This window comes from Bos grunniens, chromosome 29 (assembly GCF_055505025.1).
Source record: "Bos grunniens cultivar Pamir isolate PY7600 chromosome 29, Bosgru_T2T1.0, whole genome shotgun sequence".
NCBI classification, from domain to species: domain Eukaryota; kingdom Metazoa; phylum Chordata; class Mammalia; order Artiodactyla; family Bovidae; genus Bos; species Bos grunniens.
Genome location: NC_141193.1, coordinates 11,197,205 through 11,479,527, shown reverse-complemented (window position 1 = coordinate 11,479,527; position 282,323 = coordinate 11,197,205). Strand labels below are relative to the sequence as shown.

General features: G+C 47.5%; 12 protein-coding genes and 3 long non-coding RNA genes across 99 annotated transcripts in view; 10 read left to right on the top strand and 5 right to left on the bottom strand.

Moving 5' to 3' along the window:
• Positions 1-2,609, top strand: part of LOC147342086 (pregnancy-associated glycoprotein 2-like) — an 8,971-nt gene extending 6,362 nt beyond the window's left edge. The window contains exons 7-9 of the mRNA XM_086383769.1: positions 428-572; positions 660-758; positions 2,457-2,609. Of these exons, the coding sequence (XP_086239895.1) occupies positions 428-572; positions 660-758; positions 2,457-2,609 (397 nt within the window). The remainder of the gene's footprint in view (positions 1-427; positions 573-659; positions 759-2,456) is intronic.
• Positions 2,610-21,784: 19,175 nt separating this feature from the next.
• LOC147342085 (pregnancy-associated glycoprotein-like) lies at positions 21,785-30,680 on the top strand. Its single transcript, XM_086384102.1, has 8 exons — positions 21,785-21,858; positions 22,993-23,075; positions 23,137-23,279; positions 24,695-24,894; positions 25,810-25,926; positions 27,383-27,527; positions 27,615-27,710; positions 30,528-30,680. Exons 1-8 carry the CDS (start codon positions 21,785-21,787, stop codon positions 30,678-30,680), a joined length of 1,011 nt encoding a protein of 336 aa, XP_086240228.1.
• Positions 30,681-57,109: 26,429 nt separating this feature from the next.
• Positions 57,110-65,984, top strand: LOC147342084 (pregnancy-associated glycoprotein 2-like). Its single transcript, XM_086383656.1, has 8 exons — positions 57,110-57,244; positions 58,243-58,360; positions 58,451-58,569; positions 59,793-59,992; positions 60,906-61,022; positions 62,783-62,927; positions 63,015-63,113; positions 65,823-65,984. The coding sequence occupies exons 1-8, from the start codon at positions 57,110-57,112 to the stop codon at positions 65,982-65,984; spliced, it is 1,095 nt and encodes a 364-aa protein (XP_086239782.1).
• Positions 64,971-69,959, bottom strand: LOC147342083 (uncharacterized). The gene is made up of 4 exons (XR_015157535.1): positions 69,833-69,959; positions 69,158-69,366; positions 66,896-67,152; positions 64,971-65,419 (listed from the first exon to the last, which is right to left on the bottom strand). It is a non-coding gene; the product is annotated as an uncharacterized LOC147342083 (long non-coding RNA).
• A 20,632-nt stretch (positions 69,960-90,591) lies between these two features.
• On the top strand, positions 90,592-101,053 carry LOC147342082 (pepsin A). The gene is made up of 9 exons (XM_086383598.1): positions 90,592-90,696; positions 91,098-91,254; positions 93,679-93,796; positions 94,856-94,974; positions 95,707-95,906; positions 97,848-97,964; positions 99,161-99,305; positions 99,399-99,497; positions 100,735-101,053. Exons 1-9 carry the CDS (start codon positions 90,641-90,643, stop codon positions 100,882-100,884), a joined length of 1,161 nt encoding a protein of 386 aa, XP_086239724.1. The 5' UTR covers positions 90,592-90,640; the 3' UTR covers positions 100,885-101,053.
• VWCE (von Willebrand factor C and EGF domains) lies at positions 91,436-144,202 on the bottom strand. Of its 11 annotated transcripts, none has more exons than XR_015157520.1 (21): positions 144,061-144,202; positions 139,969-140,563; positions 137,096-137,190; positions 136,884-136,973; positions 136,414-136,542; positions 134,036-134,152; positions 131,983-132,099; positions 130,953-131,081; positions 129,000-129,439; positions 128,824-128,917; positions 127,295-127,377; positions 125,647-125,734; positions 123,704-123,789; positions 122,394-122,511; positions 121,444-121,509; positions 119,590-119,686; positions 118,041-118,123; positions 116,552-116,642; positions 116,386-116,468; positions 115,939-116,029; positions 91,436-91,555 (listed from the first exon to the last, which is right to left on the bottom strand). XR_015157520.1 is itself a non-coding variant. In XM_086383574.1 (21 exons), exons 1-21 carry the CDS (start codon positions 144,200-144,202, stop codon positions 91,452-91,454), a joined length of 2,958 nt encoding a protein of 985 aa, XP_086239700.1. In that variant the 3' UTR covers positions 91,436-91,451. The 11 variants fall into 11 exon arrangements, 6 of the variants coding, with proteins under 6 accessions (XP_086239700.1, XP_086239697.1, XP_086239699.1 ...); XM_086383574.1 differs by having other exon boundaries at positions 121,424-121,509; XR_015157521.1 differs by lacking the exon at positions 91,436-91,555 and adding an exon at positions 109,199-110,212 and having other exon boundaries at positions 116,552-116,684; positions 121,424-121,509.
• On the top strand, positions 140,455-143,173 carry LOC147342081 (uncharacterized). The gene is made up of 2 exons (XR_015157536.1): positions 140,455-140,580; positions 142,773-143,173. It is a non-coding gene; the product is annotated as an uncharacterized LOC147342081 (long non-coding RNA).
• A 1-nt stretch (position 144,203) lies between the features above and the next one.
• DDB1 (damage specific DNA binding protein 1) lies at positions 144,204-172,091 on the bottom strand. The gene is made up of 27 exons (XM_086383570.1): positions 171,922-172,091; positions 170,543-170,691; positions 169,371-169,487; positions 168,794-169,015; positions 166,637-166,751; positions 165,623-165,720; positions 164,767-164,925; positions 164,083-164,166; positions 163,396-163,512; positions 162,697-162,799; positions 160,020-160,095; positions 159,823-159,931; positions 156,472-156,650; positions 156,211-156,374; positions 155,994-156,101; positions 155,634-155,841; positions 154,526-154,621; positions 154,308-154,419; positions 153,229-153,352; positions 152,740-152,904; positions 151,941-152,035; positions 147,969-148,139; positions 147,560-147,669; positions 147,134-147,303; positions 146,859-146,961; positions 145,557-145,680; positions 144,204-144,963 (listed from the first exon to the last, which is right to left on the bottom strand). Exons 1-27 carry the CDS (start codon positions 171,980-171,982, stop codon positions 144,880-144,882), a joined length of 3,423 nt encoding a protein of 1,140 aa, XP_086239696.1. The 5' UTR covers positions 171,983-172,091; the 3' UTR covers positions 144,204-144,879.
• A 145-nt stretch (positions 172,092-172,236) lies between these two features.
• Positions 172,237-184,324, top strand: TKFC (triokinase and FMN cyclase). Of its 4 annotated transcripts, none has more exons than XM_086383579.1 (18): positions 172,237-172,341; positions 173,707-173,822; positions 176,125-176,314; positions 177,260-177,370; positions 177,445-177,626; positions 178,906-178,984; positions 179,259-179,348; positions 179,966-180,000; positions 180,074-180,158; positions 180,248-180,337; positions 180,991-181,107; positions 181,428-181,547; positions 181,723-181,860; positions 182,758-182,864; positions 182,968-183,071; positions 183,174-183,207; positions 183,313-183,402; positions 183,765-184,324. In XM_086383579.1, the coding sequence occupies exons 2-18, from the start codon at positions 173,820-173,822 to the stop codon at positions 183,924-183,926; spliced, it is 1,737 nt and encodes a 578-aa protein (XP_086239705.1). In that variant the 5' UTR covers positions 172,237-172,341; positions 173,707-173,819; the 3' UTR covers positions 183,927-184,324. The 4 variants fall into 4 exon arrangements, with proteins under 4 accessions (XP_086239705.1, XP_086239704.1, XP_086239707.1 ...); XM_086383578.1 differs by having other exon boundaries at positions 172,237-172,553; XM_086383581.1 differs by lacking the exon at positions 176,125-176,314.
• Positions 184,325-185,839: 1,515 nt separating this feature from the next.
• On the bottom strand, positions 185,840-199,466 carry CYB561A3 (cytochrome b561 family member A3). 50 transcript variants are annotated; one of them, XM_086383620.1, is made up of 8 exons: positions 197,032-197,184; positions 196,810-196,885; positions 194,660-194,776; positions 193,442-193,640; positions 189,455-189,663; positions 188,683-188,837; positions 187,803-187,959; positions 185,840-187,204 (listed from the first exon to the last, which is right to left on the bottom strand). In XM_086383620.1, exons 4-8 carry the CDS (start codon positions 193,623-193,625, stop codon positions 187,181-187,183), a joined length of 729 nt encoding a protein of 242 aa, XP_086239746.1. In that variant the 5' UTR covers positions 193,626-193,640; positions 194,660-194,776; positions 196,810-196,885; positions 197,032-197,184; the 3' UTR covers positions 185,840-187,180. The 50 variants fall into 50 exon arrangements, 41 of the variants coding, with proteins under 41 accessions (XP_086239746.1, XP_086239734.1, XP_086239749.1 ...); XM_086383608.1 differs by having other exon boundaries at positions 185,840-186,749; XM_086383623.1 differs by having other exon boundaries at positions 194,660-194,765.
• On the top strand, positions 190,238-194,996 carry LOC147342077 (uncharacterized). Its single transcript, XR_015157537.1, has 2 exons — positions 190,238-190,371; positions 193,211-194,996. It is a non-coding gene; the product is annotated as an uncharacterized LOC147342077 (long non-coding RNA).
• On the top strand, positions 197,702-217,634 carry TMEM138 (transmembrane protein 138). 8 transcript variants are annotated; one of them, XM_086383647.1, is made up of 6 exons: positions 197,702-197,748; positions 199,466-199,706; positions 200,920-201,091; positions 202,370-202,445; positions 202,722-202,830; positions 216,670-217,634. In XM_086383647.1, the coding sequence occupies exons 2-6, from the start codon at positions 199,579-199,581 to the stop codon at positions 216,713-216,715; spliced, it is 531 nt and encodes a 176-aa protein (XP_086239773.1). In that variant the 5' UTR covers positions 197,702-197,748; positions 199,466-199,578; the 3' UTR covers positions 216,716-217,634. The 8 variants fall into 8 exon arrangements, with proteins under 8 accessions (XP_086239773.1, XP_086239776.1, XP_086239770.1 ...); XM_086383650.1 differs by lacking the exon at positions 199,466-199,706; XM_086383644.1 differs by having other exon boundaries at positions 202,370-202,830; positions 216,670-217,153.
• Positions 217,635-220,864: 3,230 nt separating this feature from the next.
• TMEM216 (transmembrane protein 216) lies at positions 220,865-225,375 on the top strand. Of its 3 annotated transcripts, none has more exons than XR_015157534.1 (5): positions 220,865-221,015; positions 221,668-221,769; positions 222,328-222,420; positions 224,181-224,488; positions 224,777-225,375. XR_015157534.1 is itself a non-coding variant. In XM_086383655.1 (5 exons), exons 1-5 carry the CDS (start codon positions 221,003-221,005, stop codon positions 225,296-225,298), a joined length of 621 nt encoding a protein of 206 aa, XP_086239781.1. In that variant the 5' UTR covers positions 220,865-221,002; the 3' UTR covers positions 225,299-225,375. The 3 variants fall into 3 exon arrangements, 2 of the variants coding, with proteins under 2 accessions (XP_086239781.1, XP_086239780.1); XM_086383655.1 differs by having other exon boundaries at positions 224,287-224,488; positions 225,088-225,375; XM_086383654.1 differs by having other exon boundaries at positions 220,869-221,015; positions 224,287-224,488.
• Positions 225,376-228,617: 3,242 nt separating this feature from the next.
• Positions 228,618-251,439, bottom strand: CPSF7 (cleavage and polyadenylation specific factor 7). Of its 13 annotated transcripts, none has more exons than XM_086383592.1 (11): positions 251,231-251,370; positions 250,573-250,681; positions 243,932-244,150; positions 243,736-243,801; positions 243,000-243,103; positions 242,455-242,627; positions 238,976-239,390; positions 238,336-238,454; positions 236,036-236,204; positions 235,225-235,392; positions 228,618-230,574 (listed from the first exon to the last, which is right to left on the bottom strand). In XM_086383592.1, exons 7-10 carry the CDS (start codon positions 239,236-239,238, stop codon positions 235,230-235,232), a joined length of 714 nt encoding a protein of 237 aa, XP_086239718.1. In that variant the 5' UTR covers positions 239,239-239,390; positions 242,455-242,627; positions 243,000-243,103; positions 243,736-243,801; positions 243,932-244,150; positions 250,573-250,681; positions 251,231-251,370; the 3' UTR covers positions 228,618-230,574; positions 235,225-235,229. The 13 variants fall into 13 exon arrangements, with proteins under 13 accessions (XP_086239718.1, XP_086239720.1, XP_086239717.1 ...); XM_086383594.1 differs by having other exon boundaries at positions 242,482-242,627; XM_086383591.1 differs by having other exon boundaries at positions 251,304-251,370.
• An 80-nt stretch (positions 251,440-251,519) lies between these two features.
• SDHAF2 (succinate dehydrogenase complex assembly factor 2) lies at positions 251,520-260,983 on the top strand. Of its 2 annotated transcripts, XM_086383653.1 has the most exons (5): positions 251,520-251,572; positions 255,092-255,197; positions 256,609-256,832; positions 256,910-257,019; positions 260,243-260,983. In XM_086383653.1, exons 3-5 carry the CDS (start codon positions 256,609-256,611, stop codon positions 260,371-260,373), a joined length of 465 nt encoding a protein of 154 aa, XP_086239779.1. In that variant the 5' UTR covers positions 251,520-251,572; positions 255,092-255,197; the 3' UTR covers positions 260,374-260,983. The 2 variants fall into 2 exon arrangements, with proteins under 2 accessions (XP_086239779.1, XP_086239778.1); XM_086383652.1 differs by lacking the exon at positions 255,092-255,197.
• Positions 260,984-282,323: the final 21,340 nt, after the last annotated feature.

The following is a 282,323-nucleotide window of genomic DNA, read 5'->3' as shown; positions in this document are numbered from 1 at the left end:
GCCCTCACATCTAGTGAGGCAGACGTGCATGAAACGACTCACACACACAGTGAATTACCACCTGGGTACATGCTGGACACGAGGAAGAGTCTACAGAGAGTGAGAATGACAAAAGCCTGATTTAGTCTTGGGGGAAGACTTTCCTGACATAGTGACAATTAACCTGGAAGATAAGGAGAAATTTGCTAAACAACGATGATGAGGTTCTTCTAGGAAGGTCACCAGTACAAGCCCAGGCCCTGAGCCTGGTGCCTGCAAGAACTGAAAGGAAGTTAAAAAGATTATGTGACCAGAGAAAAGAAAAACAGAGTCAGGGCAAGAGCTGAAGAGCTGTTCAGGAGAGTCAAGGAAGGGATAGTGATGGTGGCGGGGGGGGGGGGGGTCTCCAGAGTGACCTTAGTGCCTGCTTTGTCCCTCTGTCTCTCAGCATCTCCATGAACAAAAAAGTGATCGCTTGTTCCGGCGGATGTCAGGCCATCTTGGATGTCGGGAGCTCATTTTTGTTTGGCCCAACTGACATAGTCAGAAGCATCCAGAGGAGCATCAACCCCAGCCCCCTCCAGAATGAGCAGGTGAAGGGTCATGCCACAGAGTCATTCTTGTGCTCCCCACACACCAAGGATCACCTGGGTCAACCTCTCTCCTGCTTTCTTTTACAGCAATTGATTTTGTGTAACAGCACCATGACCCTGCCTCCTGTTATCTTCACCATCAATGGCATGGACTTCCCAATGTCCCGTAAATACTATATCCAGAAGGTGAGGGGACAACCCTGGGGGCTGGTTCCCAAATCTCAGACTTACAGGAACCCTTGGGCTCCTGCTGGGAGGAGTGCGCCCTCTGCAGGCCTGGTCACATCATTGCTGCACCTCAGATGCTGCTGAGTCCCTGTGGCTGGGCCAGCGCCTCCCACAAAACCAACCACGTGAGAGGAAAGGGCAGTCTGGGACATCCATCCTCCTGAACTAAATGTGGAGACACCACTCCATGCTGGCATGGTGGGAGTCACAAGGAGAGGGGAACACTAAGGGCCTCAGGTTTCCCAGAGCTTCAGTTCAACCAGAGACCTCAGATGCAGGAACACAGAAAGTCAGCTCTAGCAACCCCTGAAACAGAACAAGTGACAAGAAGGATGGCTGGGAACAGTCCCAGTGTGCTGTGCCACCATAGTGATTAACAATCTCCCCTTCCCAACATGAAAGTGTCCAGATTGAGATCATAAATTACATGCTTATGCTAGAACTTCGCTGCAACACTGCACTCTGTGAGTTGGGATACGGACCCCTCTGTGGGGAGGTTGGATGCTACGGTGAATAAAGGAGCACAGTGACTACTCAGCCCCAGCACATGGTGGAGGCTTGATGCCAGCTCCCTGTAGGAGTTCAGAGCAGGCTGATGGGCTCAAACAAGACTTTGAGGAAGAGAGGGAATTGCAGTAATTCTAAACCACCAGCTTCATGGAGGAATGAGGAAGCCTTCTTGGGTTGAGGCAAATCTATAATGGATTCTATGGTACCCACGGGGGCTGTGCAAAGGTGCCTGGGGGCACATAGGGGTGAGGAGGGCTACAGACCAAGGGAGCACCAGGGTAAGTCACCCAACCCAGCCTGGAGTGGCCAAATAATGTGAGTGTAGGACCAGAAAGTTTTCCTAGACAGCCTGAGAGCACTATAAGAACACGTTGTGACAATGCTATTTACAATGGGTAACCAACAGCAACCTACTATGTAGCACAGGGAGCTCTGCTCAGTGTTATGTGGCAGCCTGGATGGGAGGGGAGTTTGGGGGAGAGTGGATCCATGTATACGTATGGCTGAGTCCCATTGCTGTCCACCTGAAACTATCACAATACCGTTAATTGGCTATCCTCCAATACAAAATTAAAATTTTTTTAGAAAAAGAATGGGTTGTAGGCAATGGGGAGAAGAGTAGGTATTCCCTGTGGAGAAAACAAGAGAGCAGGAGTCAGAAGAAAACAGCAGAGTGTGATGGGGAGCTATGGGCCATTCTTTTCCTTTAAACAAAAAAATACTTTGAAGTAGAGCTGATTTACAATGTTGTGTTAATTTCTGCTCTAAACCTAAGTCACTCAGTTTTATATATATATAAATGTATACCTACTCTTTTTCGTATTCTTTCCCATTACAGTTTATCATGGGATACTGAATACAGTTACCTGTGCTGTACAGTAGGACTTTGTTGTTTTACAGTCTCTATATATTAGTTCGCATCTGATAATCCCAAACTCCCAGTCCTCCCTCCCCATACCCTTCTGTCATGGCAACCACATGTTTTGGCCCTTCTTGTTCCTATACCCTCACTTCTGCAGCTGCTGTGAGAGCCACTGGATTCTTCCCAAAGAAGGGGGAAAAATGGGAAAGCTCTCTGCTCTGGATATTGAGGGGGATGGCAGGTAAGTGCTCACACTGACTGGTGTGTATTTCTGTCTCCCCCAGGTTTCTAAAGACATCTGCTTTATAACCTTTAATGGGGGCACAGAGTACATTAGCCCCTCAGAGACCTGGGTCCTGGGTGACATCTTCCTGAGAGCATATTTCACAGTTTTCGATCAGAGTAAAAACAAGATTGGCCTGGCTCCCTCAGTGTAAATGCTGGGCTGCTTCAGGAATCACTCAGGCCCACTCCAAAGACCCTCACACGTCGGGCACTCCCACCGAGGGATGCTGGTGAACTGTGTTTGGTGCTATGCAAGCCCTGTCTTCAGAAAAGAATAAAGGATTTCATCTCAATAGAGCTACTACAAATGGTTGCTTCTGTTTGGGTTGGGGAGGTGCATCATAATTGGAAGGATCTAGAATCAAGTCTGAACCACAAGTAAAAGGATCCCAACTCCAATTGGCTTCAAGAAAGGAGAGACTTATTGAAAAGACACTAGGGATCTGGGATGCAGGAACTGGAGCAGATCCAAAGATCTCAGGGACTGGACCCAAGAAATCAGAAGCCATCAGCTCACACTCTGACACCCTCACACTTCCCCTTCTCTCTTCTTTGATTCTCTTAGCCTGACAGCTTTCTTCCCTAAGGTTTCTACACCTAGTGAGAGAGTTTCAAGCTGCCTGCCTCACGCCTTTCTCTCTCTAAGGCAACTAACCAGTAAGGAAAGAAGCTCAGAAGACATCAGGGTTCAAGGGAGTGCTTTGAAGGGACCAACTCTGATCATGTGTCCAGTCCTGGACCAAGCATCCTGGCAGGGGCATGGAGTCCTATAGCTGGTTTAATTCATCACCTGGCCCTGCCTGTGATGACTGTGTGTGCTTGACCAGTTCCTCCAGAACCACATAGCTGAAACTGGGGAGAGGCAGCCCCAAAGAAGTGAAGAGTTTATGACTGAACCACCAACTCCACCACTTCCCATCCAGATGGATAGGGTTACAGTGCCTGCACACTCAGTCATATCTGACTCTATACGACCCCATGGACTGTAGCCCCTCAGGCTCCTCAGTCCATAGGATTTTCAGGCAAGAATACTGGAGCGGGTAGCCACTTCCTTCTCAGGGGAACTTCCCAACCCAGGGACAGAACTCATGCTTCCTGCACTGGAAGCAAGATTCTTAACTCTGAGCCATCTGGGAAGCCCCCTTTCAGAGTGATGGTAAGGGGTAAAAAAATAGCTTCTATCCTCCCCATCTCAGAGGAACATTGGCAGTAACTTTCTGCTCCAGGGGGATCTCAGTGAAGTCCTTCAAGTTGAGATGGTTTCCTTTCCTCCTCCTACCCCTAGTCACCAGCATTCTGCAACCCATACCTGCTGTGTCCTTCCCAGTCCCACTTCCCAAGGTTCAGGCCTGTGTGCATCCCTGAGCCATTCCTCTCCTCTGGGGTCCAGCAGGACCCTTCCATTGGCCTCCAGTGCTGCTGGGGAGGATGCCACTCATATAATGGGGGACCGTCAGCCTTTCTGACTTCCTTAAGGGGTAGAGCTCTAAACCATTTGGTTCGAGTTGCCATGGATTGACACTGTGAGAGTGGAAGCATCACTTTCTCTCACCTGGAGACCTGAGGCAGAGGCCCTGATGGGGACACCAGGGTCAGAGGCAGAGAAAAAGATAAGAGAAAAGAAAAAAAAGAAAGAATAAGTAACATGGAAAACAGACCCAATTCAATGCATAGTATTGAAAGGTTGCTGCTGTGAGCTGTGTGTTACACTGGGATTTGTGACCTCTGGAGGAGAGGATTTTGATCTGGGGGCAGAGACATGGCTAGATTACTTGGAGCTTTTTGTGTAGCAAAGTTTTATTAAAGCATAATAGAGATATGGAAAGCTTCTGACATAGACATCAGAAGGGGACAGAAAGAGTGCCCCCTTGCTAGTATTTAATAAGGTGTTTTGTGTCTGTTAGAAAGCTATTAACCAGATAACAGACACCTCAACGCTGAGGAAGTTTCACAGGACCTTCTCCCATAATATGCATTTTTGAGATAAGATGGCATGAGGTGTGTCATCCCCTGGCCATAAAACAATTAACAGGAATACTAGTTGGTTGAGCCATTTACAGCCCAAGGTTTGAGAAAAGAAAAAGAAAATTGGTCTTAGGTGGAACCATTTTGAAGAAAGATTCCAAAGCAAATACATAGTTTCGTTAACATAGCTTAGGAAAAAAACATTTCCATAAGAAAAACACATTGGGTAGCTCAAGGCAGAACCATGTGTCATCAACACAGAATTTAAAGAAGATTCTTTGAATTTTGTGTGGAGAAGGAAAAAACATCTGCCACTTGCAGTTTATTATTTCCTTCTGCCGCTTGGGGTCCTCTGGCCTTCCTACCTGTTACCCTCTCAGTATGGGCCTTTACTCTACAAGACAAGCGTCAGCAAGAGAGATGTATTCCTCATTCCTTCCGCATCTTTCATTCACTACAAATTTACTAAGCAGGTACTATCTGCCAGGTGCTGTGGTGGACCCCAGGGGAGAGGGATGGGTTGGAACCCGCCACCGAGTCGTGGAGACAGATAAAGAGACAATGCTAACGGGGAGTGCCAGATGGAGAAAATGGCAGGGTTGTGGGTAAGAGGCCAAGAAGTGAAGAGCTTCCTTTCAGGGAGACATGGAAAGGCTGGCATAGGGCAAGTGGAGGGTCACTGACTTCAGGCTTGTCACCTAACCCTGAAACACACCCATCTACCTTGCAGTTGCCATCTGTGTGCAAAACGGCCACGTGTCCAAGGTTGCCTGTGCCTGGCCCCTTCAGGTGACACTGGATTATGATCACCTTGACAGTGAATATCATGAACTGAGCTAAATGGAGACTCAAGTGAACAGTCTGTTAAACTCATTTTCCAAGTAGTGTTCATAGAACCATAAGCCATGATTCTGTTGGAAAGAAATGACCAATAAGTGTAAGAAGCACAGCTCTGGTCAATTACATATGCTATCTTGCTGTCTCCACACAAGCCTGGCAAGGCATGTCCCCCATTGTACAGATGGAAGAAATCTCCTCCGATCTTCTTCATCCGTACTGGAGACAGGCACATAATAATCCCACAAGTAATACATGTTGACTAAATGAATGGGTGCATTTACAGATACCTCCAATAGAACACATTGGTGCATCCATGTTGGGAGACACACATGGTCTCAGCACGGCTACTGCCATAATATGAACTGGAAAAGGTCAGGCTTTGCCCCCCTAGATAAGCTGGGTCTGATCGGCTAGGGCTCTCCTAAAGCTAGGGCTGGAGCTGGTGTCTGTTAACGAGCCTCCTGTTCTTGAAAAGTGAAAGTGAAAGTCATCCAGTTGTGTCGGACTCTTTGCAACCCCAAGGACTATACACCCATGGAATTCTCTCGGCCAGAATACTGGAGTGGGCAGCTGTTCCATTCTGCAGGAGATCTTCCCAACCCAGGGACTGAAGCTAGGTCTATCACATTGCAGGCGGATTCTTTACCAGCTGAGCTACCAGGGAAGCCCCTCCTGTTCTTGAGGCTCTATGTTTGTAGACTGTGCCACCAACATGAGGATAAATTCTGATCTCCAAAGCAATAATCTTACCCCACCTTCCACTTTTATTGTTTACAAATTGTAGATCAAAGAGATGTATACCTTAGGTGAGAGAAACAGTAGGAAAAAAATAGCAAAAAGATAGGTCTGGAACACTTCTTTAAGAGTGTAATTTTGCTCAATCTTTCTGAAGATGTTTTGTCCTGAATATACATATGGCCTTTGTTCCAGCAATTTTGCTACTAATGATTATGCTAAAGCGATGGTCAAAAGCAGCCACCAACATAAATAAGCAAGAATGAAGTCCTCAGAGTCTCCTACAAAAGAGAATATCTGGGACATCCCAAGGTCAATTCAACATAGAGTGTCCACAGCATAGACAGACCGTCACACAAGCAACTGCCTGAAAAATTGTTTTTAATGTTATGGGAAGTCATTCCAATAGGACATTGAAAGAGAAGAACAGGATACAAAACAGCATGATCCCAGGTTTGCAGAGCAGTTGGAACACAGTGCAGCCTCCTTGCCAGGCATGGACATTCTGCCTGGGTTCAAATCCCAGGGCAGGAGTCAGACGGTTGGACAGACTGAGGTGACAGCAAGGCCACCGTGGGAGCCACTGCAGGTGCATGAGGCCCAAGACAGGGTGGGAACAGCTGGGAAGTGGGTAGGAAGTCACACAGCATCCACAAGTACAGAGACAACAGCTCTTTAGGGGATGATACCTCCCACTCTAAGGAGATAGGACTGGGACCCAAGCAGGAAAGGAAAAGGTGCTAATATGTGTTCCTTCCACTGAGAAGAGAAAATATATAACTGTTTCCTCACTAACAAACCCTGAGAAACTTCCTCTTTACCTTTCTCTCCTCCTTCCTTCCTTCCTTTCCTTCTTTTGTCTCTGCTGTGCTTTCATCCCCAAGAGCTCACTGTTTCCATTGTTTCCCCATCTATTTACCATGAAGTGATGGGACCGGATGCCATGATCTTTGTTTTCTGAATGTTGAGCTTTAAGCCAACTTTTTCACTCTCCACTTTCACTTTCATCAAGAGGCTTTTGAGTTCCTCTTCACTTTCTGCCATAAGGGTGGTGTCATCTGCATATCTGAGGTTATTGAGATTTCTCCCGGCAATCTTGATTCCAACTTGTGCTTTATCCAGCCCAGCACTTCCCATGATGTACTCTGCATATAACTTAAATAAACAGAGCAACAATATACAACCCTGATGCACTCCTTTCCCAGTTTTGAACTGTTGTTCCATGTCCAGTCTAACTATTGCTTCTTCACCTGCATACAGATTTTTCAGGAGGCAGGTAAGATGGTCTGGTATTCCCATCTCCTGAAGAATTTTCTACAATTTATTGTGATCCACACAGTCAAGGCTTTGGCATAGTCAATGAAGCAGAAGTAGATGCTTTTCTGTGCACACTGTGGGCCTTACTAACCCTCACACCATGGGAAGGAGTCATGAAGTCTCAGATATTGGCCCTGCTGCTTGCATTCTTACCTTCAACTTCTTCCTGCTACTTTCTATCTTTACAAAATCCAGCTCACCTACCTCAAACACTGGGAACTCGATCTATTGGATGAGAGTAAGGCCCACATGGGGAAACAGTGGAAACAGTGTCAGACTTTATTTTTTGGGGTGCTCCAAAATCACTGCAGATGGTGACTGCAGCCATGAAATTAAAAGACGCTTACTCCTTGTAAGGAAAGTTATGACCAACCTAGATAGCATATTCAAAAGCAGAGACATTACTTTGCCAATAAAGGTCCATCTATTCAAGGCTATGGTTTTTCCAGTGGTCATGTATGGATGTGAGAGTTGGACTGTGAAGAAAGCTGAGCACCGAAGAATTGATGCTGTTGAACCATGGTGTTGGAGAAGACTCTTGAAAGTCCCTTGGACTACAAGGAGATCCAACCAGTCCATTCTGAAGGAGATCAGCCCTGGGATTTCTTTGGAAGGAATGATGCTAAAGCTGAAACTCCAGTACTTTGGCCACCTCATGGGAAGAGTTGACTCATTGGAAAAGACTCTGATGCTGGGAGGGATTGGGGGCAAGAGGAGAAGGGGACAACAGAGGATGAGATGGCTGGATGGCATCACTGACTCAATGGACGTGAGTCTGAGTGAACTCCGGGAGTTGGTGATGGACAGGGAGGCCTGGCGTGCTGCGATTCATGGGGTCGCGAAGAGTCCAATATTCATTGGAAGAACTGATGCTGAAGCTGAAGCTCCAAAACTTTGGCCTCCTGATTTGAAGAGCCAACTCTTTGGGAAAGACCCTGATGTGGGGAAAGATTGAGAACAGGAGAAGAAGACAGCAAAGGATGAGATGGCTAGATAGCATCACTAACTCAACGAACATGAGCAGGAGCAAATTCTGAGATGGTAGAGGACAGGGAAGCCTGGTGTGCTACAGTCCATGGGGTCATAAAGAGCTGGACACGATTTTGCAACAGAATAAAAAAAGAAAAAACAGAGCAGGCACCAGATTTACTCTCCTACCTCAAACAACACCCAAGCAGACATATTAAATGAAACAACAGTTTTCAAACATTGGACATCTGGCAACAGAGGATAGATTCCTCAGAGGGAGGAACAAAGGAAATGAGCTCTACATAGAATCAACTCTAGACAATGTTCCAAATGTTTCCAAGTCTAGACACTGTTTCCAAGCCTGGAACAGGAAGCATATATCCAAGCAAAGCCCTACAGTCTCCTCAAGCTGGGAATCTGGGGTTCTAGGTAGCCAGAGTTCACAGGAGAGCGCTAACACAGAGAACTTTGGAAATCTATCGAGATGCCACTCCTATTTTCAGCTGAGTGTTCATAGTACTGGTCGGGATTAGAGGAAACAATCCAGGAGCCTCAACTTGAGCCAAGACTAATTTGTGTCACCACCTAACAGAGTGGAAATATTTCATAATTCACAGGACATCAAGAGGGTGCTGAAGAGGATATTGCCTTGAATGGGGAAAAGTAACCCTGGTCTAAAGGCTGGTCTCCTCTCAGCTAACAAAGCTGAACAGCTTGCCTGTAAAAAAAAATAAACTATTTACAGGAAATTAACAGTGTCCCCAAATAGTGCCAGAAATATTTTTTAAAATAAAAAATCCAGCACCCAAAAGCATAAAATTCCTAACATCCAACATCCAATCAAAAATTTATATACATACAATGAAGTGAAAAATATGATCCATAATGAGGGGGAAAATTAATCAGTAGAAACACATTCAAAAATACAGATAACAGAATTAGCAGGGAAGGACATTAAGATGGTTACTACAATCATATTCCATACATTTAAGAAGCTAAAGAAGATTGAACATTTTAAGCAAAGACATGGGAAATAGTAAAAAGGTCCAAATCAAAATTCTAGGAATGAAGTATACAGAATGAAAATTACAGCAGATTAGATACAACAGAAGAAATGTTCAGTAAACTTGAAGAAGCAGCAACAGAAACTATACAAAAGGAACCACAAACTTTTAAAATACAGGCAAAAAAATTAACTGAGCAACAGGGAGCTTTGAAACAACTCTAAGAACACTAAAATATATAACTGGAGTTCCAAAGAAGCAAGAGATAAGAGAGAAAATTCCTGAAGAATAACTCGGTGTAAAATTTCCAAATGTGATGGAACCTTTAAGACCACAGATACAAAAAATCAATTAACCCAAACACAAGAAATAGGAAAACTACACCGAGGCACATCATAAATACATTGATTCAAACAAGTAATAATAAAAATTGCCAGAGGGAAAAAGACATACTGCCCACCAGCCCCATTACCCAGGGTCCCATGTGTCTCAGACTCTAGGCATGAGCCTCAGGCAACTGTAACTGCACCCCAGCGAGCAGGTTCAGGCAAGATAGCTGCCCAACATGTAGATGCAGAGCACAACCTTGAGTCACAGCATACCTGTCAGAGGGAATTGCAAGGAAAATGCCTAGCTGACATCCTCAGGTCAAATTAAAATCTATGATCTGGAGGCTGAAAGTGGAATACATGTATGTGTTAATCACTCAGCCATGTCCAGCTCCTTCTCACCCCGTGGACTGTAGCCCAGCAGGCACTTCTGCCCATGGAAATCTCCAGGCAACAATATTGGAGTGGGTTGCCATCCCCTTCTCCAGGGTATCAGAGGGACCCAGGAATCAAACCCAGTTCTCCTGCATTGCAAGCAGATTCTTTACCATCTGAGCCACTGGGGAAGAATGAAAGTGGACTAGAAGAAACTTGAGAATTAAACCCAACTACAGTAATAGTCATATTAAAAGTATGTGGTCTAAACATCCCTTAAAGGGCAGAAATTTTAAAATTGGATTTTAGAAAATACAAAACTCATCTACTGCTGCCAACAAGATCCACTTTAAATACACAGACACAAATACTTCAAAAGTAAAAATATGTAATTTACCTTTAAAATATGTTATTTACCTTTAATTATGGTAAAACATTGTGGTGGTGGTTTCGTCACTAAGTCACGTCCAGCTCTTGCAAACCCATGGACTATAGCCCACCAGGCTCCTCTATGCATGGGATTTTTTCAGGCAAGAATACTGGAGTGGGTTGCCATTTCCTTCTCCAGGTGATTCCTAACCCAGGAATCGAATCCCAGTTTCCTCCATTGCAGGTGACTTCTTTACTGACTGAGCTACCATTTACCATTTTAAACACTTAAAGTGTATAATTTTATGACATTAAATACATTCACACTGCTGTATAAGCATCATCACCATCAACCTCCAGAATTCTTTCATTCTCCAACTGAAACATTGTACCCATTAAACATTAACTCCCATTCTTCCCTTCCCCAAGTCCTTGCCAACCATCATTTTTTGTTCTATCTCTATGAATTGGGCTCACAAAATTGCCTCCTGAGGATATCTATTTGAAGATCTGTCCTGCCAGCTTTTTCCTGAGCCCAGAGTGCCTCATTTCTGCTCTAGACCCTCAACTCCTTTCAGGGGAGGTTGAAAATCACCAGCTGCTGCACCAGTATTTATTCCTGGAAGAGGTATATGGCGAGCACTGTGGCAACTGCCAATTTGTATCTGATAGAGCCTCATGCGTGTGTACTTAGTCGCTCAGTTGTATCTTACTCTTTGCTACCCCATGGACTGCAGCATGCCAGGCTCCTCTGTCCATGGGGATTCTCTAGGCAAGACTACTGAGTGGGTTGCCATGCTCTCCTCCAGGGGATCTTCCCAACCCAGGGATCAAACCCAGGTCTCCCGCTTTGCAGGCTGATTCTTTACCAGCTGAGCTACCAGGGAAGCCCCACATGGTCATAAATTTGACCATACGTTGGGAGGCATTTCGTGACCATTTCATCCCATGGTGCTAGGAAGTTTCAGTTCCAGGTCAGGCAAAGATTTTGCTAGTAGGCCACCCAATGTGCTGTTACTGGACTAAGTCTATCAACAGTAACCAAAGGGCTCTAGACCACATGGGATCTGGTATGGTCCATGAAAAAATTCCCTCTTGTTGTATCTTCTCATATCTAGAGTGACACTATTACAATCACAAATGGCATACGTACTTGCCATGGGCACTAGCCATCTGCCTTGGAAAGGATTAAACCCTGTGTTGCAGCAGGTACTGATTTTTGACTCCCCCTGAGGGGAATTCATGGTGGAAAGCAGATATGAGGCAGTGTGTACTCAAGGAAAAATTGATAGGACAAATCTTCAAATAGATATTTTCAGGAGACAATTTTATGAGCCCAATTCCTGTGTCTTCTCGTATCTAGAAAAACACCAAAACCCTTCAAGTGATGAGTATTCCTTGTGAGTAGCAAAAGCTTCATGAGACAAGTTTTCCCAGAAACCTTTTGGAAAAATATTTGCTTGCTTGCACGTATTCCTCCTTCAACAAAATCTTGTATATACTGACTTTCCCTGCTGCTTATTTGGAACAATTTCTCAGAGCTATCTGGTTCAAAATTGGGAAAGGAGTACATCAAGGCTGTATATTGTCACCCTGCTTATTTAACTTATATGTAGAGTTCAATTCAACTCAGTTCAGTTGTTCAGTCATGTCCGACTCTTTGTGACCCCATGGACTGCAGCATGCCAGGCTTCCCTGTCCATCACCAACTCCCAGAGCCTTCTCAAACTAACGTCCATTGAATTAGTGATGCCATCCAACCATCTCACCCTCTGTCATCCCCTTCTCTTCCTGCCTTTAATCTCGCTTTCAATATGCAGAGTACATCATGCAAAATGCTGGGCTGGATGAGGCACAAACTGGAATCAGGATTGCCGGGACAAATATCGATAACCTCAGTTATGCAATGATACCGCCTTATGGCAGAAAGCAAAGAGGAACTAAACAGCCTCTTGAAGCAGGTGAAGGAGAAGCGTGGCAAAATTGGCTTAAAATTCAACATTCAAAAACTAAGATCATGGCATCCAGGCCTATCACATCATGGCAAATAAATGGGGAAACAATAGAAACAGTGACAGACTTTATTTTCTTGGGCTCCAAAATCACTGCAGATGGTGACTCTGGTCATGAAATTAAAAGACTCCTGCTCCTTGGAAGAAAAGCTATGATAAAACTAGACAGCATGTTAAAAAGCAGAGACATTACTTTGCCAATAAAGATCCATATAGTCAAAAGTGAAGTTGCTCAATCGTGTCCGATTCTTTGCGACCCCATAGACTGTAGCCTACCAGGCTCCTCTGTCCATGGGATTTTCCAGGCAATAGTACTGGAGTGGGTTGCCATTTCCTTCTCCAGGGGATCTTCCCAACCCAGGGCTCGAACCCGGGTCTCCCACATTGTAGACAGACGCTTTACCATCTGAGCCACCAGGGAAGTCCCCATATAGTCAAAGGTATGGTTTTTCCAGTAGTCATGTATGGATGTGAGAATTGGACCATAAAGAAGATTTAGCATCAAAGAATTGATGCTTTTGAACTGTGATGTTGGAGAAGACTCTTGAGAGTCCCTTGGACTGCAAGGAGATCAAACCAGTTTATCCTAAAGGAAATCAACCCTGAATATTTATTGGAAGAAGTGATGCTGAAGCTGAAGCTCTAATACTCTGGATACCTGATAAGAAGAGCAGACTCAATAGAAAAGACCCTGATGCTGGGAGGGCTTCCCTGGTGACTCAGATGTTAAAGAATCCACCTGCAATACCAGAGACCTGGGTTTGATCCCTGAGTTGGGAAGATCCCCTGGAGGAGGGCATGGCAACCCACTCCAGTGTTCTTGCCTGGAGAATCCTCGTGGACAGAGGAGCCTGGCATGCTGCAGTCCATGGGGTCGCAAAGAGTCAGTCACCGCTGAGTGACTAAGCACAGCACAGCACAGCACTGATGCTGGGAAAGATTGAAGACAGGAGGAGAAGGGGATGACAGAGGACGAGATGGTTGGATGGCATCACCTACTCAACAGATATGCGTTTGAGCAGTCTCCGGGAGATGGTGAAAGACAGGGAAGCCTGACATGCTGCAGTCCATAGGGTCGCAAAGAGTCACGCAGGACTGAGTGACTGAACACCAAAGGCATAGGCAACTATATATTAAATCAACTGCTTCAAGTCACCTAGTCTTCATTTTCATTGCAGTTCCAGTCACACATTTGGTCATGCAAGAAACAGCAATCTTGCAAAATAGACAAAATACAAATAACAGAGCTAGTGGTATTATTAAAGTCATAAGTAAGAATTAAACCAAGAACTTGCATTAGGTGTAGCCCAGTATATTCTCACATCGTCTGACTTAGTCTATTCTACACCAATCTTTATCTTTCAGGGAAATTATATATTGGCCCTGTCCATGAGGCTCCCAGCCTAATTTCCTATTGTTACTAACCCAGTTACCTTAGTATAATTTAATTGTTCCCCAGATAAAGGGTGACCTGAAAACTTAAATGACCACAGCCTAGTGTTAACTGTATAAATCCATCCTATAAATGTTAGAGGTTTTATTCCTAATTTTTGCTTGCTGTTCTGATTGAGTTTGAGTAATTTAGAGGAAAATTCATATTATGTCCAGGGTCAGAGCAGGTATTATTAATTGGACAGGTGAGAGGATCCCACTTAGTAATATCAAGAGTAGCCTGAACAGGACTGAACTTTCTTTCTGCTAAAATTAATTTTGTAATGGTCAGCTAATTAGAATCTTGTAGTAGAGAAATTCACCAAGGTAATCTAGACTTACTGCTGCTGCTGCTAAGTCGATTCAGTCGTGTCCGACTCTGTTCGACCCCATAGACGGCAGCCCAACAGGCTCCCTGGTCCCTGGGATTCTCCAGGCAAGAACACTGGAGTGGGTTGCCATTGCCTTCTCCAATGCATGGAAGTGAAAAGTGAAAGTGAAGTCACTCAGTCGTGTCCGACTCCTAGCGACCCCATGGACTGCAGCTCCCCAGGCTCCTCCGTCCATGGGATTTTCCAGGCAAGAGTACTGGAGTGGGGTGCCATTGCCTGACACAGGTAATTAGCCACAACCCAACAATTGAATCGATTTTTTCTTTTGAATCAGTTTTTAAAACTAGCATTCAGCCATGTCCATGATAGAAAACATTTGATTTATAGGCAAAGGTCCAAAAAGTCAACAAGACATTATAAATGATCACAAGACTTAGGTCTGTCATCGTGGGTAAGCTGTCTACTTCCGGTGTCATCTTCTCATTCTGGCGTAAGTGTGGCTTCTTCTGTTTGAGCATTTTAAGGTGAGTTGGAGGTCAGCAGTCCTCTCTATAGACCAGTCCAGTGTAGGGTCTTTGTAAGTGGGAGTTAATCCAAGAGTCAGTTTCCCTTCAGTGTTACTGTGCATGTGCTAATTAACAGTACCTGGAAAAGCCCCTTACATTCAGATCAGAGACAGTCCTTTAAATTATGGCTTCCAGTACACACCATCCCCTGATTGCAGGTCATACAGTCTTAATCCGAAGATTACTGAGACAAGCTTCAGAAACAAATTGAGAGGATCCAGTTACTATTCAATTACCTCTTCCTTAATATATGGTTCATTCTTTCTTTTTTTTAATATAAATTTATTTTAATTGGAGGCTAATTACTTTACAATATTGTAGTGGTTTTGCCATATATTGACATGAATCTGCCACGGGTGTACATGTGTTCCCCATCCTGAACCCCCCTCCCACCTTCCTCCCCATCCCATCCCTCTGGGTCATCCCAGTGCACCAGCCTCGAGCACCCTGTCTCATGCATCATGGTTCATTCTTTCTAAATAGTCCTCATTCCTTCTACCTCCAGGCCCTAAACTGGCTCGGCTGAATGACCAAGCAGGTAGCAGTGGGGTGGGGATGTGAAGGGTGGTTGTCTGGAGTTGGGTGAGGTGATCAGATAACAGGAGAAGAGCTGGAGTAACGAATGAGCAAGTGGGTCTCCAACCACTGGGCATGCACAAAACTGCTTTTCTGGGACCCTCAGGGCATCACTAAAGACAAAAACTTCAAAATGGATATTTTGTAAACTTCTTATTACAAAAAGATTTCAAACACAACAAAAATTAAAAAGCATGCTATCATGAGCCCTGTATTTCGTCACACAGCATCAAAAACTGCAGGAGATAGATGGGCTCCAGGCTAGACATTTACAACTGGCCTCCTATTTGCAGTTCATGGGGCACAAAGAAGTGGGCTTCAGCCAGGATACTCACAACTGTTAGCATTTTCTGAGACAAGAGATAGGTGGGATCCAGTTAGGGCATTTACAATCAGCTTCCTCTCTGCCCTCCAAAATGGGAGTAATAACAGAAACAGGGTAAATAGCCAGTGTTTACCTCTTGTAAACACCTTAAGGTAATAGTCATGGCAAGGACAAAGAGGAGCAAAACGCTGTTTGGTTAAAGGTTTAAGGGATCACCACTCCCCACTCTTTTGGGACAAGGGAGACACTACACATGTGCAGAAAGGCTCCTTGTAGGTAAAAAGACATGGGATAACATCAGGCCATAATGAGTCTTTTTTTTTTTTTTTTTTTCGCCTTTTAATACCGTTAATGGGCTTCTCAAGGCAAGAATACTGAAGTGGTTTGTCATTCTCTTCTCTAGTGGACCACGTTTTGTCTTCACACTCCACTATGACCAGTTCATCTTGGGTGGCCCTGCACAGCATAGCTCATAGCTTCACTGACTTACACAAGGCGGTAATCCACGTGATCACTTTGGTTAGGTTTCTGTAACTGTGCTTTTCATTCTGAAGGATGTGGATTTTAGTTCTTGCTTCTGTCTGCCCTCTGATGGATGAGGATAAGAAGCTTGTGTGAACTTTCTAATGGGAGTGACTGACTTGGGAAAAACTGGGTCTTGCTCTGGCGGGCAGGGCCATACTCAGTAAATCTTTAGTCCAGTTTTCTGCTCATTGGTGAGGCTTGCGGTGTTAGTAGCTCAGTCATGTCTGACTCTGTAGCCCCTAGGTTCCTCTGTCCATGGAATTCTCCAGGCAAGAATACTGGAGTGGGTTGCCATTCCCTCCTCCAGGGGATCTTCCTGACCCAAGGATTGAACCCGGGTTTCCTGCATTGCCATCTGAGCCATCCAGAAAGTGCTAGACCTCCTCATAAAGGCGACACACCCAGATTTCCCTGATGACTTGTGGCAAAGCGGAGTCCTCTGATGTCTCCAGCAGGTGGCGCATTCTTCCACGCTGAGAGAGCTGCTTCACCTCAGGAGTTTTGGGGACTGAGTTTTTTTTTTTTTTTTAACTGATTTATTTATTTTAAGTGAAGAGGAACTAAAAAGCCTCTTGATGAAAGTGAAAGAGGAGAGTGAAAAAGTTGGCTTAAAGCTCAACATTCAGAAAACAAAGATCATGGCATCTGGTCCCATCACTTCATGGAAAATAGATGGGGAAACAGTGGAAACAGTGTCAGACTTTATTTTCTGAGGCTCCAAAATCACTGCAGATGGTGACTGCAGCCATGAAATTAAAAGACGCTTACTCCTTGGAAGGAAAGTTATGACCAACCTAGACAGCATATTCAAAAGCAGACATTACTTTGCCAAAAAAGGTCCGTCTAGTCAAGGCTATGGTTTTCCCTGTGGTCATGTATGGATGTGAGAGTTGGACTGTGAAGAAGGCTGAGCGCTGAAGAATTGATGCTTTTGAACTGTGGTGTTGGAGAAGACTCTTGAGAGTCCCTTGGACTACAAGGAGATCCAACCAGTCCATTCTGAAGGAGATCAGCCCTGGGATTTCTTTGGAGGGAATGATGCTGAAGCTGAAACTCCAGTACTTTGGCCACCTCATGCGAAGAGTTGACTCATTGGAAAAGACTCTGATGCTGGGAGGGATTGGGGACAGGAGGAGAAAGGGACGACAGAGGATGAGATGGCTGGATGGCATCACTGATTCGATGGACATGAGTCTGAGTGAACTCCAGGAGTTGGTGATGGACAGGGAGGCCTGGCGTGCTGCGATTCATGGGGTCGTAAAAAGTCAGACAAGACTGAGCGACTGAACTGAACTGAACTGAATTTTACAATATTGTAGTGGTTTTGGCCATACATTGACATGAATCACCATGGCTGTACATGTGTCCCCCATCCTGAACCCCCCTCCCACCTCCCTCCCCATTGCATCCCTCAGGGTTGTCCCAGTGTACCAGCTTTGAGTGCCCTGCTTCATTCTTCGAACTTGAACTGGTGATCTATTTCACATATGGTAATATACATATTTCAGTGCTATTCTCTCAAATCATCCCACCCTCACCTTCTCCCACAGAGTTCAAAAGTCTGTCTTTATATCTGTGTCTCTTGCTGTCTCACATACAGGGTCATCATTACCATCTTTCTAAATTTCATATATATGCATTAATATACTACATTGGTGTTTTTCTGACTTTCTTTACTCTGTATTATAGGTTCCAGTTTCATCCACCTCATTAAAACGTATTCAAATGTATTCTTTTTTAATAGCTGAGTAATATTCCATTGTGTATATGTGCCACAGCTTTCTTATCCATTCATCAGCTAATGGACATCTAGGTTGCCTCCATGTCCTAGCTATTGTGAATTAAACTGAATGATGGAAGGGAATTCCCTGGCGGCCCCATGGGTTAGGACTCTGCGCTTCCCCATAGGGGGCCTAGGTTTGATCCCTAGTTGGGAACGATATACATGCTTGGAATTGGATTTGCTTATTTCTAATATTTACATATATTGAAATTTAATGGAAATCTTAACACATGAGAGTTAACATGGGAATTAATGAAAGCACTGTGTGAAGAGTAATTGGCCTGGGGAATTTACAACAGAAACCAATGGCTGTCTTATTATCATTTGTAAACTGCACTGTGTGCTCAGTGGCCCAGTCGTGTCTGAGCACCACTGGGATGTGCTGGGACTCTTTGTAACTCCATGGGCTGTAGCCCGCCAGGCTCCCCTGTCCATGGAATTTTCCAGGCAAGAGTTCTGGAGGAGCTGTGCTCCCTCCCTGTTAGTTGTTTGACCTGAGACAGCCCAGTTCTGGAGTCTATAGGCTCTATGGTAGGGTTAAAGGTGAAGTCCAAAAGGACTTATGCTAACACAGACCCCCAGGACCGGTGCTACCCGTGCCCCTGTCCACACAGCAGGCCAGAGCTGACAAATGCTGTCACAGGAGACCCTCAAAATTCACAGGCTGGTCTGGCTCAGTCTCTTATGGGGTCACGGCTCCTTTCCCCTGGGTTCAAGTGTACACAGAGATTTGTTTGTGTCCTCCAAGAGTCTCTGTTTCACCCAATCCTGTGGAAGTTTTATAATCAAATCCCACTGACCTTCAAAGTCAGATTCCCTAGGGATTCCCAGTCTCTGCCAGATCCCCAGGTTGGGAAGTCTGATGTGGGGCCTAGAGCCTTCACAAAAGTGTGAGAACTTCTCTGGCAATATTATTCTCCATTATGTGTCATCCACCGGGTGGGTATGGGATTTGACTTCAACGTGATTGTGCCCCTCCTACAATCTCTTTGTGGCTTCTCCCTTGTCCTGTGACATTGGGTATCTTTTTTTTTTCTTTTTTTTTTTTTTGGTGGGTTCCAGCATCCTCCTGTCAAAATCCGGGAGATAGTGAAGGGCAGAGAAGCCTGGCGTTCTGCAGTCCACAGGGTTACAAAGAGTTGGACACGAATTAGCGACTGAATAACAATGAAAATATTGAGTCTTGCTCCTCCCAGAAGCCTTCACGTCCAGATCCTGAGGGGCTGAGGGGTGCATGCACACCCAGGGGAGGTTCCCAGGGTGAGTCAGGTATGGAAAAAGAGATCAGATAATTGGCCTGAAGGAAGACAAAGACCTTGAAGAACGGACCTATATAAATAACTTAATCGCCTCTTTAGTGAACTCCTACTCACTAGGCCCATCCTCTTTCTCTCCAGGTGTGCATCTCTGCCTTGCTTCCATCTCATCTGTACAAACCATTTATTTCTCTGTGTGCTCTCCCACTTGTTCTATGTCTTTAATAAGAAACTTTGTACCTTCATTTACAGTTTCTGCCTCCATGATAAAGGCATTTTTCACTGGGGGACAAAGATCCAAGGAAAAATAGCTTCTAGCCTCTAGCCCTTGCTGGTCTGGTGGCTAGGATTCCTGGTTCTCATCCTGGCTACCAGGTTCAATTCCTTGGCAGGGAATGAAGATCTTGCTTCACACCACATCTCACTGCTGCCTCACCGAGATCAGAACTACAACACTACTCTCTCAGTCCACCCAGGGGTCAGAGACCTGAGGCTACATGTCCAAGATCAAGGTGCTGGTCAGTTGTGTTCCTGGTGGGAACCCTCTTCTTGGCCCAGACAGTTTTCTCCTTGCTGTGTCCTCACACGTGATGGGGAGGGATATTGAGGGAGGGGAGAAGGAAGAGGGACAGGAAGGAGGGAGAGAGAGGAGAATGAGAGAGAGAAAGAGAGGAAGTTCTCAGGGGGCTCTTCTTATGAAGTCCCTGATCCCATCATGAGGGCCCTACTATTAAGACCTCATCTCAACCTAATGATCTCCCAAAGGCCCTGCATCCTAAAATCATTACATCAGGAATTAAGGATTCGACTTTTGAACTTGAGGGTGGACACAATTCAATCAATAGCAAATACTCAGATCTATTTCTTTAAATCAAAGCACACCCTCATTTAAATTTTGGGTTTGGCTATGTATTCATGTTTGCTGAAGTATTTTAAGAAGAGACTGTTATTGTTGCTGTTGTAGTTGTTGCTGTTGTTGTTGTTTAGTCTGACTCTTTTGTGGCCCCATGAACTGTAATCTGCTGGCTCCTCTGTCCATGGAATTTCTCAGGGAAAAACACTGCAGTGGGTTGCAACATTTTTCTCCAGGGGCTTTTCTCAACCCAGGGATCAAAATAATGTCTCCTGCATTGCAGGCAGACTCTCTACCACTCAGCCTCCTGGGAACCCCAAGGAAGAGAGTACCATTTTATAAAATGTACATAACCACAAGTGCTATTTTCTTCCAAATAAAATTAACATCTGATACCTAGTCCATGTTCAAATTTCCCTAATCCTCTAAAAAAAAAAATCCTTTATAGTTTACTTATTCAAATCTAGGTCTAGGGGATGAATACTTGGATGTTGCATTTGGTTGTTCTAAGACTTTCAATAAATAAAATTCTCCCCCTTTCTTTTTATATCATTTATTTGTTTAAAATGTGATGTGCCTCATAGAAAGTCCCAAGTCTTATGCTGAGAGCAGGAGTCCACAACACCAATACCAGGCCCAGTACCAGTCTTTGGTCTATTAGGAACCAGACACACAGCAGAAGGTGAGCAGCACACAAGTGAGGCTTCATCTGTATTTTCAGCTGCTCCCCATCGCTCTCCCATCACCCCCAGATGGGATAGTCTCGTTCCAGGAAGACAAGCTCAGGGCATCCACAGAGTCTGTATTATAGTGAGTTTTATAACTATTTAATTATATATTACAACATAATAATAATAGAAATAAAGTCCACAATAAATGTAATACCCTTGAATCATCCAGAAATCACCCCCTCCACCACGTCTCTAGAAAAATTGTCTTCCAGGAAACCAGTTCCTAGTGCCAAAAAAAGCTGGACACTGCTGATTTAGAGGATTGCTTCTCTCTTCCTTTATCTATGTATTTCCCTGAAAACTGGTAGTTAGATCTAGACTTATGTTCAACAAATTTTATTGGAACATTTAATTTGTAGTCACAAATATTTCTTATGGCATCACTTAAGAGACATAATCGCTAGTTGCCTCACTTTGATGTATGCTGAGATGCACTGGGTCCTGATGTTGCCAACCTCATGCATGCATTATAAACTTCACCTTTGACCTTTCATCTTATGGTTTTATCATCCATAGATGATCTCGGCCAAGATCCACTAATTCATGAGAATGTTGCAAAACAGTGGTTTCTTCTTTCTACCACTGCTAAATCTAATTCCTGAAAATCTTCCATTAATAAGAGCATTCTTTCAAATGTTTATAGTTACATGAAATATGCTTCATACAAACAAAAATAACATAAATATTGATGATTATTTCCCTTTCTCAGTGTCCATGATGGTGACTTTGTGCCCTAGCAATCTGCCACGGTGACAAATTACATGTTAGCTATTAACATTTGGAACTTCTGAATTTTTATATATTTAATTTGTTTCGGTGGATTTGATCTGATACTAAAATTGTCTCACTTTCGGCCTCATCAAATGGATTCCTAAACTTTTTGTTCAGCTCTTGCTAACCTTTGAAGGCCCTCACATGTCTGGTCCTTCAAAATTCTCAGGCTTATCTTGTTCATTCCTTGGCCCAGTCCTGAAATCAGTCATCTCTTCAAGAATCCATGGACCTTAAGGTGGGAAATGGAATTTAGAGGCCGCATGATAGACCTCATGATAGTCACCATAGCCAAGTTGCCATTCCTTCTAGGCTTTTCAGTTGAAAGAGCCAGGAAGTACTGATTCCTTTAAAGAAAAGGGGGAAAAAAGGAAAATAATTAAATAGTACAAACTTATGTTATCAATTTTTAAGGCTATAGGGCTTTACTAAAGGTTTTTCATTTTATGCTTGAACCTCTTTACCCTATCCACTGAAAGTCTTGCTTCAGAACAATATTAGCATAAATTATTGACTTCCTTTAACCAGTAATAAACATATGGTACTTCTGAGAGGGTAACAGGGGTAGGGGGTAGGTATGCTGCTGCTGCTAAGTCACTTCAGTCGTGTCTGACTCTGTGCAATCCCATAGATGGCAGCCCACCAGGCTCCCCTGTCCCTGGGATTCTCCAGGCAAGAACACTGGAGTGGGTTGCCATTTCCTTCTCCAATGCATCAAAGTGAAAAGTGAAAGTGAAGCCACTCAGTCGTGTCCAATTTTTAGCGACCCCATGGACTACAGCCTACCAGGCTCCTCCATCCATTGGATTTTCCAGGCAAGAGTACTGGAGTAGGGTGCCATTGCCTTCTCCGGGGGGTAGGTATCAGATCAGATCAGTCGCTCAGTCGTGTCGGACTCTTTGCGACCCCATGAATCACAGCACGCCAGGCCTCCCTGTCCATCACCAACTCCTGTACTTCACTGAGACTCATGTCTATCGAGTCAGTGATGCCATCCAGCCATCTCATCCTCTGTCGTCCCCTTCTCCTCCTGCCCCCAATCCCTCCCAGCATCAGAGTCTTTTCCAATGAGTCAACTCTTCGAATGAGGTGGCCAAAGTACTGGAGTTTCAGCTTTAGCATCATTCCTTCCAAAGAAATCCCAGGGCTGATCTCCTTCAGAATGGACTGGTTGAATCTCCTTGCAGTCCAAGGGACTCTCAAGAGTCTTATCCAACACCACAGTTCAAAAGCATCAATTCTTCGGCACTCAGCTTTCTTCACAGTCCAGCTGTCACATCCATACATGACCACAGGGAAAACCATAGCCTTGACTAGACGAACCTTTAGGTATATACCTGTGTATATACAGGTGTTTATACACAGGTGTATACCTGTGGCAGATTCATGTTGATGTATGGCAAAACTAATATAATATTGTAAAGTAATTAACCTCCAGTTAAAATAAATAAATTTATATTAAAAAAAAAAGAGAGTTCTGGGTCATCATTGACATGGGCTCGTCTGACTTGTGGGTGGCCTCTGTCTACTGCCAAAGTCCCTCCTGCTGTGAGTGCCTGCCCCCCACCCATCTTGTTCTCCCCCACCCCCCTTCTCCATCCTTGGCATCTGACAGATATGGATCTCTTGTGTTGGCAGTTGCATACTGGACATATGACCCCCAAGACATCCACCACCTTCCAGTGCAAATGGAGGAAACTCGACCTCCACTATGGCTTTGGAAAGATAACAGGAGTTCTTGCCAGTGAAACTATTCGGGTAATGGGGGAACCAGGGGCTGAGTCCGGGCTGGCCCTGGGAGCAACCAATGCCTGCAAAACAGATGCACTACCAGCTGGAAGGGACTGTCTTTCTGAAAATCCCCTAGTGGCTGGCCACCTGCCCAGCAGGGCCCTGTCCCTGGGGAGACAGCTCCCTTGCTGACACACAAACTCCCAAAGCAACGAATCCCAGAGAGGGGCTTGGGCTGTGGACTTGCATCTCCATTACCCAACGTTCATTTTGCTGGAGCAGGAAGAAGGGGCAATAAAGCACCCCCTTTTATATTCACAGGCTCTACAGGGCACTTTCATGGTAATAACTTGTTTTATCCTGCAATATCCCCAGGCAGGAGATACTATTATTAGCTCAGGATAAAGACGAGGGACATGAGGTGCACAGAGCGAGAGCCTTGCCGAGGTCACATATTTTTAAGTGGAGCTTCACTGATCTTCAGGACTCAAGTAGGTGTAGGTTTGGGGAGAGGATAAAACTGATCTGGGGCCCCTGGGGCAGCACAGGGCTTCAGGTATCCAGGCAGGGGAATCAGGAGTCACAGATGTAAGATGGGCCTGATAAAAGGGTTCTCACTCTAAGGGGCCTTTAAGACTAATAAAAACTATGGCCTGCCCACCAACACACAAAGTGCCTGAGTATGCTCTCCCTGTGTTTTTCTGTCTCGGTCTCTCTCTCTCTGTGTCTCACACGCACAGGCACTCACACACAAGTGTGCACAACCCCAAAAGCCTGATATCCAGGCAGAATTTTCATTAGAACCCAGCCAGTGACACTGCATAATGGCTTCTGTCTTCCTGGGCATGTGTAGAATCCATAGTCCATTGCAATTAATTCAGTTCATGTTTGTCATCAGATCATGAAAGTGAAAGCGTTTGTCACTCAGTCTTGCGACCCCATGGACCTAGCTCGCCAGGCTTCTCTGTCCGTGGAATTCTCTAGGCAAAATACTGGAATGGGTTGCCATTTCCTTCTCCGGGGAACTTTCCAACCCAGCGAATGAACCTGGGTCTCCTGCATTAACAGGCAGATTCTTTACTGTCTGAACCACAAGGGAAGCCCATCAGATCATAGTGTTGCCAAAGAGAAGACTAGTCTGCTCTCTATTTGTTGTATCCTTAGAGGGGGACCATTCAGTCCTGTCCTGAGTCTGGTTGCCCCACCTGTATGGAAGACATGAGATCAATTTGACTCACTGAGATGGTGTTTGCAGGAGAAGCAGGTGTTGTTAAAATCCACAGCCCCACACAAATGGGAGCCCAATTCCTATCCCAGCTTGTCCTACCCATCTGAGGTCAACTGAGGCCTCAGTTCTTCTCTGCAGTGCTAATGGCATTTGCACCAAACAGCCCAGCCTCACTTCCCAACCCTTTATGTAGGAACACTCTCCTGTCTCACAGATTGGGACAGCTGTTGCCAAGAACCAGACAATTGGCCTGACCAAGAGTAAGATTGATGGGTTCCTGGAAAATTCACCTTATGATGGTGTCCTGGGCTTGGCCTACCCCAGCCTCACCAGGCGTGAAGCCAACCCTCTCTTCGACAACCTGAAGAGACAAGGAGTCATTTCTCAACCTGTCTTTGCCTTGTTCCTGAGCAGGTAAGTCTGAGCTGGACAAGCCTTTCCTCCAAACAAGCTGTAAGATGCTTTCAGTTGCATGAAAAAGTGTAGGCCACCTCATCCAGAAGATTCCTGAGTGATAGTCTATCCGAGGAGAACTATGGCCCCAGGATCACAACTGGCCCCATCACTGGTTTTTGTCAATAAAAAATGGTTGTGTTTCACTGGAACACAACCATTCTCATGGATTCAAGGGTGCAGTTTGGTTGAGCGGGATGGAGGTAGGAGGGAGAGAAATGGTCCAGGATATGGCTGGAGGAAAAAGCAACAGGATTTGCTGATGAATTTGATGCAGAAGGAGAGGGATGGTGGGAATGTTTCCTTCCTCACTAACATTTCACTGGGAACCCAGGACGAGCTACAGAATTTGCAGGAACCAGCGCAAAATGAAAATGTGGAACCCCTTGTTCGAAACATATTAGGAATTTCAAGACAGGGAGAATGGAGGTGGGTGGCCTGCTCAGCTTGAAGTCCCATAGACAGCACAGGTCACAGGCAAGAGAAGCCAACCCTGGGTGACCCTGAACCCTCAGACATCAGCTTTTCTGAAAAATAACAGGCTAGACAAGGAGGAAGCCCGACCCCTCCAGCATAGAGTCCTCTGAGGATATATCTGAGCATTTAGGTGGCTGGAAAGGTCCAGGCCCTCTTCAGAAGGATGGGTGGTCAGAGCCAGGCCTGGTTGGAGCCAGGCTACCCAGCTTCAAACCTCTTCTGTAACACTCATTAGATGGGGACCAACCCTGGTCAGGCACTCAAGCTCTCCAAGCATCTGTTTCTGCATGTGTGAAATGGAGACCGTAGCAGTGCCTCTGATGGGTGAAGAAGCGCAGTCCTCAGACAGTGCCTGGTGTTACTCTCCTCCAATGAGCCCCTTCTTCCTTCTCTCTTCAGCTGGCCGCAGAAGAGCAGCTTGCTGATGCTTGGTGGGGTGGACCATGCCTACCATAAGGGGGATCTCAAGTGGGTACCAGTGACCCAAGCCCACTTATGGCAGATAGCCGTGGACCGGTAAGCCTCCCCCTCTGAGGGCCACCCCAAATGATGCTCCCACGCATGCACATGGACACATACAGACACACACTAATCCACTCACAGTCACACACAGACATACGCTCCACACACATGCACACATAAAAACATACAGAGACACATATAAAAACATACATAGGCAAACATACAAACACACACAGATGCACACAAACACACACACAGGAACACACATCACCCATGGGTTCATAACTGCCCCAGAGCTCCTGATCAGGCCTCTCACCAGGATTCTGAAAGGGTCCAGAAGGCCTGGGGGAGGGCTGCATTCCTGTGCCGTGAGGTGGGGAGCCTGGTTAGAGGACCCTATAGTGTGGTGAAGAGGATCAGGGGGCATTTCACCAACCTGAACAGGATTGTGTTAAGATGACCTACTGACCAGGGCCACCCAGGACCTAGAGTGTCCTCAGTACACAGAATTGCCAGTTGAAAAACTGAGAAATTCCTGAAAAACTGGGAAAACTGGTCTCCTCAGAGAGAAGTTACCCAGCAGTGAAGAGAGTTTGGTTGCAGTCTTGAGACCTGAGAGCAACGCATAAGAAGAGACACCCCATCTGACCAGTGCTAATTACCGCCCAAACCGGGCACACAGTGGGGCAGGGCTGTGACTGAGTCAGGAAGCTGGGATCCAGGAGTGGCCTGAGAACAAGGGGCAATAATTGGTGGGGTTCTCTGTGATGCCCTCAGGCCAAAGCTTCCCTGCTCTTTGGAGGCCCCCGGGTCTGCTCACGCTCCCCTGCCAGGGGCCTCAGGGTCTGAGCCGGGTGAGGGGTGGTGCTGGGAGACAAACTTTCCCAGGGCAGCCTGTGTCTCCCCCACCACCACTCTGACCATCTGCTGTCCTAGACACCTCCATCTTCACTGTATGGACCGACCCATCATTGGTGAGACACAGATACAGGTCTCTGGGTTTTCCTCATTCATTCATTCAACATACATTCATTGTGCATCGCCTGTGTGCTGGGCACTTGAGGGAGGCACTGAGGATCCAACTTGCCCTCACATCTAGTGAGGCAGACGTGCATGAAACGACTCACACACACAGTGAATTACCACCTGGGTACATGCTGGACACGAGGAAGAGTCTACCGAGAGTGAGCAAGACAGGAGCCTGATCTAGTCTCGGGGGAAGACTTTCTTGACAAAGTGGCAATTAACCTGGAAGATGAGGAAAAATTAGCTGCACCAAGGAGATGGGGCCTTCTAGGAAGGAAACCAGCACAAACTCAGGCCCTGAGACACAGAAGAGCCTGTGCAGGCAAGAACTGAAAGAAAGTTAAAAAGATGATGTGACCAGAAAAAAGGAAAACTGAGTCAGGGTAAGAGCTGAAGGGCTTTTCAGGAGACAGTCAGCCAGGGGGCAGTCACTGAAGAGACTTCAGAGTGACCCTGGTGCCTGCTTTGTCCCTCTGTCTCTCAGCATCTCCATAAACAAAATGGTGGTTGCTTGTTCTGGCGGATGTCAGGCTATTGTGGACAGCGGGAGCTCAGTGCTGGCTGGCCCAACTCAAGTGGTCCGCAACATCTTCAAACACACCAAGCCCAATCCCAAGGAGAAAAGCCAGGTGATGGGTCATGCCACAGGATCATTCTTGGGCTCCCCACACACCAAGGATCACCTGGGCCAACCTCTCTCCTGCTTTCTTTTACAGCTTGATTTCTGTGACAGTTCCAAGGCCCTGCCTCCTATTATCTTCACTATCAATGGCATGGACTTCCCAGTGTCCCCTAAATACTACCTCCAGAAGGTGAGGGGACAACTTTGGGGGCTGGTTCCCAAATTTGGGATTTGCAAGAACTCTTGGGCTGCTGTTGGGAGGAAGGGGCCCTCTACAGGCCAAGCCACACCATGGCTGATGCTGCTGAGCCCCTGTGGCTGGGCCAGCGCCTCCCACAAAACCAACCACGTGAGAGTAAAGGGCAGTCTGGTGGGAGTCACAAGGAGAAGGGAACTCTAAGGCCTCAGTCCTCACAGAGCTTCCATTCAACAGAGACCTCAGATGCAGAAACATGGAAAGTCAGCTCTAGCAATCCCTGAAATAGAACAGGTGACATGAAGGATGTCTGGGGACAGTCTCATTGTGCTGTCCCACCATAGGGGTTAACAGTCTCCCCTTCCCAACTCAAAAGTCTCCAGATTGAGATCATAAAGTACATGCTTACCCTAGAACTTCGCTGCAACTTCACACTCTGTGAGTTGGTACTGACCCCTCTGTGGGGAAGTTGGATGCTAAGGTAAATGAAGGGTGTACAGTGACTGCTCAGCCCCAGCACATGCTGGAGGCTTCATGTCAGCTCCCTGTGGGAGTTCAGAGCAGGCTGATGGGCTCAAAGGAGGCTTTGAAGAAGAGAGGGAACTGCAGAAATCCTAAACACCCCAGCCTCATGGAGGAACAAGGGACCCTGCTTGGGTTGAGGTAATCTATATTGGATTCCTTACAAATGGCAGCCTCGGGGGCTGTGCAAAGGGTCCAGGGGCAGATGATGGGTGATGTGGGATACAGACCAGGGGAGCTTCAGGATAAGTCACCCAACCCAGCCTGGAGTGGCCAAATAGTGTGAGTGTGGGACCAGAAAGGTTTCCTAGACGGCCTGAGCAAGTATAAAGAACGCATCGTGACGATGCTATTTACAATGGGTAACCAACAACAACCCACTATGTAGCACAGGGAGCTCTGCTCAGTGCTATGTGGCAGTCTGGATGGGAGGGGAGTTTGGGGGAGAGTGGATACATGTATATGTATGGCTGAGTCCCACTGCTGCCCACCTGAAACTATCACAATACTGTTAACTGGCTATCCTCCATTAAAAAGGTAAACATTTTTTTAGAAAAAAATAATGGGTTGTGGCCAATGGAGAGCTAAACAGGCATTCTTAGCAGAGAAAAAAAGAGAGCAGGAGTCGGAAGGAAGGAAACAGCAGTATGTGAGGGGAACTATGGGCCATTCTTGTTCTTTGTTTAAAAAATACATTGAAGTAGAACTGATTTACAGTGTGGTGTTAGTTTCTGCTCTGTACCTAAGCCACTCAGTTTTTTGTTTGTTTGTTTGTTTTTTATTTTTAAACTTTACAATATTGTATTAGTTTTGCCAAATATCAAAATGAATCTGCCACAGGTATACCTGTGTTCCCCATCCTGAATCCTCCTCCCTCCTCCCTCCCCATACCCTCCCTCTGGGTCGTCCCAGTACACCAGCCCCAAGCATCCAGTATCGTGCATCGAACCTGGACTGGCGACTCGTTTCATACATGATATTATACATGTTTCAATGCCATTCTCCCAAATCTCCCCACCCTCTCCCTCTCCCACAGAGTCCACAAGACTGATCTATACATCAGTGTCTCTTTTGCTGTCTCGTACACAGGGTTATTGTTACCATCTTTCTAAATTCCATATATATGCGTTAGTATACTGTATTGGTGTTTTTCTTTCTGGCTTACTTCACTCTGTATAATAGGCTCCAGTTTCATCCACCTCATTAGAACTGATTCAAATGTATTCTTTTTAATGGCTGAGTAATACTCCATTGTGTATATGTACCACAGCTTTCTTATCCATTCATCTGCTGATGGGCATCTAGGTTGCTTCCATGTCCTGGCTGTTATAAACAGTGCTGCGATGAACACTGGGGTACACGTGTCTCTTTCCCTTCTGGTTTCCTCAGTGTGTATGCCCAGCAGTGGGATTGCTGGATCATAAGGCAGTTCTATTTCCAGTTTTTTAAGGAATCTCCACACTGTTCTCCATAGTGGCTGTACTAGTTTGCATTCCCACCAACAGTGTAAGAGAGTTCCCTTTTCTCCACAAAAAACCTCGAATAGCCAAAGCTATCTTGAGAAAGAAGAATGGAACTGGAGGAATCAACCTACCTGACTTCAGGCTCTATTACAAAGCCACAGTTACCAAGACAGTATGGTACTGGCACAAAGACAGAAATATTGATCAATGAAACAAAATAGAAAGCCCAGAGATAAAGCCACTCAGTTTTATATATATTCAAATATATACATGCTGCTGCCGCTTAGCCGCTTCAGCTTGCCTAACTCTGTGAGACCCCATGAACTGTAACCCACCAGGCTCCTCCATCCAGGGGATTCTCCAGGCAAGAATACTGGAGTGGGTGGCCATGTCCTCCTCCAGGGGATCTTCCCAACCCAGGGATCGATCTCCTGCATTGCGGACAGAATCTTTACCACTGAGCCACCAGGGAAGCCCACAAATATATACCAACTCTTTTTTATATTCTTTCCCATTACAGTTTATCATGGGATACTGAATACAGTTACCTGTGCTATACAGTAGGGCTTTATTATTTAAATATCAAATGTTAGTTCGCATCTGATAATCCCAAACTCCCAATCCTCCCCTCCCCACACCCCTCTGTCATGGCAACCACATGTTTTGGCCCTTCTTGCTCCTATATCCTCACTTTTGCAGCTGCTGTGAGAGCCACTTGATTCTTCCCAAAGAAGGGGAAAAAATGGGAAAGCTGTGTGCTCTGGATATTGAGAGGAGTGGCAGGTAAGTGCTCACGCTGACTGGTGTGTATTTCTGTCTCCCCCAGGTTTCTAAAGATATCTGCTTTATCAGCTTTCATGGGGGCACAGAAGACAGGAGCCCCTCAGAGACCTGGATCCTGGGCGACATCTTCCTGAGAGCATATTTCACAGTTTTCGATTGGGGAAACTATAGGCTCAGCCTGGCTCCCTCAGTGTAAATGCTGGGCTGCTTCAGGAATCACTCAGGCCCACTCCAAAGACACACACACAGAGGAAACTCCCTCCCAGGGATGCTGAGGCACAGGGTTTGGGGCTCTGCAAGCCCTGTCCTCAGCAAAGAATAAAGGATTTCATCTCAATGGAGCTCATATGAATGGCTGCCTCTCTTTGAGTCATGAAGGTACATCACAACCGGGCAGGATCTAGAATCAAGTCTGAAGCACAAACGAGAGGAGCCCAACTCCAACTGGCTTCAAGAAAGGGGAGACTTATTGGAAGGATACAAGTATCTGGGACACAGGAACAAGAACAGATCCAAAGATCTCAGGGACTGGACCCAAGAAATCAGAAGCCATCAGTTCACTCTTTCCTCATGCTTTCCCTTCTCTCTTCTTTGATTCTCTTAGCCTGACAGCTTTCTTCCCTCAGGTTTCTACACCTAGTGAAAGAGTCTCAAGCTGCCTGCCTCATGCCTTTATCTCTCTAAGTCAACTAACCAATAAGGAAAGAAGCTCAGAAGACATCAGGGTTCAAGGGAGGGCTCTGAATGGACCATCTCAGATCATGTGTCCAGTCCTGGACCAAGCATCCTGGCAGTGGCATGGCATCCTATAATTGGCTTAATTCGTCACCTGGCCCTGTCCCCACAGCATGTGATTGACCGGTTCCTCATTAACGGACCCTGAGAAAGAATTGTTTTCTTCTTTCCTTATCCTTTCCTTCTTTCTTTCTTTCTTCTCTCCTCCTTTAATTCCTTTCTTTTGTCTCCTCTGAGCATTCACCTCCACAGAGCTCACAAACCTAGGTGTGAGAAAACTTCAGATTCTTCCAGGGACCACATCTGTCAAGAGAACAACAAACTCAAGATGTCTGGATGGAACTCATATCAATAGAATTCAGCTTTGTGCTCCCTTATTGGCTCAGTGGTCAAGAATCCACCTGCCAATGCAGGAGACATAGGTTCGATCCCTGATCCAGTAAGAACCCACATGCCGAGGATCAGTTAAGCCCGTGCACCGCAACTATTGAGCCTGTGCTCTAGAGTCCAGAAACCACACTACTGAGCTCACGTGCAGTCACTACTGAAGCCCACATGCCCTAGAGCCCATGCTCCACAACAAGAGAAGCCACTGCAATGAGAAGCCAGCAAATACATTAGATTGGAAATAAGACAATGGGGTAAAAACCCCAACATGGTCACTTACTGTGCAGCACCCTACCTAACTAGGACTCACTTCTAGAATTCACTTCATCTGCAAAATAGGCTCATCACCTAAGCTGAAGTGTACCCAGAATCTCATATGTTTACAAAGCCCCAGAACACTGCCAACAGCACATGGCAGCAAGGCAAAAAGAATAAGAGCTACTGCTACCCTAAGTGGGGGGCAGGACAGAAGCTGCCCAGATGAAATCTACAAAGAAAATTTTCTGCATAATGGAAAATACAAAGGCACCAAGCCAGATTTCTGAGATAATCTAGGGGAAAAAAAGCTTTTCTGGGCATATGACTGTCATGAGTTCTTATTTCAGGGTCCAGTCTTTCTCCCCAAGTCCTAACTCCCAGGCCTGTGCAGGGCCTGGAAAGTCAGCCAAAGAAAAGTCTTCTTTCCCAAGTCCCTCTGTCATCACTACCAGCAGCTCTAGGGCTGACAGTCACAGACCTCACAGGTTTAGCATCTTGGGTGCACCAGTAGGAAATGGGACTCCTGGGTAAGAGGCAGGCAGCCGATGAAGAGAGTGGAAAAGTCCCTAGCCAGCAACAGTATTACTGGGATACTGCTGGAGTAAAAGGAAGTGAGTCTGTGAAGTTTTCAGAGTTAAGGGTGGATATTACCAGGGTGAGGGAACCCAGACATTGGGCAGCTGAGAAAGAGCTGACTTCTCTAAGGGGCAGAAACACTGAGGTGTAGAGTCAACTCTGCCAGTAACCCACAGACACACACCACTACTCTTGGAACCCAGGAGGAACTAGGCATACCTTGGAGATACACAAACATCAATGACCTTTGTACCCAGCAGGCCCAGAACTAGGGATTGTTAGTGATGCTGGGAAAAGGATAGGGGCCAGGAGCAGATGCAAGGCTGAGAAGCCATATCCTCACTGCCCTGGGCCGGTGGGGAAGTGCACAGCTCAAAGGGTTACAGATCAGAGTATCCCTCAGACCCCACTCTGCCAATGAATCCCCCTGGCAAGTCAGACCCCACTCTTACCCTTCTCTCCCCACCTGTATGTTGGGTAAATTGGCTCTTAGCTCATCAGAAGTGCAGCAAGCAAGATGCTCAGGTACAGGCAGAAGGGTGAAAGGTGGTGATGAGGAGTGGCGTGGGACTGGAGGCCCGACTGGCCCAGGGAGCTTGGGCACTGCCTCCTTCTACTGGTTTAACTGTGAAGAGCACGGGCAGCAGTCCTTTAGAGGGTCACATGCCCTTCGTGCCCAACCCCAGCCTCTGCCAAGTGAGGCGCATGGGGGAGCGTCTGCCAGAGCTGCCCACACCCCGTCCTCGCCCCTCCCCAGGTCCAGCTCACCTACCTCTGGCCACCACAGCCATGGCCGCTGCTGCTGCTGCTAAGTCGCTTCAGTCGTGTCTGACTCTGTGCGACCCCATAGACGGCAACCCACCAGGTTCCCCCGTCCCTGGGATCCTCCAGGCAAAAACACTGGAGTGGGTTGCCATTTCCTTCTCCAATGCATGCAAGTGAAAAGTGAAAGTGAAGTCACTGCAGCCTACCAGGCTCCTCCTTCCATGGGATTTCCAGGCAAGGGTACTGGAGTGGGTCGCCAGTGCCATGGCTACTGCTGGTTAAATCGCAGCCCAAGCCCACACTTCCGGGGACCACAAACATCCCCCTCACCAGATGTGACCTCCCTCCAATGTTCAGGCACTGAGAACTGGGGCCCACGTCACTATTCTGAGGCAGATGGTCTTAGAAAAGAGTGCTCCTCCTGTTATTTCCTCCAATTTTCCACTTCTGGCTCTTTTCAGCCTCCCCACCCACTATGACCCTCGTTCCCTATCACTTGCACCTATGTCCCTAATACCAGGCCTCCATTTCCCCAGTTTTCCTGTTCAGAGGGCCCTGACACAGGCAAAAAGTGAAAGTGAGAGAAACAGAAGGTAGCTCCTTCCTCTCCTCTTGTTCATTCACTCCACATACATACACTGAAGGCTTGTGCTGTTAAGACTTGTGGATGCAAAAGTGAACACACCACCCCCAGGTTCAAGGAAGTCACCTTCTTGCTTGGGATTTCAGAGGAAACAAGAGATCTTCCTATTCTAGCCATCTCAGTCCTTCAGATGACTTTGATCAGGAACAAAAATTATTAAAGTAGAAATAGGCATCCTGTTGCTATGCTGTGCTAAGTTGCTCAGTCATGTCTGACTCTGTAATCCCAAGGACTGTAGCCTGCCTGGCTCCTCTCTCCATAGGGATTCTCCAGGCAAGAATACAAGAGTGGGTTGCCATGCCCTCTTCCAGGGGATCTTCTCAAACCCAGGATCAAACCCAGGTATCCCACATTGCAGGCACATTCTTTACCATCTGAGCCACCAGGGAGCCCAAGAATACTGGAGTGGGTAACCTATCCCTTCTCCAGGGGATCTTCCCAAACCAGGAATCAAACTGGGGTCTTCTGCATTGCAGGTGGATTCTTTACCAGCTGGGCTACCAGGGAAGCCCCATCCTGTTTTTACCCACTTCTAAAAACTGTTTGTTTAGCTCCTCAGTACTGGATCTTGTTATGTTGGTAGACTGGATGGTGAAGTGATATGAACAGAAGTTAGGAAGGTGAGCAGGGAGGTCAGAATGTGAGGTAACAAAGACACAGTATTTAAGAAGCTGAGTTATTGAGAAAGACTTGGGACCTGAGTTGGAAAAGCACTTTTCAAAAGAAGTTAGACCATGTGGTATGCATAATCCCCAGTTCAGTCTTCAGATCTCTATGAAGATTTTGTCTTCTTTTTTTTTTTTTGGAACACAAGTCAGATCCTTCTAGCTGTTTTTCAGTCCTGGTCCTTCCTCCTAGGTCTCACACTATGCCCAGCAGTTCAGCGAGCTTGATGGACAATGGTTTTGTTCTCTGAGCCTTCAACTAACCCAGTGTCTAAGGGCCCTTGTATTAGATCTTACAAAGACAAGTCAAAGGTGCCACTAGAAGCCAAAGTTCACCAAAACCAGGGAAAATGTAACATCAGATTATATTGAGGTGTTCTGTACCTGCTCTGCCCTCTCCAGCATCATATTGAGAATCGTGCAAGTCTAAAGAGTCCCACAGGTCTCTAGAGGTGACTTTTTTATTTAATTTTTATTTTATGTTGGAGTATAGTTGATTGTGGGGCTTCCCAAATGGCTCAGTGGTAAAGAATCCACCTGAAATGCAGAGGACCAGAGTTCAATCCCTGAGTTGGGAAGATCCCCTAGAGCAGGGAATGGCAACCCACTCCAGTATTTTTGCCTGGAGAATTCCATGGACAGAGGAGCCTGTGGGCTACAGTCTATGGGGTCGCAAAGAGTCAGACACAACTGAGCAGCTAACTATACTATACTATAGTTGATCGTGTTAGTTTTAGCTGCACTGGGGTGTGATTCCATTATACATATACATGTATCCATTCTTTTTTAGATTATTTTTCCATACAGAATACTGAGGAGAGTTCCCTGTGCTATACAGTAGGTCCTAGTTGATTATTTATTTTATATATAGTTGGGTGTGTATGTTAGTTCTAAACTCTCAATTTATCCCTCTCCTACCTTTTCACTTTGGTAACTATAGATTGTTTTGGAAGACAGTGAATCTATTTCTGTTTTCAAGAAACTGTTTCTGATGAACTGAGATGAGTTCTCGGTTTTCAAGAAACCATTTCTGATGAGCCAGCTGGAGAGCATGTGTGCTAGGTTGCTTCAGTTACGTCCAGCTCTTTGCGACCCTGTGGACTGTAGCCCTCCAGCTTCCTCTGTTCATGGGTTCTCCAGGCAAGAATACTGGAGTGGTTTGTGATGCCCTCCTCCAGTGCAGGAGTACATTTCACCCCAGTGGAGATCCTTTCACCTTAGCATTTAATCCTCTCTGTGCAAACACACACACACACACACACACACACTTTTTAAGAACAAAATGAAGGGACTGGTGTGATTGTTGATAAACTGCTCAACCAAGACAAGCCAGGCTCAGGTTTTAGTCAGTCCTCTTTGGTATTACACTGCAGTCCCTCACACTATCATCCCCATTGACCATGGCATCTGCTGTGATAAGACTCTAGGAGATCAAACAAAGCTCCCCAAGCCCTCAAGCCAGCTAGATTTCAAAAAGAACAAACCACCTTCCTTCCAGGCAGCAGTCGAAAGGCAGCCCACAAAGAAGCTGGCGGTCAGATAATCTCCACTTAGCCCACTCAGGCCTGGAGTCCCACAAAGTAGCACCTTCATTCCACAGCTGGACAGCCTCATACAGCAATCACACAGTTTCTGAGAGGCTGACTCACAACTGCAACTTGCCCAAATTCCACTCACTGTTTTGTCACTAAACTCCCTGGGTCTAGAGCAACCTTGATCAAGTCTTGCCTGCTCTCTTGGCCTTGATTCCTCATCTGCAAAAGCAGAGATGAGACCAGATGGTCCCCCAAATCATAACATGACCCTGAAGCAGCTCCTAAGGCCCAAACAAGCTCCTCACATACAGTAGGTAAAACAAATATGAATTTGAGTCCAAAATACCTGACTAACTAAGCCAACTAAACAATGTCCCTTGCCATCTGGTACTACAAGGATGGAGCCGCTGACCTCACTGACTTTCAACACACCCTGCCAGGAGGTCAAAGTGGAGGTCAGGAATGAGGCCCTCTGTGCTCTGGGAAATCTGGCAGAACAAGACTTCAAAGAAATATTTTCAAAGAAGATTTCATGAGCCCACTTTCTTGCATCTTCTCATGCCTAGAAAAGAACTAAAATCATTAAGACACATCTGCTCCTCATGACTAGCAGCAAGGCTCTGCCGAAATGTGTGCTTGACTGCGCATCCCCTTCAGCAGATCACGTATACACTGAACTCCACCACACACACCTCTTCAGTGAAGTTCTTCAGAGCTAATTGAGAGGCTGTATCACAGGCTGTAGTCCTCACTTTGCCCGAAACAAAACTTAACACACAACTCTCACATTGTGCTTTTTTTTATTTGACAGCTTCATACAAAACTCATACAGCACTCACCAGGATTCAAAGCACCCTACACATATTAACTTATTCAGTTTGTTATTATCCAAATTTAAACATGGAAAACATGAGGCACAGACAGAGTAAGTAACTTGTCCAGGAACACACAGCTAGTAGATGGCCAAGCTGGGATTTGAACCCAGGATATCTGGCTCCAGCACTGTGTTCTGAAGAGCTATGCTCTCCTCACACTCATTTTTCAAGGATGTCATGTACCTTTATCCAATGGAGAGGCCTAAGTTTGGGCTCTAGAAGGCATGCTCTTCCCATAGGCCCAGGGTGGGACTGCTCAGCTGGGTTCTCTGCAAGCACCAGGAAGAGGGCAGAATGCTCCAGGGTCTGGGGCAGGCATGCTCCTCAGGCTCTAGATCACAGTGCAGACACAGCATCTCTGCAAACGACCTGCCACCGCCATCTTGAACTGAATGCTGTGCCTGGTCCTTGGCAGTCGTGTGGTTGTGTTAGTTTCAATCTGTGGACCTGGGAACTCTGGTCTAAAGGGCTGGATGTGAGGCCTCTGTGTGTGGTCCCCTATGAACAAGTGAAATGAATCGCAAAGGAAAAGAAAAAGTCCAGGATTTATGAATTGCAGCCCAGAGTCCCAGTCAGTTAGAGTGATGACAGAGTTTCATACAAAACACAGGCAGAGAAATTCTACAGCTTCCCAATGGGAACCTACTTTTGCTTTTTTATGAACTCTCATATGATCACGGAAGTCAGCCATTTAAGCAGGAAGTGAAGAGATAGGTAGTATTCAGATGGTATAGAATGGGATGACTTGTAGGAGAGGGACTGGCAGAGCAGGGCAGGGAGAAAGAACATCAGTCAGTTTAGAACATTTGGGTTTGAGAAGACTGGTACTTGGGACAGATCCCTGGGAGGAGGGAAAGGCCACCCATTCCAATATTCTGTCCTGGAGAATTCCATGGGCTGTATAAACCATGGGTACCATGCAACATGGCAGAGCAGAAGGATGTGCGCTCATCTTCTGAGGGAACTCCAAAACTACAACTCACTGCCAAACAACAGTCAGCTGGAGAATGTTGGATTCCACCAAAAAAAGATACCCCACATCCAAGGGTGAAGGAGAAGCCCCAGCAAGACGGTAGGAGGGGTGAAATCACATTTGGAATCAAACCCCTTACCTGCCAGAGATGCTCAGAAGGCTCAAACAAACCTTGTGTGCACCAGGACCCAGAGCCCCCACAGAGACTGAGCCAGAATTGTGTTTGAGTGTCTCCTGTGAAGGTACAGGTCAGCAGTGGCCTGTCTCAGGGGCAGGGGCTCTGGGTGCAGAGACCTGGGTATGGCATAAGCCCTCTTGGAGGAGATCACCATTAACCCCACTATGGAGCCTCCAGAACTTACATGGGACTGGGGAAACAGACTCTTGGAGGGCACAAACACAAACTTGTGTGCACCAAGACCCAGGAGAAAGGAGAAGTGACCCCACAAGAGACTGACCCAGACTTCCCTGTGAGTGTCCAGAAGTCTCCAGCAGAGGCCTGGATAGATGGTGGCCTGCTTCAGGGTTGGGGGCACTGAATGTAGCAGTGCCTGTATGGGGCCTTTTGAAGGAGGTCACCATTATTTGCATTACCTCCACCATAGTTTGGCCTCAGGTCAAACAACAGGGAGGGAACACAGCCCCACTCACCAACAGAAAACTGGATTAAAGATTTACTGAGCATAGCCCTGGCCATCAGAACAAGACCCAGTTTCCCCCTCAGTCAGTCTCTTCCATCAGGAAGCTTCCATAAGCCTCTTATCCTTCTCCATCAGAGGGCAGACAGACTGAAAACCACAATCACAGAAAACTAACCTATCTGATCACATGGACCACAGCCTTGTATAACACAATGAAACTATGAGCCATGCCACATAAGGTCACCCAAGGCGGACAGGTCATGGTGGAGAGTTCTGACAAAATGTGGTCTACTGGAGAAGGGAATGGCAAACCACTTCAGTATTCTAGCCTTGAGAACCCCACAAACAGTATGAAAAGGCAAAAAGATAGGACACTGAAAGATGAACTCCCGAGGTCAGTAGGTGCCCAATATGCTGCTGGAGATCAGTGGAGAAATAACTCCAGAAAGAATGAAGAGACAGAGCCAAAGCAAAAACAACACCCAGCTGTGGATGTGACTGGTGATAGAAGTAAAGTCCAATGCTGTAAAGAGCAATATTGCATAGGAACCTGGAATGTTAGGTCTGTGAATCAAGGCAAATTGGAAGTGGTCAAACAGGAGATGGCAAGAATGAACATCAACATTTTAGGAATCAGCGAACTACAATGGACTGGGATGGGTGAATTTAATACAGATGACCATTATATCAACTACTGTGGGCAAGAATCCCTTAGAAAAAATGGAGTAGCCATCATAGTCAACAAAAGAGTTGAAATGCAGTACTTAGATGCAATCTCAAAAATGACAGAATGATCTCTGTTTGTTTCCAAGGCAAACCATTCAATATCAGGTAATCCAAGTCTATGCCCCAATCAGAAGTTGAGCAGTTCTATGAAGACCTACAAGACCTTCTAGAATTAACACCCAAAAAAGATGTCCTTTTCATTATAGGGGACTGGAATGCAAAAGTAGGAAGTCAAGAAACACCTGGAGTAGCAGGCAAACTTGGCCTTGGAGTACAGAATGAAGTGGGGCAAAGGCTAATAGAGTTTTTTCAAGAGAACGCACTGGTCATAGCTAATACCCTCTTCCAACAACAGAAGAGAAGACTCTACACATGGACATCACCAGATGGTCAACACCGAAATCAGACTGATTATATTCTTTGCAGCCAAAGATGGAGAAACTCTATACAGTCAGCAAAAACAAAACCAGGAGCTGACTGTGGCTCAGATCATGAACTCCTTATTGCAAAGTTCAAACTGAAATTGAAGGAAGTGGAGAAAGCCACTAGACCGTTCAGGTATGACCTAAATCAAACCCCTTACTGTTATACAGTGGAAGTGAGAAATAGATTCAAGGGATTAGATCTGATAGATAGACTGCTTGATGAACTATGGACAGAGGTTCATGACATTGTACAGAAGACAGGGATCAAGATCATCCCCAAGAAAAAGAAATGCAAAAAAGCAAAATGGCTGTCTGAGAAGGTCTTACACATAGCTGTGAAAAGAAAAGAAGCAAAATGCAAAGGAGAAAAGGAAAGATATACCCATTTGGATGCAGAGTTCAAAAAATAGCAAAGAGAGATAAGAAAGCCTTCCTCAGTAATCAGTGCAAAGAAATAGAGTAAAACAATAGAATGGGAAAAACTAGAGATTTCTTCAAGAAAATTAGAGATACCAAGGGAACATTTCATACACTCATGAAATGGGCTCAAAAAAGGACAGAAATAATATGGACCTAACAGAAGTAGAAGATATTAAGAAGAGGTGGCAAGAATACACAGAAGAACTATACAAAACAGATCTTCATGACCCACATAACCAGGATGGTATGATCACTCACCTAGAGCCAGACATCCTGGAAGGTGAAGTCAAGTGGGCCTTAGGAAGCATCACTATGAACAAAGCTAGTGGAGGTGATGGAATTCCAGTTGAGTTATTTCAAATCCTAAAACATGATACTATGAAAGTGCTGCACTCAATATGCCAGCAAATTTGGAAAACTCAGCAGTGGCCGCAGGACTGGAAATGGTCAGCTTTCATTCCAATCCCAAAGAAAGGCATTACCAAACCATCTTACCTGCCTCCTGAGAAATCTGTATGCAGGTCAAGAAGCAATAGTTAAAACTGGACATGGAAAAAAAAAAAAACTGGACATGGAACAACAGACGGGTTCCAAATAGGGAAAGGAGTACTTCAAGGCTGTATATTGTCACCCTGCTTATTTAACTTATATGCAGAGTACATCATGAGAAATGCTGGGCTGGATAAAGCACAAGCTGGAATCAAGGTTGCTGGGGAAAATACCAATAACCTCAGATATGCAGATGACACCACCTTTATGGCATAAAGTGAAGAAAAACTAAAGAGCCTCTTGATGAAAGTGAAAGAGGAGAGTGGAAAAGTTGGCTTAAAACTCAGCATTCAGAAAACGAAGATCATGGCATCTGGTCCCATCACTTCATGGCAAATAGATGGGGAAACAATGGAAACACTGAAAGACTTTATTTTTTATTTTTTATTTTTTTTGGCTCCAAAATCACTGCAGATGGTGACTGCAGCCATGAAGTTAAAAGATGCTTGCTCCTTGAAAGAAAAGCTATGACCAATCTAGACAGCATATTAAAAAGCAGAGACATAACAAAGGCCCATCTAGTCAAAGCTATGGTTTTTCCAATAGTCGTGTGTGGATGTGAGAGTTGGATTATAAAGAAAGCTGAGCGCTGAAGAATTGATGCTTTTGAACTGTGGTGTTGGAGAAGACTCTTGAGGGTCCATTGGATTGCAAGGAGATCCAACCAGTCAATCCTAAAGGAAATCAATCCTGAATATTCATTGGAAGGACTGATGCTGAAGCTGAAACTTCAAAACTTTGGCCACCTGATGCAAAAAACTGATTCACTTGAAAAGACCTTGATGCTAGGAAAGATTGAAGGCAGGAGGAGAAGGGGACCACAGAGGATGAGGTGGTTGGATGGCATCATCAACTCTATGGACATGAGTTTGAGCAAGCTCCGGGAGTTGGTGATGGACAGGGAGGCCTGGAGTGCTGCAGTCCATGGGGTTGCAAAGAGTCAGACACAACTGAGCGACTGAACTGAACTGATATCTTTATCCATGGGGTAAAGATATATGCCCATGGGGTTGCAAAGAGTCGGACGTGACTGAGCGACTGAACAACAACATATCTTTATCTATAACTCAAGTTCAATCTTCTCACTCCTCAGACCAGAATATACCTCACTCTTCTCCATCCTCCATAGAATCCTTGGAGATTTCCAGACTACTGCAGCGTCAAAGGAAAATTAAGAGGGGAAGGTGTTCATGCAGACATGCTGCTGTGTCACCATCAATTTCCACCTCCCCCAGCTGCAAGGTGATATGCCAGTGCTCTCTGTCTTTGGGCAGGTCACAGAGGTGCCCCCTAAAGGTCCAGGCAGACCTTTAGGGCCTAAGGAATCACATCAATTGCTCTGAAGGCTGTATGCTCTTGGATGTGATTACAGTACCCACAGACCTCCAGTCAGAAGTTCTACCCCTTCCTGCAGACGTGACAGGAGGAGAACCAGCCTCAGCGTGGACCACCCCCTCTTTCCCTGGAGAGTGTTTACTCCTTTCCATCCACGGACTTGCTCTTTTGCCCACCTCCCCTTTTAAATTCATTTAACTTTGCCTTCAAAACACAGGCAGGAGTGGAAGCTTTATTCAGGTTGTTCTAGAACACCACAAAGTTTTTGACTACCACCCCTTCCTAGCCTTGGAGCAGGAAATGGCAACCCACTCCAGTATTCTTGCCTGGAAAATCCTGTGGCCAGAGGAGCCTGGTGGGCTGCTGTCCATGGAGTCACACAGAGTCGGACACAACTGAAGCGACTTAGCAGCGGCAGCCTTCTTAGTCTAGAGTATTACTTTTTCATTCCCTCTTCCCTAGGCTCTGAGAACTGTAAGGAAATTATTCTTGAATATCACACACACAGCCCAGTTTATGTAAGGTGTTGGAAAACAGTTCAAATAACAATGGTAAGTTAATTACAGAAGGTGTTCTCAAATTAAAGTTAAATCTGCCTTCCCTCCACTTAACCTTTGTCCTCATTCTACTCAGAAAATTCACCATAGAGTAAAGGTAGTCTTTTATTGTGAAAAACTGTTAGAGACTTGAGGTTGGTTCTCGTGGCCATACCAAGGTCTTGATTTTCCAGTGCAAGCACTCCAACACTTCTGTCCACACACCCACTTCCCAATGAAACGAAGGATCGGAAGCTTAACTCACTGTCAAAAGCATCTTCTCTGGCCCCTCTGCACAGTTTGCAGGTTCTTTTAATGTACTTCCTTCCAATTCAGGTCTTTAATCTCTTGTGTTCGTCTTAAATTTTAGCCTCACTTTCCTTCATTCTCCATTCTCCCAGTCTAACATCTCACTCACCTACTCAAAGATCCCCGTCACCCTAAGTAAATCTCACACTCTTAAATGTGACCTTGAACATCAAGCCCCCTCCATTCCACCCTGGGACATGGTCTTTGGTTCCCCTTTTCTATATTGTCCTGTGTATCATTAGTGCTGTTGTACAGATTGTCAACTCTTCATTGTAAATGCACGCTGGCTTACATTTCCATACTCCCTCATATTCACTGTGGTCCTACGGCTTGTTTACATCAACATAACGCAGGTAGGGGCTTCCCTGGTGGCTCAGTCGGTAAGGAGACTAACCACAATGCAGGAGACCTGTGTTCGATCCCTGGGTCAGCAAGATCCTCTGGAGAAGGAAATAACCACTCCAGTATTCCTGCCTGGAGAATTCCCTGGACAGAGGAGCCTGGCGGGCTACAGTCCATGGGGTCTCAAAGAGTCAGACACGACTTAGCCACTTAATCATAATCAAGGTAGGTAGCAGTGATGCAGCATACTATTGGCAAATGCTTTGATGGTGTCAATGCGGAAAAAAAAAGGCACAGCCTAAAAATTGACAATTCCAAGCTTTCTGGGGACTTCAAGCCTGAGGGCAGCCTCTCAGCTAGCTCTAAGGGACTGCTCTGAAGGGGTAAAGGAGGAGCCAGGATATACAGGGTTTTTTGCTACAACAGCAACAAAAAAAATCAGAACATCAAAAGATCACTGTTTATTAAAAGAAGTCAAATATCTCAAGTCAAGGAATTTAAACATTTTTCAATGTAAGGGAAGATGCGAGAGCCTGGACCCATTGGAAGCTTGCCTTTGATGTGTACCGTAGCTATCTAGAGCAATTATCCACATTCTTCTCATCCTGCGTTCCCTCTAGGTACACGGTTGGTGGGTGTGGGGTGGCTTTTATAGATGAGGGCTTAATGGAGGACATTCATTTGCCACCCTGAATTCCTTCTGGTCTGACAATTGTGGGCAGCTGTAATGTGACAAATTGTATGGCTGTAACATTGTTTTCCTACTATATGGCAGGCAACACTTTTCATTCACAATAGCCAGTACATGCATTGGCACATGCAAGAGAATGTCCCCAATTCACAGATGAGGAAACTGAGCTTGCGAAGAATTAAGCGTCTCACTGAAGGCCATAGGGCCTGTGAATGGTAGAGACAAGATATGAATCCAGGTCTGTTCAACTGCTAATTCCAGCCTCTCCTTACTGGGTTTGGGTGGTGTAGAGGAGACAAGAGGGTGGGAGATGGAGGGGAAAACTGAAAAAGGATCTCATCTATTAGGTAATATTCATTCTTTCAGTGAACACTTCTTCAAGGTGCTAAAGCCTAGTGTGAAAATTCTCCCTGCACAGATGGAGCCTAGAAGGCAGGAACACCATGGGGACTGCCCCCAGAAACAAATGCTGGGTACAGGGAGATGGTGGCCTGAATCCTAGTTCTTGATCTTTTTCCATGAGCCAAACCATCCAAAGCTTGTCCACTTGTCTGGCCTGCTTTTCATGCATGAACTAGCAGAAACTTGTAGTCCAGTAATCAAAATTTCAGAAAAGAAATGTGGCCACACTATAATGTACACATGCTCCTGGCATGCTGGGAAGCTGGTGCCGAATGTCGTCTTGGCACATTCTCAAGCTCTCAAGCTGACCATGAAAAGCACATAGGCAAATGCAGTCACTGCCTATGGTCTCTGAATGAATCAGGCTCTGTGCTGAGAGACTGGAGTCGTCAGGGAAGGCCTCCGAGCGGGAGACATTTGAGATGATGCTAAAAGTTGAGAAGGAACTAGGCATGCCAAGAGCTGGGAGAAGAACATTCCAGATGGGGAAATAGCCATTGCAAAAATCAAGGTAACCGAGCTTAATAAATGGCTACTTTTCCACCTCCAATCTTCCTTCCACACTTGGACCCCAGCCAAAGGTCACCGACGTCAACTTAAAAAAAAAAGCACAACGTGAGAGTCACAACTGAAGTTTTATTTGGGGAAAAATGAGAAATGCAGCCTGAGAGACAGCACCTCAGATAGCTCTGAGAAACTGCTCCAAAGAAGCAGGAGGGAAGGTCAGTACATATGAGATTTTGGTGAAGGGGGAATACATGCAATCAGGAACGAATTTTTCCTGTAGGTTTCCACTGGGCTTGGGAAGATTTTCTACTCACAAGAAACAGTCCTCACTGTGGAGAATTGTTGTGTTTTTCTAGATAAGAGAAGATATAGGAATTCAGCTCATAAAATCAGTTCCTGAAAATATCAATTTGAAGACCTGTCCTGCCCGTTTTTCCCCAAGCACAAAGTGCCTCATTTCTGCTCTCCACCCTGAAGTCCTTTCAGGGGGTGTTGAAAATCAGCAGCACATGACTTAATCCTTATGGAGGTAGATGGCAAGGGCCAATTTGTAGTTGAAAGAGCACCTCAGGGTAATAAATTCGACCCTACCTTAGGAAGCATCTCATGACCATTTTGTCACATGTGCTAGGAAGCTTCAACCGGTCTTGCAGTGATTTAGCTGATAGGCCATTCGATGTGCTGTTCCTGAATTAAGTCTCCGAACAGTAACCACGGGGCTCTAGACCATCTCTCTTACGTAATCTGTTACAGTCCAGAAAAAAAAAATTCTTTCTTGCTGTATCTTCCCATATCTAGAGTTACATTGTTATGATCACTAATCACATATACCACTATATCTTCTATCGACTGCTTCAAGTAGCGTAGTCATCGTTTTCTTTGCACGTTCAGTCACACATTTGGTAATGCAAGAAACAACAATTTCATAAAACAGCCAAAGTACAAATAACACATTTAACAGTAGTATTAAAGTCATAAGCGAGAATTAAGACAAGAACTTGCTCTAGCCCAGTATATGCTCGGGTCGTCTGACTTAGGCTGTTCTGTACCAATCTTTATCTTTCAGGAAAGTGTATATTGGGACTATCCATAAGGCTCCAGCCCAGTTTCGTAGGATTACTAAGCTAGCTACCTTAGTAGAATTTAACTGTTCCCCAGATAAAGAGGGCCCTTAAAATTTAAATGACCATCGCCTGGTGTTAGCCACACTAATCCATCCCGTAATTGTGAGATGTTTTATTCCTTTCCTAATTTGTGCTTGTTGCTCTGATTGAAGCTGAGCAACTTAGAGGAAAATTCATATTGGGCTCAGGGTCAGAACAGGTATTATTAATTGGACAGCTGAGAGGATCCCACCTAGTAATACCAATGGTGACTTGGATAAGACTGAACTTTCTTTCTGCTAAAATAAATTTTCTAAGGATCATCTAATAAGAATCTTGGAGTGGAGAAATCCACCAAGGTAATACAGACATACTAGACAGAGGTAACTGGCCACAACCAAACATTGGATCGATCTTTAAAATAGCATATGGTCATGTCCATGATAGGAAACATTTGATTGGTATGCAAAAGTCTTAGAAGTCACAAAAACATTATATATAATCACACAAATCAGGTCCAGCATCTTGATGTCATCTTTGTCTAGTCCTGGTGTGGTTTTCTTTGTTTGAGCATCATTTTAAGGTGAGTTTCAGGTCAGCAGACCTCTCTGTATTACTGTCTAGTGTATGGCCTTTGGAAGTAGGAATTAATCCAAGAGTCAGTTTCCCTTCAGTTTCACTGTGCATAAGCTAGTGAAGAGTACCCTATAAACCTCCTTCCATCCAGGTTAGAGACAGTCCTGTAAATTATGTCTTCTAGTAAACATCATCCCTTGATTGCAGGTCACGGAATATCTACATTTCATCCAAAGATTACTGAGATAAGCTTCAGAAAAAACTTACAGGTTCCTTTTAACAATTCAATGAATTTTACCTTAATAGAGGGTAACAGCAAGGAACTATCTAGGAAGTGAGTCACTAAATACAAATCTCTGTTTACAAAATTTGGATTTAACATTCATTAAAATATAATCTTTTTCTAATAAAATTCATTAAAATATAATATAAAATATTACAATAAAATATATCTAGTATGGAGAAGGCAATGGCACCCCACTCCAGTACTCTTTCCTGGAAAATCCCATGGACGGAGGAGCCTGGTAGGCTACAGTCCATGGGCTCACAAAGAGTTGGACACAACTGAGAGACTTCACTTTTATGCATTGGAGAAGAAAATGGCAACCCACTCCAGTGTTACTGCCTGGAGAATCCCAGGGACAGCAGAGCCTGGTGTGCTGCCGTCTATGAGGTTGCACAGAGTCGGACACAACTGAAGCAACTTAGCAGCAGCATATCTTGTACAATAAATTATACTCGTTTCTACCAGATATATCCAAATTAAGACTAATTTGTTTGCAAAATACGTCTGGTCTCAAAAATTTGGGCTGATAATTTATATAACTATAATGGATCATATAGGCTTCTGGCTTTACTGTAACTTTTATAGCCAGGATAATTAGATAAATTAGGTAGTATTTTAAATGCTTTGGATGACTTTGCTGCTTTGCTGTCCAGCTTGGAATGATGCAAACATCCCAAGAGTGGAATGAAAGTGCCCCTGGGTAAGGCTGTCCCTCTCCCTGTAACTCATTAGCAGTGAGTAGAGGAGAGTGAAAAAGTTGGCTTAAAGCTCAACATTCAGAAAACAAAGATCATGGCATCTGGCCCCATCACTTCATGGGAAATAGATGGGGAAACCTTGGAAACAATGTCAGACTTTATTTTGGAGGGCTCCAAAATCATTGCAGATGGTGACTGCAGCCATGAAATTAAAAGACGCTTACTCCTTGGAAGAAAAGTTATGACCAACCTAGATAGCATATTCAAAAGCAGAGACATTACTTTGCCAACAAAGGTCCAGCTAGTCAAGGCTATGGTTTTTCCAGTGGTCATGTATGGATGTGAGAGTTGGACTGTGAAGAAAGCTGAGTGCTAAAGAATTGATGCTTTTGAACTGTGGTGTTGGAGAAGACTCTTGAGAGTCCCTTGGACTGCAAGGAGATCCAACCAGTCCATTCTGAAGGAGATCAGCCCTGGGATTTCTTTGGAAGGAATGATGCTAAAGCTGAAACTCCAGTACTTTGGCCACCTCATGTGAAGAGTTGACTCATTGGAAAAGACTCTGATGCTGGGAGGGATTGGGAGCAGGAGGAATAGAGGACGACAGAGAATGAGATGGCTGGATGGCATCACGGGCTCGATGGACGTGCGTTTGAGTGAACTCCGGGAGATGGTGATGGACAGGGAGGCCTGGCATGCTGCGATTCATGGGGTTGCAAAGAGTCGGACATGACTGAGTGACTGAACTGATCTGAACTGATGGCTCTATCCCCTCCATATCCAGAGCAGTAATTCCAGCACTAAGGAAATGACCTCCAGCAAGATTAACCAGAAGACTCATGTGGGTCTGGCCCTCTGGTAGGTACCATTCTTTGCCCAGTGCTTTTTCCTTCCCTCCTGGGTCCTGAGCAAGCTGCCCACCTCTTGGTTATTGGGTTATGAATTCCTCTTCCCTTCCCTTCCAAACATGGCCAGAGACCCTCTCCTTGGCTCCCTGCCTACCCAGGCCCTATCCCTCGCCTGCAGATGGCACTAGAGAAGAAAGAACCAGGGAGGGGGAGGCCCAGTTCACTCTTTTATAAATGTCCTCGTTGCTTCTACCTCCAGGCCCTGACCTGGCTCATCAGTCTCCACCTGGATGACCAAGCAGCTTAGCAGGGGAGTGGGGTGCAGGTGTGAGGGGGTGTTGATGAATGTGGGGGATGGTGATCAGACGACAGGAAAAGAGCTGGAATAATAAGCAGGTGGTTCTCCAACCACTGAGCCACTAGGGACCTACTTGACTCTGCTTTTCTGGTCCCTAAAGACAGGAATTTCAAAATGAATATTTTTAAAACTTCTCATTACAAAAAGATTTCAAACCTCTCAAAAATGAAAATGCATAGTATCATGAAACCTGTATTTCACCATTCAGCATCAAGAACTACATTACTTCCTTAGTCGGAGTGGTTTCAGAGACTGAAACTAGAAGTCCAAGATCAAGGTGCGGGCCAGTTGGGTCTCTGGTGGGGACACTTTTTAGGCTCCCAGGCATTTCTCTTCTTGCTGTGTGCTCAAATATGATGGGGTACAGGGAGGGAGTGAAAGTGGGAGGAGGAAATGAGGAAGGGAGAGGGAGAATGAGAGAGAGAGAGAGAGAAAGAGAAAGGAGAGGAAGCTCTCTGGTGGCTCTTTTTATAAAGGTGCTAATCCCATCATAACAGCCCAACCATCAATATCCCATCTCAAGATAATCACCTCCCAAAGGCCCTGCCTTAGCTTATAAAGAAAGCTGAGCACCGAAGAACTGATGCTTTTGAACTGCGGTGTTGGAGAAGACTCTTGAGAGTCCCTTGGACTACAAGAAGATCCAACCAGCCCATCCTAAAGGAAATCAGACCTGAATGTTCATTGAAAGAACTGATGTTGAAGCTAAAACTCCAATACTTTGGCCACCTGATTCGAAGAGCTGACTCATTTGAAAAGACCCTGATGCTGGGAAAGATCGAAGGTGAGGGGAGAAGGGGACGACAGAGGATGAGATGGTTGGATGGCATCACCGACTCAATGGACATGAGTTTGAGTAAACTCTGGGAGTTGGTAATGAACAGGGAGGCCTGGTGTGCTGCAGTCCATGGGGTTGCAAAGAGTCAGACATGACTGAGCAACTGAACTAAACTGAACTAAAAGGCCCCGCCTCATAATACCATCACATTGGGAGTTAAAGACTTAACATTTGAATTTGGGAGTGGACATCACATTGGGAGTTAAGGACTTAACATTTGAATTTGGGAGTGGATACAATTCAATCTATAGCAACTACACAGATCTGGCTTGTTATTCTTTTTGAACCAAAATCAGTTCAGTTCAGTTGCTTAGTCGTGTCTGACTCTTTGCAACCCCATGAATTGTAGCATGCCAGGCCTCCCTGTCAATCACCAACTCCCAGAGTTTACCCAAACTCATGTCCAGCGAGTCGGTGATGCCATCCAGCCATCTCATCCTCTGTCGTCCCCTTCTCCTCCTGCCCCCAATCCCTCCCAGCATCAGGGTCTTTTCCAATGAGTCAACTCTTCGCATGAGGTAGCCAAAGTATTGGAGTTTCAGCTTCAGCATCAGTCCTTCCAATGAACACCCAGAACTGATCTCCTTTAAGATGGACTTGTTGGATCTCCTTGCAGTCCAAGGGACTCTCAAGAGTCTTCTCCAACACCACAGTTCAAAAGCATCAATTCTTCAGCACTCAGCTTTCTTCACAGCGACTCTCACATCATACATGACCACAGGAAAAGCCATAGCCTTGACTAGATGGACCTTTGTTGGCAAAGTAATGTCTCTCCTTTTTAATATGCTGTCTAGGTTGGTCATAACTTTTCTTCCAAGAAGTAAGCGTCTTTCAATTTCATGGCTGCAATCACCATCTGCAGTGATTTTGGAGCCCCAAAAAATAAAGTCTGACACTGTTTCCACTGTTTCCCCATCCATTTCCTATAGACCCTCATTTAATTTTTTTTTTTTTTTTACTATGTATTCACTTTTGCTGAAGTATTTTAAGGACGAGATTATTGTTATTGTTGCTGTTTGGTCTGACTCTTTTGTGACGACATGGACTGTAGCTCACCAGGCTCCTCTGTCCATGGGATTTCCCAGGTGAGAATACTGGAGTGGGTTGCCATTTCCTTCTCCAGGACAACTTTCCCACCCAGAGTTCAAACCGACATCTCCTGCATTGCAGGCACATCTTTACCACTGAGTCACCTTGGAAGCTCAAGCAAGAGATGACTATTTCACAAAGTATACATAACCACAAATGCTATCTGTTCCAAATAAAATTAACATCTAATATCTCATCCACATTCAAATTTCCCTAATCCTCTAGGAAAATGTCCTTTAACAGTCATATCAAGATCTAGAGGATGTACACATACGTTGCATTCGGTTGTTCTAAAACTATAAATAAAGTGGTCTCCTTTTTATGCCATTTATTTTTTAAAAAGTGGAAGGAGGTGGGATCATTTTTCTTATAGGATGTATTGGGTTTAGAGCAGGGGTCCACAGCACCTGGATCATGGATGGATACCAGTCTTAGCCCATTAGGATCCAGGCTGCACAGCAGGAGGTGAGCAGCAGGCCAGTGAGTGAGGCTTCATCTGTATCCACAGCTGCTCCCATCGTTCTGCCTTCACCTAGCGATGGGACAGCCTAGTTCCAAGAAAACAAGATCAAGGCTTCACTGATTCTGCATTATGTTGACTTGTATAATTATTTCATTATACATCACAATGTAATAATAATAGAAATGCATGCACAATAAATATAATACCTTTGAATCATCCAGTAACCACATTCACAACCCCTATCTATAGAAAAATTGTCTTCCAGGACACCAGTCCCTAGTGCCCAAAAAGCTGGGGACCACTAATTTAGAGAATAGCTTCTCTGTACCTTTATCCATGTATTTCCCTGAAAACTGGTAGTTGTTGTTGTTCTGTGCCTAAGTCATGTCTGACTATGTGCGAACATGGACTATGCACAGCCCACAGACTGTAGCCCATGGACAAGAGCACATCAGGCTTCCCTGCCCTTCACTATCTTCCAGAGTTTGCTCAAACTCATGTCCATTGAGTCGGTGATGCCATCCAACCATCTCATCCTCTGTTGCTCCCTTCTATTCCCACCCTCAATCTTTCCCAGCACCAGGGTCTTTTCTAATGAGTCAGCTCTTCACATCAGGTGGCCAAAGTATTGGAGCTACAGCTTCAGCATCAGTCCTTCCAATGAATATTCACAGCTGGTTTCCTTCAGGATTGACAGGTTTGATCTCCTTACTGTCCAAGGGACTTTCATGAGTCTTCCCTAGCACCACAGTTAGAAGGCATCAATTCTTCAGTGCTCAGTCTTCTTTATGGTCCGACTCTCACACCCATACATGACTATTAGAAAAGCTCAACACTAGTAATTAGATCTAGACTTGAGATCAACAAATTGCATTGGAATACTTCCTGTGTAGTTCCATATATTCCCTGTGGCACCACTTCAAGAGGTGCCATAATTTCTAGTTGCCCCAATTTGATAGATGCTGAGATGCGGCAGGTCCTGATGTTGGCCACCTCGTGCATCTGTTATAAACTTCCCCTTTGACCATTCGTCACATGATTCTAGCAACCACTGGTGATCTGGCCTAGTTCCATTGTTTCATGAGGATGTTGCAAAACAGTGATTTCTTAATTCTATCACTCCTGAGTTTAATTCCTGGAATGTTCCAATTAAAAAAGAAATTCCTTCAACTGTTTGCAGTTAATGAAATATACCTCATACAAACAAAAAATAGTATAAATATTATTTCCCTTTCTCAGTGGCCAGAAAGGTGAGCTGGTGCCCCAGCAGCCTGTCACGGTGACTAATTAAGTGTTGTCTACTAGTGTTTGGAGCTTCTGGCTGTTTATATATTTAACTTGTTTCATTAGTTTGATGTAATGCTAAAATTGTCCCACTTCTGACCTCTTCGTGTGGATTCCGAAACTTTTTGTCCAGCTCTTAGTGGCCTTTGTGGGCCCTCAACATTCTGGTCCTTCAAGATTCCCAGGCTTATCTTGTGCATTTCTTGGCCCAGGCCTGAAATCAGCCATCTCTTCAGGAATCTCTGGTTCCTATGGTAGGAGATGGTGTTTAGAGCTCACACGCTACGCCTCAGGGTAATCACTGTTGTCAAGTTGCCATTGCTTCTAGGCTTCTCTGGCATCCAAGCCAGGAAGTACAGATTCAATTTAAAAAATAAAACAAGGAAAATAATCAATAATAAATGGTTTCTCTATCCACAGAAAGTCTTGTTTCAGAACAACATTAGCATTAATTACTGACTTGCTTTTGGGCTTCCCTTGTACCTCAGCCAGTAAATAATCTGCCTGCAATGTGGGAGACCTGGGTTCAATCCCTGGGTTGAGAAGATCCCCTGGAGAAGGAAAAGGCTACCCACTCCAGTATTCTGCCTGAAGAATTCCCTGGACTGTACAGTCCATGGGGTCGCAAAGAGTCGGACACGACTGAGCGACGTTCACGCTACACTGCTTTAACCAGGAGCACACATATGATACTCTCATAGTTACAGAAGCACGATCACCAACAATAAGGTGTTGAATAGAGTCTCAGATTTCCTTACCTTTTTGTTTTTTATTTTGGTTTTGTTTTGGATATGGGGGCTTATTTTTGTTTCTTTGTCCTTTGAAAATAGTCCACTCTGAATGCAGAGCCAAATTCTGAAGTTTAAGGTTACTTAATATTTCTTTCTGTAACAGCTCTGTTACCAACTCGATACAGTTAGGCTCATTGGTCTTAGTTTATTCTCAGCTCTACAGATATGTTTACTTTTTTAATTCTGTTACACATTTACATGGTTGCAAAGTCAAACAGTTAATATAAAACAAGAAAAATCACTTCTGTCTCTGCTCCTCATCCATAAATTACATTTTTAGTAGTTTATGGTGTACTCGTCCACTTTTTCTTATGAAAATAGACTTATATACGTATGTAAAAGCAACAAACTAAAAGCACTTTTTTGATCCCTCTTTTAAAAAACTAAATAGTGTACCCTGAAGATCTCACCCATTCCACTTCTCCCTCCACCCACATCATACCCAGGTATTGGGATGCCCTGTGCCTTATTCCACAGTCCCCTGCGGATGGTCACTTCAGGTACGTTTCTTATCTTTTGCATTTACAAGCAGTGTTGTAGTGAATAGCTTGTGCATATGATGCTTTTGTATTTTTGTCAGTATATCTTTAAGATCGATCCATAGAAGTAGAACTGCTGAGTTAAAGGGCATATGTGTGTATCATTTGCTAGATGCTATCAAACCCCCTCTATAGACTGAACCACTGAATGTTTAAAATGTGCAAAAATGAGGGTTAAGACGCAGCACCCCATCTTTACACACCTGGTGACAAGGGAACCTCCCAATGTTCTACCCAAGACACCAGCTTGCATAGATCTCACAAAGGAACACCCAGGCCCTCGGGAGTCCTGAAAGGAGCCGTAAAACAACATTGTCTTTACTTCAGCTGGAATAACATTTTAACAGGTAGCCCTGTTCATCTCTCTACAGGGTCACAAAGAGCCGAACATGACCGGGCAAATGAGCTGAACTGTTCATCTCAGGCTGAGCAAGAGCCCTGAGTGAGTGGTTTTTTTCTTTTTTTGTCTTCTTTGATAGATAAGACACTTCAAAATTATCTCTTCATGTGTTTGGTTGTATGTATGTTTGGCATAGCATATTAAAAAGCAGAGACATTACTTTGCTGACAAAGGTCTGTATAGTCAACGCTATGGTTTTTCCAGTGGTCATGTATGGATGTGAGAGTTGAACCATAAAGAAGGCTGAGCACTGGAGAATTGATGTTTTTGAACTGTGGTGTTAGAGAAGACTCTTGAGCTTCCTTTGGATTGCAAGGAGATCAAACTAGTCAATCTTGAAGGAAATCAATCCTGAATATTTATGGAAGGACTGATGCTGAAGCTGAAGCTCCAGTACTTTGGCCACCCGATGTGAAGAATGGACTCATTAGAAAAGGCCCTGATCATGGGAAAGATTGAAGGCAGGAGAAGAGAACTACAGAGGATGAGATGATCGGATGGCATCACTGACTCAATGGACATGAGCTTCAACAAGCTTCAGGAGATGGTGATGGACAGGGAGGCCATGCTGCAGTCCATGGGGTCGCAAATACTGAACCACTGAACAACAACAACAAACGTTTGGTTTAGCAGACAAAATGTTTCCAGGCACGGACACTATTGGTGAATTACATCAGAATTCAACCCATTTCTCCTCAGCAAATGGACAATATTAAATTCATGGTTTATATGACCCTGCTATTCTTTTTTTACAAGTAGAAGGAAAATTAACATGTTTAATATGCATTCACACCCATATGCAATCAACCAGCTTCAATTGAACCCCCTCCCTGTCCCCTCTCTATCCCCACCTCTAAGCCAGACATAAAGAACTGCACAGCCCCCAGGCTGAATCCAGAACACATTTGTTGGGGAATTGTTTTTTGGAAAAAAAAAAAAAGATAAGTTGCTAACATTTAAAATAAAGAGATTGTACATAAATACCCAGACTTCTCACTTCTCTTGAAAACTTGGCCAGCTTTCCAGCATGGCAGCCTCTGGTTGGAGCTGAGGAGAGCTTGCCCCAGTGGTAGGGCCCATGATGCCCCGTGTCCAGGATGCCCACCCACCCTTCCATCATTTCTCTTGCCTCCTGGGCCACGAGTTTGTGAGAACTGCCCTAGACCGCTAGCCCCTGAGGATACGGACCGCCTGTGTCTTGTACGACTTTGGTTTTTCAGCATCCTAGCCAGACCTCAGCACACAGGGCTCTCCTTATACGTTTATTGGATGATATAGTATCTTGTGGATGCCTGCATCACATTTCTTCCAATACTGAAACCGTGCAGTTGTAATACTGCTCTAGTCTAGATCTTTGACACAGATTGGCATCAAAAGTGCCCCTGATCTGTGCCAAAGTCCCTCTACCTAGTCACTCAGATGTCACTGGGCTGCCCCTAAAGTCTTCACTTTGCCATTTGACCTTTTCTTCCTCCTAGCAATTTCCTCCCCAACTGAGCACAGCCATGCGCATCTCGTGAAGTGTCTAGAAAGACCACATGAGATCACGAATGTCTAGCATGGCCCCCGGCATTTACTTTTATCACATTATTAGCAGGGTTTTGTGTCCCAGCTGGCAAGAGTTTTGCCACTCTTAGTTTAGTTTAATCTTCCATCCAAGCCTCAAGGAAGAAATTACAGTAGTCTCTCTGTATTCTGAGAATTTTCCAAGTCGAATACACAGAGAGACTGAGAGAGGTAAAGATTTTACAGAAAGGTTCATGTTTCTTATCAGATCCACCATTAGCCTAAAGGGGAAAATTAGGGCAGGTCAGAGTATATATAACTAGGAGCTCCTGTTCACCACTGCAAGCTCAGAACTCGATATTCCCTGAGTACTTGAAACCAGGAAAGAAGCATGAAGTGGCTTGTGCTTCTCGGGTTGGTGGCCCTCTCAGAGTGCATAGTCAAGTAAGTACAGGAACTATTAGTGGCATCATCTCTCTTTTGGGGATTTCTCTTGTCATCCTCTTATTCTTCCACCCACCAGGGTAAGAAGAGAAAGTAGTCATTCTCTGGCAGTCTTACTGGCTCTCACTTATTGATGAGACCCTTGTCATGGGCACTGTGGGGCCCAGGCGTCTTGGGGCACACCTGCAGGGTTGCACAACTCTGCGGGTGCCAATCACCTCATGACCTTTGTAAAAATGGCACTTCTTGGAATTGTTCAGTGCACAACCTGTACAACTGTATGTGTGATCCTGTGAAACAGCATTTCTCTTGCATTTGCTTCTAGGTCTTCTCTCTGCTCTCTCTCCACCTCTGTGTGAATGTGTCAGTGTCTTCATCTGTGTATCTCTCTTTTTTTATCTCACCATCTCTTGATATCTCTGTGCATGCAGAAGTCTCTGTTTTGTTTTTTTCTATTTTGATTCTTCCTTACTTCTCTAGACTCTTAATTTCTCTAATTTATTCTCCATCCCCTGACATTTACTCTCATCCATCTTTTCTGTTAGCGCCCTGGATGAAGATGAGGAGGGCTACTTCTATGCTGTTTTATCTCTAACAAAGTTGTATGACCACAAACAAGTCACAAACTCCCTGCATTTCCTTTCTTCCCCTGTAAAAACAGGGTAATGATCCCCTTCTACGTCACTCCCTGAGATTCTTTGAAAAAGATAGGGTGGGATGGCAACAGCAATGGTAATGGCTGTCACTGCTGAGACTTCCTGTATATTAGAAACATTATATCCATCATCTCACTTAATACACAAAACATTGCATATGGGGGGTGGGGGTGGGGATTATTAAGATTCACCTTTTTACCAATGAGAAATTGAGACTCCAAATGGTCATACGGCTTACCCAAGATTACACGACAGAGCCTATAGTCAGACCTAGGTCTTTGCCATGGTCTCTGCACAGCATTCTAATAATAAAGATGGCACATAAAAAGGCTTAAAAACTACAAAGTGCCATTACAATGTCAAGTATGACAGTCATAACAGGGACAACTGACGGCTGCCCCTTCCTTGCTTCCTTTTCCCCATGCGCGGTGAAAGAATCCCTCTAACGAAGATGAAGACCATGCAAGAAGCCATCAGGGAAAAACAATTGCTGGAAGATTTCTTGGATGAACAACCTCACAGCCTGTCCCAGGATTCTGATCCTGACAAGAAATTCTCTTCTCACCAACTGAAGAATTTCCAGAATGTGAGCGTGTTGGGAGGATGGTGCTCCACAGCGCCCCCTGGTGGTCCGACCTAGCACTGGGGTTCATCTGGAGGTGTCAGGTGGGGGATTGGGGTGGGGCCTCTGCAAGAGGCGGAAACACGCGGGGAAAGGGACCCCGTTCCCAGAGGAGAAGTCACTCTCACCTTCAACTCTTGGTCTGTGGTGACTGGGTCCGGCATGATCAGCGGGGAGGTAAACATCCGTTTCTGTGTTAAAGATGTGGCAGTAATTTGAGAGAAATTGTTCTTTCTGAGCAAAGGGAGCCACTCAGTTACAGATGAAGGGTGAGCCATGACTGATCAAAAGGTAAAGCCAACTGCATCAAATGTGAAACCCAGGCAGAGAAAGTTCACCCTCCACATATCCAGGAATGACACCAGGGGCTGGTGCACTGGGACGACCCAGAGGGATGATACGGGGAGGAAGGAGGGAGGAGGGTTCAGGATGGGGAACATGTGCATACCTGTGACGGATTCATGTTGATATATGGCAAAGCAAATACAATATTGTAAAGTTAAAAAATTAAATTAAATTAAAAAAAATGTTACTGAGCCCCTAAGGCATGTGAGATCATAAAAAATTAACACTATAGTGATTTTCAAAAAAAAAAAAAAAGAGCTTTATCTTCTTCAACAATGCACAGGCTAGGCTGAGAGAGAGGCAAAGATTAAATACATGTCAAACGAAAGGGCCATCTGCGTGCTGTTGACAGGACATGGTCTGAGTTTAGAGGGAGTGGCCTGGGGTGACCTAGGAAGGCCACCTGGAGGAGGAGGCACTGAGACTGGGCCTTAAAGAAGAGACAGCAGAGCTTCTCAAATGAAGGGACTGGTCTGAGCAGAGGCTGTGGGGGGCGGGGGGCAGTTGGAAAGTGATTTCTGGAGACCTGGGATGCCCAGAGGGAGGCAGTACTCCAGGAATCGGGGGATATCCAGGCAGCCAGGTCTGCCCTAAACTCCTCTCCCCGGCCCCTGTAGGCTGTCTACTTTGGTACGATCACCATTGGAACACCTCCTCAAGAGTTCCAGGTCAACTTTGACACCGGCTCATCTGACTTGTGGGTGCCCTCTGTCGACTGCCAAAGTCCCTCCTGCTGTGAGTGCCCAGCCCCCCACCCATCCTGTCCTCCCCCTCCCCTCTTCTCTATCTTGGCACCTGACAGATACCCATCACTTGTGTTGGCAGCTAAACATAAGAGATTCAACCCTCAGAAGTCCACCACCTTCCAGCCTTTGAACCAGAAAATTGAACTCGTCTACGGCTCTGGGAGCATGAAAGGGGTTCTTGGCTCTGACACCATTCAGGTAACGTGGAAACCAGGGGCTGAGTCAGAGCTGGCCCTGGGAGCGATCACTGCTTACAAAACAGATGCAGGACCAGCTGGGAAGGTACCCACTGGAGTTTTCCCTTGTGGCCCCGTCAAACATGACCACTTCCCAAAGTCCCCTAGTGGCTGGTCACCTGCTGGGTAGGGCCTTTGCCTGGACACACAAGCTCCCACAGTGGCTAACCCAGGCAGTGGCTTGGGGGGTGGATTTGCAGCTCCTTTGCCTGTGAGCAGCCCAAGGTTCATTTCGCTGGGAGTAGGGAGGCGGGCTTTTATATTCTCAGAAACTCTACCAGGCACATTCACAGTAATAACTTGTTTAATCTGGTAGCGACCCACACAGCAGGTACTATGATCAGCTCGTGATACAGGTGAGGGACCTGAGGTGCAGAGAGCAAGGGCATGGCCAAGGTCACACATGTGGTAAGCGGTGGAGCTGGGCTGGCCAGTCAGGACTCAAGCAGGCATGGGAATTTGGGAAGAGGTTAAAACTGATCTGGGGTCCCTGGGGGCAGCCCAGGATTTCAGGTATCCAGGCAGGTAAAGCAGGAGTCATAGATGTGGGAGAGGCCTGATAAATGGATTCTCACTCTAGGGGGCCTTTGAGAGTCTAATGAAAACTATATCTTGCCTCCCCCTAAGTGCCTGAGTATGCTTTCCCTGTGTTTCTCTGTCTCTCTCTTTCTCACACATGCACAGGCACTCACACACAAGTGTTCACACCCTGAAAAGCCTGTTTGCCAGGCAGAGTTTTCCTAAGAACCCTGCCAGCGACATTGTATAATGGGCTTCTGTCTTTCTGGGCACATGCATAATTCACAGTACATTACAATGAATTCAGTCCCTTTCTGTCATTAGATCATAGTGATGCCAAAGGGAAGGCTACCCGGTTCTCTACTCGCTTTGTCCACAAGGGGGCACCATTCAGTCCTATCCTGTTGCCCCACCTGTACAGAAGGCATGAAGCCAATTTGACTCAGATGGCGTTTGCACGTGTGAGAAGTAGATGCTCTTAAAATACACAGCCCCACACCAATGGAAACCAAGTTCCTGCCCAGCTTGGTCTGACCATCTGATATTAACCCAGGGCATAGAGCCAGGTCTCACTTCTTCTCTGCAATGCTAATGATATTTCCTCCCCAGCCCAGTATCAGCCCCATTTCCCAAAACATTATATGGGAACACTCTCCTCTCACACAGATCGGGAACCTTGTCATCGTGAACCAGATTTTTGGCTTGAGCCAGAATCAGTCCAGTGGGGTCCTGGAACAAGTACCTTATGATGGCATCCTGGGCTTGGCCTACCCCAGCCTCGCCATCCAGGGGACCACCCCAGTCTTCGACAACCTGAAGAATCGAGAAGTCATTTCTGAGCCAGTCTTTGCCTTCTACTTGAGCTCGTAAGTCTGAAGTAGACCAGATCTCTCTTCGAATTAGCTATACAATGCTTGCCAGCTGCATGAAAAATTATAGACTACCTGATCCAGAATTTTCACAATAGATAGTCTAACACGGGAGAACTACAGCCTCAGGGTCACATCTGGCCCCATCACTGGTGTTTGTAAATACAATTTCATTGGAACATAACCGTGCTCTTGGGCTCAAGAGCAGTGGCTTGGTCTAAGGCAGTGGAGATAAGAGGGAGAGCAATGGAAGGCGTCAGGAAATGGATTGGAGGAAAAGGCAACAGGATGTGCTGACGAATTTGATATGGAAGGAAGGAGGAGATGGCAGGAATGTTCCTTCCTCGCTAACAATTTACTGGGAACACAGGACCAGCTACACAGTTTGCAGGAGCCAATGCAAAATGAAAACATAGGACCCTGTGTTCAAAATATACTAGGAATTTTAAGACAGGGAGAGAAGAGGTGGGGGACCTGCTGAATCTGGAGTCCCATGGATGGCACAGGGAACAGGCCAGTGAAACCAGCCCTGGGTGACCCTGAACCTATGCCATAACACCCTCAGGCCTCGACTTTCATGAAAACTGAAAGGCTAGACAAGAAGGAAGCCAGACCCCTCCAGCACGAAGTCCTCTGAGGGTATATCTGAGCACTCAGGTAGCTGGAGGGGACCGGGTCCTCTTCAGAAGGATGGGTGGTCGGATACAGTCCAGGTTGCCCAGCTTCAAACCTCTTCTCTCATTAGATGGTGACTGACCTTGGTCAGGTACTCAATCCCTCCGAGCCTCAGTTTTTGCATCTGTAAAATGGGGACCATAATAGTGCCTCTGATGGATGGAGAAGCACAGCCCTCAGACAGTGTCTGGCGTTTCTCTCCTCCAATGAGCCCCCCTCATCCTTCTCTCTTCAGCCGGCCAGAAAACATCAGCACGGTGATGTTTGGCGGGGTGGACCACACCTACCACAAGGGAAAACTCCAGTGGATCCCAGTGACCCAAGCCCGCTTCTGGCAGGTAGCCATGAGCAGGTAAGTCTCCCCCTCCGAGGATCACCCCAAGTGATGCTCCCACACATCCACAGGAACACAGGCAGACGCATACAAAGGCACGCACAGACACTCAGTCCCTCACAGACATATACTCCACCCACAAAGACACACATAAAAACACATACAGAGACACATATAAACACACACAGGCACACAGATACACACAAGCACACACACAGACACACAAGCACAGATACAAACATCACCTATAGTTCACAGGCGCCCCAGGGCTCCTGACCAGCCCTCTGACCAGGGTCCTGAAAGGGTCCAGAGAGGCCTGGGCTGGGGGAGGGCTGCACCCCTGTGCTGTGAGGTGGGGAGCCTGGTTAGAGGACCCTATAGTGTGGTGAAAAGAGGATCGGGGGAATTTCACCAACCTGAACAGGATTGTGTTAAGATGACCTACTGACCAGGGCCACCCAGGACCAAAGGGGTCCTCAGGATACAGAATTGTCAGCAGAAATAGAGAAAAAGTCCAGGACAAACCGGAAAATCTGGTCTCCTCAGGGAGAAGTTACCCAGCAGTGGAGAGAGGGTGGCTGAAATCTTGAGACCTGAGAGCAACTCATAAAAAGAGACACCCCACCTAAACAGTGTACTTACTGCCCAAACTGAGGACACAGTCGGGCAGGGGCTGTGACCAAATCAGGAAGCTGGGATTCAGGAGTGGCCTGAGAACAGGGGGCAATAATTAATGGGATTCTCTATGATATCCTCAGACAAAAGCTTTCCCGTCCTTCGGAGGTCCCCTGGATTGGCTCATGCTCCTCTGGCCTGGGCCTCAGTGTCTGAGCCGGGTGAGGGGGCGGTGATGGGACACACCCGCTCCCAGGGCAGCCTGTGTCTCCCCCACCCCCACTTTAAGCATCTGCTGCCCCGGGGAACCTCCCACCTCACTGTGTGGGTGGACCTACTATTGGTCACATGACAGATACAAGTCTCTGGGTGTTCCTCTTTCATTTTTTCATTCATTCATCCAACAGACACACATTATGCATCTGCTATGTGCTGGGTACTGAGGGAGGCACTAAGGATACAACTTGCCCATACACCTACTAAGGCAGATGCATGTGAAACGACTCACACACATAATGAATTACTACTTTGGTACAGAGAAGGCAATGGCACCCCACCCCAGTACTCTTGCCTGGAAAATCCTATGGACGGAGGAGCCTGGTGGGCTGCAGTCCATGGGGTCGCAAAGAGTAGGACACTTCTGAACGACTTCACTTTCACTTTTCACTTTTATGCACTGGAGAAGGAAATGGCAACCCACTCCAGTGTTCTTGCCTGGAGAATCCCAGGGACGGGGGAGCTGGTGGGCTGCCGTCTAAGGGGTCGCACAGAGTCGGACACGACTGAAGCGGCTTAGCAGCAGCAGCATGCTAGACACGAAGAAGTGTCTACAGAGAGTAACCAAGACGGGAGCCCGATCTAGTCTGGGGGGAAGGCTTCCCTGAAAAGTGACAGTTAAACTAGAACCTGGAAGATGAACAGAAATTCGCTAGACAGAGGGGATGGCCTAAGAAGGGTGACCAGCCCGTGCCCAGGCCCTGAGACATGAAAGAACCTGGTACATTCAAGAACTGAAAGGAAGTCAAAAGGGTGATGTGACCAGAACAAAGGACAACAGAGTCCGGGCGAGAGCTGAAGGGCTGTTCAGGGACAGTCAGGGAGGGGGCAGTCATGGGCGAGACTTCGGAGTGACCTGGTGCCTGCTTTGTCCCACTTTCTCTCAGCATGACCATGAACGGGAATGTGGTCGGTTGTTCCCAAGGATGTCAGGCCGTTGTGGATACTGGGACCTCGTTGCTGGTTGGGCCAACTCACCTGGTCACTGACATCTTGAAGCTCATGAACCCTAATCCAATCCTGAATGACGAGGTGAAGGGTCATGCCACAGCCTCCCTCCTGGGCTCCCTCCACACCTAGGATCACCTGGGCCCACCTATCTTCCTCTCTGTCTTACAGCAAATGCTTTCATGTGATGCCATCAATAGCCTGCCTACGCTCCTCCTCACCATCAACGGCATCGTCTACCCTGTGCCCCCTGACTACTACATCCAGAGGGTGAGGGGGCAACGCTGGGGGCTGGCTGTCAAACTGGGACAGAACCCTTGGGCTGCTGCTAGGAGGAGGGCGCCCTCTGCAGGCCAGGTCACACCATTGCAGATGCTACTGAGCCCCTGTGGCTGGGCCAGTGCCTCCCACAAAACCAACCATGTGAGAGTAGAGGGCAGTCTGGGACATTCATCCTCCTGAAATAAACGTGGAGACACCATCCCTTGCTGGCATCATGCCTGGCACAAGGAGAGGGGAACACTAAGGGCCTCTGCCTCACAAAGCCTCAGTTCAACCAGTGCCCTCAGATGCATGAATACGGAAAGTCAATTCTAGTAATCCCTGAAATAAGCCAAGTGACAAGGGAGGGTTTGGCTGGAAACAGTCCCCATCTCCTGTCCCAGTATAGTGATTAACAGTCTCTCTTCCCTTCTCAAAAGTGTGCGGGTTGGGATGATAAATTACATGGTCACCCTAGTCCTTGGCTGCAGCTTCCCCTTGCACTCACAGTGCCCCCTCTGTGAGTTGGGGTACCAGACCACTCTGTGGGGAAGGTTGGATGCTAAGGTGAATAAAGGGAGCACAGTGACTGCACAGCCCCAGCACACGGTTAAGACTTAATGTCAGCTCCCTATGGGAGTTCAGGGCAAGCTGATGGGCTCAAAGAAGGCTTTGAGGAAGAGAGGGAATTGCAGTAATTCTAAACCCCCAGCCTCATAGAGGCATGAGGAGGTCTGCTTGGTCAAGTAGAATCTACACTGGATTATGTGCAAATGGAACCCTCAGGGGCTGTGCAAAGGGGAGCTGGGGACAGATTAGGGGTGATGAGAGCTGCAGACCGGAGGAGCACCAGGGTAAGTCACCCAAGCCAGCCTGGAGTATCCAGGGAGGGTGAATGTGGGTCAGGAAGGCTTCCTAGAGGGTCTGTGTGTGTGCTATGTCGCTTCAATTGTGTCCAACTCTGCCACCCTATAGATCATAGCCCGGCAGGCTCCTCTGTCCATGGGGATTCTCTAGACAAGAATACTGGAATGGGTTGCCATGGTCTCCCCCAGGAGATCTTCTCGACCCAGAAATCGAACCAATGTCTCTTAAGTCTCCGGCATTGCAAGCTGATTCTTTACCACTGAGCCACCAGGGAAGCCCTAGAAGGTTTTAGCAGGGTATAAATAACCAGTTGTGGGCACTGCTATATTTAAAATGGATAACCAAAAACAACTTACTGTGTAGCACAGGGAACTCTGCTTGGTATTATGTGGCAGCCTGGTTGGGAGGGGAGTTTGGAGGAGAATGGATATATGTATGTGTATGGCTGAGTCCCTTTGCAGTCCATCTGAAACTATCACAATAATGTTAATTCAGTTCAGTTCAGTCGCTCAGTCGTGTCCGACTCTTTGCGACCCCATGAATCGAGGCATGCCAGGCCTCCCTGTCCATCACCAACTCCCAGAGTTCACTCAGACTCACGTCCATTGAGTCGGTGATGCCATCCAGCCATCTCATTCTCTGTCATCCCCTTCTCCTCCTGCCCTCAATCCCTCCCAGCATCAGAGTCTTTTCCAATGAGTCAACTCTTCACATGAGGTGGCCAAAGTACTGGAGTTTCAGCTTCAGCATCATTCCCTCCAAAGAAATCCCAGGGCTGATCTCCTTCAGAATGGACTGGTTGGATCTCCTTGCAGTCCAAGGGACTCTCAAGAGTCTTCTCCAACACCACAGTACTCCAATTCAAAATTTTAAAATTTTTAGAAAAAGAATAGGTTGTGGGGAATGGGGAGAAGAACAGCCATTCTCTGCAGAGAAAACAGTGATTGGGGTCATAATGAAGGAAACTTAGAGTGTGAGGGGAACTACAGGCCATTCTTGTACCTTTTAAATAAAATTTATTGAAGTATTGAGCTTCCCTGGTGGCTCAGATAGTAAGGAGCCTGTTTGCAGTGCAGGAGACCCAGGTTTGATCCCTGGGTTGGGACGATCCCCTGGAGAAGGGAATGGCTCCCCACTCCAGTATTCTTGCCTGGAGAATCACAAGGACAGAGGAGCCTGGAGGGCTACAGTCTGTGGGGTCGCAGAGTCATACACAGCTGAGCAACTAACACACATGCATTGAAATACAGCTGATTTACAATGTTGTGTTAATTTCGTTATACATCAAAGTCACTCAGCTTTATATATATACAAGTATATCCATACTCTTCTTCATATTTTTTTCTGTTACAGTTTATCACAGGTTACTGAACAGTTTCTTGTGCCATACAGTAGGACTTTGTTGTTTAACTGTGGGCTTCCCTCGTAGTTCAATCAATAGAGTTTACCTGCAATGCAGGAGACCTGGGTTTGATTTCTGGGTCAGGAAGATCCCCCAGAGAAGGAAATGGCAACCCACTCCAATATTCTTGCCTGGAGAATCCCATGGACAGAGGAGCCTGGCAGGCTACAGTCTATGGGGTCACAAGAGTTGGACACAATTGAGCAACTAAGCACACATATATTAGTTAGCATCCGATAATCCAAACTCCCAATCCTCCCCTCCCCAGCCCCCTGTCGGGACAACCATTTGTTTCGGCCCTTCTTGTTCCTGTACCCCCACTTCTGCAGTTGCTCAGAGAAACACTTGATTCTTCCCAAAGGAAAATGGAAAAGCTGTCTGCTCTGGATATTGAGGGGGGTGACAGGTAAGGGCTCAGGCTGACTGGTGTGTATTTCTGTCTCCCCCAGTTTTCTGAGAGGATCTGCTTTATCAGCTTTCAAGGGGGCACAGAGATCTTGAAAAATTTGGGAACCTCGGAGACCTGGATCCTGGGTGATGTCTTCCTGAGGCTGTATTTTTCAGTTTATGACCGAGGAAATAACAGGATTGGCCTGGCTCCTGCAGCATAAATTCAGGCTGCTACAGGAATCAATCAGGGCCAGACAAACACACACTCACTCACATGCAGGGCCATCCCACCCAGGGATGCTGGTGAACTATGCCTGATGCTCTGCAAAGCCGTATTCTCAGTAAAGAATAAAAGATTCATCTCAATGGTGCTGATACGAATGGGTGCCTCTCTTTGGGTCTGGGATATGCATCATAACGCAGCAGGATATAGAATCAAGCCTCAACCACAAGTCAGAGGAGCCCAACTCCAACTGGCTTCAAGAAAAGGGGAGACTTATTGGAAGGACACTGAGGGTCTGGGATGCAGGAACCAGAGATCTAAAGATCTCAGAGACTGGACCCAAGGCATCAGAAGTCATCAGCTCACTCTTTCTCCCCCTGGCTGTTTCTCTTCTCTCATCATTGATTCTCTTACCTGACAGCTTTCTTCCTTCAGGCCTCTACATCTAGTGAGGGAGTCTGAAGCTGCCTGCCCCAGGGTTTTATCTGTCTAAGACGACTAACCAGTAAGGAAAGAAGCTCAGAAGACACCAGGGTTCCAGGGAGGGCTCTGAATAGGCCACATCAGAGCATGTGTCCAGCACCGGACCAACCATCCTGGCAGGGGCATGGGGTCCTATGCTTGGCTCAGTTGATCATGTGGCCCTGCCCCCACAGCAAACATGATTGACAGATTTCTACAGAAGAATGTGGTTGAAACTGGGGAAAGGCAGCCCAAAGAAGTGACAGGGGGATGTTCTAGACCATCTCACAGATGCAGAAAACAGCAGAGGTGTAGGTGGGAGACCACAGGAGTAAAGAGCTTCCTCTTCAGGGAGATGGGAAATGGCTGGCATGGGACAAGGGGACGGGCACTGCCTTCTGGCTTGTCCCCCCAACCCTGAAACACACCCGTAAACCCTGCAGTTACCATCTGTGTGCAGATCGGCCATATGTCCACGGGTACTTGTGCCTGGCTCCTTTGAGGTGATGCAGGATTATGACTGGCTTGAGGGGAATGAAAGCAGACTGGCTACCAAAGCTGATAAATGGGGAAGAGGTGAGTGTAAAACTGGTGGTTCTTTTTTTTAACAGTAAATGTCATGAAGTGAGCTAAATGAAGACTCAAGTGAACAGTCACTCCAACTCATTTTCCAGGTGGTCTTCATGGAACCATAAGCAACAATTCTGTCAATGAGAAACCACCAACAAAAGTTAGAATAATAACTCAGGTTAATTACAGACGCTAAATCTTACTGACCCCCAGGGAGTCCCTGCAAGGCATAACCCCCATTGTACAGATGAAAAGAAGTCTTCTCCAATCTTCTGGCTCCAGCACTGGTGACAGGCACATAGCAGGCCCTCAGGTAATGCATGTTGAGTAAATGAATGGGTGAATTAGTAGATACTTCTCAGGGACACATTGCGTCATCCATGTCAGAACACATGCATGGTCTCAGCACGGCTACTGCATAGTATCAACTGGAGAAGGTCAGGCTTTGCTCCCCTAGATCAGCCTAAGACCAGGGCTGGAGCTGGAGTCTGTTAATGAGCCTCCTGATCTTAAGGTTCTGTATTTGCAGCCTGCACCACCAACTTGAGGATGAATTCTGATCTTCAAAGCAGCTATCTTCCCCCAACCTCCACTTTTATCCTTTACAAATTGTAGACCATAGATTATTAGACTTTGGTGAAAGAAAAGGTCAAAAAAAAAAAACCACAAACAACAAGAAAAAGATAGGTCATGAACACTTCTACTAAGAGTGTAAATTTGTTCAATCTTTTTGGAGACGATTTGTCCTAAATATACCTGTGGCCTTTTGTCCAAGAAATTTTGCTTCTAACATTTATGTAAAGCCATTGGGCTTCCCCTGTGGCTCAGCTGATAAAGAATCCGCCTTCTATGTGGGAGACATGAGTTTGATCCCTGGGCTGGGAAGATCCCCTGGAGAAGAGAAAAACCACTCCAGTACTCTGGCCTGGAGAATTCCGTGGACTGTATAGTCCAAGGGATTGCAAGAGTCGGACACGACTGAGCGACTTTCACTTCTATGATCAGAAGCACCCACAAACATAAAGGAGCAAGAAAGAATTCCTCTGAGTCTCTTACAAAAGGGAAACACTGGGATATTCCAAGGTCCATTCAACATAGAGTGTCCACAGCATAGACAGGCCATCATGCAACCAACTGCCTGAAAATAGTATTCAATGTTAAGAGAAATTCTTCCAGTAGGACACTGAGAGAAAAGAACAGAATAAAAAACAGCATGATCCCAGGCTTGCAGAGCACGTGGAAGACAGTGCAGCATCCTCGCCAGGCATGTATATCCTGCGGCTTTTCTGCCTGGGCTCAAATCCCACCTCTGAGACCTACTAGTTGTGACCTTAATAAATTCATCCCTGGAAATCAGTTTCCTATTCTGTATATTTGGGGGTAGGGATTGTTCCTTCTTCACTAATCATCAGGAAACCCAAGTCAAATGACCATGAGGTACTATCTCACATCTATGAGGATGGTCATTATCAAAACTCAAAAGGTAGCACAATGAGGATGTGGAACCCTGTACACCAACGGTGGGCATGTGAAATGGTGCAACTGCTGCAAAACAGAATTGAGGTTTTTCCAAAAGGAAATTTTTTGTAAATCAGTATTTGATCCAGCAATGCCACGCTTGGGTATTTATTCCAAAAAAAAAAAATTATAATCATGATCTCAAAGGACATTTGTCCTCCCGTGTACACTGCAGTGCTTCCCACAATAGCCGAGATGCAGAAACAGCCTGGATCCATCAACAGTTGGATGAATAAAGAAAACGTGGTAGAGACAAACAATAGATATTATTCAGCCTTTTTAAAAGGAGGAAATCCTGCCATTTTCAACAAGTTAAATGAACCTGGAGGATGTTATGGGAAGTGAGAGAAGCCAGTCACAGAAGGATGAACACAGTATGATTCCACCCATATAAGTTTTCTAAAATAGTCAAATTCATAGCAGCAGAGAGTCAAGTGGTGGTTGTCAGGGGTTAAGGAGAGGAGGAAATGAGGAGCTGCTATTCAAATGGTATGAAGTTTCAGCTACACAACATAAGTAAGTTGAGATAGAGATATACATAAGTATACATAAGTATACATAAGTAGAGATCTGATATACAGCCTAATGCCTATCATTACCAATACTGTATTGTGCACTTACCTTTCTGTTAAGGCAAAGGATCTCATGTTAAATGTTTGTTATTGTTGCTAAGTCATTAAGTCGTGTCCAATTCTGTGACCCCATGAACTGCAGCACGCCAGACTTCCCTGTCCTTCACTATCTCCCGGAGTTTACTCAAACTCACGTCCTTTGATTCAGTGATGCCATCCAATCATTTCATTCTCTGTCGCTCCCTTCTTCTCCTATTGCTACAATAAATAAAGAAACAAATACCTTTTAAAAAATGAAAAGTCTTATGTATACATACAGCTGATTCGTGTTGTTGTACAGCAGAAACTAACATAACATTATGTTATGTTAGTAACATAACATAATGTTATGTTAGTAACATAACATAATGTTATGTTACTAACATAACATAATGTTATGTTACTAACATAACATAATTGTTAGTAAAGCAATGATACTCCAGTTAAAAAAATTAAAAATGAATAGTCCTTTCTAACTGAAGGGAAGGGAGCAGAGGCTGACTGCTAAATTGTACATTGCTTCTTTCTGGACTGCTGAAATGTTCTAAATTTAAGCCATGATGATGGCTACATAACTCCATGAATATATGAAAAATCACTAAGCTGTACACTGTGAATGATAGAATTTATGACATTTGAAATACATCTCAATCAGATAGTTATATACATACATATATATACTCACATATATATATAAACAGGAAAGAATAATCCTCAAACTTGTAGAGCTATAGTGAGGATGAAGTTAATTAATCTACGGAAAGCCTTTAGGACAGCGCCTGAAACACAGTAGAATGAGCTGTTACTATATTTCACTGTTAACACTAGACAAAGACCGAACGTGTATAACAATGATTTATATCAAGGTGGTAGCAATTCGGAAAATGTTTCCCCTTATGCTTTTCTTAGTTCTTTCAGGAATGGCATTTATGATCAGAAGAAAGTTAAGCATTATTCTATAAAATACAGAGCCTTCCGACAAAGAGGGGACCGTTTCTTTGCTGGAGTTGGCTGCTGGAGCCTATTGCTGCTGCTGCTACTGCTGCTGCTAAGTCGCTTCAGTCGTGTCCGACTCTGTGCGACCCCACAGACGGCAGCCCACCAGGCTCCCCCGTCCCTGGGATTCTCCAGGCAAGAACACTGGAGTGGGTTGCCATTTCCTTCTCCAGTGCATGAAAGTGAAAAGTGAAAGTGAAGTCGTTCAGTCGATATTGAGTCCCATAGAAAAAGCCATCCTGCAACAGATGGTGAAGGACTGACATCTAGTGGCCATGGTGGATATTGCAAGCACGTTTCACCCGCTCTGACCTCTCTGCTGGGAAACCTGCCGGTTGATTTCATCTACTTGGAAGAGCTATTTAGCAATATGAAGTCATTCCCATCAGCTCTCCCACTTTTAGACCTGATAATCACACTTTGACAAATGGATTCCAAGTATATATATTTATCTATAAATGATTTATTAACTATAAATATTGTCCCAAGGATTTGATATATACTAGTAAAAAGTTCATGGCACTCCACTCCAGTTCTCTTCCCTGTAAAATCCCATGGACAGAGGACCCTGGTGAGCCACAGTCCATGGGGTCGCTAAGAGTCGTACATGACTGAGTGACTTCGCTTTCACTTTTCACTTTTCAATTTTATGCACTGGAGAAGGAAATGGCAACCCACTCCAGTGTTCTTGCCTGGAGAATCCCAGGGACGGGGGAGCCTGGTGGGCTGCCGTCTGTGGGGTCGCACAGAGTCGGACACAACTGAAGCGACTTAGCAGCAGCAGTAAAATGTTAGAAACCACCTTAGATTCTAACATCAAGGAAATTATCACCAGGAAGGAATCAGCTCCTAGCTCTCTCGGTGGTGAGTGTGGACTATGCCCAAATAAAGAAATGTACAGCCTGAATCTCAGGTCACAGACACACTCACTCTCCCTTCTTCACCTCCTTCAAATCAATAGAGAAATGACCCCTCCTCTATTTAAAATGCTAACCCTCCCTGCCCTCTCCCTTGCTTTCACTTTCGTCCAGCATCACCACTTCACACACTATATCATTTCTCTAGCTTTAATTATCTGTCTCCTTCCCTGGAGACACAAGGGCAGTGATTTGGGTTTGTCTTGATCCTTGATGAATCTCCAGTGCTTCCACTAGAACCTAGGGCATCGTAGATGTTCAGTAAATATTTTGGTTATGAGTATTAGTGAAATTAAGGCTAAGAGAACACCGTGTCATAGGTTCATACTGAGTACAACCCTGTGAAATTGAGAGGTGTGAATGCTGCTGCTTCCCTGGTGGCTCAAACAGTAAAGAATCTGCGTGCAATGCCGGAGACTCGGATTCTGTCCCTGGGTTGGGAAGATCCCCTGGAGAAGGGAATGGCTACCCATTTCAGTATTCTTGCCTGGAGAATCCCATGGACAGAGGAGGCTGGTGGGCTACAGTCCATGTGGTCACAAGAGTCAGACATGACTGAGCACCAAGCACATACATGAACATAGCCAACTGTACTAGTCTGTTTGGGCCAATAGCAGATGCCACAGACTGTGTGCCTTATACAACAGGCATTTACTTTCTCATGATTCTGGAGGCTGGAAGCCTGAGATTAGGGTATCTGCAAGGTTGCTTCCTCGATGTATAGATGGCCGTCCTCTCTGTGTTTTCAAGGGATGTTTCCTCTGAGCATGTCTGTATCCTAATCTCCTCTTCTTATGACACGTCAGATTAGATTAGGGCCCACACTGGTGACCTCATTTAATCTTAATCATCTCTACTTCCAAATACAGTCATTTGGAAGTACTGGGGGTAGGACTTCAATATACGGATTGTTAGTGGGGAGGAGGAGGAGAGAGACACACAATTCAGCCCATAACACCATAAACACAAAAACAACCTTGAGACATGTCAAAAGAATACAGGAGTCAGCATAAAGAACTCCAGTGGGCCAGACATGGGACAATTTCAGCATGAAAATTATGATAATAATGGATTATCACTGACTGAGTGAAGTCAGAACCTATGAGTTCACACTGATCAATAAACACAAATATAAACAAACAAGATGAAAGGAAATCTCTTCCTTACCGAAGAACAACATCTATTTCTTCAGTATTTATTTATTTATGGCTGCACTGGGTCTTTGTTGCTGCTCAAGAGCTTTTCTCTGATTGTGGCAAGCGGGTTACTTTTCCTTGCGGTGCACAGGCTTCTAATTGTGGCCGCTTCTCTTATCTTGGCGCACAGGCTCTGGGAGCCCAGGCTTCAGTAGTTGTGGCTCACGGGCTCCAAAGCATGGGCTCAGTAGTTACAGTGCAATGGCCTAGTTACTTTGCAGCATGTGAAATCTTCCCGGACCAGGGATCGAACCCGTGTCCCCTGCATTGGCAAGCGGATTCTTATCCACTGTACCACCAGGAAGTCCAATAATTTGTAAAATGTAAAAGAAACAACAGGGTTAGAAAATTACAACTCTATAACCATCATTTCAGTCACTGATTCAGGCAGAAATCCTCAATGGTTGCTTAAACTTTGGGTGGAGAGTGGATGGACCACAGGTTACTTATACAGTTGCAAAGTATCTCCCTGCCAAATATGTCCATGACCACAACCCAGTAACTACAGTGGAGAAGCTTGGTGGGAGACACCACCTTCACTAAATAATCAAGGTTAATGTCACCAATAAAGGGACGAATCAACAATTATGTACCTCCCGATATGACGCCCTGAGAAGGACACAGCATTGTTTCTATAACATTCCTGCTAAAAACAAGTAACCTGGGACGTCCCTGATGGTCCAGGGGTCAAGACTCCACTCTCCAATGCAGGGGACACAGGTTCCATCCCTGGCCAGGGAACTGAGATCCCACACGCCATGCAGCGTGGACAAAAAAAGTAGAAACATAATCTGAATTGAACCGTAAGAAAACATCAAACAAACCCAAACTGAACGATGTTCTGCAAAAGTGGCCTGCACTTTCCGAAACTGTTATCATCAGGAACAAAAAAGGCAGGCTTAAGAGCCATTCAGACTGAAGGGGAGTGAAGTGACCAGACAACACAAGACAATATATGACCCTGGGTGAAATCCTGCGGAAGAAAAACCACTAAAAGGGACAGTTTTAGGACAACTGATGAAAACTGAATACGTGCCATGGATTAGCCAATAGGGCTTCCCAGGTGTCTCAGTGGTGAAGAATCCGCCTGCCAATGCAGAAGACAGAGGTTCAAGCCCTGGGTCGGGAAGATCCCCTGGCTATAGTCTAGGGGTTTGCAAAGAGTCAGACATGACTGAGAGACTGAGCATGCGTGGACTGTATAGCACTGAAATTATATTCAATATCCTGTGATAAACCATTATGAAAAAAGAAAATATATATATGCATAAATAAATCACTTTACTTTACTGTAATTACAGCAGAAATTAATGCAATTAGTTGCATTGTAAACCAACTACAGGAAATCAGTCCTGAATATTCATTGGAAGTACTGATGCTGAAACTAAAGCTCCAATCCTTTGGCCACCTGATGCGAAGAACTGACTCACTGGAAAAGACCCTGATGCTGGGAAAGGTTGAAGGCAGGAGGAGAAGGGGATGACAGAGGATGAGATGGTTGGATGGCATCATTGACTCAGTGGACATGAGTCTGAGCAAGCTCCAGGAGTTGGTGATGGACAGGGAAGCCTGGCGTGCTGCAGTCCATGAGGTCACAGAGTCGTACATGACTGAGCGACTGAACTGAAACCAACTATTCTTCAATAAAAAATAAGAAAAGAATTATCTTTTTTAGGAAAAGGAAGTTATGAGTGATTTCATCTCTCACACTGTTGTTCCAGAACTTCCCTGGTGGTCGAAAAAGACTTGGACGTGACTTGGTGACTAACGGCAACAACGTTGTTTCAGAACTTCAGCCACAAACCAGATCACGTTTCTCTCCGTCCCACGACAGAAGTGAGAAGAGAACAGCTCTCCATTTTTCTGCTGCCAACTGTGGACCTATTTCACTCTATCAGTCACCCAACAGATTGGATGTTAATGCCCATTTCTATAAATGAGGGCAGGAAGGCTCACAGAAAGGTCACTCAAGGTCACTAACATGGAGGCAGGGGCAGAAGCAGGGTCTGACGTGTGTTCATAGGCTCCGTCTCTGCGTACTGTGTTCTCCAGGCTCTGGGCCAGGCGGAGCCGGGCGCTGCAGTGAAAGCCGGGGAAGACCCTGCTCCCGTCCTAGGCTCACAGTCCACTGCTGGTGGTCAGGCCCCATGAGCTTGATGCCGGGGGACGAGAGAGTCACAGGACAACAGAGGGGATGGTGCTAAAACCTAAGGGAGATGGGAGCTCCCAGGGGCCCTTTTTTTCCTCCATCTCCAGATTCTTTCTCGGGGATCTGCCCTGCTCAGAGCCCAGGAGACTGCCCACAGGCCCCTAGGGTGGGTCTAGAAGCCCTAGCGGAGATCGGAAGGTGGGGAGGGGGCCGACACTCCCTGTGCTCCTGGCCGCTGCATCCCTCTGCCTTCAGAGCCCCAGGTTTTGGTTGCTGCCCCCTCCCTGCCCCCCACCACCACCACTGGCTCCTGTGCCCTTCCACATCCCTCTTTGGGGTCACCCTGCCCGCCCCTCTGTACACAGCCCCTCCCTGAGTCTCTTTGGTGAAACCTCTGGGTGGTCACTTGTTTTCTGCAAGAACTCTGACCCCTACGCCCGTTGAGGAGAGAGAAGCACATTCAAAAGGAACAGCATGTGCCAAGGCCCAGAGGCAGAGAAGGCTGGCCTGCTGAGAGAACTCAGACAGCCCGGGCTGACCTGCCGGAAGATTGGAAGGCAAGCTGTTTCAGCCCAAGTCCCAGCTTTCAGCCTTGGACTGGAAACTGTACACCTCTTTCCCTCCATCCACTGCTGCCCATATGACCCATCTCTAGGGGTCTGCCTGCAGCCTTCCCTGGACCATCCATGGCGTCTGCAGCCTGGGGCAGAGAGGCCAGAGGAGACAGGCCTAGGGCTCCACTCCCCATAACACAGGCCCGCCTCCTGCTGAGAATGATAACGTGAGCGGCTGGTGCTGCCTGTACACCAGCAGCGTGATTTCAGAGCCTCCAGCTGGCCTTAGAACCCTACTCTCCCTAACCCAGCCATCCAAAGCTCATTCCACAGGGTCAGCTCGGGTGTCTACTGCTCAAGCCTTAGTCCAACGGGTGCCAAGTGCAGATCCCTATGAAAATGTAATTTCCCCCGGGGGGTTTTAACTTCCAATCCGAATATTATTAAGACAGCTTGAATGCCTCCTCATCCATGGCAACCTCCTAGAGGCACTCTGGAAGTGGGCTCCTTTTTCTAAATGACCCGTGGCATCTCTTTTCAGTATCCTGCTCTAGTTAACTAGCACTGTCATTTTCTGTCTTAGGCACGTGTGTGTAAGTTGCTCAGTTGTGTACGACTCTTTGCGACCCCATAGACTGTAGTCCACCAGGCTCCTCTGTCCATGGTTATTTTCCAGGCAAGAATACTGGAGTGGGTTGCTATTTCCTTCTCCAGGGGATCTTCCTGATCCAGGGATAAAACCCGGGTCTCCTGCACTGCAGGCGGATTCTTTACCATCTGAGCCACCAGGGAAGCCCTTTCTGTCTTATAGGGATTTTAAATTGGGTCGTATCCCTCCCATTCGGATGTGAACCTGTTAAGAGCAAAATTCACAGCCAATTCATCTCTGTTGAGCTTACTACCTGGCATGTAGAATGAATGAATGAAGAGATGAATAAGGCAAAGGAAGTGATGGGTGCTCGGGAACACAGCCACGGTGGGTGGTGCGAGGCAGACAGCAGGGCATGAGAAGATGGTAAAGCCTTCCACTTAGATTGCAGCCTCATTCCTCACCTCCGCCAAGGCACGAAGTTGCCTGAAGCTGCTGCTGCCGCAGGCTCTTTGGGCCAGGAGGGCTGGGTGTCCTGGCTGCCTTAAGAATGGCTTTGTCCATCTGGAGCAGGAGGGTAATAAATACCCTCCAGTCACACCCCAGCTCCCTCCACTGTAACCAAACGTGATAAAGATATCAGTCAGAAGCCAGGACCCAAGTCATCGAAACAAAGAACAGGGCCTACATCGAATAAGATTGGATCAGAAAAGGCATAGAGGGTTGGGTCCAGAGCTGTGCTCACCAGGGAGTGATGTGGAGTTAGAGATAAGGAGAACAAAGGAGATGGGGGCCGCTGGGGTGGGACCCATTATCAGCAGAAGCACCCTTGACCTCTGTCCTCAAGTGGGGCTCACGCAGGCCACCATCTCCAGTAGGTTTGCTCTGCAGCCCAGGGAAGGACCAGCTCAGAGGAGGCACCATGAGGAGGAGAGGGGGGCTGCAAGGGCAGTGGGGGCCTTCTGAGAGCCCCTTTGTCCCTGCTGTGGGACTTCAAGCCAATTCCTTGTTATGCTCCAGTTCTCAGGAATTTTCCATACCCTGGTTAATATCTCCATCCCCCGCCAGCCCCCTCCCAGGTTCCAAACATTTCCTTTTCTGCTTCCAGTTAACTCTTGCTTGGCCCAGTTTCGAATTTCTGCCTCCCGCAAGCCCTTCTCTTACATTTTACCCAAAAGCAAGTATCAGAACGCTTTCCGAAAGCTGGCCAGACTGGTCGCAGGAGGCTAGGGTTGAGGTTCCTGGCTACGCCTGTCCCTTCCTGGGACTCTACATGGCTACATTTCTGCCCCCAGGAACCACTGCCTAATCAGTGCATTCCAAGTGTCCTCGGGAGCTTGGACTACAGTGCCATGCCCTTCCTATTCAAAGGACCATACCATGGGGGCTATCAGGGGCCAAGTTGTTTCTCACTCCCCATGGCCCTTGCCCCTGTCCTCAAGGGAAAAGTCATTCATTCATTCATTCACTTAATCTGTGAAAGTGAAATTGTTAGTTGCTCAGTCGATCCAGCTCTTTGCGACCCCATGGACTGTAGCCCACCAGGCTCCTCCGTCCATGGGATTCTCTAACCAAGAATACTGGAGAGGATAGCCATTCCCTTCTCCAGGGGATCTTCCTGACCACACTTTCTTTACTGTCTGAGCCATCAGGTAGGTAACTTAATCTGTATGGAATATCTATTCTGCACCAGTTGTCAGATGGCATCTCAGCTTCTTCTTACATACTTCCCATGGAGCAGAGCTCATTACCTGTAGGTTACCTTATCCACAGTAAATAACTCAATTTGCTCACGGCTGGACCCCAGGGAAGGGCTTTGGGAGCTCTGAAACTAGGGGTGCTGAGTTTCAGAGCTCTAGCTGTGTGTGTGTGTGTGTGTGTGTGTCTTCCTGGGAAGGGGGCCCTGAGTTTTCACCACATTCTAAAAGGCAGTGAATGCTTACAGGTATGGACTCAGGAACCAGACAGCCTGGGTTTGAAACCCACCTTTGCCTTATGTAAACTGTGCAACCCTTCAACAACTTGGGAACATCTCTGCACCCCATCAGTAGAATAGGAGTACCTACTGGATAAGATTGTCAAAATGAGACTTCTTCGTTATATAACACATGTGCCTTTATACATGTTAGCCATTGTCACGCTCATGGGTACTTGTGCCTTACTGCCACTGGCTCTCATCTGCCTCCTTGTCCTGGTGACTTATCTAGGTGGAAGGGGTTTTGTACCACCTGCCCCGGGGATGTGGATTGTACTGAGAAAAGCATTCTCTCTTCCACGTGCCACTTGCCAGCCCTCAGAGGTCTGGAAACCAGACCCAACTTGACATTCACTTTCCTTAATGGATAGGGAGGTGCCAGAGCCAGAATGAATGGACTAGCTGCTCTTCTGTTTTTTGATTGTGAAGCATAACAAACATGTAAAAATATGCTTAAAGCATAAGTACACAGTTTAACACATAAAATTAAACACACTTAGGCCAAGAAATGGAACAAGCCAGTCTCCCGAAGCCTCTCATGTGTCTCCATCGAAAAAAACTTTCACCCTCATTTCTCCCAAGAATCTCTCAGGCCCAGAAGGGCAGGCACAGTCAGAGTCATGATGCTGACTCCTCTGAGCAGAGGAGTAGAACAGAGGAGTCAGGGATGCCAGCTCTGCCTCTCACTGCTTTGCACTCTAGGCCAACTGATGCACCTCTCTGAGCCTCAGTTCACCAGCCACAAATCTGTAAAACAGTCCCATTTAGTCCTGTATCTATCTCACCAAGAGAGACTGTGGGTACCTGGCCTGATGCATGTAAGTGATTGACACCTACAAGCAATTACTATTGTTAGCTTGGGTGGGGACAGCTATAGGGTAGATTTCTAGACGGGCTCTCACCTCTTTTCCCCAAACTCAAAAATTGCAGATGAGATAGATATATAGGAGGTAAGGGTTTGAAGAGCATAATCTATTTCAGGGGGGTTTCAAACTGTGTTCCTTTGATCCCCAAGGGTTCCATAGAGCTGTCTTGTGGGACTGGTGGGTTTTCATCCCCTCTGCTGCCTGAACAGCCCAGCTTCCCTCATTTTTCTATAATGGCATCACATGCGTGTCATGTTTAATGCAAAGATATTTTGCACCATCAAATTAAATGACTGATGTAAAAATTCTACAACCTCTAATAAAAGACAAATACCCAAACTTTTTTTTTAATGAGCAAAAGACTTGAGTAGACGTTTCCTAAAAGAAGATATACAAAGAGCCAATAAGCACATGAAAAGGTGCCCAACGTTATTATTTATCAGGAAATACAAATCAAAACTACAGGAAGATACCTCCTTACAACCCCTAGAATGGCTACAATGAAAATGACCGACACAGCAAGTGTTGATGAGAATGTAGGGCAACTAGAATGCTCATATGCTGCTGGCGGGAACAAAAAATGATAGAACCACTTTGGAAAACTGTTTAGCAGTTTCTGCTGAAGCTAAAACATCTGCCTACCCTGTGCTCCAGCAGTTCCACTCCTGGGTCTATACTCTACAGAAACGCAAGCGTATGTTCACCATAGGGTATGTACTCAAACGTTCATGGCAGCTCTTTTCCTAAGAACCCTACACTGAAAACTACCCAGATGCCCACTGACCAGAGAAGAGATAAATAAACACAATGGGAAAATACGCACAGCAATGAAAATAACCTATTTGCAGCTATATACTATACTGCTGTGAATCCCACAGACGTGATTTTCAGCAAAGAAGCTGGATACAGAAGCATGCTTGTTACATGGTGCCCTTTATCTAAACTAAAAAAATAGGCCAAAGTAATCTTTGCTGTTTGAAGTTAGAGCTCTGATTACGCTGGGAGAGCTTGGGGGAGGGAGAGGGGCTACTTGCAATGTTCTGTTTCTTGATCTGCATAGTGGTTATATGGGTATATTTGTGAAAATTCAGCAAGCTATTCCCCATGACTTGCATTGTTTTGTGTACATATTATACTTTAACTTTAAAAAGTGATGATGTAAACTTTTAAGAAATCACTTGAAAAAAACATTTTTTCTTTTAAAATCAAGTTGCACTAGCTGGTGGGAGACACAGCCCCACCCACCAGCAGGCCTGCTGCCTTGAGACCCCCTGAGCTTATGGCCACCCAGGGACACAGCCCTGCCCACCAAAGGGTCCAGAACCTGTCCCTGCTCACCAGTACGCTAGCACTAGTCCCAGGAGACCCCCAGGGCCCTGTAGGCAGAGACCTCAGGACCCAGCTTTGCCTACCAGTGGGCCAGCATTAGCCCCCAGACCCTGTGGACCTCAGCTCCACCCACCAGCAGGCTGACACCAGCCCTGGAACCCCCTACCCCCAGGACCCAGCCTCACCTACCAGTGTGTGGGTATCAGCCCTGGGATCCTCTAGGCTGTGACTTTATCCACCAGAAGGCCAACAATAGCTCTGGGACACTTGCATCCCTCAGCCAGCTGCCCCAAGATCCAACCCTATGGACCAGTGGGTTGATATCAGCTCTGGGACTCCCAGGTCCCTGCTACCAGAGACCAAGAAACCTGGCTACTAGTAGGCTAGCACTAGTCCTGAGATCCCAAGGGCCCTGCTGCCAGCCGCTGCCCCACCTACCAGTGGCCGGCAGTCTCTGCATAAGGCAAGGCCAGGCAACCAACCAGACTAGAGGCCTTCCATGCATACCAGAGCACCCACAGTAATCAGCTCACCAGAACAGAAGGCCCCATGCAGACCAAACAGAGGGCACCCCTAGAGCATGTGGCACAGTGGTTAAGAATCCTCCTGCCAATTCAGGAGATACAAAAGATGTGGGTTCAATCCTGGGGTGGGGAAGATTCCCTGGAGAAGGAAATGGCAACCATTCCAGTACTCTTGCCTGGAAAATTCCATGGACAGAGGAGCTTGGGGGCCTACAGTCCATGGGGTCACAGAGTTGGACACAACTGCGCAACTGAGAATTTATGCACTAGAGCATATAGCTCTGGTGACTACAGGGAAGTGCACTGATGGGACACACAGGACATCTCCTACAAAAGGCCACTTCTCCAAAGTTAGGAAATGTAACCAACCTGCCAAATACATAGAAATAAAAATAACAAATTAGACAAAATGAAGAAACAGAGAAATATGTTCCGAAGGAACAAGATAAAGCCCCAGAAGAAGAACTAAGTGAAGAGGAGACAAGCAACCTACCGAATAAGGAGTTCAAAGTAATGATCAAAGAAACTGAGGGAAGATTGGATGAACAGACTAAATTAGACATTCGTAACAAAGAGTTAGAGAATATAAAGAAGAACCAAACAGAGATGAAGAATACAATAACTGAAATGAAAAATACACTATAAGGTATCAACAGTAGAGTAAATGGTGCAGAGGAACAGGTCAGCGAGGTAGAAGACAGAGTAGTAGAAATCACTGAAGCTGAACAGAAAAAAGAGTGAAAAGAAATTAGGACAGTTCAAGGAACAACATCAAGCACAGGAATATTCCCATTATAAGGGTCCCAGAAGAAGAGAGAGAGAAAGGGGCAGAAAACATATTTGAAGATATAATAGCTGAAAATTTCCCTACCTGGCAAAAGAAACAGTCATCCAAGTCCAGGAAGCACAGACAGTCCCAAACAGAATCAACCCAAAGAGGACCACGCCAATACACACTGTAATTAAAATGGCAACGATGGAAGATAAAGAGCTAATAGTAAAAGCAGCAAAGGAAAAGCACCAACTTACATACAAGGGAACTCCCATAAGGCTATCAGCTAACATTTCAGCAGAAACTGCAGGCAGAAGGGAGTGGTATGGTATATTTAAATGGATGAAAGGGGAAGCCCTACCACAAGAATACTCCACCTAGAAAGGCTTTCATTCAGATTTGATACAGAGATCAAAAGTTTTACAGACAAGCTAAGAGAGTTCAGCATCAGCAAACCAGCTTTATAAGAAACTTTCAGGGAAGTTTCTCTAAGTGAAAAGAAAAGGTCACAGCCAGAAACATGAAAACTACACAAGGTAAGATCTCACTGGTAAGGGTGACATACAGGACGTCTACACAGGAAAGATAGTAAATCCATCACATTTAAAACTAGTATGAAGGTGAACTTCTCTGGTGGTCCAGTGGTTAAGAGTCCACCTGCCAAGGCAGGGGCTGAGGTTCAATCCTTGGTCCAGGAAGACCCCACTTGCCATGGAGCAGCTAAGCCCATGTGCCATGACTTCTACGCCCACGTGCCTAGAGCTTGTGCTCTGTGACAAGAGAAACCACTGCGGTGGGAAACCCTTACCTTGAAACACAGAGTAGCTCCCACTCGATGCAACTAGAGAAAGCCCACACACAGCAACGAAGACCCAGTGCAGCCAAGAAAAAAAAAAAAAAAGACTAGTAGGAAGATGAAAAGACAAGAGTAATAAAATCATTTGTATCTGCAGTAAGCAATTAAAGGATACACAAAACAAAAAGATGCAAAATATGATGTCAAAAACTGCAGACATGTGGTGGGAAATAAAATGCAGAGTTGTTAAAATGTGTTTGAACTTAAGAAATTAGCATATATGCACCCCTACATTCACATTAGCATTATTTACAATAACCAATATATGGAGACAACTTAAGTGCCCATCAATAAATGAATGGATAAATATATATATATATATATATATATATATATATACACACACACACACACAATGGAATATTACTCCATTATAAAAATGAGTAAAAACTTGCCATTTGCAACAACATGAGCAAAACTAGAGGGTGTTATGCTTAGTGAAATAAATGAAACAAAGAAAAATACTGTATGATTTCATTTATATGTGGAATCTAAAAAAATGAAACAAATGAACAAACATAAGCAGAAATAGAGTCATAGATACAGAGAACAAACAGGTAGTTGTCAGACAGGAGCAGAGTAGGAGAAGGAAAGATATAGGTGAGAGGGATTAAAAGGTACAAACTTCCAGTTACAAAATAAATGAATCATAGGTGTGAAACATACAGTGTGGGGAACACAGTCAAATATTATATATCTTTTTATGGTGACCTATCGGACCTATTATAATTAAGATCATGGCCTCTGGTCCCAACACTTCATGGGAAATAGATGGAGAAACAGTGGAAACAGTGTCAGACTTTATTTTTGGGGGGCTCCAAAATCACTGCAGATGGTGATTGCAGCCATGAATTAAAAGACACTTTACTCCTTGGAAGGAAAGTTTTGACTAACCTAGATAGCATATTCAAAAGCAGAGACATTACTTTGCCAACAAAAGTCCATCTAGTCAAGGTTATGGTTTTGCCAGTGGTCATGTATGATGTGAGAGTTGGACTGTGAAGAAAGCTGAGCACCAAAGAATTGATGCTTTTGAACTGTGGTGTTGGAGAAGACTCTTGAGAATCCCTTGGACTGCAAGCAGATCCAACCAGTCTATCCTAAAGGAGATCAGTCCTGGGTGTTCCTTGGAAGGACTGATGCTGAAGCTGAAACTCCAATACTTTGGCCACCTCATGTGAAGAGTTGACTCATTGGAAAAGAGCCTGGTGCTGGGAGGGATTGGGGGCAGGAGGAGAAGGGGACGACAGAGGATGAGATGGCTGGATGGCATCACCAACTCGATGGACATGAGTTTGGGTAAACTCTGGGAGTTGGTGATGGACAGGGAGGCCTGGCGTGCTGCAATTCATGGGGTCACAAAGAGTCGGACACGACTGAGAGACTGAACTGAACTGCTTGGACCTATTGTAAGTAAATTTATTGTGCTGATCATTTTGAAATGTATAGAAATACCAAAGCACCATGTTGTGTAACAGAAACTAATACAGTGCTGTTGGTCAATTATACTTCAAAAACAAACAAACTCACAGAAAAAGAGGTCAGATTTGTGGTTACCAGAGGTGGGATTAGGGGAAGGGAAAATTGAATGAAGGCTGCCAAAAGATACAGACTTTCAGATGTAAGATAAATAAGTACTAAGGATGTAATGCACAACATGATGAATTAATTATCATTGCTATATATAATCTATGAAAGCTGTTAGAGTAAATCCAGGGATTTTCCTGGTGATCTAGTGGTTAAGAATCCACCTTCCAATGCAGGGGACACAGGTTCAATCCCTGGTCAGGGAACTAAGATCCCACATGCCGAGGGGCAACTAAGCCCACCCACTGCAACTACTGAGTTCACAGAGCCCATGTTCCACAGGAGAGAAGTCCGTGCACTGCACCTAGAGAAAGCCTGCACACCACAATGAACACCCAGCACAGCCAAAATTTAAGAGAGTAAATCCAAAGGGTTCTCATCACAAGAAAAACAATTTTTCTATTTCTTCAATTTTTGAATCTGTATGAATAGATGAATGTTCACTAAACTTATTGTGGTCATCATCTTATGATGTATGTGAGTCAAATCATTATGCTGTACACTTTAAACAGTGCCGTAGGTCAATTATGTCTCAATAAAACTTGAATATCAAATAAATATACTGTGTTGAATGACCTCATTTTTGTAAGTAAATGTATTCATTTATAACATTAAGGGTGGATAGTTCTGGGTAGTGGAGTTGAGTTATTTAAAAATTTTTATAAATATCTACAATGAACATGCGTGTGTGCATGCTCAGTCACTTCAGTCATGTCCAGCTCTTTATGACCCTATGGACCATAGCCCGCCAGGCTCCTCTGTCCATGGGATTCTCCAGGCAAGAATACTGGAGTGGGTTGCCATGCCCTCCTCCAGGGGATCTAGACCCAGGGATCAAACCCATGTCTCCTGCATTGCAGGCAGATTCTCTACTACTGAGCCACTGGGGAAGGCCACAATGAACATAAATTATTTGCAATAACTGGGTCCCAAAAATGTTCTTATAATTTTAATTTTTAAAACCTATGTCTGTCTCTGGAGAAACTCCACAGATTCAGGACTGAGAAGTGGAGACATGTTCTCTGTGTTGTTGGATGACCACATGCCTGGGGTGAGACCCTGACTGAAAGCTCCCCGGGGGCCAGCCATCCCAAGGCCTATCAGACCAGCTCAATAACACTAATCGTGCTTAACGTGCTCCATCCCAGTCTTGCCATGATTCAGTTCTTCAGATTTCCTTCCATTGCTTGATTTGATATGTTCACAGAACATTTCTGAACACCTGTGCCCTTGGCATGAGATGCCATGCATTAGCAAAGCAGTTCTGAAAACCTCCAGAAGCCAAGTCCCAGGTAAGACTAATGGCAAAGTAAACATTGTTGTCTAATCTTTCTGCCACGCCAGTCTGGCACAATGAGATTACACGGCTTCCCTGAAGGCAGTCATAGATCAGTCCTGGCTGACATCAGACTTCTCGGAATATTTACTGTACACTCTAACCAATGGACGGAAACCAGGTGGATGTATGTGGGCACAGAGCCTGGCCCGGGACAAAAGCCTCCCAAGACCAGAGCCTTCTAAGACCCGGGGGTCTACTCCTGCCCACATCACTACTTAGTTATGTGAACCCGCACTGATCACTTAACTCTTCTGAAGTGTGTCAATGGGGATGATGCAGGAATAATACTTTTTCAGTAGGTCATATATCTCAGTTCAGTTCAGTTCAGTCGCTCAGTCGTGTCCGACTCTTTGCGACCCCATGAATCACAGCACGCCAGGCCTCCCTGTCCATCACCAACTCCCGGAGTTCACTGAGACTCATGTCCATCGAGTCAATGATGGCATCCAGCCATCTCATCCTCTGTCGTCCCCTTCTCCTCCTGCCCCCAATCCCTCCCAGCATCAGGGTCTTTTCCACTGAGTCAACTCTTCACATGAGGTGGCCAAAGTACTGGAGTTTCAGCTTTAGCATCATTCCTTCCAAAGAAATCCCAGGGGAAGTGGTCAAACAAGAGATGGCAAGAGTGAATGTCGACATTCTAGGAATCAGCGAACTAAAATGGACTGGAATGGGTGAATTAACTCAGATTTAACTCAGATGTATCTCAAAGCACTCATAAAAGCATTAAGAGACACAGAAACACAGTCCTTGTTATATTGACTGGGATTTACAGATAAGCAAACCAATGATGTCAGCCCCCTCCTTCCCAGATCATTCATATTGCCTGAGCAGAAAACCACCTTGCAGAACACTGAAATGGCCCCCAAATGGCGAAGAGCAGGAGGCAGCCAGGTACATCTTTGTGGAGTTTTCTAGGAGGCGTCTAACCCTGTATTAGTTTTCTATCACTGCAACAAATTAACACAAATTTAACAACTTAAAACAACTCACATTTATTATCTCAGTGTTTCTGTGTTTGGCTAGGTTCTCTGTTTCAGGGCCTCTGACAAAGTGTCAGCCAGGGATGTGATCTTATCTGATGCTCCAATAGAGGTCATCTTCTAAGCTCACAGGGTTGTTGGAAGGATGCAGTTTCTTTCTTTTTTTTTTAAATTTTGCTGTGCCAGGTCTTAGTTGTGGCATGTGGGATCTGGTTTCATGACCAGGGATCAAACTCGGGCCCCCTACATCGAGAGCATGGAGTCTTAGACACAGACTGCCAGGGAAATCCCTGGATTCAGTGTCCTGTGGGTTATCAGACAAGGGGCCTCAGTTCCTTGGTGGCTGGAGGCCACCCTCTGTTCCTTGCCATGTGGGCCTCCTCATGGGGCATCTTACCTCTTCAGAGCCATCCAGGGAGAAAAAATCTATACAAAAAGCCTGCTGGCAAGACCAAAGTGACAATGTCACGTAATATAATCACAAAAGTGACACCCCATCTGCTTTGCCTTATGCTATTGGTTAGAAGCAAGTCCTAGGTCCTGCATACATTCGAGGGGAGGGGACTACAAGAGCCATGAACACCAGGAGGTGAGGATGATTGGAGGCCATCGTAGAGTCTGCCATATATTGGGAATTGGTGCCACCAAGCACATCAGCACCAGCCCCCGTGAAGGTTTCCCCAGACCTCAGATTCTTCACCAATCCAAGGGCTTCCTGTGAGTGTGATCCAAAGGCATCTCTGGGTGGGAAGGAAAGGGACCTTCCCCTGCCCTCTCCTGACCTGACCACAAACTCCTCAACTTACACCCTAGCTCCATCTTCTTCATGGATGTACCCCCAGCAACTAGGACAGCCTACTCAGCTCAGAGTAGATACAGAATAAAAACATGTTGAATGATTGTGCACATGGATCCTGCAGGTTACTGCCTGAGGAGTCTCCCTCCTGCTTCCCAAACAGATTTCTCTTCTGTCCAAAATTCCTATGTGGGTCCCACAGACAAGCTATTCCCCGAGACCTATGCCTAATCTTGGGCTCCAAGCACCATATGTCAGCTCCAGGATGCTCAGAGGAGCGTCCCTCCTAAATGGACTCGGGCCATCCCACACTTACCCCCAGGGTGACATGAGAGAGCCCATCTGGACAGCCCAGCGCCCAGGAGCCTGAGAAACGTTCACAGTCCCCACCCAGCTCCTTGGAGTTTTGCCACCACCTGCCAACCTTGTCACCCCTGCCACAGACATGGAGTATGGACATATTTTACTCATGGTTCAAAGGACCAAAACAGAAGCAGAGATGATGATCAGTTGTTCTTTTCTGTTTTGTTTTCTTTTGTAGGATTGCATCATTTTATGTGTCCCAGCCAAGGCCTCCATGGCCCTGGGCAGTGCCTGGTGCCCAGGTCTGTCTTCACTCCTACAGTGTGGCCATCTCTGGCTTAGCACTTTACCTGCTGTAAAGTCAGATACGTCTGGTCTATTGTCACTGAGTGAAATCCACCTTTTCAGGTGAGTCTAGACTATTTTCATCACCCCGCATAGTTCCCCTATGGCCCCTTGTAGTCGGTCTTCTACTCTGACCCCAGCCCCTAGAAACCATGGACCCATTTTCTGTTCCCATTATTTAGCCTTTTCCAGGATGTCATATAAATAGAGTCCTACAAATGTAGCCTTTGCATCTGGACTCTCTCTGCATAACGCCCGTGAGATTCAGTTCTTCTGTTTCTATCACTGATGGTCTTCCATAGTTGGCTGTACACTCTTCACTTACCCAAGGATCTGCTAAAGAAAACTGAGTTGTTTCCAGTTCGGGGCTATTATGAAAATAGCTCTTATAAACATTTGAGTGGTCTTTGTAGGAACAGGTCTTTGTGGGGACATATGTTTTTTCATTTCTTTTCAGTAAATACCCAGGAAGGTGGTTTCTGGGCTAAATGGTAGGTACATATTGACTTGATAAGAAACTACTAAACTGTTCTCCAAAGTGGCCATAACATCTCAAGTTCCCCGCCTGCAACAGAGGAATGTTCTGCTTGCTCAGCATCCTGATCAGAACTTTTTATTTCAGCCACAGTATGTGTATGGCTGGTGAGGACTCTGTACTTAATCCTCACAACAATCCCATGGAATTGGTGGTACTATTATCCCCCTTTTACAGATGAAAAAACTGAGTCTCAGAGACTGGATCAGTAGCCCCAGGTCTGGAAGTTATTCAGAGGTAGGGCTGAGATTCAAACCCAGATCTTGAAGCCAGAGCTCTTCCTGAGATTCTTCTACTGCTGCTGCTGCTAAGTCACTTCAGTCATGTACAATTCTGTTCGACCCCGTAGACGGCAGCCCACTAGGCTCCTCTGTCCCTGGGATTCTCCAGGCAAGAATACTGGAGTAGGTTGCCATTTCCTTCTCCAATGCATGAAAGTGAAAAGTGAAAGTGAAGTCGTTCAGTCGTGCCCGACTCTTAGCGACCCCATGGACTGCAGCCTACCAGGCTCCTCCGTCCATGGGATTTTCCAGGCAACAGTACTGGAGTGGGTTGCCATTGCCTTCTCCAACAGCCTCCAGTAAACCCCAGTTAGTGGGTACACAAGGGAGCAAGCATGGGGAGAGATAGGGATCCAGATTCAAGCCCTTGCTCAGTCACTTCTCACCTGTGTCACCTCAGGCAAGTGGCACAGCCTCTCTGGACCTCAGTTTCTTCATCTGTAAAATGGGAATAATAATATCACTTACCACAACGAGTTAAGAGTAGTGAATCTAAACTCCTGCATCTCCCCTCACTGTCAAGGAAGAGAAACACGTGAATGAAGCCCTTCTTGTGTCAGTTACTGCAATGGCTGGCAAACGGCAGAAACCGCTAACTGTGAAATCATGATCCTGCTGAGTATACTCCCAAGCTGCTCTTAACTAAGCCGAGCTTACATGGGATTAATTAAAGCGCTGTGTTGAACACTTGATGAACCATATAATTCACAGAGGGAGATGAAAGATGAATAAAACACACGTAATCTTCTTCATGGTTCATTGCCCACATCTCAACCCTGAGGGTTCCCTGACTCACCCTGCTCCACCCAACCTCAGTTGCCTCCGTTTCTAAGCTGAAAAGTATGCAGAACCTCCTTTTACTTTTTTTAAAGTATCGTAAACAGTTTCATATATGCATAACCTACACATGAGCACATGAGCACCCACGTACCTACTGCCCAGCGTGAGACACCAGGTACCTCTAAAGACCCCGGCCAGCCCCCAGAACATGCCCCTCCCCCACCCGCCCCGGGGGAGTCTTGAGCCAGGGTTTCCATCTGCTGTTCCCAGGACCTAGGCAGGCATCTTCAGGACCATCAGCTCCTCCTAGAAGCACTGAGACGTGCCCAAAAGTGACAGCATAGCTCAAAGAAGAAATGCTCGAAGGGGAGGAAAAGAGAGCAGAGAGGAAGCAGGCACTAAAAGATGAGAAAAAGCGAAATACAGATCAAGGATCCATGATCGGGGCACAGAGGTGTCTTCATGGGTATCTTCTGAATGCAAACGTGCTTTGTAGTTAGGCTCACCACTGGCCCAGAACTTGATTCGCACTGCCCACTCCTCCATACTCATCCAGAGGCCCTAGGGAAATTGGAGTTTTATAGTATCTGTGTTTCCCACTGTTGGAAAAACCAGATGTGGCCCAGGGAATCTGTTATCAGAACAAGACCCACAGACAGGTCTTGTTACCTACTTGTGACCTCCCCACCTCCCACCCCCTCACCAAAATTCCTACATCAAGCTTCTCACTCCACTTGGTCCACTGAATAAACCTCACAAAGGGCAGAAGAATCCACTGAGCTAGAAAGCATCCTTTTTAAGAAGAGAGCTTTTCATTCCATGCTTCCACTGCAGGGGGCATGGGTTTGATCCCTGGTAAGGGAACGAAGATCTAGCATGTCATGAGGCACAGCCAAAAAGAGACAGATGAAGAGAGAGAACTTTTCTCAGTCATTCACACCTTAGTGTGAATTTGCCCGGATTGCTTTGGCCCACTGCAGCTGATTCAGTCAAGTTTTAAGCATGGAATGCTTGGGAGTCAGACCCAAATGGGGTCTCAGAGGCTTTGAGTAACCAAGAGGATGGGAGAGGGCAGTATGAAGAAAAGGGTGTTAGAAAATGAGAGACACAGATTCCACAGACAAACCCAGCCTGTTTCAAGTTTGCTTCCTCCAGGGTCAGAAGCATTCTTCCACCCATCCCATCCCCTTGCTCTGTACTACACACACCACTTTCCCAAGACGCAGCCCAAGAGCCACGAGCAGCAAGAGCAAAATAAGGCCCATAGGCTAGCTAGACATCCAGCAACCCCATATAACGATCTTTTCATGGGGAAATGCGTCCTGAGTCCCAAACCACCCACCCAAGGATGTGCTTGAGGACTGCAGCTCTGGGGACATGGCCCATCACTTCAAGGACAGCCACTCTGTCCCACCATCTGTCCCACCAGGACCATTCGGGTACCTGGAGCTCCTCTGACATCTGTCCAACATTCAGTGCACTTTGGACCAATTTTGTCAAAATATTTCGCTTATCGAGTTTGGATGCCTTCTATTATTTAAGAAATAAGCCGCCACTTGGCCGCTTGCTCTCTGCAGGGTCATTCCAGCCCGAGGTCTGCGTAACAAATGGAAAGCTACTCAACTGGAAACTCTGAACATGGCATAGGGCAAGGACAATCTTATCAGGAAACTTTCTGCTTGGGGTGAGAGTAATGGGTGACGTTGGTGGCTGATAAGGCCATGCCCGAGGACTCGGGCTGTATATAAGGAGCGGCTCCTGCCTGCTACTGTACACTTTCCCGTCTTCCCTTCTCCGGAGACTTGCGAGCCAGGAAGAATCATGAAGTGGCTGCTCCTGCTTGCTTTGGTGGCACTCTCTGAGTGCAGCGTCGTCAAGTGAGTCTGGGGGACTCTCTGCACCAAGAGCTGTCTTCCTGGGGTTATTTCCTTTTGCTGTCTGTCCCTCTTCCCTCCCACAACTCCTCTCTCTGCATCCGTCCGGAGTCTCTTTTCTCTGCTCATTGGGGGACGCAGCTCAGCAGACATGGTTAACAGCACAGACCCTCCAGACCAGGCTGGGTAGGGTTCTCAGCACTAGCCACTGGGCCAGGCCACTTCCAGCAACCACTTCTCTTGTCTGCATTACTCTGCCCAAAGACGGGAGCATCGCCCCTCTCAACTTCCTTCTTGTGCTCTTGGGCAAGCTTTCTTTTCCTTCTGGATCTTCCACAGCACCCCATGAGTGTCTAATCACCCTTCTTCCTCCAAACCAACTGTGTGCAAATGCTCTGCCACAGGATCCCACTCGTCAAAAAGAAGTCCTTGAGACAGAATCTGATCGAGAATGGCAAGCTGAAGGAATTCATGAGGACACACAAATACAACCTGGGCAGCAAGTACATCCGGGAGGCCGCCACCTTGGTGTCTGAACAGCCCCTTCAGAACTACCTGGATGTGAGTGTGTGGGCAGGCAGCGGGCCAGCTCCAAGGACTCAGCCTAGAGGAGAGAGGGGGGATCCCAGGGTCTGGGAAGACAGGTCAGTGCTCTAAACCCCTAGGCAAGTGTAACCCAGGGTCTGCTCCCTGGATCTCAGAGACACAGGGAGAGTAGAATAACTCACAGTCAGAGGTGTTGCTCTCAACTCATTTATTCATTCATTCATCCAGTGCTTACCTAGAGGGAGCACCTCCTGTGTGTCAGGCTCTGTGCTGGGCCCAGAGAAGCGGCAGTGGACGAGCCTCAGGGTCCCACAATCTAGCAGGAGAGACAGATGATAATCAGGGAGCCTCACAAAGCATGACAAGCACAACCAGGCCAAGGCCACCCAGTGAAGCCAATACAGGGACTGCAGACAGATGACGGGCAGGGGCACCTCCCTGGGGCAAGGAAGAGAGAGGGGAGTTCTGAGAGGACAGCAGAGTGTTCCAGAAGGCGGGAAGACTTGCACCAGACCGTGTGACAGCGGGGGGCAGAGTGCATTTGAGGAATGGAAGCCAGAGTCCATTTTCAAAGCGAGGTCCATGTCCATGGGGGCTGGTGGGTGGAGCCAGACCAGAGTGGGTGGGGGGATGAGGCTTGGCATCTTAATTGCCACCAGATCACCTTAACTAGGGGCGGGGATTGACAAGATCAGATTGGAGTTTCAGGAAGACCATTCTGACTCTTCCATTTCGGATCCAACGGGCTTGCCTTTCAGTGGATACTATAGGTCCCCTGGGTGAAAGCCAAGGTCGTGAAGCACTCTTGCCTGTCATTAAGAGCTTGGCCTGTGACATTTGCCAGACCTAGGGAAGTCTAGGCTCTCATGTTTCCAAGTCATGGGACCTTGGACAAGTCTGAGTGAGACTCAGCTTTCTTGTCTGTAAGACAGAACTATTACTATCCACCACCAGAGGGTTGTTTAGAGTAATTCAAGCAGTAATGTAGTGGGGGAGGGTTGATTTGAGGGAAGTTTTTTCATTTTGGGTTTTTTTGAGTGCTTAGAACAGGGCCTGGCCTTTGGTTAGAGCTTGGTAAAAGCTTTGTAAAGTTAGCCCATTTGTTCACTTTACAAATATTTATAAAACACCTACTCTCTATCAGAGACTATGCCAGGAGCTGCGGAAACAACGGTGACTAAGCAAAGATCCTGGAGCTTATATTCTAGATGGAAAGACAAATAAGAGACACATAAACAGAAAAAAAGAAGAAAAAAAAAAAGAGACACATAAACAGGAATGTAAAAAAGTCAACTGGAGTAAGGAGAAAAAGAATGGGGCAGGGGCAAATTTAGATAAAGTAGTCAGGGAGAGCCTCTTGATGGAGGTGATATTTGACTAGAGCGCTGAAGAATGGATCAGAAGGAGTCAGCCAAGGAAAGATCTAGAATAAACATTTTCTTAGCACAAGAAATACCAAGTGCAAAGACCCTGGGATGGGAATGAGCTGGTCATGAAAGAACCATAGCAGCGTGGCTGGAGCAGAGCTAGCCAGGGAAAAACTGCTGCCACTAAGAATAAAATTCGTAAAGATACTTTCTTTCTTTTTTTATTTATTTGGCTGCACCCGGTCTTAGTGGTGGCACGCAAACTCCCAGTTGTGGCATGAGGGCATCTAATTCCCTGACCGGGGATGGAACCCAGGCCCCCTGCATTGGGAGCATGCAGTCTTAGCCACTAGACTGCCAGGAAAGTCCCAAGGATATACTTTCTTAAACCCACTGCAGTCATCTAGACTTAGGAATAAGATATCTCAAGGGGTCTTCACTTCTAGGTGACTTGTTTATCTCCCCATCAACAATTTAAAGAAAAAATGCTTAAGCATTTACTCTGCTGGGGCTTCCCAGGTGGTGCTAGTGGTAAAGAATCTGCCTGCCAATGCAGGAGACACAAGAGACCTGGGTTCAATCCCTGGGTTGGGAAGATCCCCTGGAGTAGGAAATGGTAAGCCACTCCAGTATTCTTGCCTGGGAAACCCCATGGACAGAGGAGCCTGGCGGGCCACAGTCCATCAGGCTGCAGATGGTTGGACACGACTGAGCGACTAAGAACAGATTTACTCTGCTGGATAAGTTTCTACCCTATCCAAGAGTGTGCATTCTCTAGGATAACAAGACTAAGACATTCAAGGCAAGAGGGGACAGCAGGTTATTGTTGAGTGTTCATGAGGCTTAGAAGAGAATAGGCAGAGGTTAACAGGATTGCAATCAGGGAAGACTTCAAGGAGGAAGGGAGACCTGGATGGACCTTGAAGGATGGAGGGATGCACTGGATCAAAAGATGAAGGAAAGGGGGCCAGTGAAGGGGGAGGCGGGATGTGGCCAAGAAGACCCAGTGACAGTCCCTGGGGAGGCCAGGCTGGGGAGTCCCCAGTTGGTGAGCTGTGTGTCCCCCCGGCAGACGGAGTACTTCGGCACCATTGGCATTGGCACCCCCGCTCAGGACTTCACTGTCATCTTTGACACCGGCTCCTCCAACCTGTGGGTGCCCTCCATCTACTGCTCCAGCGAAGCCTGCAGTGAGTGTCCCCCCACCCTCTCCAGGCCCCTGGCACTGAGTCACCTGGGAGCCCCGAATGCTCAGGGGCCTCACATAGGTCTGATTTCAAGCCCGCTGAAGCCACTCAGGGATCCACTCCAAAAGCATTCACTGAGCACCTATTATGTGCCAGGCTTAGGTGCCCTGGAGGATGAAGGGGTGAATCACATGTGGTCCCGGCCCTCAGGAAGTTCAGTCCAGTGGCAGAGTGTGCAGCTGCACATTACCATGGGCAGCTGTGGGCCTGCTCCAGTCAGCATGAGCCTGGAAGGACCTTCCATCAGAGTTGTTGTTGTTCAGTCGCTCAGTCATGTCACACCCCTTGTGACCCCATGAACTGAAGCACGCCAGGCTTCTCTGCCCCTCACCATCTCCCAGAGTTTGCTCAAACTCATGTTCATCATGTCGATGATGCCATTCAATCATCTCATCCTCTGTTCGCCCCCTTCTCCTTCTGCCTTCAATCTTTCCCAGCATCAGAGTTTTTTCGAATGAGTCAGCTCTTCACACCAGGTGATCAAAGTATTAGAGCTTCAGCTTCAGCATCAGTCTCTCTAATGAATATTCAAGGTTGATTTCCTTTAGGATTGACTGGTTTGATCTCCTTGCAGTCCAAGGGACTCTCAAGAGTCTTCGCCAACACTATAGTTCGAAAGCATCAAATCTTCAGTACTCAGCCTGCTTAATGGTCCAGCTCTCACATTTCTACATGACTACTGGAAAAACCATAGCTTTGACTATAGGGACCTTTGTCAGCAAAGTGATGTCTCTGCTTTTTAATACGCTGTCTAGGTTTGTCATAGCTTTCCTTCCAAGGAACAAGTGTCTTTTCATTTCATAGCCACAGTTTCCATCCACAGTGAGATGATCCCAGTTGGTCCAACCAGACAGGAATGGAAACTGGGAACACTAGGGCACCAAAGTCTAAAGAAAAAAGTTAACTTTCTCTTCCAAAATCCAACCCAAAACGAAGGCACCCTCAGCCCATGACTCTGGCTCAGCTTTTGGAGTTTGACCATGTCTCTTCTTGTCCTCACAGCCAACCACAACCGCTTCAACCCTCAAGACTCTTCCACCTATGAGGCCACCAGCGAGACACTGTCCATCACCTACGGAACCGGCAGCATGACGGGCGTCCTTGGATACGACACCGTCCAGGTAAGCAAACTCTGGCCGGCCGCCTCATCCTGCACAGCTTCCAACTTCAGGGACCTTAGAGGCCACAGCACAGACCTCCCCCCACCCCCTCCTCACCCTCTGCGGCAGCTCCTTCAATATGGGTCTTTGTATCACAAAAGCAACCTAACTGGGGCATGCAGAAAGTGGCAGAGATACCACAGATATTTTGGAGGGGCTGGTGGCGGTGGGGTGGGGGGAAGAAGTAGTAAGGTAGGGGAATGCCAGAAGCCAGCATCAGCACCCAAGTCGAATGCTATGAAGGGGTAGGAAGAAGGTAGGAAAAGGCTCAGTTCTCTTTTAGCACCTCCTCTTCTTCCTCCTCCCTGAGCCCACAGCCCCCCTAAGTCACAAAAGCTCAACCACAAGCATCCCCCGCCTTTCCAGGGCGCAGCAGGGGTCCAGGGTTCTGATTTGCCCAGCGTCTGCTTTGCATCTGATCTTCAGAAACACACACATGGTGACCATCTGTTCTGCAGCACATTCTCACACCAAGTCGCAGACGGTGCCCATCTGGGGATCAGCCTCAGTTGTTCTTTCCAGCAGAATAACAAGAAATTCCAGGGCTAATCCCTCTCCCCTCCTTCCAGCCTGATGCCCCGGAAGCCAAGTTCTACATGAAGTGAACCAGGGGATGCTCTGAGCCCAGGGTGGGCACCCCGCAGTGCTCAGTCAGCACAAGCTAATGAGAAACGTCTTGGTTCCCCCACGCAGGTCGGAGGCATCAGCGACACCAACCAGATCTTTGGCCTGAGTGAGACAGAGCCCGGCTCCTTCCTGTACTACGCTCCCTTCGACGGCATCCTGGGTCTCGCCTACCCCAGCATCTCCTCCTCCGGGGCCACCCCTGTCTTTGACAACATATGGGACCAGGGTCTGGTTTCCCAAGACCTCTTCTCTGTCTACCTGAGCAGGTAAGTGAAGCAAGGAGGTCACGGTCACCAGGTCCAGCAGGAGGCTGTCGAAGGCTGGATGGGCTGGAATCTTGGCAAGCAGGGGGATTGGCAAGGTCAGTGTCTTAGACTTGAGATGTGTATCTTTGGAGAGAACGGTGCCAAATTCCTTTCTGATGAACAGTCTTCCTCGTCTTATTTTACTAGCAAGATTCTCTGTCACCTTGCTTTATGCAAGTCAAATATCATTAGCTATTTGCTCTCCAGAAGACCACCGTTTAACGTGAGTCCACTTAGGGACTTCCCTAGTGCCCCAGTGGTTAGGAGTCTGCACTCCCAGTGTAGGGGCCCAGGGTTCAATCCTTGGTCAGGAGCTAGATCCCACATGCTCCGATTAAGACTTGGTGCAGCCAAATTAAAAAAAAAAAAAAAAATTTTTTTAAAGAGTGAACCCGCTTAAAATTGGAGCCAAAAGTTCATAGCAATAAATGAAAAGAAGTTTTGATTGGGATTTAGACCTTGAACAGAGAAACTTTTAAATGATGAAAGCAAGTTTCTTATATTAGTTAACAAAATTTAGGTTTCAGGTGTGGCTATGAGTTAATTCTAAGAATAAAGAATAACCAAGCCTTGGTTTCAGCTAAGTAAAGGTTTGTGCCAGAATATCTGAGGTTGTGTCATCGACTTTCTTGAGACACTCAACCTTCCTCTGACACTCACATCCTTTTCCTTTGAAGCGATTTGTCATCACTGATGGGGTTTTTTTAAGATATTGACTGGTCTATAATCTCGCGGGTACTGTCAGATGTTTACAAGGAAGGAGGGGTGGGGTTGGGGAGTGGAATCATCTGCCTGTGATTGGTCTGTCTGTGACCAGTTGCTTGCTGAATAATTTCTTAGTGTCATCTACATTTGCTTTCCTGTCTAAACCGAAACTGCAGATTTATACAATGACTATTCCAGTAATCAGGACTCCAGCAATGTACAACAGGAGGGTCTTTTTAGCCTTTTTTTCTCTTGACCACTTAATATTCAAGCTTCAGCTCTCTTAAACATAATCTGTTTTTATGAGCAGTTAGGTAATTCACACAGGGCCAACTAGATTGAAGTTTCGCAATCCCAGCACTATTGACGTTTTTGGACCAGATGATTCCTTGCTGTTGGGGGCTGCTTTGGGATGTTTGGCAGCCTCCCTGGCCTCCACCTCCCAGAGGCCAGCGGCTCCCCCGACCCCCACCTAGTCGTGGCGATGAAAAACGCCTGCAGACATTTGCAAACCATGAACTACATTATCAAGGCTTTAAGAGCAGACACCGTCATTCATTTATTTCTCTTGAGGTCCCCACAGCAAAGAGCGTATGTGGTGGAAACCACACATACTTTGGAACCAAAAAGACCCAGGTTCTGTGGCTCCCTGGCTGTGTGACCTTGGGCACACTACACCACCTCTCTGAGCCTCAGTTACTTCAGTGTAAAACAGAAATAATAGTGATCAAGGCATGGGTCTTGGTGTCAGGATTATAAGAAACCCAGTGAACCACACACACTGCTCAGCTCTTGATGCTGGCAAGATCCCAATTAAGAGTAGCTCTTAGTTTATGGTTGCTGGAGAAATGATGGGAGAAAGGGATAGTTAGGGAGTTTGGGATGGACATGTACACACTGGTATATTTAAAATGGGTAACCAACAAGGACCTCCTGTATAGCACATGGAACTCTGCTCAGTGTTATGTGGCAGCCGGGATGGGAGGGGAGTTTGGGGAAGAATGGATACATGCATATGTACAGCTGAGTCCCTTTGCTGTACATCTGAAACTATCACAACATTGTTAATTAGCTATACTCCAATACAAAACAAAAAGGTTTTTTTTTGAAGTAGCTCTTAGAATGCACACAGTTTATATGTTCAGTTGGAACTGTGAATGTATGAATGAATTCCTGTTTTCCCTCCACTCTCCATAGCAACGAAGAGAGCGGCAGCGTGGTGATATTCGGTGACATCGATTCTTCTTACTACTCAGGAAGTCTGAACTGGGTGCCTGTTTCTGTTGAGGGCTATTGGCAGATCACTGTGGACAGGTGAGGTCATTGTGGATGGGCTATATCCTGGCATGGGTCCCAGAATGCATTTCTTTACACACTCATAATTAACATAATTAATCCCCCTGGAACAGCCAGCACAGGGACATGTGCTCCAGAAGGAGAAGGTAAAAGTTGGCCGAGTCAGAGAGACCCGGAGAAGGGCACATCACTGGAGGATAAGCAATGTCTGGGACCACCCCCTCCGACCCCACACCCCAGAGACTCAGCAAGGATGAGACAGCCAATTCCCTTCTGAGCAAAGAGACAGGACAGTCTACCAGAAACTCTATGGAGAGTGGGGGGTCCCCTGTCCATACATCTTGGCTTTTAGGGGGCTTGTCACTTTGGTCTAAGGTCAGGGCAAGATGGTGGAGAAGTTGTTTCGAAACATTTCCTCCCATTGGCTTCCCTGGTGGCTCAGACGGCAAAGAATCTACCTTCAGTGTGGGAGACACAGATTCAGTCCAGGGTCAGGAAGATCCCCTGAAGAAGGGAATGGCAAACAACTCCAGTATTCTTGCCTGGAGAATCCCATGGACAGAGGAGCCTGGCAGGCTACAGTCCATGGGGTCGCAGAGAGTCGGACAGACTGAGCGACTAACACCCACACACACATTTCCTTCCACTTTCCACTTCAAAGACTGTCTGCCCCCAGGTAGCCTTAACCTCTAGCTGTTCTGCCCACAGTTGGCCTGCTTGGGTGACCCATAGCCCAGGTTTGCCCAGGAGTGAGCAGTTTCCTGGGATGCCAGCCTTTCAGTAGTTAAACCAAGACAGTCCCGGGGAAACTGGGACACACTGATCTCCCTAGCAACCTTTGGGTGTCCACTTCCCTGAGAAGCCTTCCCTGGCTTGGTCCACACCAGCACTCTCACCCTGGCTTGGGTTCTGTTCCCCTATTCATCCTGCTCCTCCTCAATCATAATTTATCTTTCCAGCTAGAGTAGGAGCTCCCTGTGGCCAGAAACTGTGCACCCATCTTGTTTGGCTTTGCATGTCCTGTGCCTAACACAGAGCAGGCACTCAGTAATTCCTGGTAGAATACGTGAATTCAGAGAATGAGCGTGTGAACAAGAGAAGCTGAAATTTTATGCATTGGCCAATGGATGGGGAAGGAACCAGGGTTGCCTGGTTCCTCCTTGAGAGGTACCCTCCAGGGGCTCAGGGGACCCTGACTTGCCTCTTTTCCTCAGCATCACCATGAATGGAGAGTCCATCGCTTGCAGCGACGGCTGCCAGGCCATTGTTGACACTGGTACCTCTCTGCTGGCCGGCCCAACCACTGCCATTTCCAACATTCAGAGCTACATTGGAGCCAGCGAGGATTCCTCTGGCGAAGTAAGTCCAGCTCTGACTGCCCTGTTCTAGACTCAAGTGGTGGATCTGCCACACACGAGCAATGAAAACCCTGCTAACCCTTGTTCCTTCCAGGTGGTGATCAGTTGCTCTTCCATCGACAGCCTGCCCGACATTGTCTTCACCATCAATGGTGTCCAGTACCCTGTGCCCCCCAGCGCCTACATCCTGCAGGTAAGGGGGGTCTGGGCCTTCCACTAGATGTACCCACTCAGAATGTGGACACAGACTGCCCCTCGGCACAAGGGCAAGGGCACTTCCACAAGCTGGAGCTTCCATTTGCTCTGGACAGCCTCCAGAGAAAAAGAATACATCACAGATAAATGTGAGACTGAGAACTGAGAGGCAGCACCCCCAGGGAGGAAAAGCAAGCAAAGGTTGGTGGTGTGAAAGGAGGATTTCTAGTTGGGCCCTGGAGTCCAAGCTCTGGGTCTCAAGGATTAGCCCCAGGTTCTTCAGCAAGGTACTAGCCCCTGGATCCCTCCTTTATCTAAAACCTAGACCTTTCCCCACACCAGTATCGTAATCAAGCAAGATTGCCCACATCAAAGCTACAAAGTGTTGGGCAAATGGAAACCACACCTCCCATAGGGTCAGGGCTTATGACACTCCTATAGTCTCTGCTGCTGCTGCTGCTGCTAATTCGCTTCAGTCGTGTCCGACTCTGTGCAACCCCATAGACAGCAGCCCACTAGGCTCCTCTGTCCCTGGGATTCTCCAGGCAAGAATACTGGAATGGGTTGCCATTTCCTTCTCCAATGCATGAAAGTGAGAAGTGAAAGTGAAGTCTCTCAGTCGTGCCGATGCACCCAGGAAAACCTTGCCTTCTAGTACAATGCTGGATGGGAAACTAGTTTTGCCCTGTGGGTGGATGTCATTCAGCAAGAACTAACTAGGCCCCTCCCCCAGCAATGCTGATTAATTAGGAAGGGGTGGAGCCTAAGCCATGGTAGGGGGTGGGGTGCAGAGGGCTTGAAGTTCCAGAGGAGATTGTAATATGCAGCCAAAGTCACAAAGTCAGCGACTTAGTGAATGAAAAGGTCTAGCAGCTGATCCAGTTTGCCACTGGTGGGGATCAGAATAATGAGAAAAGGCTGTGTCACCAGTGCTTCCAGACTCCTTCCCGGCAGCTGAGTTCTCCCTAAACCCCTTAGCTCTGATGCTGACGTCAAGGTGTGTACATCTGCCAGAAACACTGGATAATGTCTGGTAATCCCTGGAAACCAAGAGAGCAGAGAGTTGCTTACAGAGGCAGACCCCAGGCCAGGAAGAGCCAAGTCCCCAGGCACGAGCCAGGAAGCTCCTCCTTGCACGTGGCTGGCAGCGCACCATGGTCCTGGATGCTCAGGCCCCAGCGCCTGTCCCCAAAGGGTCTGAGTCCCAGCTCGGGTTTTATTCTCCTTTCCTCCAGAGCGACGGGATCTGCTCCAGCGGGTTCGAGGGCATGGACATCTCCACCTCCTCTGGGGACCTCTGGATCCTGGGTGATGTCTTCATCCGCCAGTATTTCACCGTCTTCGATAGGGGCAACAACCAGATCGGCCTGGCTCCCGTGGCCTGAGCCCGCGCGGTTCCAACCACTTCCAGGAAGACCCCTCCCTGATTCTGCCCCTGATCTTTGATGTAGATAATTCTCCTGGTTGTTCCTCCTCTGGGATCCTGGAGGTGGAATCTTGGCCCTGTTCCCTGTCACACCAATAATGTAGAATAAATCATAACCTCCTGGAAAATGGCTTGTGTGTTTGCTTCTGTTTGTCGGAGTTCCCCTTTGCATCACTGGGGTCAGAACACTGGGGCAGGGGGGCAGAATTGACCACTGCCATTTGGATAGCACCAAACACAGTGGCACCACATGCTTTGTAACAGAGCTAGGAAGATGAACGGGCCTCTAGGGACCAGCTGGGAGCGTCATATAAAGACCTGGGGACCAGAAATGCCAGGGCTGTTGCTTTCTCACAGAATTTGCACGCGCCTGCTCAGTCACTTCAGTCGTATCCAACTCTTTGCAACCCTATGCACTGTAACCCACCAGTCTCCTCTGTCCATGGGGATTCTCCAGGTAAGAATACTGGAGTGGGTGGCTATGCCCTCCTCCAGGGGATCTTCCCCACTCAGGGATGGAAGTTCTTATAGAATAGAGCACCTGAATTCTCTCTCTCTCTCTTTTTTTTTTTTTTAATATTTATTGATTGATTTGGCTGTGCTGGGTCTTAGTTTCAGCACTCAGGATCTTTAGCTGTGGCTTGCAATTGAGCTCTCAGTTGCGGCATGTGGACTTAGTTGCAGCATGTGGGATCCGGTTCCCCAACCAGGGATGGAGCCCAGGCCCCCTGCACTGGGAATGCAGAGTCGTAGCCCCTGGACCACCAGGGAAGTCCCAGCATCCGAATTCTTGATTGAGGGAGTAACTTATTTTTCCCAAAGCCAAGAAGAGATGATGAGAAAAGGAAAAGAATTAAGGAGAGGTTCCCACTGATGGTGGCACTCCTAAGTATGCCAGGCAAGGCAGAAATGACCATGAGACATGGGCCAGAATGGTTTTCTACTCCCCAAGGAGAGGAACAACAGGTGATAATGGAGCCTAGACAATTCTGTCTTTGGATTATAAAGAGAATAAGATTTGCTTGCACATACATAAAAAGAAAAACGGCCCCCAAGAACCAGACACCACAAAAGGGGTGGCATGGGATGAGGGGAGATGTGGTGAGGGGAGACACCTCACTATTCTCCAGGCAAGAATACTGGAATGAGTTGCCATGCCCTTCTCCAAGGGGTCTTCCCAATGCAGGGATCCAACCCAGGTCTCCCGCATCACAGGCAGATTCTTTACCAGCTGAGCCACAGGGGAAGCCCAAGAACACTGGAGCGGGTAGCCTATCCCTTCTCCAGGGGATCTTCCCAACCCAGGAATCAAACCAGGGTCTCCTGCATTGCAGGTGGATTCTTTACCAACTGAGCTATCAGGGAAGCCCTGCTGTGGCTTGTCGTCAAGCCTGTTTATCTAATAAACCAAAAATTCCACTAAGCCAGTGCACCACAACTGTTGAGCCTGTGCTCTAGAGCCCGGGACCTACAACTACTGAGCCCAAGTGCCACAACTACTGAAGCCCGTGCACCCCAGAGCCCGTGCTCCGCAACAAGAGAAGCCACCTCAACGAGAAGCCCACACACCACAACTAGAGAGCAGTCCCTGCTCGCCTCAACTAAAAAAAGCCTGTGTGGCAATGAAGACCCAGGCAGCCAATAATAAACAAATAAAATTATTTTTTCAAAGTATCAAAGTAAGTACGCGAGGGCTAGATTCTAGGCCTTTCTTCGAGGCTCACGGGGCACAGACCCCAATCAAAGGCTCTGAGAACTCCTACTGCAAAGTGATCTGTTTCACTTGACTCAGCCCAGCTTGATCCCAGCTCCTCTCTTGCTGATGAACCTATCATAGTCTCTCCTCGCACACGGCGCCTGCTTCTGCTGTGCTGAAGGCCATCTGCTGGAGACACTGGCCTGAGGGCTTGAGCCCCACCTCCCTGCTGAAGGGAACTGACTTTGGGGTGCTCAGAACAAAATGGCTTTGGGCGCTCTTGTCATATCATTCCCCAATTTGTAATTTACCACATAAATGCAAAATATTGGAATCAACGAAGGGGTGGGGTGAACTCTCCCAGTCAACGCCCCAGGTCTCCCCAGTGTCATTTATACCCATTCTAGACTATTTTCCAGAGCTGCACAATCTTCTTTTTTTTTTTAATTTTATACAAGCCTTTCATGAAACCTAATCTATTCCTTTTTTTTTTTTTCCTTTAGCAGTGCCAGGTCTTAGTTACAGCACCAGGATCTTCGATTCGATCTTTGTTGCAGGGTCTTTAGTTATGGAATGCAGGACTTTCAGTTGAGGCATGTGGGATCTAGTTCCCTGACCAGGGATCGAACCCAGACCCCTTGCATTGGAAGGGCAGAGTCTTAGCCACTGGACCACCAGGGATGTCCCAATCTTTTTAAAACATAAATTTGATCACATTCCTCCCTTGCTTCAACCATTTCATCAATGCTCTGCAATTGCATTTGGAATAAGACAATAAATCTCTGGCGTGGTTTCCAAGCCCTGCAGGCTCTGGTACCCCTGGACTTTCCCTGTCTCACTCTGATCCCTCATACCCTCCCTAGCTCCCACCACCCTAGCCTTTGCCCACTGCCTACACAAGTTCTCCCCACTTCAGGCCTTTATACAGACCCACTGTTCCCTCCTAGCATCCTGCAGGTATCAGCTGACACGTCACTTCCCGGAAAAGCCCTTCCTGGCCACCCTTTCACAGGGTGGCCCTCCTTCATGTCATGGCACTTGGCACAGCTGGTGATGATGTCTTGGTAGGAGTACTTGTTTCAAATCCACCAAGGCAGAGACTGTGATCAAATATTTAACCACTGAAGCACCAGCAGCCAGAGCAGGGCCGGGCACACTGGACGTGCTTAATAAAAATTTACTGACTGAGTGATGAATTTGAGATAATGTTTTAAAAGGAAATAACCAGGATAAGATGAGAGAGTGGATCCAATTTGAGAGAGGCTATGGTCAAGACCACAGACGGGTCCACCCCCACTCCCACTGACAGTCTGTCCTGGTCATATTTGGTCCTGGGACAAACAGGTGTATTCTCAGGTTTCTGGGGATGAATTTCACCGTGTCCCGGCTCTTTGCTGTGTTTGTGTTTCTGCTATTTCCTGAGCTCCTCCCATGCCCCAGGCAGTATTCTAGGCTCCAGGGATACAGCCAGGTGTCCCCAGACCCTTCCTGTTCTCCTGTTCCTGGCCCCAACCTCCCCGCTTCTTCCGCTGTGTTCTCCCTGCTCAGCCCAGCAGCTGCAGCTCAGCCACTCCTTCCCAGCCCCTCTTCCGCTCCCTCACCCTGGGACTCCTGGATCCAGACAGAGTCTAAAAAGGCTCCCCATTAGATCATCCATACTAGAAAACCCCGAGCTAATTTGTCTGATCTGACACTTCCCTCCATGAGATAAGATGGATTCACATTCCATTTCTATGGTCTCAGGCCTCTTTCCCATCCATCTTTCCCCACTTCCTGAGAGCCTTGGGGGTCTAAACTCAGCTCAATCCATCCTTCCCACTCATACTTGTCCAGGAGTGTTTTGATGGTTTTTTCTTTTTGCCACACCATGTGTCTTGCTGGATCTTAGGACCCTGACGGGGGTTCGATCAAACCCAGGCCCACGGCAGTGAAAGCGCCAAGTCCTAACCACTGGACCTCCAGGGAATTCCCCAGGAGTGTTATTTTCATCTCACAGGTCTCTGCTCTGATCTTCCCAGACTCAGATACCTGCACACAACTGGTGGGAGCATCATTGGTACAACCCCTAAGGAGTGCCATTTGGCACTATCCATCAAAATCAGACAGGCATATACCTTTTGGCCCAACAACTTCACTTCTGGGAATTCATCTTACAGACAGACTTGCACACGTGCAAAATGATGTAAGGCCAGGGTTATTCTTTGTAGCATCTTTTGTAAAAGCAAGATTTGAACCGACCCAAAGTCCACCCCCAGGAGATGGTTAAAAGTCTGCTGTGTGCTGCTGTGAGCTGCTGTGCAGCTGTAAAAAGCAAAGGATTGAAGATGCAAGCTAGGGATGGGATGGAAAGATCTCAAGAAGAGATCGTTAGGTGAGAAGAACACACACAAGCTGAACAACAGGTGATAACGGAGCCTAGACAATTCTATCTTTGGATTATAAAGAGCATAAGATTTGCTTGCACGTATTTAAACAGAGAAATGGTGCCCAAGAACCAGAAACCACAAAAGGGGTGGCATGGGAGGGGGTGTCTAGGTGGATATGGTGAGGGGAGATGCCTCACTATTCTCCAGGGAAGAATACTGGACTGGGTTGCCATGCCCTCCTCCAGGGGATCTTCCTGACCCAGGGATGCAACCTGGGTCTCCCACATTGCAGGCAGATTCTTTACCATCTGAGCCACCAAGGAAGCCCCGCATACAATTTTACAGATCTTTATTTCTAATGATGTGGGTTACTCCACATTGAAAATAAGTTAATGAAAGGTACTTTTAAACCTCAGAGAATTTGTTCCAATTTGAAACCTACCATGGCTTGTCCTCAAGTGTGTTTATCTAATAAACTCCAAAAGCAAGTCTCTTGAACCATGTCTGATCATTTGGCCCTTCAGGAATTCCCTGGGTCCAGTACAACTGACCCAGGGGGAACAGGCTCCAGCCCCCCCTCCCTGTCCTCTACTGCTTCTCAGAACCTGACAGATGGACTCCTAGGAGAGAGAGTGCAGGGTGAACTCACCCAAGAACAAGTACTCCCCACCCCCGTTTGCTGGAGCGCAGGCTGCTGAGAACTCAGACCAGTTCATCTGTTGGCGAAAAGCACTCTGTGCCAGGGACTTCTCTGGTGGTCCAGTGGTTAGGACTCTGCACTTTCACTGCCATGGACCAGTTTGATCTTTGCTCGGGAGACTAAGATCCCAAGCCAAGTGGTGTGACCAAAAAAAAAAAAAGCACTCTGTGCCTATTTGGGATCTTGAAAGTGGTTTTCCTGATGCCAGCCCTGGGCAAGGGGCATCATACTGGGCTCACTGCCGGCAGAGCATGCTCTTACCAAGTTCCCCCAAGACCTCCCAACATGTCTCAATTGGCACTGCCTGCCCACAAGGGGTGGGGAGAGCATGAGCCTCCCACCCCGGGGGTCCTGAGAAGGGACTGTGGTGACCACAGTGTGGGCGGTAAGAGCCCTGGCCCAGCTGGGGGATAGGTGGAGTGCTCTGCCGACAGCTCCTGCACTTCCTCCTTCCCTTCCCCCCACCAGGCCTTCTTAGGCCCGGAGCAAGCAGACAGGAGGCAGGCATGGTCCTTGGGTAGGGACAGCTGGACTTACTGGGGAGCAGACAGTCCAAGAGCAAGAGAGGGACAAGAGTGACATCCTCAGGGCTTCGGGGGACAATTCTGAAGCGTGTGCCACATGACCTCCCAGAGGGTCCACAGAAGGACAGGGTGCCATTGGCCCACAGCAGTGACCACTCTTTAACAAAAACTGACTGGCTGTCTTCCCTTCTCTCCCCGCCCCCCTCATCCCCACCATGCTCCCTGGGATCACTTCCAGGGCGGTGACTCTCACCCAGTCTCTCTCTCTGGGTCTGCTCTCACAGAGCTCAAACTAAGACAAGGGGATCACAGCACCCTTGCATAAACTGCAGCCATCAACTGCCTCCCTGCAACTCCAACGGAAGAAGTCAACAAAAAGCCACGCAAAGGAAAAAAGCCCAGACTGGGAGTCAGAAGCCTGGGCCCTCCTCCCAGCTCAGCCTTCCTAATCTGTGCAACCTTAGGACACTCTCCTGACCTCTCTGGGCCTCTGTGGTCTCAGCTGTAAGTAGGGGATGGGGGAGTCTCAAATAAGCATGTTTTTATACTTAGACCAACTTGGAGGAAGTGTTCACAGCTGTCCTCCCACTTCCCCATCCCTCAGCTTTTTTTTTTTTTTTTTATGTTCAAAATGAATACCATTTATTATACTTGAGTGTTCTGGACAGGGAAGACTAGTACTAAAACTTGAATCGCATCCTTTGTTGAATACAGGGATAATGATGAGAAAACTGGCACTGACTTTGAGCCTCTACCATGTTGACAGCTGGCTTGTCTGAGGAGGGGCAGCCAGTGTTCCACACTCTCATCCTGAAATTAGATCCCAGGCAGCGCTGTGAAGCTCGGCAGGCCGCACAAGGTCACCACCACAAAGCACAGAGACCAGTGGAGTCTGTGTCACATGCAACCATCTCAACTCCAGGAGGAAGCACTGTCATAATCCCATTATACAGATGAGGGAACGAAGACCTCAGGTCCCATGGCGAGTCAGAGTGTAGGGCTCAAACCTGGGTTTCATAGTACCCCAGACCTCATTACACCACACATTTTGGGTCTCACTGCACTTGATGGCCTCTAAGTCCTTTGCATCTCTAAAGTCTTTGGTTTTCAGGCTCCTAATTCCAAATTCATTATTCCTGCCACCCTGCTTGGATTAGGACACCTCCTTACACTAACATAGAGCTTCCCTGGCGGCGCAAAGGTTAAAGCACCTGCCTGCAATGTGGGGGACCTGGGTTCGATCCCTGGGTTCGGAAGATGTCCTGGAGAAGGAAATGGCAACCCATTCCAGTATTCTTGCCTGGGAAATCCCATGGACAGAGGAGCCTGGTAGGCACCAGTCCATGGGGTCGCTAAGAGTTGGACATGACTGAGCGACTTCACTTTCACTTTTCACTTTCATGCATTGGAGAAGGAAATGGCAACCCACTCGTGTTCTTGCCTGGAGAATCCCAGGGACGGGGGAGCCTAGTGGGCTGCCGTCTATGGGGTCGAACAGAGTCGGACACGACTGAAGTGACTTAGCAGCAGCAGCAGCACTTGATGGTCTCTAAGCCCCTTGCATCTCTAAAGTCTTTGGTTTGCAGGCTCCTAATTCCAAATTCATTATTCCTGCCACCCTGCTTGGATTAGGACCCCTCCTTACACTAACATAGGGCCTCCCTGGTGGCACAGAGGTTAAAGTATCTGCCTGCAATGCGGGGGACCTGGGTTCGATCCCTGGGTTGGGAAGGTCCCCTGGAGAAGGAAATGGCAACCCATTCCAGTATTCTTGCCTGGAAAATCCCATGGACAGAGGAGCCTGGTGGGCTACAGTCCATGGGGTAGCAAAGAGTCAGACACGACTGAGCGACTTCACTGTACACTAACGTGAGGGCTTCCCTGGTAGCTCAGACAGTAAAGAATCCACCTGCAATACAGGAGACACAGGTTCAATTCCTGGGTAGGGAAGACCCCCTGGAGAAGGAAATTACTCCCTTCTCCAGCATTCTTGCCTGGGAAATCCCATAGACAGAGGAGCCTGGCAGGCTACAGTCCATGGGGTCACAAGAGTTGGACACGACATAGCGACTAAACAACTACACCAACATCTGGGCTAGATACCCCCAGATGGCCTTTGCAGTCAATAACCACCGGGGATCCCCCTCCAGGGATACATGGTGAACAGCAGGGCAGAGAAGAGCCAAGGGCAGGGTGGCCTGAGCCAGGACAAGCGGGGTCCGTGCACCAGGGGCTGCAGGTGATTATGCAGCCTTCTTGGGTTTCAGGGGTAGCAGGTTGGTGACTTGGTGACACCGTAGCTCTCTGTCTTCCACCCCCATCTCTTGTCTCCCCATCAATGACAGCACCGTCCTCTGTCATGGAAACTGGGCTGCGCCACCCAGATGCCCCCTTCAGGACGGACACATTTACTCCCCAAGTCAGAAAGAAGGTTGTTGGGTGGCAGCTCTGGGCCGCCAGACCTCACAGGGAACTGCCCTGGCTGACGCCCCTTTCCGGGAGCAGCTCAGATAGAATTACTGGCCAACATGGAAGCACGAAGCCCTGTCCCGTTGCTCCAATGCAGGACAACTCTGAGGGCCATCTCAGCCTCAGAGCTCCACAGAGGGTTGGCTGAGACCTTGGCACTGCCCAGCCCACCCCCTCAGTCTCCTGCTTCCCTCCCTCATACCCAGAGATATTAAAGCTGAGCACGGACCCTAAGACTCCACTGGCCTCCTACTCCATCTCAGAGGCTCCCTCCCAGGGAACCCACCCTGCAAAGCCCTCTCCATCTGTCCTTCCCCTCCTCACTTTAGAAGTCCCCCAGAATCAAAGGTCACCAGGTGCTCACCTAAGACCCCTCCCAATCCAGCCCCAGGCCCATGCAGGTTTTCCTCCCAAGCTGGGGGCTGAGGTGGGTGCTAGTTCATCCCCCGTGGGCTTGACAGTGATGAGGCAGTGACTTCTCCCTTTCCAAAGGCGAGAAGTGAATGAGCAGGGCAGCCTGCAGGAGACCAGACAGATTTTAATCAGGAAACCCCAGGTGAAGACATGTGGCAGCTGGTAGCACAATCCCAGTGGAATCCCAGCCCCTTCGGACCTTCCTCCTCCTCCAGGGCAGGGACTCAGCTGCCCCAACCTTTCTCAAAAGACAGGCGGGCTGTGGTCCAGGAAGGATGCTGACCATGGAGAACACGTTGCTGGATTCTCACAACACATCCCAAATGCTTCCTGGGAACAAGGCTACATCAGGCCCTGAGGATTTTCCAGCCCCGCCAGGAGTCCTGCAGGATCAGCAGCCTCGTTGGTCCCCAGAGCGGCCCTGCAAGCTCCCAGGGCCCCCGGCAGAGTCTTCTCTGTCCCACATGCCCTGGGCATGACCCTGAAATGGAGGCCTGCTTACACCATGGACTCCTCCTCCTGTGAGGTCCCCAGGGTGGGCTGCCGGGGGCCGGGGCTGGCTGTGGCCACGAGGGCTGCAGAGAGTCTGGAGGTGGCTGGAGAGGACCTGCGAGGCCTGAGGACAGTGACGGGAGTCTCTGAGGCACCGGGGCCTGTTGTGGAAAGGGCTGAGGCTCCACGCGGGATGGCGGCAGGCAGAGAAGGCCTTCTGGACGCTGAGTGGGCCCCGGAGGCGGAGGACGGGAGCGCTGGAGTCAAAGGAGGTGGTCCGGGAGCCATGGGAGAGGCTGGAGGTAGAGAGGAGGCTCCTGGAGGGATCGGAGGCCCCAATGAGGGCTGAGGAGGCTGGGAGGCCCTGGGCCCTCCTGGCCTCGAAGACGGTGAGGGTGAGGCCTGGGCTCCTGAGGGGCTCACGGGTAAAGTCTGGGGGTTAGACAGGTTCATTCTCAGAAGGAGCTGGAGGAGCTGGAGTGCTGGCCTCTGAGGGGCCACCTCTGGGGGCCCTGGGCAGGAGCTGCAGTTGATGGGGGCCTCGGGGTCTCCACGGGGGCTCCGGGCTGCTTTGCTGAGCTCCACGTCTCCACGAGGGGAGAGTGCCCGGCTCTCTTCCAGGGACTCTAGAGAGAGGGGCGGGGGCGAGAAGATGCACAGTGGTTCTCCCTGAGGCAGGTCTGGCATGAGCTGCCCCGGGACGATGCCTGTTATGTGTCCTCCGAGGGTCCTCGCACAGCTGGGGGCTCAGGGGGAGGGGGACTTGCCAGCTCCTGTCTCCAGAAAGGGAAGACCCAAGAGGAACCATGAACAGAGAGACGCAGTGCACCAAAGGCATTGGCCGTATGACCTTGTGTAAGGCTCTTAACTCCCTGAACCTCCATTTCCTCATCTGTAAAATGGGCTTCATAATAACAGTGATGACCATAGAAGCCATGCAGTGAAGACTGAATGAAATGGAGCCTTAGAGGGCTCGCCTAAACCCGAATGTAAACTATGGGCTTCAGGTGACAAATGTGTGTCAGAGTGGGTTCATCAGTTGTAGCAAGGGCACCATCTGGTGGGGGATGTTGACCATGGGGGGTGCGGTGGCACTGTGCCTGGGGGAGGGCAGGAGGTAGGTACATGGGAAGCTTTCTGTAACCTTCTGCTTGATTTTGCTCTGAATCTAAAAATACTCTAAAAAAAAATTCTACTGAAAAATAATCGTTTTTTAAGTCTCAACCTGGAGTCCAGCGCATCATAAGGACTTAATCCATAGTGGAAGGAAAAAAAAATACTGGAAAAAGGTATGATCAAGGGAGGAGACAGAGGCTGGCAAACACATTAAAAATTGGGACGATTAAATTTTAAAAATCATCGAGATAACCTTTAACAACTGTGAATCAAAAAAAAAAAAAAAAACAATTGTGAATCACCAGGTTGTACACCTGAAATTTGTACATCAACTATGACGTGTTGGCCGCTCAGTCATGTCCAACCCTTTGCGACCCCATGGACTATAGCCCACCAGGCTCCTCTGTCCATGGGATTCTTCAGGCAAAATATAGGAGTGGGAAGTCATTCCTTTCTCCAGGGGATCTCCCTGACAGGGATCGAATCTGGATTTCCTGTACTGCAGGGCAGATTCTTTACTATCTGAGCCACCAGGGAAGCCCTAATCAACTATACCTCAATTAAATAAAGACATATATACATATACACACATATATATATAAACCATCAGAAGGACAATCATACAACTCTACCAAAAACCACTGAGTTGTGTACTTTGAGTGTGTTACCTGTATGGTGTGTGTATTATATCTCAAGTAAGCTGTGTTTTTTTTTTTAATTATCAAAAGGAAACAATGAATACCTTGTATTTCAATAAAAAGCAGTTTCTCCTTAAAAATACATCTCATTAGGAAGAGGTGACTGCAGCTGAGGCAGGTGAAGGAAAAGGAGGTGGGTGGGCTCTGCATCTCGCCTCTTTGGGCCTGATTCCCCATCAGGGGGCTACAGAGCAGAATGGGGCTGAGAAGGGAGTGAGGAATCAGAGACCTGGCCCTGAGTCTGAGGACACCATCACCTACAGCAGGGCCTTAAAGACAGAAACTTGGGAATTCCCTGGCAATCCAGTGATTGGGACTTGGCAATTTTGCTGCAGGGGGCCAAGGTTTGATCCCTGGTTGGAGAACTGAAACCCTACAGGCTGGGTAAAGAAAGAAAGTAAAGTAAAGAAAGTGAAGTCGCTCAGTCGTGTCCGACTCTTTGCAACAGGCTCCTCCATCCATGGGATTTTCCAGGCAAGAATAGTGGAGTGGGTTGCCATTTCCTTCTCCAGGGGATCTTCCCAACCCAGGGATGGAACCCAGGTCTCCTGCATTGCAGGCAAACTCCTTACTGTCTGAGCTACCAAGGAAGTCCTGGTGGCATGGCCAAAAAAAATAAATAAACAATAAATAATTTTTTTTTAAAAAGACAGAAACTTAACTTCTCTGAGTCTCCACCTCCCTATCTACAAAATAGAGATAATAAGAGAACCCATACATGAACTTTGCTGACAAAGGCCCATATAGTCAAAGCTGTGGTTTTTCCAGTAGTCATGTATGGATGTCAGAGTTGGACCATAAAGAAGGTTGAGCACCAAAGAACTGAACTGTGGTGCTGGAGAAAACTCTTGAGCATCCCTTGGACAGCAAGGAGATCAAACCAGTCAATCCTAAAGGAAATCCAACCCTCAATATTCATTGGAAGGACTGATGCTGAATACTCCAATACTTTGGCCACCTGATGCAAAGAGCAAACTCATAGGAAAAGATCCTGATGCTGGGAAATATAGAAGGGAGGAGGACAAGGGGACGACAGAGGATGAGATGGTTGGATGGCATCACTGACTCAACGGACATGAGTCTGAGCAAACTCTGGGAGACAGTGAAGGACAGGGAACCCTGGTGTGCAGAGTCGGACACGACAGTGACTGAACAACTAAATGCATGAAACATTCTTGGGGCATTTAAATGAAATGATACACATAAAATCCTCCATACACTGCCTGGCACTTTAGCTAATGGTTAATCTCTAGAAATTGGGGGAATAATAGCCATCAGCTTGCAGAGGGGTTTGTGCTGGTTAAAGTTGAATCTGCAATCACTCAACAGTTCCCAACTTAATGACTGTACAGGATGAGAATGTTTCCTGACACCAGCTGCTCATCCACAGATCTGAAGAGCTGCTCTAAATACAGAATGTCCTCTTCAAAAGGTCAAAGGAGTTAAAGAGGTCTTTTATACAAGAGGAAATTCGGGCCACAAATCTGTGGAAAAATTCACTGTCCTCCTGGAAGTTTAAAAAAGTGCAAAATAGCCACATGTGAGGTACTCTATGGACATGCTAAATTGGAAAAATTAAATTCAAAACACACAGTGTACAGTTGGTGGGTAAATGGGGAACCAGTTACAGCTATTTCTGTAAGCTTCCTCTTTCTCCAGAACCCCATCTGGTAACATGCTGTCATGCCGTGGGAATCACCAAACAACTCCTGACACCCTGTGACACAATTACTCCACCTATTAACCACAGGGTCTGAACACAACTCACGAAATTTGGGAAAAAATAGTGTCTGACCAAAGATGTTTCACAGTAGGTCCATTGTGGGCAGAAAAAGAAGAAGGAGAAGAAAACCATCGAAATGTCAACCAAAGCCGCAAAGGGCAAGCAAACCACAACATTTGGGAGCTTTTTAAATGGCCAACTGCAGGCTACGTGAATTCTCTGAAACTGTGTGGTGGCTCCTAGTGGTAAAGAACTCGTCTGTCAATGCAGGAGACATAAGAGATGTGAGTTCAATCCCTGGAAAAGGACAATCCTCTGAAGGAAGGCATGGCAACCCAGCCAGTATTCTTGCCTGGAGAACCCCATGGACAGGGGAGCCTGGCGGGCTACAGTTCATAGAGTTGAAAAGAAGCAACTTAGCATACACACAGGCACGTGGTACAGTAGGATGTCCATGTCTCATTTATACTTCTGCAAAAAGATCTACATGGATGAACACTCATGACATAGAGTTCATAATAATGTCCAGGAGTTAATGCAGCAGAGTAGCTAAAAGCATTGACTCTGGGCTCAAATCCCAGCTCTACTGCCAACCAGCTGTGTGACCCTGAGCACCTCATTTCATCTCTCTGTGCCTCAGTTTCCTCACCTGGAAAATGGGGATGCTAAGAGTGCCGATGGGCCTTCCCAGGTGGCTGGTGGTAAAAAACCCATCTCCCAGTGCCGGAGATGAAAGAGACATGGGTTCGATCTCTGGGTCAGGAAGAAGCCCTGGAGGAGGGCATGGCAACCCACCCAGTATTACCTGGAGAATCCCATGGACAGAGGAGCCTAGAGGGCTACAATCCACAGGGTTGCAAAGAGTTGGATACAACTGAAGTGACTTAGCACACATAAGAGTACCTATCATAAAGACTTGCTGTGAACAGGGGATGAAACAACACATATGAAAACAAACAGGTGGCCAGCATGTACAGGAAAAGATAATCAACATAACTAATCACTGGGGAAATGCAAATCGAAACCACAATGAAACCACTTCACACCTGTTAGAATGGCTATTGTCACAAAGACAAGAGATAAGAAGCGTTGGTGAGGATGTGGAGAAAAGGGAACCCTCATGCACTGTTGGTGGGAATGTAAACTGGTACAGAAACTGGTATAGCCATTGCATTAAACAGTATGGAGGTTCCTCAAAAACCTAAAACTAGAACTACCATATGATCCAGCAATCCTACACCCAGGTATGCGTGCGTGCTCAGTCGCTCAGTCATGTCTGACTCTTTGCAACCCTGTAGACTGCAGCCCGCCAGGCTCCTCTGTCCATGGGGATTTTCCAGGCATGAATACTGGAGTGGGTTGCCATGCCCTTCTCCAGGAGATCTTCCCAACCCAGGGATCGAACCCAAATCTCCTGCATTGCCGGTGCATTCTTTACCTGCTAAGCTACCAGTGAAGCCTATGCCTGGGTATATATCCAAAGAAAATGAAAACTGTAATTCAAAAAGATATATGCACCTCCAGATTCATTCCAGTATTATTTCAATAGCCAAGACATGGGAACAACCTAAGTATCCATCAATAGATAAAGATGGATAAGTATGTGGTGTGTGCAGATATATATCAGCTCAGTTCAGTTGCTCAGTTGTGTCCAACTCTGCAACCCCATGGACTGCAGCACACCAGGCTTCCCTGTCCTTCACCATCTCCTGAGTTTGCTGAAACTCATGTCCACCAAGTTGGTGACGTCATCCAACCATCTCATTCTGTCATCCCCTTCTCCTCCTGCCATATATATATACATATATATATATATATATATACACACACACTTATGTTAATATATATAATGAAATATTACTCAACAACAGAAAAGAATGAAATCTTACTATTTGCAACAATGTGGATGGATCTAGAAAGTATAATGCTAAATGAATATATCAGAGAAAGATAAATATCATATAATTTCCCTTATATATGGAATCATTTTTAAAAAGCTGAACTCACTGATACAGAGAACAGATCGGTGGTTGACAGAGATGGGAGGTGAGGGATGGTCACAACGGGTGAAGGGGATCAGAAGGTGCAAATTTTCAGTTATGAAATAAATAAGTCATGGTGATGTACTGTACAATATAACTATAGTTAAAAATCCTGTATTGAAATATTGTATTTCAAAGTTGCTAAGAGATTAGACTTTAGAAGTTCTCATCACAAGAAAAACATTGTAACTGCGTGTAGGGAGACAATCACTAGACTTCCTCTGGTGATCTTTTCACAAAATACAAAATATCAAATCATTATGCCGTACACCTGAAACAAAAATATCAGGTGTTGTGTCAATTATACATCAACTAAAAAATATATATATGATGTTCCCTGATAAATAAAGGGTACTCAATACATATTAGCAATTATTCTTCTGCAAAATTGATTCAGTTCCTAAATTCTAACTTTTAGAGAAAGGATTTAGAAAACAGAGGGAAAAAAAGAAAAAGCACAAAGAAAAAAAAATAGAAAGCAGGGGAAGAGACTCAGAAAGGAGGAAATGAAGAAAAAGGAACAGTAAACAGACTCGTCTGATGGCATGGCACAGTGGAGAATAAAGAGCACCAACGCGGGTCAGCACACGGGTCAGTGAGCCCAGGCGTGAGCCCGGGCGCACCACGAGCCAGCTGTGTGACCTCAGGTGGGCCACATTTCCTCTCTGAGCCTGGGTTTGTCACATCCAGCCCAGTATAAGTTCTGTGTTTCTGAGAAGAGCAGAGTGGAAAAAAGACGGTGATGAGACTCCAGGTCACAGAGGCCCGCCTACCTGGACAGGAGGAGCAGCAGTCCCTGCGGGGCATGGTGCGGTCCGAGCAAGCCTGCTGGCAGGACACCTTCTCGCAGGTAACCTCTCCCAGCTGGGGAAACAGGAGACGGGTGAGAAGCCCAGAGCATCTCACCTGCCCAGAGCAGCACCCTCAAGGAATTCTTACACCAGCAGCTGGACCCACAGAAAGATCTCGGGCAGAAGCTGCAGGGTCTGGTCCTCACCTGAACAACAGGTGAAGCCGGACCCGGTGGGGAAACCTTAAGGAAACTACGCAGGCAGAGGATACTGTCAAACCCAAAGGTATTCCCACAGGTAATTAAAGCTGCATAACAGCGGGTGGAAGATGGGTGTACACTGGCTAAGAAGCTCCAGGTTTGGCAAAGGGACTAAAGGCTAGAAGCAGCCCCTGGCCGGGCAGCTCCGGGGTCCCCAGGACCAGCTCACCTGGCATACGCACTGGGTACAGGGCTCATCGTCCAAGGTGAACACTTGGCCGTTCCCCACCTTCCTCCCCTCGTAGTTGCAGTCTGTAGGGGGCAGCAGAGACAGGGGCTGTGAGAGCCAAGGCCCACCCAGGAGTCCTGGAAGAGGGGCGGCTGGTCCCACTCACCTTGGCACACTGGACAGCACTCCCCATCAGGGTGGAAAGGGTAGGAGCAGGTGATGGGGCAGTCCACGGGCGAGCAGGCCACGGAGCCCAGCTGCAGGACACAGAAAACTCGCAAGGCCCTTCATTCTGGGGGCTGAAGGGACACTCGGGAATGACAGACCACACAGCCGTTGAGTGCCCATGGGAGCCACCAAGGTCAGGCTAGGGGTCCATGGTGAGGGGACAGACCAAGTAGGAGCCTGTCCTCCTGCTAGAACGCAAGCCCCCCGGGGCCAAGGGCCTGGCCTTGCCCTGAGAGCTCATCAGTCAACAGGTACCTGTTGAACAAGTCATGAACCGCCCAGGGAAGCTGAGCACCCAGAACTTAGGAAGGACTTTCCTGGTGGCTCAGCGGGTAAGAATCTGCCTGCCAATGCAGGGTGCACGGGCTCGATCCCTAATCCTGGAAGAATTCACACGGCTTGGAGCAACTAAGCTCGTGCACGGCAACTGCTGAGCCCATGTGCTGCAACTGCTGAAGTCTGTGTGCCTAGAGCCTGTGCCCTGCAACAAGAGAAGCCACCGCACTGAGAAGTCCACACGCTGCAACAAGAGTAGCCCCTGCTCGCCGCAACTAGAGAAAGCCCACGGGCAGCAGCAAAGACCCAGCACAACCAAAGATTAATTAATTAATTAATTAATTTTTTTAATTTAGGAGAAAGGACCCAGAAGTCAAAGCTCCCCCAACGTAAACGGCTATGAATGAACAGGGTCACCCAGAGGCCAGGGATGTTCACCCCAAGTGTCTCAATCTTTTTTCAGCAGACCACCATCAACAAAAAAGCCTCATTAGCATGAAACATATCCAGCATGACAAGCAATAAGGGCTTATTTTTCCATTTTCCAAATACCAAATGAAACTCCTGTCATTTAGACTGAGCTATGGCCTAGGTGATATGGCTTAAGGTAAACATGTGCTTTCTGAAAGAGATTCAGGTTGCTAGGATCAATTCCTGGCACCTCACTTGACTACTTATGGAGTCTTGAGCAAATGACTGTCTCTCTGTGCCAGGTTTTCTCACCCAGCAGCTGGGGACGGCAGTGCTGCCCACCTCATAGGCTTCCCTGGGGATTAACTGAGGTTGTGTTGAGCTCAGGGACGGGCTGAGAAACGTGAGTATATTAAAGATTCCATGCAGAGTCCTGGGCTTTCATTCCTCACCTTCACTCTCACGGAGAACCTTGGGCCACACTTTATACCTTAAGGCCCCCGCCCAGACCCTCCCTGGTCACCCAGAAGCAGAGGAGGTTTGCTGGGCAGGGATAAAAGTATTTCTCTGGCCTTGGGTGAAGATTCACCCCAGGCAGGGCTGGAGGGAGCCACCTTTCACCGAGACCCGGAAGCAACCGTTCTCTTCGAAGTCTCTGGATGTTTGCCTCCAGAGTTCAAGAGCTGGTGGCAGTTCCTGGGGAGCTTCTACAGGCGCGGACCGGGTCAGGGTGGTCATACCAGGCAGATGCAGCTCAGGCACGGGTCCAGCACGGACGGGAAGGTCTGGTTGTTGTAGAAGATTCTGCCTGTGTAGGTGCAGCCTGCCAGAGAGAGCACGTGGTGAGGGCTGGCCAGGGGGCAGGGGAAGGGGTGCGGGGAGGGGGTGCGGTGTCCAGCCTTCACCAGGGCCAAAGTCCAAGGCCTATCCAGGCAGCAAAGGTCAGGCCAACGGGCTCTGCAGGCACTTGCCCAGGGGACGGGGGAAGGAACAGAACACACTCTTGGATCGGTTGCTGACTTTTTTCTCACTGGATTCAGCAAAGGGATCATAGTGTCTTCACTTCAGGGTTCTCACCTGGGCAAGGGGGCCGTTCCTCCTACCCCTCACCAGGCAGGATCAGGATGAAGGACTCGGAGACTCAACCAACCTGTGTGCCACAGCCACCCTGTCTGCTCCTCTGCACTCAGCCAAACCTCAAACCCCACCCTCCAGGAGGGTCCCCCACAGCTCCCCTCTCTGCTTCCCGAAGCCTGCAGAGGCCCGCCTGAGGGTGGCCACCTTGATGATATTTATCCCATGTTAGTCACTCAGTCATGTCCGACTCTTTGTGACCCCATGGGCTGTAGCCCACCAGGCTCCTCTGTCCATGGGATTCTCCAGGCAAGAACACAGGAGTGGGTTGCCATGCCCTTTTCCAGGGGATCTTCCCAACCCAGGAATTGAGCCTGGGTCTCCTGAACTGCAGGCAGATTCTTTACTATCTGAACCACTAGGGAAGCCCCTTTATCCCACACAAGTAAGTATAAAAAAGCAGGTGATGGGACAGTAGAGAAACATTTTATAAGAAAAATTATATAGGAAATTCCCTGGCAGTTCAGTGGCTAGGACGCTGTGTTTTCACTATCAAGGGTACAGGTTCAATCACTGGTTGAAGATTTCACAAGCTGTGTGGCACAGCTAAAAAAAAAAAAGAAAAATATGTAATATATATCTATGATATGCTATGTATCTATGACATGATAGATATGTAGATGTATGTTATAGATATATTATACAGAGAGAGATACATAGATATTGATGTTATATCATGAAGAGAGACTGGAAAGACAAAACCATAAAGTTAAAAGTGGTAATGGTTGCTTTTTAATTTTTTCCTTTGCTGTCTGTATTTTCTAAATGTTCTATAACAAAATGTTACTTGTGAAATGATGGAAAAGGTGAAAATTACTATTAAAATATAAAAGATCGCTTTAATTTCCTCTCCCTGTTCTCCAACTGTCTCACAGGGATGTTCGTTTATCACCCCACCTAGGCTGCAAGCTCTGCACATTTTCATATCTGCTTCCAGCACCCAGATGGAGCTTCCTTTGGGCAAACCGTTTTCCGTCCCTGAGCCCCAGTTTCCTCATCTCTAAAATGGGGTTGCCCCATGGATATGTTGCAAGGACAAGCAGAGATGAAGCAGGGGTGGTGCTCTGCACAGAGAAGCCTGGTGCAGGGTGAGCCCGGATGCGGGGACCGGGGGTTCTATGCTGCCCCACCCCCCACCCCAAGACAGAACATTACCTGCCGAACAGTCTGGGCAGCACTGTCCGGGGATTCGAATCGGGTGAGGGCAGGAGTCCACACAGTCTGTCCTCTTGCAGCTCACTGAGCCATCTGCCTGGAGGAAGGAATAACTTCACCAAGACCCCACTTGCCACACCAGTACCCACCTCCCCACCCTACTCCACCCTGCCAGTCCCCCAAAAGAAAGGGCAGTGCTGCGAATTGGCCAGGACCTGGCCTAAGGGGCATCACAATGCAGCTAGGAGGTGTCAGGGTTCCCCCAAAAAGAACCAGCTACTTGGGAGAGGGGGCTTTAGCCTTCCAGAAAGCCTTCCCATACCCCAGAGGGGAAAGGTCAGAGCTGGGGTTCTGGTCTCCTCAGCTTCCCGTCCCTTCCCCCAACAGCCAAGGCTGTGCCATGACCCCATCCAAATTCTTCTGTCAGCGTTTCCCTGAAACCCTGGCTCACCCCAAACCTACGGAGTACAATAAAATCCTATTTTTATAGAAAGCTATTCCACCGGAAATGTCTTTCAGAAGATGAAAGCGCCGTACACAGTTTCTTTTCTTTCAAAAGAGGCTGAAGTTTTGTGTGATTTTCTTGTAATATGAGTGCCCTAGATCAGTCCTGAAGGAGAAAAAAGGCAGCGGAGGTAACCTTCCTCCCCACTCTAATTCCAATGAAGTGTTTCCAAGTTTTTTAAGAGTCTAAGGCCTTTTAACAAATGGCGCATCAAGAGGATGTGAAGGCCGTGGTTCTCACGAGCTGGTGTACACCCAAGTCACCCAGGGGTTAAAATGCAGATGCTGAGTCCAAGGCCTGGGCAGCTAGAACCAAGGTTCTACCAGGCCCCCCAGCGATGCTGATGACACAGTCAGTGTGTACACGCGTGCTGAGTCGCTTCAGTCATGTCCAACTCTTTGTAACCCTATAGACTGTAGCCCGCCAGGCTCCTCTGTCCATGGGATTCTGCAGGCAAGAATACTGGAGTGGGTTGCCATTCCCTCCTCCAGGGGATCTTCCCAACCTAGGAATCGAACCAGCGTCTTTTATGTCTCCTGCATTGGCAGGCAAGTTCTTTACCACAAGCACCACCTGGGAAGCCCACAGCCAGTGCAGGGACCTCATTTTTAAAAAATAAAATTCAAAGGGACTAAAAATTCTTTCAAAGTAGAGAGGAAACTGGGGACTTCCCTGGAGGTCCTGTGGTTAAGACTTGTCACTTCCACTGCAGGGGGGCATGGGTTTGATCCCTGGTCAGGAACTAAGATCCCAGATGCCAGATGGCGCAGACAAAAAAATTTTTTTAAATATTTTTTAAAGTAGAAAGGAAAGCCAACCTGTACTCAAACAGGAGCTAAAACAATTGTGCTGGTAAATAGCTGTGTTTGCATTTCTGTTGATCTGACTCTCAAACTCACACACCCTCACCTTATCCATTTCTGAAGAGGTGAGGTCATAGGATTGATGTTAATGAAGGAAGCATCACAGTTGCACAGAAAAGGCCTGAACTACTGGGCCTCGGGCTGCCTGGCTCCCTTTGTTAATCCTGTCCATGAAAAACCTGTTCCCACGAATCCTAGTTCTGACCCCTTAGGCCAGCGGGTCCCCTCACACGCACCATGGGTCACTTTCCACTCTTACGACAGACAGACTGCCAAGCTCTGCCGTCCTGAAAATCTATGGAGGACAAAATAACCTGGATCCCAGCTCTTCTACAAAAACAGGAGCTGACAGCATGGAAGGGAGATGGGGATGGGGCCTGACGTGGCCCCCTTCTGTAGAGGCAGCTGTGCTGGCCGGGGCGGGGAGGCGGGGAAAGCAGCTGAAGGCGCGCAGGTTGTCATTCACCTGGCAGATGCATAACTCACAGGGATCACCGGGAGACCAGATCTGTCCAACCGGAAACTCAACCCCGTTGTCATCAAGAGAGCAGCCTGGCAGGGGACAGCGGGGGAGAAAGGACAAGTGGGCAGAAGTGCCAAGGAGTGGCCTTGATGCCCGAGGGACCCACAGCACCACCCGGTGAGGACAGACAGACGCCTCTGCTCACTCGCACTGTGTCCATGCAGCCACCTGCCCCAGCAGCTGCCGCCTGGCTCCCCGTGTTAGTCAATTTCTTCCCTCCCAGCATGCACCTGGTATACACGGGCACACACACACAAAGGTACACGTCCATACATATCCATGAACACACCCATTCACACACAGAGACACACTCATATGGGTACAACAGACACACGACACAAACACACAGACGGAAAAATGGTACAGATGAACCGATTTCCAGGTCAGGCATGGAGAGTGGACATGTGGACCCAGGGTGTGAGGGGAGGGTGGGACAAGCTGGGAGAGTGGCACTGACATATATGAATGTCTACACTGCCGCGTGCAAAACAGGTAACCAGGGGGACCTTCTGCATGCTCAGGGAGCTCAGCTCGGTGCTCTATGATGTCCTAGAGGGGTGGAATGGGGGGTGGGGTGGGAGGGAGGTCCAAGAGGGAAAGGGATATATGTAGACATATAGCTGATTGACTTAATCGTACAGCAGAAAGTAACACAACATTGTAAAGCAATTATACTCAATAAAACACACCGATAGCCCTCACAGACAACTTGTACACAAACTCACACACAGATGCTACTCATATACAAACTTAAAACACACAAACATACACACTCACAGACACACACACACACATGCTTACAGAGTACACATACACACACACGAGTCTCAGCGGGTGAAGCTCAGCCTCCTCCCCCTCCGCTTCCAGGCCTGGTGCTGGGTGCGGCCTGGGATGCAGGCTGGGTGGCCCTCACCTGTCATGGGCACGGGTTCCCTGCAGGCATAGCAGCACTGCCCGGGGCCCAGCCACCACTCCTCTCGGGGGCAGTCCAGTTCCGGACATGGAGTGAAGGAACATTCTACCTCCCCGTTCTGGAAGAGAACCAAAGGCACGAACCAGGGAGGGGCAAGAGAAGGCCAGCAGGCTGCCATCTCCTCCCCTGAAGGTGACAGATCTCCAGGGGGCAAGAGGGGAAGAAAGGGTGAGTCCTTCCCTGGGGGCTGGGGGTCAGGCTGGGAGATGGTCTCTGGAACATGCCGACTGTGTGGCTGCAGGGTCCCAGGCTGCCCTAGCTGCAGCCTCCAGCACCTCTTCCCCTCGCTTCTCCAACAGCTTTCTGCTCCAACTCCAAACCCACTCTCACCTGCAGCCACAGAACCTTCTCGTGCACCAATCTGATTGTACCCCTCCATCACTTAAAACCTGACAGCTCTGCAAAGTCCAAACCCTCTGCCTGGCAGGCAAAGCCTTTCCTGACTGAGTCTGAAGCAGAGGCTGTCACCCCCACATACAGACCCTGTCGGTCCCCTAGGCACTGCCCTTGGCTGATGCTAACAGCGTCCTCCGGGTTCCTTCCCCCTACACTCCCTAGGAAGCAAGGGACTATATACAACCACCTGATGCTGGGGGTGTAAGAGCCCAGCTCCATGGCCTCTGGACACACCCACCTCCTTGGTGTCCTCCCACTCCAGAGCTCCCCATGGGATCAGCCCGAGACCCTGTCTCCACGTGGCCCCTTCACCAGCCTGACCTGCTTCCCTGGCCAGTTCCTCCTGAGAGCACCACCACCAGAAAACCACTTACACAAGAGGCCCACCCCAGGCCCTGCTTCTTGGAACCCAGCCCAAACAGGATCCCTGCCTCGGCTGCATCTCCAGTCCCTCTTGCCATCTGGCCTCCAGCCAGAATGAACACCACCAGGCCTCAGACTATGCCATACTCTCTCCCGCCTCCAGCCTTCTGCTCACACTGTGCCCTCTGCCAGGCACACCACTGCCTGCCTAGCTGTGGGCCTCCTGATGAAGGGACCCGAGGCCGCCCTGTGCTCGGCTGTGGCCCCAGGACTCAGCACTGTCCCAGGTGCACAGTAGGTGCTCTATAATAACAACGCTGAAGGACCACCTTCAAGGAGACTGCGGGAAGGCCTTGGGGAATGCTAAGTCCCTTTAGTCTCTTTCCTGCCTCGGTTTCCCTTTTGCTGTTCAGTGTCTCCTCTTCTCCCAGTCAAGGGCTCCTGGGAAAGCTCTGTGCCCCTGCCCATCACCCACCAACTCAGCCCCCTACCTGGCAGACACAGGTGGTACACTCATCACCACCCCCACTGAACACGGCCCCGTCTGCATACCACCGGCCGTGGAAATAGCATCTCACTGTGGAGGAAAAAGGAAAAGACAGCTCAAGGTCTTTGGACAGCTAAAGAAACAGGTAAGAGGGTCTCTGGGAAGAAAATGCACCCCCACAATACTCCACGGCATGCCCAAACCCAAGAGCCCAACCACTGCTACCCTCAACTATTAATAAAATTAGATCGGTGCTTAAAAACTGGTGGAGAATGAAGCATACACAAAATAAGGTCCCTAACCAAGAAGACAGTGAAGCCCTGAATAACTAAACAGTAAGTGGGACTTCCCTGGCAGTCCAGCGGTTGAGACTTCATCTTCCAACGCAGGGAGTGCAGGTTCAATGCCTGGCTGTGGAACTAAGATTCCACATGGCTCATGCCAAGAAACCAAAACCATAAAACAGATACAATACTGTAACAAATTCAATAAAGACTTTAAAAATGATCCACATTTTTTTTTTAATCTAAAAGAGTAAGAGAAAAGAAGAAATGAAAAACGAGGGCCCCAGACACCTGCAGCCAGGTCTGGGAATGCCATCATTCCCTGGATAGGGTTGGGAAGGATTCAGTAAGAACCTCTTATCTGAACATCCCTCACCCCTGTTGGTAAAAAAAACAACCTTAAAAACTGGCCAAGGCTCCACCTGGGTTCAGTCAGAGAGCACTGGGTTCAAATTCTAGCTTCTCAACTCGCTAGGGGCAAAATACTTAAGCTCTCCTAAGCCTCAGTTTTCTCATCTGTAGAATGGGGTTAACAATTCCTACCTCAAAGGGAGCATATTGCCTATTCAAAAAATGTTTTAACTAAAAATAATATAACATTCAAAAGTTAAGAGGAAAAGCAGTATTTAATAAGAACACTAGCTCTGAAGTCAGGTAAACTTGAGAGCAAGCTCTGCTTCTTTACTAACTGGCATGTGCCTTTGGGCAGTGATGACCTCTCTGAGCCTCAGTTTCCTCATCCATAAAATGGAGCTATGAATAGTACTCCCTCAGGGCTGCACCACAGGGATTAATGAGATCAAGGGCTGGCAAGCACCCCACACAGCAGCGGCCCAGAGCCAGCAGTGACAGCCATGACGTCATCTCAGGAAAGAGAAGCACATTTTAACAAAGAACCGACTCAGGAGTGGGGCAAGGGAGACCCCCTCCCAGTGTCGGGACAGAACCATGCCAAGGGTGGACCCAAACCCCTTCCTGTCGGGGTTGAACACACCACCCTGTCTGGGGGCAGGCCAGGCTCTGAGCCCAACCTAGCATCCAAACTGCTGTGTACACAGTAGGTGCTCAATTAAAACTGGCACTTTGAGACTTCCCTGGTGGTCCAAGGGACCATACTTTCCCTAATTAAGACTTCACCTTCCATTGCACAGGGAACAGGTTCGATCCCTGGTGCCCTACTTGGGGAATTAAGATCCCTCATGCCAGGTGATGCAGCAAAAAAAAAAAAAAAAAACAGCACCCTAAAATGCTTCACTTAATCTGAGTTTCTAGAGCAGAAATCAATGCTCTTGCTCTCTCCTATGCTCAGTTCAGTTCAGTTCAGTCGCTCAGTCGTGTCCAACTCTTTGCGACCCCATGGACTGCAGCACACCAGGCTTCCCTGTCCATCACCAACTCCCGGAGCTTACTCAAACTCATGTCCATAGAGTTGGTGATGCCATCTAACCATCTCATCCTCTGTACTCTGCTGCTGCTGCTGCTAAGTCGCTTCAGTTGTGTCCAACTCTGTGCGACCCCATGGACTGCAGCCTACCAGGCTTCTCCGTCCATGGGATTCTCCAGGCAAGAACACTGTGCCCACTCCCCCTCAAAAAAAACATACTCAAAGTACACCCCTCCACCCTCACCTACACTGCCGTCCTCACCCCACAGAGTCCCTTACCTGGGACGCAAGTACAGCAGTCCGACTTCGGGGAGGCCTGGCAGGGGTCGGGGGGACACTCGGGGGAGATGCAGGACACATTTCCAGCCTGGGGAGGTGAGAGGTGGAGTGGAGGGGGGAGGATGGACCATCAGGTCCATCAGAACCAGCTCGCTCCCTATTTCACATCATCCACAGGACTCCTTTCCCACACCAAAGTCTCCTAAAGGAAGCCATCCGAGACCTTTAAATGCCAGCATGGACACAAAGGGATGCAGGCAGGGACCCAGTAGCAGGGTTTATTATGGTGTTGGTTTCCAATATTCCCCTTTCCAAGACGAGGGGCAGAACGGAGAGCAGAGCATGCTGCCTTCCTCACGAAAATGGACGAGCCTAGACCCCCATGGTACTGCTCCCCATGGCATCCCCCCATGACATCCCCCCATGGCACTTCCCCACCATGGCATTGTCCCCATTGATCACCCCCACGGCATTCCTTCCCATGGAACTGCCTCCCCATGGCATTCCCTCCCATGGCACTGCCCCCTATGCCATTCCATCCTATAGCATTCGGAAGCTCTTGGAAGAATGCTAGGCAGTGAGGGAGAGGTTACTCCCCGTTCCTGTGCATCTGAGTTTTGAACCAAGTCACTGATACTGGCCAGAGAATTAAATTTAAAACTCAATTTTCAAAAACTGAAGCTAAGACCAAAAAAAGGTCCCCAGTTTTGGAGTCAGCCAGACCTGAGGCCCAGGGTTTGCTCCTCCTACTTTGGGCAGAGCATATCACCTCTGAGCCTCTGTCTCCCTACCTGTGAGAAGAGCCAGGGTTGTTGAGGATTGCGTGAGATGCGATCAGGCACAAAAGTGCTTGGTCACTACAAGAGTGTGGCACATGGGAAGGGCTCAGTAAGGGTGGTGGCAGCGGTCTACGTGCCACCCCTCCCCCATTTTACATTGCAGCTCCATCATCCCTGACAGGCTGGGGCCACTTTTAAAGATGATCAGAGGCAGTGAGGATTGGTGGGCAGAGCCTAGGTTTGGAAGCAGACAGACCTTGGCTCAAATTCCAGTTCTGTCACCTCCCAGCCTGTCTTTGCATCTGTAGAATGGGGACAGTAAAGCCAACCCTGAAGAGCTGCCAGGAGCCTCAGGTGAGGAGCTAGACTTGTGCGCACTGGGTGCTCGTGAGCCAGTCTTCAGGACAGCACCTGATTGCATCTGGCGCATAGTAGGAGCTTAATAACTATTCTTGGAGGAGTGCACTTGCCTCTAGCAAAATGCTAACAAGCTGAGTCTGGTAACCAGCCTTCTCCCTCCGCGTGTGGACACCTTTATTGTGCCGGCAAATATTTTGCCTGGAGAGAAAAACAGCCTCCCTGGTAGGAAGTTTCCGAAGGAGTACCCTCCCCTCCCCTTCCAAGACAGATGGACCCTGTTTGCCTGCTGGCTCTTTTCTGCTCAGCAGAAGCCTCCCTGACCCCACAGACTACTGCCTTCCCATCCCCCACACTTTGAAATGTGACAAGTTCCAACCCAAATCCACAGCCTGAGAGCTCTCCCTCCGTTCAACTAGCTCACCTTTACCATCCCGCCTTTCCCTCTTCCTCTAAAATCCCCAAAGGTTAAGAAAACACCCATGAGGCTTCAGGAAGCTTGGGATGCTCACCAGACAGACACAGACGGTGCAGTTTTGGTTAGGAGGTGAAAAAACGTCCCCTTCAGCCCGGATGACGCCACTGTGAAAACAGCCTTTGAAAGACAAACAGGAGTGGAGGCATCAAACCTCTTCAAAGGAAGCTGGAGGTCTCGTTCCTTTTCCAGGCATAACATACCCAGAACCTGCTCTCACTGGCTTGGATGCCTCAGCAGTGGCCAGATCTAGGTACTCAGAATTGTGGGGTCCTAAGACCCCTGGAAAATCACAGGAGACACCCACTTATGGTACCCTGGGAAGGTCCTATTCATGTCTGATAAGCCCTGAACTGTGTTGAAAGTATGGTCCTTTATTCTTATAAAGCAAGAAAGGCAGCCATACAGCCCCAGGTTCCAAACCTGGCCTGTCACGTGAGTAGCCTTGGACTTGGATGTGTCACTTAACCTCTCTGGGACTCGGTTGTCTTTTTCGTTAAATGGAAACACCACCACATGCCCTGCAGGGAACCTGGAAGGAGCCACAACCTCAGATGTAATGTAGACAGCAATTGACATTTCGGGCTTAGTACACAGTAGAGACACAGTAAAAGATAACAATCATCATTAAGAAAATCAGTGAGTTGCATTTTCCTTGTCACCTTTAGAAAGACTTTTTCACTGCTGCTCAAAGTACAGCAGCATCAGTATCTTATCACCAGGAGCTTCATAGAAATGTAACAGCTCAGGCCCCTCTCTACATCTTCTGAATGAGAATCTGCATTTTAACAAGATCCCCAGCGATTCATGTGCATGTGTGTGTGCTCATTTGCTCAGTCGTGTCTGACTCTTTGTGACCCCATGGACTGTAGCCCACCAGGCTCTTTTGTGCATGGAATTCTGCAGGCAAGAATACCGGAGTGGATAGCCACTCCCTTGTCCAGGGGCTCTTCCTAACCCAGGGATAGAACCTAGGTCTCCCCCATTGCAGGCATAATCTTTTACCACTCAAGCCACCTGGGAAGCCCGCAATTCCTGTGCAGGGTGAGTTTTAAAGCACTCTGCTGAAGGACTTGTTACGATTTGAGGTCTTTATCCTAACAGCAATGAAAGCAAATTTTTAAAATTGTCAGCAGATAGTGGGAGGGAATTAGGAAAGCGATACAATTTATGAACAATTACTCTTCCTGCAGTTAGGAGGGGGATTGAGGCAGGGGAGGGGACTGCAGACTGGGTCTGGAGAAACCTGCTGAATGAATGAATAAAGCTTAAAAAAGGATGTCCTTAAGATGAAACCTTCCCCTTGGGAACACAGATACCAGTGGTTCTCAAAGTGTGGTCCCTGGACCAACAGCATTAGCTTCACCTGGGAACTTGTGAGACAGGCAAATTCCCAGGACTTATCCTACACCTGATAAATCAGAAGCTCTGGGGGCTAGGCCCAGGGATCACCCTTCAGGTGATATATCAAAGTTAGATAACTGTTTTTCAGTTGCAGAAAGGCAGGAAAAAGGAAGAGGGAGGACCTTGCAGGAAACTCATAGCCCTCCCTGGACCGGCTCCCACCTGTACACGATGGGCAGCACCCTCCATCTCTGGAGGGAATCGGGTGGGAGCAAGCAGCTTCACACGTCACCTTTTCACAGGTCACCTCCCCATCCTAGAAGCAGAAACGGAAGTTCCAGCCACCACAAGGCCCCAGACACCAGACCAGGGAAACCCCAAGGACCCCTCACACCCACCTCACACCAGCACTGGGAACAGCCAGGCTCTGTCCAGCGGCTCCCTGACTCATACGTGGCCCCTAGGTGCCAACAGGCAGAGGGTCCTGGTGCCAGCCGTGTGGTCTCGGGGCCCCTGGGCAAGGGAGGGGTCACCGCCGTCTTCTGGAGTTGTGCGGGAGGTCTGAGGGTTCCCAGCAGAGAGGGATGCGGCACGGGGGTGGCCACCGGGGTGGACAGCAGCGGCGTCGGGGCAGAAGGGGAGGACGTGGACAGTGCAGGCATGGGAGGTGGTGGTCGTGTGCTCCTGACTCCAGTCGGGGGCCCCGGAGCCCCGGAAGGAGGGCTGTGCCCGGGGGAGAGGGCGGGCCGGCCTGCCTCTGGAAGCAGCAGGAGCATCTTAGGAGGGTGCTGCAGAGGCTGCAGGATGGCAGATGGGGCCAGCACAGCTTTGGGGAAAGCTGAAACGGAAACACAGAAGGGTCTGGAAGGAGGCAGCAGGGGCAAGAGGTGAGATTCGCTGGGCGTGGACTTGGGTCCATCATCACAAGGCACTGAACCTGGGTCAGTTTCTTCATCAGCAGGATGGGTCTAATACCAACAGTTGAACCTCAGACTAACGGGGCTGCAGTGATGATCAGGAGAGAAGACTCATGAAAAAGTACCAAACAAGCAAACTGAAGTTATGAGTTGGTGATGCTGGTGGTCAGAAGCTTCTGTTGCTGCTGCTGCTAAGTCGCTTCAGTCGTGTCCGACTCTGTGCGACCCCACAGACGGAAGCCCACCAGGCTCCCCCGTCCCTGGGATTCTCCAGGCAAGAACACTGGAGTGGGTTGCCATTTCCTTCTCCAAAGCATGAAAGTGAAAAGTGAAAGTGAAGTCGCTCAGTTGTGTCCGACTCTTAGCGACCCCACGGACTGCAGCCCACCAGGCTCCTCCGTCCATGGGATTTTTCAGGCAAGAGTACTGGAGTGGGGTGCCATCACCTTCTCCAGTCAGAAGCTTCGGCCACTGCCAAATCAGTCTTCTCCCTTCCCCTCCTGGCTGGCCACAGAGGAGACTCGGGATCCCTGAAGCCCTCAGGGATCCATCCTGGGAATGACCCTTCCCTACTTCTGTGTCCCGACAAGTTGGCAGTGTGTCCCCTGCTCCTGACCCAGAAGGGGCTTCCCACGAGGAGATGCTGAGGCTCAGGAGAAGGAAGAGCCCAGGGTCCTCTCCGGTCCCACCCAAGAAAGGCCAGCTTACAAGATGTTGCCTCCCCCAAAACACACACACACACACACACACACACACTCACATACACGCTTAGGAAAGTACACATTTTCCCTGCAGATGGACACCAACTGCCCAACAGTCTCAAAGAGAGATCTGACCAACATGAGAGAGAGGAGGCAAATGTGGGGCAAAGGTAAGAGGAGAAAGAGGGAGTCACAAATCAGAGTGCGCCCGGGAGAAAACAGGCTGGGCAGGGAAGGGGAACCTGGGTGGCCAAGCTCAGACCAACACGGGCAGTCACACCATGGAAAACTGGCCCCTGGACTAGAAAGAACACCTTGGATATTGACACGATATTACACAGACGTTTACAGGCACGCTGTTAAAGCATGGCAGAGACTGACCCCACACTGTCGGAAGTGTCCCGCGGAGCCCAGGTTACTGGGACTCCTACATAAAGGCTTCTCTGTCATTGATTGTTTTTTGGTGGGTTTTTTTCCCTTTATTATTTGGGGGAAAACAGTAGGGCTGGGGAAACAGTGAAAGGAAAATAAAAGAAGGATGGGTAAAGGGGAAAGAGAGAAGATAAAAGGTCGGTGGTAGAAATAACAAAGAAGATGAACTGAAAAAAAAGTTTCTGCGGAAGGAAGAGGCAGGCACCCTGTCTCCCGCGCTTAGGGAGAGAAGGGGAAGGCTGAGGGCGGGGCCTAGAGCCGGGGGCGGGACCTAGAGCCAGGGGCCGGGCCAGGAGCTCACCTTCACAGGACACTCGGTCAGCCCGGAGCCGGAAGCCGGGTCGGCAGGTGCACAGGAAGCTGCCCACGGTGTTGTGGCAGGAATGGTGACAGACTCTTCTCTCCAGGGGCCTCCGACACTCATTTACATCTGCGGGAGAGCCTCGCTACCGACGGCTGCCTTGTCAGGGCTACCAAGTTATCTTTCCTCCATCTCTTAGACCAAAAGACCGGGGAAGTCTCCCTGCTGTATTCTTACGGGGTCCTTCCCTGCCCCAGGGCGATGACGTGACTCAGATGTCTGGGAATGGGGCTGAAGTCTAGTGCTGGTCCCCTTGGAAGGTCTGTACATCCAGTAGGCATTTAATGGATACACCAGTGACTCGCACTCCACCACTGTGCAGCAGTGATTAAGTGCTGGCTGGTGGGGATGGGCCCCCATTGGGAATCTCGGCTCCAAACCCTCCACCATCCCAGTGTTGGGCATCGGGTGCTGTGGGCCCTTCTGAAAAAGAGTCTCCAAAAAAAATCACTGCACTGCTCAGGGCAGGCTTCAGGACAAACACCCAACTTTGCTAGAACAAGGTCTTTTTTCAGGCCCATGGGACCCCACCTTCAACCCATGAGCCAAGCTCAAGCCAAACATGCCAATCCCTTTCTGGAAATTTCTGCTAATGGGCTGAGAAAACAGGGGTCTCCTTCTAAACCAGAGGAACCAAGACATAACGTGCTTTATTTACCAAGGGGAGCAAAGGCAGCCAAGAAAATGGGTGAGCAGAGAGGAATCCTTGGGGTGTATCTGGGAGAGGGTGGAAGAGAAACATAACAGCATGAAAGTGGCATGTGGCCAGGAAAAGTCCAAGACGGGGTCTTCCATCAGGAGCCACGCCAACCCCAGGGAAAGGTAGGCTCTGAGCAAAGGCTCAAGCACTTGCAGGCTCCAGGGAACCAAGGAGGTCCAGACTGTTGACCTTTCCCTGTCCCTGGGCTCACTCTGTCAGTCTTCCTGATTGGCAACCTAAGTATGAAGACAGCAGGGTCCCTGGCCTTACCTACACAGGAGTGCCGGTTTCCATGGAGATGGAAGCCAGTTCTACAGGAACACCTGTAGCTGCCAATGCTGTTTTTACATCTCTGCTGGCAGGGGGTCCCAAGGCATTCATCAGTGTCTGGAAGGGAACAGGACATGGCTGGAGCTCATTTCCCTGTGGGGTTGTGGAAACATACAGTCCTCTCTACCGACCTCTCTCATCACCATCTCCTACCAGACTCTTAACCCCTCTCCTTCTCAAAACCCACATCCAGTCTATCAACTCCTAAGTTCTCCGTGGACCAGCCCACTTCTCTCAACCCTCACTGCCATATCCTAGCCCAGGGCACCTTTGTCTCTGGTCTGGAGGATAACAACAGTGTTGTGTGTCTCTCTGCCTCTCCCTGTGCTCCTCCCAAGCTACCCTCTACACAGCCTCCAGGAAGTTCTGACGAAGGGTACCTCTGATCAGGCCACTTTCTGCTTAAAATCTCTCCAAGGCTCCCACAAGTACTAATGCTGCACCATAGCTCATGAGCCCAGGGCTGCCTTTCCAAGCTCCCTCCTTCCCCCTTACCTTTACTTTGGCCTAAATTCTGGCCATTTTCCAAATGCACCATGCTCTTGTGGCCCTCCTCCTTTACACATGTTCTCCTATCTGCTTAGAATGTTTTCTAATATTGTCTGGTTGGAAAACTCCTATTCATACCTCAAAACCCAGCTTCTATACCACCTCCCCTGTCAAAGCCTCCCCAAGCCATTGTTTGAAATTAGGAAAAAACTGAAAATAATCTGTATATTCATCAATAAGAGAAGAGTTAGGAAACTATGAGATATTTGCACTGCAGAGCACCAGGCAGCAGTTGACAAGAATAAAGCAAATCTGTTGACCCTGATGTGGAAATATCTTCAAGATGGACTGTTGAGGGGGGAAAAGCTGATGGAGCAATGACTGGGTTCAGATCTCAACTCTAATATGATCTTGAGCAAATTAATTTCTTTAAACCTCACTATTCCTACCAGGAAAATGGAAATAAACAGTACCAACTTCATAGGACAATTCTGAGGATGAAATGAGAAAATGTGTGTTAAGTACTTAACGTGGTGCCTGGAACACAGGAGTTGAATAACTATTAACCCCCCATACTCCCTGCATCTCTTATCCTTCTATCTCTATAAGGGAACATGTACTGGGGAGAGGCAGGCAGGGCACTCACCAGATTGATGACCAAGTGCTATTCAACTGCATTCTCTCCAAATTCACGTATGGAAGCCCTAACCCTCAATGTGATGGTATTAGGAGGTGGGGTCTTTGGGAGGTAGACGAGGTCTTGAGGGTGGGGCCCTCATGATGGGATTAGTGCCCTTAGAAGAAGAGCCATGAGGACCTCACTGAAGAACCTCACTGTTCTTCCCCTTCCATCAGGCAGGGCGCTGGAGGGCAGGATGCTTTTTTACTGGCTGTGTGTCTCCAGAGCCTGGCCCAGCACAGGGGCAGGTGGTGACTCTATCACAGCATGGCCTCGCACATGACACACCCCCGTGTGTCACAGCCCTGTCCCCTCAGCCCTCCCCCATGTCAGTGGCCTCCTCGCTCTGGTTAGTCTGCTCCGCCTGCCCCTGGCCCTTCCCTCTGCCTCTCCCTCACCTACCCCAAATCCTGCAATGATGGCAGCAGCAGTTTCTACTGAGTCGTGGTCCAGAGCAAAGGCCTTAGTGTCAGACATGCAACCTGACTCCCCCTCCTCCTGCTGTCGGAATGGCCTTGGGCAAGCCTCATCCATAAAGTGAGGATGAGAACACCATCTCCTGGAACTTCCCTGTCAGTCCAGTGGTTAAGACTTTGTGTTCCCTGCTCGGGGAACTAAAGTCCCACATGCCAAGAGGTGCAGGCAAAAAAAAAAAAAAACAGAGAGAGAGAGAGCAGCATCTCACTTAGAGAACCGTGGTGAAGGTGACATGCAGTCATGCCTGGAGAGCACAGGCTGGGCCTCGCAGGGCCTCGAGGTCCACGTCAGAGTCTAAAAGTGGTGGCGACAGCACGCAGCATCACTACCCTTCCCAGAGCCACTCACCTTGGCAGCTGTGGCGGTCCGCAGACAGCTGCATGCCCGGCCCACACTCGCACACGAACCCGCCTTCCGTGTTCACGCAGTGGCCCTCGCAAGAGGAGCTTAAACATTCATCAATGTCTAGGGAGAGAGGAAACACTCTTACATAGCTCACTCTGAACGTGTTTTGTTTATGGGGAGGGACTGCATCCCACAAGGACCCTGAGCCCACATGGGGCATGCCCCACTGCCACCCCAGGAAGAAAGAAGGCACTAGGTAAATCTTCTGGTTTTAGGGGCCCCCAGTCCAAGAAAGAAGAGGCCATGGGGCCAGGCCTCTTCTGACCCACACAGAACAGATGACGGGAGAGACTGGTTGAAATAGAACTATTTCCAACAGTTCCACCTGCAAGGCAACCCAAAAAAGGCCAGGGGAAGGGGCAGGAAGGTTGATTAAATTCCCTTTAGTTCTTGTGGAGCACCGCTGGCATGCAGTGGACCTGGAAGGGATCTGTCGAGGACACAAACATGACTAAGACACAGTGCTGGCTCTCCAGACGGTTGCAGCCTGAGAACACAGGAGTCATGAGGCACATCCATGAGAGGCCAGTGTGGGGCAGGGGCTATGTATGTGTCCCACCAGGGACCACCCCCCACAGCAGTTGTGTGATGGAGGAGACATGGGCTGAGAGGACCAGGTGGCATCAAGAATGGGGCTGTCGAATGGAGCTTCCAGGAAGCACAGGGAACACAGTGGAGGAGTGGGGAGGGGGGCAGTCTGGTGGGATGCTGAGTTGGAGAGGTGGTGGGTTAAGGTTCAGCTGTGGGGCACAAAGGAGCCCCCAGGCTTCTGTCCAGGGGGAGCCAATATTGCTTTAGGGAGGTTCAAGCCTGGGGGAGGGAGGGGGCTGAGAGACAGAAACCCCCCCCACCCAGCTTCAAAACATCCTTTCCTATCTCAGAACCATGAAGACCTACGAGGTCAGCTCCTCCCACTCCAGTCTACTCTGCCCACCTGAGTCTCCCTTCCACCCCCTGCCCCCATGCCTACTGGTCCCCTCTATTCTCCTTTCTTGCTCTTCCCACGGCAGGCACCTTTGGGACTATGCCCACTTCCTCTAAGACATCCACTCTGACTCACCCTATCCCACCCCTGTGACTCCCCTGCCCTGCACTTGCTTTGACATTGGTCTCTGGCTTTTCCTTACTCCAGTTTGCCTCTGCAAGGAGAAATGTGTCTGGAAAGTACTTCAACCTTCTGAAAAAGGCGGGGAAGGGGGTGGGGGAGGAGTAAGCACCAAAACTCCTTCATGGGACCTTTGACCCAATAGTCTTCCTTCTGGAAATAATCAGAGAGGCCAACTAGAAGCCACTTTACTGAAGCATTATTCATAGCAGCCGAACACTGCAGACAAGCTAAGGATGGATAGCACAGAAGTAGGTACTTAGATTACAGTAGCCACATCTGCAGCCATTAAAAGTGATGTTGTAAGGACTACTAATATTTCCTGCTCACAGCACAAAGTGAGAAAAACAACGAACGAAAGTGATAGATAAGGTATGATCCCAATTTTATAAAACAGACAGAGAGGCATGTCCCACACACACAAGTACACATACAGACCCAGGGGACAAGGGCAGGAAAAAAAAACAACTTCATTTTAGTAACAAATATCTCTGGGTAGGAACTTCTGGGACATGTTTATTTTCACCTTTATACCCTTCTTTTACTTTCCAAATGTTCCAAAGTAAGTTATTTTTTATTTTTATATTCAGGGGAAGAAATGTTTATTTCCACAAAATGTTAAAAAGGCACAAGGGTGGGGGTGGGGGATGGCTTTCAAGCTCTCTGGAAAGACAAGTAAGAAGCTGGTCACAGTAGCATCTATGGGGAAGGTAACAGACTTGGCCTGTAGGAAATTTTTTGAATCATGAACAAATAATATTTTTACAAAATAACTACTGATTTCCCTTGCCTCATCGTTCAAATGTCACATTCTCGAGGGAGTCTTCTGCAGTCCAGCCCACCTCCAGCCCCAGTTCCCTGTGCCCCTGTGGGCCCTGACACTGTGCACTCCTCCAGTGATGGTCCCATTAGGTGGGACTGTCACTGTCCTTACTCATCTCCCTGCACCATATCTTGAAGCAACATATGAGCAGACACCACCCGCATAACCCCAACCACAGGTCGGTTCCTGGTCCCTAAGACATGTTTGATAGGTATTTGTGGAATAGCCGAAGTGGCAGATTCCTCATGTTCAGCTGCCCACCTGCCCACCTGCAGACTTCAGAGCTGCTCCTAGCTTGGCTTCACTCCAGCATATCCCGAGAGACTGGCCTCGGAGGACAGGGAGGAGACCCCCTTCCCACCCGCCCCTCCCTGCTGCTCCCAGGCCTCTCACCGGTACACCTGATGCCAACCGCTGTCTCGGTCATGGAGAAGCCCACGGGGCACACTCGGGCCACCTCCTGACAGCCGCCGTGGTTACAGGTGAGGTCACAGCCATATTCCCCGCAGGGTCCGTGGGCTTCTGAAACAATCACTGCACCTATGAGCATGCGCCATGCAGCAGTCCCAGCCGCCCCCCTCCCCAGCCCCCCACCCCGTTCCTCCTAAATTCTGTGGGGAAGGGGGCCCTGGAGGCACACAGGACTGAGTTTAAATGCAGCTCTGCCACTTACTGGCCATGTAACCTTGGGCGAGCCACTAGCTTCTGCGCCTCAGTTTTCTCATCTATAAAATGGGAATGAGAATGCCTACCTCATAGGGTTGTTTGAAAATGATGCGCTAGGGCACAACTGCCCAGTGCCCGGCACAGTCTCAGTGTAAACAGAGCTCTTCCCATCAGCCAGGGCCCGCGCCCCCAGTTACCTGGGCAGGTGGGCCCTTGCTCTCCGTCCTGGCAGGAACAGACATTGGGAGCGATGCAGATGCCACTCCCACAGCCAAAGGAGCAGAGGGCTGAGAGGAGAAACACAGGTGAGGGAGTCGGGGCTGGAGCCCCCCAGTCTGCCCCTCAGGCCAGCCCAGGGAAGGCGCACCCTGCTGTGGAGGACATTTGGGGCACAGGCACAGGCACTTACGAAGGGTGCAGTGCCCACTGCCCATGGAGGGCGCCCAGCCAGGGCAGCAGCCGCTCCCGAATCCCGAGAGGCAGACGTGGGGGCCCAGCCGGCGTCTGCAAGAGAGGAGAGACTACCTTCCATGTTCTGTCCTGGGGGCCAGGGGAGGATTCATCTCCTGGGCAGTGAAAGCCTCCCAGCCAGTCAGTAAGTCAGTCAACCAACACTTCTGGAAGCCCCCACCTCCACCCCCAATGGACAATGAGAAGTTTCCAAAGAAAAATGACCCAGACGGTCTGTCCCTCCTGGAGGCAGGACAAAGACACAGTTGTAAGAGAACAGACACTAGCTGCCTGTAGATGCCTGCCACGTGGACTCTTGCTCTGAGAGCAAGGAGGGCCCTCAGAGCTGAGAAGGGAAGACCGCAATGGAAGAAGAACCCCAGGGGCAGCAGCCTCAGGGCCTCTGCACAGCAGCCTCAGGGCCTCTGCACAGCAGCCTCAGGGCCTCTGCACTTGCAGTTTCCCCCATCAGGAGGGTTCTTCCCCAAACACACACACACAGCACCCCCTTTCCTGTAAAAGTCTCTCTGCTCAAGTCACTTTCTCAGAGAGGCCCTACTTGTGCACCCTTACCTCACTTTATTCTGCTTCATAACACTTACTTCCTGGGACACTGAATTATTGGGTTGGACAAAAAGTTTGTTCTGGTTTTTCCATAACATCTTAAACTTTTTTGCCAACCCAATACTCCCTAGTTTGTTGACATACTCATTCCCCAGCTCCCCTACCATACTCTGAGGACAGGGGCTTCATCTTTTTGCTCAACTCCGCACCAAGGGCAGCATCTGGCACATAGTAGGTACTTAATCAATGGCAGTTGAGGGCAAGGTTGAGAAGGGATAACAAAAGAAGCGGGGGGGGCGGAGATGGTGAAATGTCATTCCCCAGGTGACATCTCTGGGAAGGGGGAGAGGGTGCTGGAGAGCTGCCCAAGGGAGTGAAGGGGAACCCAGTGTGCCCAAGGCTGGGTGAGGCGAGGCAGTCCAGCCATGAACAAGCCATTTCCTCCACCTTCAAGGGGCAGACAAGGAACCATGTATAGCAACAAGTGCCAGAATGTTACAGGCTAGGGAGGCCCAGGGAGCACAGGAGTGGTTTCCTCAACTGAGGCTGGAGAGAGAATGGGGACAGCCGGTGAGAGTGGAGGAATGTTCCAGGCAGGAGCGGCAAGCACATGGGCCTGGAAAGGGTCAGAGGCGATGACAAGAACTGGTTCTGGGCTGGGCAGAGGATGATGAAGTCCAGCCTAGTTTGAACTAGGAATCCTAGTCCAACAGAATAGGGACAAGAAATCTCCCCCAACAGTGTTCTACCTGAGATTGAAGACTGGTGGGAATATCCTGCCAGTCAGGCAGTCTAGGGGCTTCCCTGGTGGCTCGGGGGTAAAGAATCCACCTGCCAGTACAGGAGACACAGGCTCTATCCCTGGGTCGGGAAGATTCCCTGGAGAAAGAAATGGCATCCCACTCCAGTATTCTTGCCTGGAAAATCCCATGGACAGAGGAGCCTGGAGGGTTCCTCTGGGGCCTTTGGGACCCCAAAGAGCTGGACACGACTTAGGGACTAAACAACAGCAATAGGCAGTTTATAGAGCATCCATGATGTGCAGCAGACACTCGGGACATGGATGGAAAGACAGAGTCAGTCTGCTCTTCTGGAGAATAATCTGTGTCAAAAGTGACAAGTATTCTGGAAAGGGAAACTCTGGGCACAGGGCAAAACAGAAACGTCTGCAGAAAACTGTCCCTGGAGCCTCAAAAAGCTTTTTCCCTCTCTGAAGTCATCGCACAGAAGGGGCCCTGGAAGGGGGTGGGGAGTGCGGCAGGGATGTCTCACCCGCTGCCCTCGTGGGAGCGATTATGGCAGCAGCCTGAGAAGGAGGCTCCTCAGATGGGGCTCTCAAAGGGACAGGGGGGCCACCAGAGCGGTGGATGGAAGGATGCCCGGGAGGCCACTGGAGCCTCATCCTCAGGTGGGCAGGGGCACAGCGCCCCAAGGGGCCGAGGGCAGGCGGTGACGGGGAGACAGGTGGCAGGCAGCACAGCTCTGACACGCCGGCGGAGCAGGGCGGATCTGAGCAGGAACTGGCGGTGGCTGTGGAGCACACGTGCGAGTTGCGAGCCTGGCGGGGCCGCCCCCCTGCGCGCCCCCCGCCCCCGAGGCCGTGGCCGCGGGCCAGGCCGCCCGCTGACACCGTGTTCCCTCGCTTTGAGCATCACGCACACACGCGCTCCGCCCGCGGCGACCCGGCCCTCCCAGGAGGAGACACGAGGGGAGGGAGACATCAATCGGGAAAGAGCAAAGGGACAAACACCCCACCCCCGCCCGCGTGCACACACTGGCAGAAACCGAAACGTAACCTAGAGAGACCCCGGCGGTTCCAAGGTCCACGGCGGGCACGGAGCCTGGATACAGGCAAAGCCCCCAGCCGCGGAGCGGCCAGCGCCGCGGGGCAGGCCAGGCACTGCCTAGGCAGAGCCACGGGCACGTTTGGGAGCGAAAAGCCCGCCAGTCCGAAGACTAGCTGGTATGTCCCCGGCCCCCTGGCCAGGGATCCGCGCTCCACGGTAGTCAGAAGGGCTCACCTAGCGTCGGGGTCTCCGGTCCCCCCGCCAGATCCCAATCAGGACAGCCCCGGCCAGAGGCGCAGGACGGCCACCCGCCCGGACCACAAGCTGCTGTCCCATTGTCCCGACCTCCCGGGCTCGCCCGCGCCGACAGTGCCACGGGCGGGTGCCCGGACCAGCGGCTCCGGGACGCCCCTCCGCGCCTCCCGGCTCCGCGCCGGTAGCGCTCCGGTGAAGGCTCAGGGGAGGGGTGCGGGGCGCTTACCTCTCAGCCCCGAAGTGCCCCGGCGTCTTCCTCCCGGTGTAGCCGCGGGCCGGGGTGCCCGGCAGCAGGAGCGCGACGCAGGCGGCCCGGAGGAGCAGTCCGGCCCACATGACCGGCGGCGGCGGGTCCCCCCGGCTCGGCTGGGCTCCGGCGCCACGCGCGGGGGAGGGGGCTGCGGGCCCTCGCCCCTCCTCCTGGCGCCGCGGGGAGCGAACCAGCGAGCCCCGAGCTGGCACGCGGAGCCGAGCAGGGGGGCTGGGGACGCCGAGAGGAGGCGCCGGGGGCCGCGAGGGGACGCGGCGTACGGCTGGGGGGTCTCTCGCACCTCGAAACGAAACACACAAAAGGCAGCGGCGCCCGCCGGCCCGCCGGTGGCCTCCCGGGGAGGCGCGGAGCCCGGGGCGGGGGCAAAGATCAGGGACCCCTGGGGGCGGGGTTTCGTCCTCGGCCCACACCCCCTGCCCGGGTTTGGGAGTCGGCTTCCTGCGAAGGGCTGTGGGCGTGAGACGGAGGCCGGGGGAGGAAAGAGACTCCGGGAACAAGGCTGGAGGCTGCGCGTCCCGGGAATTGCTGGTCGCGATGGAGCCCGAGATACCTGTGTTGTACGAGAAGGTGGGACGCTGAGTTTTTGCAGGTGTTCAATTTAGGGTGGTTACCTCACCCTGCTGGAGAAGGAAATGGCAACCCACTTCTAGGCTAGCCTCCAGCCTACCAGCAGGTTTGCACCCTAACCCTCCCTGGGTGCGCCGGTCAGTGGGTTCCCCTGCTCCCTGATTGGGGGCGCTAGCGGCTCTTGAACCCACAGACTCCCCTTGTCCCCTTCAGCAGCTGCCCCAGGCCAGTCAAAAGACGGTAGGCAGGAGGGTGGTGAGCAGGTGGTGGACGTAAGTCAGAATCATCCGGCTGGGAGAAAGCGGAAAGGCTGACTGAATTCTACTTTCAGCTTTGGGCAGGAACCTCCCATCAGTCCAGCTTTTACTTAAACACTTGTGGGGATGAAGGTCTCACTACCTATCAGAAGGCAGCCCAATCCAATTTTGAGTAACTCCCATTTGTTGGGAAGTGTTTTTCCTTCCCAGCTAAATTACCCCCGTGCCTTTGGTTCTGCCTGTGCAGTAGCCTTTCCACTGGCGACCTCAGCCTGTCACTAAAGTCCTTAACATTGGTGGCCACAAGTGAACACGGTGCCAACAGTGGTCTGGATTCTTGCCTCCTCCCTTCCAGATGCTGTACTTCTATTAACACAGCCTGATATTGCTTGGCCTTTTTGACAACCCAATGATGCTGTAAGTTCCTTACATAAGATTCACAGTAAAGGAAAGCCTCCGGTGCTCTTTGTTGTCATGTCTTTTTGTTGTTATTGAACACAAGCTGCTAAGCCGATCTCCTTACCTGAACCTGTGTGGCTGAGTTTTTGCAGGTGTTCAATTTAGGGTGGTTACCTCACCCTGCTGGAGAAGGAAATGGCAACCCAGTCCAGTATTCCTGCCTGGGAAATCCCATGGACAGAGGAGCCAGGCTACAGTCCACGGAGTCTCAGAAGACTTAGTGACTACATAAGCTCATCGTGTTAGTTTGACCCATCTGAGCAACACATTTTCAGCTAATAGGTTGCCAACATACTCTGTATTGGAAATGAATGCTACTTCCATACTTATGTCCATTCTGAGTCCTGAGGACCCTCAGGGTCTTAGGGCATCTTTTCTTTATGTTACACATCCAAAGGTGCCCTCCCCGCTCTGCCGTTCGGACTGCATTCCTCACTACCACTCACAATGTGCTTCGATGCCCAGTCAGTGGCCACATAGTCAGAAATCTAGCCCTGAAATCATTCTTTAAAAAATATTTATTTGGCTGCACTGTGTCTTAGTTGTGGAGTGTGGGATCTAGTTCCCTGACCAGGGATGGAACCTGGGCTCCCTACCTTGGAGGTATGGAGTCTTAGCCACTGGACCACCAGGGGAATCCCATAGCCCTGAACTATTAAATAGGGATAAACAGAAAACTCTCCCTTCATTCGAGCCTGCAAAATCTATCACACCGCCGTCCTTATCATTCCTATCTAGACCACCATCAGTGTCAAATAGGTGCTCTGTCTTCCTGGATCTAGAAGCTACCCACAAATTCTCAACATATTTGCACAGGATAGGTTTTTTTTTTTTTACATACCTATCACCCTTCATGCCATCTTCTCCCATGCTCCAGCACACCTCAGCTACCTCCTTTCTGAACTTGACTACTTTATGGAGTTCCAGCCCCTCCGTCTCACCCTGTAAGTCTGGCAGACTTGGGTCAGTGGGCAGCCACAATGACCGAGATGTAACTGTGTATAAAGAAAATCCTTATCTATCCTCAACAGAAGCCCAGGAAATTTAAATCTGTAAATTCCTACTGGTGAATTTTGAAAGAAACTTTCTAAATAGCCCGACATTTCTTTCACTTCCTGTTTCTTTGACCTTATGGCATTCACCTTGCTCACTATACCAAGTTCACTTCTTCAGTTTGGTTTTCACTATTTTCTGTTTGTTTTGTGTTTTGGTTTGTGTGACCTCGAGGCTTCGAAAACTTTGGACCTGGAGAGCTGCTCACTTAAAATCATTCATCCTCAAGGATGAGTTTGGGCCCATATGGTTCCTCAGTATTTCCTCACCGGTTCTGTGGCTTGTGGCTGCTCAGTAACAAAAGGGACCCTCCACGGAGGGTGGAGGATTCAAGTTGTTGTTGGCTGTAGAAAGGAGGCCTCTGGCTTGTGACCCTTCCAAATGGTCATGTGATGAGTCAGTGTTTCTATTATTCTCCCAAAGGTCCGTTCGTGCAGAGGCCGGAGTGAGGCGAGCTCATCAGCGCCTACATGGAGAGGAGCCATTCCAGCTGGCTGCAGCAAAGCTCCAAAGGCAACCTTTCACCCCGGGAGAGGTGATTAATGGTTTTAAGAGGGGATGTGGGAGTGTGGCAGCAGGATGTCAGTTTCTAAAGGATTGCTGGAATTCAATCCGGAGTGAATATACCCGAGATTGTAGGAAACAAAAAGCTGCACGCTCTCTGGTTTCAAGTCAAGACTGAAGCCCCTGGTAAGTGACAACCTTCTCCTGAACATGGCAGGTCTCCGCAGCTGCAGGTCAAACCACTGAGAAGCACCAGAATAATAACCCTGCCACATTCTGTTTTTCTCCCATCTAGGATTAAATTTTTTAAATAATCACAATCTGTAGGCCTTTGCTTGCCTGCCTCATTAAAGCTGGTCTCTGGCATGGGGGCAGGCGTTTTCAATTCAAACCATGACTTGAAGAATTCAAATCACAGTGTTGAGTTTCAAGTTCAAACTGTGGTTTTTGAGAGATGATTATTTTTTCCCTTAAGACCCTTATCCTCCACCCTCAGAAACCCCAGGAGAGTAAGGGGAAAAGAACTGTAATGAAACTCAAGGAATGCCTCCAGGGAAGGAAACTTACTCCCAAAGACCCCCAAAGCAGAGATGCTTCTTTGCTCTTTTCCTTTTAACCTAGAATCTCCCAAAACCACAGTTTGAACTTGAAACCACAATTTTCCTGACACTGTATCAAAGGCTGGTCTTAAAGGAGCCAGCCAATATGCCTGGGATCAACCCTGCTCCACCGTTGGGACAGAGCAGCCTTTATTCCCACTGGATCACTGGTGGAAACGTGGGCCCGGACACTCTGACCCACTGAGCCGAAAGAAGACTGGCTCTGTTTGCTGAACAGAAGGGTGAACCCCAAATGTGCCCTACTCCTGTATTTTCAAACCTAAGGCACCAAAGGTTTACTCAATGAAACCAGAGGAAATAAAATCTGAATCCAAAGGGCATGTGGCAACAGGAAGCTGGGAGGAGTGTGAGGAGCAGTGCCTAGGGGGCTAGTTGGCTGAATGCTGCACATACAGCTGGCTGTAAAATGACGTCAGGAGAGGCAGCCCAAGCAGCATTACTAACAGAGGCCACTGGGAATAGACGGATGACTGGAGTCAAAGGCAACCCAAGACAGCTGAATTTCAAAAACCTGACTCCCTTCATCCCTGGGATCCCACCAAGAGCGATCATATGACAAAGGAGAGGTACAGAGGATACTTCTCTACCTGAAAGGAATGTTCCAGCAGCCAGGACAAGGGGCCGCTGCAATGGCTGTGAAGGAGAGAATGGCAACTGCAGTACCCTGGGCACAGAGCGTCTGGGATGCTGGAGAGCCAAGCAGGAAAAGAAGAGCAGAAACAAATGCATCTTTCTTCTTAGACTCTACTTTATTTGGTAAAACTCAGAAACTAACCACCAATTCACGTCCCCCCACCTCCTTCCCTCTGAAGAAGGCAGTTCCCCAGAGACAAAAAGGCTGTGGCTTGGAAATCATCCACCATCTGCAGGTCTTACCCTCAGGCAGCCCATGGCCTGGTGGTCAGCCCTCCAGACCCAAAGCTCTCAGAGGCAACAGAAGAAAGCAAAGGAAGCTCTCACCTCAAAGACAACGAACCCCTCCCGCCCCACCTTCCCCCTACCCACAACCCTCCCCGACCCCAAACCTAAATAAAAAGATAGTGAGGACAATGCATGAGTGTGGGAGACACACACACACACACAGAGCTTCCTTTCATCCAAAGAGCTGCAAAACTGCTCCCTGGAAGGACAATTGGCTGTACCAATCCAGGCTTGGTGGCCCAAGGTGATGGCTGGAATCATGTGAGACTGGTAAAAATCCAGGGAGAAAACATTTCACCTTCAGCCCTTGCCAGGTCTCCAGTGAACTGGTTTTCATTCTACGAAATCCCCATTTCCACTCAGGTAGGCTGTGGCTTCTGGGGCTTAGGGACAGGCTTCCCATGGCCGAGAGACAGTGGCAGGGAGGAGGAGAGCAGGAGGGCAAAGCCTTCAGAGAGGGTCTGGGAAGGGATCCCTGCCCTTGGCTAATGGATCCGAGTTAACTCCTCCACCACCTTGATCAGGTCATCTGCAGTGGCCTCTCGCTTCATCCCGCTGCCATCGTCATACTGCAACGAGGAAAGGGGAGGAGGGGAGGCCGTGAGGGCTGAGAGCGGGCTCTCCCTCCCTGGGGAAGGGGACGCCCACAACGGTATGTGCGCCACACTGCCATGGCAGGAGCAAAGACTAATCATCAGAAGCCTGTGCTTCTCCTTGGGGGTCCAGGTGAGCAGGGTCTGCTGGCAGCAAAGCTGCCCAGAGGCTGCCACCCAGTATATACATCCACCTCCACCCGGCTGTTTGCCAGAGGCACCACCTCCAGTAGGCAATACCCCAAACTCCAGCACCATGGTAACTCCTCTTCCCTGCAGGATCCTGGCCCTGCCCCCTTTCCTAAGGATGTTCCAGGGATCCCAGACATGCCCGAAGGTGCCCTCGTTGCTAAAGTTACAGTGCCTGGTGCCTGGTGAGGGAACCCACGAGCCTCAGCCTTATCTCCTTGCCCTTGGACACTACCTTTCCATGTGGGTAGAAGAAAACTTTAAAAAGGGCTCTTAGCACGCGGGAACCAAGGGAGGGGAGCCCTCCTGGCGTGCCTGGCCCTGCAATGGACTTGAGTCACTGGCCCCGGGGCTGCACCCTGCACAGTGGCACAGCTTACCTGTAGGTTTGCCACAACTTCCTGCATCTTGGGCCGGCTGATATCCAGGAAACTCTCAATCAAGTCGCCATCGATGAAGCCGGTGGCTGGTTCTGTTTTTCGTTCAGTATGAAAGGATCTCCAAGTGGACAGATGAGTTAAGGAATGTGCTGATCATTTGGAAATAATAAATACCCTCTCCGAACTCATCCCCACCTCTGTGCACAAGACCACAGTCTGAAGCAATCATCAGGAGGAGAACAGAAAACAACAAGTTCAACTAAATATCACAGCTGTTTGGACAGTTTTGCAATTTCAAAGACCTATAAATCATTACCTAATCCAATGATCCTCTCAACTGGAATAATCATCAAAATAACCTTTTAAAAATTACAGGGATTTCCCCTGCAGCCCAGTGGTTAGGAGTCTGGGCTTTCAATGCCGAGGGCATGGGTTTGTTTAATCCCTGGTCAGGGAACTAAGATCCTGCAAGCCACACAGCAAGACCAAAAACAATTAAAAAATTAAAATAGAATACAGATGACTCTTAGTTCAGAGCATGGACATGTACAGATTTTTTTTTTTTTAACAAATGCTCCATGTGAACTGGATGCTTGCCAGTTCACATGCTTGCTCTTTAAGTCTAGCCTTCACAGATTAATAACCTGAGGCTCAGTGAAACAAGAGATGTGCCTAAAGTCCTGTGGGTTAGCAGAACACCAACACGTCAGCCTACGTCCTCCCTCCTTGGCGAGAGCTGGTTTACCTGCCTTACAACAGACTCTCAGCAGAATCCCCTCCAGAGCCCAAGGGCTCCTCGTCCCTCTCCCACAATAAACAGACTTCCAGTAGTACTTGGACCCTCAGTGGCCAGGGGGCTGACCCTTGGGCTTCTGGAATTTACAGCTTCTTTGCTTTTCCCCTCCTTTTCCATTTAGCCTCTCTAGCGAGGGTCCTCAAACACCACTGCCCCTAACAACATCTCTGAAAGGATGTTCTAAGTTGTGATCTAAACTTAGGTCTGACATGCAACGCCAAAAGGGTCAGAAGCAGACACAGGGCATGAACCTCAACGTACATTTTCAAGATGAACCAATAAAACTGGGAGATAAGTGCATGGGGGTTCATTATACTCATATGATTCTCTCCACTATTGTGTGCTTGAAATTTTCCATGAGAAGTTTTTACATAGCCTGTTCCCCACTGGAACCTAGTCAAGACATTTTCTAGAGGGACAAATTTCCAGAGGCCGCTCAGGGTAATGTGCTCTCTGCCTGGGCCAGGCCATGTTTTTGAGCAAGGGGGCACCTCTGGGAAGGATATAAGGAGTGCTCAATCTTGCCCACACTTTTGATGACTTTATTGAGTCGATTCTGCATGTCCAACAAGAGGTTGTACCAGCTCTCTGACAATGAGGTCACCAGGCCTAAGGAAGCAAAGGGAACCGAAAGCTACAGGGCGCTCCAGAGCCCACAGCGAGCACTGCCTGCCAAGGGGAGCCCAGGCAGGAGGACGGACGAGCTGGCCACCGACTCTCGAAACCCTGCTCTCCCCTGGCCCTGGGAAGGAGGCTGCACGCCTCACGGGGCCACCCTTACCAATCATGCCATTGACCGTGCCGAAGAGCACCGAGCCCTGCGTGGGCGTGGAAGTCTCGCCCAGGTTCTGCATAACCAGAGAGCCGTGGCAAAAGACGTTGACGAACTCGCCCAAGTGGAAGAGCCCAACCTCCTGGAGGTGTTGCCGCTCCTCATCCGTGGTGGCAGCGCTGCAAGGGGTGCGAGACACTCACAACCCAGGCCTCCTGTCCCCCCAGTTGGGGCCCCAAGGACCATGTGCAGTGATGGACAGACTCCCTGGTGGGCCCACCCACTCCACAGAGGAGCTAGCCTGAAGAGGCTCATCCATCTCTGCAGCCTGATTCTCTCACAGATACCCTCTACCCCTGTGAAGAGGCACATGCGAGCCTGTGAGGGCCCTGTGTCCTCACCTACCACAGGCTACTCCCACAGCTGGCCACTCACCTATCCTTCTGACACACAAACAAGTTAAAGGCATTTTCAGCCCCCAGGAAATTGTCATCATCCAAGATTTCCACAGCACTCATCCAGTTGGGGTTAAAGTCTCGAGCAATCTTAAAAAAGACAAAATACAAGAGGGGAAATACAATCAGCAGTTTGCATGCAAGCCAGTGTTGAGACTTGGCCAAGTGCCTGCCCTGCCTGTGTTTAACAACCGCCCCTCTATAGAGTCTCCCCTTTGCCTGGCCAACACGGTCCTGAAACAGGGCCTACTCAGAGTTCAAGTTGGGGGTCTCTAAAAAGACTGAACGGATGCACAACGTGTGCTCCAGGGATGACGTTTCCGCCCACACTGGGCTTCATCACCCCTCACCGCCAGCTTAAGCAAGCCAACCGCCCACACCCCGGCTACCTCTTCGAAGTTGCCCTCCATGGGCTTGTAGGCCAGCAGGAGCACCGAGCGCATCAGGTCGCCCACCAGGATGAAGTCGCCCTTGGTCTTCAGGTAGAGCGCCATGATGTTGTTGTAGTGGTTGCACTCCGTGCGCAGCTCCTTCTCAGTCGTCCACTCATAAAGCCGCACCTGGAGAGGGGGGCAGTGCATTTCTCTCAGCCCCAGGGGCCTTCCATCTGCTGCACCACTTACCCCAGTGCAGTGTGGGGTGTGAAATGGTTTGCTGTGGAACTCGCGTGAGCATTTGTAATTATTATACATTCATGAAAGATGAAAACAGAGTGAGCACATGAAACTTAATACTACAAAGTTTTCCTTTATATTAAAAAAAAAGAATAACTCAGGATAAAGAAAAATACTAAGTAAATAGTAAAGCAAGTAACACTATAGAAATGACAAGAGATGGTTTTGTAACTGAAGTCTGGTAACTGTCTAAGAAATATCTCTAGAAAGAGAAGATCCATTTCCAATTTCCTGATCAGAAAGAAACAAGATCACCTCCCAACAAACTGCCCTTTCTGAACCCTTCTCAAAACACATACATCCCTGGCACCTTTTGATGTTCATCCAATGAGCAAAGAAAATAGAATAGAAAAGTCCAACAGAAACTCACTCTAAAGAACTAGTCTCTGGCCACCCCTCTACCCAAAGGGGAAAAAAATGCCCCTTTTTTCTTCACTGCAGTGTTTCTTCCATTATAACCATATCTCCAAAAGAACGAAGATGCTTTATGATCAACAGACAGATGAACAGATACTTGGCACAGCCCAGTCCCAGCAGATCCTTCAGGGTCCAGGCAGCCCCACCCACACCTCTGCACATACAGACACTCCTGGGAAGAATATATTAAGCCATGATTTCTCAAGATGTGTTCAAAGAACACTAGCTCCACAGGTGTGCACTCCAAGGCTCACTCGTAATAATCACAATGGCTACCACAACTCCTGTTTTGGGTCAAGTGAGCCCAGAACACCACAGATTAGGATAAGCCCAGTTGGACTGGGCTTCCAGACTTCCAAGAGTGAGGTGAAGAAGCGGTAAATGCAAGTAAACATTTTGAGTCTCATGAGCCCTTCCAGCAAATTATGAAACCTAAGGGTGGTAAGAGATTGTGGGAACCCTAACTTAGTAGCAAGTCAGAGAGAAGTCTGAGTAACACTACTTGGGCTGGGGTTTGAATAAAGACAGTCTTGTGGGACCGAGCCCTTGAACCTGTGACATCTGACTCCAACTCTGGGTAGCTAAAGTCAGAATTCAAGTAAATTATAGGACCCCCCAGTTTGAAAACTGATTGTCATAGGGATAAAAACTCCTCACACATGGTGTCAGAAGTGTTGTGAGTAAAGATACAGTTTTCCCTTACTCTCCAAACCTGCCCTACTCACAATCTTCCTCCATCAGTACACAGCAACACCATCTCTGTTACTCAGGCCAAAACACTTGACCCTTTATTCTCTTCTCACGACTCATCTTTAAGCCCTCATTCAATTCAGTTCAGTCGCTCAGTCGTTTCTGACTCTTTGCGACCCCATGAACTGCAGCACCCAGGCCTCCCTGTCCATCACCATCTCCCGGAGTTCACTCAAACGCACGTCCATCAAGTTGATGATGCCATCCAGCCATCTCATCCTCTGTCGTCCCCTTCTCCTCCTGTCCCCAATCCCTCCCAGCATCAGAGTCTTTTCCAATGAATCAACTCTTCACATGAGGTGGCCAAAGTACTGGATCTTCAGCTTTAGCATCATTCCTTCCAAAGAAATCCCAGGGCTGATCTCCTTCAGAATGGACTGGTTGGATCTCCTTGCAGTCCAAGAGACTCTCAAGAGTCTTCTCCAACACCACAGTTCAAAAGCATCAATTCTTTGGCGCTCAGCTTTCTTCACAGTCCAACTCTCACATCCATACATGACCAGAGGAAAAACCATAGCCTTGACTAGACGGACCTTTGTTGGCAGAGTAATGTCTCTGCTTTTGAATATGCTGTCTAGGTTGGTCTTAACTTTCCTTCCAAGGAGTAAGCGTCTTTTAATTTCATGGCTGCAATCACCATCTGCAGTGATTTTGGAGCCCAAAAAGAGTCTGACACTGTTTCCACTGTTTCCGCATCTATTTCCCATGAAGTGATGCATTAGAGCCCCTCAATACTAACATCTGCGGGATTTGACTCCCTTCAGCTCCTCTGTCAGCACACTGCTCCCAGCACCGTCCACTGCTCTCTGGATCATCACCAGAGCCTCTGAGCTGATCTCATTGCTTCTACCCATGGTCTTCTACCACCTTCTCCAAGATGCGCAGTGAACTTTTCAAAATATAACTACAGGGACTTCGCTGGCGGTCCAGTGGTTAAGAATCCACTTTCCATATAGCAGAAACCAACACAATATTGTAAAGCAATTATCCTTCAATTAAAAATAAATAAATTTAAAAAGGAAAAGAATCCACCTTCCAATACAGAGGACATGAGTTCGATCCCTGGATGGGGAACTGAGATCCCACGTGCCGTAGGGCAACTAAACCCCACCACGCCACAACTAGAGAGCCCGCGCCTACAACAAAAATCCTGTGTGCCACAACTAAGACCGGACACAGCCTGATAAGTAAAGCAGCATATTTTATATATATCATACATATATATATATGTATACATATATAAAACTACAGTCACGTCATGCATTTGCTCGAACCCTCTAGAGGTTCCCATCCCCTCGGAGTAAAACCCTTAGTCCTTACAAACCCAAAACACACAGCCTATCTGGTTCCGCACGTGCTAGCTCCTGGCTGCCTCTCCGACTTATCTCCCAGCACCCAGCACTGCCTTCCCACACTGGGTGCAGGCTGGCCATGGACTCCTGGCACTTGTCTTCTTCCAGATCAAGGTATGGCTAGCTCCCTCCTTTCCCTCAGAAATCTGCCCCAAAGCCACTGTGCGAACCTTCCTAACCATACGACAAAACAGCGCCACCTCCATGCTCACGCTGGCACTCTGTCAGCTTCTTGTCCTGTTTTTATTTTTCACGAGGTGCTTCTCATCATACATACACATATATATTCTATTTGCTCACAGGCCCCAGGAGGCTAGCTCTTTGTCCATTTCATCTACTGCCTCATCCCAACTACCAAAACAGTGCTTAGTATACTTCAAGTGCTCACTTAGTACTTCTTGAATGAATGTCAAGTTAAAATATTTAAGGGGATGTCCCTGCTGGTCTAGTGGTTAAGGCTCTGTGCTTCCACTGCAAAGGTTGCAGGTTAGATACCTGGTCTAGGAATTAAGATCCCACATGCTGCAAAGCACAGCCAAAAAATAAATAAAGCTGCTTTTTCTTTGGAAAAAAAAAAAAAGAAGTATTTAAGCAATGCTTCTCTACTCTTGATCTTCTCAGAATCTTTCATATGCTACAATGCACTGAGAAGCTTCTAAGCAGAAGATACAGGATACAGCAAGTCCCAAATTTGTTTGACCGTGTATAATTTTTTTTGTTTTTTGGCAAGGGAGGAGGTGGGGTCATGCCAGAAGAAAAGTGAAGAATTTCACAGGCCTAGTATTTAAGGGGTTTACTCAGGATGAATGCAGTTTGGCTCATTCTGTCCCACACAGATGAAATATTCTCATGCCATGACACATTCTAAGTGCAGGGACCACAGTTCTTACACTCTTCTCAATTCCCACAGAACGATACGTACAGGGCTTCACAGAACCAAATCTGGTGTCTGGTCCAACCCCAGCTCTCCATATTCCCAGCTCCATCGTCTCTACTCGCTACTCTGTTACCCTTAAAATTGTGACACACATGCAGTTCAGAAAATGCAAGGGAACCAGACTCTCTGGACAGAGGTGTGAGGCCTGAGGCCGAGACCAGAGGGAGAAAATGCATGGGAACCAGGATCTGTGGACGGAGGCCTGAGGCTGAGGCCAGAGGGAGGGCTCACCGTGCTGTTGATGCTGGCTAACAGCTTCCCGTTAAACTCTACCATGGAGTACACGGCCCCCTTCACCTCCTTTTCAGCAACAGTCTGTAGTTTTCCTGGGGGAGAAAAGATACCCTTCAGTCTCCTTCATGAGCCCACACTTTAATCAGAAGAATCCTGTGCTTCCCCCCCCAGCTCTAATTCCTGCCCCTCCAAACCCCTCATTTCAAAGCAGAGAATATAGAATCTGTATATACTGGGGTTAACCACCTCTAGAAGTGTGGGCCACCCCATCACACGCAGTGATTCCAGACAGCACTCTGGTTCTGCCTCCCACCTGGGACTCTGGATCTCCCTTCAAGATGGAGACCAGACTCCACCTCAGCCATCTAACCTGAGATTTGGGGGCTGACAGCTAGTCTTCAGAGCCATCATGGGTAGGGGAGATAAGAAATGATACAGAAACGAACACCAAGTGCTGATGCTGGGAAGAGGGCCTAAAAGGCTGAGCAGCCAAGTGGAAAACACACCACAGAGTCCTACCAGAATTCCTAACTCTCATTCTGCTCGCCTCTCCCTTTCTCTTCCTTTCAAAGAGTGAAAAAGGAAGAAAAAAGGGCAGATTTTATTTGTGCCGTTGCTCACATACTCCAAAACTCATTCAGACCATCAACAGCTTAAGTGAGAAACATCTTGAATCTCGTGTCACTGCAATTAACCCAAGTTCTTCTGCATAACTGAGTCTAAAACCTAAAACTGTCTGTCTGCTTCCTTTCCCAGTTTTTAAATTTCTCAAAAGCCAGAGACTGTGTCCACTTACCATCTGAATACTGAAAGACCACAATACGACCCTGCTTGGGCTCTGCCTCTTCTGGGTACACCATGGCCGTGCCCACGATGAAGTACGTGTTGGGGTCTTTGCCCAACTTGCAGGAGACCAGGCTGAGGGCATACTCATTCTGCAGAAACTGGTGGGCATGAAGCACTAGAAGAAGAATAGTAGAGAGGTGACTGACTGACGACCCCCACGCATGGGTGCTTCTGCACTTCTGTGAGGTCCACAGCTCATCTTGGAGCACAGTACAGAAGGCATCTGTACTGTGTCTACTACTCCTGTCTCCTCGCCAGCCTATTCTGACATGAAGAGGCCCAGTACTCTGAACTCACAGCCAACTCTGAGGCCCCACCCTTTCTTCTCCTCCTAGGATAGTCTGCCAGTGTCTATCAAATTCTGGAATACAGCAGAGCCCAGAAGAGCCTAGCTTAGGGAGGATGTAGGTACAGCATGATAGAAAGAGCTCATTTGCACCTTCAAAGGTGTGCTGGTCAATGATAAGGAGGTTATGCACCTCCACCTCTTCTCCAAAGGAGGTCTCGTGAGGGGCTGTGCTGCTGGAGAACAGCTTGCTGGAGCTGACGCTGCTGGACAGGGCCTGGGAACAGAGAGAACACACATCACCCCTCTCAAAAGAACGGGTGCTGGGAGAGCAGTGTCAGCATCAGACAGGATCAGAGAACAGAGACAGAGTTTGAACGAGAAAAACTTGAGGCTGGCCGCCTGCACAGAGCCCAAGTGCAAAGGGTTTCAGAGAGGACACAGGGACTGAGGCTAAGGATCTAGACTCCATATGGAATTGACACAGCAGTCCAAAACACCGCCAGAATCTAAGGGCACTTAAGAGCACTAAAACAGTGATGCCAAGTCAATCAAGAAAGCTAACAAGAAACCCAGGCGACCTAATAACGTGACAGGCTTCTACCTCTCTCAATGGGAAGAGCAGGAAACCACTGCAAATAAAAATGAATACATAAAGACCTACTCTGGGTTAAGGGAAGAAGTCATACCATGGATGTCTACAAGCAAGAAAGGCAGAGAATACATGGAAGAAAACGACCAGTTAACATCTCCACTGGGTCTGTGATGTGCGGCTCTAGACGGTCCATTATCATTTCGCAGATGATAAAACTGAAGCTGCCCAAGGTGACACAGCGAGCAACAAACCCTGGAGCCAGTTCTGTCAGACTCCAAGTCCCACGCTCTTACCTATGGTACGACACTGCTACCCCTACCCGACACAAAGTACCCAAAATGATAATAAGAGGAAAGGAATTATTCATCAGGCAAGGGTACCAAGTAGCAAAATCACCGAAGCCACACTTATTTAAAGTTCTTCTCAAGTCTCTACCGAGGCGGCCAAATCCAGCTCACTGCCTATTTGTCTAAGGTTTTACTGGAGCCCAGCTATGCCCACCTGTTGTCTACAGACGCCTTTGTAATGGCTGAGGCGAGTAGCTGTGACTGAGATCATGTGACCTGCAAAGTCTAAAGTATCTACTATCTGACCCTTTCTGAACAGTCTGCCGCTGCTCTCACACCACTGCCCTCACCTGGGTGCTGGCGCTGGGCCTCAGAGCAGTTGTGCCCCCACTCGTGTCCTGGACTTCAATGCGGCTGGACAGGACCCCGAAGCACTGGGACACCTCCTGATAGCAGATCTTCCTACAGAACAAGCATCAAACAACAGGGTCCCTCAGGAAAAGGCTGAAGCACTGCACGCCAACCCCCAGGGCCCCGTCCCCTGCAGCTCCCCTACCCTGCCCCTCACCTGGGAGATTCATATAGGGGAACCGTCCGAATGTGCAACTTCTGGATCTCGTCGATGGTGCCAATCGTGAGAGTGCTGTTGTTGGCCAGTGCCAGGCTGGAAAGAAGGTTCTGGGTTTAGACTGAGTACACCCAAGGAAGAAAAAGGACTTCCTGGTGGCTCAAATGGTAAAGTGTCTGTCTACAATTCGGGAGACCCGGGTTTGATCCCTGGGTCAGGAAGATCCCCTGGAGAAGGAAATGGCAATCCATTCCAGTACTATTGCCTGGAAAATCCCATGGACAGAGAAGCCTGGTAGGCTACAGTCCATGGGGTCGCAAAGAGTCAGACACGACTGAGCGACTTCACTTAAGCTTACACTTAAGGAAGAAAAGGATTCTATGAGGCAACTCCATAAGAGGAAGAAAAACAAGGCAGAATTACACTAATTTACTACAGGGCAGTGATTATCAACTACAGCTCTCTTAAAAAACACCTGGAGACCAGTCCCATCCCTCAAGATTTATTTAATTGGTCTGGTTGGGTCTAGGCTGAGATTTTAACAGCTATCTGTTTAACACTAACATGTAGCATTCGGATATAGAACAGTGATTCTCGAACTATCAAACCACGCTGGCATCAAAACGACCTACGGGGCTTGTGAAGCTAAGACCGCTGGGCCCGCCCCTGGAGTTTCTGATTTGGTGGGTCCATGGGCGAGGCCTGAGAATGTACATTTCTAACAGAGAGTTCCCACTTGGTGCCATGGCTGCAGTGAGGGAGCCACTTTGAGAATCCCTGCTCCAGGGGAACACATAATGAATGATCTCTGCCACAGGAACTCTGAAACTTGACCAATCACTTGAATTGCTTAAGAGGTTTTCTAAAAATACAGATTCACATCTGGGGCCCAACCCTAGATCTACCAAAGCAAACTCTAAGAAAGATTCAAAAACAATTCAGCACATTTAAAAGGCTTACGAGGTATTTCTACTGCAGGTCTGCAAATCTCTGTTCTACACATCTTATCTCAGCCAGTCACTGGCTTTGTCACTGGAAAAAGGCTGGAGGGGAAGGGTCATGACGCCTTCCGTCCTGGCTCTCACTGAAGAAAGAAAAAGAGGCTCACCTGTCAGGATAGCCATCTGAATTGAGGGGACACATGTAGTTCACTTCCTTGAGGTTGACATTGGAGAAGACCAATTTGTGGTTGCTGCTGTAGATGACAGTGGGGCGGTCAGAGCAAGCAAAGACGTTGGTGGTTGAAAGAGAACGGAAAGTTCTCAATACCGTGGGCTGGGTGCCCAGAGTCACCTTCTTACGGTCACTCAACAGGCCTACAGAAAGAACAGCATCCAGAGAAAAACAGAAACAAAACAGGACAGTTGGACTGTGAAGGTTCAAAAGCTGCACCCTGAAGCTAAGAACTCTGCCGACTCCAATACCCCAGATTCTCCAAAGCGCCGCTCACCTGACATGCTAGTCTCACCTGTCTCGATGTTGAGCCCAAAGTAGAAGAGTGCTCCGTCTCCCAAGGCACAAAGGAGGTAGTGACTGCTCTCAAAGGTGGTCATCAGGATGGAACGGGGAATGATCTCTGTGAGAAAGAGGTACATTGAGCGCTTGTTCCAAATCCTGATTCTGATCCTAACTCAGGCCTTGAAAAGAAACACCCCTCCCCCCGCCCTCAAAAAAAAGAAACACACCTCCACCCAGCATCTCTTTGTGCAGTAGCTCGAAAGAGGGCAGCTTCGCAATTCGGGCTGAGATGTCTGTCCAGAGGCCGATGGCACAAAGAGGGGACATTCCATTGCTGTCTCCTAGAGGGGTAATGTCCAAGCAGGCCACTTCGTGTTCCATCTCTGTGTGGCTGAACAGAGAAGAATATGGCACAGAAAGGACTCCAGGGATCAAAGAAGTCCCAGAGAAGAGGGGAGGGCAGAAAGAGCAGAGACAGAAACACACACCTGATCTGCCGGAGCTCCTGAGGATGGATCTGCAGGTAGTAGAGGGCCCTCCCCACGGCGACTACTACCTGGCTACTGTTGCAGGAGGCCACGCTGATGTTCTTGCCCTGAGGCTCCTTCCACTCACTGACGAGTGCTTTGGGCTCTTGAGAGACCAGCCTCACAGATGCTGAAGTGATCTAGAGAAAAAAGAGCAATGTCTCCAAGCCCCTGCAGGGATCTATCTACACAGAGGTGAGAAGGTGGTAAATGCTGCCCTCACGGAACCCTAAGAATAAGGTATGAAGTCCTCCTCTGCTATATAGATTTTTTCAAGTTCCACAATGACCGATTACATAAAGATGTCATTTTTAACTGAAGCCTTGAAGAAGACTGGCTTCAAGCAGCTTACAGCTCATATACTACAGCCTGAAAAAGAGAAGGCGTGTCCTGTTTCACTCTGATTAAGGCTTGGGTATCACAAATGGCACCCTATGGAAAGGTATCAATGGAGTAGGACCCTGCAACTACCAGTCTAGTTGTTTTTCTCAACCCCAAAATCAGATCTCTAAAATATCCAATTTCTGGGAATTCCCTGGTGGTCCAGTGGTTAGGAGTCTGCATTTTCACTACCGAGGCCGCAGGTTCAATCCCTGGTCAAGGAACGCAGATCCTGCAAGCTTGTAGCACGGCCAGAAGAATTTAAAATATGCAAGTTCTTTACTATGCATGAACCATTAAAATCACATAAAATTCTTTAGTAAATATCAGTATATCTTATTTATCAAAATTGAGTTTTTACTTAAAGAAAGACCCTTAGAATTATAAACACTATGCTGCTGCTGCTGTTAAGTCGCTTCAGTCGTGTCTGACTCTGTGCGACCCCAAAGACGGCAGCCCACCAGGCCCCGCTGTCCCTGGGATTCTCCAGGCAAGAACACTGGAGTGGGTTGCCATTTCCTTCTCCAATGCATGAAAGTGAAAAGTGAAAGTGAAGTCGCTCAGTCGTGTCCGACTCTTATCGACCCCATGGACTGCAGTGCACCAGTCCTCTGTCCGTGGGATTTTCCAGGCAAGAGTACCGGAGTGGGGTGCCATTGCCTTCTCCGATAAACACTATGGGAGATGCAGAAAAATACCACAAGCTATTACTGATACTAATGAACTACAATGGGATTACATAATACTTCCTAGAGTTATTAGTCTTTCCATTTGGTAAAGAAGCCCATCATTAGTAATAACTGAGCTGGAATAAAATAGGAAATCAGCTTTTGAAGGGTCCGGTCCAATACAAATTACAAAACCAGTGCAGCAGCATAATTCTGAAAATTAAAAAAGAGGAAGGCCCTTGAATAATAAGATATGTGAGCTGGGGCCAGGATTCAGGTCCCAGTTAGAAAACACTGACAAAGCACTGAGTCAGTATCTGGGCACTTCCCACACTTGTTCAACCAAGTGACAGACCTTCCCTCTGGTTTTTAACTAAACCCACCACTGCCTGTTGGCTAAAAGGAAGACCAAGAGAATAAAACGATGGAGTTCAGTAATCCTTAGGCCCTCAAGTGCTATAGCCACGACAGGCAAATACTGACTCTGCTCAGTGTGGAGACGGCTCCCGGGTGAGGAGGGTGTGCAAAAAACCAAGAGCATCATGGTCACTCCAAACTTCAGCCTGCCAGGTCCTGAGAGGTGCAAAGAAATCAGGGTCTCGTGGCTCACAAGTACCAAAGGGCTATATGATCCCCATTACCACAGAAAAAGTTAAAATAAGTATCTGAACAGAGTTAGAACTCTAGTTATAAGTAGTACACTGGAAGTGCTATCAAAAGTCATATAGGGATGGTAGCATACGACTAATCTTTTTCTTCTTTGTGCTTTTCAGTATTTTCCAAATAAGTATATATTACTATTAAAATGAGTGGAAAATGTGTCTCAGATGACAGGATATAATTAGTGCTAAAACAATATCACCCTGCCCCCCAAATACATATATATACACACACACACACACACACACACACATACATACAATGATCCCATCCATAATAGAAAATGTAAATAAATACAACATACAGCCATTCCTCAGTACCTGCAGGGGACTGGTTCCAGAATCTCCAGTCAATACCAAATGCACAGATGTTCAGGTCCCTCATATAAAATGGAACAGTATTTGCTTATAACCTACTCACATCCTTAAGTGCACTTTAAATCATCTCTAGATTATCTGTAATACCTAATACAATGTAGTGTTAGTTGCTCAGTTGTGCCTGACTCTTTGTGACCCCATGGACTGCAGCCCACCAGGCTCCTCTGTCCATGAGATTTTCCAGGCAAGGATACTGGAGTGGGTTGCCATTTCCTTCTCCAGGGGATCTTCCCAACCCAGGGATCGAATCTGGGTCTCTTGCACTGCAGGCAGATTCTTTACTGACTGAGCTACAAGGGAAGCTACAATACAATATACAATGTAAATACTATGTAAATAACTGTGAATACAATGTAAATGATATGTAGACAGTGGCTGCTGCTGCTACTGCTAACTCACTTCAGTCCTGTCGGACTCTGTGCGACCCCATGGACTCTGTGCGACCCCATAGACGTCAGCCCACTAGGCTCTCCCGTCCCTGGGGTTCTCCAGGCAAGAACACTGGAGTGGGTTGCCATTTCCTTCTCCAATGCATGAAAGTGAAAAGTGAAAGTGAAGTCGCTCAGTCGTGTCTGACCCTCAGCGACCCTACGGACTGCAGCCTACCAGGCTCCTCCATCGATAGGATTTTCCAGGCAAGAGTACTGGAGTGGGGTGCCATTCCTGGTGCAAAGCAAATTCAAGTTTTGCTTTTTGAACTTTCTGACTTTTTTCCCCCCAATTTTTTATTTTTTTGGCTGCACCGAGTGGCTTGCAGGATCTTAAGTCTGCTGACCAGGGATTGAAGTCCAAGTATCAAGTCCTAGCCACTGGACCTCCAGGGAATTCCCACCCCAAATACTTCTCATCGTGGTTGGTTGAGTCCATGTATGCAAAACCCACAGATACAAAGGGCCGACTGTACATACATTTGCAAAAAATAAAACTAAAAGGAGTAACTCCAAAGTTTAAAAAAAAGAGTTACATTGCTCTCAGTAATGGGTGATTGCTGATGCTGCCGCTGCTAAGTTACTTCAGTCGTGTCCGACTCTGTGCGACCCCACAGACAGCAGCCCACCAGGCTCCCCCGTCCTTGGGATTCTCCAGGTAATTTCAATTTTTTTCCAAGCCTTTTTACATTACGTTTAGAGCCATAAAAATTGACTTTTAAAATCCAGTGGTGCTCTGTAATGCACTCCAGGTCAAACTGATGCATAAATGGGGCCTGCCCTTTCCTCAGTTACTACCTGGATAAGTTGTTGATGAGCCACGTTGCCACAGAAAAAAGTCTGCTGATCGTCCACAAAACCCATCAGTTCGGTTTCTTCCACTTCCTCTCCGTTTAACATGAGAACTCTGCAGCAGAAGGGAAGGCTGGGGTTAGCCGGACCAGCTGCCCCACCTTGCAACCTTTACATGGATGCTTGGAGCTGACTCGTCTTACCTTGTCTGGCCCACAAAAGAGAGCACCAAAGTGTCATCGGTCTCCCGGTTGGGATCAGACCTCAGTGGCCACAGGCCTGGAACACAAATCAAAGATTAGAGGCACAGCATGGACCAACACTCAGCTGGCTCCACATGGTCTAAGGAAGGAGCAGCCTAACCCCACACAAAGAGCAAGAAACTCTGAGTCAGTCCTAAGATGAAATACCTACTCTGTTCCTCCCTGGCTTCAAGACACTGAAGAAGTTTGGTATTTTTTAAACTGTTTGAGCTTAGTATTTCAAAGCTTTTCATTTGGAGGCTAGGTTGGAAGGGGTGAGACTATAGTGATTTTGGATGGGATAATTCATTTCTATGACTCAAAGTCAAAATTTATTTTTTAAATATTTAATACAGAAGTCTCACTCCTATACCTCTCCTAGCTCCCAAATAAGTAAACAATAATAATTTATCCCTCCAATTCTTTTCAATAGATAAATGCTGTACTGCAATCCAATACAGTAGCCTCTCACCAACTGTCTACACATTTTTTTTTTCATCTAATATATGTCTGAGTCCTTATCAGAACCAGTTTCTTGTTTTTGACCTCTGCACAGTATTTAATTTTATGGATGTACTAGTTTACTAGCAAGTTCCCACTGATGGACGCTTTTTCAGTATTCTGCCATAATATACAATACCACAATGAATAATCTTGTATTTATGTCATCTTATACATATGAAGGTCTATGGGTCAGATGCCCAGAACTGGGCTTGCAGGGTAAATCAGCTGTAATTTCAGTAGACACTGCCAATGAGCATGCCCTTTCCTCACAGCCTCACCAACACAGACATTGTCACACTTGGATTTTGGCATCTGGTAAAGAATAGTATCACTATTTTGTTTTGATTTGCACTTCTTATTATAAGTTAGGCTTGTTATCTGTCCATTCATGTACTCTGTCAATTTGGGGGCAGGAAATTTGGTGGTCTTTCTAGAAATTTTTTTATCAATTAGACAGATTAGGCCTTTGTGTATAAGATGAACTACAAATGTTTTCGTCTAATTTACCATTTCTTCTAACTTAGCTTATAGTGTTTTGTTTCTGCCAAGCAGGGTATTTATGTTTATGTTGTTGAATTTATCAGTCTCCTTTTGGCTTCTGTACTTTTGACTCAGAGTTTGAAAGACTTTCCCCACTCTAAAATTAGAAAGGAAATCACCAACTTTTTCTTCTAGCTTTTGCATGGCTTCATTTTTTTACATTAAGTCTTTGATCTATTTAGAGTCTAGCACTGGGCACACATTGTGCTGTATGGACCCAAACTTATCTTTTCTCAAATGACTAGTTATCCCAATACTGTTTATTCAAAAGAATTACCCTTACCTTACTGAGCTGAGATACCAGCACTATCCTACACTAAAGCCCCATGTACAAGTTTGTCTATTTCTGGACATTTGAGTTTGCTCATGGGACTCCTGCCTATTTGTGCACCAAAACCACACTTTTAATGTCTAAGGTTTAACAGTACCTTTTAATATCTGGTAGGACTAGACCCACCTCATTGTTCTTTTTTAAGTTTTTCCTACCTTTCCTTGCATCTTCTGCTTCACATTTGGACTTTGACTTGTCCAGGTCAAAGAAAAAAAACCTACTGATATTTTTTATTGAAATATATTTTAATATAAATATCAGAGAGAAAAAGCTTTATAATATTAATTTATAAGACCTTACCATGTCTTTTTTATTTGATCAATCTATCCTTTCAATCCTTTAAGAGTATTTCAAAGTTTTCCTTAAATAAGTTTTGCACAATTCTTGTTAAACTTATTTCGTGGTATTTTATCTTTCTATTGCCATTGTAAACTGCCTCTTTCCCTCTACTACACCTTCTAACTGACTGTTTTTACATGAAAGCTATTGATTTCAGTACCTTAATTTATATCCTACCTTAATGAGTTCTGTCTATAGGTATTCAATTCTCTTGAGTTTTGTAGTTTTATGATCTCTTCCTAATTCATAAATCTTTTTTTAATCTGTTCTCATCTTCTTACTTTTTTATATTCTAAATTACTTTTTTTAAGTTGTGTTGTATATACTACTTTGAATTAGTTTTTGCCTTATGAGCCAATCTGATCATCTACTTCTTATAATAGGTGATTCCAACCTATTTACATTTACTGACAGTAGATATCTGATGTATCAGTTACTCATACAGATGTTTGACATTGAGTTCTATCATATTATTTTAAGTTATGTCTACTGTTTGTATATTAAAAAAGTCTTTTGCTATGTAGTTTGTGTTTGATCTTTTTGATCATTAGAGTTCTCCTGGAATTTAGGAAGATTTGTACTTCTGTTCTAGAAGTTACCTTTGATATGTACCTTGTTCTATGACATTCTCAGTCTCCTCTTTCTTTAGAGATTCTATCAGTTCCCTTATATAAACAACATTAAATTTTCCACTAAATTGCCCATTCCTCTACTCCATTATCCAATTTTGGTCAATATCTTCTTTTTTTAAGTTTACTTTGGAATCTTTAAATACATTTAATCTTCCACTGCTTATTTGGCATTAAAAGTTTTTTTTCTCTTCATTTGATTTGCATTCCTCTAGCTCCCAAGTGTCTTCATGACATGTAATGACGCCAAAGTCACTCAAATAAGATCTGCATCCTATGTCCACCGAAAGGCTACCTTTGATGCCTGGCAAGTCAATGCTGGCATGCTCGTGGATTCCAATTCCGTTCCGGATGATTCGCAAGGAACCTTCCTTGAATGCCCCAGAGCAAGTGACCAGCTGCAAGTAGAGAAAAGGTTTCTAAATAACCCCCTCCAGAGATACAACTAGACTGATGCTCAGAAAGTAAACAAGGTATATTTAAGTCCAAGCACCCTCTGCTGGGGAGCTAGGTTTGAGGATGCAGAATTAGCAGAGGGTAACCTCCAAAGTGTCTCATATTTATCAAGCAGATAGGGTGCCCTAGTCCAAGAAGCAAAAGGGCCCTACCACTGCTTCCAGCAAACTTGTTTCCTTCCTGGGATCCTAGTTTACTAGAAAGTGCACAGGATCTGGGGGCAGACACACTTGCCCTTTAGTAGTTACGTGACGTTGGACAAGTTGTTTAATCCTTCAAGGCCTTAAATTTCCTCACTTCTGAAATAGCCAAAAATCCCTATCTAAAGGGTGCTGGGGTGATCAGAGATAATGTATGTAGAGTGCCTGGCAGACCAAGATAGGCACCCAATAAATGGCAGTAATCCTTACATTTTTGGAATTAGTGAGTGAGGCTCTCAAAACTTATCTGCAGTGCACATTCCCCATTCAAGCTAAGCAGACCCAGGACACAGTTTGAGTGGCCATACCAACTATCCCTTTCCAGGATGATCCCTTACCTGTCCCTGCCCCTGCCTCTCCAGGTCCACAACGCACATGTCCACAATGGGTCCTAAATTGGTAAAGGTTTCCATGGCCACTACGTAGGAGCCTTGTTCATTGCTGTCAACATTGAGCTAAAAAAGAAAGAACAATTTTAGTCTTAGAACGCTCCAGATGCACCCTAGAGAGATAGTTTTCATCCAAAAGAAACTTAACCCAACTAGGTCTGCCTTTCCTGTGCTCTACTGGATGCTTCCAGAAAGGAAATGCTGACTAAGGGGCATGGGTATCCTACAGGTGACCCACTAACCAGTCAAGGATTTCTAATCTGGCATCCCATGGATGGATTTCAGAGGAATAGCTTGGAAATTAATGTAAAATGTTTGCATGCATTTTTCTGCAGAGAAGGCTCAAATTCTCATATTCTAGAGGGGGTAAAGAATATTAGACTATGATCTATTTGAAGGCATAAGCTGGGTCTTGTTCACCATTGTATCCACAAAACCTAACACACCGCTGAATGAACATTTAGGACAAAAAGCTAATCAAGGTAGGATGCTACATCAATCAAGCAAAATGGTGTATAATAGGGATACGGGTGAACTGAATAAACTCTGAGTGGCACCAAACACAGGGGAAAAACTTGATGAAAAAGCAGTGAAGACTGAAAAATAGAAGCCAGAAAGAAGAAAATGTCTTCTCACCTTCACAAGCTGGGAATCACCAAGGCGAGAACCAACAAACACAACACCATTGTCAAGGTACGTCAAGCACTCAGCAATAGAGGTCTAAAAGAAAATCAGCAGCATGAAAGACATCAGAAAGTACTTCACAAGGGATCCAGACACCATCCTATCCATCTCTCAGACCCGTGCCTAGAAAAACAACAACTGCAGCCATGGTCCCCAAAAGAAGTCTCCATTTCAAATCCCCAGGTAACACTCAACAAACGTTTCTAAAGCCCTGAAGTTTGTGACTCTTCCTTTATTGCATCCCTATAGTCAGAAAAATCTGTAAATTTGTCTTGCAGGTGCGTGACCTAAATGACCATTTTAATCCCAACAGCTCCAAATAGCTAGAGACCTCTAAAATTCACTGAGTTGTTCTTAACAGTACTATTTTGGAATGTCCTCCTATAATTGAGTATCAGCCCTAGATTAACCTTTAATTGTATAGTGTATCTTTCTGTTTCTCTTTTTAATACTTGAGGTAGCATTCCACTGTTTGTGAGATTCTCTAAAATCTACTCATTCCAAAACTAACTCCCACAGCAGGACTGAGCATTTGTTGTTCGGTGTCAACTCATGTCATTCCCAGCTGCAGTTTGGGACCACATGTCTGGGGTCACCAGGCACCTAGCAGAACGTAAGAGTAGGGACAAGGCCCACCTCCCCAAGGAGTTCCACACGGAGATCCTTGAGGGTGACAGTGCCATCCATCTGTTCCTCCTTCTCCAAAAGCAGCATGAAGAGCCGTCCTTCCATGTCTCCCAGCAGATAGCGAGAACCATTGGGGTCCACTCGATTGTGACACACAATTGTGCTTTGCTGCCAAGAGGAAAGACACAGTCATTAGACATAAAGCATCTTCCACACCAGACAGTAAACCCTAGCAGACCATTCCCTTTACCAGATCCAGTCACTTCATGAGCAAGAAATCCACTCAACTCACATAGGTGACCAAAAATGGGGACGTTTGATTTTTGAGGACAATGTTCCAAGGAGCTCAATATACTTTAACTGTTTACTCACATATTATTCTACTGGAAAACAAATATATAGAAGAGGAAACAGCTGTAAGTATTCCCTGGACTATGCTACCACAGATTTTGTGATTTAGCCTCAAAAGATAAAAAACACGTAAGGTTTCATTTTTGTGACTCAATATTTTAAGGTGAATTTTTTTATGACTAATGTTTTAAGTCTATATGTATTTTTCACTTTATTATTTTACATGGTTTGTGCTCTGAAGACATTAACATTCAACAAAATTACCCAAATTTCTCCTTTCTTCAGATTGCACCAGTGAATAGAAAGGATAATCTGAACTTTATTCTCTCTCCCTTAAGTTAGCAAGCAAGCTCGCTGTTAGCAAAACCAAGCCAATCTCTCTTTGTATTCCCAGTGACCGACACAGTCTTATATACACAGTGAATAAGGTGACAGTTATGAATCCCCTTCTGACCAATGGGGGATTAGGAGGGAGAGACAACAGAAGGAAAAAAAGGAAAGGAATGCTGCTCACCTTAATGATGGGAGGGGCAATCGCCAGGTATTTGTCACCGTTGTGATACGTAATCGACTCCTGTCCAATGATGATGGCGCCTCCGAAGGGCTCCGGGACTGCAGGAGAGAGGGCAGCATTAGAATGCTGAGCACCCGGAACCTGCCAAACCCTGAGGCAACTTAGGCACTGAGCCAGTTATCTCTGAGGCAAACTGGAAGATAATCATTATTTTAGACATCAAAGTCCAGGGAACACGATAACCTTTTTCTGAGATTCCTGTCTTAGAAATTGTAAGCTGCCCACTCTGTACTCCTGATAAATATTTTTACTGCCACTCTTTTGAAGTTCACATGGTCTGAAGGGTGGGGAGTCTTCCCAGTGTTCTTCCATATGCATTCTGCCCCTTTCTCTTCTAAATGTCTGATCCAAAAGTTTTTACTTTCTCCCCTTGTGCCTTAGCTTAACTTCCCCCATTATCAGAGTTACTATACAGAAGAACCAATTTGCACTTAAGAGTTTTAAAATTTCTCTACTGGGTAAAACACACAATAATGTTGAGGAAGGATATAGGATAAACAGCAAAGAGACCTGGACTTCAGCCCAGGCTTTGCCAGTGAAATACAGGCACAGGCAAGTCCCTCGGCCCTGTTTCCTCATCTGGGAAATAAAGGAACCAGATAAGATAAGCATTATTGCCTCTTTTGGTTTTTAAAAATGTTTGCCGACAATAAAATGAGACTATTTTCCCTGTGCCACTCGGCAAATCAATCTCATTGTTTTAGTTAAACCCACCACTGCAAAGAAAGGAAAACTATACTTTGGGGGGGGTGGGGAAGAGTGAAAAACAAGACAATCTTGAAGACGGAAATGCAAAGAGCAAAGAGAAGCACATTAAAGAGAGGAGACATAAGGGAGGGGTGAACAATGCGTGTGCTCAACAGCACTGGAGCACGGACATAAAGGGGCAGAGAAGGTGGGGAAGGAACAACAGATAACTCGGGTAGGGCCTATTTCCTACGTCCCCCAACAAACCTGCAATCACCATGGACGCTTCAGCTTCTACGTTTTCCTGTTTCCAAGGGCCCTTATTGAACTCCTTCTCTCGGAGAGACACCTCATAGGTTTTTACGTGCCGCCCCTGAGGGTCCTAGGTGGGGAAAGGTAGAATCGTTAGTCCCTAGGAAGGGTGACCCCTGGGCTAGATAAGGGTCCTGAAGGGGGCAGCACTGAACACTCCTGTCACACCAGCCTCCCCATCCTTATCCATGAGCATGCTGACAGCCACCAGCTGGGCTTGGGATAGTCTGGGGAGACTGTGACTGAGGCCAACTGTTTCTAACAACAAAATCAACAAAGAGACTTAAAAAGTAGAAAAATGAACATGTCACACTGTATTAACCACTACAGAAATATAAGTGTATATATGTACATTTGTGTGTGTGTATTCCTCTATTCCTTACCTTCAAGGAACTTACAAAATAGCTAAAGAGGAAAAACAAACACATTGAGAAGTGAAATACATTTAACAAATTTTAAAACTTTGACATAATCTCAGACGCATCCTGATGGGGCGACAGCAGAAAACAGAGCAAGCAGCCCCTCTAACGCTGGTCACAGCTTCCAACCCTGTGTCATCAACACCATCTACCCCTCCTTTTTCTGAGCCGTGACTCACTTCAGACCTGGAACCATCAAAGTCACCTTTAAGAAGCTAAAGGAGCCGGCCTGGGGCCAGTAGAGAGCGGCCGCATCAAAGGCCAGGGCAGGCTCTGAGAAGTTATGGGAGGAATCCGACAGTGTGTTTCAAGGCAGGGACCACATCTCAATCACAGTTATAGCTCCTGACGCACTGTGCATGACTACCTTTCACATGATATTTTCCTTTCTCTTTTATCTTTTTAATTTTGGCCATGCCGCAGGGCTTGAAGGATCTCAGTTCCCAGACCAGGGACTGAACCCAGGCCACGACTGTCAAAGTGCTAAATCCTAACCACCGGACCACCAGGGAACTCCCTCACGTGGTAGTTTTCAAACTAACTTTTGAGCACAAAACAGGAGAAAAAAATAATTTATAGCTGATGAGGATTTTCCCACCAATGATGAGGAGTGAGACGCAACGTCACCGTATGTTCCAGATGGGGTTTGGATTCGGGCCTCCATTTCCCACATATGGAAATGAAGCACATTCATAACTGGCAGCCCTGAGCCTGCCCAGAGTCAGTCCTGAATAACCAACATCAATGTCTTAATGACCAGATATTTACAAAACTGAAGGGAGAGAAATCCTAAGTTTTTATTTCAGTTCTGATATTTAATGTATTATAAACAAGATTAAACAAAATCTCCAAAACTGGTTTCAACCTATTCAAATGAACTTTATACCAACCAGAATCAAAGCTGTAGCACTCAGGTGACACTAAGAAATATACAAAAACACATCAGTATTTCCAATACTTAACACAGCTATCAAAGTGTTTACATGCCCACACACAGTACTTAAGACTTGGACTAAGCTTCCTTCCAACATTTATTCAGGCACATGCTACTGAAATAACCTCATGCTGTATGGCCCTTTGTTAAAAGGCTGAGATTTTACCAAGATACAGGCATGTTAGTCTGGTGCTCTGCCACCCTGCCCCCACCCCCACCCCCTCAAGAGATCTGGCCCAGAGAACAGCTGCCCAGGATCAGCTCTACAAAAGTTTTAGGCACAGACTAAAATAGAAGTCAAGAGCCAGCAGTCACCAGAAAGTTGCGTGCTGATCAAAATGTACTTCTTCTTGGAAGACACACAAAGCATCCCCAACACATTTCTCACTGCGTGTAAAGGCAATTTCCAGATCATTTCTCTACAGCTAAATTTTAATAATCCCCTAGCATGCCAGTAAGTGACAAAGTATAAACTGGGTCGCCCTACAAAATCTCCAAGGCGCACACCCAGAGTGTAATCTCAGGATTAAAGCCTGCTACAAGCTCCTGACTGTTTCCTGCCTCCACAGTAAGTACTGCTGTTCTCAAGGTGCAACCAAAACCTCACACATACTAACTGCATCATTCAAAACATTTCAGGACACATACATTAAACACTTCTGCCCATTCTACCATGAAATCCAGACATTCTGATGAGCAAAAATGCACTCCCCACTGAGCCAAGCCACATCGCTTCTCCCTCTTCTCCTGCCCCAGTACCTGGTAGACAAAGCAGATGGTAGGCGCTTGGCAACCATATAAGAACTTGACGTCGATAACATGCAACTCCTCCAGGCGGATGTTAAAGGCCTTGAGCTCTTTATTGTCCCGGTCTAGTGGAATAACCTTGAATAGGCCATCATAGAGTCGCAGGCCAATCATTCGGCACTCGGGGTCAATGATGCCAATAATGCCCGTCTCTGAGGGGCGGCCAATTCGGTCCTGAGAAATAAAACTGGGGTTAGGGAAGAACCTCAACACCTAGGGTGACAGAGAACACTGGGTACCACCTTCCCAGGATGACTTTAGTAGGAGTGGTAGTAAAACGAGTGCCATCTTTTTGACATGCCAAGCAGCCCAAATGTCAGTGTGGGCTTTTCTGCAATACACTGAATCTCAACGAAGTATTATTACCTACCTTATCCCTTGGATTCTGAGTAAACTACAGAAGTCCTTAGTGCTTTCTCCTTGTTTCTCTAACCACACAGAGAGAGCTGCCCCAGCACTTCAATTTCCTTCACCGAATCATGACAACCCCACCTGGAAAACTCTCATCAGCCTGCAGCAGCCACCTCACCTGCACATTGCCATGAGCTCGAGTTATGATGTCAATGCTCTCGCCACTCTGCTTATACTCCAAGATGCAGGCATTGTACTTAGCTGTCAGGATAAACAGTAGGTCCTTGCTCTCCCCCTGGAAACCAACATCATACTATCAAAATAGATTTCTTTTGAAAACAGGAATACCTATCTAGGCTTTCACCATTCCCTAAGCATATGAAATTCTTCAAGAATTTTCTTTTCTCCCTGAAAAAAATCCATGGTGAACATGTATGTTAATAAACGACATGAGTTACACACACCCTAAGGGTGTGTACAAAAGGTCAGAACTGAAGCTGGTAAACATTTAGTCCTCTTTCAAGATTCTGTATCTCTGCTCTACAAACAATGTATTCATCTAGTTCCGTGTCAGCTAATCTCAGTTATTCCATTCAAATTCTGAAAGATGAATGTAACACCTCCTCTAATCCCTCCCAAGTACTTGGAAAAAAGAAAAAAACTGAACAAGGAAGCTCAAATGCATCTACCAAGTCTTTCTTACTTACTAATACAGACCCCAACAAAGTGAGTTTTTTGTTCAAAGGGTTATAATTTAAATTTTGAACCTACTGCTTTCTTATCAGATTCAATAAACGCATAATGAAGCAACGTGGTGGCTATTTTGATGAAAGCAGTTGAATTATAATAATGATAATAATTCGACAGTAAGTGGCAACAGTGAATGCTCATTATGTGCTAGGTGCTGTTCATCTTCACAATAACCCAGAAGACTGAATACTGTTATCCCCATTTTTCAGATGCAGAAATAAGGCTCTGAAAGGTTAGGTGACACCCAATGTTAGATTTAATAAGGAATAAAGTGTACTGCCCTAACTCCAGAGCCTACTCTCTGAATCACTATGATGGCCCACAGGATGGTGACCCACATTTCAAACTGCTTTCATATTCTCTTCTAGAGAATTCAACTTGATAAAATAAATTTTTTCCCCAGTGAATTTCTCCTTCTATCTCTTGGAAACGTATTAAATAAGAATATAAACTGAAATCTGCCATTCAAAAAGAGAAAAGTTTCTCTCCTAGGCCTTATTGCACCCATCCTAAATGAGCAATGACATAAAACAACACAAACTCAACTACAACCAATGGTTCTCCCCTTGTTGCTGGGCTCAACCAACCCAGAGCACTTACCTTGGGCCTGAAAAGCTCCATGACAGCAATCTTCCCATACATGCCCACCTCTTTGACGGGCCGAAGCCCCTCAGCAGTGACCACATAGATCTCTAATCTCGTATTTTTGGCAATCAACAGGTTCAAGTCTTCCGCTGAAGTAAAATGTCCTGCAAGAACAGATCCTCTAATTTTTGAAGCCAAAGCACTAAGTAATCCTATCACTTCTACCTAAAACCTCCTGAATTCTCATTTACTTCACATATTTCTCTGGCTCTCTCCATTCTCTCCCTTCTCAACAAATCCTCAAAGAGTCTTACTCCGTACGTTCAAGAAAGCTACTTTCCTCATCAGACTAAGAAAACTAGCCTGGGCCTAAGAGCAGCATGTCCTTCAACTGACAATGACGGTGAAAACCCTTCAGATGGCTCTGTGCCCTCGAATTTCACTTTTCCCATTGCAATGGCCGACTCATCCTCTAATTAAGAAGAGATGCTGGAGAAAGTGTTCCTTTCTAGTCAGTTCCTTAGTTGGATTTTTGCAAAACCTTTACCAAACAGACCAGATCAAACAAAGAGAATGAATTCTCAGAGCTTCACCTTAAAATATTGCTTTGTTTGTCCTGCCTGCCCTCCCAGCAATCTACCAAAACCCCATCCACACTCCTTCACCGCCTCCAACTCTCCAAACAATAGTTTTCTTTTGGAATCATGTCTAGAATTTACATAAAAATACAAGTTTGAGAGCTTCCTATTCTGTTGAAAATTTGGTTCAAGATGATTATTCTGGTTCAAGATGATTATGTCCAGAACATCTGTGTCCTTAACAATTCTTGCACAAACAAACAAGGCAAGCCCAGCACTGGGCTGGGCCATTCTAAACCCTCTTCCCCAGCAGCTCCTTCTTGTAAACAACAGCCCCAGGCAAAGCGGACTCCTCTCTTTCGCCTTGAGTGCGGACATTCTTCACATCCCTCCACCTCCTGCACCTCCCAGGCTCTCCCACTTGAAAATTCGTGCCCCCAAATCGCCATCACCACCGCCCTTTCGCGAGGCCAATCTCGCGGCTCAAGCAACACCGCACAATCAACTCATACCCCACTCTCCGTCCCACTGGGCCCGTCCCTGTCCTCGAGGCCAAGTGACCGCCGAGAACGAAAGCGGACCCTCAAAAGCAGCGTTGACTCCCCTAAAGGCGCTTACTCCCCTAAAAGGCGTGTGTTTAGACAGCTTCTTTGAAGTCGGGGGCTGTGGGAGGTCCTTCCGCAGCCAGCGCCTCTCATTCCCCGGGCCCGGTCCTGGCCGCGGGCTTGGTGGCCACCCAGGGGCCGCGGGCTTCCCTAGGCCTCGGTTGCCCCCAGCTCCCTCCCTCACAGGGGTCTCCTGCCCTGGCAGCCTCACCGGTCACGCAGCCGTTCACGGCGGTGGGCTTCTGTGCCGTTACCACGTAGTTGTACGACATGTCGAGGCCTGGGGCAGCCCAGTGGGACTCAAGCGCAACGATAGAGGGATGGACACGAGCTAAAAGACTGGGATCCCCCACCCGCGCGGCGAACTCCGCTGCCGCTGTCTCCGCCCCACAGACACGTTGCAGGCCAGAGCGACCGGGACGCAGGGCATCACGGGACGGCCTCACCTGGCCTCTTGGAGGACTCAAGGCGCCAGAGGCGGCCAACCAAGGGAGGCCCCGCCCCCCGGAGGCCCCGCCCATTCTCTACCGCTGGAGCTTGGAGTACCCGGATGAGGGCGCCCCGTCGCGAGTCTTTCGGTACTGGTGGCGGTTACTGAAAAGGCTTACCCGGACGAGAGCGGGTCGCAAAGGTTCGCCGACTCCTCCTTCTTCCCCGGAGCTGACCCGCCGACCTCATCCGTAGTCCGCTCCCCTCGCCCTTCCCCAGACCCCGTCCACACCCCCTTCTTAGCTCCAGGAGCCCTCGGGGCTGGTCCCTATTTTGGAACCAGAAGATACTGCAGAGGCCCAGAGAGGGGAAGAAGGTGACATCAATTTGTGCACCTCCCAGACTAGAACCGAGGTTCGTACCTCCCTCTCCCTAGCCTTCCCAGTATCTCTAAACCCAGCCCTGCCTGATCCTAGAATGACCCATCACTCCCATCTCACCTGGCGGGCGTCTGGGGGAGGCACTTAGACTGTCCCTTCTCTCCTTTGAACTTGTTTGTGTTTGAAACTTTGTGTTTCGAGGCCCCAGCAGGCCACTTCTCCAGCAGAGTTAGTGCCCCCATGATCTGTGCAAACTCGGACCTCAAACACGAAAGCAGAATTTGCCTGGTGAGAACCTTAGTGACCCAAGAAAGCAGTCAGTTAGCCCTGCAGCTTGCAAGCCACTCCACATCAGACAGGCTCTGCAAGGAGTAGAAGAACCACGTGGCTTGGAGCACCTGCCAGAAGGCTGTAGAGGAAGCTGCCCCCATTTTACAAATGAGGAAGCTAAGGCTCAGGCAAATTGATTTACCCAGAATCCCCTAGGAAATCAGAGGCAGAGCTAGGTGCTGAGGCTGGTGGGGATTCTTTGCATTGCAGAAAAGTGCCTTGAGCCCAAGACACCTCTGAACCTGGCTGAACCGAAAGGAACTAAAAGGTCTTTGTGATTTACATATGTGATTTCCCACACCCAGGACTTTCAGCCTTGACTTTTGAGGCACTGAATTTATCAGTAGAAAGAACACAGGATTTGTAGAGAAGCTAAACATAGGTTTGAATCCTGGCTGTTGTTGGAATGGCCTTGGACACATCACAGAGCTTGCTGGGTCGGTTTCCCAGAAGGAAAATAGAGTCACAGACTCAGCCATCTCCTTCCTGGTGAGGTGCCAACACTGACAAGAGCAAGTCTGTGAAGATCTTTAGGAACGTATTCACTGCATGTGTGCCCATGTAATAGATGAAGTTACTCTGAGGGTAAATTTGCCCCTTGGTGATAAGGTGGGCGCCACTCCTGAGCATAAGGCAGATGTGTGCCCAGCATGGATCTATCAGTGTTCTGGCAGCCAGGTGCAGAATGTGAACCTTGGTCAGCCGCAAACTCTTCTCCATCCCCAGCTCACATTCTAGAGTTTGGACTTAGATCAAAGTCTGGGGAAGCTCCCTAATTACCAGGGTGCTGGAAGCATGACTGTGCCAGTAGGCTGCAAGTGTCTTCAGCAGCTCATGTTGTTACCCACCTCTTGCAGATTCTGCTTGCCATCTTCACTGTGCTCAGACCTGATTGCACACACGGGACTGCCCATCTGCCAGAAGCTCAGTGAGACGGTGTGAGGCACACTTGCTTCAGAGCCTCCCCATCATGGTGAGTCCCATGAGGGCCAGGGCAGAGGAAGAGCACTATGGGCTTGGGGCAGTAGGTGTGTCAGCCCTGGGCATGTTGCAGTTCCTCACTCCCTGACCAAGAGATGCTGCTGCCTCCTGAGCTTAAGAGAAAGAGTCATCCTCTGTCTCAGGGCCTGACTTCCCTTCATTTCCCAGCTAGGCCCAGCCCAATCTGTGGCTGCAGCCTCTGAGTCCCTCCAAGGCCCACATGGCCCTGGTCTGGGTCAAGCGTTTAGAACATTAACAGCTACCATTGGTGATGGACAGGGAGGCCTGGAGTGCTGCAATTCATGAGGTCGCAAAGAGTTGGACATGACTGAACGACTGAACTGAACTGGACTCTGTAATAGACACCACACAGGAGTCCAAAAGAAGGACCTGTTGTGTCTTTCTGAGCCTTGGGCATGTGTGGGCTTGTGGGATCTACAGTGCAGGAGGCTCAATATGCCCCTCAGCATGCCCCAGGCTCATTCTAGAACAGATCTGAAGCAAAACAGCCCTGGGAAGTTGTTGTGAAATCTCTTAGTCGTGTCCAACTCTTTGTGACCCCACGAACTGCAACACACCAGGCTTCCCTGCCCTGCACTGTGTCACGGATTGTGCTCAAACACATGCCTGGGCAGGCCTGGGTTCAAGTTTCAGCCTACCACTAACCAGCTGTGTGACATTTTACCGAAACATGACCTCTCTGAGCCTCTTTCCTCATCTGCAGATTAGTCGATGGGGTGTTGACCAGACCAGGATCTAGGGGCCTCCCACATTTGCCTGTAGGAGTCAACTTTCCTTTCTTCTTCCATCCCCTCAGGCCACTGGGAGCCACAGATGGCACTGGCGGCTTATCTCTCCACTGGCTCTGGTTTGGGAATGGTTGCAAATCCCAGGCAGGGCGGACTGTCAGGGGTGGCAAAGGGACCCATTCTCAGAGGGTGGTAGCGTTGGAGGTTGGGCTTGGAATTCAGACCCACTCTCAACTTCATTGCATATTCCAGTCCCTGGCAGGCGCTGGGAGCCACAAGCCCATGCCTTCACTTGGGCAGAACGTCTGCCACTCTCAGCCTCCCTTCAGCCCCTGGGGAAAGCAGCATGATAAAGCCAAAATGGAACTAGCTTTGGAGCCAGGCTGACCTGGACACTTGCTGGCTTTGTGACCTTGGGCGGCTGCTGCTGCTGCTGCTGCTAAGTCGCTTCAGTAGTGTCCTACTCTGTGCAACCCCACAGACGGCAGCCCACCAGGCTCCCCTGTCCCTGGGATTCTCCAGGCAAGAACACTGGAGTGGATTTCCATTTCCTTCTCCAATGCATGAAAGTGAAAAGTGAGAGTGAAGTCGCTCAGTCGTGCCCGACTCTTAGCGACCCCATGGACTGCAGCCTACCAGGCTCCTCCGCCCATGGGATTTTCCAGGCAAGAGTACTGGAGTGAGGTGCCAGTGCCTTCTCTGGTGACCTTGGGCAAAGTCATATAATTCTGCCTGTTTCCTCACTGGGCTAATTTTACTCCATAGGGTTGTTGGAAGGTTGAATGAGATGTGCTTGAAAACGCTTAGAATCAGATCTAGAATGAGGTCTGGCTCACTGCCCTGGCCCACCCCTGACCCAGAAAAGGCCAGAGTTTGCATGAAAGAACCAAGTTCCTGCAGACTTGGGGAAGGCTCAGGTGCAGGCTGCCCTCAGGCCACCAGGGGGCGCTGGGAGCCCAGCCCTCTCTGATCCTAATTGGGCACCAGTTTCACTGTTTGGGACAAAGGCAGGAGCCGCATGCAGCCCTTTCAGCCAGCTCCGGCTTTTCAGAGCTGGCAGTAGAAGGGACTAGTTCCCTTTTATTCAGTTTTTACTGTATAGGGGGCATATCCTGTAGTTCATTAAATCCCTGTTTTGCTGAGGAAGCAGATGGGTGTGGGACCTGTCTGGCCCCCACCCCTGGGACAGGAGCCCCAACCTGGGGCTTCTCCTCCTTTGACAAAAGGCTGTTGGGCCCCAATTATCTTTGTGTACTGAGGACTCCAGTCCCCCCATTTTCTTTGTATCAAAGCCGTTCTTCAGGATAAATTTCAAAGCCGTTCTTCAGGATAAATTTAAGTTAGGCATGGAATAAAAAGTCACAAATTACTAAGTCATAGAAACATCCACCAGATAAAATGATGCCTAATTCAAGGAACCGCTGTTCCCTGGAGTTCCTGGGCAGGTGTGGGCTAGGGGTCTTAGTCACAGCAGTGTGGCTGGGCAGAACAAGGGGGTGTCCCTGCCAGCTACACCCAGAACCTCCTCCTGCTTCTCTCCCACAGACCTCCAAGAAGCTAGTGAACTCAGTGGCAGGCTGTGCCGACGACGCTCTTGCCGGCCTGGTGGCCTGCAACCCCAGCCTACAGCTCCTGCAGGGCCACCGCGTGGCCCTCCGTTCTGACCTGGACAGTCTCAAGGGCCGGGTGGCCCTACTGTCGGGTGGGGGCTCCGGCCATGAGCCTGCCCATGCTGGTGAGCACCCTGAGCAGAGGTGGGGGGTGGGCTCTGGGCAGAGTGGACGGGGGCTGCTGGGAGATCTTTGGCACTGTTAGGAGGTTCAGGATGGAGCCCGGCTGAGAGCTGGAAGCCTGGTGTTGGCTCTGGCTCCCGGCTCCCTTGAGCTGTGACCTGGAGCCAGGCCTGGGCTCGCTGTGCCTCAGTCTCTACGTCTGTAAAAGCACAAGGTTGGGCCAAATGATCTCTCAGGCCTCTCCAGCTCTGAGTGTCAGTGATTTCACAAATCCTCCCTGCCTCCCAGGCCCAACTGACCTGCCATCTCCTCCTCCATGAGGCCTTCCTGAGTCTTCCAGCCTAGAGCAGTATCCCTCTTCTGAATTCCCAGCCTACATTTTCAAAGTGGACTGTCCTGGATTGTTTCCTATTTAGTGCCAGGCATGTGCACTTTCCCTGAGAGCTCAGGGATGGGGGTAGGGAGTGAGGAGGAATAGGGACCAGGCTTTTGTATCCTCTGTATCTTTCCTGTTTCTCTGGCAAATTCATTCATCCATTCAGCAAACATTCCTGAGCACCTGTGCTTGGCACTGTCTGGCCACTAGGGGCGCAAAAGTGACCCAGACGAGGTACCTGCCCTCATGGAGCTTCTGTTCTCCTTTGGGGAGACAGAAACCAGGTAAACACACAAACGAAAGAGGTCATTTCAGAGCATGTAAGTGAGGTAGGGAGGACAGGAGAGCAGGATAAAGGAGCAGCGAATACCTGGGGATGGAGTGAGTGACTGTTCAGTTGGGAGGTTGGGGAAGACCTCTCCAAGGAGATGAAAGATCTGTGGAGCATGACCCAGCTGCTTTTCTGCAGCAGGCACACAGTAGGGCTCACCAGGGCATGCAGCCCTGAGCCCCGGGGCCTGCAGGCACAGGTCCCCACCCAGCATCCTCTCCCCACCTCTCTCCATCACAGGTTTCATAGGGAAGGGGATGCTGACGGGGATCATCGCGGGAGCCGTGTTCACCTCCCCGGCAGTGGGCAGCATCCTGGCGGCTATCAGGGCCGTGGCCCAGGCAGGCACAGGTAAGCCTGGCCTGCAGGAGGGGCTGCTGTGGGGAGGGAAGGCGCTGATGGGGCCCTGCTGGCTGTTCCCACAGTGGGGACCCTCCTCATCGTGAAGAACTACACTGGGGACCGACTCAACTTCGGCCTGGCCCGGGAGCAGGCCCGGGCGGAGGGCATCCCTGTGGAGATGGTGGTTGTCGGGGACGACAGTGCCTTCACCGTCCTGAAGAAGGCGGGCCGGCGCGGGCTCTGTGGCACAGTGCTCATACACAAGGTGAGGGTCCCCTCCGGGGGACCCCTTGGTTTCCAGGCTGCACCCAGTGCCAGAACTTTCCAGCCATCTGTCCCACCCCCCAGGAAGCCACTGCTTCCCCAGTGCTCCCTGATCCAGGAGGGCACCCCCATCCCCATAACTAGCTCAGCCCAGGTACAGGCTTTCATCCTCCCAGCCCCTTCCTTGCCCTCCCCCTACCCGACCTTCCATCACCCTATCCTGTGGCCCTACTCCCCAGGGCCTCCAAACACACCTCCTCGTCCAAGCCCTGCTCTTCCTGTCTTAGCCTTGCTTTGGTCTTGCCTGCTTGCACCCAGGTGGCTGCTGCTGCCTTCTCACCTGGGTCCTCTGCCTGTTTCCTTCCTGCCCCTGCCCCAATCTCTTCCCCATAGCACCCCAGAGGTGTCTTTTAACAATGTGTCTCTGACCAGGCTGATCAGCTACAGAAAGCACCCCCAGGGTTCCTAGGGTCAGCGCAGGCTTTCCAGTCAGGTGTCCACCACGCTCTTGCCCCTCCTACCTGGCTTTCAAGTTCCTCTCCCATTGCTCCTATGGTCCCCTTATCCTCCATGAACACCAGTGCCCTGTACTACTGGGCTGTGGCTCACCTCTGGGGCTTTGCTGATGCTGAATCTTTGGCCTTGAAAATCCTTCCACTGTCCAATCCCCCTTTAGCCTGGCTAACTCCTGCTATTCTGTGGAGGCCCACACCTGCTGTCTATCCTTCTGGGAGGCTTGCCGTCTCAGCACGCCAAGCAGGCTAGGACCCCCTGCCCTCAGCGTTCCCATAACACCTACTGTGAACTCCATCATCAGATTCGTCACTTCACATGAAACATTCAGTCTGTGCTGTCTGTTTCTCTAACCCCTCCCCAGACCAAGTTCCTCCAAGGTAGGGACTATGATTTAGACACCTTTTCCCCTTTTCGGCACATATTAGATGCTTGGCAAGAAGTGGGTGGGTGGCCAAAGTGAGCCACAATACATATGCCATGGAGAAAGGACTCTAGACCAAGAGTTGGGAAACTAGCCACCAACTGGTTGTGAGACATTGGACAAGCCACCTCCCCTCTCTGGGTCCATTTCTCCATTTGTAAAGTTCCTCTGGCTCTGGGATTCTTAGAGTCCTGGCAGTTGCCCTAAATACGTTGGGCCAGGTTGATGCGGCAGGACGAGGAGGTTCCCTGTTCCCAGCTAGAAGCTCAGCCCCAGCCTGTCTTCTGCCCGCAAGTGGTACAGTGACCCCTGCCCTGGTGGGGGCCTGTCTCTGTGAGCGCAGGTGGCGGGTGCTCTGGCCGAGGCAGGTGTGGGACTGGAGGAGATCACAGATCGGGTGAGCGTCGTCGCCAAGGCCATGGGTGAGTGCCAGCTCAGGGCTCAGGAAGGGCAGGGGAGGTCGAGGCCCACCTTGGACCAGGAACAGGTTCCCTGAAGCAGCACAGGAGGCTTCCCAGGGGCTGCAGGAGGGTTTCCTGGGAACGGCGGCTTTGGGTGCCTGAGCAGGGGTTCTCTTCCATCACTGAGATGAAGAGCCCAGCAGCCTGTATCAATGAAGAGACTTCTGAGCTTGCCCGGCTGACGCCTGATGCGAGGAGCAGAGCAGTCATCCCCTTCATACTTCATTTCTCGTAGGAACCCTGGGAGTGAGCTTGTCCTCTTGCAGCGTCCCTGGTTCTAAACCCACTTTTGAGCTCTCAGCTGATGAGGTGGAGCTGGGGCTGGGTAAGCTTGTGACCCCTTGGGTTCCCTGGGTTTTTCCAGCATTTTCTACCCTGGGAGCCATCTCCTGAGTCCTGTATGCTCACATGGAGCCATCGCCTAGGGGCTCTGAAGTTTTTTAATTGGGCCCATGAGGCTGCTCTGGCCCAACCTGCCTGATTTCTACCAGCCATTGCCCTCCGCACCCAGGGCTCCATGTCCTGTGCACCTCCTTGCCTGTGCTCCCACCATTCTCCTGTACCCATGACCCTGCCAAGATGCAGCCCTTCTTTCAAGGGCAGTTCTGGGGCCACCCCAGCTACAGAACTTCCCCTCTTCCTCCCCTGTGCTTTCAGAGTGATGGGCAGAGGCCTCATGTGGCCTCTCTGTGACTGCCTCTAGTTAGGCTACTTCAGTAGTTGGAAGTTAAGTAAAGCTCTGGCTCTCTCCACCACTAAGCCGTAGCTCCCAGAGAGCAGAGACTGTGTATGTTTCACTATTCCATCTGTGTCCCCCAACCCCACACTCCCCAGATACACATGCCTAGCCTAATGCGGACCACTTAGAAAATCCTTGAGCAGAACGTGCTGAGCGACTCCCCAGGCTCCGAGTGGGTCAGCAGTGCTTGTGTCTGTCCACAGGGATCCATGGGGAGGCTGGCGTGCGCCGGATAAAGGTAGGTGGCCTCCCCGGTGCAGGCTGGCCCGAGACCGGGGCCCCGACGCAGCTCACTCCCGGCTCCGTGACAGATGGCGACTGCTGACGAGATTGTGGCGCTCATGCTGGACCACATGACGAGCTCCTCCAACGCATCCCACGTGCCTGTGCCACCCGGTGAGGGACTGTCACGCTGTCTCCCCACCTTGCCTCCCCCTCTGGAAATGGGGCCGAGAGAGTCACCTGGGCGTCGTGTCCGCCCACAGGCTCCTCAGTAGTGCTGATGGTCAACAACCTGGGTGGCCTGTCGTTCCTGGAACTGGGCATCATAGCCGACGCCGCCGTCTGCTCTCTGGGTGAGCCCCACACTGGAGTCGGACCTCCTGACCCCCGAGCTTCCTCCCGTCCGCCCTTTGAAGCTGGATGTAGGAAAGGCACCTGGGATAGAGCCTTGCAACGATAGTCGGGCTCCACAGTCTGGAGCACGGGCTGTGAGTCAGTCAGGCCCGACTTAGATGGCCGTCTGCGACCTACTTGCCAGGAGCCTTGAGCCTGTTGCCTTGTCTATAAAAAGAGGGTAGTAATAGTAGCTGCCTTAAAGGGTTGTCATGAGGATTGTTGTTGTTTAGTTTCTCAGTTTGTCTGACATTTTTGCAACGCCATGGCCTCCTCTGTCCATGGGATTTCCCAGGCAATAATACTGGAGTGAGTAGCCGTATGAGATTTAACTCACTTAGCACAGGACATGGGACCTGGTAAGAAGAACCCAGTAACTGAGACCTGTCGTTACTCATCTGCCCCCATAGAAGGGACGCCTCCAGGGTATGTGGTCATTCAAGGTATCTTTAAAGGACGCCCCGAGGAAATCTGACCGGCTCCCTACTGACCTCAGGGCCCCAGCTCCCAAAGTCCTTGTTTTTCTCTTACTCAGTTTCCTTCTCTGATGCTCTGGGGGAAACTGCCCAGAAGCACTTCCCTTCTTCCTCACACTCATGCTCTGGTACTGCAGAGGGCCGCGGGGTGAAGATCGCCCGTGCCCTAGTGGGCACCTTCATGTCAGCCCTGGAGATGCCTGGCGTTTCTCTCACCCTCCTGCTGGTGGATGAGCCCCTCCTGAAACTGATAGGTGAGACCTGGAAGCTGGGGTCAGCCAAACCAGGGCTCCCTGGAGCTGGAAGGAGCCAACTCCATCAGGGCTGACCATGAGTTAGGACCCTGTGGAGAGGCCCTTTCTGGCTTCCCCAGCCTTCCCCAACTCTCTCTTGACTGTGGAGGAGTTGGAATTAGGCTCCTCCCCTAGGGGCCCTCATTTCCCATGTACACAGTCAGCACTCAGTACCCACTTACTGCGGTGGAGGGAACCAGGCCACCAGGTGGGGAGTCCAGGCCCTACTTGATCCTGGCCAGCCGACCCGTCTCTAAGAAGAGTCATCCTGCTGTCCCCAGATGCTGAAACCACTGCCTCGGCCTGGCCTAACGTGGCCAAGGTCTGGGTGACTGGGCGGAAGCGGAGCCGGGCCGCCCCCACGGAGCCCCTGGCGGCCCCTGACTCCACTACTGCAGCAGGTAGGGGCCATGCTCTAGGGGAAGGTGGCCCAGGCGTTTGGCCTGAGGCCTAAAGGCTGCAGTGTGTGCAGAGGGGCGTGCAGGGGCCCTGGCACCCACACCTGCACTCTGGTCACGTTCAGTTGTGAGAAGAGCCAGCCAGGTGGGCCTCCCTCCTGCTGTCCTCCCTTTGCAGGTGAAGCCTCAAAGCAGATGGTACTTGTGCTGGAGTGGGTGTGCACCACCCTCCTGGGCCTGGAGGAACATCTGAACGCCCTGGACCGTGCTGCCGGTGATGGAGACTGTGGCACCACCCACAGCCGTGCAGCCAGAGGTTGGTGCCAGGGCCCACCTGGGGTAGGAGACGGGGTGGTACGGCACACTCATGTGACGTTTCATGAATCAGTGATTTCAAAAGCATTTGGAGTACTCACATGGGGCTGGCAACTGTTATTTTGCCAAAAGACGTCATCACAAACTTAGCGTGCTTTTCACCTGTTTTCATAAAGGGATATGTCTAGTACTACAATCTTTCAGTGAATAATTTTGAAAGTCGCTCAGTCATGTCTGACTCTTTGTGACCCTATATTCTCCAGTCCAGAATACTGCAGTGGGTAGGCTTTCCCTTTTCCAGGGGATCTTCCAGATCCAGAGATTGAACTGAGGTCTTGCACATTGCAGGTGGATTCTTTACCAGCTGAGCCAGCCACAAGGGAAGCCCGAATAACAACTTTAAATTATCCTAAAGGGAAACTCACACCCTTACTCTTTCTCAGCTTACCCAGCCGAGGCAAAAGTTCTGAATTATCCAGCTATTATCTTGTTCAATCAAGAAAAATATATTTAGTGCTGACCATGGGTCAGGTGCTGCCCTCAACTCTATGGATACAATAGCTAGAAAAATATTAAAATCACTGCTCTTGTGGCTTATGTTCTGGTAGGAAAAAAAGACCATTAACAAGGTAAATCAGTAAAAGACAAAAAAGAGGGAAGCGAGGAAGCATCATCGCTTCTCATTGACCACCAAGGTCCCCATCGGTGACCTGTCCCCTCCTCTCTCCAGATGCAGCAGGACAGAGAGGGGGCCGGGGAGTCTCTTCATGTTGGTTCCCTCAGCCTCTCCTAGCATCCATTCCTTCCGCCTGGCAGTGAGGCCTGGGTACTTGTTTGGGGTCCAGGCAGACGGGAGGGAAGGTCTCTGAATTCCTTGCCATCTCTTATCTGCCTGCAGCGATTCAGGGGTGGCTAAAGGAGGGCCCACCTCCAGCCAGCCCTGCCCAGCTACTCTCCAAATTGTCCTTCCTGCTACTGGAGAAGATGGGAGGCTCCTCAGGGGCAGTGAGTGCCAGCAGCCCCCGGGGGTGGAGGGCTGACACAGAGGGGTTCTGGGTTGGCCAAGGCCCCAGGCCAACACCGTGCTCAGCATCGTGGTCCTCCCCAGCTCTACGGCCTGTTCCTGACTGCGGCGGCCCAGCCACTCAAGGCCAAGACTGACCTCCCGGCCTGGTCTGCTGCCATGGATGCCGGCCTGGAGGCCATGCAGAAGTGAGCCAGGGCCCAGAGTGGGCTGGGGGTGGTGGTTGATGTCACCCACCCCCGAGTGGCGCTTCCCTGCGGTGAGCCTCACTAGTTCTCTTTCCCTGCCAGGTATGGCAAGGCTGCCCCAGGTGACAGGACTATGGTGTGTATCTGGCCCAGGCCTTGCCCCTTTGGAGCGTAGAGCCCTGAAGGCCAGTCTCAGTGGCAGGGCCCATCCTCAGCCCATCTCTCCCCTCCCCCTGTCCAGCTGGATTCTCTGTGGGCAGCAGGACAGGAGCTCCAAGCCTGGAAGAGCCCAGGGGCCAATATGCTCCAGATTCTGACCAAGGCTGTCAAGGTGAGTGAGGCTGGGCCCAGCCACCCAGAGAGACAGAACCACCAGGCTCCCATCTCCGTGCGACCTTGAACAAGTTCATATCCTTTCTGTACTTCCCTTTCCTCCTCTGACAGTGGAGAATACCTATCTCAGAGGGTGGCTGGGGACTAGAGAGATACATAGGGTCCCAGCACTAGGTCTGGGACATAGCAGGCCCTCAGCAAATGGTGTCCCCTTGTCCCTGCCAGTGGTGGGTGGACAGTGACCTCTCCACCCTGGTGACTGTGCAGAGGGTCCTGGCAAAGCTGGGACCCCAGGGTCCATGGCAGGAAGGAAGCCTGATGGCTCCTCTTTGAACCGGCTCCCACACCCCCACCCCTCAGAGTGCAGAAGCTGCAGCCGAGGCCACCAAGAACATGGAAGCTGGAGCTGGAAGAGCCAGTTACATCAGCTCCGCGCGCCTGGATCAGCCAGACCCCGGGGCGGTGGCAGCCGCGGCCATTCTGCGTGCCATCCTGGAGGTCTTGCAGAGTCAGGGTGCGTGAAGGCCTCCACGGGCCTCAGGGCCTCTCTCACTGCTTTCCCCAGCAGCCACCATCACTTGCTTCTGCCTTCTGCCGTCCTCCCCTGCCTCTGGCTCTCGAGACCTGCCCTCTGCATTCAACAGGAACTCCTCAGCCAGCCTACAGATCCTCCACTGTAGAAACTGCAGGCCCAGAATGGGTGTCAATGCGTTTTCCCTTTTCGGGGAGGGGGCAGTCCTAGGGTCACCGGGCTCTGCCTCTAGTCAGTTCTGAGCTTTAGTGATAAGGCTTTTCCCTGGGTGGCAATACAGCCTTTAACTGGTGATGCTAATTTGGTTTTGAGACTCCGCGTGAAAGGTCTTCTGCACATGAACTGAGCCAGTGTGAAAAGCCAGCCAATAAACCACACTGAAGCAGAAGAGCTGTGCTTCCTCTGAAGGACCTTCATCCAAGCGTGTGAACAAGTGGGCCCACCGATGCTCTGAGGCTCAGAGCTCAGCCCCCGTCTCCTCCCACCTGAGGCCTGCAGGCAGGTTCTGTGCAGGTGGGCCAACTCCACTGGGACCCAGTCTGTCCTTCTGGTGCACACACCACCCCGGACGGGTGTGCTTTTCTCAGCCCTAGACTAAAAGAACTCACTGATTCTTCAGAAATCAAATGTGCAGGTGGGTCACCAAAAGGAAAACAAATCACCATACTCTTTTAAGGATCAGCAGCAGAATAGAAACCGTTCTCAGGCCGGCCCGTCTCCAGAGCCATCAGTGACAGCCCCAGGGGGAGCAGGAGGGGCTGTGGGGTCAGCATGGTGCCTGGAGACATACGGCACACCCCTGGCCCCTGCTTGGCATAGGGGTGCAGTTAAAGTCATTGGTGTGACTCACTTTAGACACTGACATGACCTTGAATCCTGGTCCTGTTTCAAACTAGCTACACATAAACTCAGGCCTATTTAGCCTCTTAGAATCGAAAACCAAGAATGGTGCCCACCTCATAGGCACATGTGCTGAGTTGCTTCGCGTCCAACCTCTTGGAATCCCAGACTCCTCTGTCCATGGGATTTTCCAAGCAACAGTACTGGAGTGGGTTGCCATGCTCTTCTCCAGGAGTATCTCCCCAACCCAGGGATCGAACCTGCGTCTCCTGAACTGCAGGCAGATTCTTTCCGCTCAACCACCAGGAAGTCTCATAGGCACACAAAGGATTCAAAGGAACCAGTGAAGATAAAGGGCCGGAGACCATCCAGATGCTCACTCACTGGGGGTTGCTGACATCACATGTCTGCATCCAGCTCCTTCCAAGTCCTCTGCTCCACCACCAGGTGGTCTCAGCTCGTCACACTGCTGCTGCTAAGTCGCTTCAGTCGTGTCCAACTCTGTGCGGCCCCATAGACAGCAGCCCACCAGGCTCCCCCGTCCCTGGGATTCTCCAGGCAAGAACACTGGAGTCACTGGGACCACTTATTTTGCCCAAACTTGATTGCAGGCTTCCTCAACACTTTGGCTTCCCCTGCTCTGCCCAGGGCCCCCCACCCATCAGACACACCACAGGTCGCCAATCATAGTCACAGTTATTGGTGGGCACAGGTACACACACCCAGCCCCTGGGAAGGAAACTCTAGCCTCAGACACCTGGCCTGTGGATCCCAACTCTGCCACTGCCTGGCTGGGTGACCTCAGGCAAATCACTTAAGCCTTTTTGAGTCTTGTGTTCCAGAAAATGAAAGAGGAAACAGCTCCTTCCTGGTAAGATAACCAAATCCTCAAAGGCCATTTACTTTTAAGGACAAGTTCAGGAACCAAGAGTCACATGCAATTGCAGGAAGAGAGTCATGTGGGCCTTTGGGTTTGTCCCTCCCCAAGTCTGGGTCAGTACTAGCCCATGGCTTCTGCAAATGGCCCAAGATCAAGTCACAGTGTCATTTCAGCACAGAAGGCTTTGATTCTTAAAAATACATTTAATGAAAATCAAGCCTCATAAGTCAAACGCCTACCCACGTGGAGAAAAGGGAGAGCTGGTCTTGTGACCAGAGTGCCTGGCAGACATCCCAGTGCCTTTGGAGGGTCTCAGCCGCTTGGGAGGTTCAGTCACAGCCCTTTGGCCAGCATCTGGCCACGTGGGGTGGGGTGGACAGTCAGCCTTGTTGCCATCTGCCACAAATCAGGACACCAGGTGTCCTGCTGCTTGTCACCTAGGCACAGCAGCATGGAGCCTGGGACCTGGCAGGGCCTGTGTGCAGAGGGCAGTGCCACCCCAGTCTCTCATTGGGAGAAAAGCAACACCTCACACTTGTGTCACACCAGACTTGTCTGCTAGGCAAGCAGCCATGGAGGGGTGGGAGGGGCAAGTGAGGCACTTGGATGCTCAGCAAGGGATGCCCCTGGGGGTGGCCATGGCTTCCAGGGCTCTGCTGGGTACAGTGCACCACAACGCTGGCATGTTTCATGGTGAGCAGCAGAGTGAAGATGGCTGGGCAAGGGCCCTGGTGACAGCGCAAGGCTGATCCCACCTGGGGCCAGGCAGCCGAGCTTGGACCCAGTAAGGGAAAAGGAAGGAGGTCTGCTACTCCAAGGGACAGCTGGACAGGCTCTTCTCAGAAGAGCAGGTCACGTAAGGCTGTGCGGCAGTGACAGGCATGTCAGTCACAGGGAAGAGCCAGGATCCAGGCCCCAGTCGCAGCAGCAGCTAGCAGGGCACGCAGAACACGTGGACACAGAAGGCAGCAACGGGAAATGAGGAGCAAGCAGCCAGCCCTCAGCTTCTCTTCTGCAGAAGCGGCTCTGCCAGTCCCCGCTCTCCTTCCAGCATCACCTCTGGCGTTCCCGCCCGGCCTCGTGTCCTGGTGGGCTGGATGGGAGGTTACAAGAGCAGATGCAGCCTGGCCGGGGCAGCAGCCTCAACTTCGGGGGAACGCCAACGGAAGCCCTGGCTCCCCCACTCTTCACAATGTGGATGGTACTCAATTCCCAGCTTATCTGAGTCCTCAGGATTCCCTACCACATCCTTAGGGGTATGAGGGGAAGCGAACTTGACTTCATACAAGCAGCAACAGCATGAGCAGCCAGGGCAAGGAGGCCAGGGGTAAACAGATGACCTGAGAATTCAATGCCAAGAAGGGGCAGAGAAGCCAAAGCCACCAAGGAAAGCACGTGGGCAGGCTATGGGAGAGCAGGCCCACCCAGAGGCAAGGGGAGACCGGGGCCCACAGCCAGCGAGAGCAGAGCTTCGGGAAGGAGTTTAGACTGCACACAGACTGCTCCTGGGAGTCCCTTCCTGCTTCACTCCCTGCCACGCAACAGGGCCTGGAAAGACAAGCAGGTGTCAAAATGGCCTCTGACCTGCAGGAGTCCCGCCAAGCCTGAGCTGCTCAGACAGACCCCAACCTGCAGGGTGAGCCCCAGTCCACCCACCACACTTTTCAAGGAAGCCCCAGAGTCCCTCAACCGACACACTCCATCCCTCAGGTGCCTGCATGGCTGAGAACAGGCAAAATGTCCCAAGCCCTCAACCGGTCACCACACACCCATGAGGAAAGCTCCCATCCCACTAGATGAGCTCTGAAGCTGGAGAAGCAGAAATCAGCATACCTCCTCCTCACACTACAGCCCTTCCTTGGGGAAGGTAAAGCCACACTTCCCCGTGAGACCACAGCCATCTGGGGAGGGGAGGAAGCCCCTGCTCCCCCAGCGGACAGGGCCCTAGGAGCAGCTGCACTGGCCATGACAGGAAGCGCTGGGTTCACTCTGGTGCTCCCCATCAGCCAGCCGAACCCCACCTTCAAGCTACTTGTTTCCCACCACGTTACTGGGTTGGTCTTCCTGGCAAAGCCCAAGCCTCTACTGGCTGACCCCTCAGACCCGGCCCTACCCCAACCTGCAACAGGAGACCAAGACCCCATACCTCTCTCTCAGCCTGCATCCCTGGCTCTGGGCGTTTCCAAGATGAAGCCAGCAGGATATAGAGCACCAGCAGCCCGAAGACCACCACCAGCATCCCAGCACAGTTTGCAAAGACAGCCTCACTGGGCAAGTTGGAGTATGTCTTGGTGCCATTTTTCCTGAGGATGACAAAACAATGCGGGCCCTTGAGAAACTTTTCTACCTGTTTTTGCCCAATGCGGGACCCAATGCCACTAACAGAGGATAAGAAAGACTTCCCAGGGCCCGCTGCAACCTGGAATATTAACATACTTTCTAAGTCTCTGCCATGACTAGTGTCTGCAGAATGCTGTCTACCCTTGAGGAAGCTGAAGCTCCCAGACATGACATGAACTCGTCCTGAGGTACACAACTAGGAAACGGCACAGCCAAGATCTATACCCAGGTCTGACCTCAAATCTTGTCTGCTCTTCATTGCACCCCAACTCCCTCCCCAAATGGAGAACGGTAGTGGTTAGGTGTACGAGCTCTAGTCCCCTAACTCAAAGCTCTGCCACTTACTGGTACATTGCTAAACCTCTCTGTGCCTCCGTTCCCTAATTCATACGTGGCAAGGACAACATTACCAACGCTATAGGGCACTTGGAGGATTAAATTTGAGACGTTTAGAATAGTTTCTCCCAGAGTAGGTTCTAAATCACTTTGATGCTGGGTAATTATTTGGCGACCAGTTTACCAATCTCAGCCTAAAGAAAGATGAGTCCATTACCTTCCAGATCAGGAACGAGCTCAACCCCAAAGGCTTCCCTCCCTCAGACGGGTCCTATGACCCATCTTTTGAAGACCCTATTCCTGCCCCCCACCTTACAGTTGGAGGTCCCATGCACGGCCCCCCCACTCACAAACTGAAGAAAAGCTTCTCGTTAATGCCAGAAACAACAGACGCAATGGCCAGAGAGAGAATGGAGGCTCCAAAGAAGACGTGGATGGGTTTCAGGAGGCTGCGCAGCCACATGGATGCCCAGGGCAGCAGGAAGACTGAGAAGCCCAGGAACCACTGTGGACACAGGAAATACCTGACTGTATTGCGTGTGACCAAAGGCATGCCGGGTCACACCGCCCGTCAGCACCCCCTGCTTGCCAATGAACCCTGGCCCCTCTCTCACAGCTCAACCCTCCCGCCAGGCACTGCAGCCTCCTCCCTGTGATCTGACACAAACAGGAATGTCACATACATGAAAAGCCTGGCTACACCCCCACCCTCCCGCAAACCCAGCCCTCCTCATTTGTCTCTGCTTCCTTCCTATCCTGGCTCACAAAACTCCCAATTCATACATGGCTACAATCAGGATGTGGATACTACTGCTCAAATTGCTTCTGGTTCACAGAAAAGGGGAGTGGAAAAGGTGACTTAGAGTCAGCCTGGTACGTACTGTGATCGAGTTAGCTCAGAGCGCTCCAGGACCACAGTGGGTGGTGTGAGGGATGAGAATGGAACAGGGTGAATGGGAGAACCACCAGCCTCCCAGAGCCCCTCCAACTGCCAATCCTACAGCATGCGCCCTGCCACACCGTCTCCAGGCACTGAGCAGAAGGAAGATTTGGTGCTGATGCGAGGGAAGCCCCAGCCGGAGTAGGCAGCCAACGGGAACCCAAGGAGGACAGAGTACCCACCTGGCAAGCGAAGAGGAAGACGGTGGTGATGCCCAGCCAGCTGTGCAGGGAGTAGAGGTGGGGGATCTTTGCGTGGTTGTGAAATTCAAAGACCGCGTGCAGCCCCAGCACAGTCAGGAGGAAGGCCAGCAGGTGCATGGCTGCGTGGCCGGATTTCCAGGGCAGCCTGGGCCCTACCCATGACTGGGGCAGGCGGTAGACCAGCGATGCTGTCGGAGAGAGCAGTCCCAGGGCTCGGCCTCTTCCCCTCTTGCTCATCCAAGCATCAGGGGAGTCACCCTGCCATGATCCCAAACAGCTTCCCAACAAGGAGCAGGAAGTGCTAGGACACCAGTATCAACTCTCCAGCATCTTCCATCCTGGCATCACTTCTAGTGCAGCCATCAGCCATGAAGGGGGACAAGGGACCATGATAAAGGGGAGGGGCGGGAGGAGGGAGAAACTAGGAGTTTGGGATTAGCAGACACAGACTACTACATATAAAATAGATAAATAGTAAGATCCTCCTGGGTAACACAGGGAACTATATTCACTATCTTGTAATAAACTATAATGGAAAAGAATATATGTGTGTGTGTATATATATACACACACTGTATATAAAACTGAATCAGTGTATACTGGAAACTAACGTAATTTATTTATTTAAGGCTTCTTTAATTTCTCTCAATACAGTTTTATTTTTTTCTCTGTAGAAGTCTTATGTGGCTTTTGTTAATTTATCCTAGTAAATCAACTATACTTCAATTTTTTGGACTTCCCAGGTGGCTCAGTGGTAAAGAATCCTCCCACCAATGCAGGAGACGTGGCTTTGATCCCTGGGTCAGGATGATCCCCTGGAGAAGGAAATGGAAACCCGCTCCACTATTCTTGCCTGGGAAATCTCATGGACAGAAGAGAATGGCAGGCTACAGTCCGTAAGTTAGTGACTAAACAACAACAGTACTTCAATTTAGGAAATTCCCTGGTGGTCTGGACAGGGAAGCCTGGCATGCTGCAGTCCATGGGGTCACAAAGAGTTGGACACGACTGAGCAACTGAACTGATGGTATAATATATGCCAGGTGTATGCATTTTTATATACAGGTTGAAAAGCAGTATCACATTCATTATTTCATCTAACTGGAAGAACTCTCACAACTGAAGTGAGCTGTCAAGGACACAAGTTTTAAGGTTAGATAACCGAGGTCCAAATCCCGGCTCCACCTCTCAGCTACCTGGCATCTTCTTTCTAAATCTCAGTTTCATCTGTAAAATGGAGACAATAGAGCCCACCTCACAAGCTGTCATGTATGGAAATGAGAGTTGGACTGTGAAGAAAGCTGAGCGCCGAAGAATTGATGCTTTTGAACTGTGGTGTTGGAAAAGACTCTTGAGAGTCCCTTGGACTGCAAGGAGATACAACCAGTCCATTCTAAAGGAGATCAGTCCTGGGTGTTCATTGGAAGGACTTATGCTAAAGCTGAAACTCCAATACTTTAGCCACCTCATGCTAAGAGTTGACTCATTGGAAAAAACTCTGATGCTGGGACGGATTGGGGGCAGGAGGAGAAGGGGACGACAGAGGATGAGATGGCTGGATGGCATCACCAACTCCATGGATGTGAGTTTGGGTGAACTCCGGGAGTTGGTGATGGACAGGGAGGCCTGGCATGCTGCGATTCATGGGGTCACAAAGAGGCGGACACGACTGAGCAACTGGACTGAAGAACAAAACAGGATGATATCATCAAGTACACAGGGCAAGCTGCTATTTATCAATGTCACTGTAATTCCCATTTTAGAAGTGGAGAGAGGAAGACTGACCTGGGCCCCAAGCCCAGCTGTGAACACACGGGATAAGCAAGGCTGGTCCGGCAGGAGTGAGCAGATCCCTCATGTTGAGACCTGACTGTGCCATGAGGGGCTTCACCTTCCTACTTCCTAGAGCATGCTTGGCAGGCTACCACTCACAGGACAGATCCAGGCCACTGCCTGTTTTTGTGAATAAAGGGGTTTTTCTCCTTATGACTGCCTGAACATCATTTATTGAAAAGAACATCTTATCCCACAGCTCTACAGGGCCACCTTTCCTCACCTGTCTATTCACTTATCATGACCACACTGTTATTAATATTACTCAAGGATAGCTGATTTACAATGTTGTGTTAGTTCCAGTGTGCAGCAAAGTGAATCAGTTATACATATGTATGTATCTCCACTCCTTTTTAGATCCTTTTCCCTTAAGGGCCATTAGAGAATATTGAGAAGAGTGCCCTGTGTGATACAGTAGGCCCCTCACTATCTTGATCACAGCAGCTTTATAATAACCCTGACTAGATGGGCAAGTAAGCTCTCCAACTGTGCTCTTTTTCAAAACCTTCTTGATCAATCTTGGCCCTTTGCATTTCAAGATAATTGAATTGTCAGTTTTCACAAAAATAAGCACTGAGGCTTTGGAATTAAAATTAACCTATGAAATAATTTCAGGGGAACTTAAATCTTTTCAATGTTTAGTCTTCCAGACTACTTACACAGTATATCCCTCCATTTATTTAAGGCTTCTTTAATTTCTCTCAATACAGTTTTATATTTTTCTCTGTAGAAGTCTAATGTGGCTTTTGTTAATTTATCCTAGGTAATTAATGCTTATGGAGACTATTATCAATTAAATCATATAATATTTTAAATGACACTAATTTTTAAAATTTTACTGGTATTTTCCAGTTTTATTGAAATATAACTGAAATACAGCACTGCATAAGCTAACAGTGTGGAGCATCATGGTTTGCCTCACACACATCATGAAATGATGACCACAGTAAGTTTAGTGAACCTCCATCTTCTCACACAGATTCAGAATTAAATAGAAAAAAATTTTTTCTTGTGATGACAACTCTGTGGATTTACTATCTGAACAACTTTCATATTTAACACACAGCAGTGTTAAAAACTATATTGATCATGTGGTACATTATATCCCTAATACTTATTTATCTTAAAACTGGAAGTTTGTGCCTTTTGATGACCTTCATTCAATTCCCCCTCCCCTCCACCCCTCACCTCTGCTGCTGCTAAGTCGCTTCAGTCGTGTCCGACTCTGTGCAACCCCATAGATGGCAGCCCACAAGGCTCCCCCGTCCCTGGGATTCTCCAGGCAAGAACACTGGAGTGGGTTGCCATTTCCTTCTCCAATGCATGAAAGTGAAAAGTGAAAGGGATGTTGCTCAGTCGTGTCCGACTCTTTGCGGTCCCATGGACTGCAGCCTACCAGGCTCCTCCATCCATGGGATTTTCCAGGCAAGAGTACTGGAGTGGGGTGCCATCGCCTTCTCCGGACCCCTTACTCCACAAATCTGATCTCTTTTACTCTTACTATGAGTTTGTTTGTTTTTGAAATATAATTGACCTACACAGCACTATGTTACTTCCTGTTACATAACACAGTGATTCAATATTTCTGTACATTTCAAAATGATCACTGTGACAGTTATAGTTATGATCTGTCACCAAGCAAAGATATTATATAATAATTAACTCTCATTTCCACACTGTACCTATGACTCATTTATTCTGCAACTGGAACTCTGTACCTCTTCCTCTCCCTCACCTATTTCTCTCCTCCTCCCACCACTATAAATAGTTTTATTGGAACATGGCCACACACGTTTCTGTGATGTCTCTGGTCACTCACAATACAACAGCAGAGCTGAGTAGTTGCAATACAGATCACAGGGCTTGCAAAGTCTAAAATATTTCCTACCTGGCCTTTAACAGGAAATGTGCAAACCCCTGCCTAAGAACATCCATGGAGCTGCCCTTCTCAGACGTCTCAGTTCTCAAGACTTCTTCCTCCAAATGTCAGCTGGGCCCAGAGACAACCCACCGCATCCCATCCCTCCCTCACAGCCCTGAACCTGACAGTAACAAAGGCCAGGATGGACAGGGAGAGCGCTGCCCCACACGGGCCTGGGCCCCACCACGTGTCTGCTGCCGACCCGTACTCACCAGCGCTGTAGAGCACCACCATGCCTGTAACCATGAGCACCGGGTGCCAGTTGAACATGAGCATGCTGCCATCCCAGGCGAAGCCACCATGCCAGTACCGCATCCAGTAGATGGTGAAGAGGATGCACATCGAGCCCAGGGAGCACAGTGCCAGGACAGACAGGTAAAACCATCCCACGGCCATTCTGACCAGGCAGCCCTAGAGGAAGGGGAAATCACACACCCCTGCTGGCTCGGGTGCACCCCACACCCCAGCCAGAGGAGGTAACATTGACCTTGTTCTTGGCCGGAAGGGTGGTTCCCCTGCCATCAGCCTGGGCACTGTCCCATGAAGCCTTGATGGCATGCTGGACCCCATCTCTGGTTATGAACAATGAGTGAGAGTGAGGTGCCGCCCCAGCACCTGGCGGTGTGCAGTGCAGCCAGCTCAGCCCCAGGGCTGGCCCTGGAGAGAAGGCTCCTCTGCAGTGGCCGGATGCTGAGTCCAGAGCCCTAGGATGGGTGTCCCCTCACAGGATCAGAGGTAAAGAATTATACTTCCACTCCTCACAAAAAGAAAGGGCAGAAGTCAAAATCCAGGCTAGATAATACAAATGCCCAAGCCTTCCGTTCTAACATAAGGAGGCAAAATTCACAGTCTCCACACTATTATCAGGCCACCTGGGAAAAACTGTTATAGGATCCCACTTCCACAGCAGAGTTCTTCCCTAGATAGTGACCTCTACCCATGGGAAGGTGAGATGGGGTCTTCGTTCCAGTCCCCATACTCCACATCTTGAATTGGACAAAAGCCTGTAGCTGGTCCCTAGACCTACAACTTCTGCTTTCTCTTCTCAAGGGAAAGTCCAGAGGAGAAAAGAGGAAGCAAGAACTCATGATCTAGAAAGCAAAGAATTTATTTTGAGGTTTCCGCATATACCTGATAACTCAGAAACCAACTCTGGTTTCAGGCATGGTGAATGCCTAGCCCCCTAAGCAGCTGCTCTTAAAAGCCAGGCAAGTGGGCATGAGGGTTGGCAGGCAGTCTGCAAAGCCACAGGATGCCCCTGCTTTCAGCATGAAAACAGCTCTCAAGGCAGGCACACTGTCCCTGAGGAGTCAGGCCAAGGTGACACATGGCTTCCGGAACTTGAGGTTCCTCAACTGGAACAGCTAACACAAGAAGAGGCCCCTAAAATTGCCAAGAACTCCCAAAGAGATAAAACATTTGACCCTCACCTTTATACCCAGTGACAAGCTGACACAGTAGTGGCCTGGACTCCAATTCTTAGGCTCTGAGGCTCCTTGAGCAAATCACTTAACATCTGAAGGACTGTCTTCTCATCTGAAAGAAAACTATGGCAACAGGATGTAACTTACTGAAAGGCAGCTATGAACAGACATCACACCACAACCTTAAGACACATGATTGATCCCATGTTCTCCTCTTGACAATCCTGTGAGGGGTTATTTCCATTTCAAACCCCATGTTTTTAATTTGATCACAAGTTGCCAGAGGATCAAGTGAGAAAATACATTAAGGACATTGTAAATTATTAAAATTTTCTTAGTAGCATTACAGCATTTCATCCTAACTACTAACGAAACCCTGAAGCCCATGGCTCTTATGGCCGCCCAAGCCTCTCAGTGGTCCCGATTCCATGTCGTGCCAGCTGTCTCGATGCCAGGTGTCCACCTAACCAGAAACACGTGTGGAGCTCTCACAAAGGGATCCAGGGTGGCAGAAGTCTCTGAGAAAGCAAGATTTGAGTGCTGGGGGGAAAATAAATATAAGCTTCCAGGAGGTTAGAGGGAGAAAATCATCCCACTTGCTTCCTGGAACCTTTTGGACTCAGCTGCTAAACTCAGCAATTTGCTACCCAGTCTCAGAGGTGTCCCCTTCGTTCCTGTAAGAGCAGTGGAAGTTTCAGGTCACCGGATGTTCAATCACCCCCCGCGCCAGGGAAGTGTCAGCACAAACGGGCTCCCCATCAGCAGGCTCTGTCCATTGGCTGGTATCTACTTTTAAATTTGTTTCCCTTTGTAAGAGGAAAAAAGAAAATATCCAAAAGGGACCATACCCGCCCCCCTAGAAGAGATCCTGGATTACTGCTCTGGGACAGACTTGGAATAGACAATAGGGACACTTTCCTGACAGACTGGCTGGAATGTTTTACTGCTCAGAGTACACAGATGAGCCCTCCCTCTGCTTGAAATGGAGAGCAAAAGGAGAGAAAAAGAACACAGTGAAAATTGCCATCCAAATGCTAAGACTATCTTCTCATTTATTCCAAGAGAGTAGTATGTGCTAAGATTTCAGGATGTGTGCAGGCTCCTAGTCTGCCCGCGCTTGTAGAGCCACATTCGAAGACAAAAGTCCGCAAAGTCCTGTAAAGTGTGAGAATAGTAAATATCTTAGACTTTGCAGGCCATATGGTTTGTCATAACTGTGCTATCAACTCTTGATATACTGCAAAAGTAGTCATAAACAATACTTTCACAAATGTACAGGCTGTGTTCAAAAAACTATGGACACTGAAATTTCAGTTTTTATATCATTTCCACGTCACAAAATATCCTTTTCTTTTCAATCACTGAAAAATGTAAAACCCATTCAGGCCAGCCAGATTTGGCCTGTGGGTCATGTTTGTTGACCCCGATCTAAGGAGTTGTACTCTCCAACCTAAATCCCTAAGCAAAAAAGATTCTCCCAGGCTGCACTAAAACAGATCAAGCCCTGGGGCAGAAAATGGGTATATCCTACTCAGCCCTAGTCTTAGGGAAACCCAAACTTTATCACAAGCACTTAGAAGTTTAAATAGATCAAGGCATAGGAAGGCTGTTGGCTGCTCTCCCACTTTTCAGATGAATGGTGGGGGGCTTTAGGAATCTTGAGACCCAGCGTTAGAGCTCAAATCCTTAATTTTTATCTTACAGATTAAAAATACTGGGGCCCAAACTATGAAAGTGACTCGGCCAAGGTGAGTGGCAGAGCTGGTAAAAGACTCCAGGTTGACTCCCCCCTCGGCTCCAAGGACGCCTCACTTCCAAACGGAGCTTCCTTAAAGTCAGGGACTCAGGAGTGAGAGGCCTTAAATACCAGGCAGGAGATAAATAAGCAAGGCCCTCCTGAGCGGCAGAGTGATTACAGGGACGCCCTTCGCACGGTGCTCTGGTCTGACCCAAGTGTCCAGAGAAGGGTTCTAGGAACCCAGGGGCTGATCCTTGACTCGCCCGCCGCCGGGACCACCTTGGTCCCAGCTAACCTTGGCATCACCGACTCAATGGAGTTTGAGTAAACTCCGGGAGCTGGTAATGGACAGGGAGGCCTGGCGTGCTGCGGTTCATGGGGTCGCAGAGTCGGACACGACTGAGCGACTGAACTCAACTGAACCTTGGGTGAAAAGGTAGGCTCCGCCTGCTGACTGCGACTTCCGAAAAGTTTTCGTGCTTTACAACCACCACCTGCGGAAGGAAGAGCATGGAGAATGGTGTCCATTTCCTAGGAGAGAAAACTTAGAGAGAGGGGTCGTGACAGCGCGAAACGAGGTAGTAGCAGAGCTAGCACTCGAACCCAGGTCCCTGAACTCCCAGCCCGGGCTGTTTCTCACCCCCGAACCACAGTGGGACGCAAGGGGACTGGGGTCTCCGGGACCCGTCTCTTGCCAACCCGCGCCGGAGCCGCTGCTCCCGAGGCTCCTGAAAGATGCAGTGACAGACTCTCGGCAACACTCTCGACCACCAGGCACCGCTGCGCTAGAACCGAAAAGCTAGGGGCGCATTGTCCTCTTATAGGCGCGTATACTTCCGGTCGCGCGCGTGGCCACTTGGGAAATGAAGTCCCGGATCTCGGGGGTTTCCAGCTCTCGGGCGCCAAGGCGCTGACCCCCAACTCCAGTTCTTCGGCGGGCGTTTCTTCCCTAACCCCGAGGTACCGGGGACCAGGAACGCCGTCACGGGTCGGCCCTGTCCTCACCCTCAGCCCCACGATTCCGTTGAAGCGGAAATGTTCGGGCCAAGGCGAAGCCTCTGGCCAGGGGTTGGCCCTCCGCAAGGCGGCGCGCGGGGTGAACGGGAGGCCTTGGCCGGATCTAGGAGTCCTGGAAAAGGCCACGGCGACGCTGGGAAGGCCTGGAGAGAGGCGAGCCCAGGAAAGCGGGGGCCCAAACATGGCGGCCGAGTCGGCCATAGAGCGGGAGAGAAAGCCGAGGACAAGCGTGTAGCACGGCGCAGGCTGAGCCCGCGTCCGCCATCTACTTCCGGAGTTTAAAGCCGGTTTCCGGAATCCAGGGTGGTATCCCCATGACAACCGACGTTGGGCCTCTGAGGTGAGTCCTTGTTGAGGAGTGTGTAAAGAGGCCAGAAGTCGGAATTTCGTTGTTAATTGCTTTGGTTTTGGTTTTTCGCTAAGGCAGTCCCATTTAAAAGTGGGTTGGGACGGGTGGGGAAAATTGTTCTGCTCTACCGAGGGAACGCGGCGAATAGGGGTGAGAAGACCGAACTGCTTCATTACCTTGCGAAATCACCGCTACGCTAGCCCGAGATGATGGTCATCCTTCCCTAGTTATGGCGGTGAACGGTTCTTTTTAACGGAGCCTCACAATAGCCTTCTGTGGCGGCCTGTGAAGTAGCGGTTAAGGGCAAGGGCTTTCGTATCACACTTAGTTGTGAATCCTGGAGGAACGGCCTGAACTCTGACACTGTCCTTGCCTGTAGAATGCGAATAATTCTTTCCCATCTTGCAGAGTACTTTCGAGGACTAAAGGAATTTATCTTGGTTGACAAGTTTATCATGGTGTGGGTACATAGGTGATACTATCAGTGTTATTTGATTGAGTGGGACTTCATTAGGTGAGGTGGACGAAGTTCTGCAACTTCTCAGAGCCTCTGTGTAAAGTGGGGCTATAAGCATAATAACAGCTAGTTCTTAAAATGGATATAGGATTAAATAAGGAAGTAAATATGCAGAGTTTGTAAAGTAACATTTTACAGATGTTGATTTAATCATTCTGTAACACTTCAAAACATTTTGAAATTTGCTTATGGATTTCATCCAGCTGGAGAGGGTCATAGGACAACCCCAGAGCAGCTTCTTTGTCTTGGAATAAATGAAAATAAAGGCCCAGCTTCCCTTACCTGGTGCCATTGTGTCGCTACCATAATCTTTAACGTTAGAAGAGCACTATTTCCTCTCAGCTTTTTCTGCCTAAACCATTAACCACTTCTCTGCCCATGTTTTTCCTGCCTGTGTGCATGCTCAGTTGTGTCTGACTCTTTGTGACCCCATGGACTGTAGCCACGAGGCTTTTCTGTCCATTGAATTTTCCAGGCAGGAATACTGGAGCGGGTTGCCATTTCCTTCTCCAGGGGATCTTCCCAACCCAGGGATCAAACCTACGTCTCCTGCATTGGCAGGTGGATTCTTTACCACTGAACCACCTGGGAAGCCCTTTCCTGCCTAGTTGCGTGTAAACCTGTCAGTTTTGTAAGAAGCAGCTTTGTGCAGTAGTTAAGCCCTCAGACTCCAGACCCAGACTGCCTCGATCTGAATGCTAGCCCTGCCAATTACTAGCGATATGACGTTGGACAAATTGTTTTACCTACCTGGGCTTCAATTGTCCCCTCTATAAAATGGAGAGAGTAATAGTGTGTCTTCCACCTCAAGGGTAATGGAGAGATTTAAATAATGTTCTGCTTAAAATTATAAGTGAAATACAAAGATTTGCTTCTGCAATTAGAATTATTATCGCTATATGACCAGACAGTCACTTTGTGTATTTTCCCTAGATTCCTTTGGACTCAAAACTGGTTAGAAAGAGCTCTACATTTAGAGGGTTCCAGGCACGGAGACAGGTTTGAGGGTGAGGGTCCCTGGAAGGAATGACTAGTTGGCATTTTTTGTTGGTGGTTTTGTCATCAATGTATCACAAGCACCTAGAATGGTGCCTGGCATATAGTAGGTCCTAAGTAAATATTTATTGTACTGTTGAATTTCTAACCTCTCTTTCTCTTCTTTTTTTTGGCTTTAACCGACCCTTGTCTTAGAGCAAGGGAAGCAGCTGCCTTTCTGAAGAACTCAGTGCCTGGGGGAGGACCAGTAGTTGTTTTCTGAGGAACTGTGGAATGTGCCCTTGGAGGCACAAGAGAGCAGAAGGAAGATGCTCCAGACCAGTAACTACAGCCTGGTGCTCTCCCTGCAGTTCCTGCTGCTGTCCTATGACCTCTTTGTCAATTCCTTCTCTGAGCTACTCCGAATGGCTCCAGTCATACAGCTGGTGCTCTTCATGTGAGTGGGACTGTGCAGCTCAACCCAATCATTTCAGAAGCCCCGATCAGGGAAAATAAAATTGCAGTTTGTCTTGGGTACTCCATGGTCCATAGACATGTCACAGGATACACTGTTTTGATACTTCTGCTTTGATATACTTCTAACAAGGGTTTGGGACACAGGAAGCAATGCACATAGAAAAAGAGGGTCAGATTGTTGACACTGTCATTATCTCCGTCTGTGAGTAGAAAGTGTCTTACAGTGCCATGAAACAGGGTTGCAAAATGTCAGATAAAGGGGTTATCAGGGACTTCCTGGTGGTCCAGGGGTTAAGACTTGGCACTTTCACTGACCTGGCCCTGAGTAAAAATAATGGGTTTTTTTTGGCTGTTCTGGGTTTTCATTGCAGCACGGGCTCTCTAGTTGTCCTGTGGCATGTGGGATCTTAGTTCCCTGACCAGGATTAAACCTGCATCCCCTGCACTGGAAGACAGATTCATAACCACTGAACCACCAGGAAATTTCCAGAATAACCATATTGGTAACATATATGTATCCCAGAGGATGGAAGCTATTGTCATTTTTCGTCCACAGTGATTTTTAGTCTCCATGAGGCAAGTTCTAAACAGAAAACCACAATTTTAGACCCTGTCTTCACTCAGCAGATGTTCATCAACCTACCAGACAGTGCTGTAGCTGCAGTGGTGGACCTGACAAGTTCTGTTTGATGGGATTTCCATTCTAGTGGAGAGAGACAACAAACATTTTAATAACTTCAAATAGTAATAAATGTTACACAGTAGACATAAAGTATGTGGAATGGGGAGAAGAAGGTAGTGGGGTGAAAGAAAAGTTTCTGAAGAGGGGACATTTGAACCAACACTTGAATGGCACTAGGCACCAGGTTATTTGGGTGCCTGTCAGGTTATTTGACAGGGCTGGCATTTTCTGGATACAGGGAGGAAACTAGCTGCTTCTCACAGGTGCCTCGGAGGCTTGTTGAGTTGGGAGTGTCAGCAGGAAAGCCTTGTCCGTAGACTGCAACTCAACTGATGGGACCAACAGGTAGCGGGTAGTTTTAATTTCATGTCATTTGGGGTTCAAAACCCACACTACCTCTGGGGGGTTTCAGAGGCAAGGACAGACCTCATGGTGTCCCTCAGGATTCAGGGCCAACTCAGGCGCTCCCCAGGCCTCCATTTGGCTGTCCTTTTGTTTTCCATGTTTGCAGCATCCAGGATATCGCAATCCTCTTCAACATCATCATCATTTTCCTCATGTTCTTCAACACCTTCGTCTTCCAGGCTGGCCTGGTCAACCTCCTCTTCCATAAGTTCAAAGGGACCATCATCCTGACAGCTGTGTACTTCGCCCTGAGCATCTCTCTTCATGTCTGGGTCATGGTAAGAGGGAGGCTCTGAGTCCTTGGAGGACTTGGAATGTTTTATCTGTGGGAACCCAGCATCTCTGGATGTTTATCTCACAGAATCCTTGATAAGAAACAGGTGAAATGAATGTAGTCCAACCTGGAGCTCGACACATGAGAATTTCATAAGGCACTTTTTCTCAACCTTATGTGTTGAAGAACAGCCTTATCCAGGAGTCGAGGGGCACTTGTGGAACATTTGATTCATTTTGCCCCCGAAGACCTGCAGGTTAAAACAGGAAATTGAATCTGTTCCATCATTAGCTGTTTGGGCAGGTGTGTGTTGATACAGGGTATCCTTAGGCATCAGTGTCCCATGGGAAATAGCCAGGCAGGAGTGCCACAAGTCTTCTGCTGTGTCCCCATCGCTTACATTAGGAGAACAAGCCTCTCGTTCTAACATAGTCCTCGAAGCCTGTGTTTTTGTGGTTTCAGATTTCTTTTTTGTTTTTCATGTTTTGTTTTGTTTTGTTTTTGCCGTACCTAGTGACTTATGGGCTCTTAGTTCCCTGACCGGGGATCAAACCCATTCTCTCTGCATTGGAAGTGCAGAGTCCTAACCACTGGGCCACCAGGGAATTCCTTCAGATTTCTTCTGCTCCACAAATTCTTCTCTGTGGGCATCTCATGTGTTTCTTTGCACTCATTTAATGGAACACATTAAAACCTCAGGGATCCCCAGGCATTTCTTTACTAAAGGCACCTTCTCAGACTAAACCTCCCATTAGGTTGCCCTGTGATTCCCCAGAGAGAACAAGAACTCACAGGGGAGAAGAAGCACAGTGCCAAAGTCTCAAGGTGCTTCCCAGAGAGGATTGTCTCTGCTCAGGTTCCTAGAGCCAAAATAGTCCTGGCTTTGTACTGTGAAGCTGCTAATCTGATTAAACCCTGAGGGCACCAAGCCTTTATCTGACAGGAACCAAGCCTCAGATTTCCAAGGCAAGACACTGACCATGCTGAACTCCTGAGATAATGTGTATCATTTCTCATTGGCCAAGGCAATGGGATGAAAGGAAATAAATGGCTTAGTTCAGACTTACTCCCTCAGGGTTAAAAGAATTACTTCCTCTGCAGCAAAACACAAGGGGACTTGTTGAAGCTTGTTTGAGAAACACTCCTTTGGCTGTGGAAAGAAAGAAGAGGATGAGATTAGCCCAATACTAAATCAAGCAGCATCTCTGCAGCTCACCAGGCTGGAGATGTCAGGGCCTCATCTGGCCATTCACTTTTCTCTGTCTACTCTTGTCTCCTTCAGAACTTACGCTGGAAAAACTCCAACTGCTTTGTCTGGACAGATGGACTTCAAACATTGTTTGTATTCCAGAGGTTAGGTAAGAACCACAGCAACCTCAGGCCTCACTTTGGCCCCATTTGTGGCTCTGGCAGCGAGGGCCTTGATCCTGGCTTCCCAGCCCATCACAACCAGCGTGAGATGAGTGGAACAGCCATGCCAAGACCAGGAGAGACCACTGCCCTCTGCCCTTTCTGGGAGTCACTGGGAAATCATGGGACAGGGCCCCTTGGCCTCGTCTGGTCATGTTCTTCCCCTGAAACAAACACTCACTCAGGTGCATCCCTGACTCTTCTTTCCTGTTTATTTTCCACAGCGGCGGTGTTGTACTGTTACTTCTACAAACGAACAGCTGTGAGGCTGGGCGATCCTCGCTTCTACCAGGACTCTCTATGGCTGCGCATGGAGTTCATGCAAGTTCGAAGGTGACCGTTTTCTGTCACATCGATGAACGCCTTTCCTTCCTGACAGAAGTCACACTGGGGGCTCTGCAGAGGGGGCGGTTGGCCCTGCGTGATAGGAAGTAGCTTGACATTCCGAGGACAGGCCCCAGCCAGCCAGTGTGCAGCAGGTGAAGAGGAGGCGCCGCCCTCCAGCACCTTAACGCGTCCCCAGTGCAGACTCCTGAATGCCGTCCCTTCCCAGCCTCCTGCCACAGTCCCACCCCCGTTCCCTCCCGCCCTCTGCCTTCTTCCTCACTAAGGGCTCTGTGGCTTTTCCCAAGGGAACTTTCCACTGACCCTAGTACAGGAGCAGCTCCCAGCCCCGCCTCTGTTTGCACTGCACACTAATGATTGAAGGATGCACAGAGTGACTTTTCTGGGCTCCTGACTGAGCACACCTCAGACATTTAGATTTTATACCCAAGGTACTTTTTTTTACATTGTATAAACAGGAAATAAATTCTTTTCCATAAATGATGGAGTCTCTGCCTTGCTCAGTCCCTCTGCGGTTAAGAGGGATGCCAAGTCCTAGCCTAGCCTAGCCTTAGTGTCTACTTGGTCCAGTGGGCAAATTGAGCCACAGAGAAGATATGGGTATTTTTCAATCCCATTGTCAGTACAAGATATTTTTGCAGAAAAGATGTGATCTGATGCCCCACCCCCATCTCTGGAGTTTCAGACTTCATGTTTAATTCAGTCTTCCCCCGTCAGAGCCCAGAACTGTCCTCGGGAGAGTGAAATGTTCCCTAGCCTCTTTTGGCAAAAGAAATTTTAAACACTGGTGTGCCCGTAGTATCAGTTTTCTGTTGCTTGGAATAGTTGCGTGTAACAGACCCACCACCACACTTCAGTGCATGGCTCTTGAGTTGAGGCTCAGCTCATCTGACTGGGTTTGGGTAGTTTCTGCTGGGCTTACACATATGTCTGTGGTCAGCTGTGGGTCAGCCAGGCAGCTGTCATGATCTTGAGATCATTGACTTCTGGCTAACCTAGGCTGACCTCTGTTAGAATGACTCCGCTTCACATGACTTACTGTCCAGCAGGCTTGCCTGGGTTGGTTGACTAGACAGTGGCAGAGAAGCAGGAGATCAAGCTATAGGGAGCAGCCCCAGTTCAAGCCTCTACTGTGTCTCTTCAACTCCCATTGGTCAAAGCAAATCATGTGACTGAGCCCAGTGTCAGAATGGGAAAGCGCTAGGACGTTTCATGGCAAAAGACAAGGGTGCAGTCATTCCGCCCCACCAGAAAGCTGCCCCATGAAACTCATTATTCAGAAGTACTTTGGCCCAGAAGTTGGCAAACTTTTCCTGTTAAAGGTCAGATAGTAAATATTTTAGATCTTGAGGGCCATGTGGCCTCTGTTGCAATTACTCAACTTTGACATCAAAGCACAAAAGCAGCAGAGATGAAACTCAGATGAATGACCCATGACACAAATATTTTGATTTTGTTTCAACCACATATAAATGTAAGTCTAATCTTAACTTGAGGGTCATACAAAACGGGCTAGATGTGCCCTCAAGCCATGGTATGCTGACCCCTAGTTTAGAAGCCTACAATGAAGTCCTAGGGAAAGAGAGGCTGTAGTTAATCAGCTGTGCTGTCAAGATTTATCAGATATTTTAAAAGAAAGTTACAGAGTTCTAAGAAAATACCTAAGATCTCATCCCCTATAATTGGGGGACGTGATCTAAGAAGTCCTAACAAAACCACCATCTATGTGTACTGTATCTTCGTCTGTACAAAAAATGACAATGGCCCAATTTTGAATCTTTTCATAAAAGCTCTTACAGGAATATTATCCCCTTTACTCATCACAACCCCTGAAAGATAGGAGATTTTTTTGTGTCCCCAAATGAATCAGGGCTGGATTGTTCTCTGCAGTCTTTGCAGCTAGTAAGTACAATCAAATGTTTGTTTTCCTCACTCCCAGTATAAATGCCACTTTGTAGTCCCAGGAGTCTCTTGGGGGTTTGTGTGTGTGTGTTCCTTCCTCCCTTCCTTCCCACCTCCCTCTCTCCCTCCCTCCCTCTTTCTTCCTTTGTTTCTTTATCTTGATAGTTAATGCATTCATGTGATATAAAATTGAAGTTATATTTGTGCAATTAGTCTTCCCACTTCTGTATCTCGGTCACTGAGTTCCTTCTCCCTCCCCTCCTTGACAATCTACATTTACTTGCATAATTTCTTACAGCCAGTGTAATATTTCAGAAACATTTTTACAAAAGAAAAAATATGGCTACATCCTACCCTGGAAATAATATCATATCTTTAGTGCTATGTATTTATGTTTTATATACGGTTGTGATTATGGGGACTATGCCATAACCTGGTTTGCTTTTCTTTTTTCACTTAGCCGTAGGAATATATTTTTAAGATGTGATGTAAACTGATTGCTTGGGGCAGTTAGTTTTCAAAGATCAAAGGAAGAAAATAAACACTTTTAAAAGTGCTGACTTTTAATAGGATGGAGTTGCTTCTAACTGACCAATTAGAGAACTAGAAAGACCAGACAAAATATGAAAGTCATCTAAAAAGATCTTAGAGAATTGCTGAAGGAAAGATGATGAAAGGCCCTAAAATTCTGAAGTAGAATCAGGGATGTGAGCTGACAGTTTGCAGCAGACTTTCCCCTGGGAGCATTTGCTGACTCTGGGTTTGAGCAAGAGGCTGAGGATCCAAGCATTGCCCAGGCAGAGGGGACCAGAGAGGCCAGTGGGGCCCAGTGCTCTCGTAACACTGGAAGAGCAAAACTGGGGGCTGAAAGAGCCTTGAAGACGCGACACGTTTCTTCTTGTAGATACTTAGCAAACACTGAAGCTGTACAGGGCCAGGAGCTATAAAAAGCTAAACCTCAAACTTCTGAAAAGCAGAATCAAATTTTTGGCAGGCTAATGGTGCTGATGATTAGAATTCAGGACCCACAATGGGGCAGGGACTGGTGAATACATAGGTCTTTCAGTTCAAAGCTCAGGAGGGCTCCTTACTAGGAACAAGGTGAAGCAGGCAGACTGAGGCTTATCAAAATCCCAGTGCAACCTCAAACCATGTGGTCTCTGAGTGAATTAAGGTGATCAGCCCCCATTCTCTTGGTGTAACAGAGAAAAGACTGGAAGAAAAAACATCTAGAGGTGCTATAATTTTTTTTTATATACAATTTCTAAATCCAATAAGAATTACTAGCAAGTCAAGAGATAAGACCATATTATTTAAAACCATAGCAAAGGTAGAAAATAGAAACAGGTGAGCCAGATAAGAACTAGAGGAAAATATGAAAGAAATGGATTAAATAGACTATACCTGCTGCTGAGTCACTTCAGTTGTGTCTGACTCTGTGCGACCCCACAGACGGAAGCCCACCAGGCTCCCCCATCCCTGGGATTCTCCAGGCAAGAACACTGGAGTGGGTTGCCATTTCCTTCTCCAATGCATGAAAGTGAAAACTGAAAGTGAAGTCGCTCAGTCGTGTCCAACTCTTAGCGACCCCATGGACTGCAGCCTACCAGGCTCCTCCGCCCATGGGATTCTCCAGGCAGGAGTACTGGAGTGGGGTGCCATTGCCTTCTCCAAGACTACACCTAAGGATGTCTAATAATGACTGAGTACTATGCTTGAGAATGACCCCTCCAACAAATAACTGTAAAACCTGAACATGATATGAAAAACAGCTACTTAAAGACTACTAGAGAATGAAGGGAGACAGTTTGACGGGGAGTTCACACTCAGGAGGAAATTGTGCAGAGAAAGTTTCCTATTTTTGCTGCTTATAACTTGGCAGCTGACAAAGCAGTAGGTACATTATGCTGGTGGACAATCACAGTACAAGTACTGAGCCAGGGCAACTGAAGCCACTGGAGGAAAAGATGGGAGCCTCAGAAGGGAAGAGGCAGCAATCACCAAGTTCTGTCTGCCCGCATCTCTGCCCAAGCTCTGGACCACAAATGTGTTGTTCAGATTCAAGCAACTCAGCTAAAGACAGAAAATCTAAACTGAGATTGGAGCTGCTGCCCCATAAGTGTGGTCTGCACTGTATATCCACCCAAAACAGACTTCCCAGGTGACTCAGTGGTAAAGAATCTGCCTGGCGATGCAGGAAACCCAGGCTCAATCCCTGGAAATCCCACAGATAGAGGAGCCTGGAGGGCTACAGTCCATGGGGTCAAAAAAGAGCCAGAAAGGACTTAAGAACTAAACAACAACAACAATCCACCCAAGCTAACTGCCTGATAAAAGAACCGTCACTCTTTGGAGACAAATAATACAAGCCAGAGTCTCCACAATTTAATGTTCAAAACCGACACCAATACTGAGGTGACCCAGAGACTGGAGTTAACAGACAAGGATAATAAAACAGCAGTGAAATTATGTTCTCAGTGAAGAAAAAGATAGGCAACCTCAGCAAAGAAACAAATGACTTTTGAAAACTAGAAACTCTGGAAATAAAAATTACAACAACTGAAACATTTTTAATCAAATGGATAGATTTAACAGCAAAAAGATTACAGAACTGGTCAATGAACTAGAAGGTAAACTGATAGGAACGCCCCACGCTGCAGAACAGAGACAAAAAGAGTTTTTTTTAAAGTCTCCCAGGCCAGTTAGATAATGTCAAACAGTCTGACAAATGTATGATTAGAATCCTAGAAGGCAAAGAGAAGGAAGAAAGGAAAAAAAAAAAGGCAAAACTTTTCCCAAATTTGATGAAATGTACAGATTTTAGATACTCCACAAAGCCACTTTAATTAACACAGAAAGGCCACATCTAGGAACATCATGGGCAAAAGCTAAAGATGAAGAGTAAATCTTGAAAGCAGCAAGAGAAAAACAAACCACATACAGAGGAACAACAATTATCAACTGGCTACTCACCAGAAATCAGAGGCCAGCAGAGAGTGTAACACCATCTCTAAAGTGCTGCAAGAAAAAGAGGTCAACTCAGAAATCTAAATTTACCAAAAATATACTTCAGATATAAAACTGAGAGAATTTGTTGCCAGCAATCCAGTGCTATAAAGAAATGCTAAAGGAGTTGTTTGGCTTGAAGGGGAATGATAACAGATGGAAACTCAGATCCTCTGAAAGGGATGGAGTACATCAGAAATAGTATCTGAGTAAATATAAAGACTATTTTTAAATATTTTTCTTATTAAGTTATTTATAATACATATGAGTATAAAATGCAGTTTTCCATGTACACAGAGTAATGACCAGTGCAAGCCACATGCTGAACCATAAAACAATAATCAGTACATTTAAAAGGAGAAAGAGCACTTTTTTTGACAATAATGGAATTGAGTTAGAAATCAGTAACAATAAGATAACTAGGTGGTCCAATCTAAGTCCAATCACAAGACAGAAACCACCTAGTAATTTAAACGTGGCAGGTTTAATATAAATTAAACCTTAAATTATAAGAGAAAGTGGAGTCGCTCAGTCGTGTCCAACTCTTTGCGACCCCATGGACTGTAGCCTACCAGGCTCCTCCGTCCATGGGATTTTCTGGGCAATAGTACTGGAGTGGGCTGCCGTTTCCTTCTCCAGGGATCTTCCCGACCCAGGGATCCAACCTGGGTCTTCCACTTTGTAGGCAGATACTTTACTGTCTGAGCCGTGTGGGAGACCCGGGTTGCCATTTCCTCCTCTAGGGGATCTTCCCAATCTAGGGACCGAACCTGCATCTCCTGTGTCTCCTGCGCTGGCGGGCAGATTTTTTTTACCACTGACCCACCTGGAAAGCCCTATAAAAACGTAAAGAGAATTCTAAAAGGGTACCTGAGGGCTGAGGACAAACTTTGTAGGGTCCCCCACCCCCAAATCTGGGGTTTAGACCTCACAGCAGCCCACTGGGTGGTGAACAAGTTCACTGGTTGGCCAAGGCAGAGCTGGTTCACAGTTGCCAGGCAAGAAACAACCCTCTAGGGCACAGATGAGCCAAGGCTGTTGGGCAGGTGCACACAGCATGCCCCACGTGCACAAGGCCTGCAGCACACGATGTCCATGCCAGGCATGGAGGGCCACGGGAGTCAACCGTCTCTGAGAAGAGCCAAGGTCCGTGAGCAGACATGTGGAGGTGGGCCCCGCTGTGGATACACACTGTCCATGCCTGAGGGCTTGGGGAAAAGTGATCCAGGGCAGAGATAAACAAGGCTGAGGGGGCAAGCGCACAGAGTTAGGGAACTGCCATGCGTGCCAAGGCCTGGAGCATGCGCTATCCTCGACAGGAGGGCCACAGCAAAGTGGTCACCAGGCATGGACCAGGTTCGTGAGGTTGCTGAGGGAGTGCCCGCTCTTGGTATGTGGTTGGAGAGGACCATCTGATATCCTAGCTGTCCTCACACACATGCACCGCTGAGACCACAGAGCAGGAGCAGGAAAAGCAAACCAGAGCTTATGGGAGCTAGGAAGACAAGCCCTTTCCTTTCCTCAGTATCCCTCCAGCGCCCTCTACAGACAGGGCTTACCATTGTGCTCACTGAAAGGGAGAAATGCCAGGTCCAGTCTGGAATCACAGGACAGGTTCTGAAGGTGAATGCAGAGCTCATGTCCGTCTTTTCACCTACTTAGCTTTCATGCACCATTCTACACTTATCTGAACTTCCATGTTGCATTCCTACTGACAACATATATCTATTCTTAAAAGCGACATTCTCGGGACTTCCCTCGTGGTGCACTGGACCCAATGCAGGAGGCCTGGATTCGATTTCTGGTCAAGGAACTAGGGTTAGGATTAGGATTACCCCACAAATAAGATTTCGCAGCCTCATCTAACCTGCGTGTCACAACCAAGACCCGATGCAGTCAAATAGATAAAAGTATTTTTTTAAGTGACGTTCCCACTCTTCCCCTAAAATGAGAAAACATACAGTCCCAACAGTCATGGTATCCATAGCTGACTATATTAATTACTCCACAAATTTGTCATGGTCTCACTAAATATTCTATTACATAAAGATTAAATTATGAAGTTGACCTCCAACAAATAGTCAATAGAAAGGTAAAAAGGAGAAAATGGTCAGTACATACAAATAAACACATGCATGCGTGTCAAGTTGCTTCAGTCGTGTGCGATTCTTTTTGACCCTATGGACTGTAGCCCGCCAGGCTTCTCTGTCCATGGGATTCTCCAGGCAAGAATACCTGAGTGGGTTGCCATGTCCTCCTCCAGGAATCTTCCCAACCCAGGGATTGAAACTGTGTCTCCTGCATCTCCTGCACTGCAGGTAGATTCTTTACCACTGAGCCCTGAGGGAAGCCCCCAAAACACAGGCATGCAAGGAACAAAGAAACACAAAAAACTACCAGAGCTCTCGTTTTTGTAATTGGTCACTTTTATAACTGGTCACAAAGTTGTAGTTGATAACCATGGCTTCCTGCTACAATTCCTATGTTGATAATTCTCTTTCCCTCAGCTCAAGCTTCTGCTGCTGCTCTGGGTTCTTTACCTGTTGTTGTTCAGTCACTAAGTTGTGTCTGAATCTTTTGTGACCCATGGATTATAGCCCACCAGGCTCCTCTGTCCATGGGATTTCTCAGGCAAGAATACTGGAGTGGGTTGTCATTTCCTTCTCCAGGGGATCTTCCTGAACCAGGGGTTGAACCCACGTCTCCTGCACTGCAGGTAGATTCTTTACCACTGAGCCACCAGGGAAGCTTTCTTTACTATTCAGTTCAGTTCAGTGGCTCAGTTGTGTCCGACTCTTTGCGACCCCATGAATCATAGCACGCCAGGCCTCCCTGTCCATCACCAACTCCTGGAGTTCACTCAAACTCATGTCCATCGAGTTGGTGATGCCATCCAGCCATCTCATCCTCTGTTGTCCCCTTCTCCTCCTGCCCCCAACCCCTCCCAGCATCAGGGTCTTTTCCAATGAGTCAACTCTTCACATGAGGTGGCCAAAGTACTGGAGTTTCAGCTTCAGCACCAGTCCTTCCAATGAACACCCAGGACTGATCTCCTTTAGGATGGACTGGTTGGATCTCCTTGCAGTCCAAGGGACTCTCAAGAGTCTTCTCCAACACCACAGTTCAAAAGCATCAATTCTTCGGCGCTCAGCTTTCTTCAAAGTCCAACTCTCGCATCCATACATGACCACAGGAAAAACCATAGCCTTGACTAGCTGGACCTTTGTTGGCAAAGTAATATCTCTGCTTTTGAATATGCTATCTAGGTTGGTCATAACTTTCCTTCCAAGCAGTAAGCGTCTTTTAATTTCATGGCTGCAATCACCATCTGCAGTGATTTTGGAGCCCCCAAAAATAAAATCTGACACTGTTTCCACTGTTTCCCCATCTATTTCCCATGAAGTGATGGGACCGAATGCCATGATCTTCGTTTTCTGAATGTTGAGCTTTAAGCCAACTTTTTCACTCTCCACTTTCACTTTCATCAAGAGACTTTTTAGTTCCTCTTCACTTTCTGACATAAGGGTGGTGTCATCTGCATACCTGAGGTTATTGATATTTCTCCCGGCAATCTTGATTCCAGCTTGTGCTTCCTCCAGCCCAGCATTTCTCATGATGTACTCTGCATAGAAGTTAAATAAACAGGGTGACAATATGCAGCCTTGACGTACTCCTTTTCCTATTTGGAACCAGTCTGTTCCATGTCCAGTTCTAACTGTTGCTTCCTGACCTGCATAAAGATTTCTCAAGAGGCAGGTCAGGTGGTCTGGTATTCCCATCTCTTTCAGAATTTTCCACAGTTTATTGTGATCCACACAGTCAAAGGCTTTGGCATAGTCAATAAAGCAGAAATAGATGTTTTTCTGGAACTCTTTACTGTTAGAGTAACCCAAATCCTCATTCCTAAAGGATCTGAGTTCTACTTTTGGGGGGAGAGGCATGGGTGTATTAATAGGTGCCCCAGAGCATCCTCTGGGGGTTCCAGACATAGTCTTTCTTGTCTCTCTTGTGTAGCTGCAACCCAATTTTCCCTTGTGACTCAGGATCAATCATTCTAGCCAGTAGGTTGGATGCCCCCTGCTTCTTTTTGTTCTTTGATTTAGTGGCATAAGGAGCCCAGATTGACCAGGTGGCAATCTCATTTTCCAGTTCAGTAATACATTGTTCTGTCTCCTTGTGGAACATGACTCACTTGAGAACTAAGATCTCCAAATCAGCAGGCTCAAATTTTTCAGTGTAAAAGGCAAAAAACTCTGGGGGTGGTTTATTAGGTGTAATAGTGAGAGAAGTCATTCCCACTCCTACCTGTTGAATCCTGGACCCATGTGAGCTGGCTGGGGGGAAAACAGTACCATATAATGGTCTCTGATTCAAAGACATACTTCATTCTGTGAATTAGAACCCCCATCCTTTCAGTATATTGTCTCCCTACTGATACTATAACTGAGTCTACCGTGAACCATTCTACTTTTCAATTACACCACCTTCTTCCAGGCGACGAAGTATGCGTGGTTAAGACCAGTTATTTCCAGAGGCATAAGCCCATTGCCACACTTCCTTTGCTGTAAAATGAGTTTCTCCATCAGATGCAATGTTGTGTAGAATGCCATGAGGGGCACATCGTGTCTCTTTTGGGAGGACCCGAGGAACCTTCACTTTTATGAAATGAGCCAAGGCTGGTGAGTGGGTGTGCAGAAGAATTAAGGCACTCCTGCAGGGGCAGAGTCTGGAGGGTGTGGGGTCCACATAGGAAGAGCCCTAGGAAACAACCCTCGGGGTGCAGGAAGTCAAGGCTGGTGGGCAGGGGGACACAGGGGATCAGGAGGCTGCTGCAGGTGTGAGCCAGAGGCAGGGTGAAGATCACCAGGCCTGGGCTGGGGCTGAGACCAGTGAGCTCCCAATCCCCTGCTGGAACACAGCTGGGGCAGAGCACCGCTGGATGTCCTCACGCATATGCACCTCTGACTGTGCAGCAGGAGCAAGAAAAACCAAAACATTGCAGGCTGGAACCAGGAAGCAAAACCCCTTTCTTCCTGCAGTGTCCATCCAGTGCCCTCTAGTGACGGAGCCTAACATGGTGCTCACTGAAAAGGAGACATGCTTTCAGTCCAGTCCATGACTGCACAACAGGTACTGAAGTGTCTGTCTGAAGCTGAGGACCAATATGTTGATAACTGCCACACTGGAAAACCACTAAATATTTACAAGTTAAACATTACACTTGTAAATCATCATGGATCAGAGAAGACACCGGGCTTCCCTGGTGGCTCAGACGGTAATGAATCTGCCTGCAATGCGGGAGACCTGGGTACGATCCCTGGGTTGAGAAGATTCCCTGGAGGAGGTCATGGCAACCCACTCCAGTATTCTGGCCTGGAGAATCCCCATGGACAGAGGACCTTGGCGGGCTACAGCCCATGGGGTTGCAAAGAGTTGGACATGACTGAGCAGCTAAATACATATAGCACAGCACAAAGAAAAAACCATAAGAGAAATTAGAGAGTACTTTAAACTACATCATAATGAAAATACAACATTTAAAATCCATATCATAGGGACTTCCTTAGTGGTCCAGTGGTTAAGAATCCACCTTGCAATGCAGGTTTGACCCCTGGTTGGGGAGCTAAGGTCCTACATGCCGCAGAACAACTAAGCCTGCTTGCCACAACTAGAGAGTCCATGTGCCACAATGAAAGATTCCCCATAATGCAACAGATATCCCGTGTGTCACAACAAAGACTTGACATCAGATCAGATCAGATCAGTCGCGTCCAACTCTTTGTGACGGGGTCGCAAAGAGTCGGACACGACGGAGCGACTGAACTGAACTGAACTTGGTAAGAATATCCATTATCACTACTTCTATTTAACATTATACTGGAGGTCTTAGCCAGTACAAGAAGGTAACTTGAAAAACTGAAAGTACAGGGATTGAAAAGGAAGAAGTAGAACTATATTTATTTTCTGATGATATGATATTATGTACATTAAGATCCAAAAGAATCTTTGTATTCTGTTGCTCAAGGAGATGTTTGTCTAGGTGCAAGTACTCTATCAAAAGGTTCCAGGCCCAAACCACACTGAAACATTACTTCCCACCTACTTGGATAGTGATGATAATAATTTTAAAAACTGAAAATAAAAGGTGTTGATAAGGATGCAGAGAAATCGGGATCCTTGTACAGTGTTGGTGGAATGTAAAATGCTTATGGACACTGTGGAAAACAGTTTGATGGCTACTTGAAAAGTTAAACATGGGACTACGCATTGTTTCAAAATGCTGCTAAGGCCCTACGACCAGTGACTGACGCCGCCTCACCCACAGGCTCGGCAGAAAGCAACTCCCGAGTGGCGATTAAGACTTACCAGCAGACTTCACGACACTTCACGGCCAAAATGACACCATTTTCCACCTCGGCCCAGTGTTCAACAACTGACAGTTGCTTGCAGGAACTCTCCAGAACAAACCAATCACACACACACTCATCAGTCGCTCAGTTGTGTCCGACTCTTTGCGACCCCATGAATCGCAGTACGCCAGGCCTCCCTGTCCATCACCAACTCCCAGAGTTCACTGAGACTCACGTCCATCGAGTCAGTGATGCCATCCAGCCATCTCATCCTCTATCGTCCCCTTCTCCTCTTGCCCCCAATCCCTCCCAGCATCAGAGTCTTCCAATGAGTCAACTCTTCCCATGAGGTGGCCAAAGTACTGGAGTTTCAGCTTCAGCATCATTTCCTCCAAAGAAATCCCAGGGCTGATCTCCTTCAGAATGGACTGGTTGGATCTCCTTGCAGTCCAAGGGACTCTCAAGAGTCTTCTCCAACACCACAGTTCAAAAGCATCAATTCTTCGGCCCTCAGTCTTCTTCACAGTCCAACTCTCACATCCATACATGACCACAGGAAAAACCATAGCCTTGACTAGCTGGACCTTTGTTGGCAAAGTAATGTCTTTGCTTTTGAATATGCTATCTAGGTTGGTCATAACTTTCCTTCCAAGGAGTAAGCGTCTTTTAAATTCATGGCTGCAGTCACCATCTGCAGTGATTTTGGAGCTCAGAAAAATAAAGTCTGACACTGTTTCCACTGTTTCCCCATCTATTTCCCATGAAGTGGTGGGACCGAATGCCATGATCTTCGTTTTCTGAATGTTGAGCTTTAAGCCAACTTTTTCACTCTCCACTTTCACTTTCATCAAGAGACTTTTTAGTTCCTCTTCACTTTCTGCCATAAGGGTGGTGTCATCTGCATACCTGAGGTTATTGATACTTCTCCCAGCAATCTTGATTCCAGCTTGTGTTTCTTCCAGTCCAGCATTTCTCATGATATACTCTGCATAGAAGTTAAATAAACAGGGTCACAATATACAGCCTTGACGTACTCCTTTTCCTATTTGGAACCAGTCTGTTGTTCCATGTCCAGTTCTAACTGTTGCTTCCTGACCTGCATACAGATTTCTCAAGAGGCAGGTCAGGTGGTCTGGTATTCCCATCTCTTTCAGAATTTTCCACAGTTTATTGTGATCCACACAGTCAAAGGCTTTGGCATAGTCAATAAAGCAGAAATAGATGTTTTTCTGGAACTCTCTTGCTTTTTTCATGATCCAGCAGATGTTGGCAATTTGATCTTTGGTTCCTCTGCCTTTTCTAAAACCAGCTTGAACATCAGGAAGTTCACGGTTCACATATTACTGAAGCCTGGCTTGGAGAATTTTGAGCATTACTTTACTAGTGTGTGAGATGAGTGCAATTGTGCGGTAGTTTGAGCATTCTTTGGCATTGCCTTTCTTTGGGATTGGAATGAAAACTGACGTTTTCCAGTCCTGTGGCCACTGCTGAGTTTTCCAAATTTGCTGCCATATTAATAGCAGCGCTTTCACGGCATCATCTTTCAGGATTTGGAATAGCTCAACTGGAATTCCATCACCTCCACTAGCTTTGTTCATAGTGATGCTTTCTAAGGCCCACTTGACTTCACATTCCAGAAAGTCTGGCTCTAGGTCAGTGATCACACCATCGTGATTATCTGGGTCGTGAAGATCTTTTTTGTACAGTTCTTCTCTGTATTCTTGCCACCTCTTCTTGATATCTTCTGCTTCTGTTAGGTCCATACCATTTCTGTCCTTTATCGAGCTCATCTTTGCATGAAATGTTCCTTTGGTATCTCTGATTTTCTTGAAGAGATTCCTAGTCTTTCCCATTCTGTTGTTTTCCTCTGTTTCTTTGCATTGATCGCTGAAGAAGGCTTTCTTATCTCTTCTTGCTATTCTTTGGAACTCTGCATTCAGATGCTTATATCTTTCCTTTTCTCCTTTGCTTTTCTCTTCTCTTCACAGCTATTTGTAAGGCCTCCCCAGACAGCCATTTTGCTTTTTTGCATTTCTTTTCCATGGGAATGGTCTTGATCCCTGTCTCCTGTACAATGTCACGAACCTCATTCCATAGTTCATCAGACACTCTATCTATCAGATCTAGGCCCTTAAATCTATTTCTCACTTCCACTGTATAATCATAAGGGATTTGATTTAGGTCATACCAGAATGGTCTAGTGGTTTTCCCTACTTTCTTCAGTTTCAGTCTGAATTTGGCAATAAGGAGTTCATGGTCTGAGCCACAGTCAGCTCCTGGTCTTGTTTTTGCTGACTGTATAGAGTTTCTCCATCTTTGGCTGCAAAGAATATAATCAATCTGATTTCGGTGTTGACCATCTGGTGATGTCCATGTATAGAGTCTTCTCTTGTGTTGTTGGAAGAGGGTGTTTGTTATGACCAGTGCATTTTTCTTGGCAAAACTCTATTAGTCTTTACCCTGCTTCATTCCGTATTCCAAGGCCAAATTTGCCTGTTACTCCAGGTGTTTCTTGACTTCCTACTTTTGCATTCCAGTCCCCTATAATGAAAAGGATATCTTTTTTCAGTGGCTGCACGGGCGCAGGAGGACCTAGAGGAGCTATCCCACGTTGAAGGTCAGGAAGGGTGGCGGTGAGGAGATACCCATCATCCAAGGTAAGGAGCAATGGCTGCGCTTTGCTGGAGCAGCTGTGAAGAGATACCCCACACCCAAGGTAAGAAAAACCCAAATAAGACGGCAGGTGTTGCAACAGGGCATCAGAGGGCAAACACACTGAAACCATACTCACAGAAAACTAGTCAATCTAATCACACTAGGACCACAGCCTTGTCTAACTCAATGAAACTAAGCCATGCCCGTGGAGCAACCCAAGACGGGCGGGTCATGGTGGAAAGATCTGACAGAATGTGGTCCACTGGAGAAGGGAATGGCAAACCACTTCAGCATTCTTGCCTTGAGAACCCCATGAACAGTATGAAAAGGCAAAATGATAGGATACTGAACGAGGAACTCCCCAGGTCAGTAGGTGCCCAATATGCTACTGGAGATCAGTGGAGAAATAACTCCAGAAAGAATGAAGGGATGGATCCGAAGCAAAAAGAATACCCAGCTGTGGATGTGACTGGTGATAGAAGCAAGGTCTGATGCTGTAAAGAGCAATATTGCATAGGAACCTGGAATGTCAGGTCCATGAATCAAGGCAAATTGGAAGTGGTCAAACAAGAGATGGCAAGAGTGAATGTCGACATTCTAGGAATCAGCGAACTGAAATGGACTGGAATGGGTGAATTTAACTCAGATGACCATTATATCTACTACTGTGGGCAGGAATCCCTCAGAAGAAATGGAGTGGCCATCATGGTCAACAAAAGAGTCCAAAATGCAGTACCTGGACGCAATCTCAAAAACAACAGAATGATCTCTGTTCGTTTCCAAGGCAAACCATTCAATATCACAGTAATCCAAGTCTGTGCCCCAACCAGTAATGCTGAAGAAGCTGAAGTTGAACAAACCAATCAGGTATGACCAAAACTGCCACTTGTGAAGATTTTGTAAGCAGCAGGTGCACAAGGTGAAATGTTCATTGGTAACGAGGTCATGTATTATCTAGGCCAGTATACATTGGTGAGTTACGATCAGCAGGAGCAGCCATATGGTGTACTGTGGTGGAGATCTTTTGGGAGAACTTCTGGGCTATGGGACTTTCTCTGTGAAAGATCCGAGCCCTCTCTCTATGATGTGCTAAGGAAGAATCTTGTCACATTAGCTACTGCTGCTACAGCATGAGTAATTTGCCCAAGATGAGATGCCACTAATAACAGAGCAGATTATCTGTGACTGTCGAGTCCTTGCTCTTTCTTTTGTGCCACACACTGACTTTCCTTAACCCCTACTTGTAACAGAATTTGCCCCAATTAATTTTAACATTTAAAAAAATCTGAACATTAAATCTTTAAAACATTTTTTTTAAAAGTCGAACATGGAATGACCATAAAATTCAGTAATTCCCTCCTAGATGTATATTTAAAGGAACTGAAAACAGATACATCCACAGATACTTCTATGCCAATGTTCACTGCAGCATTTTTCTAGCCCAAAGGTGAAAACTCATGTCTACCTGTAAACAGATGGATAAACAAAATGTGGCACGCATGTGCACGCGCGCAAACACACACACACACACACACACACACACAGGAATATTATCCAACCATAAAAGGGAATTAAGTTCTGATATAAGCTATAACATGAATGAACCTTAAAAACATGCTAAATGGAATTATGCCAGACACAAAAGAAAAAGTATTGTATGATTCCACTTACTTAAAATATAAAGACTAGGCAAATTCATAGAAATAAAAAGTAGATCAAAGGTTAGCAGGGCCTAGGGGGACAGGGAGAAAGGGGAGTTACTGTTTAATGGTTACAGAGTTTCTCATTGCCATGATACAAAAAGCTTTGAAAATGATGGTGATGGTTACCCAACATTGTGAATATAATTAATGCCACTGAATTGTACACTTGAAAAACAAAAGTCACTCTATTCAAATCACCTGGTTTGAGTGTACAATGTTTTCTGTCCTATCCTGACAGTGGCTGACAGTCAAGTCAACCTGAGTCCAATCAAAACTCTTCTTTCTGCTTCCCTGTGGGCGGTAACACATGCTAACTGCTCCAAACCATAATCAGGTTTCAGAGCGCAGTTCACCAGTCATCTCTTGAAAACTTCTTTCAGTTCCCACCTACTTTGTCTCCCCAACTCCGATGCACGTCAGGGGTCACGTGGTGATCATGTTTCATCTTGCCCATCGTATTTATGCTCCTTGAAAGGACCCTCTGCCTGCCTGCTCAGTCGCTCAGTGAAGTCTCTTTGCAATCCCAGGATTGTCTAGCCTGCCAGGCTCCTCTGTCCATGAGATTTCCCAGGCAAGAATACTGGAGTGGGTTGCCAAAGGAGCCTCTAGTTCTGATTAATTCTGTTCTAAGTACTCGTTTGATAAATCGGACGCACTAAATCCCCTGTTACTCTCCCCCAAAAGACTGCTTGCTAGACAAAAGACCCCCAAACCCCAAACTGCATTTGCAAAGCACTTTCATGCATTGTCAGACCATTGTGTGGGATTCCCTTGTGGCTCAGACAGTAAAGACCCTGCTCTCAATGCCGGAGGCCTGAGTTTGATCCCTGGGTCCTAAATATCCCCTGGAGAAGGAAATGGCAACCCACTGCAGTATTCTTGCCTGGAAAATCCCATGGACTGAGGAGCTTGGTGGCTACATGCAGTTGACAGGATCACAAAGAGTTGGACATGACTGAGTGACTACACTTTCATTTTTTTTTATCCGTGTATTGTCAGACCATTAGTAAAGAGAATTGTGGGGCTAGGACCTATTTGCCAATCCTGTGGTCACATTACCACTACTGGTTACTTCTGCCGATTCACTGTAAACTTTGGGTTCAGTTCAGTCGCTCAGTCATGTCCGACCCCATGAATTGCAGCACGCCAGGCCTCCCTGTCCATCACCAACTCCCTGAGTTCACTCAAACTCATGTTCATCCAGTCAGTGATGCCATCCAGCCATCTCATCCTCTGTCGTCCCCTTCTCCTCCTGCCCCCAATCCCTCTGAGCATCAGTCTTTTCCAATGAGTCAACTCTTCGCGTGAGGTGGCCAAAGTATTGGAGTTTCAGCTTTAGCATCATTCCTTCCAATGAACACCCAGGACTGATCTCCTTTAGAATGGACTGGTTGTATCTCCTTGCAGTCCAAGGGACTCTCAAGAGTCTTCTCCAACACCACAGTTCAAAAGCATCAATTCTTTGGCGCTCAGCTTTCTTCACCGTCCAACTCTCACATCCATACATGACTACTGGAGAAACCATAGCCTTGACTAGCCGGACCTTTGTTGGCAAAGTAATATATCTGCTTTTGAATATGCTATCTAGGTTGATCATAACTTTCCTTCCAAGGAGTAAGCATCTTTTAATTTCATGGCTGCAATCACCATCTGCTGTGATTCTGGAGTCCAAAAAAATAAAGTCTGACACTGTTTCCACTGTTTCCCCATCTATTTCCCACGAAGTGATGGGACCAGATGCCATGATCTTCATTTTCTGAATGTTGAGCTTTAAGCCAACTTTTTCACTCTCCTCTTTCATCAAGAGGCTTTTTAGTTCCTCTTCACTTTCTGCCATAAGGGTGGTGTCATCTGCATATCTGAGGTTATTGATATTTCTCCTGGCAACCTTGATTCCAGCTTGTGCTTCTTCCAGCCCAGCATTTCTCATGATGTACTCTGCATAGAAGTTAAATAAGCAGGGTGACAATATACAGCCTTGATGTACTCCTTTTCCTACTTGGAACCAGTCTGTTGTTCCATGTCCAGTTCTAACTGTTGCTTCTTGACCTGCATATAGGTTTCTCAAGAGGCAGGTCAGGTGGTCTGGTATTCCCATCTCTTTCAGAATTTTCCACAGCTTATTGTGATCCACAGTCAAAGGCTTTGGCATAGTCAATAAAGCAGAAATAGATGTTTTTCTGGAACTCTCTTGCTTTTTCCATGATCCAGCGGATGTTGGCAATTTGATCTCTGGTTCCTCTGCCTTTTCTAAAAAACTTTGGGTAGTGAAGCCCAACAGCTGCTCCCAGCCCTGAGGGCCTGCGGACTCCAGCTCCTTGGGTTGACACCGCGCTGTCGATGGTCGCCAGTCAGAACCCCAGCGAAGGCCGTTTGCGCGCACGCGCGGACGCAACAAAACGGCCTTCGCACCAGGGAACCATAGAGTGTGATGGGCGGGCAGAGAGGCCAGAATCTCGGGCCGCTCCGTCCCCCGCTTCCGGCAACGCCTCGCTGCTCCAAGAGTAGAGGTAGCCGCGTAAGCAGTTTCCATGGGGACTGGAGATGGCGCCGCGAGGTGAGATTACGGAGGTGTGTGAGTCTCTGGTCCTGATCGCTTCTATACTCCACTCCTTTCTCTCCCATTGCTCGACTTTTATAAACCCTCTATTCTCAGGTGTTATGGACATCACACCTCACTTGTCCAAAGCAGGGTCTAGCAGCCTCACCCTCCCTGAGTTCCTGAAGGTCTCGAGGTGCGGGTCTCAGATTCCCCCAAATTCTTGGCCGGGCCTGTTCTAGGCCAGCTCAGTTACAAATTTGTAGCGTGACTTCAAACAAGCCAGTGCTGGCCTCTGCACCCCTTTTCCCTTCCCAAATAGTGACGAGGTTAGATCTTAAAGGGGCTTTGACTTTCGCGCCGGAAGCCCAGAGTCAAGTTTAGCGACACTCTACACACTCACACAGAGAAACGCTACACACACGGACACCCTACACACACACTCACACACACACACACACACACACACACACACTCTCTCTCTCTCTCTCTCTCTCTCTCTCTCTCTCTCTCTCTTTCTCTCTCCTCATCAGCAATCAGAAGTGCCCCAAGTGGCCCTTTCCATTAGCTGCGACCTCGTGTTTCCTTCAAGTTAGACACAAAACCATTGAAATAACAGGTTTGAGCTGCCCTCCAGCCCATCTCTTTTTCTCTGTGCTCACATTTTCAGGTAAACGGTTGTCCTCCACCCCGCTGGAAATTCTGTTCTTTCTGAATGGGTGGTATTATGCTACCTATTTCCTGCTGGAACTCTTCATATTTCTGTATAAAGGTGAGGCCTGGTGTTTGACTACCCTTGTCCACATCCCTTCCCCACTTCAGCGCAGAGCCAACTCCCACCAAAAACCTTCCTATTTTTCATTCTTTTCTGCCCTCTAGGGATCCTCTTCACTGTAAGGTAGAAGTCTCTTCATCAGCTGACTGTAGAATGATTTAGTAGGAAGCTCCTGGGCAAGAATTTCTTGAGTTTGGGAAATGTGGGATTCTCCATTCCAACTCTCCCCCATCACCTCTTGCTGGACTCCACTTTCAGCCCGTTGATGACCCTCAGAAGCTATTCAGCGGTCTGTGTACCGGTATACAGCTGATAATGGTGGAGGGTGGAGTCCTCATAGACTGTCCGAGTTAGGAGTAAAACCCCATAACAACATGCCTGCCTCTAACAGAAATGCAGCCACAACAAGGAGTTAACACATCCTGCATCAGGTTAACAGATCCTGCCCACATCTCACTAAGTAGTTCATGGAAAGCTGATAAGACTCAGGCGTGTGGGAGTTCTCCTGCGTGCTGTTCTGTGTTGTTTGCAAACTCTTGACTTTTGTATCGGCAGGTCTCCTGCTCCCATACCCAACAGCCAATCTAGTTCTGGATGTGGTGATGCTCTTCCTGTATCTCGGAGTTGAAGTAATTCGACTATTTTTTGGTGAGTGTTTGTCCAAAGAATATTTCCATTCTTTCTGAGATGAGCTGTTATCCGTAACCTGATCAACAAGGAAAAGTACATAACCTAGGCTCACCAATCAAGAGATTGGATCTGGTGGTATATCCCATTACCCCCTCTCTGAAGTTTCAAGCTGCTTCATATTTTGGGTCAAGATGTATCTGTCCGTTGCCCTGCAGGGCCAGAAGTGGGCAGTGGCAAGATATTAGACAATTCCTTCCCAGTTGTCTAACTGTTACAAGAGTGCCTTGTTCCTCTCACTGGTTTTCTTGGGAGAATAGATTCAGCTGCAACTCCATGTCTGGGGCAGGAGATGCCTGCACAGGTCAGCACTAAGATCCCCTTCATTTTTCTGAACAAGGATCTCTCTAGGACAAGTTTTATATTCCCAGAAATACAGAGCAAGCCCTAATTAGTTAGAATATGTCATCCCTGAAAATGTTCTTTAAACACACTGAAGAAAAAAAAATACTTTCAGCACATATCACAAGGGATAAAGAAAGCTCACATAAAATGCTAAGAAAAAAAAGCTAGTTTTAAAAATTAGCAAGGGAGGGAATTCCCTGGCTGTCCAGTGGTTAAGATTTCAAGCGTCCAACTCAGGGGGTAGGGGTTCAATCTGTGGTTGGGGAACTAAGATTCTGCATGCTGCACAGCAAAAAAAAAAAAAAAAAATAGCAAGGGACCCTAATGGGCAGTTCACATAAGAATAATTACAAAGGACCAGTAACTGTGATAAAATGCCCAAACTCACTAACAAAAAGCAAACTGGAAAAACAAGGTAACATTTTCACCTATAGGATTAAAAGATTTCCAGATTTTCAGTATGCAAATAACTGCAAGAAACAGTATGTATGGTCTCACACTCATGTGAGTATTTCTATTCCCACACCCCTAGGAATATAAATTAGTATAACCTTTTTTGCTAATGGTTTTACCAGGTAAAATTCATATTCTTAGACATTAACAATTTCCCTTCTAAAACTGGTTGAAAAAAACACACTTCTACAGATACACAAATATATCTATATGAGGATGTTATTGCCACGTATTTTTTGACATCAAAACCTTAGAAACAACCTAACACCTATCAATACAGGATTAGTTAAATTATGATATTGGTTCAGTGAATTGTTCATAGCCATTAAAAAAGATAGTTATGTGTGGAGTTATGATAGAGTAAAAGGTAGTTAATGTGGAAAGACATCTAACTATGTTAAATGGTTAAATAAGTTGCCAAACAGTATGCAGAGTATGACGCTACTTTTATAATAATGAAAATAATAACACGTGACTACATACACAAAAAATGTCTGAAACAGTATACCTCATCCTGTAGTAATGGCTTTCTCTAGAGGGTGAATCATGAGGTCTTTTAATTTCTATATTTTCTAAAATGATTTTCTATATTTTTTATTTTATTTTATTTTTTTGGCCATTCCGTGGGGCACGTGGGTCCTTAGTTCCCTAACCAGGGATTGGACCCATGATCCCTGCAGTGGAAGCAGAGTCAACCACTGGACTGCCAGGGAAGTCCATAGTTTCTATATTAATTGACAAAGTATTCAATGATTATATATTATTTTTATAATTATAAAGATCTTTCCTCAAATAAAGATCCCATTGTTTCTTCACTGGGAGCAGGACCTTTCTGCGAATGACGCTAATCTCACAGCCGCTCCAAAGCCTCTTGTTTTTAACACAGTGGGACCCTGTTAATGAAGTTGCACTTCCCTATTCAGGACCATTTGCCTCTGCTTGCCAGTCCATCCCATCCTGCCCGCCTTTTCCTCTGAGGCCAAGGAAAGCAGGCCACTTGGAGGTGACTCCATGGGCTGTGTCTGACAGGTACAAAGGGAAACCTCTGCCAGAGAAAGATGCCACTTGGTATTAGTGTGGCCTTGACCTTTCCGTCCACCATGATGGCCTCCTATTACCTGCTGCTGCAGACCTACGTGCTCCGCCTGGAAGCCATCATGAACGGCATCTTGCTCTTCTTCTGCGGCTCAGAGCTCCTGCTTGAGGTGCTCACCCTGACCGCTTTCTCCAGGTACTGCTGCTGAGGGGCCATTTCCCATCACCTGAGGGTTGGGTTCCCATCCCAGGGAGGGATTCATTGTTCTTCTAAAGCTTGAAGGGTCTGGACTCTAGAGGATGTTTAAGGGTGAGAAAGGTGTTTCTCCCACTGAGGGTAGAAAGGTGTCTTTCCCGAAGTTACACACTTAGGGAAGATATTCTTGCTTTCTGGGGCCAAGAGGCTTGGATTATAGAACAGTTCAGGCCAGCTTCTTTTGTTCACTGGACTTTTAACATTTTCTTTCTTTCTTTCTGCCATCAGTATGGACAGGATGTGAAGTACAAAAACTTCAGCCAGCAGCCTTCACAGGCTGAAGGTATGTATGGCAGTACCATACATACCTCTGGTACTTCAGCCATACCAGTGAGAAATGGCAGGCCAAGTTGTCCTGAGAAAGGTTGCAGCTTTTCCTCAGCACAGACACCTGGGGAACAAACCCAGCATAAGGCCACTGGGCACCATCTTCTCAACAAGGACCATCAGCCAGGAAACTCTTCTACACTCCAGTATGGGGAGGGGCACGGCTGGTGCCTTCCAGGCCTTCCTTGGAACCAGCTCCCTTCTGACCTCAGGTTTTCCTCTTTGATCTTCGTGGCCAGAGCATCTTGTGTGGACCTTGCAGGCTCCCTGGGCTTCCAGAAGGACCTGAGCCACACTCTCCCAATGTGTGCTGTGCCCTACATGTCCTGCAAGAGCACACGGTGCCTCAGGAGGGTGTGCTTCCAGAGTGATGCAAAAGCCGCTCATGCTATTCCTCAGAAACTGAGCTCCAGAACTTTTTAAGAAGCTCATAGTGTTATTTTTCTACTCTCATCATGAAACAAACATTATTTTATAATAAATATGTATTTTCTATTGTGGGAGGTTGTAGCCTTTTCCTTATGGCACCTGTACCTAGTATTTCATCCACTTCAAGAGAAAGTAGAGACTGTCCCCAAGGTTTGCTCTTGGCTGTGCTTAGTGATCCTGTGCAGACACAGAGGCAGCAATGAAGATGTCCTGCTGAATTTCCTCCCCTGCAGCTCTAGTCTCAATTAATCCCTAAAGGCCCTGCCAGCTTCGGTGTCTTCTTCAGACCTGTCATCCTGACCACTCACATTCTTCACCTCTGCCCCAAAGCCAGCATATTTTTAAAATTTATTTATTTTTGGTTGTGCGGGGTCTTCATTTCTGCACTCAGGCTTCCTCTAGTTTCGGTGAGCGAGGGCTGCTCTTCGTTGTGTTGCACGGGCGTCTCACCGCAGTGGCTTCTCGTTGCGGAGCACAGGCTCTAGACACACAGGCTTCATTAGCTGTAGCACGCAGGATCAGTAGTTGTACAGCCAGCATCTTGTCTCTCATACTTACAGATAATCGTCATCTTTCCAGGATGAGGTGTGGTTAATTGGAAGAAACATATTCTAAACTTACCAATGTTTTTTGGTTGTTTGTTTTAAAATTTCAAGTGAACATAAAAGGAACATATACTTTTATTTTTTAAGCTGGAGAAATGTTGCCCTAAATGAGTGTATCTTCTTTTCTCCAAGTAACTATCTTTAAAACTGTTTCTTGTCTTACATGATAGCGGCCATTTTTTTAGCTCCAAGAAGCCCTAACAGAAGCCACTTTAGGAAACCTTGAGCCATATGGCCCCTATGCTATCAGGTGAATCCTAGACTATCTGCTCTTACTCAGAGTAAAAAGTAATTGGCCTTTAAGAATGTCATGCTGGTTTTTAACTGCTTATTTCCTGTGATCAGGCTCATTCTCATTCTACAAAGGTCTCCACTGTCCAGGCCTTCTCGTGTTTCCTAACCCTCTGTGTCCTTGCCTAAGAGCTGCCTTTGGGGTCTATCCAAAGACTGTATTTAGATAGGTCTAATTCAGCATGACACAGTAACAAAAACTCCAGTAGGAACTTCCCTGACATTTCAATAGCATATCCCATGAATACAATTTTCTGCTGTTTCTCACACTGCCTTTTTGCCGCCTAGCCCTGCTTTGAAGAAATCACTGGTATGAACCTAGAGAACTCATTGTCCTTGACCTATTTCATTTAGAGTTTCATTGGTTATGGTTAAAGAATCTGCCTGCAATGCAGGAGGCCTGAGTTCAATTCCTGGGTCAGGAAGACCCCTCCAGAGAAGGAAATGGCAACCCACTCCAGTCTAGAGAACTCCATGGACAGAGGAGCCTGGCAGGCTACAGTCCATGGGGTTGCCAAGAGTAGGATACAACTTAGCGACTAAACCATCACCACCCTCCCAGCAATGCAGAAAAATGAATGGGAGGTTCAGTTCTAAGAGGCAACTTATAATTCACAGGGGCTTTAGAGAGCAATTCAATCTCACCCTGGACTTGGCAGGTTTAGAGATGAGGAAGTAACATAGCCAAGCATCAACTGGTTACTAACTTGTTAGAAACTTTTGTCTTGTCTCAGTCTGGATTAGCCCCAGTCCTCAAAGGGTACCACATGAGTATGGGAATGAATGATTGAAAACGGGCACAGGATTAAAACAGGAAGTCCTCACATTTTCTCCTTGGGTACCTCGAAGCATTGCATTTCCCATACATGGCTTCATAAATGCGCCTCCTTTTTATTTAATTTTTGGCCATGCCACACTGCACACAGGCTCTTGGTTCCCTGACCACAGACCAAACCTGTGACCCCTGCAGTGGAAGCTAGGAGCCTTAACCACTGGACCACCAGGGGTCCCATAAATGTTCTATTCTTCTTGCTGCTTGTCAGAGCCAACTGTGTGGATGGTTAGTCATCAGAGAACATCATACAATAGAAACTGAGGCAGTGGAGGATGGAATCAGCACAGCTAGTCTTTCAGGGTTTAACGTGTCAGGCTGTACTCACCGTAGTGTCAAGGGAAGCCACCATACACCATGCACACCTGAAGAACTAACATTCTGGGACAATGGGAAAGGACAAAGGAGCAGGCGCTGGTCACAGGCTGACAGAAGTTGCTCAGATATTCACACTCATGCCTACAACTGCCAGGTGACTGCACGGCAGAGGTGATCCAAGTCTTTCCCTTTCTATACTCCAATGGTTGCCCCTAAGAGAAACTGCAGAATGTATTTGCTTCTCCAGTCTAACAGTCCTCACACTCTAGTCCCCACACACATAAGCCATCTGGAACATAAAAAGTAGACTTCTAGACTTTAGAGTTGATGCAGCACAGGAAGGCATTTTGGCAATGGCACACATCTGAGATGCAGGTGACCATGGAACTCAACTTGAGAACACTGGTTTAAGTTCTGAGAGGCACTGCAATTTTTTTTTCCTATAAGTTTGGTAACATTGTAGACCCTCCGGAGATTCCCTTCCACTACAGGTTACTTGTTTTTATACTGCTTTTGCCTTTACTGGTCTCGATAACACATTGTATGTCACCTGGTCATTCGTTCATCTTTTTATTGTGTTAACTCTTCTTGTTCACTGGGCTTTTTAAAGTCAGCTTTCTGGAATCCCAAGGATCACCCCTCAACACTCTGCTTTCTAACCTGTACTTCCTTATATTAGATAGCAATTCAGTCTACCTAAAACGTTCCCATTTGTTATTGCTGATGCTTAAAACATCCCAGTGTGGAAGGCAGGACAGCTATCATTTTCATCCTGCAGATGAGAGCCTGAGGACATGCTGCCTGTCCATGGTCATAGATTTAGACAGTGGAAGGAAGCACTAGCCAGCCTATCTGCTAATTCCTAGCAGAGGATTCTTCCCTTTATGAACCTGATGATAGCAGAACTCAACTGTACAAGGTAGGACATTTATTCTGGGAATATATCTTAGGAATCTTGAAGGATAAAGGATGACCTAGAATTAGGCTATTTAGATGGCTAAGGAAAAAAAGCTAAACCTCAAGGGGCAGCACCTCCAGAGTACTACACGAGGCCTCCTAGGTGTACCAAACACACTGCACCCCCACCGTCCAGTTTCAGCTGAGAACTCTGGGATTCACTCCCCTCCCTCTACATCAGCCCGCACCCATGTCCCAGACACCTCAACAAATCTATGCAATGCGGAATCTGTGAAACAGCGCACACCCCATTTATTATTTAAAAATATTTTGTTACAAAAGGAAAAAAAATACAATGCAGTATAAAAGATTGACAGTGTCATCAAGTTTATTACACAATTTTCAACCTATCAGAAAGACAAACAAATCACCAACAACAGGGGGACGGGGCCATGGCCTTTTTGAGGGTTGGGTTTCTTTCTTTTTGCTATCAGGAAATAAAACTAAAAATTGTGTCATTGAGTAAAAACAAAACAAAAAATAGGGAGAAAAAAAATTCTCCGGGTAAACGGCTTTTCTGGTATTCTATATATATTTTCTTCGCCGTAAACTGTCACCTTACTTGGTTTTCTCTACATTAAAAAGACACCCGGAGCTGCTCTTGAGGATAAGCACATCACTTAACACTTGGCTGGCTGGGCGGGGTGCCATATTCTGAAGTGGAGGCGGGGATGGGGTTGGGGGACAGGGGATAAAAAGCTACAACCGGTAGCCTCTGTCCCAAGGGAATGTGCCTCTCCAACCCTGGGGGGACTCCCTTAGTGACTTATTGAGGGCTGTGTCAGAAACGTGCAGGGAACAGAGGAAGGATTCGGTCCAACTCAGTCTCTCCCCTCTGAGCCAGAAGGGTCTCCAGTGACCCTACATCTCACATGCCACGTCTCCTGTTAGATGTCACATGCCCTTATAGATGCAGAAGCAGCATCCGTCGCCCCATGGGTATTGCAGGACCCTGTTGCTGCCGCTTCTGTCAGTAGCAACCACATCACAATTTGGATGTTATGGGAAAAGCAATTCCATTTGCCTGTGTAGAAAATGGCCCCCAGAGTGGTGGTCCTTAGAATTCTGAGCTGAGCTCATTCAAGTCAGGCTCCACTTCTTCCTTGCTCCTTATCAGAGGTAGCAAGTACCTCCAGGCAGAGCGAGGGGAGCTATTAAGTCAAAAGGTGAAAAAATACCAAATTTTTGTGACTTTACTTACTAGTGCCAGGTTATCCCACAATAAGTAAAAGTATGTACCTGGAGGATGCAAGCCCATGCTCACATCGAACCTGAAAAAAGAAAAGCCTATGGAAGTAGGCCATATCCTGCCCAACTTGCCTCCTTCCCCATTCCCAGTACTTCACGAGGGTTCTTCACTGCTGAGGTCCGACATCCCCAACTCCCAATGGCAGTACCTTCCTCTAAAACAAGGAAGCCGCCTTCTTGGGGGAAGGGCTCCACATGTGAAATGGAAAAGCCCCAGGGAAAGGGAACATCTAGTGGATGGAGCTGGTTATTGCAACAGGCAACCAAGCAAGAAGCAGTAGAGGGTGGTAATGGGCTCCGCCAGACCCCTCAGCAGACAGCAACCTCATGGGCCTTCTCTGCTTAGGAGGGGCAGGTCCACTGAGGAGGCTGGGCAGCAGGAGTTAGAAGGGTTTGAGCCCTCCGGGAGGTTAGGAAAACAAACCGTCAATATGTAAGAGGGAAAAGCAAGAACAGGAGCTTTCCAGGAAGTAGTTTCTGTTCCCATGGTCCCTCCTCAAAGGGCTGGGAAGGTAAAGGAGTTAAAGAAGTGGTATGTTAGCAAGGGGTTTGGACCCTCTTGGCCCCATCAAACCTAGTGCTGAGGGCAGGACCCTGGGCATATTTGGCACACCCAGTCACTCTCCTAGATCCCACAGGGAGGATCCATTTTCTTTGGGAAGGATTCTTCCCATCAACCTCACCACTGAACTGCTCCTGGAGAATCAGAAACTCAATGCGTTTCCTTGCACAAAGCACCATTCTCTATGGAGACCAGGGACCTGGACATGGTCTCTTCCTGTCTTCCACCCTCCCAACCACATGGAGTCTTTAGGTTCTTTACCCTGGCAAAAAGGAGCAGGACTGGGAGGGCTGCCAGGCAATCTTCAATCCTGTAGGGTAGAGGGTATTCCCTGGGTGTCTGGAGGGGTTAGGGGCTTGGAGGAAGGGGAAGGGGTGGAGCGGCCTCCGTCCTTTAGTCCTGATCAAGGTGAGGAGATGCAAGTCCATTAAAAAAACATTAGCTTCCAACCAGACTCCTGTAATGAGAACATCGGAAGGGAAGAAAGAAAGCACAAGTTAGAGGTTACTTTCTGATTAACAAGGGCTTATAATAAATTATAGTGGCATTTTCTAAAGTTAAAATGTATGAAGTAGGGGATGCAGACAGAATGCACATGTGGGAAAGTAAAAAACAGAATTGTCTGGGAATGTCTGGCACTGTGAGTAGTGAGGGCATGGCTGGAGCAGAATAGAGGAAAAAGGAGTACATCTTACTTTAAGGTTAGAGGGAAGAACACTGACAACGAAATGAGGAATCAAAGCAGTCTGACTGGAAAGGGGACTTTGGCAGAAAAAGTATGGAAACTGCTACATTTCAAGAAAAGTTGCTGTAAAGGAGCATGGTGAGTTTAAATACTATTTCAGAAAATCTATTCTGAGCAAGTCATAGCTTACCTTAAGGGAAAGGGGAAAAATCTGGAAATGGGAGGTACAGTGGTAAGAAAACAAGCGTGTACATAACCAAATCCACTAACCCCCAAATACTTAAGAGGCCCTAGCAGGGAGCATGCACTTATACAGGAAAAACTAAACTTTTCTCCTTTTAAAAAAGCATACACATAGATATAGACATACAGCCAGAGATGTTCTAAGTTGTACTAAAACTCAAGAGATTTTAAGTCTTCCCTCAGATGACAGCTGTGGGGGAGGGACCAAGAAGCACTCTAACACCAATCAGGAGTGATCTGGCCAGAACAGAAAGCAGAGCATGGAAATCAAAGAAAACAATCAGCAGTCACCATCCAAGAAAACTAAAAGCACAGTTAAGAACTGCTCAACAGTAAAGCACTGTTACATCACTTGCACATCTTGACCAAACTTTAGGTCCCCAGTACACAGCTCTAGTTCCAATGCTGTAATACCAATCTGCAGGGGGTGGCCTGGCAATCTTACCATATAAGATAGAACTGATGGTGAGAAGCAACAGGGGGAATGAAATTTGGGCTGAAGATTTAAACTAGTGCCTAAGCTGGCAACATGGCCTATACATAAAGGCTCAACCTTAATGTGTGCACATGGAGCAGCTAGCCAAAGAAAAAATACACTTGTGAGCTACCTGATCCTTCTACACTCTGAAATGGCGCTATTTCAGCCTGGGGTCCTCAGACTCTGCCATGGCCTCTGGCTTCTCTAAACACCTCTGTATGCAAGCACCTTCCTCAATCACTATATGAGAGAATGAAAGCCCTCAATGCCTTCTCAATTTCATATCACATGGGTTTCCGAATCTCTGCATTAGACCAAAACTGAACAGAATGCTCAGTTTTCACTCACTCAGGAGGATAGCAATGAAGTAAGAATAAATATACATCAAACAGGATAATGTCTTAAAACAACTACAAAAAGTCAGCGCCACAGACTACCTAAGAATATTCTCACACTCCAAAGCATACAAACATATACCACAAAAGAGATGTGATTTGGGAACTGCTCCTACAAAACAAGACTCAGAGGAAAACTAGCGCACCAGAAGTAAACTACAGTTGACCCCTGAAAAATACAGGTTTGAACTGCACTGGTCCACATATATGGAGAATTGTTTCAATAAATTCATACTACACTACTATACCATCTGAGGTTGGCTGAAATCTGTGGATGTGAAACCACAGAAATGGGAGGGCTGATTGTAAAGTTACACTCGAATTTTCAACTACACAGAGGTTGGCTCCCCTAACCCCTACACTGCTCAAGGGTCAACTGAACATCACCCACTTAGAGGTTATGGCTCCATTTTGGTGGTAAAGTTTGAATAGATTGAGGCCAAAGTGGGTCAATCAGACTTTAAGCCTCAGAGGTTGAGGCCATCCTGAGGAAGGGCAGACAAAAAAAAGGCTGCTGTTTTTTGTTGCCTCTAGATGGAACATATCCTTTGCTCTCAGGAACACCTGTCCATACAGTATAAATACTATTTTTTTTAATAACTAAAAGGGGGGCTACAGTCCACGGGGTTGCAAAGAGTCGGACACGACTGAGCGACTTCACTCACTCACTGTACACAGAGCTTGGAAGTTCTTAAGATAAATGAGACTAATTATCCGGATGGAATAACCAACATATCTAAAGGATGACTAGGAAAACTGGGGAACTAGGAAACCTATCTCAAGAGTTAATTTTCCTCATCTGTCATGGGCCTGCACCAGCCAAATGGCTGTTTTCTGGGAACTACTGGGTTACAGGATTTTTCAGATATCCAAATTGAACCATCCCATAATGGAAGAAAACTCCCATTTTACAGGTGGATAAAACGAAGCAAGACGACAGTTTTTAAAGTTTCAGGTTCACATGTTCAACCCCCAAAATTCAAATCATCAGTGGATCTCACAATTTCTCTATCAAAGGCTGTCAGACGAGCAAAGCCACCAAGAACAGTGATGTGCAGTTACACATTCCGACTATGAAGCTGAGTGTGGCCCCATGCGTCGCACACATCAAGTAACACCTCCCTGGTCACTCCTGTCCTAGCTAGCTGCAAAGGACACACACGGTGGGCTGCAGGAATGGGGGAGGGTGGTGACTGACACTGAACCTACAAGCAACACCAGCAACTGTGCTAGCTCCAACAAGACAGCGAAGTGCTGCTACTGCTACAGCAGGGAAGGACTCAATCAAAAGACCCACTCAACCCACCCTCCTGCGCACCCCGAGACTGAATTAGGCCAAAGCTATCTGTGGGCTCCACCTCTCCTGAAGCCTGCTTTTCTGGAAGATATACGGGCACTTCTCAAATCTCAACCTATTGCAAAATCTAGAAAGAAGTATCTAGAACCCACAGCCTAACTGCTGATTTTCTGAGGGGTATCTTAGATTTCCATTAATATCAAGTACTCCAAGACTGTGGAATAAAAGAGAGAAGGGAGGCAGGTAAAAAATGTTAACTTCATTTCCCCATATATCTGCTCTCTACAGAAGACAAAAAGAATTCCCAACTACAACTCTGCTTAAGTTTTTTTTTTTTTTTTTTAAAACAAAACATTTATTTATTTGGTTGTGTTGGGTCTCAGTAGCAGCATGCAGGATCCAGGTCCCTGACCAGGGATGAAACCTGGGACCCTGCATTGGGAGCAGAGTCTCAGCCACTGGACGACCAGAGAAATCCCTCCACTTAGGTTTACGGCAGACAATGTCAAACAACAAACTAGAGGGCAAAACAAAACAAAACAAAACAAAAAACAAACTAGAGGGCAGTAGCTGAATATAACCAGACTCCTTTCTCATTAGTTTGGTAGGTTATCATTAGGCAACAGTTTGTAGTCCAGCCACTGCTTGTGAACGACAGGCACTCACAGAAGAGGAAGGGCTTCTTTTCCCTTCTTCATCCAGTCCCCCATGTATCCACCCCAAAAACACAAAATAGAACTACTCCAACTCTTCACCCTCCTCAATTACCATGACTTCAGACCAACCAAATTGGCCAAAACCAAGAACATTTTCCTAATGTACTTGATGTGAAACCACAAAATTGACAAGAGACCCCAAAGTATCACCTGGGTCATGCAACAGCCTTCAGGAACCACAAACAGACCATCCCCACCAGAGTCTAGACTACTTTTAAAGATCTCCAAAGAAACAGAGGCAACAACTGCTCCTGCTTGCTTATGTACTGGAAACAATCTTTGTTGGAAGTTTGGTTTCAGGTGGGATTGCCAAGCTGGTGGGATGTAACCTGGAGCCTGTCTGAGAAGCCTACCTCAACTTTTCAGTTACTTGAGTTAACATATTTAGTTCCCTGCCCTCAACCCTCCTGGCTTTTGCTTTAAGAAAAAAAAAAAAATGCTGTCAATGAGTTTTTCCAAAACATATCCTGCCATTGAAGTATCCTCCACATACTCCACATATCCTCTAAAGCTTTAATTTTTTTTTTCAGATCTGCTTTCTCCTAAAGTATCCTGATTTTCAAAATCTTTTAAATAATAGATATTAATACTAAAAAATTATTAATGTTGCACCTTGAAAACTTACAAGTAGGCAATGGTCTTACTTTTCTTTTTTCTGTCTTGGCCAATTCCCCTGATTTTTTCCTCTGAAAGTTTGGTGGGGTTAAAATAACAACAGTGAGGGACTTCCCTGGTAGTCCAGTGGTTAACACTTTGCACTGCCAATGCAGGGTGCACAGGTTCAAACTCTGGTCAGGGAACTAAGATCCCACACCTGGCATGGCAAAAAATAAAATGTAACAATAACAGTAACAAAAGCTATCATTTATTGAGAACTTACTATGTGACAGATACTATGACAGCTAAAAGCTCTATATGGAATTAGCTCACTGAATACTCAGCAATCCAATGAGACAGTTGTTTTATTATTTTCACTCACAAATGAAGAACAGAAAGTAATATGGCTGGAGGAGATGGGATGTATAACCTGCAGAAACTATGTTCTTAGCCATTATACCATGTCGAGTGAAAGCAGTCAAAAAACAAGCAAAAATAGCTTAATCTCAGGTCCATTTCAAGGTGAGACATCTCACAAACAAGCAGAAAATCTGCCCTCCTGAGTTTCTGGTTACATAAATCAAAGTCCTCCCGTCCCCTTTACCTGCTTTAAAAGGAGGGAGAGAAACCTTTACTATCAATATTTTTTCTTTCATAAGAAATCATCAACAAGCCAGCGATGGGGCTCTATCCCACCTTTCTCAGTGGTGCCGGTCCCGTTCTCTATCCCGGTGTCTCTCGTGCTCTCGGCTCCTTTCTTGGAAGTAATCATCATGCCGATCTTCATTATGAAGCAGGTCCCGGTGCCTCCTGCTGCTTTCCCGGGACCGGCTTGGTGACCTCTCTCGAGACCGATGTCTTTTCCTATTAGAAAGACTGTTTTCAGCCTCACTCAGAAGACCTACCCCATTCTTTCCAAGAACCTGGTGTTTTGGTGTCTCCTACTATTTGTTAAACCACTCTTCTATTACTCTATCATGGGCCCACTGTCTGAGGATGTTAGCTCTTTAAGGACTAGTCTTTTAAAGAAAAGTAAGAACAAATTTGTTGAGACTTATTAATGTATCAGGCACAGTGCTAAGAGCTTCACATGCTTTATTTCACTTAATCTTTACAACAGATCTGTAAGATAAGTACTATCACTGTCCTCTTTTTAAAAATGAGAAAAATAAGGCTTCAAAAGTTGAGTAACTTTCACATTCAAGGTCACACAGATAGTTAGGAGCAGAATTCAAATCCAAGAATGTATGGCTCCAAAGCCCACGTTCTTAACTATGTTGGTCTTCCATCCTAAATAAGCCCATTGCCTCACCCAACACAGATTTCAGACATTACAACATTTATTAATGTAAACATTTGATCAATTTCTTCCCCTTAAAGGCACGAGGGCTAGGTCTGCTCTTTCAGCCAGGTCCTTGCCTGATACCTGTGTTCCTTTCCTTCCCCTGCCAACCCCTGGAAAAATGCTGCTCAGGGCTAGCTGTCGCTGGAGCAATTATCAACTCACCTGGACGAGCTCCCGCTGGCACCCACACTGTAAGACTTGGCTTCAATGCCATGAAGACAGTCCTTAAGAGAGGAGATGAGGACACGGCAACGCTCATCATTGGCGACCCGGGACTGTTTGATAACAGCAATGGCTGTGAGCAGCGTCTCAATCGCGTCACTGTAATCCCCTGACAGGGGATGGATGGGAAAGGCCAAGGATAAGCAGAGGGAGTAAACTAACTGATGAAAAGGAGAACTCAGGAGGACACACACCAAGAGTAACTAGCTGTCCCACAGAACCATAGTATAGTGGATGAGGCAGAAGCGGCAAGTATAAAACTGTATGGAACCAATATTCCAATGGTCTGGAATCAGACAGATGCTCTCAGATACTGCTAATGGATGTATAAACTGGCATGTCATTGTCTGCAGGCTATTTGACAACACCCATTATAATAAACAATGTGCACACTTTTTGACCTAGCAATTCTAAAAATTTTCAACTTCTGCTCACAAGTGTATAATTTAAACCATGTTTGTTTTAGCATCATTTGTTTTATTAAAGAATCAGAAACAACTTAAAAGTTCCTTCAATAGGGTCTGACTATATAAATTAAGGAACATCGGTTCTACAGAATATTCCATAGTTGTTAAAAAGCGTAAGGTAATAAATCTGGATATAAACAAAGCGATCCATGTAAAGCACTTAAGCACAGTGCCAGGCACACAGTAAGGGCTCAATAAATGTTAGGTGTTAGTTGGTATAATAGATGATCAGAATATTGTTGAAAAGCTGTGAAACAGTATTCCATATCAAAATTATACATATATGATGCTATATGCAAAAAAAAAAAAAAACAACCCTGAAGGACAGAAACTTCAGATGCATGGTAGTCTTACTGACAGTTCTTGTACAGAAGTCTTTCATTTATTAACACTGCACAGTTCTGTCTGAATTATTTGTAATCTATAACCAAACATGTATACGCACAGAAGTAACATATAGTTAAAACACGTTATGTTGTGTGCATACACACACACACACACACACACACACTCTTTAAATTTTGCTGCCATGAAGAACTAGCTCCTTCCTTCACCATCTGAGCGATACTCAGACTCACGGCTAGTGGTTGGGGTGGGGACCTGCATACTTCCTAACTAAAGCTTTCTTGCATTGCAAGAGCCTTAAGGACAAGATAATGCAAGGAAAGCATGAAACCAGGCAGGGGCCAGTGACAGGACCAGCAGCTTCCTCGTGCAGGGTAGTAAAGAATGAAACAGACTGGAGGAGCTGCAGTTCTGTGGAGGCCAAGGAATGCTGGGATTTTGGCTCGACCAGGGGAGGGAATTTTTGCCTGTTTTGTAGGCAGTCAATAGATATCTGTGGTTTGAATGACTGAAATGAGAACAAAACAAAGGGAGGAGACAGAGGTTCAGTTACTGATCATCTCAATGTGAAGGAACTGGTGGAGAACAATGACTGTTTTTCCTTACACTGTGTATCTGACTTGCTACGACGAGCATACCTAACTTTTTAACTTAAAGAGATTTACTCAGATGTCAATGAAGATTTCCGGTGGAAAACAGAGAGAATATATACATGCTTTCTGTCTTTACTCTGCATTCAGATTTCGTAGTAAAGAGAAATTATGGAAAATGGATGAAAACAGTTATTTCTTAGATATGACAATCTATATCTACATTCATGTGGGAAACTCACAGGAAGAAAGTGAATATGATTAGTGTTATAATGTGAAACTTGGATCAGAACTCTATATACTCTTCTCTTAGGAAGCAAAGATTCTGTTTCCTCAGCTCTCAAAAGCATGGCTTCTGGTTCTGCCCACTTAATACTGACAGCAGGGCAAAAGTTAGCTGTAAGGGTGTATCATGCCTTAAGATGACACCCAATAGATTTGCCTCTTTCCAGGACAGGCTACATGGAGGCCATCAGCTCTGCCTCAATCCTCAAATATAATCGGATTCCATATCAACCATCATCATCAGTCCTAAAAACTCAAGGTGTACCCAGACACTAGACCCAGTGATCAACCACTGAGATCAAGATTTCCAGGAGGCAGGAAACACCACAATGAGATAGTATTAGTTATTTATATTCTATGCATCAAGTTGGCTTTCATGGGGCAGGTCTAGATACAGGCTAAATAGTCTCAGTGGAGCTCCCCAAAAGCCCAAAAGCAGGTTATTATTGATTTTCAAAATGTACCAGTGCTCCAATTTTATCTTGGACTTCTTACCAATGGAAATGACAAAACTAAAAGTAAGGAGAAGGCAGCAAAGCTAAGGATGAGTTACCTGCACTGGCTCCAGATACAGCTTTGGAAATGGCACTGCTGGAAATTGCTCTGTTCCGCTTCATGATGTCTTCAAATTCTGCTTCACTCACTGTAGAGGGCGGAGGGCCCGAATCTCGGCTGCACACAGAAATACAGAGACAAGATCACTCTTGACTGCCCATACCCAGCGTTATCTTACCATCCTCTAGAGTACTATGCTATTTAATTACACTCTCCTGTATGCTGTCTGAAATGATTCTAAGCCTGTTCACATGTTTTCTATGTTCATGTTCTCTAAAGACAGGATTTATGTGGTATACTTTTGTAATTCTGGCACGACCCCATAGTGCTAGACACTGGTAGCACTCATAACAGTGACTCAGAGCACTCAACTTAATCAACCACCTGAAAAGGGGATACAAAGGACACAGTTTGGGTGAGAGGTTAAGATGCAAACAAAATACCAAATAAAAACATTCTCTAACAGGTAGTTAACTATTTCCCAGGACTCAATACTATGACAACAGAATTTCCACAAGGGAAAAAGAAAATAATAGTTCAGTGCTCACTTACTTCCTTGGGGAGAAGAAAACAAACTTAACATACTGTCTACCCTGCTATGCCTGGCTCAGATTGGAAAGGAACAAGATAGTCCTTACCTGCCATGGTGGTTATAGGGTGCTGAGGCCTTCATGTAAGTATCTGGTGGAGGCCCCACTGTGGCATTTGGTGGGGGGAAGAAGGCTGGATTGAGGTGAAGGGCAGGTGGGATGGCCCCAGGGGGGGGTACAGCCAGATGAGGAGGTAATCGAGGAGGAGGGGGCATGAGATGCTGGTAGTGGATGCCAGGAGGAGGAGGAGGGACCCCAAAGCTTGAGGAGAGAGGTGGTGGGGGTGGAATGGGGGGTGGGGGCAGACCCATCAGGGGAAGGGCTGAAGGAGGGCGATTAAAGTAGGGCAGCACACTGGGGGGCTTATCCACACGGGCAGATGAGGGCACAAGGTTCTCAGAGGGTGTGGCCCGTCCATCAGCAGAATCACTAGAATCTCGGGAGTGGGCCCGTGGAGGTATTCCTATGAAGAAAAAAGAATTACCGTTACTGCCCAAGTCTTAAACATAACCATGGGACAAGTTCATCCGTCACCAAGAGTCATCTGACACCACACTAAGGAAGGTGACAGGTGGCTGAGGAAGAAGGTAAAATCACCTACTGCCTCAGAAAGGTAAGAGGCAGCCTAGTTCAGACATAAACCCAGGAAGCAGTACCACCCTAAATTCTGTGTGCTAAAGAATTCTCTTTATCTAGAACTCTCAGTGCTTCACATTTAAATTATCCTTAAATTTGTTTTCTGTTTTTAAATGCAGAAGGTTCTTAATAACCCACGAGAAAAATGACAGTGCTGAAATATGTTCATTACTGTTTAGCTGGATTCAAGCAGATTAAAAATCTCATTTTCTCTGGTAGGAGTTCAGGGACTCTTTCCTTGGGCTTGTAGTAGTTACCCTTTTCTATCCTGCTATCTATTTGAAATTTTCTCTTTGCCTTGGCACTTTGGCCAGTAAATTTGGAGGAAAGGAGGGACAGGCAGGGCATGAACAACACTTCTTCCATCCAAGTACCAAAACTGGTAACTGGGATGAGGAAGAGACACGGAACAAGAAGTGGAAGACTAGAAGTTAAATGAGAGAAAGTGGGAGATAAGCCAAAAAAGTGAAGTCGCTCAGTCGTGTCCCACTCTTTGCGACCCCATGGACTGTAGCCTACCAGGCTCCTCAGTCCATGGGATTTTCCAGGCAAGAATATTGGAGGGGGTTGCCATTTCCTGCTCCAGGGGATCTTCCCGACCCAGGGATCGAACTCAGGTCTCCCACATTGTAGGCAAACGCTTTACTGTCTGAGCTACCAGGGGTCATATGAGATCAGCCCATAGAATGAGCAGATGGCACACAGCTGACATCAGGGACTCCTTGCAAAAGCTTGGTACAAAATATGTCTGAAATCTGGGAAATTCCTACTATATTTCAACAGTCCAAACCCTCTACCCCACAGGGCAGCCTTCTAGGAACATGATCATGGTTCAGTGGTTATATCATTGTGCAAAATGGACTCAAAACATGTCTGCATACTGCTGGAAACATGGCTGTGATACCGTTGAGTCACCTGGGTTAAACTTGTTCCCTTTTTCCAATTTAATAGTCTACTCTCAGCCTGGTTGATATGAAATCCAACAGAAGAATGTGATCACATGGCCTTGGGAGTCTTGGATGTAAAACGATGCCATTAGGAGACAAGTGTGAAGAGGAGAAAAGAAGAGTGCTCCTTAAACAAAAACTTGTTAGTAAACCCTAACTCCCGATGAAAGCATTAAGTGGAATTAATCCCTTTGGCAACCACCTTGGTTTCTCTAATGTAGTATATCACCAGTGCCTACCCCAGCATTCTCGTGCTTTTCATGTCTCACACATATGGCAACTTGCTTCTTCCCTGAGTTCTCTCAAACTGAAGAAAGAATACTAGCAAGTGTAATCCCCTGAAAGTTAGCTATCTTCCCAGCTCCTGTTCCCACATCAGCAAAGGTTTTTTTCTTTTTTTTTTTTGGTAGCTATGGCTACAAGTCCCAAGAGTAGCAACCATTTTTAAGCAGACTATGTCAACCAGCTGTACTGAGTGAATTAACAGGGTCCAACTATATCAACATGACAGAGCAGAAAAACAATTCAATCACCATCGTCATTCTAGCAAAGAAAGGTAAAACCCAGGAGTAAACAGCCCAGTGGTGCTAGGACAATTAGGTGTGCAATATAAATGTAAAATTATACATCTTACGGAAGTCAGAAGAGGGCTGAATCATACAAAGACTCTGAAACAGAATGGACTCTGAAAATTCATGTTATCAAGGAAAAAAGTTGTGTCTTCTAATACAGAGCAATAGGAGCTCACAACACTTCCATCTAGGCTCTCAATCTAGTTATAAGAACATAGCTATTCCTATGCAAGAGTTAAGTGACCATATTTCCACCTTCAATCAATCTATCCAAGGTCCCAGTAGACTACTCAATCAACACAAGGCACTGTTTTGAGAAAAGGACTTAAGCAGTTACAGAAAGTAGGTAACAAAACTTTGCCATCACCCTCACTGTAGTAAGAGGCAAGTAATGGCAGTTGGCTGTTTCAGGCAGGGCCTTGCAGGGTAGCTGCACCTTGTGAGGTCATGACAATCCAAAGCTGGTTCCCAGGTTTCACAGGTTCAGACACTGATTTTAACAGTGGCCCAGGGGTGACTGGACCCTAGGAGATTGATTCACACTATTCAAATTCACAAGAGACTGATTCTTAAACCAGAATGCCAATTTTGTGATTTACAATGAGAAATACAACTGCCAAGCAGACTGGAATACTCGTGTCACCTGGTCAGTGCATTCTCTTCCCAGTAGGAGACCCTAGTTGGGAAACCAAATTAGTATCAGAAGATGGCTTGGTGAGAACGGGGTCAGAATAAAGGGAATAACGTGAGCTTAAGGCATACCATCATCAGGCTAATGTGGCATGATGCAACATCCTTTACTAATGGGAAACACTTGCCAAGCAAACTAAAATAGCAGGTAATCAAAAGGGTACCCAACCCCCCTGGTCAATGCTGGAAAAACACTGTTAAATTTTTACTCTCCAGCATTTCTTTCAGTCGATTCCTTAAAGAGTACCTTCCAATGTATGTTTATAACAAGATTACAGCCATCTTTATGTAACCATATTTGTATTTTACTGTGGTTGTTTAGTATTTGATAGAGAAACATGTCTTACAAGTAAGTCCATTTGCTATATACTGATTTTTTAAATAGTAAACACATAATTCAGAGGTGACAGGAACTTTATACACTGTGTCCAGTTCAAATGGGGAAGTAGGCCCTAACAGTAAAGTGACTTGCCCAAGGCCACATGAGTTAGCAGCAGAAATGCATAACCTGAACTACCTGACTCCTGGCACACAAGTCTCACTTTTAGCTCACCCACTGCCATGCTGCCACCCATAATCACTACCACCCTCCCTCAAACTCCTCCACAATGTAGACCAAGCCTACAGCACAGAAAACAAACCCACAAAATACCCCCCTTTCATACAGATGGTCTCCACGTACCCCCTCTTGGGACTCGGACGCACTCACGTTTCCGAGCCTGTGCCTCAAACTGTGACAGGTTCTGCCGGGTGGCCGGCCTCACATCCACTTTTTCTCCATTAAGAACTTTTCCTGGCAGAAGTTCCAATAATTTGTGGACAGAGTTTTCAGAGGCTACCACCACCTCAGCATACCTTGAGGAAGAAAAATTAGAAATGTGTGAGATCTACTAAACAATCAAGAGAGAAACACAGAAATTCTCTTCCACTTTTGGTAGAGCAAAGGATACCCTGCTTATATTATATATACAAAACTATCAACAACAAAAAGTGTCAGCCTAAAATGTTACCATTTATTTCAAATTAGAAACCAGCTTTCTTTGCCCTTCAATGGATGGATGTTCCCCTACCTCACAATGAGATCCCCTTTCTAAGGTGGTTTGTCAAAACCAAGGCAGTAAACTGGGCCAGGGTGGGAGGGATTAAATTACAGGGCCAAAGTAACAGTACAGATCTGTTATCCCAATGGTTACAAACTAAAAGGGGCTTCTTAAATCCAGACCTCACCCTTTAGACTGGCCATTTGCTCGATTCTCTGCAAATTTCAACTCCACCACATCATAGACTCCTATAGAGCGAATAACCTGGATCAGCTGCTGGTCTGTGGTCCACTGGGGCCGGCAAGATGGAAAAGGAAGAAATGTCAAGAGGTATACCCCCTCCCCCAGAATGTTCCAAACCCTTCCCCCAAACCTAGGAGTCTAGTCATAACCACGACCCCCCAAAGGAAACCCAGAAGGCCATCAGGATGTCAATGAGAGCAGGTTTTAATATTGTCCTCACCCAGACAGAACTGCAAACCACCCACCTCTGCCCCAATCCCCGTATCTGAAACTAAGAATATTAAAACCTATTTTAACTCTGACTGCCATGTGGATCATCAGTTCAAACACTGATTACTAGCAGCTTTTAGTTGGAGATCTGACAGGCCAGAGTTGATCACTGTCAACAACTTCCCCCTCAGTATATACAATTCTTAACTTGGAAAAAACCACCTCCCATCACCAGCCCCAAAACATGTCACACAATAACTTTTGCAAAACAACAATCACCACCTACCCCGAGTGTACTACAGCTATCAAGGTCTTTGCTCCCTCTCACCCATCATTATCACAGGACCATCTAATGACCACCAAGAGTTCAAGGTGTTCACTCTGAAATCTCATCCCACAGATGACCCTGGTAGACATAAAGCCCCAGGGTCAGGGGCGGTAACAAGATGGCAGAAAAAGCAACTACCCACTTAATCATTGCTTTCTTCGGCACCAGTACGTCCTCAGGATAGTTCTCTTTCAGAGATCAATCCAACCTGATCCCAGGAAAAAGAAATCCAACCCCATCAGAGCACAAAACAGTGCAACAGTGGTTTCTGAAAATGCCATCACCTCCCAGTGCTCTCCCTCCAGCCCACCCAAGCCTTTTTGGTTACCCATGCTCACCCAGGAGAAACTGCCCACGTAGACAGCAGCTCGCCTATTGCGCAGGCCACTGTAGGTGTACAGAATTGCAGGGGTCTTGTTATTGGGCTTGGGAGATGGCTCCTGGCGAACAGGAGGAGGTGGCTCAGTGCTGCTGCTTCTGTCATCTGAGGGCTGTGAAGTGGCTGTCAACACGTCATCATACAGGTCAATCTGATCTGTGTTGTTGAATTCTGGGTCCTAAGAGACGAGGCATTGGCAAAGGTGGGTTTGAAAACCTTTCATTTTGTTCATTCTATTTTACTCACATTTACTTACAATCCACAGTCAAATACTTTGTAAAACATACAAAAACTTCCTGTCACACTCAAAAAACTTCCCCATGTAAAACAATTTTAAAAATTATGTTTATGTAGGTGTTTCTCTTAAGACCCTATTAGGAGTCTGTAGTGTTTCTAGCTTTAATCAACCGTGAGACTCAAAATGTACAGGACAATTAAACAAGCACACTAAGAATGCACAGGGCTTCCCTGGTGGCTCAGTCAGTAAAGAATCCGCCTGCAACACATGGGAGAGCTGGGTTCAATTCCTGGGTTGGGAATATCCCCTGGAGGAGGGCATGGCAACCCATTCCAGTATTCTTGCCTAGAGAATCCCTAAGGACAGAAGAGCCTGTTGGACTGCAGTCCATGGGGTTGCAAAGAGTCAGACACGACTGAGAGACTAAGCACAGCACAGCAAGAATGCACAGAGATACATCTGCTATTGTTATCAGGAAGCCAGCTTCCCAAGACCACATTTATACCAATGAAATTTTCAACATCTTACACTATTTCCAAAATCAAGAGTTACACAAAACTTACTATTCTACTTAATAACGCTCTAAAGCTCACAGTATATAATCCCATCTTTCTATTAACCATCAAAAAATAAATAAAATAAAAAGGAAGTGAATAATTGGGGGATTTTCCTTTATACGTTCTAGTGCATGACGTGCAGATCCAACACATTACCATGACGTTTATATAAGAAACATCTCTGAACAATACCAGAGATATCTAATGATATACAAAAGCAGTCAAAGTTTTCTAAAACATAAAGCTCAGGAAACAGAACAAGCACCCATATCATAAAGCTGTATTACACTAACCATTTAGAATATGAACGTGCATTCTGGAAGATAGGTGAGATACACTTTTTGTCTGTGTTATATATTACTGTTATAGACTGAATGTGGCCCCCCCGCGCCCCGCAGCACACCTCCTTGAAGGGTTTCCCAGGTGGCACAGTGGTAAAGAATCTACCTGCCAATGCAGAAGACACAGACAGGTTCAATCCCTGGGTTGGGAAGATCCCTTGGAGGATGGCATGGCAACCGACTCCAGTATTCTTTCCTAGAGAGTCCCATGAACAGAGGAGTCCATAGGGTCACAAAGAGTCAGAAATGACTGAGCACACACACCCACATTGAAACACTGTTTCCCAGTGTGATGGTATTAGGAGGCGGGGCCTTTGAGAGGTAATTAAAATGAGATGAGGTCTTGAGGGTGGAGCCTATGAAATGTATTAGTGCCCTTGTAAGAATTAGAGCTTGCTTGCTCTGCTCTCCATCACGTGAGGATACAAGCTGGCAGAGGCTGCAACTGGAAGAGGCTGCTCACCAGAACACAAACCTGATCTCAGTCTTTTAGCCTCTGGAACTGTGAGAAATAAATTTGTTGTTTACAAGTCAGCCCATTTTTAGTATTATAGCAGACCAAGGTAACACATATCAAAACTCCTAAAATCATAAGAACTACTATTAAGGGAACTTAATGTTTCAGAGTTTTCAGTGTTATTATCTTAGAGAGGATCTTTTAAGGATCAGACAAGTTGTTTCCCCCCGCCACCCCCCAGGTAACAGTCTAAACATCCAAACAGTGCTAAAGATGAAACTGCCAAAAAACAGATACAAGGAGACATTGGAGTGTTTTAGGGACACTATAGCTCATTCATGTCATTGCTGTCTTTTAAAAATGGGAATAAAGATCCATACAAAGGGAATAAAAAAAGAACCTTATTTGGCAACTTGCTTAGTTCCTTGAAGGTGAATCATCTCTCCTAATGCACCTCAGGTGCGGAAGCTGCAGTAACTTTCTCCCTTCAAATCCATCACAAGAATTCCTGATTCTGGAGTGCAACTAGAGGACTCACTACAAAATACATTCTTAGACCTACATACCAACAGAAACTTTTGGAAACAATCTTATAGTTCTCAGTTTATCTGAAGTAAAAGGGAAGAACATCCACAGCATGATAATGTAAATAACTTCAAATGTTACAGATACTGTTAAGAAGCCCAAAGGAAAAGAGCTTGAACCTTGTAAAAATCTCAGAAAGAGAAGAGCCTGAAAAAGAATCAGGGAGGTAAATAAACACAAGAAGACTATCTTAGGTAGTCAAATCTATAAATAAGGACCTTGCATAAAAAAAGATGAGTATGATGGGGAGCTGCTAACACTGGAGAGTACAGGGTGGATAATGAATTTAAAAGGTGAAGAAAGTCACAGCTAGTAACTCAATATTTTGTGTGTAAAATATTTGACAGTCTAAGTCTCAAACAATCATAACTCTAGACAAATCATTTATTTATTCATGCACTACATATGACTTGCTCTTATGGTTCAAGGTGTAGAAAAGACCTGGAAACCACTTGATCCTCTTCAGTCCTCTAACCCTAAAACAACACTACTTCAAACCAGGATAACTTTTTTTTTTTTTATAATTAATCAAGGATTGTGAAACGGAACTTAAATAAGGAAACTCACAATCTTGTATGGTCAGTGGAACCAAAGTGGCATTCTTTCCATGATCTATGATTCAGAGATGCATGTTGAAACGTTTTAATACAAAGACTATTGCTGATAACTGAGCAGTTAACATGCAGACATGGGCAGCTCAGAGATCAAAGGTATCACTAGGAAATTTCCCATACCGTAAGCCTCAGTGAACAATCTACTCTTTCGGGGTTCCTTAGAGAATATGACAGTCCCAATCCCAGAAGACTCTGGTGTATGGATTATTTTACCACTTTAAGAAATACAAAAGGATTCAAAGAATGCAAAATTGTCATAAGATTCAAATGGTCTCTCTGGGCCACAGAACCTCAGTTCAAAGAATTTTGGAGGAACTGTTCTGATGCATATGGCAGACCTATTGAGGATTCTGTTGAAGATTTTGTTGAAGAAATAATGTTATCAAGATGTATTTGCATCTAAATCTTCTAGCAACATCAAGGGGCTAAGACAAGAAAAGAGGTAAGGACCTGAGGTTTTTCTGATTACCAAGTGAGCTGATTATTTATGCAGCTAAAGCAAAATCTAATTCTACAAATTAAGTGAAAAATACAGTATTTTACAGGCATTGGTGTTAAGGATTTCATTTCAAGGAGATTAGAAAAGATGTATTTAATACTAAATTAATACCAGAGAGAAGTTTCCATTTTATAGCAGAGGAATAGCTGTGATTGTCTCAGGAAGCTTCTTGGTTTACAAAAGAGAACTTGCATGATTTTGAATTTAAATAAGAACTTCCCCACCTGAATGCTCAATGTTCCTACTTGCCAGCCCTTTCCTGATATCTAAAGCGTTAGTCACTCAGTCATGTCTGACTCTTTTGTGACACCATGAACTTCAGCCAACCAGGCTCCTCTGTGCATGGAATTCTCCAGGCAAGAATACTGGAATGGGTTTCCATTCCCTTCTCCAGGGGATCTTCTGACCCAGGGATCGAACCCAGGCCTCCTGCATTGCAGGCAGATTCTTTACTGTTTGAGCCACCAGGGAAGACACAGTAATAAAGCTTTTTCTTAAAGCAACCTATGTGACTTAATTTTCTTATAACGGTAACCAAAGCTCAATGCTCTTGGCTTTGTGATTACTATTTCCACAATTCTCACTTCACTCTCCTTCCCTATCACCGTCCGTTGCTGTTGACCACCAGGAATGGAACCTCTTGAGCACACAAATCCATCTTCCCCCTTTTATCTCACTAGTTCTAATACGATGCCTAGCAAACAGAAGTAGCTCAGTAACTATTTGCTGAGGAAACTGAGCATACTGTGCAAAGCGCCCGTCTCAGCACTAGAAACAGAAAAGAGACCAAACACTCAGCAGGGACGGCAGCTTTCAGTCACTTTCCGAGTTGCTCTCCTCAGCCTGAGAGAGACCCTAAGAACTCCAAGTTTCCCTCTGTAACAGGAGCGAAGCAGCTCTGCAAAAGACGATTTTGCAGCACACACTGTAACATATCTGGAGTCGGCACCACAGGGTTCCATCTAGGAACAGTGCTTATTTCCCCTGGGGAGCAAAGTACACATGACAAGGTTCTTGTGCAGGGAGGGGTAAGTTGGGGTGAATTAGTAACATTCCTGTAACATTCTAAAACACAATCTGTACTGTTGGCCTTCAATCTAAGCTTACGTCTAAGAATCCCAAACAGAGCTTTTACCACTTCTCCAGCAGCTTCCAAATTCTACTAAAACCAGCTTTGCTAAAATTAACTCATTTGTGGGGGGGAAAAGCACCCTTTCCTGACTTTCCCCAGGACATAAAACATTTAAAATCTATACTTTCTTCAATATAACCAAGTACCAAATTGTCGTTTCAGTACAAACATCTACTTGATTTCACACACAAAAAAGTCCTATTTAACTGAGGAGACCAGAGATCAAATTGTTGAGACCAACAACTCAGTGGATGAGACCTGTCTTGTCTATGACCAACAAGCTATACTGCTTAAGAGATTATGAAATCTCACTTCTCAGACCACATGTGGCTAGACCTGTGGTCTAGGACCCTGTTCTACCCATTTCCTAGAGTGAATCATCAGCAGTATTGTCATCAACCCACAGATAATGAAATTAAGGGGAAACGATGTTTTTAAAATTAATAATAGAAAAGAATTAAAGGAGACTTATTTCTTGCTATCTCATATTTAAAAGAATAACATAAAAAGTAGTACGAGTCTTGATTCAAATATGAAAAATTCAGGAAAGTAAATAGTAACTAAATACGCTAAGTCTTTCTTTTTATCCATAAATAATTGACTTATTTGAAATTTAAAGAAAGATTTTCATGTATTTAAGTTAAGCAGCAGCCACATGTAGACAACTGCAGTTTGCCTGAGAAGACATGGGAAAATGATCAACTTTTGCCAAGTGAAAGAAACGGCACATAATGGCATATATAAACCTTGCCTGCTGCTTCACATCAGTCAGGGTCCATACTGTATAGCACATGGAACTCTGCTCGATGTTTTATGGCAGCCTGAATATGAGTGACGTTTGGCAGAGAACAGATACATGTGTGGCCGAGTCCCTTCCCTATCACAACATTGTTAATAGGCTATACCCCAGTACAAAATAGAAGTTAAAAAAAAGAGTCAGGGTCCAATCAGAGCACTTTCCTTCTCTGCCGCTGCTGCTGCTAAGTCGCTGCAGTCGTGTCTGACTCTGTGCGACCCCATAGGTGGCAGCCCGCCAGGCTCCCCCATCCCTGGGATCATCCAGGCAAGAACACTGGAGGGGGTTGCCAGTTCCTTCTCCAATGCGTGAAAGTGAAGTCGCTCAGTCGTGTCTGACTCTTAGCGACCCAATGGACTGCAGCCTACCAGTACCAGGCTCCTCCATCCATCGAATTTTCCAGGCAAGAGTACTGGAGTGGGTTGTCATTGCCTTCTCCGCTTTCCTTCTCTAGCCTGATTTTGTTTTTTAAATCCTCTTTATAGGTCCTTACATATAGCCATTGAAAGATGAAAATGGGAAAAACCAGTTTACTCAAGAGAATAGTGCTGAAAATAATCCAGGCAGGATATTAAGTTTTAAATACAGACTTTGGAACATTCTTGAGATCTTTTCTGAATTGACCTGTATATGAGATGATTGTTTCAAGGGAGATCACTGTATAATTTTCTTGACATATCGTAAAGAGATCAACAAACTGAACTCAAGAGTATGTGAGTGGGTCTCTATCTGCTTCTGAACTGGTTTGTCCAATACCTTTACCTCCTCCCACCAATTACATCATCAATAAAGTTTATTACTAAAAAACTAACATTAAAAAGCCTATGGACTACTCAAGACCAGAGTCAAGCTACTTCTGAAAGAAGGCAGGCTGAAAACAACTGGAAAACAACTAACATTAAAAGTTAAAGTTATCTTTCATACTTGCACTGCCTTATAGAGGGAAGGGGTACTACATTTCTCCAGCTGCCATTTGAGAGACTCTCAAAGGAACACGTATCAACATTGCCTTCGTAGATGCTACAGAACACCTAATTCTGATTTTTAAATGTGGCCAGTCTTCCAGGAGACTGACGTTCAACTCTGGCTTCCTGGAGGAGCAAGTTCCACAGGTTGATGATATACCACTCTATTAAACCTAATTTTTATTTGCTCTTAAATCAAAGGTTTTAAAATTAAGCCTGCAGGCTTTAGTTGACATAAAACGGAATAGGCATATGTCTTGAAAGTCTGTGCTAGAGGGAAGATTTTAGATTTGACAAACGTGTGTTCAGGCCGAGCAAATCTCAACCACTGACAGAGCTTGGGACCCCTGCAAGTTTGCTGCAAGAGATTCCTCGCCTGATACAGGAAAATCCCACTGTTCCCGAGGACTCCTCACCTGATTGAATTCTTCATCAGCGTATATATCAATCAAGTCAACTCCTTCTGACATGGCTTCGGAAGGAAGATCTCGCGCCCGGAGAACGGACAAGGCAAGAAAGATGCCACTGCGGTATCCAGAAAGAAGCAAGAGTTACAAGGCATAAGGGTCCCGGGCTGGAAGGAGGGCACTGGTTGCCAACCTCCCGTCTCCAGAGACGCAGCATCCCGGCAGTCCGAGCTCGGCCCCACCCGCTCCGCCCCGCCCCCGGCCTCGCGCCGCCCCTCGCTCTCCCAGGCCACCGGGGCTCGCGGGGCTCGCTGCCCATCACCCTCGGGCCCGACCGGAGCTGCGCCGCAGCTGCCCGTGGCGCGACGAGAAAGTCCAGGCCTCTGCTCCTACGGGCCCTCGGATGGCGCTGCGAAGAACGACCGCGGCGAAGCCCGCAGGCCCAGCCCGCCGCACCTGCCGAGGCCCCAAGCAGCCCGGGCTAGGAGTCCCTGCGGCTCCCGGAGCTCCAGCTACCTCCGCTCCCCACCCAGGCCTTAGTCCTCGCCCCCGGCTAGGCCCGCCCCGCTCCCTCCCCACAGACCCGGCCCGAAGCCCTCGGCCCCCTCCCTCAAAGGCCCGCGCCTCCCGCCGCCTGCCAACTCCGGTTGTCGCAAACTCAACCGACCCCCTCCCCGCCTCAGCGCCGTCCCCGAGCCCTCTTCCGGCCCAGCCGGCCCCCGGCCGCGCGCCCCCGTTACCGGGAATATGGCGGCGGCGGCGGCGAGTCTGGACTAGGCCCGAAGCGCGCGAACCGCTCTCGGCCCCAGGTCCCGCCCCCCCCCCCGCCGCCGGCGTCACACGCACAGCCACTTCCGCCATACGCGAGGACGCATCTTCCTGCTCAAGTCTTCGGCGCCGCTGTCTGAGGCCCTGGTGTTCGAAAGTATCCGGAAGTGGCTGGGCTGTAGGCCTTTGATGCGGGTCGGGAAAAATGGCGGTGGTCGCTGTCTTCCCGGCTCTTGCGCGGGTGAGGAGAATGGGGGGAGGGGGTGGTTCTAGACTCCTGGGCAGGCCAGGGTGGGAACTGTGTCTCGTTTTCCTCTGAAGTTGTGGATACCTAGAGAAGCATCTATCTGTCTTACATAGCCCAGGCAAGGGCAGACCCAAGGAGAGGTTGATCTTGCAACGTAGGAGATTCAGGTTACATCCACCCTGGCCTGAGCCCGCTGTGTGCTTGTCTCGCAATATCGTTGAACCATCAGTCTTCGTTAGAGACCCAATTCAGATTTCACCTATTTGCAGGTGGTACTGGCCGGACAGCTTCTGGGCGCTTTTTGTCTCTGTTCTTAAGCCTCTCTGTTCTTTTTAAATCTTCTCTAGTGTCTGTCGTGATTTCACATGGTTTCATAAGATCTTTTTTCGTTTTGAATATAGGCTGTTAACACTGTAAATTTTTCTTTTAATACTGCTCTTTGCCAATTTCATGATTTTGTGATGTGTTTTTGTCTCCAGATATTTTCTGATTCCCTTTTGATTTCTCCTTTGACCCAGTTCAAGAGTGAGGGTGTTGTTCAATTTTCACTTATTTGTGAATTTTCCAGTTTTCTTTGTGCTCTTGATTTCTAGTTTTAGTCTGTTGTGGTCAGAAAAGATGCCTTGTATGATTTCGATCTTTTTTGTTAAAACTCGTTTTGTAACCTAACATGCTCTCTGTCCTGGAGAATATTCTTAGAGTGCTTGAAAATAATGTGTATTCTGCTCCTGTTGGGTGGAATGTTCTGTGTATGTATGTTTGGCCCATTTGGCTTACAGTGTTGTTCCTGTCCTCTACTTCCTTACTGATCTTCTCTCTGGGTGTTCTATGCATATTGAAAGTGGCTTTTGAAATCCCCAACTATTGTGTTGCAATTTCTCCGTTCAGGTCTGTCAATATTTGCTTCATATATTTGGGTGTTCAGATGTTGCTTGTATGTATAATTGTTGTAGCTTTTTGGTGAGTTGACCCTTTCATCATTATTTCATGGCCTTTTAAAATCTCTTCTGATACTTTTGACTTAAAGTTGATTTTGTCTAGTGAAAGTAGGGCCATCTGTGCTCTCTTTTGGTTTCTATTTGCAGTGGAATGTGTTTCACACTTTCACTTTCAGCCTGCATCTAAAATGAGTTTCTTGTAAGGCATATAGTTGGATTTTGTGGGTTTTTAAAAATCCCTTCAGTCTCTGTGTGTCTTTTGATTGGGGAGTTTAATCTGTTTACCTTTAAAATATTACTGATAGAGAAGGACCTAGAGTTGCCATTCTGTTCATTGTTTTCTATTTTGTAGCTTTGTGTCCTTTTCCTCTCTTGCTGTCATCTTCTGTGTTTTATTGATATTTTTCTATAGACATGCTGTGATTCCTTTCTCATTTCTATTGTGTATAAATGTTTCCTTTGTGGTTACCATAGGGCTTGCATTAAGCATTTTATAATGTATTTTAAGCTGATAATAGCTTCAGTCTCATCCGAAAACTTCTCTTTTACTACTCCCACCTTATGTTATTGATATTACAATGACATTTTATTCTGTATCCACTAGTATATTTTATAGCTTTTTTTAAATGTCTTTAACTTTTAAGTCAGAATTAAATGTGATTTACCTACGATCATTGCAGTGTTACAGTAGCCTTTGTTTGTCATAATTTACTTTTACCAGTGAGCTTTATGCTTTCGTATGCTTTTGTGTTATTATCTACTGTCCTTTGGCTCCTTTTTGTTTGTTCAGTCGCTCAGTGTCCATCTCTTTGTGACCACATGGACTGCAACAAGCCAGGCTTCCCTGTTAATCACCAGCTCCCAGAGCTTGCTCAAACTCATGTCCATTGACTCGGTGATGCCATTCAACCATCTTATCCTCTGTTGCCCCTTCTCCTCCTGCCTTCAAACTTTCCCAGCATCAGGGCCTTTTCTAATAAGTCAGTTCTTCACATCAGGTGAGCTTCAGCTTCAGCATCAGTTCTTCCCTGAATATTCAGGATTGATTTCCTTTAGGATTGACTGACTGGATCTCCTTGCTGTCCAAGGAACTCTCAAGAGTCTTCTCCAACACCACAGTTCAAAAGCATCAATTTTTCGGCGCTCAGCTTTCTTTATGGTCCAACTCTCACGTCCATACATGACTACTGGAAAAACCATAATTTTGATTATACAGACCTTTGTTGGCAAAGTAATGTCTCTGCTTTTTAATATGCTGTCTAGGTTTGTCATAGCTTTTCTTCCAAGGAGCAAGCGTCTTAATTTCATGGCTGCACTCACCATCTGCAGTGATTTTGGAGCCCAGAAAGAAGTCTGTCACTGTTTCCATTGTTTCCCCATGTGTTTGCCATGAAGTGATGGGACTGGATGCCATGATCTTAGTTTTTTTAAAAAGAATGTTAAACTTTAAACCAGCTTTTTCATGCTCTTCTTTCACTTTCATCAAGAGGCTCTTTAGTTCCTCTTCACTTTCTGCCATAAGGATAATGTCATCTGCTGCTTCAATTTGGATGTCCATTTCTTTCCCCCAGTTTGGGAAGTTTTGAGCCATTTTTCCTTCAAGTACTCTTCCCGCCCCTTTCTCTTTTCTCCTCCTGGGACTCCCATAGTATTTATATTGGTCAGGTTGGTGATGTCTCACAAGCTTATCTCACTCATTTGTTTTTCATTTTCTTCCTCTGAATGAGTAGTCTCAAGTAAACTATGTTCACTGATTTTTTTTCTAGTTGATCAAGTATGCTGCTTAAGTTCTGTGGTGAATTTTTCAAAAATTGTTATTCTTTAGTTCCAATTTAAAAACATTTTTTTTTCTATCAGGATTCTCATTTTGCTTATGTGTTGTTTTCCTCAGCTCACTGAACATCTTGATGACAACTTTTTTTGAGTTATTTGTCAGGTAATTCATATATGTCTGTTTCCAGGATTGGTTGCTGGAAGTTTATTTTGTATCTTTGGTTAGGCCTTGTTTTGCTCTTTCTCATGTACCTTGGAGCTTTGTGCTTAGATCCATGCATTTGAAAAAGTAACCACCTCCCAGTCTTTTCTTTGTACAAGAAAGATCTTTTGCATCAGTTCTGCCAGAGAATCTTGGGGCCTCTCAAACTTTTTGTATGGAAATGTCTTCTCTAGACTTGTGCATGTAAATTCCCAACCAAAGGGATTTGCTGGCTTTTTTCAAGTGCTCATAACCTCTGGCTCCCTCTTGTGTCTGTTTATGGCACTGCAGGTTCTCTGTAGCTGCCGCAAGCTTCCCAACTCTTCTCAGCCCATTCCAGTCTTCTAGAGTACCCCAGGTCCCGTGAGTGCTGCAGGTTGGCCAAGACGGAAATTAGTCTCTTGTACAGCTCCTTGGAAAGCAGGAGTTTGGGATGCATGCTCCTTTTTCTTTCTGTTGGCCTCTGTCTGCTGTACCATGGGTCCTCAGAGCAGCAGCAAGCCATCCAGCTCTTTTTGTTTGCAGAGACCCCCAGATATCTAGAGTATACTGGGTTCTGTTAGTGCTCTGAGACAGGCAAAAAAGAAAACTTTCTTTCAGGCAGCTACCCAAAAAGTTGGAACATTGGACACACATGCCAAGTCTTCCTCCAGGGAAAAGCCAAGAATTGGAGATTTTCTTCTGCTAGTTTTGTCCTGAGCCACAGGTAGGGGCGATGGCAAGTAAGCGTGTGCTAGTCCAAACCCTCACCTAGTTCTCAGCAGCCCCCAACCTGGCACCTTTTGTCACACTTCAATTCAAACAAGACGGAAACTAGTCACCCAGGCCTCCCCATGAAAGGCCATGTGTTGGACGTCTGTTTCAGTCTTTCCCTCCCCAGAGAGAAGCCGGTGGCTGAGAATTTTCTCCAGTTGCACTGGGCTGAGCCAGGGGCAGGGACTGTGGTGAATGAGGCCCATGAATTTTCTAGCTGTGATGCAGCTGTTTTTGTGCTCACCTAGGGTTCAGGAGAAGACAATGGCACCCCACTTCAGTACTCTTGCCTGGAAAATCCCGTGGATGGAAGAGCCTGGTAGGCTGCAGTCCATGGGGTCGCTAAGAGTCAGACATGACTGAGTGACTCCACTTTCACTTTTCACTTTCATGCATTGGAGAAGGAAATGGCAACCCACTCCAGTGTTCTTGCCTGGAGAATCCCAGGGACGGGGGAGCCTGGTGGGCTGCTGTCTATGGGGTCGCACAGAGTCAGACACGACTGAAGCGACTTAGCAGCAGCAGCAGCCGCAGCAGGGTTCAGGAGCCTCTTAGCTGGTTTCTGGATTTCTTATAAAGGAAACTGGTCCATGTGTTGGGAGTTGGTGTCTCCACAGGAGAAGGAAAGTGTGGGGCTTCCTGTTAACACCATCTTGCTGACGTCACCGCCTTCTCATTTCATCTTGATAGTTTTTGCCCTTCTCTATATCGGGAAACTTTGGGGAGTTAGGGACCCTGCCATCACTGTATGCTCAGATTTTAACACAAGCAGGTGACTAGAATGCAGACCATATTGTGAGAATTTGAAGGGAATGCAAGGGAAGAAGAAAATATTTCCATTGGAGACTTTCTGGGAAGGCACTGGTTAAGAACATGTTTGCAGTCAGAGTTGGGTTCCAACCCTCAGGAATTATTCTTAATATTTGGGTGATCTTGGTGAGTCATTTAACCTCTCTGAGTCTCAGCTTCCTAAGCTGTAAAGTGGGGACAGTGTCAGCATAATTTCTTTTTTTTTAAATTGAGGTGTAGTTGACTTACAATATTTTATAAATTTCAGATATATAACAGTTCACAGTTTTTAAAGATTAAATTCCGTCTATACTTATTATAAAGTCAACGTAACTTCTTAAGGTCTAAAGGAGACAAGATGCATTTTGCACCTGGTTTATGTGCTGAGTGAATGACAGGGATGGTCATCCTTGTTAAAAAGGTGCTTATGGGAGGCAGTTCCTTGGTAGTCCAGTGGTTAGACTTGGGCTTTCACTGCGACAGACCTGGGTTCAATCTGTGGTTGGGGAGCTTAAGATCCTGCACGCCTTGGCCAAAAAGAAAAAAAAAAGATGTTTGTGGCTTTTTTGTTTCAGATGCTTGCTGTGTCAAGGCGCCGCCTAGTGTCTCCTTCACTCAGCATGACATCATGCAGACGCTGCTACAGAGGTGACAGCCCAACAGATTCCCAGAAGGATATGATTGAAATCCCTTTGCCTCCCTGGCAGGAGCGAACTGATGAATCCATAGAAACCAAACGAGCCCGGCTGCTCTATGAGAGCAGAAAGAGGGGAATGCTGGAAAACTGCATCCTGCTTAGGTAGGGGAAGAGGAGAATGGGGGTTGCTTCTCTCTGGCTAGAGACAGCCTTTTCACCTTTGTCTTTCTTGACTCTAGCCTCTTCGCTAAGGAACATCTGCAACACATGACAGAGAAACAGCTGAACCTCTACGATCGCCTGATTAATGAACCCAGTAACGACTGGGATATTTACTACTGGGCTACAGGTACTAGGCATGATAAGCAGCATAAGGTGAAAAACGGGATGATGTGGGCTGATTTAGTCTGGAAAGGTATCATGGGCAGTTTGTTTTTCTTTTATAGATACTCAACCCAACCTCTCTTCAGATTTTTCCAAAATGTGCAAAATTTGTCTTACAAGTTAAGGTCCTTTGTTGGCAAGCAATAGAAACTGATTGCGTCTAACTTAAGCAAAAAGAGAATTTAGTGAAATTCTCTAAGGCTAAGAGTATAGGAAACTCTTAGCATCAAAGGGAAAGTTGAAGAAACACCAGGGCAGGAATGAAGTGGAACAAGACAGTTCCGGCTGCCTAGCATGAAGTCCTTGGGAGTCTCTCTCTTGACACCAGCTTTGTGAGGAATGAATTCTCACTGTGTGTAGTTAGGGTTAGCTTTGGCTGTGAGTAAAAGAACCCCAAAACAACAGTGGCTTAAGGAAGACAGAACTGTGTTTTTCTTTCTCATAACAGAAGTTCAGAGTTAGGCCCTCCAGAACGCACAGAGGGGTTTCAGAGTCATTAAGGCCAGATTCCTCTTGACTTGTTCCTTCACCCTCCCCCGTGTTGGCTACCTCATGACCTCAAGATGGCTGCCAAGGCTCTATCTGTCATGTCTATATTTCAGCCAGGGAAAAAGAGTAAGAGAGCACACTCCATTTTTTAATGGACCCTTCTCAAGAAATTATACACCATATTTCCACTTAGTTTCCACAGGGCTTGTACACAGGGGAGTGGGAAATATTCAGGGCCAACCTGGAAGTCTTTTAATGTATCTTTGTCTTTATATTGAAGTTGAGCTTCTTATAGATAGCTTATATTGTCATTCTTTTTAATCTGATCTTATGTCTTTTCATTGGTGTGTTTTGGCCATTTGCATATAACTACCAGTGTGATTGAATTAAAACTTACCATCTTTTTGTTGTTGTTGTTTTCTATTTCTACTGTTTTTTGTTCTCTTCCCCCTCTACTTCTGTGGATTTTGAGTATTTAAAATTTCATTTTATCTCCACCATTGGTTTCTTATATCTCTTTATAATTTTTTTAGTGATTGCCCTAGGGTTTACAGTATATATGCATACATGTGTGCTTAGTCATATCTGACTCTTTGAGACCCAGTGGACTGTAACCCACCAAACTCCTCTGTCCATGTGATTTCCCAGGCAAGAATACTGGAGTGGGTTGCCACTTGCTTCTCCAGGCATCTTTCTGACCCAGGTATTGAACCCACGCCTTCTGCACTGGCAGGTGGATCCTTTACCACGGAGCCACCAGGGCAGCACGTCTCACCATGTGCGCTTCCCTGTGTTTCTGTGCCCCGAAAGGGCTGTCCGTGGTGTTGCCCTCCCCCAGAGGCAGAAACCTACTGATTTCCAGATGGTGCTTGTTAGTTTGGGGACGGGAGATGGGGAGGGTGTTCTCTGTTGTCCTGGTCCAGCTTCCGACCCTGTGATCATGCGTCATGGTGGAGGGTCTTTTTTCAGTGATCCTGCTGGTCCCACAGGGGTAGAGGATTTTCCACTAACCCAAGCGGGTCCTCACATGTGCCCTGTAGGAGACAGGACTCACTGACCTATTCACAGACCCTTGAAGGTTTTGTTCTGTAGAGAAGAAGGACTAGGCTGGGGTTTATGCTTTTGGGGGGTGGGGGCTGTGTTTTTCTGTTCCCCTACTCCTGGCCTCCATTGCTGAGGGAGGCTTTCTGCAGCCTCCTGCTCTGGACCCTGTCTTCATTGTGAGCATACTCAGTGAGGGGTTGTTGAGAAGAACCTGCCCCCTGGGGCAGATTCCCCTTGTGTCTGTGGCTCCCAGAGATTTTACACTCATGCTCACCTACACTTGGCTTTCAGCAGTTGATGAACAATTTTAGCTAAATTCTTGCCTGTTTGTATGGTGCCCAGTGCCCCTTCTTCCTGTGCCCTATCTCAAGTGAGCATGTGTGTTCATGTCCATTTTCTCCTTTGAGGGGCCTTTCTTTCCTTATGTTTTATTTTCTTTGGGTGCCTGTGACCTCAGCTCTCTAATGACTTCAAAAAAGTTATGATGTTTCTAGTTTATCTGACTTTTTCTTGTTGGGATGAATGGGGTGTTCTGTCCAGTTTTCAGCATTCTAGGGGGAAACTGAAATCGCCTCGATCTTACTCTGATGGTCACACAAAACAACAGACGCCAGGCCCACCAGATGCCAGCTGTGTGCCGAATGAGGGAAAATCAGACTTTGTTTTGAGGAATGCCCTCTCCTGACGTTGTGTTTAGTGTTGCTAGGAGGGTAATTCCAAAGCTTAGTACCCAAGCTTTCCCAATGGGAGGCTTTGCTTAAGTGAGAGACTTGGGGGTGGAAAGAAAGGCCGGAGGTGTGCAGCATCCGCCAGACTCCTGCTGCCCTGAGGCTGGCATCCCCTCCTGTCTGCTCTTGGTGCCTTTGTTGCCTCCATCCAAATCTGGTTCTACAGGTTCATGTCAGTTTTATGGGCCTCTGTTATAGCCTTCCAGTAAATTCTTTTATGTTTTGATTTTACTGGAGTTATCAGTTGCTTTCACTTAATATCCAAGGAATTTTGCCTCAGGAAATTAATAGACTAGAAGGAAAAACACAGTATTCCAAAAACAACTGAAGTACCGAATGCAAAGCAAAACAGAACAGCCAAGGCTGGGCAGGCCAGGGGTCAGCTGTGTTTGTCAAATAATAAATGCTGGGCCAGATAATAAATGCTGTCGTCTTGTGGCCATATGGTCTCTGTGGCAACTGCTCAGCCCTGCCATCGTAGCGCAAAAGCAGCCACGGACAATATGTAAACAAGTGAGAGCAGCTGCTCCAATAGCACTCTTTACAAATACCAGCTGCCGGAGGTTGCCAGCCTGTGGTGCAGGCTGTGTGTATATCCAGAGAAAGAATGCAGCTGCTCTGTGTGCCCACTGTGGTTTTAGGCCAAGCCAGAGTTTCAAGTTTTAAGGTCCTTATACCATCGGGGTTTTCCTTGTGGTCCAGTAACTAAGTCTCCGTGCTCCCCATGCAGGGGCATGGATTCGATCCTTGGTCAGGGAACTGGATCCCACCTGCCGAAACAAAGATCGAAGATCCTGAGTGCTGCAACTAAGACCCCGTGCGGTCAAATAAATAAATAAATATTTAAAAAAAAAAAAAGATCGTTCTATATCTTTCTATATCTGACAGTTGACTGACCAATGTAATTCTTTTTGCCCATCCTTACAGAAGCAAAACCAGCCCCAGAAATATTTGAAAACGAAGTCATGACCCTGCTGAGAGACTTTGCTAAGAACAAAAACAAAGAGCAGCGACTGCGGGCCCCGGATCTTGAATACCTCTTCGAAAAGCCACATTGAGCTACATGCTGCCATCTGCCTGGCCTCGGGGGCTCCACGGATGCTCATTGCCTGTGATGGGTACTGGCCTTGATGTTCTGCTTCTCCTTAGATGCTCAGCCCACCCAGACCTCTGGTCCTGCCTGCAATGATGGACCCGCCTCTCTCCAAGGACATGTATATGTTCAGTGTGCCTTGTGCTAAGACCCTTTGGCTCCCATCTAAGCCTCAGAAGCAGTTTGTCCATGTTACTGTCGCTCGGGCCTGACTCTGTCTCTGGCTCCATAGGAGGAAGCACGGTGCCAGCTCGCTGCTTCAACCAGAAGTGTGCTCAGTGTGAAGAGGCAGCCAGCTGCCTGTGCTGTGTGGAAAGCTCCCCGGGTGAGCCAGGGCTTTGTCCCTGTGAAATTCCCCCTTCCAGCCTGGGTTGGTTCTTTCTGCCAGGGGAAGCTGGTCCAAGCCCCCTGAGTGGAACCCTTCAAAGGCCCCACAGGCAGAATGAGGGCAGTGGGCAGGAATGGTGTGGGCATGCTGCTTAAGAGTCAGCATCCTCAGCAGATTTTCTCTAGAATGCTCATTTAATAAACTGAACGATAATTGTGTATATTAAAGAGTATTTTAAAAAGGAAAATCACAACTCCTCAGACCTCACCCAATTATTTTAATTTTGTGTGTTCTCATGCAGGCATATGTTTATAGAGTTTTACAAGGTCACAATCTCCAAGTATCAATTATAGCAAATGTTTTCTGTATTTCTGCAGTCTCCACAATTGCTTTAGTTGATAAACTCATAATGTGTAAGAAATACTGTGTTAGGATGAATTAGCAAAATGTGTTTAGCTCCAGAACCAAAAGACTTCTGGTTGCTAGGAGGGTGGTTTTGTCTCGCTGGAGGAATTTTGCCCTCGGAGCTGTCATCCAGACAGAACAGATGTCACCCAGATTGGGCCAGGATACAGGTGTGAATCGGAGGAAACAGGCCAGACTTGCTAGGCAGGCGGTTGGTGAACAACAGAGATACACACAGGCAGGAAGTACCCGTTTGCAGCGTCTTGGAGCTTGGGGTTCCCACGGAACCTCTATGTGGTCCTGCCTGCCCTTCAGGGTCCTTGGCTGACGAGAGGAGAGGAGAGAACCAGCCTTTCGTTACTTATGATCTCAGTAGAGCTTCCCAGCTCTCTTGTAGAGAAGCGCTGTCATGCCTATTTTGCAGATGAGAAAGTGGGCTCTGAGAGAGTGGTCTGTCCCAGATCGAGTTGCTATAAGTCAGAAAGCCAAAATCTTGCTTAGTTCAGTCTATCTCCAAAGCTCATGAACTTTCTGCCAGAACATGCTGCCTTAAGTGGTGGAAACTGTAGAGATCTTCGCTTTAAAAAGTATACCTGTGGCAGATTCATTTTGATATTTGGCAAAACTAATACAATTATGTAAAGTTTAAAAATAAAATTAAAAAAAAAAGTTATAGTGAAGAAAACAAAAAGTAAAAAAAGAAAAATAAAATAATAAAAATAAAAAGTTATCGTGAAGAGACTTGACAGTTCTAAGCCATGACCTTTGTGTCATGTAGGGGATGAGGAGCTGTCAGGTGCTTCCCAAAATAAGCACTCGGTCATCCAAGGTAGCTCTTGGAAGAAGCAGGGCTGGCAGTAGGTGCAAGTCAGATCCTGGCTCCACTGCTTACTTGCTGGGTAAGTGAATGGGGCTGAGCCTCAGTTTCTCCATCTATAAAACGGGGTTGATGACTCCCTGTCTTAACTCTGTGAAGATAAGACATGAAGAGAGAAAGCTCATGTCTCAAGACTTTCATCGTCCTCATCACACAGTCCGCGCCTGGTAGATGGCTTCAGTCTGAGAAGTTGTATCTTAACGCAAAAAGCCTGGCGTGTCAGCAAGGTCACCAGAGCTTTGTGCAGGGCCGAGTCCTCTGCCGGTAGGAAAGCCAGGCCTGTTAAAGAACCACGGGGTGTCTTAACCAGCCAGTGAAGACTGGAGAGAAAACAGACCCTGGTATCAAGACCTTTGAAGGAAAAATCTGTAGCGTGATCATCTAAGCAGGGAATGGGAGTGAGAAATGGAGGGCAGAAGCCGATTTTGATGGCCCAGGGAGCTCATTGCAGACTCTGGCCAATCTCTCAGGCATTGTTTGATGTACCATGAGGAGAATGTTAATATAGAGACAATGTAGAGAGATGTCTGGACTGTCAGAAATACACGTGACAGTTGGGCAGTGACCCATCAATCCTGGACTCCTAGACAGCAAATCTCAGCAGCCAAGTATGCAATTTGGGCTTTTTTTTCCCCTGGAGGTTTGATCTCTCCTCGCCTGATTTTTGTCTTATTTAATATAAGGGGTTGAGCTGCCACTTTCACCTGGGGATGGCATGCTTCTGAAGAAGTTGTTTTCTTCCCAGGCTGCTGGTCTCTGTCATCTCTGAAAGTGAAGGATCTTAACTAACTTCAGCTGCTCAGTGTCAGACCCAGGGGTGCTGTGTGAACAGTTTTTCCCTTTATTAGGCATTAAGTGAAACTAGGCCGACCACAGGACATTTTTTAAAAATTAATAAACACACAGCAAGGGCCAGCAGCCCCCCAAGGATCCACGAGGAACCAGAATCTGGACTCATTCCTCTCCGTTTGACACCTCACTGCTCGCTGACCTCATTCAGAGCGTGTGCACATGGGCATCTGGCCCTGCCCCTCTCCTCCTGAAGAGGTCTTGCGAGACCTGCCCCACCCTACCTGAAGTTGTCTCGCGAGACCTGTCACACAGGCTCCCGCATCAGATGTCAAATGGGGGCAGTAAAAGCTGTCCTCTCCCCAGTGTTTAAGTCTCCAAAATCCGTAAGCCAAATCCCCTTTGCCCAATTCTAGACTAGATGCGGAGAAGGTGATGGCACCCCATTCCAGTACTCTTGCCTGGAAAATCCCATGGACGGAGGAGCCTGATGGGCTGCAGTCCATGGGGTTGCGAAGAGTCGGACACGACTGGGCGACTTCACTTTCACTTTTCACTTTCATGCATTGGAGAAGGAAATGGTAACCCACTCCACTCTTCCCTAGAGAATCCCAGGGACAGGGGAGTCTGGTGGGCTGCCGTCTGTGGGGTCGCACAGAGTCAGACATGACTGAAGCGACTTAGCAGCAGCAGCAGACCTTAGATGGGGCATATCTGTTGGGGTCACTACAGAGCCACCTCTGACCAGCACAGGCCGTCGTCTGGGGGTCACATGCCCTGTCTCCTCAGCTCCAGGCAGGGCAGCAACTGGCACAAACCTCACTCATATTTTTAAACAGCCCTAGGGAAAGATTCCACTGTGCAAGTTGAGAGTTTACTTTTATCTTTCCGTCCATCTGCTAGACAGAGAGTTGCCGTGATGGGGAAGCTCACACAGCCATAAGCAGCAAGCAGGGCTGGGAGACCTGTCTGGTCACTTGTTACTAGTACAGCGAGTTGTATCTGAGGGTGGAGGACTTGCCATCCTGCAGCTGGCACGCCGAGAGTGCTCATGAGGTCCCAGTTAAGCCACCGTGTTTGGTTTCTCGGTGAGCCCTCTGGAAGTGAGGACCGGCATTAGGATCTCCCCCCACCCCCGTCAGGCGACATAGCATCAGTGGGATAGTGACCTGAGGCAAGGAGTGCTCCTCTGCCTTTAAAAAACAAATATCTGGAAAAAAAAAAAAAACACCTGTCAGGCACCAGACATTTCAGGGTGGACAGCAGAAAAGTTGAAGCTATCGAAGATAAATAACATCAGGCATCCGAAGAGGAGATCTGTAAGGAGGAGATCTACCTCCTTGTAGCCTGAGAGGTAAAGTCTCCATCTGGGTCCCAGGTCTCGCCCGAATCCAGATACCCCTGCCAAGGATGAGACTATTATCTTTAAAAGGACAACATAAACGCACTTTCCATAACTACACATCACAGCGTGTAGCATTAAAAAGCAAATTATGACGTTAAGATGAACATAGTTTCCCAGTGGGTTTCAGTTAGCTTCTGTGTTGTGGAACGTTCACATTTGGTGACACCCTGGGGCACGGGTTGAAGAAATAGAGCAGAGCAGTTTAGGGAGACAGACCTAAGGTAGAATCCTGGCTCTCCCATTGGTCAGCTGGGTGACCTTGGGCACAGACCTAAGGTAGAATCCTGGCTCTCCCATTGGTCAGCTGGGTGGCCTTGGGCATGCTGTTTAACCTTGTCCACTTTGTGTCTCATCTGTAAAAGGAAAGGTCAAAGAGCCACCTCATGTGTTGCCGCAAAGACAAAAGAAGTCACGCGTGGGAAGTGCTCGGCATGGTGCCTGGCACCCGAGTGACATCGTCACGGCCAGTGGTGTTGGCTGATGGTGTGCCCAGCACTCCTCAGAGCTTTCCTCGGATGACACTCAGGCCTCACAACAGGGATCCAAGGCGGGCACAGCTCTCATTTCCTTTGTCCAGGTGAGGAAAGTGAGGCCTGGTGAGATTAAGCTGCTTGCCCCACATCACAGGCTAGAAGTGGGGCAGCTGGATTTGGAAGCTGGACAGTGGGCCTCCAGTGCCTGTGCTCCAAAGCCATCCGCTACCTCCTTTATAAAGTAAGCAGGGCATTGAAAAGCACTTGCACAATTGGGCTTGCCTGAGCTCTTGCACCGCTACTGCCACCACCTGGAAGCCTTACCAGGTGAGCTTTCCAGAGCATGAGAGATGTGTGTCCAAGTCATACTTGTCCCCTCAGCCAAAGTCAGCTGATAGGCAAGTGGCCCCAACCCTAACACAGCCAAGCCCAGTCCAGATTGCAAACCCAGAGACCCTTAAGGTAAATAAATGCTTATTACTTTAAGCCACCAAGTTTTGGGGCGATTTGTGATGCAGCATTATTATAACTGTTCGTAACTGACACAGATGGTAATTGGGCTTCCCATATAGATGTGCTTACAGAGAAGAAAAATCACTGACTGGCCAGTGTGAGTGAGTATCCTGTCTCCTGGGCCGGTGACTGCCTCACTTTAGCACTTTTTAAAAGGCAGCTGCTTAGTATATCAGACTCATAAGCGTAGTGTCCGTCTCATACTAACACATGTAACTCCTCCTCAACCATCTGAACAGGCAGCACGTCCTGAGTGCTCGCACACTGGGCTAACACAGAACCTGCATTGATTCACGCAGTCCCTGTAACAGCCCTATGAAGTAGGCTGTCCTGTTGGCTTCATTTTGCCAATGAAGATACAGGCCCAGAGGAATGGAGTTACTCGCCTGTGGTGACGTTGGCTCAGCACTTGAGCAGAAGCAATCAAAGAAACTGAGGTAGGACCCTTGACAAGTAGGAGTTCTATGTTCTGCAGTAGCAAAATGTGGGTAACGCTACTGCCTGCTCTGACTGGGGAGGAAGCCCATGTGTTTACCAGGATGACAGCCCACAAGGAAGAGGCTGGAAGGCAGAAAACCAGTCACCCCTGTTGGTTACTATTGGCTGCAATTGGTGAGGATTTATAAGGGAGACATGAGCTCAGCAAAGAATTACCTGGTGTCTGAAATTCACCAGGTATGAAAGGAAATAGAACCCAGAAATCTTGGGCCTTCCAGGGTTAGAAATCTATACTCTAAATAGACAAAGATAAGATATAGGCAAAGCTTTGGGCAACAAAGCCCCAGTAAAACTTTCCCTTGGATGAAGTGTCTCAGGAAGGATCAGATTAGAAGTGTGCCTCTTACTTGTGTATGTTGGTCACTCAGTCGTGTCCGACTCTTTGCGACCCCATGGACTGTAGCCCACCAGGCTCCCTTTCCATGGGATTCTCCAGGCAAGAATACTGGAGTGGGTTGCCATACCCTTCTCCAGGGGATCTTCCTGACCCAGGGGTCAGAGCCTGGGTCTCCTGCAATGGAAGCAGATTCTTTACCACCTGAGCCACCAGGGAAGCCTCCTACTTAATTGTTCCAAATAGCTTCAGTATGTTGAGGAGAAAGGGAGAAGCATGGAGGGGAACCAGCAAAACAAGTTAGGCTCCAGAATTAGGTCTAGGAAAAGACAGAGTGTGTGTGACTACTGGCACGTGAAACCTTTTCCTTTCCTTCTTTTCAGAAGTCAGCTTCTCTCAAGAGATGACTACACTCATCTCCACTTCCTTGTCTCCCATCCTTTCCTTGTCTTCACCTCTCTAGCTTCCCACCTCATTTCAGAGATGACGAAAGCATCTCTCACCAAGGTCACGAGGACCTCCAAGTTGCTAAATCCAATGATCATTATTCAAAGCTTTACTGTCCCCTCTGACCAATGATAGAAACCTCCCTTGCTTTTATGATTCAACACTTCCTTGAGTTTGAAGTTTCCTTCTGCCTTTCCAGTCACACCTCTACCTATTTGGAGACGCATCGGTGCCCCCCACTCCCCTGCAGTCATTAAGTTTGAAGTCCTCCCTGATACTTCCCTAAGAGTCGTCCTTTTTTCTCTCGGTGCTCCCTCTTGTGATCTCACCCACACCGGGGTAAACATTAGCACCTTGCTGTTGTTACCATTGAGCCACCAGGGAAACTCCCCATTACTGCGGAATGTGGACAATTCTCAAATCTGGGTTTCAAACCATACTTTCCTTTGAGCTCCAGCCTGCACATCTAACTGCCAGCTTGGCTCCTCCAGTGTATCTCAAAGGTCCTGCAAACTCAGCATGTCCAAAAGGGAACGAGGCTATTCCCCCTACCTCACCCACCCCCCAAAACCTCCCTAGTCTTCCTCTGTAGTCTCTCAGTGAAGGGCATCAGCCTCTATCCAGTTGTTCAAGCTAGGAATTGTGCTGAGCCCCTCCCTCTCCATCCATTACATCCCAAGGCTGGTGGACTTTCCTCCAAAATAGCTCTTGCAAACATCCCTTTCTGTCTGTCTCCAGCATCATCACCATGGTCAACTTGCATTCTTCAGCTGCACAATGGCTATGGCCATCTGAACCCCTTTCAGATCTGTTCTCTACCTGCAGCCCTGAAATCAGTGACTTGCAATGCACTGTACCAGCCATGGCTTCCCCCTCCTGAAAACCCTTCAATTGCTCTTAAATAAAAATGAAAATCCTGGGACTTTCCTGGTGGCTCAGCGGTAAAGAATCCACCTGCCAATGCAGGAGACGTGAGCTTGATCCCTAATCTAGGAGGATCCCACATGCCTTGGAGCAACCAAGCTGGTACACTAAAGCCCTAAAGCCCGGGAGCTGCAGCTACTGAAGCCCATGCACCCTAGAGCCCATGCTCTGCAACAAGAGAAGCTACCGCAATCAGAAGCGTGCACACCACGGCTAGAGAGTAGCCCCTGCTCTCTGCCATTAGAGAAAAGCCCATGCAGCGACGGAGACCCAGCACAGCCAAAAATGATGAAATTGGGGGGAAAAAAGGCCCATATTAAAAAATAAATAAATAGATAAAATACAAGGTATTCAAACCTTCTAGGAAAAAAAAATTGGGGGGACTTCCCTGGTGGTCCAGTAGTTGGGAATCCACCTGCCAAGGCAGGGGACATGGGTTCAGTCCCTGGTCTGGGAAGATCCCATGTGCCACAGGGCAACTAAGCCCGTGCACCACAACTGCTGAGCCCATAGGCTGCGGCTACTGAAGCCCAACTACCCTGGAGCCCACGATCTGCATACGAGAGAAGCCACTGCAGTGAGAAGCCCATGCACTGCAACTAGAGAGCAGCCCCCACTTGCCATAACTAGAGAAAGCCCACACACAGCAAAGATCTAATGCAGCCAAAAAGAAATTTAAAATTTTTTAAAGGAAGTGTTTAACATGACCTGTACGGGTCCTGTATGGGATGCCCACAATCTTAAACCTCGTCTTGGCGCAGCCACCAGTTTCTTTGCTCTGGCCCTTCCAAGGCTCCTTCAGCCTCTCATCCTCTCCATGACCATTCCCGCCACAGGGCCTTGGCACATGTGCTTCCTTCTGCCCGGAGTTCTCTTTCCTCCCTTTCCCTCTTCACTCCTGTCCTCTTTCAGATCTCTGCTCAGGTGCATTTCCTCAGAGAAGCCCTCCCTGACCCATCCATTTAAAATCCATCATTCTTTGATTAATGACTGTCTCCCCACTGGAGAAAGGTCCGTGTAGTTAAAGCTAGGATTTTCCTAGTAGTCTTGTACAGATGTGAGAGTTGGACCATAAAGAAGGGGGAGTGCCTTCTTACTCCTCGCTCAGTGTGGTGGACGTTCTTACACTCTGCCCACCGCTCATCCCCACCAAGCATGTATGCCCCCGGCCTTGGTTGTATCCTTCAGACTGTTTTTCCAGGTAGCACTGTTCTCCACCCTTCCCAGATGCAGGCAGTGGAGTGGCGCTTACTGTGGTCTCCCAAGCCAGGTTTTCCCTGGGTCATCTCACAACAAGCCTCCCTTCAGAGGAGATTGTGTCATCCTGCTTCTACCTGAGGAAACAAACTCAGAGAGGCTTGCCCACAGCCACAGAGCTGGGAAGCAGCAAAACAGGATTTAAGTTGAGGTCTCCCCAGAACTTGGGTATCTGACAACACCCCTTTGTCCCAGACTTACCTTGTTCACTCATTGTCATCATGAGCTCTGCCATCTATGCCAATGTACCATCTATACCAATATCTACTTACTTATTTCTCTTGAGTTCCTTTTTATTTAAACAAATTAATTTTAAAAGGAAATGACATCATCACCATAAGTAGAAAAAAATCACATCAATAGTGTCACTTGCCAAGATTAAAAAGGTAACTATAAAAAAAGAGAGATGTTACTGAATTTTTCTAACAATTATTTTTTAAAAATTTCAAACATACAGCAATGTCCAAAGTGTTTTAGAGCACGTCCCTGGTGGTCCACTGGCGAAGACTCTATGCTTCTACTTTAGGGGGCATGGGTTCAATCCCTAGTCAGGGAACTAGATCCCATGTGCTGCAACTAAAAAGATCTTGCATGCTACAACTAAGACCTGGCACAGCCAAATAAATATTTTTAAAAATCCATCCAGTTTTTGATGCATTTCAAAGAAAATTATAGACATCAAAACATTTCCCTTAAATACTTCAGAATGCATATTATTAACTAGACTTTGATACTTTATATTTAAATTTTTTCTTTTGCTATAAAATGTACATACAATGAAATGCACAAATCTTAATTGTATGTTTGCTGAGTTTTGACAAATGCTTATACCAACCTCCCATCAAGATATAGAAATTACCATCACCCCAGAAATTTCCTGCATGCTCCATCCCAGTCAGTCCCCACAACACACCTCCCCACAGCCCAGGCAACCATATCTCTGATTTTTCCCTCTGCCATAGATTAGTTCTGTCTGCTGTAGAATTTCATATAGATGGAATCACACAGTATGGACTCTTTTGCATGTGCCTGCTTTCATTCAGCACAAAGTTTTTGAGGTTCATCCGTGTCATCACATACATCAGTATTTGTCCCTGTTTATTATTGGCCATTTGTATTCCATCATCTGACTCAACCACAGTCTGTTTGTGGGTCAGGAAGGTCCCTGAGTAGGAAATGGCAACTTACTGCAGTATTCTTGCCTGGAGAATCCCATGGACAGAGGAGCCTGGTGGGCTACAGTCCGTGGGGTTGCAGAGTTGGTCGTGACTGAGCACGCACGCATGCCCACAAACACCCAAGCTGTTTCTAGTTTGAGGCTATTATGAATGAAGATATCATACACAAGTCCTTCTCTGAACACATGTTCTTATTTCTCTTGGTGAACATCTAGAAATAGAATTGTCAGGTCATAGGAAGGTGTATAACTAGTTTCAAAGTGACTGCCAGGACTTTTTCCAAAGTAGATGTACTATTTTACACTCCCACCAAAAATGTGTGAGACATGCAGCTGTCCCAGAGGCTTGCCAGCATTTTGTGTTGTCTGTGCTTTAAATTCTAGCCATCCTGGTAGGTATGTCCTGTTGCCTCACTGTGGTTTTAATTTGCATTTCCTTGATAATGAATGATGTTGAATATTTTTTTTCACGTGCTTATTGGCCACATTCATCTATCTTCTTTTGCGGAGTATCTGTTCAATGGTTTAGCTCATTTTTAAATTTCATTGTCATTTTATTATTGAATTGTAGGAGTTCTTTGTATGTTCTGCATACCAGTCCTTAGCCAGATATTTGTTTGCAAATCTTTTTACCCAAGTCTGTGGCTCGTCTGTTCATTTTCTTAAGAGAGACTTTTGAAGAGTTGAAGTTTTAAACTTTGATGAAGTCCAATTTATCAGCTTTTTCTTTTATGGTTATTGTTTTCTGTGGCTTGTTTAAGAAGTCTTTGCTTGTCACTAAGTCATGAACATATCTTTATATCTCAAATGAATTTTTAGGTGTGGTTGAGGTAAAGTTTCAGGTTCTTTTTCTTCCAGTTGTTCCAACATCATTTATTAAAAAGACTTCCCATTGATTGTTTTGGCATCTTCATCAAAAATCACATCTGTGACTGTAAAAACAAAAAGCAGCAACAGTTTTATTAAATTTTAATGTTTTAAACAAAATGTTTAAATGAAAAGTAAGTGCAAATAAAAGTAGTCTAAGTGAGTTACAAAAGTTCATATGTAAAAATAAGTTCCTCACTAAGAAAAATGGAACTGGTTAGGACTCATCTGCCCTCCAAGGATACTTAGTTTAATACCATTAGATCTGGAATGAAGGTGAGAGATTTCCCTAGTGGTCTAGTGATTAAGAATCCACGCTGCCATTGCAGGAGGCGTAGGTTCGATCCCTGGTCAGGGGAACTTAGGTCCTGAATGCCACGTGGTGTGGCCAAAATAAATAAATAAAATGGAGGTGGAATTCTCCATTAAATCAATTTTCTTTTTAAGCCGTGATATTATCCAGTGCTGAGAATGCCAACAGCCATATGTGTGTAGGTGGAGAGACTGAAAGAATTCAGCTGGCTTCTCCAACACACTTTTCTATTGGTTTGTTCCATAAAAAAATGGTTTTCAACATTCAAGAGTAACGTTTGCCATGGGATCCCCCCACCTACACTGTGCATTGGCCACGTGGCAAGAGAAACGAGCTGACATGTGGTCGGTGTCCTGGTCAGCGTCAGGAAGACAGACCACACTTCTTTTAGCTTTGTCCTGAGACTAATAACAGATGTGCTTACCATGAGAAGCAAGTTTCTAATTTAGCTAATTTATTTCTCATTAAGAAAGGGAGAGGCACTCTGGCCATCCCACTGTAACTGGGAAATGGTACAGAAGAGTCATGCCACTGGCCAGGGAGCTGGTGAGTGGGAAGGTGGGACAGAAGCCGGGAGCCTGGTTCCAGCTGCCCTCCGCACCTGCTGCAGTGTTGCCTGTTCCTAGTGAATATGAAAGTGTTAGTTGCTAAGTCGTGTCCGACTCTTTGTGACCCCATGGACTGCAGCACACCAGGCTTCCCTGTCCATGGAATTCTCCAGGCAAGAACAATGGGAGTGTGTAGGCATTGCCTTCTCCAAGGAATCTTCCTGACCCAGGGATCAAACCCAGGTCTCATGCATTGCAGGCAGATTCTTTACCATCTGAGCCATCAAGGAAGCACCAAGAAAGGGCTTTCTTTGGTGGGTCACTTATGTGTGCTATTCCCACGACTCAGCCACTTAAGGATATAAGTTCTTAAAAACCTGTCTGAGGACTTCCTAGGTGGTCCGATTGGCTAAGACTCCATGTTCCTAATGCAGGGGGCCCAGGGATCGATCCCTGGTCAGAGAACTAGATCCCACGTGTCCTGTGCTGTGCTGCTCTGAGTCATTCACTTGTGTCCGACTCTTTGTGACCCCATGGACTGTAGCCTGCCAGGCTCCTCTGTCCATGGGGATTCTCCAGGCAAGAATCCTAGAGTGGGTTGCCTCGCCTTCCTCAGATCCCACATGCTGCAATTAAAATATCACAAAGGCTGCAACTAAGACCTGGCACAGTCAAATAAATAAATAAATACTTAACAAAACTGTTTGTCTACACCCCCAGTAAAACCTCAGGGAGGCTGCTTGCTTTGGGAACCTTCTGCTCTTTGGGGCTCACTGCCTGTATCCTCCTACTCACTGCCTCTGGAGGCCTCTGCCAGGGGCCCAGCGGCCCAGCGCTCTCATCTCTTCCTCGCTCTCATCTCTTCCTCTCCGGGTCACTGCATTCCACTCCCCCCACGCAGCGAGCCCCACCCTGAGTTATCTGCTTCGCTTTCCAGTTGTGGTAACACACGAGATCCCACTTAATAAAATGGCCTTCATCTACGAAAACAAGCCCTCTGATTCAGCTTGAGAGTGATTTCCTTGAGGCATTTCCTCCAAGAACCATCAGAGAGCTATAATCAGGGAACAGACTTACTCAGATCCCTGCACGGAGCCAGGGGAAAGGCTTTCCAGGCAGAGCGAGTGCGAGAGTGCAGGGCCTGTTTGCAGACTCTTGATGTGGTTTCCTTTGTGAGGCTGGAGCAGGGGGCACATGGTGGGAGGGGTTAGAGATGACATTTGGAAGGGAGGATAGACGATTTTATACGTCATGATCAAACTTGTGTGCTTATTTCTGGAATAAAATGACACAGTAATGTTTAAAAATTATAATGCTTGGGAATTCCCTGGTGGTCCAGTGGTTAGGACTCAGTGCTTTCACTGCTGTGGCCCCAGGTTCAGTCTCTGCTTAGGGTACTAAGGTCTTGTAAGCCGTGTGGTGCAGCCAAAAAAATTATAAGTTAAGGTGGATTAGCTTGCAGCCTTTGCAGTCAGCCAGTCCTGGGGTAAGTGCATGAGTATGTGTGTGTGTGTGTGTGTGTGTGTGTGTAGAACTTGCCACCTGCCAGGCAGTGTTCTAAGCAAGTGTATTACATGGATTCAACTGGGATTTGAACCCAACCAGGTCAGCCTCCAATACTCTTGCTCATTCTGCTACCCTCCATGGTCCCCGGGAGCATGGAGAGATTGTTTATGCGTAACCCTCCCCTCCTACAAGTTCCATAGGGGAAGGAACCCTATATCACACCCCACTGTAGCCCCTGTTTTTAACATAATGCCTGGCACATCACTGGTGCTCATTAACACTCATCGAATGACTAATGGACTGATCAGATAAATGAAGGTGAAGGCTCTTCGTGGAGCTCTCTCTACTGGGTGCAAGACCATTCAGGAGTGTGGCCGATGGAGCCCGTTCATGAGACCCAACAAGTTAATGGAGAATGTTTGAATGTTTTATGAGGGTCCCTTAAATATTGGTTTATGTAATTGGCTGCTCCAGGTCTTAGTTGTGGCATGCAGAATCTAGTTCCCCAACCAGGGATCAAACCAGGGCCCAGGGCCCAGTGGTAAAGAATCTGCCTGCCAATGCAGGAGTCGTAAGAGTCATGGGTTCAGTCCCTGGATTGGGAAGATTCCCTGGAGTAGGAAATGGCAACGTGCTCCGGTATTCTTGCCTGGAAAATTCCATGGACAGAGGAGCCTGGTGGGCTACAGTCCATGGGGTTGAAGAGAGTCAGACAGAACTGAGTGACTGAACACACACAGAGACAATCCCAGGCATGCTACAGCTATGATTTTCCTAATAGAAAGGTACTTGCCGGGTTAGGCTAGACAATGATAAGCAATAAAAGCCCCACATCTCAGTAGCTTCATAAAGCAAGGTTTACTCCTCACTTGTATCAAGTCCAGTGTGAACCGGGCATCTCTTCAGCACAGCTCCTTTGTGTGGTGACCCAGCCATCCAGGCTCTGTCATCTCAGTGTGTGGTCTCCACTGCTGCCACTGAAGAAGTCGGGAGAGTGGGAAAGACTCTCATCCTCTCAACCCTCACAGCCCAGGGGCTGCAGATTGTCACGTGGCCCTGCTGTCTGCAAAGAGCCTGGAAAGGGTCGTCCTCCTAGGGAGCTGGGAGGAGAACCAGATCTGGCGGAGCCCTAGAAGTCTATCCCAGTCCGTCCTTCTGATCTCCAAATACTGCATTTGATGCACTCTTCTTCCTACACACAACACACACGAACCCCCTTTCCAAGAGACAAAACCCAATCCCTGCCTCTAGCCCAGGGTCTCTTGGATGCCCTGAGGTCTCCTTATGGGCCTAGATGTGGTCCCTCTTGATCCAGAGATACACGAATTTAAAAGACAATTTCCCTGCTCCCCCTGCACGCTCAGAATGCAAACACAGAGCAGTGGCAGGGTAGCCCCAGGAAAGATGCCGCTGGGGAGAGGAGACCTCCCTGGCGGTGCAGTGGCTACGATTCTGCGCTCCCAGTGCAGGGGGCCAGGGTTGGCCTGGTCAGGGAACTAGATCCTGGATGCCACAACTAAATATCCCTCATGCCACAAGGAAATAAAGTATTTTTTAAAAGATGCAGGAGGTAGATGGGAGGGAGGTTCAAGAAGGAGGGGACATGGGTGTACCTATGGCTGATTCTTGTTGATATATGACAGAAAACCACAAACTTCTGTAAAGCAATTGTCCTTCAATTAAAAATGTAATAAAGAAATAAAATGATTTAAAAAATGATGCTGTTGGGAAGAGGAGGATGGGAGGCGCCAGTAGCCATGGTTTGGAAGCCTGCTGGGCAGACACAATGTGGGTCCCTCCTCTGAGGCAGAGGAGACCCTGCGACTGCTCTCCTACAAGCAACCCCCTTCACCAGCTCTCTAGGGCCCTTGGCTTGCTCACTGGAGCCTCTTTCTTTCCTATTATCCTCCCTGATTGCATCTGAATCAGGGGTTTTGGGCTCTATCCTCTTTGAGAATTGCAGGAATTTCTCATCTACTTCCTGCCCATAAAATTTAAATAAAATATTAAATTTTATTGTTTCTCCTTTTCTAGCTTTATTGAGGTGTAATTGACATAGACCATGGGTAAGTTTAAAGTGTACAACATCGTGATTTGATATGCATATATTGCAAAATGACTACCACCGTAAGGTGAGTTAATATATTATCTGTCATCTTACATCATTACCTTTTATGTGTATATGGTGAAAAGTTTTAAGATCTACTTTCTTGTTGTTCAGTCGCTAAGTAGTGTCTGACTCTGTGACCCCAAGGGTTACAGCACGCCAGGCTTCCCTGTCCTTCACTATCTCCTGGAGCTTGCGCAAACTCACGTCCATTGAGTTGGTGATGCCATCCAACCATCTTCTCTTGCCCTCAGTCTTTCCCAGCATCAGGGTCTTTTCCATTGAGTTGGCTCTTCACATCAAGTGGCCAAGGTATTGGAGCTTCAGCTTCAGCATCAGTCCTTCCATGAATATTTAGAGTTGATTTCCTTTAGGATTGGTTGGTTAGATCTTCTTGCAGTCCAAGGGTCTCTCAAGAGTCTTCTCCAGCACCACTATCGAAAGCATCAATTAGTACTTTTAAGTGCACAATATTAGCTCAGTTAACTGTAGTCATCATGCTGTACGTTATATCCCCAGAAGTTATTCATCTTATGATCAGAATTTTGTACCCCTGGAGCACCTTCACTCATTCCCCTCTTCCCCATCTCTGCCTCTGGCAACCACCAATTTACTTATAGAAATATAAGTTTGTCTGTCTTAGACTGCATATGTAACTGAGATCATGCAGTATGCCTTTCTCTGTCTGAGAAATTGTTTTGCTTAGCATAATGTCCTCAGGCTTCCTTGGTGGTAAAAAACCCACTTGCCAATGCAAGAGACATGGGTTTGATCTTCGGGTCAGGAAGATCCCCTGAAGAAGGAAATGGCAATCCACTCCAGTATTCTTGCCTGGGAAATCCAATGGACAGAGGATCCTGGCAGTCCAGGGGTCACAAAGAGTCTGACACAACTTAGGGACTAAACAACCATGCCCTCAAGGTCCATCCATGTTGTTGCAAATGGCAGGACTTCCTTCTTTTTATGGTTGAATAATATTCCACTATAGATACACAGTTAGGAACTCTTATACATCCTATTGATTCTGTTTCTCTGAAAAACAGCAAGACACTGAGGACAGGGGTTGAGAGGAAGCCCTCTGGATGCACAGAGGGCATCTTATTTTCGGAGACTTGACTCTGAAAGAGTGTGGAGAGTCAAATCTCTGAAAAACCTTTTGCTTAGGCTGTAGCAGCAAACAGCATCCCAGCCCTGAGGGGCTGGAAGTGCCACGGTTTCTCTATCACGTCCCTGTCTGCTGAGCGAAGAGCCGCTCTCAGGGACAGCCTGCCTCCAGACAGTGACTCAGTGATCCAGGCTGCTTCCATCCCGTGGTTCTTCCATCCTGACATTCCTCTCTCCAAGCACAGAGAGTAGAAAACCCACCACCACTGACTGTCTCAGACTGGGAACGGCACGCCTCAACTCCTTGTGTAGCACATTGGCCAGAACTGGCCACATGGCCCTAACTGCAAGAGAGGCTGGGAAAAGTAAAAGACTCATAAGCACTCACTGAGTGCCTTCTGTACACCCAGCTATGCGCTAAGCACTTAAATATCGTCTTTTCAGAATCCTCAGGTATGAATTCTACCACGACCTCATCAGGCAGCTAAAGAAACAGGCTTGGATGAGCTGAGTCCCAGAGCACAGGTCCCAGAAAATCAGGTGTGTGGAGAGTCAAAACCAGGTCTCTGTGCATCCAGAGGGCTTCCTCTCACCCCCTGTCCTCGGTGTCTTGCTGTTCACTGGCAAGAATCTCTCTGTCCCGCTGGAAAACTGGGGCTGGGTTCTTATTTTCTGCTCCATCTCATTTCATCCTCCTCAGGAGTCATGAATTTTTAAACCCTGTGCAAGATCAGCCAGTTCCCCCAGAGGAGACAGCAAAAGAACAGAACAGGCAGAAACAGAACAGCCATCAAATACGCTCGGCAGAGTTCTTCCAGGAAGCATCTACCGGGGGTGCAAATGAACTACAGGAAGTTGTGCTAGCTTGGTGGGAGGTGAGGGGAGAGAGTGCTCAGACCAGCAAGAGAATCATTTCCTTTTAGGAAAAACAGAGAGGGAGAGGGGTTGGGCCCAGGTCACTAGACTCAGCTATTTCAGTGTCTGTGGTGACAGCTAAGTGAGCAAAGCCTCCAGGGCACGTTTCAAAGGTAGAGGTTTTAGGACCCTAGGCCTGGGCACCTCTTCTGCCTCACTGAAGCAGCAGCCTTCCCAGAGGCCCAAGTCACAGTGCAGAGACTAGAAATGGGCAAAATCGATAGTGAAACCTGAAGTCATCCCGGCCTGGGTACTGGCCTGATCCCTGGACCCAGTGTGTATACCCGCAATACTCCCAGCCCCCATCACTCACCAGCTCCACCATGCAGGTCACACTGAGTCCCTTTTCTTACAGTCCTCATTTCATTCCCATAATAGCCCAGGGAACAGGTGGCATCCTGCTGTCACAGGGAGGAAGGTTGTCCTTGATGAGGCTGGGATCAAAACGCAGGTTGGTAAGGCCCCAAACCCAGGGCTCCTATCCTAACACCAGGCCGTTCAGACCCAGGAGCCTCCAGATCCCCTTCCCTCGATTCAGTTACCTGGCCATCCTGAACCCTTCAGAGGGCAGCCCCCACCACCCAGGGCTGACCTGAGGGATGGTTGTGTGAATCCTGGCCACCTTGCTACCCCCAGGCCGCGGACAAGAGGGGGCCCGTGGGCTTGGCGCTGCCCCAGCCAGCCCTTCCTGCCATGACCTTTTTAATGTCATGTCCCAGTTTCAAGTTGCTCCATCTCAGAGGGTCGCTCCAAACAGATGAGATCCAGGTGATCACATGGGGGACCCCTGGCCTGGATGAGGGTTGTCAGGTGAGCTCAGAAGAGTCTGGGTTCAGAAACAGCGTTCCTGTGGGCAGAATGAGGGGTTTGATGAGCTCTGTTCCTCAAACCCTGTGGCCTCTGCAAACCTCAGGATCTCGGCTGGGAGGTACTGCCAGTGCCGGTCCCATCAGTCCCAGAGGGTGAGGCTGAGTGTGGGCTAGGTGAGTCAGGCTCCCCTCTACACTCCCCTGTAACAAGACAGGGAGGAAGGACCTGGAAAGAGGGTGGACTGGGTCCTGCTGTCTCACCGATGAGGGGGATGGGGAAGACGCTGAGCCAGTTATCATTTTAATATATTTGAAGAAAGAGTTCCAAGGCCTTGAGGCCAAACAAACCACACATCTCAAACTAAAAACAAACACGCCAAACCTCCTGTTCTGGCCCAGCGCCCTCTTTCACGGACAGCCAGATCAGAGAGGGTGATTAATTAAGGAAAGTCACACAGCGCCATTTGTGCCAGAGGCAGACAGCAAACCCAAGTTCTAGAAAAGGCTCAGAAAGGAGGAGAGATGTGACATCACCTCACCCAAGACATTGGCACATTGGCATCCCAGCCTCTTCCTCTTTCACCTAAAGGAACTCAGCCCAGGCCTTTTCTGGGGGCAGCACCTGATTCATTCTCCTACCCCAGTAACCTCCTTACCTCGGGGCCCACCTGAAGTCAGGAAACATTGCCTTTGTGCCTATCCCAGTCTCCAGCACATGGACTTTAGAGGTTATGAGTATGGATTTTAGAATTTCTAGCAATTTCAATTCTGGGTTGCATCCCTCAAAACTGAAAGCAAGGTCTTGATAAACCACATGTACACTCATGTAATAGCAGTATTATTCATGATAACCAAGAGAGGACACAGCCCAAGTGTCCATCTACAGATGAGTGGATAAACAGCGTGCGATATATGCATACAATGGAGTATTATTCGGCTTTAAGAAAGAAGGAATTCTGATACCTGCTACAATAGGGATGAACCTTAAAGACATCATGCTAAGTGAAAGAAACCAGACACAAAAGAACAAATATTGTATGACTCATGGGGTCGCAAAGAGTCGGACACGACTTAGCAGCTGAACAACAACGAGCAGTCAAATTCACAGAGACACAAAAGTCGCATGGAGGTTGCCAGGGGCTGCGGGGAGAGGAGAACTGGGGAGGTAGAAAAACTGAGGTCCAGAGGTGAGAGGTTCAAAAGTCAAAGAGCAATTGGATTAGCGCCGGGAGCAGCCCCTAGACTCCTGCACCTTGTGGGCTCCCGGTCCTTGCCGCGCCCACCCCTTCCAGCCCCTGCCCCCGAGCACATCTTACCCAGGCCGGCCCCTCTGTTCTGGAGAACCTAGGGGTGGCCTGTGGCTGGGCGATCTAGCAGCTTCTCTGCTCGCGCCCCTGCAGGAACCGCCCCTTGCCAGCATTATGCGGGCTGCACCGTTCGATCACCTGCAGTTTCTGCGTTATGACCGCTGGGTGTCGCCACACAGCAAAAAAACACAGACCGCCGCCTCCCAGAATTCCTCCCCAAGGTTTTCGTGGGCTTGACGCTGGTATCCTCAGCGATTCAAGAGCTCTCCGAGACACAGCCCTAAGGGACAATAACCTTTCACTGTCCCATTTGCCTCGCATCCACTGCGAAAAGGAAAATCTAGTCCCAGCCTCCCTCCAGGCTGCCTCCCCCAGCTGAGCCCCTCCCTTGCACCCTGTGCTCTGGACACAGGGACCGGGCAGTCCCGCCTTTGCCTGGCTAGGATTTCCACGTGGAGTGCCCTCCCTCGTCTCTGCCTGGTGCAGGCCTACTGCTTACTAGACACTGTGCAAAGGGTATTTAAGATTCACCAGCAACCCTGCAACATCGATGCCGAGTTCCTTCCATACAGGTGCAGAAAGGGGCTCGCATAGCCCCTTTAAACTGGGGTCGCATAGCTAACGAGTGGCAGAAGCACTTTTAAAAAATATTTATTTATTTAGCTGTGCCAGGTCTTAGTTGCAGCACGCGGGATCTTTAGTCTCTGCATGTGGAATCTAGTTCCCTGACCAGGGCTGGAACCCAGACCCCCTATGTTGGGAGTGCAGATTCTTAGCCACTGGACCACCAGGTCCCTGACCTGAATTTTGAGCTCAGTCCTCTCAGGGTCCTGATGTGAATTTTTGTTGGCTACATCATGCCGGCATGACTGAGACTGCTGTAGACTTGGGCTCCCAGAGGGCAGTGCCCTGGGGAATTTGTGTTCTTAACCCTAGAACCCAGTCTTTTGCCAAGACCTTTCCACAACTCGTAGATGGCACCTACCACCTCGGTGCCACTTACAGCCCCACAGGGAGGTACCCTTATCACCCCCACTTTCCAGAAGGGGAAACCGAGGCACAAGTAACATGGTGGTGGATTGGTTGCTAAGTCATATCAGACTTTTGCAATTCCATGGACTGTAGCCCACCAGGCTCCTCTGTCCATGGGATTTCCTAGGCAAGAATACTGGAGTGGGTTGCCATTCCCTTCTCCAGGGGATCTTCCCAAACCAAGGATTGAACCTGAGTATCCTGCATTGCAGGTAGATTACCACTGAGCCCCCAGGCAAGCCTTCACACCAAGTCTTCTGGTTATTAAGTGTCAGAGCCAGGGCTCTGCCATCTGGCTTCAGAGTCTGGACCCTTGCTTGTAACCCTTTCCCTGAGAACCCTTGGAGGAGAGCCTCCCCGCTCTCTGTCCTAAGGGATTCCCCACCTGTTCTTCCCTGTCTTGTTTCTCGTGCGGCGCTCAGGGGAGCCTCTGTCGTTAGACAGGGAGCTCCTGGCTGAAGGGCCGGGCTGTGGACATTCACTTCTGTTTCTGCGGCTCTTCCTTTTTCTTCCTTTTTGTCTGTCCCGTGCCCATGCTCCCTGCTGGCCCATCAAGGAAGTCCCTGTCCCTGCAACTTCTGATCCCCAAACAGACTTGTCCCTCTGGAGGGCAGGTGCTTGTTACACCTCTGCTGGGTCCTGGTCACCTCTGGGTCCAGGGCCTGTCTGTGGAGGTCAAGTAGAGACACAGTCCCTTCCTCAGCAGGTCATTTACTCTGGGTGAATGCAGCAAGGGCATCTCCTGGGCAAGGGCAGCCGCCCTTCCCATGGCCCCGCTTCATTCACGTCCCACTGTCCCCTAAGAGCAGGGGTACCCTGGAACCAACTCATACAGCTCCTGAGAGCCAAAGGGGAAACTTCCAGGAAATGTGCCAGCTGATTGTTGAATGCAGCTATTGTTAAAAACTTGATGATATAAACTTATAATCTACTAAATTATATTAAAAATGAAGCAGATAAATACTTCAAAGTCATCACCTTCTCATTGCATGCTTACATTTTTCTGTCGTTCATGTTCTTGTGGTTACTTCTGTCTACTGCATCTGGATGCTGGAAATATGATACAGTATATAGTGGTGGGCTACTGACTCCGTCTACCCAGTCCTCTTCTTGGTAACATTGCATTCGTAATTTGAGAGTGACCTGTGATGAGAGTGTTTAGATCATGAAAGTGTTAGCTGCTCAGTCGTGTCCGACTCTTTGCAACCCCATGGACTGTAGCCTGCAAGGCTCCTCTGTCCATGGGATTTTTCCAGGCAAGAATACCGGAGTAGGTTGCCATTTCCTTCTCCACAGAAATTGATAAATGCTACAAATCAGGACACTTCTTCCCAACCCCAACTGCTTAGTCCCCCTTCCCCAGAGATCCAACTGTTAAACATTCACAAGCCTTATGTCAGTATGAGGTAAATGGACCCTCACAGAAGGAGCGTGGACTTTAAAATTTTTTTGAATTATTTTTTGTTTATTTATGGCAGTACTGGGTCTTCATTGCTGCGTGCAGGCTTTCTGTAGTTGGAACCAGCGGGGCCTACTCTTGGTTGCAGGGCACAGGCTTCTCATTGCGGTGGCTTCTCACTTAAGCTTCTGTAGTTGCAGTGTTGCTCCATGGTATGTGGGATGTTCCTGGACCAGGGATCAAACCTGTGTCCCCTGCATTGCCAGGCAGATTCTTATCCACTGCACCACTAGGGAAGTCCTTGGCTTATGCCTTTTTAATTTAGGTGCCCTTTTAATTCAGGTGAGGCCTGGGCCTCATCTTTCCCATCACAAAATAAAACTGAGAAGAGCTTTTAAAAACTGAGTCTCAACTACCTGCTAGGTACTGAATCCACACTCTCATCAAATCTTCCAACAGCCCTAGAAGCGGGGCTAGTGACACCCTCGGTGAAGATGAGGAAATGGGGGTGTTAAGAGGATAAATAACTCATCGAAGGCGACAGGCCAGGTTTGAACCACACTCTTCACTGCTGTGGTTTA

Excerpts from the sequence above, each read along its gene's own strand:
- LOC147342085 (XM_086384102.1), top strand. The coding sequence starts at position 21,785 with ATGATAGACCTCATGATAGTCACCATAGCCAAGTTGCCATTCCTTCTA. Across the intron at positions 24,895-25,809 it reads TTTGCCTTGTTCCTGAGCAG|CTGGCCGCAGAAGAGCAGCT; the intron begins GTAAGTCTGAGC and ends TTCTCTCTTCAG. Across the intron at positions 27,528-27,614 it reads ATCCCAAGGAGAAAAGCCAG|CTTGATTTCTGTGACAGTTC; the intron begins GTGATGGGTCAT and ends TTTCTTTTACAG.
- LOC147342084 (XM_086383656.1), top strand. The coding sequence starts at position 57,110 with ATGAAGACCATGCAAGAAGCCATCAGGGAAAAACAATTGCTGGAAGAT. Across the intron at positions 57,245-58,242 it reads AACTGAAGAATTTCCAGAAT|GCTGTCTACTTTGGTACGAT; the intron begins GTGAGCGTGTTG and ends CGGCCCCTGTAG. Across the intron at positions 61,023-62,782 it reads TGGCAGGTAGCCATGAGCAG|CATGACCATGAACGGGAATG; the intron begins GTAAGTCTCCCC and ends ACTTTCTCTCAG.
- LOC147342082 (XM_086383598.1), top strand. The coding sequence starts at position 90,641 with ATGAAGTGGCTGCTCCTGCTTGCTTTGGTGGCACTCTCTGAGTGCAGC. Across the intron at positions 91,255-93,678 it reads CCCTTCAGAACTACCTGGAT|ACGGAGTACTTCGGCACCAT; the intron begins GTGAGTGTGTGG and ends TCCCCCCGGCAG. Across the intron at positions 93,797-94,855 it reads CTGCTCCAGCGAAGCCTGCA|CCAACCACAACCGCTTCAAC; the intron begins GTGAGTGTCCCC and ends TTGTCCTCACAG.
- VWCE (XM_086383571.1), bottom strand. The coding sequence starts at position 144,202 with ATGCATTTGTTTCTGCTCTTCTTTTCCTGCTTGGCTCTCCAGCATCCC. Across the intron at positions 122,512-123,703 it reads GTACCACCTGTGTCTGCCAG|AACGGGGAGGTAGAATGTTC; the intron begins GTAGGGGGCTGA and ends GTTCTCTTCCAG. Across the intron at positions 116,030-116,385 it reads GTACCCAGTGCGTATGCCAG|CTGGGAGAGGTTACCTGCGA; the intron begins GTGAGCTGGTCC and ends CTGTTTCCCCAG.
- DDB1 (XM_086383570.1), bottom strand. The coding sequence starts at position 171,982 with ATGTCGTACAACTACGTGGTAACGGCACAGAAGCCCACCGCCGTGAAC. Across the intron at positions 162,800-163,395 it reads AGAGGCAGGGGCAGGGACAG|CTGGTCACTTGCTCTGGGGC; the intron begins GTAAGGGATCAT and ends CTCTACTTGCAG. Across the intron at positions 146,962-147,133 it reads CACGGTCAATGGCATGATTG|GCCTGGTGACCTCATTGTCA; the intron begins GTAAGGGTGGCC and ends TTGCTTCCTTAG.
- TKFC (XM_086383579.1), top strand. Across the intron at positions 180,338-180,990 it reads CGCCGCCGTCTGCTCTCTGG|AGGGCCGCGGGGTGAAGATC; the intron begins GTGAGCCCCACA and ends CTGGTACTGCAG. Across the intron at positions 181,861-182,757 it reads CCACAGCCGTGCAGCCAGAG|CGATTCAGGGGTGGCTAAAG; the intron begins GTTGGTGCCAGG and ends ATCTGCCTGCAG.
- CYB561A3 (XM_086383599.1), bottom strand. The coding sequence starts at position 197,930 with ATGAAGCAGTTCGGTCTTCTCACCCCTATTCGCCGCGTTCCCTCGGTA. Across the intron at positions 196,886-197,090 it reads GAGCAGCGGCTCCGGCGCGG|GTGGTGGTTGTAAAGCACGA; the intron begins GTTGGCAAGAGA and ends TTCCTTCCGCAG. Across the intron at positions 194,777-196,814 it reads AGCCTACCTTTTCACCCAAG|TTTTCTTTCAGATGAGAAGA; the intron begins GTTCAGTTGAGT and ends CTGTTGCCATAG.
- TMEM138 (XM_086383644.1), top strand. The coding sequence starts at position 199,579 with ATGCTCCAGACCAGTAACTACAGCCTGGTGCTCTCCCTGCAGTTCCTG. Across the intron at positions 201,092-202,369 it reads CTCTTCATGTCTGGGTCATG|AACTTACGCTGGAAAAACTC; the intron begins GTAAGAGGGAGG and ends TGTCTCCTTCAG. Across the intron at positions 202,831-216,669 it reads GAGTTCATGCAAGTTCGAAG|TGGCTGCACGGGCGCAGGAG; the intron begins GTGACCGTTTTC and ends ATCTTTTTTCAG.
- TMEM216 (XM_086383655.1), top strand. Across the intron at positions 221,770-222,327 it reads CTTCATATTTCTGTATAAAG|GTCTCCTGCTCCCATACCCA; the intron begins GTGAGGCCTGGT and ends TTGTATCGGCAG. Across the intron at positions 224,489-225,087 it reads ACCCTGACCGCTTTCTCCAG|GTTTTCCTCTTTGATCTTCG; the intron begins GTACTGCTGCTG and ends TTCTGACCTCAG.
- CPSF7 (XM_086383582.1), bottom strand. The coding sequence starts at position 251,424 with ATGGCGGAAGTGGCTGTGCGTGTGACGCCGGCGGCGGGGGGGGGGGCG. Across the intron at positions 238,455-238,975 it reads CCCTATAACCACCATGGCAG|CCGAGATTCGGGCCCTCCGC; the intron begins GTAAGGACTATC and ends TTCTGTGTGCAG. Across the intron at positions 235,393-236,035 it reads GCCAGCGGGAGCTCGTCCAG|GAAAAGACATCGGTCTCGAG; the intron begins GTGAGTTGATAA and ends TCTTTCTAATAG.
- SDHAF2 (XM_086383652.1), top strand. The coding sequence starts at position 251,537 with ATGGCGGTGGTCGCTGTCTTCCCGGCTCTTGCGCGG. Across the intron at positions 251,573-256,608 it reads TCTTCCCGGCTCTTGCGCGG|ATGCTTGCTGTGTCAAGGCG; the intron begins GTGAGGAGAATG and ends TTTTTGTTTCAG. Across the intron at positions 256,833-256,909 it reads GAAAACTGCATCCTGCTTAG|CCTCTTCGCTAAGGAACATC; the intron begins GTAGGGGAAGAG and ends TCTTGACTCTAG.